Source organism: Lygodium microphyllum, chromosome 25, assembly GCF_053477565.2.
Source record: "Lygodium microphyllum isolate KBCC chromosome 25, Lygodium_microphyllum_v1.1.10, whole genome shotgun sequence".
Lineage (NCBI taxonomy): Eukaryota > Viridiplantae > Streptophyta > Polypodiopsida > Schizaeales > Lygodiaceae > Lygodium > Lygodium microphyllum.
In genome coordinates this window covers 72,345,334-72,633,691 of record NC_141159.1, presented here as the reverse complement: position 1 = coordinate 72,633,691, position 288,358 = coordinate 72,345,334, and the positions used below count along the sequence as shown (strand labels likewise).

General features: G+C 41.4%; 2 protein-coding genes and 2 pseudogenes across 7 annotated transcripts; 2 read left to right on the top strand and 2 right to left on the bottom strand.

Annotated features, from left to right (window-relative positions):
- Nucleotides 1-18,949: 18,949 nt before the first annotated feature.
- Nucleotides 18,950-52,384, bottom strand: LOC148014376 (PGR5-like protein 1B, chloroplastic). Of its 2 annotated transcripts, none has more exons than XR_015688666.1 (11): nucleotides 51,947-52,384; nucleotides 33,255-33,373; nucleotides 33,083-33,179; nucleotides 32,871-32,971; nucleotides 32,685-32,741; nucleotides 32,533-32,609; nucleotides 32,385-32,436; nucleotides 19,819-19,929; nucleotides 19,639-19,741; nucleotides 19,445-19,529; nucleotides 18,950-19,365 (listed from the first exon to the last, which is right to left on the bottom strand). XR_015688666.1 is itself a non-coding variant. In XM_087666869.1 (11 exons), the coding sequence occupies exons 1-11, from the start codon at nucleotides 52,179-52,181 to the stop codon at nucleotides 19,324-19,326; spliced, it is 1,074 nt and encodes a 357-aa protein (XP_087522995.1). In that variant the 5' UTR covers nucleotides 52,182-52,382; the 3' UTR covers nucleotides 18,950-19,323. The 2 variants fall into 2 exon arrangements, 1 of the variants encoding a protein (XP_087522995.1); XM_087666869.1 differs by having other exon boundaries at nucleotides 19,639-19,736; nucleotides 51,947-52,382.
- LOC148014377 (uncharacterized) lies at nucleotides 43,561-46,942 on the top strand (annotated as a pseudogene).
- Nucleotides 52,385-97,150: 44,766 nt separating the features above from the next.
- Nucleotides 97,151-231,068, top strand: LOC148014374 (uncharacterized). 5 transcript variants are annotated; one of them, XM_087667174.1, is made up of 14 exons: nucleotides 97,151-97,323; nucleotides 107,565-107,627; nucleotides 188,661-188,726; nucleotides 188,861-188,936; nucleotides 189,055-189,129; nucleotides 189,594-189,691; nucleotides 192,204-192,292; nucleotides 192,622-192,708; nucleotides 193,223-193,313; nucleotides 193,399-193,559; nucleotides 194,413-194,455; nucleotides 194,546-194,611; nucleotides 230,561-230,653; nucleotides 230,736-231,068. In XM_087667174.1, exons 1-14 carry the CDS (start codon nucleotides 97,225-97,227, stop codon nucleotides 230,805-230,807), a joined length of 1,179 nt encoding a protein of 392 aa, XP_087523300.1. In that variant the 5' UTR covers nucleotides 97,151-97,224; the 3' UTR covers nucleotides 230,808-231,068. The 5 variants fall into 5 exon arrangements, with proteins under 5 accessions (XP_087523300.1, XP_087523301.1, XP_087523304.1 ...); XM_087667175.1 differs by having other exon boundaries at nucleotides 97,152-97,323; nucleotides 192,237-192,292; XM_087667178.1 differs by lacking the exon at nucleotides 189,594-189,691 and having other exon boundaries at nucleotides 97,158-97,323; nucleotides 192,237-192,296; nucleotides 192,639-192,708.
- LOC148014375 (uncharacterized) lies at nucleotides 209,873-216,018 on the bottom strand (annotated as a pseudogene).
- Nucleotides 231,069-288,358: the final 57,290 nt, after the last annotated feature.

The following is a 288,358-nucleotide window of genomic DNA, read 5'->3' as shown; positions in this document are numbered from 1 at the left end:
ACACTAGGCTATATTAAACTAGTTCAAAGAACTAGTTGTTTTGAAAATAAAAAAGACCTATTTTGATGAAACTTTTGACTTGCTATTTGGAGCCCAAAATTTGTCAAAATTTTCTTAAAGAATTATTGTGATTGAGCTTTTCTTAGATTTCATTATTGGCTTAAAATTTTGTAGAAAAATAGTAGATAAATTTTCATTTTTGGGTCATATTTTGATGCTTTTTGGGCTATACGGGAATTGTTTGAGCTTTGATTTTAGTGTTTTTTACTGAAACATAGATGTATGACATGTGGGCATGCTATATGGATACATTTGATAGTGGTTGGACATATGTATGATAGCCATATCATTGAAATCCATTTTACATGTATTCTTTTGGGGTATTTTGGTCTTGAGTGGTTTGGCACACTACATATTGTTGGTTTTCTAAAATTGCTATAGTCATAATGCCAGAAACAACATAAATCACTCACATTGTTGGTGAAAATTGACAAAATACAAATAGAGTATGTGGTCTCATTGCACGGATTTTTTTTAAATGGAAAGAGGTCTATGGGACCTTGTAATAGGTGATGCCAGGAGGCATATGCCACGGTGGATTCCGTGAGGTTTTACGGTGGATTCCGTAAACTTAGATGACCGGGGCTCATACACAAAGAGGATTCTTTGTGCGAGAAGTTGATGGGGACGCTTGCCTTTTCGGGTGTTTCATTAATTTAGTGTGTACGTGGGTGATTCCATAGCGGGTGATTCCGCAAAATGCATATTAAATTAATAAACGTTTATGAGTTTAGAGTGCGCACTCGTAATAAATTAAGGTTAGGATTTATTTCTAACCAGATGATTTATTTATGTAGCTGAAGATTGCTAGGTATTCACTTTTGTCGGTTTAATTGTATTATTTTACTAACGATTGTGAATGCTTCAGTTGATGTGTAGAGATAGCAGCAGTGGCGGAGGAAAGCATTGGAGTCTAGCGAGTATTCGACCTTTGGATTATATTTTGATAGGCGCCACGCCTATATTTTGTTATGTCTATTGAGACATTGATTATTGATTATTATTTTGTATGCGCCTATGCGCCCGGATATGTTATTTCTGTTTGGACATTGAGATTGGGCGTGCCAGACTCTATGGGCACCGTCCATTAGCTTTATTTTCCTATTTTTGTAGAAAGCAAACTCAAAAGCTAAAAGCTTGTCATATTTTTGTAAATTGGGCTATTATTGAGCATGAAGATGGAAATATACATAAAATGCATGCTTTGTGAAGCGCTCACACAAGGCATGGGGGAGATTGAACCCAATTTGTCTCTTGCCTCTTGTCGTGCATGCTTTTACATGGTTTTTTGTGCAAAAAGGTAGAGTTCATTGTTCTTAGGGACCTTCCGGGATTCACCACGTGAGCATTCTGCGTCCGATCTGCGCACCAGTGGTATCAGAGCGGAGCAGAGATCAAGAGCTTCCAATCGCTACCAATCTCGGGCGAAGGCGGAGCTCCAAGAACAAATGGGCTCTACAGTCAATCTCATCGCGAACCGTCGATACAGGCAGACTTCTGGCGATCAAGAACCCTTGTTTCTACTGTCAGATCGCGAAGGACCAGGCTCTGCAGGCGGAGGACCACGCATCCATCTCCTTCATCAAGTCGTGAAGAAACAGTGAGAAAACAAAAAAGTTCATCTATTATTTCTCATAAGTTAAAGCTTTAAGCTTAGAAGAAGCTGAAGAAGCTTAATAGCTTCTCAATTTTTTTCATCGTGGTCTCGGAGGAGGTCCGAATTTTTCGCGCGGCGAAAAAAACGGCCTCCCCCCCCCACGAAAATCAGACGCCGCCTACTTCATTAAGCTTACTAAGCTTAAGCTTAATCTCCTTAAGTCAAAGCTAAATCACTGCAGTCACACAGAGCAAACAAGTCCATAAACTTCAGGTCCTGCACCTCAGAAGTCAAGTTCAGCAAGTCAATTGGAATCAAGTTCTGTAAGTTCTGCAAGTCGGTCTAAGTTCAGCAAGTCAACAACCCTGTAAGTCTGCTAAGTCTGCAACTCTGCAAGTCAGACTAGTCAACTGGAGTTAGAACTAACTAGTGCTTAAAACTCATAGAAGACTTGTTCCTATGCAAAAACTCTGAACTGGAAAGTTGTTCATGGCAAGGTGTTCTACCTATCTACAAGTTCGTTGAAGTACTTTCAGCAAACGGAGATGGAAATATTGCAGATTTTCTGAAAATTGAGAAAGAAATACCCAAAAATACATAGTCTTGTAACCCCAAATTTGAGCTACGCTCATCCCGCTAACCTGATTTTGAGTGAGAAAGGCTTATTAAGTTTTACAGGATGACTACCCCACATATGGATGATCCTATGACTGAAGACGACTTACCTGAGCCTACCATGGAACAAAAGCTGGATCTAATCAGGCTACAATTGGAAGAAGAGCGAAGGGCTAGGCAAGCATTGCAAGCGCAATTGACAAAACTTCAAAGAGCGTCCACCGATAAAGAAGAACCTCAAGCTGAAGATTTGATTCGCTGTACCATCGACGCCACTCTTGAAGCATAAACCATTCGCAAGGAATCCAAGATAAGTAAATGAAGTTTCAAATTTCGCACTTTCAATGGCATACGAGAAGGAAAGACTGTTTTATCATTCATTAGCCAGTTTGATGACTATCTCCATGAGGAAACTTATCCAGAAAAAGATAAAATCAAGTGTGTTACTAATCATCTAATAGACAGAGCATCACTTTGGTGGACTGTAGTCCGCAAGAGCATAGAATGTCCTGCTACTTGGGAAGATTTCAAGAAGAAGTTCATGCAGAATTTCCTTCCACCGCAATTTCATGAGAAGGCTATCAAGCAATGGGATTTACTTCAACAACGGGATCATGAGCCTATTCCACAGTATACAAAGCGTTTTTGGAATGCACTCCTACAGCTACGCATGCTTGAAGACGTACCAGAGACGACACATAAGCGGAAGTATATGTCTGGACTTCTTGGACATTACTACGCTGAAGTGAACATGTTCAAGCCTGCTACCCTTAAAGACGCCATCTCTTTAGCTCACGACACTGAAGATAAGTTACGCGGAAGAGACAGATGACCACAGCAATTCCAAGCCAATGGTAATTATGGATCTAAACAATTCAATTCCAATTTTAGAAGGTTTAATCTAGGTCGTTTCTCATCACCATCTTTTCGCAAGAATTGGCCTAAACCACCTGCATTACCATCCAATGTCAATCCAAATCCAAAGCCTATTCCACAAGCAAATCCAAATGTACCCAGACTTCCAGCCATTGCAAATAATGTAACCAAAGCCAAGCCAATAGTATGCTATAAGTGTCACCAGCCAGGGCATCTCGCAGCAAATTGTCATTCAAAGAAGCCACCAGCACATATCAACTATCTTGGAGCCATGGACGAAGACGAGCATGAGGATATGCCAGATTTTACTGAAGATGAGGATGATCCTACTACTACTTCCGACACTTTACCAAGTATGCCTACTCCACATTCATTGTTGACTATGAAATGTTTGGTGCATGGAAAGGAAAGAATTATCTTGCATGATGACGGTAGTACCCATGACTTTATTTCAGCAAAATTGGTAAAGGAATTGAAATTACATACAGTACCTACGCATTATCGCATAAAAGCTGCATTTTTAGGAACTAGGTACAATGGCACACAAGAAGTACAAGATTTAGAGATTCAAATTGGTTCATATATTGAAAGAAGAAATTTCTTAGTAGTCCCATTACAGTCAAGCGACATTATTTTAGGAATGCCTTGGAGACACCAGCATAATCCAAATATAGATTATTCCACGCACACAATGAATATTAATTTTCAAGGAAAATCTATTACATTATATGGTATGCATGCATCTAATATTTTTCCACTGCTTTCGCATACTCAAGCAAAACGTGCACTACGCAAGAATACTAAATCATATCTCATTTGGGTGAATGAATTGCACGCAAAGGAAAATCATATGCACCCTAGGCATAAGGAATTTCTTGCATATTTTAAGAACTGTTTTGCAAAAGACCTACCACCAGGTTTACCTCCTTCACGACCAGAAGACCATAAGATTGATTTAATACCTGGCACACAACCACCTTGCAAAGCACCATATAGGCACAATCAAATAGAGCAAAAAGAAACCCAGAGTCAAGTTGAAGAATTACTAAATAGAGGCTTAATTCGACCTAGCAGTTCTCCATTCAATGCACCTGTACTCTTAGTCAAGAAAAAGAATAATACTTATCGTATGTGTATTGACTACCGAGCATTAAATAAGATCACTGTAAAGAATAGGTATCCTATACCTAGAGTTGATGACCTTATGGACAAACTGCAAGGATCTTCTATATTTAGTAAAATTGACCTTAAGTCTGGATATCATCAGGTTAGGCTAGATAGAACTGACATATTTAAGACTGCATTCAGGACACAATTTGGCCATTACGAATTCTTAGTCATGCCATTCGGATTAACTAATGCACCTGCTACTTTCAGTAGAATGATGAACCGTATCTTTCTGAAATATCAGTATTGTGTGATTGTTTTCTTTGATGATATTTTGGTGTTTAGTCAAAGTGAAAAAGAGCATTATGAGCATTTATCATTAGTTTTTCAATTACTGAAAGAAAATCAATTGTTTGCAAATCCTGAAAAGAGTGAATTCTTTAAGACAGAAATAGAATATCTAGGTCATATTGTATCAAAAGAAGGAATTAAAGTTGATCCTAAGAAAATTGATGCAATATTGCATTGGCCTGTTCCTAAAAATGTGCATGAATTACGCTCATTCCTTGGTCTTGCTAGTTTCTATAGGAAGTTTGTACGTAATTTTTCATTACTTGCTTTACCATTAACAAAACTTCTTAAGAAAGGAATTGTTTATCAATGGACTGAAACTCAGCAGAAATCCTTTGACTTACTGAAAAGTGCATTAACTAATGCCCCTGTTCTACAATTGCCTGACTTTAACAGACCATTCTTTCTAGTTGTGACCGATGCTAGCGGATCAGGAATAGGAGCTGTACTAATGCAAGACAATCATCCAATAGCATATTCTAGTTCTAAGCTGAAACCCTCTGAGCTCAAATATTCCACTTATGACAAAGAACTATTAGCAGTTGTACAAGCATTAAAACAGTGGAAGCATTATTTAATGGGTTCAGAATTCATGATAAAGACCGACCAACAAAGCATTAGACATCTACTTAGCCAACCCCAAATTTCTGACCGTCATATCAAATGGGCTTCCTTCATTCAAAGTTTTCATCCTATCATTCAATACCAACCTAGAAAAGAGAATGTAGTTGCTGATGCATTGAGTAGAAGACCTGCAATTCATAATATTTCTATCATATCTTTTGATTCTTTGATTGCTATGAAAGATACATATCACCAGGATATTACTTTTCATTCTGATTGGCAAAAATTAGTTCAAAATAATTTCATTCCTGTTGATTCATTGTCATATAATGATGGATTTATGTTTTTTGAAAAGAGACTGTGTGTTACTATTCCGTTCCGATCTTTTGTTTTGAATGAAATTCATTGTCCCCCATATCAAGGTCATAGAGGTATCATATCTACATTACGCATGTTAACTGAAGATTTTTATTGGCCGCATATGGATGCAAATGTATCTAATTTCGTTTCTGAATGTTTGATTTGTCAAAGAATAAAGAGACATCATGGTAAACAGTATGGATTACTAATGCCTTTGTCTATTCCATCTAAACCTTGGGAACATATTTCTATGGATTTCATTACTGGTTTACCAAATACTAAATCTAACCATGACATGATTTGGACAATTGTAGATAGATTTAGTAAGCAAGCATATTTCATTGCATGTAAGAAAACTTTAACAGCAGCACAGTTATTTTTGAAAATTGTTTTTACTAACCATGGATTGCCAAAAGTGATTATTTCAGATCGTGATTCTAGATTTTGTAATAATTTTTGAATAACACTATTTGCAAATCTAGGCACAAAGATTGATTTCTCATCTATATTTCATCCAGAAACAAATGGACAAACAGAAGCCACAAATAGCACCATTCTAGATCTTTTACATGCATATACTATCTCTAAACCTCAGACATGGGATACTCATTTGCATTTATTACAGTTTGCATATAACAATACACTGCACACATCTACAAAGAAAGCACCTTTTGAAGTCATTTATGGATATAGATTATCTACACCTGTTGCATCTTTGTCTAATAGAATTCAGAGTGCTGATGATATTGCTAGTATGCATAACAGTATTTTTGATGAGGTTAAAGATATGATTGCTAAAGCCCAACAATCATATACCAAACAAGCCAATAAGAAAAGACAAGCCATGAATTTCAAAGTTGATGATTATGTTTGGCTTAGAATAGAAAAGCGTAGACTGCAAAGTGTAGATAGACATCCAGTTGTCAAATTAGCTCCTAGATTTTATGGACCATTTAGAATCATTCATAAGATTAATGATAATGCATTCAAGTTAGAATTGCCATCTCATTGGAAAATTCACAATACATTTCACATTAGTTTATTGAGACCATTTAGAGGCCAATTACCTATCCACCCTGTTTATGAAAACCCACCTTTATTAGAGGAAGAGACTGAAATACTTGAACCAGAAGCCATCATAGATACTGACTACATGACCACTAGAACTGGCCGAAGGTATTTTAGATATCTAGTAAAATTTAAGAACCATCCTGTAGAGGAAGCACAATGGATGCACGCTAGAGACTTAAATGCTTTCCCCACTATGTTAGCTCCACATTGAGCTAATAGCAATTGAGGTCAATTGCTATCCCACCCCGGGGGTATGATGCCAGGAGGCATATGCCATGGTGGATTCCGTGAGGTTTTACGGTGGATTCCGTAAACTTAGATGACCGGGGCTCATACACAAAGAGGATTCTTTGTGCGAGAAGTTGATGGGGACGCCTACCTTTTCGGGCATTTCATTAATTTAGTGTGTACGTGGGTGATTCCATAGCGGGTGATTCCGCAAAATGCATATTAAATTAATAAACGTTTATGAGTTTAGAGTGCGCACTCGTAATAAATTAAGGTTAGGATTTATTTCTAACCAGTTGATTTATTTATGTAGCTGAAGACTGCTAGGTATTCACTTTTGTCGGTTTAATTGTATTATTTTACTAACGATTGTGAATGCTTCAGTTGATGTGTAGAGATAGCAACAGTGGCGGAGGAAAGCATTGGAGTCTAGCGAGTATTCGACCTTTGGATTATATTTTGATAGGCGCCACGCCTATATTTTGTTATGTCTATTGAGGCATTGATTATTGATTATTATTTTGTATGCGCCTATGCGCCCGGATATGTTATTTCTATTTGGACATTGAGATTGGGCGTGCCAGACTCTATGGGCACCGTCCATTAGCTTTATTTTCCTATTTTTGTAGAAAGCAAACTCAAAAGCTAAAAGCTTGTCATATTTTTGTAAATTGGGCTATTATTGAGCATGAAGATGGAAATATACATAAAATACATGCTTTGTGAAGCGCTCACACAAGGCATGGGGGAGATTGAACCCAATTTGTCTCTTCCCTCTTGTCGTGCATGCTTTTACATGGTTTTTTGTGCAAAAAGGTAGAGTTCATTGTTCTTGGGGACCTTCCGGGATTCACCACGTGAGCATTCTGCGTCCGATCTGCACACCAATAGGTGCGACACATGTCCTAAGCTCCCTAAAGAGCCCATGGAGGAACAGAATAAGAAAGAAGACCTCAGATTGGATAGGTAAAAATAGGAAGAATTTATATTTGATATCCACATGCAGTTCAAAGACATTGATCCTACATATCAAGAAATATAGCATATGTAAAGATGCATGGGAATCCATTGAGGAAATGTATAGCCCTAGCAGAGTAGTGAAGATATAGTTAAAGGAAAGAATTCATGGTGCATGATATGGGAATCAAAGCCACATCAAAGCATTAGTAATTATCTTGTGGAGATTAAGCACATTGCAGAGGACCTTGCTTTGGTTAATGCACTTGTGGATTATGATGACCTACTTTATGTTACCTTGAATGGACTTAGTCATGCATACAAGTCCCTTGTCACTTCTATTTCAATCAGAGGTAATTCTATGTCTAACTTTGAGGAGTTGGTTGTCTTGTTGCTTATATTGAAGAAATAAAGTTGGGTCTTAGTGCATTTAGTAGTGCAAAAAATGCTAGTTGAGACAAAATAATCTATCATTAGAGAGGTTGTGGTATCTCATCAAGAGCTAGAGGATATTGATATGGTCATGGTGATAGCTTTTCTTGTACTTGTAGCTCTTTTGGTTCTAGAGACTTTATACTACCTAGAGGTAGGGGGAGATCCGTTACTATAAAGATAGAGAATGGTGTAGTCCTCATAGAGATTATGCTTATTATTACTATGGAAAATTTGGCCATTTTGAAAATGAATGCTGTCATAAGAAAAGTGCTATGCCTAGAGGTCATGGAGGGACTTAGTATGATCATAATGTAGGTGGTTATGGAGGCATAGCCTATGTCTTTAGAGGTAGTTCATCACCTCAAGGCTATCTTTTTGCTATGGAGCATGTACTTGGTAGCATGACACATCCCCCTAGAGAGAATGATCAATTTTTTAACTCAAGAACTACAAATCATCTGACACATTATGCACAATGGTTTGATAGAAAGGAACAAATGCAAGGTGAAGAGTATGTTGCTATAGGAGATGATACATTGTATAAGGTCACTCACACTTTGCAATGTTTCATTAGTAACACAAGATGAGATAGAGAATAAAATTGGGAATATTTTTTATGTGTCTACAAGCACTAAGAATTTGACTCATTGTTAGACAAATGGATGATCAAGGGCTCTCCAACTAAGGTTTAATAAATATGACTACTTCATTGAGGAGTTTAGAAATGGCAAACCTAACAGAGATTGATTACTCATGGCCAAAAGAAGGGTAAGTTGTTTACATTAGATGTAAGTACTCCTATCACATAAAGTTCTATATATGTGGAGACTAACAAGGATGTTGAGTTATGGCATAGAAGAATTGGGCACGTTAGTTTGCAAAGGTTAAAACAAATGCAATCTAGAAAAGTTGTTTGTGGTCTTCTACACTTTGGCTATGTAAACTATAACCATGTATGTGAGGCATGTTATCTATAAGCTTACGGCTCTCAAAGGAAATCACTCCATGCTCCTGTAGCAAAACAGCCCCAATGCCTCTGCCACTGGCATCACATTGTATGGTAAATTCTTTTTGAGAAATCTGGGCATACCCAAATAGGAGCAAAAGTAAGGAGTTATTTTAACTGGTTGAAGATACTATCTGCAAGAGCATCCTAAAAGAAAGCTTCCTTCTTCAACATGTTAGTCAAAGGAGTTGCAATAGCTCCGTAATGCTTGATGAATCGGCGGTAGAATGAAGATAGACCAAGAAATCCTCTAAGAGAAGTAGTAGTAGTAGGTGTTGGCCAATCTTTTATACATTGCACCTTCTTAGGGTCAGCCTGTATCCCTTTCTCACTGACAATATGTCCCAAGTATTCCACTTCAATCTACATGAAAGAACATTTCTTCTCCTTAGCAAAAAGCTTGTGATGTCTCAATACATCAAAAACCCTCCACGTGTGTGATAAGTGATCCTGTAGAGTCTTGCTGTAAATCAAAATGTCATCAAAGAAGACTAAGACAAACTAAAAGAGGAAAGGCTGCAAAATCTTATTCATCAGGCGCTCTAGAAGGTAGCTAGAGCATTTGTAAGCCCAAATGGCATCACTAAGAAATGATAGAACCCGCTAAAAGTAGTCTTGATTTCATCACCCTCTCTCATGCGAATCTGATGATACCCTGACCTCAAATCAATCTTCGTAAAGAATCAAGCCCCCTTGAGCTCATCAAGCAAATCATCAATCGTGGGTATTGGATACATGTTCTTCACTGTGATCTTATTAAGATCCATTTAGTCAATGCACATCTTGAAAGATCCATCTTTCTTTTTTACTAACAAAATTAGAGATACATAAGGTGAAGAACTTGGTTCAATGAATCCCATCTCAAGAAGTTCCTTGATTTGCTTGGCTACTTCCTCTCACTCACACTTAGACAATCTGTAAGGTGGCTTATTGATTGGCTTTGAGTTGGGCTCCAAATCAATAGGGTGATCTGCAACTCTCTTGGGAGGTAATGAAGTAGGTACCTCAAACAAATCCCTATACTCCTTAAGAAGAGCTGTCAAGGCTGGGTGTCTTGTTGAATTAATGGGGTGATCTTCCATCTCTTTATTCAAATGCAAAACAAATATTTGTGAACGCCTCTTGTACTCCCTTTTGAGTTGTTGAATGGAGATAAGTTAAAAATCTGATCTACTAGGAATTCCCTATAAATGGATGAGCTATTCATTGAAGATAAACTCCATATACAGCTGTAAGAAATCCATAGTGATTTTGCCTAATGTCATCAACCAATCACAACCGAGTACAATATCTATAGGCCCCATTTCCAAGGTAATTAGGTTTACTTTTGCTTCAAATTTTTTAGCCAGCTGTAAAGAAACCTATGGGCATATTTGTGTATTGATTTCTTCTTCACCATTGCTACTTGAACTCTAATGGGCTGTTGTAAATTAGTGGGAAGACAATTCAGCTTGTCCATAATGGACTTATTCACAAAACTATGCGTACTGCCACTATCTATCAGAATGAACATTGCCTTTCCATGAATGTTACCCTTCATACGGAGTGTATTAGAGCTCCTAGAACCTATCCAAGCATCCATAAAAATAGAGCAACTAGTGGTAGCAAGTGGCTCATGATAAGTCCCCTCTGGATCAAAACAAACACTCCCACCTGGATCAAAAGGAAAAGAGTCAGCTAGATCATAAAAATACTCTTGCCCAACTTCTTTCTCAAGATCTTCATTTTCAGCATTAGGTGCAATGGCATTAGCTTCATCAATCTCATCTTCAAGATCCTCAAAGACTAACATACTCTGAAGTTTGGCTTTGGCATTTTTGTATACACACTTTGTGGCATGATCAAGTGTATACTTTTTCCCACACTTGAAACATAAGCCTTTTTCCTTTCTTTCCTTATAGAGGTCCATAGGGATAGACTTAGGATTCATGTTGTTTGAAATGGATTTAAGCCTATTATCCCCTTATTTGAAATCAACTCTAGGACTGCTTGCTATCCTAAAATTACTTTGAGGTCTTGAAGCATTGAACGGTGGATAAGTTGGCACCCTTAAGCCTCCAGTTGGTGCATGATTGTTGCCATAAATGTTGCCAACTTGTCCGTGTTTTAAAAAGTCCTTGGCTATCCAAAACCAGGCTGAAATGAAGACTCTCTTCTATATTTCCTTCCATAGCGCTCCACAAGCTCAATAGCTTTAAAAAGAGAGGTAGGGTTTTGTGCCATGACATCAGCTAATAAAGATGGCTCTAAGCCATACATATACTTGTGGAGCTTAGCCTCATCACTGATGCTCTCTACATACATGGTTAGGTTGAGAAATCGGTTAGTGTACTCTCTTACACTTAGGCCTTTTTGCTCCAAACCATACCATTTACGTGCCAATTTCTCTTTTTCAAGAGGAGAGACAAAGACTTCAGCCCCATGTGTCTTGAAAGCTTCCCAATTCTCTACAAGTATGTTCTCCTTTTTAATATACCTCCACCAAGTATGTGCAAATCCCTCCAAGTGCAATGAAGCAAAATGAATATTCATGTCATCAATTCCAGGAAATATGTCAAAGTAAGATTCCATTTTGGAGATCCACTCCTCTAAATCATATGGTAAAGATCGACCATTGAACTTGGCCAAAATGATCTTGTCTTTCATTTCTCTTTCATGGAATGGTTGTTGTCCTAAAATAGAATGATCATGAGTGCCAATCATTGAATCCCCAAAATGAGATGGAAATATCCCAATAGGTGGCTGAGAACCACAATGCAATCTTCACATTGGTAGAGGACCTCTAGGAAGTTGAATATTCAGCCCAAAAGCTTGAGAGTTGGCTCCATTCAAACTGCCCAAATAGTCATCATGCCTTTGTAAAGTCTCACCTACTTCATATTGGCTATTTGAGATACCTCTTCGTCCAATAGTTCCATGACCGTGACCATTTTGGTTAGGTGGCTGAAGTGAGACTGAAGGCTTACTGTTTGAATAAGCTTTCTCCTTTGCTTCTTTAGATCCCATTTGCATTTGCATTTGCATCCATTGGGAGAATTAAGCCATTGTTTGAGCATTGGATTCCACCAACTTGTCAATAGAAGCCTTTGTTTGAGTCATTGAATCCACTAATTTCTCAATAGAAAACTTCATTTGATCAGTAGATAAAACCATCTGCTCCACTCTTGATAATAGGTCCATATGACGTTGTTGATGCCTTTGTTCATGTGCACACAAGGTATTATTAAGTGCATTGATTTCTCCATGTTATTGAGGCTCTTCAGGGCTCTCTTGGGGTCTATTCTCTAACATAGAATCTCTAATTTGCTAAGCATAATCATCTTGGATCTTATTTTTATCTTTATGATGTGCCATAATAGTGCAGTCCTGCAGTACCCTCTGTCAAAAAAATGGCTATAGCTTGGGCTAAGGAACTCTGATTCCAAAACTTTTTAGTTCAAATCAAAGCCAAGAATGCCCTCTTCAAGATGAGCTATAGCATTCTATATAGGTTTAGGACAAAAAATTATGCAACTCAATCTTTGAGTTTGAACTATTCAAGCCTACACCCTATTTCAACCAGTGAATGCCATGTTTCCACCTTGTAAGGTAGAATAGTAACCCCAAATGGCGACCAAACCCTATAGAAGTCCGATTAGGATCTATGGGTACCCTGTAATACCTGCACCTATACTTCAGTAATGAAGTTTGTACTTGTAAGGACTTGTAAATGCCTTGCAATGTCCTGTAAAGTCCCTATTTTACCCTGTTTTGCTCCTGAAGGTACTTGAGCCTTTGGAAACACTTGAAACTTCAATTTTTCACTCGTTGTACCTATGTGACAAATAAAATGGCAGGACATGCTCCCTACATGGACTCCGAATCACCAAGAAGTGGGCAAAGTTCCCCACGGGTCGGTTCGTTGCACCCCTTTGGGATCTTCGATAGTGAGGGAGGGTCACCTCTCTTTTGTCCCACTATCTCCCCCGACATCCATCTTTTTCCTCGGTGGGTATATCAACGTGGCAATGGCATTCTATTCTAATCAACTAGCATGAAATGCATTTCTGAAATATTCATTCAGCCCCTTTCATGAGATGCAATTGGATGAAATCTAGAAAAATTGGATAAGGAGAGGGTCTTACCAATGCAATTCAGTGACTCACTAATTGCTAATATTTACCCTTTTACAATATTTCAGCTTAAACAAAAGAATTTCAACCAAACAAGTCAAGATTATGCATCAAACTTGGTAAATGATATCTATGATGAGATATGATTGAATCAATACTGAAATTCAATGAAATAGGCTAAAATTAATAGGAATAATACTAATCTCTGATCTATTGATCAATTCAAAGAATTAATTGATAAATAATCTCTCGTCAACAAGTGGAAAAGCATTAGCAAGTGGATTATTGAGAGACTTCAGAGATTAAGCAAGAGAAATACCTTGATTAAGCTTGAAGAGGATGGTAAATGTTAGCTCCAAACCCATTAATGGAAGAATTCTTCAAAATCTATCATAAAGCTTGAAATATCCTTGAAATCGGTCATATAAGCTCTAATATGATCAAATCCATAAAGAATCAATGCCCTGAGCTTGCTTGAATACTTGAATACCAAATATTCAAGCCTCTAGAAGGAAAGCCCCAAAATAAAGCTTCAATATGAGCTCCAATGTCCTCCATGAGAGTTGAAATCTTTGCAATTTGTTGAAGAATCCTTACTACCTTGATCCCACGAGCTGGATTGATGAAGAATTTTCAAGAAATCCTTGAGAAATGGAAGCTTGGATTGAAGCTTTCATGGCTGCCATGGACTATTCATCTAGGGTTTACAGGAAGGCTAAAAGTTCACAAATGGAGTTCAATCTTCAAGAGTTATTGATTATTTTCACTTGCCAATGATCTGAGAGAGTGCTAGAGGTTGAACATGAAGCATGTGATGAAGAGAATAGGCTGGAATCAACCCAAAAACTGTGCCGCAATTTTCGGGACTGTTATTGGCTCCATTGTTGAGCTTATCTCTGTCAAATGGGTAATCAACTTGTAGATCTCGAAGTAGAGAAGCTATTCCATATGTTGCTTGGCCAAGAAGAGCAGGGATTTAAGAAATATGAACACATCTTGATGGTAGACTCCATGAAACCTACGTGAAGCTCCCAGAAAGGGGAAAGAGAACCCTCTCTTTTCAAAGTAACTGCAGTTTGTTTCCAAACTAAGCTCTGTTAACTCTCCTTTACCCTAATTAACTCCAATTTTGTATGAAATTTTGATGACGACCTACTACTTAAGCCATAGTCCGCCATATCTAACCTTGAAGATCTCCAGATGTAGTCTCCTGCTGACTATAGATGTGGTCTGCAACCCTCCACTAGTCATTGTCTTTGTCAAGTACTTGTCTGAAATTGATTTTTGATGGAGAAAATAGGACTGAAAATAGAAGGAAAAATAGATCAAAGACCAATGCTCCGATACCACTTGTCAGAGAGTGAACTAGAGAGAGAGAAAGAGGAGAGAGAAGACTGTAGAAGAAAGAAGTGATAATGCTGAAGAGAGAAATAGAGTGACGAGGAGAGAGAGAGAGACTAGAATAGGAGAGAGAAAGATAGGAAAGAGAAAGAAGTCATTGAAGCTATGAGCAAGGAGAGAGAAGAAGGACTAATTGTATTAATGTGTCAAAAGATAGGAAAAATTACATGTCCTCTCCTTTTATACCAATGTCAATGTGACATGGCATATCATCAATATTATTCACACACTAAATCCTTATTCTTCCCAACTTCTAACACATATGGTTGGAGAGATTTTGGCATTTTTTTATTTGTGAATGTCTATGTGGTTTTCCCAATGAGGGAAGTTTATATAACAAAGGGAGGGGGAAGAGCATGACATGCTTTCTCTAATTTTTATTGTCTTTCCTTCCAAAAAATATAAATGTAATTTTATGTTTGCTTCTTTTCTCACTCTTTTTCTCTTATTCCACCCTATATTTTACTACACAAAAAGTATGTTTCCATCTATTTTTTGTGGAATTAGCCTAACACACTCCCACTATCAAATTAATATACTACAAAATCATAGAGTTTTTCAAAAATAATGTATCTACACAAATGGTTTCACTTGGTTTTAATGTTATACTTTCCATTTTAAATTTTCAATTTTTTTCCTCTTTTAAATCTACGAGTTAAATCATATTATCTACACTAGTGCTTAACAAAAGGTAAATGTGCACATGTGCTAATATTTTTTTTTTTCAATGGATACAATTCTTTGACACATTTTACACCATAATTCAAGTTGGTGTAAAATTTCACATCATTTTTATTTGTAAAGAGTTAGGTAATGGAACATTACAAATATAGACTATAGGCAGGTCCATATGCCCTCTATATGTAGCACACACTCTTTTAATACAGTAAGTGTTTTACAACAAAGTAAGGGTATTTATTGTCACAAAATGTCATATTGATGTCAAGCTATGAATAAGCTTGCAAAAATGAAGGCACCAATAAAGAAAAACAATAAATACAAGAAATGGACCATGAAACTAGTGCTTATTATGGATAAAAGCTTTAATGAGATTATGGATGAAGATGCAATAGCAAAAGGTAATGTTGAATGGTAGTTTTTGAAAAAGAGAAATTTTATAATGCTTCATTAGTTACTCTATTGTATACATATGCATATGTATCTCAAGATAGACTTGTAATACTGGCACAATGACTATTTAATGATGTCATCTCTAACAGCCATGATCTATTTCCAAAGTGACGGAGTAGCTTATAAGTATATTTGAAGACTACAATGTATAATAAGACATGGCAAAGAGAACATAGAGAAGATCAAGAATACAATAGTGAAATATTGAAATGTAATTGATATTTCCACAAGGTGATAGAATAATCCAAAATTATGAATTAAAGGAATATGTGCTTAAAACTTGAGTTTATATAAAATGGGATAGTAATTGGGTGAGAGAATTTTAAATGGCATTAATTTCTTAGAATATGTATGTTAGATCATAATGTAAGTTTCTAATATATTTATAGATCATAGAAATCTATTGAAACATTCTATACAAGTTTCTTGTAAATGCATAAGCCTAGGATACACATGATATAGACAATTTCAATGTTTGATTAGCTTTGAGGTTTTACTAAGTTCAGTTAGATAAGTTGGTGGTGTGTGTTTGCTTGAAATTCTGAAGAACTATTATAATACAAAGTTTGTGGTGATATTAGGTTTTGGTTGTTAGAGTATAACATATAACACTACATACTTTAAGTGGAGTTTGAATTCTCGTGTTCACAATTTCAAGGGTACCCATCCTTAGCATTGGCTTTAATATATCCCAAGGTGTCCTAAAGGTTTATCGGGTCATGTTTCTAGTTTCTTACTGCACTCGACTATAATTCAACATTGTTCAAAGTGTTTCTAACATTCCTCCTCCCCCCTCTAGTGGTTGCAAGTGATGTATAAATTGGGAAGGGTCTTTGCTATTTGAAGTCCATTGCCTGTGTATGATAGATTACTTATGGTTGTGACCAAGATATATTGGTCTAAAACTATCATCTTCCCAATTTGAAAATAATATGGTATGTTTTGCAATATGATATAGGGCTTTCAACTGATATGTTTGGCTATAACCTCATTGAAGTGATAGTTTCTCACTTCGAGAATCTATGGTACATCGCAGTTTAGGAAGATTATATGATAGATGCACAAACCAAAAGACTTGTTTGTGTGAATGGAGATGACCTTTATTGTGAAGATGGAAAAGGTAGAGATCTTACAAGTGAAACTACTTGATTGCCAAAGCATCAAATGGCTTGATGGTCATGAAATTTTTAACAAGATCTCTAGGAGTGGTTGCTTTTTCCATCGACTTAACAAACAATGAATGCAAGATATGGAGATGCTCACCAACTACATTTATCATTAGAAATGGTGCTCTAGCATGCAGATGATGAGGAAGCACTAACATATTTGTCAATGCACTAATGGATACTTTACGATACAAACATTACATTGGCCAAGTAAATAATACCTATGGGACAATTAAATGAATAACCTGTAAATTGTTACATTACATAAGTGTAATCTAACTGGAGCCCAATCTTACAAGAGGTTACTTCATAGGAACAAAATTTGATGCACAATGGCTCTTGAATGGATCAATAAATGTGGGTGCTATTCTCATTCTTTAAGAGGAACCCACCCTCCACACCCCTCCCCCTTGGCCCAACCTCCAAAAAACTTGGTTTAGTATTAAACTTGGTACTATGAATGAGAACTCTAAACTTTTCCAATGAGTGTTGATCAATACTATGGTATCTAAAATTATCTTTAACATTGCAACTTGGTTCATGACTTTTGAGCTTTGATTGAAGCTCTTTGCTAGAGGTCTTTCAATCCAAAAAATGATGATGGCTATAGTTGTGGCTTTTCAAGGTCATTAAGCTAAATTTGGTATGCACAATAAAAGGAAGATAAACTCATTAATACTTAGCTAATATATTGGTGTATTTTTCAAGGAATGATCTGTGTGTGTGCGCGCGCGCGTGCGTGCCCAACCCCCCCCCCCCCCCCCCTCCAAATGCAAATACACAACTCAAAGCATGACCAAGTGAGATCGCTAAGATGAAGGTATCTAGAAAAAACATGACCAAGTGAGATCGCTAAGATGAAGGTAGCTAGAAAAGAGGGCAAATGGGTAGTTTATCAATATGGTAAATCCATCATAGAAGAGTTTGAAAAACACATGCTTTGCTTTCAAAGGTCTTCCTCTCTCATTACCTAAATAATGGCATCCTATTGCAAAATGAGGCATGGTAGGACAAAGCCAAGCATTATTTGATTGAAAATATAATTTAGGAACTTCCACATCTAGTCTAAGTCACCTCCCCTCAGTCTCTAGTTTCTTCCATTATTATGCAAAACCCATAACAGTAAGCAATTTAAATGTATATGTTCATTCATTTCTACTTGCATTAATCTCGTTATTTCAGGTGAGAATAAGAGAACCCAACGTGTTTACATCTAGTGGCAACTAGTGACCCCCTTCTACGTCCCCAACTGAGCCTATAGCTTTAGCCTCCTACTTGAGAAGGGGTGCCATCTCTCTGCCGAGAGCATATTAAGAATTGAATAGATTCATGGAGCAAGCATCAACCCTCTACTTATGCAGTCCTCTCTCTTCATGCTTTGCAACCTATACAAATGGGCAAAGGAGTACCATATCATGAACTTGTGTTTCTTGCAATGGTTTCTAGCCTCGTACTAAATTTAGAACACAATAATGGTTCTATATGACCCCTCTGCAGACAGCCTTGGTGCATGCCTGTTGATCTCATTGCAGCAAAGCTGGTTTCCTAAACTGCTCGCCCAAGAGGGCATGGTAGGTTTCACCATCAATGTGCAACACATCATCAAATATAACATTCAATTAAACCAATATTCACCTCTTACTCGTAACAATAGGCATGGTCACCTTTGCAAGTTTCAGGCTGCAAACACATAGCAAATCAAGAACCTACCAAGGGGCAGTGCAATTGGTTGGGAGTGTACATGAGTTGTGAGAGATCAAAGGTTCAGAACTCACCATTGGGCAACTCAGGTGTGTCTTGTCTTTGGGTGAAAGATGGGTGTTATTCCCCAAATAAATATTGCCAATAAGGCACAATAATCCGAGCATTGGTCCCCCCCCAAAAAGAAAACAAGAAATTTCTTTCAGGAAACTTTGAAAACAAGGATTATATAATGATACACAAAATGCCACATAATATTACAGCTTAACTGGTGGGTTTGGTCAAAATGAAACTACTGCTTAAAAGCATACAGTGGATCATAGACCCCAAGAAATAGGCCACTCTAGGAGCTTACAGAAATGTACAGCCAGCTCCATATGTCGTATTCCCTGCTTTTCATGGACCACCAACTCACTGAGTCTACCACTATACGAGTACACACCACTGGATTCCAAAGCCAAAGCTGCCTTGATTCTGGATGCACTGTCAGTTCCTCATTCATGAAATAGATGCCAACTTCATGGTGCAAACTTGATGAGGTCTCACTACAATTGATTAAAGACTCCTCTGTTGCTTTTAAAAGAATTAATTGGCACTTGCACTTGATGCAGCCTTTGCCTTTGGACCCTGTCATAAGCTCAACAATAGGTCACATGACTTATATAAAAGGGGGTGACATAATAAAAGCAATGAAGCTGTAAATTACCTGGGACCCTTTAACCTTTTCAGAAGGTGTGCTTTCAAGTGTGATCAAACGTGTATTCACATCAAATTTCAAAATTGAACTGCATCTGCAAAATTGCTCACAAACCTTGACAATCAGTAACAAGGGCATGGCTTGAGATCTGCAATTAGACATCTTTTGTGTTGGAAACAAAGGGGCCAAATAATAGCACTTACTGTTCACATTTGACATCATTTACATCACCACCACTTGGTATAGTCAAGATAGTCCCAAAAAAGGAGGTATTTGATGCTCCGCAATTGGGACATGGTCCCTGATCTTATAAAGAAACAGATATTAGCATTAAAAAATTCGTTCCCAAGTCCCAACACAATGCATGGTTTGAAAACACATACCTTAAGGATAAGAAAATCCTTCAGTATAGCATTAGTGATGGACTGAGCAATCAGGTATGTAATTGGTAAAACAATAAACCAAGTGAATAGGAAACTGTAGGGTTCAGGCAACTGCACAAGAATTAAGCATTTGTCAGCACAAGCATCCAGAGAAATAGCATTCAATCTATTACTAGCTGATCACCTTTGCTTTGTAGTTCATCAGATCCTTGGATGCTTTCAATTTCAAGATGCAGACTTCAATAAATGCTTTACCATTGCTCAATGTTTAAATTCTAAGTGGCTTACCCATCACACTTAATAACTGTTAACGGTATTTTGAGAAGGCTGCAGAAAGCGCAAGTGCTGAATACTATTTTTTGGTGGATTACTATTTTGTGGAGCTTCATTGTATTACTTTGGGCACTTGTGTATTACTTTTTACTCATGGACATCATCAGACTATCATGGTTGTATTATTTTGTGAGAGCCGGGCTCACTCCCGTGCACATTGTATTTATCACCCGTAGTTGTATTTGTCGCACCCGCATGTGTTGCGTGGGTTGCGCACATGTAATTGTGATTAGAATAGTGTAGGCTTGGTCTATTTAGGCTAAGGTTCAAGCATGTTTCAAGGATTGACCGGCCTAAAGCCCACTATGTAGGTAGGATGCCCAAAGAGGGTGCAAACCCTAATTCACAGTTGTGGAAACCCTAAACGCAAAAGGGGCGCAAACCCTAACCCTAACCCTAATTCTATGTCTATATAAGGGTGGGAGGTCTCAGTTGTATTCACCCCTTTTTGGCACATTCATGCTGCGGAAGCTCTGTCAGTGCAACCATTCAATCTTTCTATTCTATCATCTTGCTTCCATTGTGTTGAGAGTGACTGAGAGGGAGAGAGTGAGAGGTGTGTTGAGCGAGGGACTGAGGGAAGGTGAAGCTCTTCGTCGTCTTCTTGCTTTTCTCGTCGTCTCTACTAGCTCTTCGACTCGTTGGTGTGCTTGGTGGTGGATGCGAAGGAGCGACGGCATCGGATCGTGTTGATCGTGGTCGTGGAACTATCTTCGAGCCTTTGAAAGGTAAGTTAGGTGAGTTCACTACAACTCGAGCTAGTCTTGTATTCTTGCTTCCTTGGGTTGGAGAGAAGAATGCTTGGTTAGTTAGAGCAGAGCGTGAGAGACAAGGTGAGAGATTGTCGCCAACGTGAGTTGCAGCTTCTGAAAGAATAGAAGTCCATCCAAAGTCCGGACTGTTGGTGCGTTTGCCTCAACATTTTGGTTCCGTTGCCGGGACCTAGGATGGTGCAACCGCCGAGGTTCTCACACTCCCACCGTGTGGCGGAATAGGAGGCTTGTGCATGGGCGTGGATAGGATCGATGTGGTTCCGATCGTCTGCGTTTGTGGCTAGCTTCCGAAACCCATGTGGCTAGGTTAGGAAGGGCCAAATCGGAAGGAACGGGTTTGTTGGATTGAGATTGGAACAGGGTAGAATAGAAGAAAACACAAACCATAAACTCAAAAACACAAAAACACAAGAAAACACAAAACTCAAAACTCAAAACTCAAAGCGCTCTTCTTGTTGTTGGACATCTTGTGTGGGAACGTTGGGAGATGAGGGTTCATCGTTCTTGCTTTTGTCATTGGTTACATACATGTTTATGGTTGAGATCTAACCAAATATACTGCTTGCCTTTGTACTCGTCTTCTAAAGTTCTTGGCTTGTGAGGTAGAGGAAGGAGAAAGCAAAGAAGGCCAAGAAGAAGTAGATAGAAGATGGTTGGGAAGAAGAAGAGATAGATGAAAAAAAGGGTGAAATAGAGAAAAAGGAAGGGCAAGAGGTAGTGAGGAAGAGAGCTAGAAGAAGAAGAGTAAGAAGAAGAGAAGAAGAATACAAGAAGAAGAAGAAGAAGAAGATGCAAGGATTGAGATAGAAGAACGATAGAAGAAGAAGAAAAAGAGGAGGATAGAAAAACAAGAGAAGAAGAAAGTAAGGAGTGAGGAAGAAGAATAAGAGAAGTGGAAGAAAGAGGGGAAGAAGGTGAATAAGAAGAATAAGAAGAAGGGGATAGAAGAAGATAAGAGTACGAAGAAGAGGAAGCGTAGGAGAATATGAGAAGTTGAGGAAGAAGACTAGGAGAGAAGGGAAGTGGAAGCAGTTGAGAAGGAGAAGCGGATTAACGAGAATAAGTAGGGAAGTCGGCCAGAAGGGTCGGTAGGGGAATAGGAAAGAGATATATATATATATTTATTTATTTATTTATTTCTCTTTTTTTTTTCCTCACCCTTGCTCTAACACATCAACTCGCACCACCTCATTTGCACTAGGTCATACTCATTCGCACCACCTAGGTCATACTCATTCACACCACCTAGGTCATACTCATTCGCACCACCCATTCGCATTCGCACCACCTAGGTCATACTCATTCGCACCACCTAGGTCACACTCATTCGCACCACCTCATTCGCACCACCTAGGTCACACTCATTCGCACCCACCTAGCACCTTATTCACTCGCACCACCTCTTATCACTCACTAGTACCACCCCAACCCTAATCCCTCACAAACCCTAATTATCACTTGCACCAATCACCCCTCACTCATACTCCTCTCTCACTAATCCCCCACTTACTTCTCCACACTCATCTCTCACTCATCCCTACTCACTCATCCTCTCTTAACTCTCACTGACATTCCCACCCATAGTCTCTTAACCTATGCCTTAAGCTTCACTCCTACTTGTTTTACTCACATTCTAAATTTGAACCTCTTGCTTTAAGTATTGGTATCAAGTGCCATCCTTACTTGCCATATTGTCATCATGACCTGGTTGTGATACTTGGCGGAATTGCTTGTCCCCATGCACATTGTATTTGAAAGGAAGAAAGCTTGATTTCATACTTCGTGTGTTTTTCTTTAAAAATGGAAACGATGAAGAGAATGTGTGTATTTGACCAATATTGAGAAAACCCTTTAGGTACTTTTCACTCCCACTCAACAACTCAACAAAACAACCAATTCGGACGTTCTCAAACATTTGAACCATCATTCACTGAGGACCATTGCTAAGACCTAGGTTAATCTCTCATTGATTTAGTTGTATGCGCTTGCGAAACGGCAAGGTGATCCTCTCTCCTCCTAGGGAGCGGAGCCCTAGCCCCGAGACTCTTACTGTCCCAACAACCTTCACAATGGATGAAGTAACATTTTTAGACTCTCTTCCACAAGATGTCCGAGAGTCCTTGGATAGCTACCAAATAGCTGCACACTTTGATCGTGCTCGACTCTCCCAGCAGACCTTGAGGAAAAACTCGTGATCCTCAAAGACCAAGGAACTAGTACTTTTAGCAAGATCCTCGAACACACCATGGACACAAAGCAAGAACTTTTGAACATGAAAACCGAACTGGATGGGATCAAGCACATGTTGCTGAATGCTGGAACATCCGAATCATCCACTAATACTTTAACGGACCTCGTCCAACGCAGGCTCTTTGATCATCCCAACTTGCTCATTGTGGGAGCTCACATGGCTCAAACACTGCTTACTGGGATGGGTAATACACCTGCCCAACGAGACCAAGCCAAAGTTCCCCTAGTGGCCAAGCAAATTGATAAGTATCGTGCTGGCGACGACCCATACAACTTTATAGAGCAATTTGAGCAAGTTTGCGAGGCCAATAACCTTATAGGCGATGCCAAGCAGGTTCAAGCCTTTGGGCTTTGCATGGGCGAGAAGGGTCGTACTTGGTTTACTGGCCTCGATCCAGCTGAGAAGGCTTCCTTCGCAGCTCTTAAGACTCTCTTCATAAAGCGATTTGCCGAGGCAGGCTACGGGGACAATTTAATTATCCGACTCATGAATATTGAACAACACGACGAAGAGAGCATGAGAGACTATGTGTCTCGATTAAAAGGCCTCTACAAGAGAATCCCACTAGCTGAAAAACCAACTGCAAAAGCAGTCACGAAGGCTTTCATCAAGGGTATCACCGAAACTCGCCTTTTGGCCACACATGCTCTCCTTGCTGAAAAGGCCCGACGTAAGGCCTGGTTTGATCGACATGTGCAACAGCGTTCCTTTGATAAAGGTGACCTGGTGCTCTTGTATTCTCTTAAGGGCCATAAACAGAAATTGAAACTTCGCGGCCTAGGACCGTATCGCGTTCGTCAAATTAGCAGGACGGGCAATGTTGAGCTTGAAACCCTAGAGGGGGAAGGCATAGGACATTTCAATGGCAGCCGCATTAAGAAGTATTACCCCCCAAACCATTATTTGCATGAACGCCCCATGCACCCTCCTGATGTTCCTGTCAGTGCGGTCATGGTGGCTGAACAATCCTGGTATGAGCAACTTGAGCAGAAGGCAGATGCTCATAAGTTGGCTTCATCTAGCACCACACAGAATTCCTCTTCATTTTTTAATGTACGAGCTGTTTCCATTTCTTTACTTGACCCTGAGGATGACCTTGTCATTCCCCCGGCTTTCCTTCGAATCCAGTTGACTGCTGCCAAGCAGATCACTACTGACGCTCTAATTGATGAAGCTTCTGACTTCAACACCCTTCCATATAACCTCTGGATGGATTTGGGCCAACCCACCTTGACACCCACTCACACTAAGCTTAACCCCTATGGTGGCCAACCTTACTCACTCTTGGGTAAATGTAAGCTTTTGCTTACTATTGCAACTGAGAGCATCCCTCTTCTTTTTTATGTTCTTCCGAACCGCGAAGATGTGGGCAAGGAACTTCTCTTGGGCCGACCTTTCAAGTATCAGGTTCCATGCACTATCAACTATGTTGATCAGCGCATTACATTACAATTTCCAGGTGCCCATGTAGTTTCTGCTTTCAGTAAAGGGGACCTTTCTGCGGGGCCAACGCCAATTCCTCTTCCCACCCCTTCTCAGTCCGGTAGTTCCTTATTTCATCAGTTGCTGCAAGCCCAACATCACCATGCTACTCCTGTTAGTCGCGCCTCAAAACCCACGCCTATGAAGTTTCCTCACTTCCAGTGGCGACCTCGCCTCCCCTCACCACCTCCATTTCCACCTTCACCACCCTCAAAGCCGTTGCATCGGCAACCGAGTCGACGTCGTCGAACTCCTCCAAAGCCCACAATTTCCTTGTGTTGGGTGGCACGTGCTCTCTTGGAGGCTCAGGGCTATTACCAGTGTAACACCTACATTTGGATTCCCAAACGATCTAAGTTCTCATCTATCCCTTTTTCTTGGGCTTCGTCCACCGTTCCTCCAGGCTGCTCGAAGCGCCGAATGTCTTATCCGCGGGTTTCTCATTCCTTCCTACCTCCAGTCACCCCGTCTCATGACGAGTCAGAGTCTACGCCCCATTCCGCTTCCCTTAACCAACCACCTCTTAATAAGAAGTCATTTCCACTACCTTCCTCTGTCTCCTCATCTCCATCTTTTGCTCCGGAACCCCCTCCTGACCCTCTTCTCACACCTTCCCTTGGGCCCTCAGCTTCCTCTGAGGCATCCTCCTCTTCCAATCTCTCTCAGCCAGTCCACCAGTTGGATCAGGCAGCCCAAGCTAAACTCCAACATGAAAGCGGGGACCCGGTTCCACCTCATCTTCAGATTAGTTCCACCGCTCCTGATCCCCCTTCTGGTCTAAAACCTCTGCTCATTTGCCGCTCTCTTAGTGGCATGGCTGCGGACTTGGCCACGAAGGACAACTCCTCCGACGCTAGTTGGTTACTCCAATTCGATTCTATGTTTACCACCTTTGCGAAATTGTTTGCTATGATTGACCTCGGCCTTGCCGACAATGAGGCACTTGAACTTGCTACTCGATGGAATCCCACGTGGGAGGAGCATGAACATCTCTTCCGCAAAAGTCTCTTGGTGCAGGCTGAGTACGTCAAGACTCTTCCTCAGAAGCGTCTCCAGCCCTCCCGATTAATCTCTTCTTATGCTCCAGTGACCAAATGTGTTGATTCCGCCGAGCTTGCAGCTCTTACCACCAAACAAACCACTTCTAGTCTTTTCTTACGCCTCTGGTATAACCATCGGCTTGAGATTGCTCAGACTGGCAGTCGTCTGATGACCACTGCCGAGCAACGGCGCGCCATTAGTAACCTTCGGTCTGATCCTACATATCATTCTCCTGTTTCACTCCATGCCATCATTTTGGCTCGTGACCTAGAAGTGCCTTCCAATTTGCAACACCATCCCCTGTTTAATAATATTCTAACGGCGGAAGAACTACATGTGGCTAGTCGCTTTGCTGGTCCATGTCTCCTCATAGATATTACCACTTATTTGTGTGGTTTGGCTATGCGCCCATTTGACCCTGATACATTTGTGGAATTGGAGTATAACCCCAACTTTTACGCTTGGTGGAAGTCCATCCTTCCTTCATTTTCCCCGTCCACCTAGTTGTCTTTTCATTTTCTTTGTCCATACTTCATCTTCTTTTTCTTTTTCCTTTTTGTGTTGCCCTGTCATCTTTTCCATCCTTTGTCACTTACCCCTGCAAGCTAGGAAGCTTGCTAGGTCTTTTTGTTGCAGGAGGGCAATTGGCAATCCATTTTGGCATTATTTTTATAAAAAGGCAAAGGTATAGTTTGACTTTTATATTTTGTGTGATGGTTAGCTAGAAATTTCTCAAGATGTGGTCTTATCTTTTGATTAAGCAGATGACAGGTTCACAGTTTGAAATGTCTACAATGTCGACATTGGTGGCTGTCAAGGATCATCATATGAGCACAGGGGAATATTCACTATGGAGCAATGCAAGGAGTTTGTTCTAGAGACCACCATATGGAGTTTTGGGGCCTTGAAGTTTCGTCAACTTACCAACTTAGAGAATATTGTCAACAGGTATCCTAAAATTGGGGAGTTGGTGGCTAAATGTGGGCTAACCGACTATATTAGAGCAACCAATGGGCCTATTCACTTTGCCAATTGCTACAACTTTGTTCAAAACTACGATCCTAAGACTAAAACAAGTAGGATGAGCTACTGGGATGAAAAAGAGCAAAAAGTTGGGGAGGTAGCACTTACTTCTAAGCTGATAGAACAAGCCTTAGGTCTTTGTCAAGGGTCAAGAGAGCATGGTAAAGCTAGTAAAACTCATCTAGTGGATCAAAGGTGGGAGGGTAAGCCTAATGTTACTACTGGTGGTCTATTGTTCTCTGCCATTGAGGAGTTGGATCTTAGAGCCACTGCACAGGTGTTTCACCATTTGTTTACCTACAACAAAACCAGCACTCGTGCAGGGAGAATACCCAAGGGCTTCATGGAAGATATCTTATCAGACAGGATACTTGATGAGGATTTAAATAAGTTTTGGATGGATCAGATTTGTGAATCCCTTGCCAAGGCACATGAGACTCTTCCTAAAACTCCTGAAGGGAGACTCACCACTACTGAGGCCAAGATATGCATGATAAATTACGGTGGTGCACTCAGTAAGGTCATCACCACAGCCTTGGGACTCTCCGAGCCCTTTCAGGTGACACCCGCAGTTGCTAAGATGGGTCAACTGAAGGACAAACGACCAAGGGAGGAACAAGAGCCAAGTGTTGAGAGTTCACGAAAGAAGATGGGTCAAAAAAAGAGTAAGAAAGGAAAATTTAAGACAGAGCACCACGTAGCGATCAAGGAGTCGCTAGAGAATGCACAACACTTGGGGGAAGCTCTCCACAAGGAAAAGGAGAATCAAGCCACAACCATACAGGAATCATCCATTAAGGACATGAGAGGGAAGGAAGCCTCCGCTCCACAGGAAGTTGAAGAAGACGTTGCTAGGAAACCTGGAGATTTTGACAAAGGAAAGGGAAAGACTCAAGGAAAACAATCGGTGATTGGTCCAGGAGATTTTCAGATGCTCATGACCACTTTACAAACCATGCAAGCCCAGATAAACATGTTGGAACATGGTAGACAGAATGAAGAAATTACAGTCACTTCTAGTGTAGAGAAGCTGCGACCGGATGAGACTACCACTAGTTCAAAAGTTTGCACAAGGACATCAGCGAATTTGGATGGTCTTACCACATTAGAGCTCTTATGTGAAGAGTTGAAACAGGACAAGGATCAAGCAATTCTGGAAAAATTGGAATTACAAAAGAAGTATGAGGCACAGAGATCGTCTCATCAAGAATTTTTGAAACACTCAGCCCAGCAGTTACACAACTTACAGACTCAGATTGTGGAGAACAATAAGGAGATGGAGGGGCTAAGGGAACAGTTGCAAGAAGTTGAGGTCCTGAGGAAAAGGGAAGAAATTCTCTGTGCTCAGGTTGCAGATCTTGTGGTTCAATTAAAGGAGGAAAAGGCAAGGACATCAACTCTCACCAGAGAGTTGTCAGAAGCACATCGGACTCAGACGCAGATGAAGATAGCCTTTACAGGGTTGCAAGATACAATTGCAATGAGTCTGACTACTGCTATCAATCAAGTTGAGGAAAAAGCTAACAGAGCTTACGAGGAGATGTTACAACAGCTATTCACAGACTTGGCTCATTCCCTTCACAAGGAACGCCAGTTTAAGCTTCATGCAACTGCCTATCAACATGCACTATCATTACAGCAAGGGCTTTATCATCAGGCCATTTGCACTTTATCATCCAAAAGCACCGATGATGTGGAGGAACTCAAAGCTCAGTTGGGAATTGCTACCGGAGCCTTAGCCGCTTTTGACCAGGGTAAGGAGCTCATGTTGTTGACCTCAGACCCACCTAGCAGCCAGATGATTGATCATTTGCATGACATGGGCTATAATGATCAAGAATTGAGGGATGTAGAAATGATGCAGCCAACATCTACTGAGCCATGTGACTTACAATATGAGACACTTGTTAAAGACCCTATTGCAGTAGAGCCTTTTGAAGATATGGTTCCTTTTGAGGATTATATGGATCCTCAAGATTTTGCTGAGCAGGAAGATGGAGCTACTGAGGAAATACAGGTACCCCCAACAGTGTCGGACAAGGAACTTGAGGTCTAAGAGCGCTTTGATAGGATGGTTCAAGTTCTTAGGGCTACCCCTCAGGATGTGCCAGAGTATTCCATTGACATGCAAGGCATCGAGGCACAGAGAGAGGATCTAGATGAGCCCATTAAGTCCTATCATGAGAAGCAGACGAGGGAGGAGACCATCATTTTTTATTTCAATGTCTATGGAGATGCCAAATTCAGAACACCCTTACCAGTCAGTACAGTGCAAAAGCTTATTAAAGTGGGAGGGAAGATTGCTAAGAAGTGGTTGAAGAAACAGGATAGGTCGGCTTTGAAAGGAGCTTGTAAGATTCCCAAGGAGAAGAATAAGAGGGAGTATCTCACCGAGAAGCCATGAGAGGTGTGGAAGCTTCAACCAGAATGGCGATATCCTATCCTTGAAGCGGATGAAATGGCCCATTCCGCCTTTTGCTACTCAAATCGGAAGACAGATGTACTCCATTGCCCCTATCCGAGAAGGTATGGCAGAAACTATGATGCTGAGAAGCATGGCAGGCATAACTTTCCCAAAATTCCCAATATCAATGCTCCGCATGAGAGTGATATCTATCACTTCCAGTTGCATGATCTGCTACTCTCTTTGCTGAAGAAGGTCCCATTGCTTTATGGCTTTTTCATGGAATTGTGGAGGAAGAAAATTCTGCATAAACTTCTTTTTGAAACTCTCCCAGGTAGTGAGACAATCTATGCTCTTACGAACCACGGTCCACCAAAGAGATGCTCTATCCACTAAATGATTAGTGACACACTTGATTTTATATTTTTCAGCGTATGTCTCTTCATGAAAGTAATCATCAAACTGACTAATAAATGCAAGGACAGTCTTTCCATCTCGAGTTCCATTGAAAGTACGGAATTTGAAATTTCTTTTACTTATCTTTGTTTCTTTGCGGATGAATTGAACTTCGAGAGTCGCATCTCTTTTGACAGTTTCCTTAAACTCTACTCAAATTGCCCCGATCCTACCTTCATAGTCACTTGCAATTATCTCCGCCTTATAGTCAAGCTCTTACAGCAGCCACCGACTCCCTATGAGGATGGCCTGCCACCCTTATTCTTCGACATCAACACAGGGATTGACCGCATTGCCATAGCAAGACTTCTTCTTCGAGCTGTATTATTCCCCTCTTACTACGTAGCCTTGCTTGAGGATATGGTGGATAGCAGATTTGCTCGGTGTACCCATCCTTTTTATCCAGAATCACCCATTTATCTCCGAACCTTTCTTAAGCCATATCTTTTGAGCAAAGGGTGTCTTTCACTTACCTTGCAGCCACTTCCTGAGGAGTGACTCCCTTGTGCATCACATGATGGAAAAAAAAAAAAAAAAGAGAAAGCAAAAAAGAAATATATATATATATGCACTCACATGCACTGCACTGCACCTAGGGGTCCTCAAGTTGGATGCGTCCAGTGGCTTTGGTCGGCTCGCTCCGTCTCTAACCCCCTAGCCCTTTTTCCATTTCCCCACACATTTGCTTAGGGCACATCAAGGTCAGGACATACCTAGGGAGTCTCGGCTCGCCTACGTTAGACCTGTCTCCCTGAGTCACGTGCACTTTTCATTTCTACTTCATTTATCTCAATAACACCACATCACCTCAGGTCACCTACCACATGTGGTTGATCCAGTGGAGAACCATGCGCTTCAAGAATTCCTTTATCTATCCCACTTAGGTGTCTCCCTTGCATCTTCAACAACAACGTTTTTTTTTTCTCTCAGTACCTACCATTCTTTCCATCTTCATCAGATCAAGCTCCCTTGCTTCCTCATCATCGAGCATCATCATCAACAGAAGCACCCATGGAGAAGTCTTCTACCTATGTATTAGACTATGTATGCACATGCACTCACTATAGTATTTGCACCATAACCTATTCACGGTTTAGGGTCCTCAAGTGTGGGACAACACTTCAGGCTTGCCTGGAGTTCGACCCATCTCCCAAACCAACATCATCATATGTCCTGTGCACGATCAGAAGACTAGCACTTTTCCCCTAGGGAGTGACTGCACGTGAGGTTTTACTTTGCAGGTATTCGAGTTGTGGAGAATCATGCACATCACTTCTACATCAACATTGCATCTCCCATCTTCTACGACCTCTATTCCATTTTCCAATGACCATTCAAGTTCTATTCATCAGAAGGATCAACAATCAAGTGTATCTTCAGCATAGCCAACTTTTACAGGATTTGTCACCAGCAACACCATCAGTCTCACCATCTACCACAATTTGAGCAACATCATTTGTACCACCCGCAACAGGCAACATCCTCATCTTCAACAACCACCGTTCTTCATCAGCCACATCCATTTCTTCTCCATCAGGAATACTACTTGATCAGGACTGTTCCCAACATTCCGGGTCTTCGGTGCAAGCTACAGCATGCTACCTACGACGTGAGTGCCATGGGACTGGCACTCGCCTAGCGGAGAAATAATGTTAATGGTACTTTGAGAAGGCTGCAGAAAGCGCAAGTGCTGGATACTATTTTTTGGTGGATTACTATTTTGTGGAGCTTCATTGTATTACTTTGGGCACTTGTGTATTACTTTTTACTCATGGACATCATCAGACTATCATGGTTGTATTATTTTGTGAGAGCCGGGCTCACTCCCGTGGACATTGTATTTATCACCCGTAGTTGTATTTGTCGCACCCGCATGTGTTGCGTGGGTTGCGCACATGTAATTGTGATTAGAATAGTGTAGGCTTGGTCTATTTAGGCTAAGGTTCAAGCATGTTTCAAGGATTGACCGGCCTAAAGCCCACTATGTGGGTAGGATGCCCAAAGAGGGTGCAAACCCTAATTCACAATTGTGGAAACCCTAAACGCAAAAGGGACGCAAACCCTAACCCTAACCCTAATTCTATGTCTATATAAGGGTGGGAGGTCTCAGTTGTATTCACCCCTTTTTGGCACATTCATGCTGCAGAAGCTCTGTCAGTGCAACCATTCAATCTTTCTATTCTATCATCTTGCTTCCATTGTGTTGAGAGTGACTGAGAGGGAGAGAGTGAGAGGTGTGTTGAGCGAGGGACTGAGGGAAGGTGAAGCTCTTCGTCGTCTTCTTGCTTTTCTCGTCGTCTCTACTAGCTCTTCGACTCGTTGGTGTGCTTGGTGGTGGATGCGAAGGAGCGACGGCATCGGATCGTGTTGATCGTGGTCGTGGAACTATCTTCGAGCCTTTGAAAGGTAAGTTAGGTGAGTTCACTACAACTCGAGCTAGTCTTGTGTTCTTGCTTCCTTGGGTTGGAGAGGAGAATGCTTGGTTAGTTAGAGCAGAGCGTGAGAGACAAGGTGAGAGATTGTCGCCAACGTGAGTTGCAGCTTCTGAAAGAATAGAAGTCCATCCAAAGTCCCGACTGTTGGTGCATTTGCCTCAACAATAACTTTTTCTGCTTCTGGAATGTTACTTGGTTTGTTTTTTCCTGCTAATTTTAGGATCTAAGTACTGGTGCTTGTCCACATGTTTTGAGGGTTTTGAGCAGAGTCTCAAACAGATGTCTGGGTTCATAAACGCTATGATACTGACATTTTCTTAACTGGTAAAATGAGAACATAAATCAGCATAATTAATAGAGTAATTTACCTCCAGCAAGTATGTTATCTCAAATCCAGTTATATCATCAAGAAAGAACACCCTGGTTCAACAGTTTATGGATGATAAGGATCCAGCGAAGAAACAAAATGAGACTAGAATCTCACAGGACAATACTTCACAACACTGAAATACTTACAGAAGAAGAGCGATCAGAGCAGCCGGAACATTGAGCAAGAACATTTTCCAGTAATCCACTGTTGAATCACTGTAAACCTGTCCAGATGAAAGCCTACTTAATATGCTGCATCTCCTCTTTCTTGAAAATTAAACAAAATCTAGTAGTTATACCTTCTTGCTACGTAGACTGCAACGAGGTCCTTCAATTGCCACTTTGCTACCTGCTTTCTGTAAAGAATAGAATAAAGGGTAGCTTTGGAGAGTAACACAACTATCATTGAGCACAACATTGTTGATACCACTTGAAAGGGACTGAACAACTCACTGAGAGATTAATCCATTAAGCTACAGACACACCTTCAACTTTAGCTTTAGTGCATCATATTCAGCATCTGACATATTAGGCTTTCCAGCTGCATATGAAAGAGATGCTTCCATAAATTTCTGCTCATCTGGACCTGAGAACCATAAACAGTTCTCTTAGTGTTATTTGCAAACTCTAAAGTCCTTAAAAAAAGCTGCTTCTCTGATAAACAATGGTATAAAAGGATCCAAAAGAAGAAACCTACTTAAAATAACCACACTGCTGCCCTCCCAAATAAGCTCTTCCTTAAGGTTGTCAAACTCTTCATTAGACATGATGGGTTGCTTGTCATAGTAAAATGACTGTCATAATATCAACAAAGAGATGTGACTGGAGGTACCAATAACCAGAATAGAAAATGTGTAAATGATATATACCTGAAGAGCTTCCAAGAAGTCTTGCTCAAGTTCACCCAATGAACGCTTATCAGCCTTTTTGTCAATACTGCAGTATGGAAGAATTTTGTTGTCACTCACTTCTTCCTGAGTTGTTTGGCCTGCAAGTACAAAGCCGTAAGTTGCTGCTAAGAAAAGTTGCTTATGGAATAGCAACTTACATATAGCAGATAAACTAGGCACGGAACATCTGGATTAGCACTAGCTGTTCTAGACACTGAAATCCATCAGATGAACGTGGACATCCACTAATACATAAGGGGCACCCAAACACTGGTCCATCCTGGGGAAAAACTAATCCACAACATGACAACCCCTCAGACACTTCAGGTCCTGTCATCAGCCCCTTCTATACAGAGCATTATTGACATGAATCAAAGTATTAATTTAAAGATAATGGAAGTGACACTCAATACTAAACCTATAATTTGATGGAATTGGAACCAAAGCTCAAAACCAAGCATTATTGAACTAGAAAATGATCATGCTCAGGAAAATTTGAGCTAGAACAATGATCAGGCTCAGGCATTGAAGCATACCTGTAACCTAGGTGTTGCATGGCACATACATGCTCAATTTTTTAATTGATAATCCTTGCTTTAGCAACAAGCAGTTTGACATGTTAAAACTCATAAAAGGGAAAATTTTGGGAAAGCAACGGAAATGACAACAATAAATTTCTAGTCTGAAGAGTATCAAATGCGATCCACACAAGCTTGGGGCTGAGACCACCTTGGTGCAACCTACTTATTTAACATGAGCAACTCACCAAACCTTGGCTGAGGCTCAGCTTCAGACTCAAGCTAACCCTACATGAAGCAGATGTCAAACAAAAATGCATGGCAACACTTTAAACTAGCATGCAAGCAACATAAAAGGGCTGCCGTAAATTAGCAAATTCAATCTTGGATGGATGCATCCAATGAGCTTATGTGAAAACAAAAACATTGTAGTATTTTGAGAAGAGTAACATAAAATGCAGTAACCAGCAAAGTTCAAACTCAAATCTCAGATGTGTGCAGGAAAGCACAGTCAGGAGGTTAACAAAGAGCTTCAACAGTCACACACCAGTGCTGCAATCAAACAACCAGGTCTAGACCCCTAAAGCAGAGGGAATGCAGAAAAAAATAGAATTGTGGCAGCTCATAAAATGCAGATGCGTTGGGTGTGGATTTTGAGCCAGTCCTTAAGGCTGGCATATCTATTATAGATCCAATCATCAAATCCAGTAAGGAACAGGTAGTAGGGAGGGTGATGAAGTCTTAGAGATCAAACATGTCTAAGGTATACTTGATCATACACGACCACAGGGCCAATTCGAGCCATGGAGCTTGCCTTTCTCCAGAAGTTTGGGAAGAACGAGCACCTGCACTTGGGATGCCATGATGGCCATCTGTGGAATGAAAGATGTGGATGATGAAGAACAACAGGAGTTACAAAGGGATGGTGGATGAGAAGGCAGCTGGTCACAGCAAGCATCTTGATCCACGTCACGATCTCTATGGTCTCATATTGATCCTTGCAATCTACACAACCATGGTCTTCTCATTCATTCTTGGGAAAGAGAGAGAGGGAGACCAACTGATCAATTGTCATGCCTGATTTCAGCCATTGGAGGCAGGAGACAGTAGCCAGGAGGCCAAAGAGAGTAGGCGAAAGTATTTATGAGACTTCTAGTTAATGGTGTCAGCAATTAGAGACAAGTGACAGTAGTTTGGGCCTCTCCAGGCAGCCGGTGACAACCTCTAGGCTGATTTCTGGCAGGGCAGCAGCTAATTTTCAGGCTTCTCCACGATGAGTTTCTGAAATTTCTCTGTATAGCTCTCTCACACCTTCTCATAGCTAATCTTAGCATTTCTTAGCCAATCTTAGAAAATCTCAACCAAATTTGGTGAACAAAATAGGAATTTTTTATGTAAACCCTAATTTACAACAATAATTAGGGTTTAGCAGCCACCTCCGGACCCATGCCATCAATCAAGGGCATCATATACTGAAATCAGCTCTTGAAATTCAAGGAATTGTCAGGATTCCACATGCCGGCTCACCCATTGTGAATTTGGGGTAGAATTTGGCCCATTGGGGTTCCATTAGAGCAAGTCCTCCGTGAAAATCAAGGGGCAATTGACTTGAATTATTTGCTCTTTGTAGGTACAGCAAGGGGCTGATCTAAAGAAATACCAAAAGGGTGCCAGTTTTGGAGCCAACGGGATGTCTACTGTCCAAGATTATTAAGGTAAAGCGTGCATTTCAGTTTATGCTCATTTCTTGATTGCTGTAATTAAGTGCTTAATCTAGTATCACCACCCTATCCGAGAAGAAAGGTTGGTTTCACAGTTTCATTACCAAGATACCACTCAAACCTTTGATGTGGTGGGCCCAAAGTACCTTATTGCAAGTCAAAGCTTTCTACTAGTGCTGATTTTTGTACTTAGCTGAGAAATTACAGCAATACGTCCTCATAGAGGGAGATGGAAGCAAGCAGTGATGACGCCCCTCAGTATGGGCATTTACATGGGGAAGAAGGAAATGCAATGCCGGATCTTGGCCAAGGCTCACATGATAGACAACAAGCTGAAAACGTTGTTGTTGGGCAAGATACAAGGCCTTCAAGGCAAAATGAGATTAATGATCAATAAAAGGAAGAGGAATTTAATGACCAGTTTAAGGATCAAATGAGGACAACAGCAAATCTCTTTACTAAATTGGCAAAGGATCCTCAGTTTGTTCAATTTTTCAATGCTCTGAGAAGGACAACAAGGGCAAGAAAAAGAAGACATCTTCTACACCTTTGGGACAGCAAGGTATACCAAAGATAGTGCCAAAGCCTTCACTTGAAGCTCCTAAAGAAGAGAATAAAGAGAAATAGTTGGTGCCCATGGGGCAAGATGTGCAAATGCAGGGCCATCATGGAAGTGCCAATCCAATGGATTTTGGACAACCAAACATGCATGCAATGATGGTACAACCAGCATGCTTTCGTGGTAACACAAATTTTCATGCTATGCTTGGACAAGGACCGCATATGGGAATGTATGGCACAACTCCTTATGGTATGCAGCAACCAATGCATGGTGTGCAAGGCTCAATGTATTTGGATGTGGTTGAAAATGTGCATAATCCTATGTATAGCAACATTGGTTTGATGCTTGCAACACAAAGTGGCATGTTTGGTAATGCAACTACACCCCAAAATGCTTATGGCCTTAAGGAACGAGTGCTAGTCATGCAAATTCTTTGTTTGGGCTTGATCATGATGTAAATACAACAAATACACACTTTTTGCAGCAGCTAATGTATAACAACTTGACACCCAAAGGGGCAGCAAAAGACTATGATGAGGGTGGAAAAGCACTGAAGTTTGAGTCCTTCAATGATACACAAGATTGGCTAAAAGCTTTGACTTTTATCTAGCAAGTTGATATAGCCTACTCAAGGGGAAACTTTACCAAATCCTCTTAAGATTCGAAAGGCAGCCATTTTCTTAAAGAGAAATGCATTGCAATGGTGGTCCACACTCTTGATGCAAGGTAGAGCAATGTCAACTTGGATACAATTTAAGCAAATGTTTACATCGAATTGGTTGACAAGTACCTTTAAGGTGGATATCATGACAGCTTGGAATAAGCTTGATGAAAAGAAATGCAAAAATTTAGACCAATACAATAATGAGTTTTGTTATGCATTGCTGCCTTTTACTTCTTATTGTTAGGTATCCCTTCATGAGCAACTGGAAAAATATGTATGTGGGCTGCCCAAAGGAATCAAGGATTTTTGCATAAAATCCATCATGTCTAGCATATCTAAGCTCATAGAGACTACTGCTATAGCCAATGCTTTGCTACATGGGAAGAATTAGAGCTTCCAAGAGAATAGGGAGAAGCCGAATAAAAAGTTGTTGAAGACTGAAAAAATGGAAAAAATCTGAAAACCAACTTGAAAAGAGTCCAAAACGGCAAAGAAAGAGCTCGAAATCACTGGCACAACATAGGAAATTAATGGCTGCAAATAAATGCTTCATTTATGACAGGAGAGTCACATTGCAAAGAATTATTCCAATAGACAACAAGTTGGAAAATCAAAAAATCAAGGAGATCCCAAGGGTAACAGGCCCAAAACATCAGAGGGATCAATGCCCAATGTCGTTAGTGATCAGCCCAATGATGATGCTACTAAGTTGTGTATAGCATGGGGCAAAATTAGGAATCAACATCATACATTGATATTCTTTAATTATGGTACATGAGCCAACTTCATCTCTATAGACACGGCAATATGTCTAGGCATCTGGGAGGATAAGATGAAACCCATGGGAAAAGTTGCAATGGCATATAAGGGTCATACACAGCCTCTCACACTGCTCTTGAAATGCAAGGATATGTATATAGTGAAGAGTTTTTCATTGCTCCACTTGAGGATTGTGATGTGTTGCTTGGTATGCCATGGTGTCACCTTATACATGCAGCGATTGATTCACACACAAAAGAGATCACTATTCAGAATAAAGAAAAAACTCTCACACTTGATGTAAAGTTGAAAGGAAAATTTGTTCCCGTTATATTTGCTACTATCATCTAAAGTAATGACAAGCTATCTTTCAACATACTTGGCTTTTACTAAGGATAAGAATGATAGTGAGAATATTGAAATGTATCAAAGTTAGAGAATGATCGCATGTCATTTCTGAAAATGTATGTTGATTGCTTCTCTTAGTCATTTCCAGGGTAGTTTCTGCCTGAAAGGCTTAAAGATCATGGCATGGGTCTTATCCCTAGAGTAGCCCACCCAATAAGCCATCCTATGGAGTCAGTGCATCCTAGCATAAGAAGATTATGAGCTAGGTGAATGGGCTGTTAGAAAAAGAGCCAATTCAACCCAGCTCGTCTCCTTTTTGTTCTCCAATGCTTTTGTTGCAAAAAAAGGATGGGTCATGGTAGCAGATGTGCATTAATTATCGCGCTTTTAATAAAATCACAATAAAGAATTTGATTTTCGATCCCTCAGATCGATGATGTTATGGATAGATTGCAGGGGTAGCCATTTTCACCTATATAGATTTGAAAAGTGGATATTATTAGATATGCATTAGACAGGAGGATGTGTTTAAAGCAGATTTCAAGATATCTTTTGGATTGTATGAGTTTCTTGTCATGCCTTTTGGACTTACGAATGCTCCCACCACTTTTAATCAAATGATTAATTGCATCTTTAGACCACACAAAGCATTTGTAGATACTCTCTTTCATGATATAATTGTCTATTCAAAGAATGAGGCAGAGCATAGAGAGCACTTGGCGTAGATTGGCCATAATAACAAGAAAAGTGAATCCTTCTTGCATGTAAATCACTTTTTGGGGCACATTGTATCAGTTGCTGGTATTTGTATAGGTCCTAAAACAATTGAGGCAATATGCTCATGCCCATCTTTGTAAAATGTATATGAGATTTGCAACTTCTTGGGTTTATGTTCTTGCTACAAGAAATATGTATGCGGATTTGCTGAAATTGCATCTCCATTGCATGCTTTGTAGAAGAAAAATGTGCCATTTAGATTGATAGCAGTGAAAATTTCAGCATTTGATAAGTTAAAAGAAAAGATGACTTCAGATCATATGCTTGTGTTGCCTAATCTAAGGAAGTCATTTGTGGTTCATTGTGATGCATGTGGAAATAGCATTGGGGCTGTTTTAATGCAAGATGACCAAGTTGTGGTTTATAAGAGTTGTTTTCTTCACGGTGCAAAGAGGAATTTGTAGGTCCACAAGAAAGAGCTTCTGGCTATAATCCATGCACTATCTATGCGGAAACATTATTTGTTAGGGGCTAATTTCATAGTACAAATATACCATCAAACTTTGATATACTTTTTGATGCAGACAAAGTTGTTAGAGAAACATATAAGATGGGCAAATTTTCTCTATATGTCTCATTTTTCAGAATGTACATATTGATGGTAAAAAGAATGTTGTGACTGATGCACTCTCATGTAAATTTCAGCTATCAACATGGTTTATCACACTGAGTTGGATACCATGAAAGCCCGTATGCTACTAATTTGGATTTTCCTAATATTTATGATCAACTATGCAATGGCAAGAGGCATGAGCACTTTGTGCTAAGAGATGGATTTCTGATGATGCATGGAGGACTGTGTGTCAAAAAGCAATTGAGGCATAGAGTGATCATTAAAGTCATGCTCCTCTATATGTAGGATACATAGGTATTGATACCACAGTCAAGGCAATGAAGCATTTCCTTTACACGCCAGCTTTGGGACATGATGTAGAGTAGTTTGTCAGGACATGCATTAGACGTCAAGAGGTAAAGCATGATAGGCAAAAGATGTCAGGCTTGTTGTAACACTTGCCTGTTCAAGACAAGCCCTGGCAAACATTGCAATGGATTTTATTTTTGAGCTTCATAGGACACCTACAAGGAATGATGGGATATGGACTATTATTTGCAGGTTAGCAAATAAACCCATTTCATTCCAATAAGAAAGAAAACAAAGACTAATCATATGGCACACTTGTTCTTGCAACACATCTTTAAGTATCATGGTATGCCAGAGTCAACTATCGATGATTGAGATCCTCAAATGACCAGTTTATTTTGGAAGGGGTTGTTTAAGAATATGGATAGCACGCTGAAATTCTAATCATCCTTCCATCCGCAAACGGATGGTCAGTCCGAAGAGGCAAATTCCATAGCATTGGATCTTTCAAGATGCTATGTAACAGACCATAAGACACAATGGGATTAGTATTTATCATTGGTTAAGTTTGATTACAACAACATAGTGCATAGCTCTACTAGCAAAGCTCCATTTGAAGTGGTTGAGGGTAGCAAGAAGATACCATCTATTTTGCAAACTAAGGATAAGATCTTGTGTTCTGATAAAGGAGGGGAGTTAGTCTCCAAAGAGCTAGCCAAGTTTTTTGCACATTATGGAATTCATTAAGAGTTTGCCAACACACACACCCCTAAGGAGAATGGCATATTGGAGCGAAAAAATCGTTGTATGATTGAGGTGGCGCAGACTATGATGGAGCGTCAGCAAACACCTCAGTGTTTATGGGTAAAAGCAATGGCCATTGCTATCCACATCCTTAATCGATTCCCAACATCGGCCATAGTTGGTATGATATCTTTTAAGGCTACTTTAGGCAAAAACTCGATGTGTCTTATTTTAGGGTGTATAATCTTAGAGTTAGTTCATACCAACTTGTACAGCCCTATGAGAATGGCTTCCTTAGGGAAAGCTAAATGCCTCATGCTCATGGTTGATGACTTCTCCAAATATGTGTGGCCTTATTTTCTAGCGCTTAAATTAGAGGCATTTCCCAACCTCAGTAGTGGAAGGTGTTAGTGGAGAAACAAATTGCCACCTTCAGGATTCAAGGAATTTGAGCAAATCTTGAAGACAAGCTCACCTCAAAGGATTTTGACAAGTTTTGTAGGCAGTGTGACATTGAAATGGAGTTCTCTCGTACCAACATACCATTGGAGAACGGTGTTGTGGAGTGACCAATCAGATTGTGCTGGAGTTGGCCTATTCAATGCCTGAGCATTGAGAAATTTCTTACACCCTTTGGGCTGAGGAAATTTCTACAATGGTTCATATTTGCAACAATGGTTCATATTTGCAACATGTCATCAACTGTTATACTGCATAATATGGCCCCCTCTATCAAGCTTTCTTTGGTCAGAAGCCATCTATTGCCCACTTCTGCATCTTTGCATTTGATGCTTATGTCCACATCAACAAGAAATATAAGGGGAAACTCAATACCAAGTCGAGGCAGCATATCTTTGTTGGTTATAGTCATATAACCAAAGGATAGAGGCTCTACAATCCCGAGACTGGCAAAGTGGTGAGTCAGGATGTTGTGTTTAATGAGGATACCACCTCAGACAGTCCCACAATGGTGCTTTTTCTTTAGGTGGATCCATCAATATGTTTCAAATTTTGATAATATTGTAGGACTGAGTGTATTTCAGTTTTTTGCCATGTGTTAGGCATGTGGTGTGTTAGCAGCATCATCTTCAATGTGGTCGACCAGTTTTTTGGTATGTTTTTAGCTGCTGATCAGCCAGATTCAGCTCCCAGCAGCTATGCATTCCTGCTGCTTGGCTACCAGCCACACTCAGTTGCTGATCAGCACATTCTCTCTCCTCATTGAGTCACACCAGCTGCATGTAGGGGCTGATCAGGTCAGCCTTGTATTCAGCTTTCTTTTGAAGATCAAATCAGTCCATTCCTTCATCTTTTTGTGTCCTTTTCAATCTGTGTATTCCCTTCTCTCTCCCTCTTTGTGTTTCTCTTCCATAGTGCATTCACACACCTTCCTCCATAGGCACTAACCTTCTGGTTGGCTTTGTGCTGGTTTGAGCTAAGTGTTTCAATGGAAAACACTATCTAGCCTTTGCATACCCCATTTCTCTATCTTGCAAATCTACCTGTTCACAATGCCATCTACTTGTTCTCTATCTTGCAAATCTACCTGTTCACAATGCCATCAATCCGTTTCAGTATCCCATTACACCTGCCTCCCAAAAGAGGACATAATCATGAAAAGACTCAAATGCTGTTTGGTTTTCTTATCCCTCATTTCACATGGTCCATCCCTGCAAATCTGGTGTTAATATCACTATAAGACCCTCAACTAGATTAGCCGGGGCTCATGAATGACTTCAACAGTCTTAGTTATGGGCCTCAACTTCTTCACCTTGATTTTTGAACATGGTTTGGAAGTTCAGCATTGTCTTTTGGCAATCCATGCACCATGGCATGGAAATAGAACACTCAGTCCGTCACAAGACTGTGACAACTAGTACCTTTTTGTTGATTTCTTTATTACATACTTTATTTGGTTTTTCTTTTTGGAAGGATCCCTCTTGAAATCTAAACGCCTGAATTGCATGGCCAGTATGTGAAACGGACAGGAATGTCCAGTGAGTCAAGACTGGACAGTTAAGGTCCAGTATAAGTCTGGAAGAGACTGATGGCACTGTAGATTGACAAGCTTGGAAGAGACTTGTGAAAGTGTATATCGACAAGTGTGTTGAAGAACTAGCCTGGAAGAGACTAGTTCAAAGTGAAGATCGACAAATCTTCAAGAGATTAGTCCATGTGGGGTCATCAGTGGAAATTCACTTTCAGTTGAGCTACATTACAGATTTGGATATAGCCATAGTCTGCAAAGATGGTCAAAAGACTAGTGGGATGCAATGGAAGCAACTCCTAAAATTTAGGAAGTTACTAATTTTGGATCTCAGAATCTGTTCGCGTCATTACCTTCGTTTTTGCACGAGGATCAATCCTCTGGTTTGTGCCGAGGTCAAATTCTGCACCGAGCATGGAGAATTTTAGACCGGAAGGCTGAAACGGGAAATATCTTCTAGTGTTGCCACTTGGCACAAATGTGTGCACTTACCTCTTTAAAGAGGGCTGGCGTGCAGTTTTTGGGCTGTAAGGGGCTCATTTGTGAAAAACAGCTGCAGATGGAGAGCTCTTGAGAGCTGGTCTACCTTGTCTATGATGCACAGAGGGCTGAGCTTGCTTCCTACTCTCTCTCGCTCTCTCCCTGACAGTATGGTTATGCTGCAGAATCAAGGGCCTTTCTTCTGATTCAGGTATAGCTGCGTGGAATATGCCGTTTTTGCATGTGGCAAGAGCCTCCTTTCTCCAGGATGAACAGGAGCAGTTGTTTGCTGCCCACAAGCAGGAATAGGTGAGGGTGGTAACCTCACCAAGCAAGTGCCTGAAACAGCACTAAACCAGAACTGATTCTGGATTGTTCAGAGGGTATTTCAGAGCCCAATTGATGTCAGAATCAAGGGGCACTTGGCACAAATGATGCACGACAGTGCAGGGAACAATATGAGCTGAGAACAGGTGTCAAAACAGGTCTGAACTAGTAATTACAGTGGGCTGAACAGTACAGGGAACAGTATGAGTTGTAAACAGGTTTCAGAACAGGTCTGAACCAGTAAATACAGCAGGTTGAAATGGCCAATTCTGCACTCCGACCAGAAGATTCAGACTTGGGCAGAGTTTCCCCTCCTGGTCAACTTGATTTGGGTCAGTAATTGTACTGTTATGCTATCAAATTTCACCCAGAATAGGTGAAAGACAGCCCATTGTACTTTCTCTTTTTAAAAATAAAGAAATACCCCAAGGGGCGCCTAACTTAGGGGCCAACAGGGTGTATGTGTTGCAACAAGAGCATTCTAGCTTCCTGTATGTCTTCTTGATTCTGTGTCTTTAAGTTCAGGTAAAGTGGGCGACTGTTAAATTGGGTGAAAGCATTTATTTATTTTGGTTGTACACTACCGCCCTTCCCAGTGAACAAGCCGGTTTCATGGTTCCATTGCCGGGATCGAATCACTTTTTCCCTAAAGAGTGAGCCAGGGTTTGTTTGGGTGTAAGACACAGAATTGTGCATTATGGCTGATAGAAAGGAAGACACCAGAGAGGAAGCGTCTTCATCACAGGAGATCCCTATTGTTCATGAGGTGGGAGAGTCTTCTAGACCTCCACAGTTTGTTACTCCTCCTGTTATGGTTGAGCCACAAGTTCATACGGCTTCTTCTATGGATGAAGACATTTTCAAGACTCAGTTAGTTGCTGCTGTAAGTATGTTTACTCAAGTGATACAAAATCCAAGGTTTTTGGCATTTTTGCAGCCTTCCCTTCCTTCACAGCAAGTTGGGCAACCTGCAAAGATTTCGGATCCAGTAGAGGTCCAGGATAAGGGTAAGCATGCTGCAGATTCAGTGGAAACACCAAGGCAGCTTGCGGAGTCAATGGAGACTCCAAAATTGGTTCCAACTGTCCAGGAACAAGTGGTGGAAACGCTAGTTACACAGGCATTGCCAGTTCAGCTCGCCACTTTACAACAGCCAAATGTTGGTTTAAATGGACAGGGAAACAGTTTTCAGGCTTTACCACAGGTTTTCCCACCGACCTCTGTACATCCTGGGTACTTTGGAGGTGGATCTGTATTTCAAAGTATGGCTGGTTATGCGCCTGGAAACCAGATTTATGTACCAGGAGTAGTGTTTGGGGGTACACAAGGTTTTATGCCAAAACCCATGTATGGCAATATAGGCATGCAGCCTGGATTTCACGGTGTTCAGGGCAGTTTTGGCATGCCACAGGGCACTTTTGGTATGGCTGGTTATCAAAACCAACAAGCAAGTATTGTGTCTACAAGCCCTGTAGTCAATGGTCCGGCAACTTCCATGCCACCTGTTAGTGTTCCTATGTTACAGGCATATCCTACGGATCCTTTGATGGCTCATGAGAAGCCAAAGCCATACAAGGAAGGTGGTGCAGCCGTACAGTTTGACATCTTTCGAGGATTTGAAGATAGGACTAAGGCTCTCTCTTTCTTACAGTAGTTTGATGCCGCATTTGCAAGAGGGAACTTTACAGAGCCTTCTAAGGTCCGGAAAGCTACCACTTTTCTTAAAGACAATGCTAGTCAGTGGTGGAGTACACTGTTGATGCAAGGACAGGCTCCTGCCACTTGGACTCACTTTAAGCAAGTATTTGCTTCTGCTTGGTTGACCAATGAATTTGAGATTGATGTTATGTCAGCTTGGCACAATTTGGATGCATCTAAATGCAAGGGTTTGGAGGATTATAACAAGAAGTTTTGGGAGCCTTTACTTCCAGTCACCTCTTACAAGGTTGTGCCATTGACTGAGCAGATACAGAAATATTGCTGTGGGCTGCCCAAGGAACTTCGGAATTATTGTACAAAGACAAAGGTCACCACTTTGACTCAGTTAATAGAGAATGCCACCACAGGAAATGCATTATTGTTGGGACAATCAAGTGGTTTTGGGGGCAGCATTAAACAGGACAAATCTGAAAAATTTTCAGCAAAGAAGCCATTTGGTAAACACGTTTATCAGAATTCTCAAAGCACAGGTAAACCTTGGCAGTTCAAGAAGAAACCAGCCAAGTTCTTTGGACAGCAGCCAAAGGACCAGAAGAAACCTTTTGTGCGCAAGTCTCTTGAAGAGAGAAAGGCTTTAATGGCTGAGAGGAAATGCTTTATCTGTGAGCAGACTGGTCATATTGCGTCTAACTGTCCGGACAAGAATAAGAGACCAGCTGATGATGATAAAGAGGACAGGAAAGGAAAAAAGCCCAAACCTTCAGCAGGTTTAGTGCCAGATATGCTGGGAGACAAGCCACACTTAAATGCTAATAAGCTCTGCAGAGCTTGGGGTAAAGTTAGGGATCAACATGTACTTATTTTCTTTGATCCTGGAGCTAAGGCAAACTTTATCTCACCAGAGTTGGCTTCTACTTTGGGCATCAGAGCAGATGAGATGGGCTACACAGCAGAGGCAGGGTTGGCACGTCCTTGCCACTCAGAGTCTGTGACACCCATTCTTGGAAAGCTGCATCTTCATGTAGAGTCTTATGTTGATGCAGAAGAATTCTATATCATGCCACTTGAAGGCTGTGATGTCTTGTTGGGAATGCCATGGATGTTCAGAAAGCATGGTGTGATGGATGCCTTTAACAAGACACTGACTTTGGAACATAGGGGAAAGACTCATGTGCTTGATGTGAAGCTTAAAGGAGAGTCTGTACCTGTTATATCAACTTCTACCATTACATCTGTAATAAAGAATCATCTTTCTGCGTACTTGATTTTTGCACGTGATGTCAAGGATAATGATGAGTCAAATTTTTCTATGTTAGATAGAGACAGGTCTGCTTTCTTGTCTCAATTCAGTGATTGTTTTTCTGACTCATTACCATCACAGTTGCCACCAGAGAGGTCTGAGGATCATGCAATAGATTTAGTGCCAGGCAGTAGCCCACCAAATAGACCTCCGTATAGGGTTAGTGCAGCCCAACAGAAAGAGATATTAAGCCAGGTGAATGAGCTGTTGGAAAAAGGGCTGATTCAGCCAAGTTCATCTCCCTTTTGCTCACCAGTGCTCCTAGTGCAGAAGAAGGATGGCTCTTGGCGCATGTGCATAGATTACCGAGCGTTGAACAAGAGTACCATCAAGAACAGGTTCCCCATTCCAAGAATTGACGACATCCTTGACTGTTTGGAAGGAGCGTCAATTTTCAGTAGGATAGATTTGAAGAGTGGATACCATTAGATCAGGATTAAGCAAGAGGATGTGCATAAGACTGCATTTAGGACCACGTTTGGTCTCTATGAGTTCTTGGTAATGCCATTTGGACTTACTAATGCTCCTGCTACGTTTAATCGAATGATGGACAGGATTTTTTGTCTATACAGGCAGTTTGTTGGTACATTCTTTGATGACATGATTGTCTTTTCAAAGAATGAACAAGAGCATAGAGAACACTTGAAAGCAGTCTTTGATGAGCTTTGCAGTAATAGGTTGCTTATCAATGGCAAGAAGAGTGAGTTCTTCTTGGAAGAAATCCAGTTCCTGGGGCACATAGTGTCAAAGGATGGTGTCCGAATGGATCCTGCTAAGGTTGAAGCAATTAGAACATGGCCAGATCTGAAGACTGTCCATGATGTTAGAAGCTTCTTGGGTTTGTGTTCTTATTACAGGAGGTTCATTCGCAATTTTGCAGAGATTGCTTCACCTTTACGTGCTTTACAGAAGAAAGGAATCCCTTTCCAGTGGACACAAAAAGAGATTTCAGCTTTTAATCTTCTTAAAGAAAAGATGACTTCTAGTCCACTGATCATTCTGCCAGATCTTAGGAAGTCATTTGTTGTCCAGTGTGACGCCTGTGGCAATAGCATTGGTGCAGTGTTAATGCAAGATGGCCGGGTAGTGGCTTATGAAAGTAGAATCTTGCGAGGGCCAGAGAAGACTATGCAGGTCTATGAGAAAGAATTGATGGCTATGATTCATGCGCTTTCTTGTTGGAAACACTACCTTCTTGGGGCAGATTTTATTGTCCAGACAGATCATCAGACATTGCGTTATTTCTTAACTCAGACTAAGCTGTCAGAAAAGCATATGCGTTGGGCAAACTTTTTGTCAATGTTCCATATTGAGATTGTACATGTGGAAGGCAAAAAGAATGTTGTGGCTGATGCTTTGTCAAGGAAGCCACAAATTTCAGCTGTGTCAATTCCTTATCATCATGAGCTTGATGATATGAAGGAACAGTATGCTGATGATGAAGATTTTGCAAGGATCTTTGATCAGCTTGTCAATGGACAACATCATGAGCATTATCTTCTCAAGGATGGTTTCATGTTGATGCATGGTAGACTATGTGTGACTATGCCATTGAGACGGAAAGTTATGACAAAGAGTCATTCTCCACCGTATGCAGGGCATCGTGGTATTGATGCAACAGTCAAAGCAGTAGAGACATTCTTTTATTGGCCTACTCTAAGAAGAGATGTGGATGCTTTTGTGCGGCAGTGTTTGATTTGCCAGAAGGTCAAGTTTGACAGGCAAAAAGCACCCGGGCTTTTACAGCCCTTTTTGTTAATTTCTTTATTACATACTTTATTTGGTTTTTCTTTTTGGAAGGATCCCTCTTGAAATCTAAACGCCTGAGTTGCATGGCCAGTATGTGAAACGGACAGGAATGTCTAGTGAGTCAAGACTGGACAGTTAAGGTCCAGTATAAGTCTGGAAGAGACTAATGGCACTGTAGATTGACAAGCCTGGAAGAGACTTGTGAAAGTGTATGTGGACAAGTGTGTTGAAGAACTAGCCTGGAAGAGACTAGTTCAAAGTGAAGATCGACAAATCTTCAAGAGATTAGTCCATGTGGGGTCATCAGTGGAAATTCACTTTCAACTGAGCTACATTACAGATTTGGATGTAGCCATAGTCTGCAAAGATGGTCAGAAGACTAGTGGGGATGCAATGGAAACAACTCCTAAAATTTAGGGAGTTACTAATTTTGGACCTCAGAATCTGTTCACGTCATTACCTTTGTTTTTGCACGAGGATCAATCCTCTGGTCTGTGCCGAGGTCAAATTCTGCACCGAGCATGGAGAATTTTAGACCGGAAGCCTGAAATGGGAAATATCTTCTAGTGCTGCCACTTGGCACAAATGTGTGCACTTACCTCTTTAAAGAGGGCTGGCGTGCAGTTTTTGGGCTGTAAGGGGCTCATTTGTGAAAAACAACTACAGATGGAGAGCTCTTGAGAGCTGGTCTACCTTGTCTATGATGCACAGAGGGCTGAGCTTGCTTCCTACTCTCTCTCTCTCTCCCTGACAGTATGGTTATGCTGCAGAATCAAGGGCCTTTCTTCTGATTCAGGTATAGCTACGTGGAATATGCCGTTTTTGCATGAGGCAAGAGCCTCCTTTCTCCAGGATGAACAGGAGCAGTTGTTTGCTGCCCACAAGCAGGAATAGGTGAGGGTGGTAACCTCACCAAGCAAGTGCCTGAAACAGCACTAAACCAGAACTGATTCTGGACTGTTCAGAGGGTATTTCAGAGCCCAATTGATGTCAGAATCAAGGGACACTTGGCACAGATGATGCACGATAGTGCAGGGAACAATATGAGCTGAGAACAAGTGTCAAAACAGGTCTGAACCAGTAATTACAGTGGGCTGAACAGTACAGGGAACAGTATGAGTTGTAAACAGGTTTCAGAACAGGTCCGAACCAGTAGATACAGCAGGTTGAAATGGCCAATTCTGCACTCCAACCAGAAGATTCAGACTTGGGCAGAGTTTCTCCTCCTGGTCAACTTGATTTGGGTCAGTAGTTGTACTGTTATGCTGTCAAATTTCACCCAGAATAGGTGAAAGACAGCCCATTGTACTTTCTCTTTCTAAAAATAAAGAAATACCGCAAGGGGTGCCTAACTTAGGGGCCAACAGGGTGTATGTGTTGCAACAGGAGCATTCTAGCTTCCTGTATGTCTTCTTGATTCTGTGTCTTTAAGTTCAGGTAAAGTGGGCGACTGTTAAATTGGGTGAAAGCATTTATTTATTTTGGTTGTACACTACCGCCCTTCCTAGTGAACAGGCCGGTTTCACAGTCACACTAGCTAATAAAGAGGTGATGCTGACTCATCATGATCTGTTCTGTCATTCTAAGAGAATCACTTCTATTGCTATCTCACATTTGAGACTATTATTAAAATGTTGAAACCATTCACTACAATCAAAGTACTGAGTAGCTTTATTTAAACTCCTTTAGTTCTGCTGCATTGTTAACTCTTGCAAAATGTAGCTCAAACTTCAGCCAACCAGGGTTCCAGCATAAGCAGTAGTACATTCAAGAGCTCACACACAAGCTATGTAGGTGGCATGTGAACCTTTCTCCAGCAGATCACCCATATGAGCAGCAAACCTATGTCAGTAAGCAAAGAATATTGATGTTCAGAGAGCATTTAGAGTCGTAGCTGTCTGCATACACTTTACCAATCGGCAGTAGGCACAGAAACAGCGACATGACTCCAAACAGCAGGACTATTTTTTTGATTGATACTAATTGGCACCTTGTCAGCATTTGCCTACAGGGAAATCTTAACTTTCATATATGCAGAATACAAGGGTAACTTCCATGTATGAAAAATGCAAGGGTACTCTCTGCAGAATATAGTAACTCTCAACCAAGGATATACAATATGATACCAAGTCAGCCCCAAAAGGGAACGAGAAAAAATGCATCGTCACCCCAATGCCATACAATATCTTGCCTTTTCCTTCTCTACACTTCAAGTTACCTTGTGTACAGTTCCAAATAGCCATGGAGTGTAACAATGTCATTCTGGACGTGGCTGCTAACTTACATTTAAAGATCTGATCACCCTCAAATTCTACTTACACTATTCTATTTACACCTCAACTTTGAGGTGTACCAAGCAGTGCTGGCTACGATCTCTTATACAGAATCCATGGTGTCTAGGTTCAAGGTTGGCTAAAAGGGATTTGTGTTCAGCACTATACAAAGAAAGAAAGGAAAAAAGATCAGCCAAATCCACACATCCAGGTCATAACCACACGTAGCCACAGGCTACTGGAGAGTAGGACTTCTCTAGAGGAAGAGTCACCACATCACTCCTTGCCCTTGCCCCTGACAAGCCTTGATTTAGAGTATCTGCTTTATGCAAAGATACCAAGATGGGATCAGCAAATAGTTGTCAATGCTGCATACCATATAAAGTGGGAGTCACCAAGTAATGCATCAGTACGCACCAATAAAGAAGATGGCATCCTTGATTACTTTTAACATCAATCCCTCATGGGTAACGTAGACAGCTTTTAACCTGCTTTCTTTATCCCTCCTCTGGCAGATTCATGAAATGCTTTAATTCTAGAATAGTACTGTCAAATCCATTCACTTTGCAACTACAAGTACCCTGTTATCCAAGTTGTTAGCCCTGTTCACAGGAATCACGATCATTCCAAATCAGCAGCTGCCTGTCAGCTTCATCCACACTTGGAGTCTGTGGTGGCCAATGATGCAAGCAATGAACCAGCTGGAGCCAAACTGCTCCCCAAGTATGTTAATTTAAATCTTGAAATGATGTAGCTTCATTAAACAACCCCTTCAAGACTAAGTTGAATTTTTTAGCATCACCTAAGATAAAGTTTGCTTCGCTATTTAGTATATGCTTCTTCCTGCAAATGAGTAAGGCTTCTTCCTGCAAATCTTACTCATGTATCACCACCCGTTTTGATATTGATGAACTACTGTGTTTCCATAATACTCCTGTCAGATAACTTATGGGCCTCACAATGCCAGAAGGCAGTACTCACTAACTTACTGGGACAGAAACCTTTATATTGAGCACGTATATCCATCTACTAGATGGGGCAGACACCGCTTGAACACTGGCAATGCTCACTAAGGTTGGGATCAGATGAGTGGCAAGAGATACAATGAAATGGATCAACTAGTACAAATCATAGCTTATCCAAAAGGAGCTGAAAGCCTTCTGAGCTACGATGAAGAGCTGCCAAAAGCCTATAAAGTATTGGATTGTATAATGCTTGGAGACGTTCTCTGTGACTTGCCAAGAGACCCATATCGAGCCTCAGGCATGTCACCTGATCACAGGTCTGCGGTAGAGGTGCCAAAGAAATGGCACACAGGTAGGAAATCGAAAGCAGCATCATAGTGCAGGATAAGAATGATAAATCATGAATGGCAGAGCAAATACTACTGATGGAGCATCCTAATTCTTATTCATTGCCAAAATCGCATATCTGCTGTCACGATTGCAATAGAAAGCTTCAATTTCTGGAAAATAGGGTCGAGATGATTCATTGTAGTTCCATTCAATGTTGCAACATTGGAGAGGATAGGAAGTGAAATGTGTCACAAGCATGTCAGAACATCCTAATTCTTATGCATTGCCTAAATCTCCTACCTGCTACGAGAATCACAACAGAAAATTCTCACTGCTGAAAAGTTCAGTCGACATGATATTCAATGAATTATCGAAATGAACTCACTGTAACTTTCATTTCGTTAATTCTGGATCATCAGAGACGATAAGAAGAGTGTGACAATGTATCACGAGGAAGCCAAAACATCTAATTCTTGTACATTGCCTAAATTTCCTGCCTGCTACCAGAATCGCAACAGAGAATCTCGCCGCTGAAAAGTTCAGTCGACATGATATTCAATTAACCATCGAAATGAGCTCACTGTAATTCCCATTTCATTTACTTCTAGATCGTCAGGGAGAACAATAAGAGTGTGCAATGTCCAACCTTGAGACTCTACAGCTTTGCAGACGATTGCCATCTTTCCCAAACCATCCGGAAAGAAAATTCGCCATTGCCTGTCCTTTATTGCAGAGGGCTTGAGAGGGGAGCTTCTAAGGCTTGGACTAGCAGCTGAGCTGGGGGCAAACAAGGAAGAGGGGGAGGAGGAAGGGAGGGGGGAAAGGGAGGGCAGGCATGCAGAGGAGGCAGGCATCCTCTTGGAGAGCTCAAGGATACCCATTGATGACGATGAGGGTGGTGATGGGAACGGAAGAGTGATCGGAGCTCAATTGGCTCTTATCAGTACAAATGAATATGTGTGTGGGTGTGGGTGTGTGTCTGTGGACGCGCACGCGCTCGCGCGTGAGAGAGAGAGAGAGAGAGAGAGAGAGAGAGAAGGAGGCCTCGCGAGTCGCAACCCGTCCCTGAATTGGGCTCTCGGAACGTCACACAAGTTTTTGCTGTCTATCGATTGATGGATGATTTGAGTGGTCAGGAAAACATGGATAAATCTGCAATTTTCTTTTCCAACACTCACGTGTTTCCTCACGAGACAAACAGATCTTTCTTTTAATGTCCTCTTGTAACATTAACTAGCATTTCTTGCTAGCAAGGCCATTTCCACGGCAGCTTGGTGCGGAGGCACCTTAGCTTGGTATGACAACTTTGTTTCCCTTGTTTCGTCCTCCCCACATATTCGAGTTTGGCATGTTAGGTTACTTACTCCTCTTTTTCTCTTTGGGGTATATATGTATACTAGTTCGTCCCGCTAACCATGGTTCGCACGGTTGGCACCATTGTGAAGCTTGCGAGGCTACACCTCACTCGCTTCCCATTTTTCACGATTGCTTCCTTTTGCTAATAAAAGGTAACCCTTTCAAGGTATTTATTCTTTCTAGCCCTTATGTATGCACTGTCACTATAGTCATTGATATACATATTTTCATATACTACTCTCTCTCTCTCTCTCTCTCTCTCTCTCTCTCTCTCTCCTATCTAGAAATTTTGTTCTTATTAACATTAGGGAGGGTTCGGAAACTCAACCTAGCTCAATTAATGTGGTTTGGTAGCCCTGAAATTGAAAGGGATATTGGCAAGACTAATATAGTAAACCAATCTCTCTCTCTCTCTCTCTCTCTCTCTCTCTCTCTCTCTCTCTCTCTCTCATCATTATTCAAAGTATGACGCATCAATTATCCATAGTAAAACAATCCCATCTTTTTTCTTCCCACCTTTGTCCTTGAGTCCCAAATAGATTATGTAATTAGGGCCATTAATGGTTGGGGTAGGATTGAAAACTAAAGGTACGAGGATTCGTACAAATAATTGACCATAATAGTTATGGACTTGCAAATTGCACATTTCTAGAATGTAAAAGCCACTCCCATGAAAAGGACATTTGACCAATTAACCTTGTAAATTTCAAATTGATGGATTTAGCAATACAAATCTAAGACAATAGCATATTATCAAAAGTGTAAATAAGCAAGTATGCAAATCATCTTTGTACACATCATATACAACACTTTGTCCTACCAATGTCCCTACATATTGTATGATGGCCTTTTCATTGGCAATGATCTATCGAGTGAGGTTAGCCTTTTAGTGACTACTTCTAGTGCTAGAATCTCATCCAATTCATTTTGCAAGATCACCATTGTTGATATACATCTCCATCAAAGCATGTGACCTAGCAACTATCAAATGTTCAACCTTGACATTTATATCCCTATCCCCTACTTGGTTGCTCCTCTTGCTACAAGCTCAAATGCAAGTGAAGTGATTGTGTTTACAAAGAGGCTTTGTGCTATAAATGAGGGAGTAATAAACCAAAATGACGATAGAATGGAAGTGTTTTGTGATCAATAATTGGGGAGAGAGAGAGAGATAGAGAGAGAGAGAGAGAGAGTAAGCCCGGAGTGGAAGCACATGAGCAGAAGCAAGAGCTATGGTGGAAGGAGCAAGAGCAGGAGACTGAGAGACACAAGATTTGGAAACTCTAACAGTCACAAGGTTGAGATCTTGGCAATCCCCTTTGGTGCTGCTTTTGCTGGTGATAGTGGGGCTCCAAAGGCACTCTAAGGTGCCCAAGCAAGTGAAATGAAGCCTTACAATAAACCTCAAGGAACCCTGGTAAGTATTGACGCGAGGGATGATCAACTCATACCTTGAAGGTTGAAGATATGGCTGCCAACCAATGACTGTGAACTGATGTAGGTATTTGAATTCAAGCTAGGACAATGTCAGGTTGAGCTCATCAATGTTGGTGCAATGGCTCTGATACTAGTTGAAATTGATCAGCATTTATGTGATAGGGTCAAGTCTTGATCAAGAGATGGGTGAGTTGTGATTTTCCAATAAGTCACTCTGGCACATCATTTTCTAGAAGGTGGATGATGTTGTCCACCTAGTGGGGTGTAAGGTCTACCTTAAATAGTTGAACCTCTTGTTGACCATGAAATAAATATGTATTAAGAAGATTGTCAACTACACCAATTGCTTCTTCCCTACTAGTGACACGAAACATGTGATCAAGAATAAAATACTTCTTTCCCTTGTGTAGAAAAATCAAATTCTAGTAGTAGAAGTCATCTAGTAATGGGACCTATAGCACAAGGCTTGTTGACCAAATAAAGCAATGCCTAATGATCTACAAAGAATGAATGAGGTAGCTAGCAAGTAGTGTTGAAACTTCTTAATAGTGTGCACCATCATTAATCCTTCATATTCTCTCCTTGATTAATTCATTTTGGCATTGATGAGTGAATGGGCTAAAGGAAGCAAAGCGAGCAAGAGAGGAGGCTCACTATAGCAGGAAACCAAATAGCTTGTGGAGTTGGAAAATGAAATATAAAAATCTACACATAATTGCACTCAACTCCAAAAGCAACTAGATTATAAAGTGCAATAGAGAAACATCATGAATCAACAAACCTAGGGAGAATACTAAACCACATTGAAAGTCCTTTACAAATTGGTAGAAAAAAGGGCAAGAGCAAACAAAGGAAAATGTGAGTCAGTGGGAGAAAATGAACATGGATGCACTACAAAATATGGCCACCCCCTTAGCTCAAGCCATGTGAAAAACTTGGTAGTTGAAAGAGCTAGAGCAATAGAGGCAGTAATAGGGCTTGGCAACAAGGCTTCACTAATATGTTGCTTAAAGTGTGGGAACCATGTGAGGATGACATAATGGACAATCTCAAGAACAAGTTCTAACTCAGCAAGCAAGCACAAAAGCATAGTTTATAGATAGGAGTTCCCCAGTGAGAGTACAACATGACAAGGGAAGAGTCGGTGCTACAAGTTAGGGAGACTAGACTCTTAGCAAATGATCTAAAGATGAGTGGGCAAGTTGCCACTAAAGAACCCACCCAAACCACAAAAGAACCACCATCATTACCCCTTACACTTAAGATAGACTTGGAACCGAAAGAACCTGAGAAATAGCTATCTCCACAACCAAAAACTAAAAAGGCACATGCTCCTTTGGAGGGACTCATAGAAACCATGCAAAGAAGAAGGGTGAGGAGTAGAAGAAGGCTTACCGCCAAATCCAAACATATCCTTTCTCTACAAAGAGAGTACATTTCAGTCAGCTAGAATAGGGAATTCAATACTTGGGAGCAATGGGAACCTCAATAATATCCCATGCAATTTACCTTCAACTTCTCCGTGGATTCAAGAAGGTGTTACCACTAATCGTGATGCAAAAAGTAAATTAGATATGTTCAAGAATAAGAAATGGTTAGAGTAGAAGACTCAAGATCTTAGATTGTGACAATGAGAGCCAACAGACTATTAGTGGGATAAAGTGTTAGAGGTGCGGAGGATCGTAAAGGAATACAAATCTCAACAAGCATGGAGAATAAATATTTTTTATGATGGTATGGAAGCATAGGTAGCCTTTTGCAGCTCGCTACCTTTTGAATGAGGGAATCCCACCTATATGCCTTATCCTAGAATGTAGAAAGTTGACTATGACTCTACAAAACACAATAGATATGATTTCACTTTAATTTTCAATATCAATGTAGACAAGCTAGAAGACAATCTCAGGTTCTATAAGAAGGACTTGATTCCCTCTTTCAAAAGATTTATGGAGGACTTCTTAACCTTCCCATACCCTACTTTCATTAAAACATGTCATTATTTAAGATTACTTCTCCAAATGATCAACCAAAAGAAGTTGGTAAATGGAAAGGGTCTCTCTTCTTTGATGTAGATTTGAGGATAGATAGGTATGCCATGGTAAGGTTACTCCTTCATGCTACATTGCTACTAGTATACTCCTTTGAATTGCTAGAGAATAGTAATGCCAGCCAATTCACCGATTGTAGCCACCCCTTCCTTACACAAACACTCTTGGCTACATGATCTACACTAAAAACCTACATGATGAGCAAAGCATAGTCGAAAAATTTGTTGTGACCAAATACCATGAAATCAAAGAGAGTCATGATGAAGTTCTCATCATTTATTAGTACCTTCATTTTTGTTTCACAAAAAAGAAGGGGAAAAAAGAAAAAATTAAAAATTAAAAAAGAGAGTCTCACACATAATCACAACACCTAGGGACCCCCCAGCCCCCTAGCCCTCGTCAACCTCACAGACTTAGGGCAACTCAAGGGTAGGACATTGTTGGGGGTGAGGGCACATGTGCTTGGCTGCCCATGTATTAGTTATATTGATAGTACTCACATACCCACACACTTGTACACTATAGGTGCTAGGCGTCCATCACTGTCACTTCATTCTTTATTTTCTCAATGACATTTGGATAAAGGGAAGTTTGGTCACACATTATGACTATTGGAGTTCCCACATCTTGTGTGTGTTTGTGTCTCTCTCTCTTGCTCTTGCTCCTTCCACCATAGCTCTTACTTCCACTCTATGCTTCCACTTAAGGGCTCACTCCCTTAACCTGGTATCAAATCCATATTCCCCAAGAGCTCGAGCCCAACCTAACATTGCTTGTGGAGAAAAACTTCTACTTCAATGGTAAACATGGATTCTTCACTCCGAGGTATGCATTGAGCTCTACCTTCTTCCATACTTCTTCCTATCACTTGCGGCTTGTTTCAAGGCTTTCGTGAGACCTACTGGAGCTTCCCTAGTGCCACATTCCACTTACCAAAGGCAATAGGAGTGGCCAACAATTCAGCATGAATTACATTAGTTTGATGCCCCCCATTCTTGATGAGTCTGCTCCTCCTCTCCAGCTCCTGACCTCTTGAGCACTGTAGGACTAAGTTAGGCCTTATTTGAAGCTCCCAAGATTAGCCATTGATTCATAGTTTGTGACATTTTTCTATCATACATTTCAAGACAACACTTCACTCGTTGTCTGGAGGTCACTTATGCTTCCTGGGATGTCTATTTGGTGCCGAATCATCTAGGGATATTATATTGATATATTGGAATGCTATGGGACTAATTTGAGTAGACTTGGTAACGCATTTGAGCTTGAGGGTCTTCTAGTGAGACCATGGGACTTAGTGACATGTACATACACTTGTCATGCTTTATGTATGCAGTTGATGCAAGCGGGCCGATCTAACATTCCTCTTGGGCCGGCACATATCTTTGTCATGATGTTGATAGTGATGTATACATCTTTTTTGGTTACATATTTAGCTTTGGTTACATTGCTCAATCTATTGTGTCTTTAGTTGGTCTCTTCTGTTACCCGTGAGACCCACTCTATGATTGATGGTTATGCTTATGGGATGTATCTTAGTCTGATACATTGATTCTTTTGATCGGTTCTTAGTGCTAGTTGCATATTCACTCACTGCTAGTTGGAGCTATTCCCTAGTAGTTGCAATTTGTCTTATATTAGTTATTGCCCATCTTTAGCGTTGATTTTTTACTACTATACTTCATTTTCAGCATGCTATAATTACAGTTTAATACATTGTTTATGCAAGCAATCACGTCCATTTGACAGTTCTTTGCATTGAGTTTGGGGAAAGTTCATTACTTGATCAATGCTCCTTGTTTTTAGCTTGATTTAGAAGAGGTTTTAGGACTGCTTACAGTAATTATAGTAGCTTGCTTTGATAGCTTGTGCACTTGTTTGCCTTCATTATGGCTAGTGAATCAAGTGATAATTCTACCTTTTATATTGACAAGATGGATGGCACCAACTACACCTACTAAAAGGCCCAAATTTGGTAAGTTTTAGTTGAGAACCTTTAAAACATAAGGGTATTAAGACCAAACCTATTGATGCAAAGGATTGGGTTGAATTAGGTGAGCTATGTAAGTCCACCATCATACTGTCCCTCTTTGAGCAAGTGTTCTATAATGTTGTCTCTGATGGATAGTCTACATGGGAGTTATCGAAAAAGGTTCGCAATGTTTATGACTAGCAAAGCCCCACTTCTTAGATGTATCAAGCTGAAGCAACTCATGGACCTTCACATGAAGAAGGGCACTTCTATGCCAGCTCAATCAAATGAGTTTCATTTCATTATCAATTATTTGTCTTCACATGGGATTGAATTCAAGAGTACTCTGCTCCCCTTGTTCCTCTTAGTTACACTACTTGAATCATGGGATACATTTTGTACTGTTATGTGTACCAGCATGCCTATTGATGGGGTACAATTGGTACAAGATGTAGAGGGTGCACTCTTGACTGAAGAGGTTAACAAAAAGAATGTCAATGCTTCCCACACCTCTCATGCTTTGATAGTTGGAGGCAATAATAGTAGGGGCGGTAATGCCTGCCATGGGAGAGACTCTTAATAGTCTCGCTCTTACTCACATGGGCAGTCTCACAATAAGTCACATGGCCATTAGTCTTCATTGACTTGTCATTACTAAGGGAAAGTAAGACATATTCAACCGCAGTGCCATAAAATGCATGAAGAGAAGCACAAGGAAAAGCGCAAGGATAAAGTATAGAACAAAAATGATAATTGCAACATTATCCCTAACAAGTCATGCATTAAGATTAAAGAGATTAATGTTGTTCATTTTTTATTTTGATGATGATTTCATTCTTGCAACTTCTTCTCTTGATCCTTCATAGCTGATTAATGCTTTGTTAGGGTATATTCATGTGTTGGTTGATAGATTCAGGGGCTTCCTTCCATGTAACCCTCGTAGAGAGTGGTTTCACTCCTATCACAATATGATTGGATCTATCCATTTAGATAATGACCTGGCATTGGAGATAGTTGGTATTGGTGATTTAGGTTGCATATTTACTCTTCACGATGTACATGTATTGACTCTCACAAAGACCCGTATCTCTATTGGCACTTTGGATGATGCAGGTTATGTAGTTCCTTTTGGTGAGTCCTCATCAAAGATTGCCCATGGAAATCTTGTCATTACACATGGTGTTAAGTCCAATACTCTCTACCCCTTGCTTGTATATGGGTCAACTGACCATATTTTGGTAGTAGATGAAATTTCCCATGTATCTCTGTGGCATCATAGCCTTGGGCACATGTCCTTGAAAGGAATAAAAATGCCTACCCATTTGCAGTATCTCTCTCCCACCCCTTGACTATAAGTCCTTTGAGTCTCATGATCATTGTTTATATGGCATGCAAACACGTAATACACACAAAAATTCTTGTATGAGATATGCATGGGTGAGCCATTGGCTCTCATTTAGATATATGTGGTCCCATGCCCTGCCAATCGTTAAGTGGCATGAAGTATTTCATTACTTTCATTGATGACTATACACATAAGGTATGGGCATATCCTATTAAGTAGAAATTAGACGTCTTGGCTACATTCATTGTTGGCTTGCTTTGGTTGAGAACCAGTTTGGGTATAGGATGAAATGCCTAAGGTCAGATAATAGGGGTAAGTATGTCTCTAAAGCCTTTGAGTAGTTTTGTGACAAGAGGGGTATTAAGTATCAATTGACCGCCTCACACATCCCACCCCAAAATGGTATGGCTAGGAGCGTGAATAGGATAATTCAAGAGTGAGCAACCATGTAGGCTTACCATAGCATTTTTGGACCGAGGCAGTTACTATTGTTATAAACCTGATAAATCAATCCCCATGCATTGCTCTTGACTATCAAGTTGTAGAGGAGGCATAGTCTGGAAAACCTTTCTCATATGCTCATTTATGTGTCTTTATTAGTGAGGCTTTCTACCATGTATCCAAGGACAAGGGCAATAAACTAGATTCTAAGTATAGGAAATGCATATTTCTTGGTTATCGAGATGTAGGTGAGATGGGCTATCACCTATGGGATCCACAAGCTTGGAAGGTTATCTACAACTATGATGTTGTTTTCGATAAGGAGAAAGTGCATAAGCAGCCTAAGCCAATCTCATCGAGGTATGCAAGGTGATATTTTAGGAGGAGCCCCTGCTATTGTATAGCCAGTTAGATACCTACATCATTGGTTGATGCTCCAATGGCTCAGATCCCTGATGCTCCACAGGATGATGTACAAGCCCCACAGCCTATTTTGAGGCAGTCTACTAGAGATAGATGATAGCCTACGCAGTTTGAGCCCTCTATGGATTATGTTATAGTGACAGATGTTGGTGAGCCTCTTACTTATGATGAGGCCATGCGCAAAGGTGATAGTCACTATTGGGAGGGCCATGTAGTCATAGTATAACTCACTACAAAAAAATTATATTTGGGGTTTAGTTCCTAATCCCTAGACATCCCAAGCCAGGATATAAGGCTAGATTGGTTAATAAGGGCTTTAAGCACAAATATAGTGTAAACTTTGACGAAGTCTTTTCTCCTATTGTGAAGATGACTTAGTACTGGCTTTGGTTGCTTAGCTTGACTTGAAACTTTATCAGATGGATGCCAAGATGGTTTTTCTTCATGGGGACTTGCATAATGAGATTTATATGGAACAACCTAAGGGCTTTGTAGAACCCGATTGGGACCACCTAGTGTACAGATTGAAAAAGGGCCTTTATGGCCTTAAGCAAGCACCTAGGGAATCCTATCACAAGTTTGATAGCTTTATACATTCATAGGGATATTTCTATAGTGATATGGATCTGTGTCTATACATGAAGAAGGCTCATGATAGCAACCTTATGATTTTTAATCCTTTATGTGGATGATATGTTGATTGATGGGATGCTTGAAAGGTCAGCTCAAGAAGAGCTTTGAGATGAAGGGCATGGGACATGCCTCATATATTCTTGGGATGTACATTACACATATGGGAGCTTCTCGCTTAACCACCAAGACCCATGGACTGCTTATTGCTTCAAGTGTTTCAAGCCAAGTGCAATGGCTACCTCTCACATAGCCATATGCACTCTCACACCTACGAGTGTAGTGAGCTTACCTTCATGCTCAATCGAGTTGCCTCCTTCTACAAGCTCTTCAATAGCTCCAAATCTCCAAGGTGCAAGCTCAATCCTCAAGCTCCAAGCTCCATGCTTCATTGCCGTGCACGAGGCAAGAGAAGAGAAGAGAATAAGAATAAGAAGAAGAGAGGAGAAGATAGAGAGCTTCTCCACCACGGTCCCTTACCCTCACACACTCACTCCCTCATGCTTCCTCTCTCAAGCACAAGCTCAAGCAAGCAAGAACAAAAAGAAGAAGAGAAGAAAAGAGCTAGTTTTGGCCACACACAAGAATGAGCTTCTTTATTCACTTTTGTTTTTTATACAAAACCCTAATCCCCTTAAAAACCCATCCCTTTTTTACATGCTCAACTATTTTAGCCTAGGTCCTCTTTTCCTATTCCCTTCCTATTTGCAATTTGTCTTCACCCATGTTCATCTACATTTACAAATTGCACGGGAGGGGACTTGGTGTTCTTTTACAAGGATTTAGAGTGCACTTTTGTATTTAAAATGCATCTTTCCTCATTTGCATTTGCTCTAAAATTTTAAGGTTATTCTTGTGCTTTTGGTCTTTTTTCCTCTTATTTCTTCAGTTGGGCCATCTTTTTCTACTTTACCCTGCGTCTTTTTAATTTTCTTTTTGATTTCTTGCACTGGGTTTAGCAATTACCCCCCTCCTAGCTGAGTACCAGTCCCATGGCACTTACGGACACTTATTGATAAGGGCTCGGGTGGTTGAAGGGTTGCCATGTGGATCGGTGATGGGGTTTTGTGGAGAATAGATGGGGAGAAGAAGCATCACAAAATTGGATGAGAGATTGCGAAGGTCGAGGATAGATTTGAGTGGGTAATGGGGGCCTCCGATGTTGGTGGGTAGTTGATCATAGTTGTTGAGTGTACTTGAAAAAGAAAAAGGAAGTGCACTACTTGGGGGTGTGTCTACCTCACCCTGCAGTGCATGGTGTCTATCCCAGTGAGACTAGGAGTTGGGTCAAACTGCAAGAGATCTTGTGGTGTTGTCCCATACTTGAGGACCCAATTTGTGTACGAGGAGAGGTGTTATGGGTGTGACTTAGGGAGACATGTCTACCATAGGCGAGCACAAAACTCCCTAGGTGTGTCTTGCCCTTGATGTGCCCTAAGGGTGAAGTGGGGAGACAAAAAGGAATAGGGGGTTACCGACTGATCGAGGCCATTAGATGCATCTAACTTGAGAACCCCTAGGTGCGGTATTTATGGCACTCTAATGTTACATGAGAAGCTCTTTGTTCCTTTCTTTTTGCTTTGTGTAGATCTTTGCTTTTTTTTCTCTCTTTTTTGTGAGATACATTGGGAGGGACCATGCTAGACATCATCCTGATGCTCTTCAATAGCTACATTTTGAGGGGGCCTAAGAGATTTGCTGAGGAATGCATGGCTTTTCATGTAGTCCTTTTGATTAATCCTTACATTGAGAGGGGTAGTAGAGAGGAAAGGATGATTAGATTTTGAAAACCTGCTCTATCACTCATATCTTCTAAAAGGCTCATGCAAAAAGTTGGCAAGAGAGCGGTCCTTAACATTAGGCGGGTCATTGCACCTTGTCTATCCCTACATTGATATCAAAATAGAGGGATGGCAAACACTCTTCTTGGCCTACTAGTTTTTGTTTTAGTAGAATTCACATGAGGTGGAGATAATTACAAGTGATAAGAAAAGGAGGTCAGTGCATGCCATGAACTCGTCCAAAAAGTGGGTAATGGAAGGTCGAAGGTTTTATGCTCCAAAGTTCAGGCATTCTTCAAGAGTGGTAGCATTAACATTGTAGATCAAAGGAAATTCATACCTGCCATGCTTCCCCTTGTCAAAATCCACACTATGGCACCTTGGATAATCCATGTAGGTGGGGGTCATCCCTTTCATATGGTAGCATGTTGCAAAAAGCCATCCATGCCTCAAAATTGGTGTCCCATATTCTTTAGCACCATTTAGGTTGGGCCTCATAGCCTTTGACCTTCTTGACTATTCCGTGACCTTATCCTCCTAGTACCTCACATACTCTCTTCTCCAATAGCATGGGACTTTTAGCCCTCTTATCTAGCCACCACTTTCCCAGCCTCTGCGATTTGGATGGCTCCTTCAACCACTTGAGGGGGTAGCACTCAATTCAAGGCAAAAGGGTAGAAGATTCCAAATTCAAATGGCTTGCATCCGTTCTCTCACTACTCCCAATGGTTTAATTCTAGTGCCCAATTGATAGGCAGTTGTTCCCCGGTTTGTGGGATTTGGACATCGAACATGTCTTGTGGTATGGCATTAAACTTTCTCCTCATGAAGTCAACCAACTCTCTGCGTTTCCTTTTGGCCTCAACGATTCCTTCTACAATGGCAGGATCTTCTTCTTGGCCTTCTGCTTCCATTATTGGAGGTGGTGAAGGGCTCTATTCAAAGCTGTGCCTTTGTGGTGATAGGTTGCTTAAAAGTAGGCCCTTCATCCCTTAGCAGTTTTGCCTGGGCTACTATGGTTGGCTGCTCTCGGTGCTCATGTTCTCAAATTTCGAGCTGCACTAACTCCTCTATCAAGTGCCCCTCTTGCAAGAAAAGTTGCATTCATTTCGTTAGGCTTGGGCTAGTGTTACTCCTTGGGGTGTGCTCTTAGAGCCCATATTTTATGGCTCTCCTTGAGACCTCCAGCTTCCTCTTTAGCCCTTCCATAGGTTCATCATCCCTCGCCTGAGTTACATGAAGTATTATATTGAATAAGGCGTGTTGCTGAACCTTTAGCTTTGCCTTCACTGCTTCGGCCCCCTTGCTTCCACCATGATTCTCTTGCTTTTTGCTAGGGCAAGGCATTTGGCTAGCTCCTTGACTCTTCCAAGCTTCCTCTCTTCCTAGGCTCGGCCTTCTCCTCCATCTTGCCTTGACTTAGCCCCCCACAGCTCTTGTGATAGTGTTGTCACCACCTCTTCTTGTTCTTTCCATATTGACATCATATTTTCCTTGTTGTGTTTATGGCAATTCAACTCTTCTTTTAGCCATTCTTGCTCTTGGAGGGTCCTAAGAAATTGGTTCTCTGCCTCCAATATTTTTTTGTTGACTTTGTGTCCTTGTGGGCCCTAATCTCTTGTAGTTCCTTCAGTATTTGTTCATTTTGCCTCCTCTCCTTCTAGAACTCTACATGGGCTTGTGTCTTTACCCTCTTCATCTCCTCGATGAGCTCCTCTCCTAGGTTTTTTAATTACTCAAATTGCTCCTCCATATCCTTTTGCCCCTATATGAGGCTTGAGAAGCCATTTCTAGCCCCATTTCTCCCTCTATCTTTTCCACTTGTAGCTCTTTTGCACTTTCTTCTTCCTTCTCCACCTCTATTTTCTTCATTGCTTCTAATTTCTTCTTTAGGTCATTCACCTACCTCTAATAGATGGTTATCTGCTTTGTCTTCTCTAGTTGGTAGGCAGCGAACATGCTCCTTTCCACCTCCAAATCTGCCATGGCAACCTTCCTATCTTCATCTTTTCAAGTTGGCCTAGGAGCTCCTGCATGTACTCATCATAGTTGGTCACTACTGACAAGGCCAATGGCATAGATGTTGTGGATGCTTTTTGACCTTAGACTTCTTTGGGTCCTTTCCAAATTCTACATCCATGGGAGCAGGTCTCTTTGTCCCTATTATTGGTGCTTCGCCAGTGGGCATTGGGCCAAGCTGCTTCACCAAGTTCAACAGGTATTGCACCCACGCCACCACGTTTCTTTGGTCCACTCCCTCTTCTTCTAAGGTCTCTTGGATGGTGACTAGTGTAGCAATCAGGGTGGTGCCTTTCCCTTGCCTATCACAATGGACCCTTGAACTCTTTCTTCTACTGCAATGCTAGAGCCTAGCTCATCACCTGGGCTTCTCCTTGTGAGCTCTTTGGGTTGGGAGGCTTGCTCTACTATCGACAAGCACAAGGCTAGGGCCATTCGCTTGCCTTCTTCTATTTTTAGCCTTTCCTCATTTTTTATTTTCTTCCTTCTTTGTTCATCTTCCTCCCTTCTTGGCTCCTCCTTCACCCTTCTTACTCGATCCTCTTCCTCTTCATGCTTCTTTCTCTGTTCATCTTCTAATTCTCTAGATTCCTTCTGTGTGTCTTCTACCTCCATGTCTCCTTCTGCCATGGTTTTCTTCCTCTTTTTTGGGATGTTCAGCTTGAGTTTTCTTTTTGTGCCTTGGCTGGATGGGACTGAGCCTCCTTTCCTTCCCCACTAATGGTTCTCTCACTTGAGGCCTCTTATTTGCTACTAGACTTGGGGTGGATCTTCCCTCTTTTTGAGTGACTGCATGGGCAATCTATGGGTTGGTGAGTGCTCAATGGTTTCTTCTATCACTTCCTGTCTTTACAAGTCCCCAATGGCCTCCTAGATGATGGTGGTGAGCACACCTCCAAAACCTATGTTGAAGGCCTTAGCTGCTGGCTTTTTCCTTGCCATCTTCGTTGTGGAAGCTAGAGACTCCCCACTTACTACTACTTGGCTCCTATGGCTAGCATTTTTGTTAAGGATTCCACGGTCTTGCACACGTAGCCATTTCAATTGATTTCGTCTAGAGACTTGGCCATGAGACTCAAGCAATTGCACTCCAATCCTACTCATCAAGGCATTGTACCTCTGACTAGAGAATAGAGCATGGATTGTCTTTGCTTGCAATTTGATGCCAGGGTGGGGGATGTTGGCTAGGTTAACTCCATCATTTGTGTACACTTGGGCCTTGTCCATCCCTAGCATATTGTAAACATCTCTCTTTGTCTACCTCTCTCGGGTTAATTGACTAGTCCTAGAGCTCTTTCCACTATTTCAGGGCTCAACTCCACTTCTACTCTGTGAGTCTCTCCTCCATGTCTTATTGCCATAGTGTTGCAGTTCATGTTCACATTGAAAGTTTGTAGGAACTCCACACACTTACTGTAGTCAATGGCTTGACACCAACCTTCTCCATGTATTTGCCAAGATTACCCTAGTTGATGATCTGTTTTACCACCTACTCTTTCACTACCATGCTTTCTAAGTTTTGGATGCTTCTAAACTTAAGCTAACTAAAGGCCCTTTGTTTCCATTGTTAGGCCCCGCTCTTCTTCTGTGAATGGGAGCTTGTTGCCTTTGTCGTACTCGTGGTCATTGTCATGATGCAACAGCTCACTATTAGTTTACTAGAAATGATTTTTTGCAAAGAGATGAGGGGTTATGAATATATGCTATGGAAAGATGAAGTGCTTAAATACAAAAGGGAAATTTTTGCTTCAAGTAGTCCACATAGTTCAACCCAGAATTCCATGAACTCATAAGTACGAATTGACTTTTATTGGTCCTTTTTGCTTTTAAAGTTTGGTTTTAAGGTTTGAGCCTTGTCTTCTTTTCTACCTTATCCCCTCCCCCCCAAAAGTGATAAAAATCATTCCAAGGATTTGAGGATGAAGGGTTAAGAGCACAAAGTGCATGCATGCCATGGTTTACTTCATCTTGAGCCAATCGTAGAAGTTTGGGTTATACTTCAAGGGGTGTGATGGTCCATGTCATGAGGTCTAATGCCTATGTGTATAATATAGGTTAGGACATCAATGAGAAAGTCACTAGAGTTCATCTTGCTAGTGATATGCAATTCCTTCTCAGTCAAGATTCGATCGAAATAGGGGTGGCCATGACATGGTCTTCTAATGGTCAATGTTGCGACGAATGATAGTCAATACTCTGAAAGAAGTAGGAGCCACATAAGTTAGGTCATACTCAAAGCTTTTGATTGCACAACTTTGCTTGGCATTGGTCATAATTTGGTAGTCCTCTTGTTCCCATTGGAGATGCAGAGCATACCATTTTCCCAAAAAGGAAGAGTCAAAATCGGCTAGCTTTGCCGGCTCTTCTAGTTCCTAGCTTGTTGCAAAGACTTTGCTCCTGCTATTTGATGTGATCAACCGTTGTTTGAGAGCTTGTTCTCGAGAGACCTCATTGGCAATCAATTCCTCAGCTACTTTGAGAATCTTGACGAGCACAAACTCATATTCCTCCCAAGTGCATGGCAAGGAGCTTGCTTCCATTGATAATGTCTCATCGAGGAGGCCTAAGTCCAACAGCCATTCATAGCTCATGGCTAGCATGGTGAATGTGGCATCCAATCATCTGATGCAAGTGATGAGGTCGTCCCCAGTGCTTGTGGCAAGGTCCAATGCCAAGGTAAGGATAGATTTGTGCTCGTAGGAGGGTTTGAGGCCTACAAGAGGTTGGGATTTGGCTGGGGATTTGACTGGACTGGATAACTTAGGAATGGATGCCATCTTGGTGGATTGGCTAGTGGGGCATTTAGGGACCACTTATGCGATGGATTTGGGGCTCAGGTGGTGCACTGCACTTGTGAGGTCATTGGGACACTAGGAATGTCATGTTGAGTTGGGTCTAGGGCAACTGGTTGTGGTTTTGGTTGATAGACCCATTAAGGTTCTATGGGTTTGGTGCTTTTGGAATCAATTGGTTTCTCAGTCCTCGTTGGGTTGCTGTTTCGTTGAGATGGGTTAAAGGGCCTGGATTAAGGGGCACGTGTGTTGCTCGTAGTCTTGGGCAACCAAATCCAATTGTTGCCTTTGTAGTAGCCTTTAGTGCACAATAGGTCTTTGGACACCCATCACGGCTTGACCATTCATCTGCTTCAGTAATGCTAGCTTTGCCTCCTAGGCCTAGGGCATGATATTCAATGGTTATGAGTTCATGCGGTCTACTAGGTGGCTGCGGTTGTTGTTTGGGCACCCATTTGAGTTGATGGTGCTCAATGGCCCTGGGTGTGACTCCTTTAGATTATGGGTGGTTTGTCTTGGCAAGGTGGAACAAGTTATGACCCCCCTCCTTAGACCTTGCACTTGGTTCCTCTATTGGTGGCACTAGAGGTTGCAATGGAGCCGCATTGCCCTTGCTGAAAGCCGTCACTATCCGAACATTTTCGATATGGCGAGGTGAATTCGATGTGAGTCATAGTTGTCATTCCCAGGTGTTTGTTTCTTGAATGCACATCCTAGCAACGATTCCTTACCAACGGCCTTGGTGTTAGGCATCACATAGAAGATCATAGATAGGCTTTCAAACTCAATAGAGACCACTATTTTGCATTTCCCCAGCAATGAGTAGGACTATATCCCAAATGGGTTGAGTTTAGCATTAGTAGGCTGTAGTTAAGGGCTAACTAATCAGGGTCCAATGGTTGTGTGTAAGAATATTAAAGTCGGCTCCCTCGTCAATAAGTGCATGAAAGACATGTATCTTGTGGGCAGTCACTAATATCTATAGGTAGGCAAGTGCCACTACTTCCTTGTCCTCTTCCTCAATCTTGGTGATAGTGGCTATTCTTACATTTACAGGTGGGTTTAGCATTGGAGGCTCATGTGGTGGGTGCGATGGTGTTTGAGTTCCTAGCCATCATGCAAAGTGGCACTAATAGTGGAATCCTACTCTTTGGTGGCAATTAAGATTATGTAACTTTTTGAAACTCACCGACTGCCCTGGTAGCTTGCTTATAATATTCCTCTTCATTTGAGAACGGCAAATCGATGGTGGCTAGCACATGCATCCAATCCCGCTCGTCCTCGAGGCAAGAGATATACTTTGTTAGTGGCCCATAGGAATTGCTAACTTGTGAGTCTCCTTTCAACATAGTGGAGATGGCATCTAGCTTGACCGAAGGGATCTTCCAAGTATCCATGTCGACTCTCATGGATTCTAATCTATTGCCTAAGAACATTAGACAGTTGCCCCAATCTTCTATAACTTGTGCATTTTGCATCCAAGGGTGGCCTAGCAGGATGTCATAGTCCACTCCCTTCATAACTATGAAGTTCACTAAGAACTTGACACCTACTATCTTCAAGGGCTAGTATTTTAGCATTAGCCAATTGGACATTAAACCTTGAAGTCTCCACAGATGGGTTACCCCAAGCCTGTAGGAGTGCATGGTTGAGCACATTGACTCTAACTCCCGTATCTACAATTCATTCCTTGAAGCATCTTCTAATGTATTTACAAGAGGCAAGAGTGCATACATCTCTATGCCTACAAAGGCATTTACATGCAAAGACTTATGCATTGAGTTCAATGTTAAGCTTGGTATGTGCATTATTGTGTATCGTGGTTAGGTTAATCACTCCAAGCTTGTCATGTCATTCTACCCACTACTTCAACCCTTGCCATAGCGTCGAGTTCTGATCAGCTCTCCCAAAGGTAGGGTCACAAGGGCTGATATCAATGTCATGAGCAAGTTTCCAACTGCATGCTTTTCATTAGGCTCTAAACTCTTTTGCCAATGATCTTGGGTAGATTTCCCACCTGTGGCATCTAGGCTCTGTCTATGTGGTGTTATGTGGGGTGCAGATGCATCTCTTGATTTGAACTAAGTAGGCGAGACCGGCATGCTCACGCTAGAGAGCTCATTGATCCTGTCTTCAATAATGGGTTTCGCATCCTTTAGGTGCGCTCGGGCTTCTCTCACCCACTCCCTAACCTTATCCACTACTTCGAATTGGTGCCTCGGATCGGGATATTCTCTAAACTTGGCACTTTCCTTTTCTGTTGTCTTAGGAGTAGATGTCTCTACTTCTACGTCTATGACTTGCTTCCCCTTTGGTAACATGGTGGCACTATCTGTCTTAAACGTAATCTTTATCTCAACCCTCTTTTTTCTTCTTCTATAGATTTTATTCCCTATTGAAGTTGCGTCGAGGTTGCTAGGTTCGAGGAATGAAATATTGGCATGCTTTGCATGTGCTCAGGTCATGACATTCAATAGAATTGGTGTGGTTTCGCCATCAAGTGTTTCAACTCGGAACAGTCCCAATGGTACATATGGCACGATAACCAAACTAGTGGAAGGTTTCCACCTAGGGCACTCAATGTACAAGTGTGTGATCCCACACTCAAGGCATCTTAGGTCGGCCTACTCTCGATTGGCTTGCTCCCTTTCAGGGCATCGCAATGAGATGCGTCATGGGTGATTGCAAGTCCAACATGCGATGGGTTCTTGGTTCTGTCCTCCTAGACCTCTACCTTTTCCTCTATCCAACACCATCATCGAACAGCACTGGTCTGAAATCCATCAAGATGGGATTGCCCTCTTTGTCATACGAGACGTAATGGTTTACGTAGTATGCTTCTTCCTCGTTCAGCTCCTCTACATAATGTATTCAAGTATCGCTGATGGTGGAGGAGTCATGATGGGTTCAAGTGGTCCAGATATCCCTGCAGGGTTGATGTCCACCTTAGGGACAGCTGGCTTTTAATCATTGGCTGCTAGGAGAGCTAGTGGAGTTCCCCCTCTTGAAAGATTATGGTCTATTCCTTGGGTATTAAGATTGATTGTATGGCTATGAGTATGGTATGGCAATCCTTGGTAGTCAGCAATGCATTGCATCATGGCCAAACCTACCACAATTGACACAGGGTTTGGATATGGGATCCATGCACTCAGTCGAAAGGTGGTTTCCTTTACAATGCAAGCACTGTACGTGAGGTCGTGTTGTGGGCCTTCTCATCATCTCTTAAAGCCTAGCCAACTCTACCTTCACGTTCGCCAACTCCTAGCTCTTTCTATTGTCTTGGGTGCTTTGGTTAGATCTTTCACCAATGGTCATAGCCCTTTCTGAGGTTCTAGAGACAGTGATGTCTCGGGTTGTGGGTCTTGAGCTCCTCTCCTTGAGTAGGCTATCCACTCGTATGGCTTCTTCAAAGACCTTAGCTAGCACATCCCTTTGCATGATTGAGGTTAGATCTTTCACCAATGGTCATAGCCCTTTTTGAGGTTCTAGAGACAGTGATGTCTTGGGTTTTGGGTCTTGAGCTCCTCTCCTTGAGTAGGCCATCCACTCATATGGCTTCTTCAAAGACCTTAGCTAGCACATCCCTTTGCATGATTGAGTTGCTCACTAAGGCCTTGTAAAGCTCTTCACTTTGGATCTTGGTGGAGACCGCTTATTTTCTAGGTCACTTTGCGATAGTTGGAATTCCCTTAAAGAGACTCCACACGTGGGTGACATAGTCTCGAATATCCTCCTTGTCCTTTTTGACTAATGTTCATCAACCTAATGATGAGGTTGTTAGAGTATCCCACCTAAGAGAATCTCTTGACGAAGAGACTGTTGAGGTTATTGAAGTCATTGTGTTTGACATTATCTAGTATACTAGTGTACCACATCCGCCATCCTTTGTCTCCTAGGAAAAGGCAAGGTTTGTGAGGCCATTAGCCTCGCATACTTGCTCAAACTACTCCACAAAGCTATATGGATAATTGTCAGGCTGAGTTTCTTGGCAACCACAAGTATCTTGGTTTGACTCCTAGAATTCGAGGTGATTCCTAGTCATGCTAGCAACAACGAATTTGCCACAGTTGCTCCACTCTATTCTCTAGTCATGTTGTCTAAGAGTCACTTAGTGAGAAGCTCTTTCAGGCTTCTAGCGCTCTCTCCCTCTCAACATGTTTGGTCTTGTCCTATATCAATTGGCGAGTGCTAAAACACATTGGACCTCATGCATTTCTATGCCTTGCCTCAGCTTTTGAGCTCCTTGCTATTGGTGATAGGTGGCTATGCTTAGTAGCGCTTTCCTTGCCAAAGGAGAGATGCTAACACCAAATGCACATTTACGGGTACATATTCAACGATTCATGTAATCTCTCATTTAAATCCATGGTCAATATGGAGCTCCTAAATCCAATTAAAGCACACATGTAAACTTGAAAATGTGGCATGCCAAGGCACGTCTAAATATGCATTAATGTTGGAGATAAAGGCATCTATGCCTACGCCACCCTGTATTTACTTCACACACTGTGACTGCATACATGTACACTATAGGTGGCACCTATCGTTGTCACTTTATTGTTTATTATTCATCTAGATCGGCTATGATGTCTTCAATTGGTCTATTGTGATGCTCCATTTTGGTTTGCAAATCATACCAAGTCATCAATTTGCTGGAATTCGACTGGAAATTCTCCCAAGTCAAGCTCATCATTTTTCAGGTTGGCACTAGTTCTTGACATGTTGCCTATTTCTTGGGTAACTAGGGTGTCGATTAGAATTGATCAAGTCATGTAGAGCTACATCCCTAGTCATGCCTATTATTGTTACTCCCTAAGCGGTTTGATGATTCAAGTCTCTTAATATTCGGAAATTGGTGTCCTTGGCCCTATTCGATGCTTGGGAGTCTCCTCCTACTAGTAGTTTCATTTGGCTTATCTTATCTTGCATGAATTCCTTGTTATTTAAAACAATCCTCAATGTTTCGGGCACTCAAATGCTAGTGGTGTGCTCCTCAAATGGGATGTGCAAAATCAAGCTTTTAGCTTGCTTGGTGCACGTCAAATGTTCAATTGATGCAGGGTGCAAATTCAATGAAAACAACACAATGCACCATATGCTTTTCCTAATCCTTTCATGCATTTAACGTCCACTCTAATTGGTTCATTCTAGTCTCTACAACATCCTAGATATGTGGTCTTAGGGGTAGCAAGTTTGGTTAGTTAGTTCAGGTCTTTATTGAGGGTTAGTGCCATGGTTGTTTTCTAGGCCGTTAGATCGTGATTCATGAGTCTGTTGGCCCTATGAGCTGTTCCATACGTTTGGAAGCCACCCTAATCTAGATTGTGCTTAGCCTTTGCATGCCCTAGGTGGGTCTAATTTACTAGAACCTAGCTTTTGTCCAGTCTGTTCGAGTGATAGTGTCTGAGTGCTTGACTTGGACCATCTAAGTTTGAGTGGTCCTATTCGAGTCTGGACTTGTCCGAGTTCGAGTGGCCTGGTGCTTGGCCGACCAAGTCCGAGTGGTCTTGTCCGTCCAAGTTTGAGTGGCCTGGCACTTGGCCGTCCGAGTCCAAGTGAATGGCTATTTGAGGCCCAATTAGGTCCAGGGTCCGAGTAGTGAACTCGTGACTCAAACTATCTGAGTGGTAGTGGGACTCAAATGACTATGGAATCCGTTCAAATGCAGCAATCAGGAATCCCGAATGATGAAAAATCACTTAAATACTCTTGGCATCTATCGTAACATTGCAACCAGGGTCCTGACTAGGGTCAACAAGCATCAGTTGTTTGACACTCCGAGATACCTATAGGACTCAGGGATGTGGAAATGCAAATGGATGAATGAATTTCTACTCATTTCATCCTTTAACTCTCTCTCTCTCTCTCTCTCTCTCTCTCTCTTAATTGAATGGACACAAGTGATCTCTCTCTCTCTCTCTCTCTCTCTCTCTCTCTCTCTCTCTCTCTCTCTCTCTCTCTCTCTCTCTCTCCCCTCTTGGCTTCTCAAACCCTTTCTCTCTTGCCCTGTTACTTCTTTTTTTCTCTTCTTGCTGTCCTAATGCCTTAAAGCTCTTTTTTCTTTGTTTTTGCCTTGCTATTATAGTAGAAACCCTACTATGTATTTCTCTATTTTTCTTGTTTTTCTCTCACATAAATGCATCCAAATGACAAGCAACCACTTACACTAATCCAATCTACTTACCTAAATCCAAAAAACTAGAAAAACTTACTTGCAAAGGAGATCAAATCCCTCTTCAACTCCCTTGCTTCCTACTTATCTGAAGCACCAGTTCGAGGAAAACCCTACTTCAGTGCTCAATTCAGAGCGCGCAAGCACTCAAAGCTTGAATCCATTTTTTCGCAACATAACCAAAATGTGGGAGCTTCTCGCTTAACTGCCAAGTCCAATGGATTGCTTATTGCTTTAAGCATTTCAAGCTAAGTGCAATGGGGCTACCTCTCACATAGCCGTAGATGCTCTCACACCTATGAGTGTAGTGAGCTTACCTTCATGCTTGATCGAGTTACCTCCTCCCACAAACTCTCTAGTAGCTCCACGATCCAAGGTGCAAGCTCAAGAAAGCTTGATCCTCAAGCTCCATGCTCCATGCTCCATTGCTAGATGATAGAAGAGAGGAGAAGAAGAATAAGAAAGGAGAAGATGGAGAGCTTCTCCACCACAATCCCTTACCCTCACACACGCTCCCTCTCTTAAGCACAAGCTCAAGCAAGCAAGAACAATAAGAAGAAGAGAACAAGAGAGCTAGTTTTGGCCACACAGAAGAATGAGCTTCTTCATTCACTTTTTGCCTTTTATACAAAACCCTAATCCCCTTTGGGCACCCATCCCTTTTTACATGCCCAACCATTTTAGCCTATGTCCTCTTTTCCTATTCCCTTCTTATTTGCATTGTATCTTCACACATGCCCATCTACATTTACAAATTGCACAGGAGGGAGCCTAGTGCTCTTTTACAAGGATTTTGAGTGCGCTTTTATATTTAAAATGCACATTTCCTTGTTTGCACATGCCCTAAACTTTTAAGATTATCCTTACTCTTTTTGCATTTTTTCCTCCTATTTCTTCAGCCAAGCCGTCCTTTTCTGATTTTTCCTATATCCTTTTATTTCTATTTTTGCTTTCTTTGCATAGGGGTTAACAACGGACGATCGTTCTAAGGGGCTTCTCTACTTGTTACACAAAAGGAGTACATCCAAAAGGTCCTTGAGTGGTTTCATCTCTGCAAGATGTTAAGTCTATTGGCTATCCTTTACCTTCTCACATGAAGGTTAGTCAAGCCATTAGCAATTTGATGAGCAAAAAGCAGAGATGGCCAAGATCCCTTATGCATCTGCAATGGACAATTTAATATATGCCATGATAGCCACTCGTTTTAACTTAGTATTTATAGTGGAAGTTGTGGCACGCTATATGACTACACCTAGCAAACAGCATTGGGATGTCGTTAAAGGGTATCATGAGGTACCTGAAGGACAAAACAACTATGTGCATCTGTTATGGTAGCCAAGATATAAGAGTCATGGATACATTAACTCTAATTATGTAGGACATGCAGTTAATAGAAAGACCACCTTTGGCTATGTCTTCACCTTTACGAGATGTGTTATTTTTTGGATGTCCAAGGTGCAAAAATGCATAGTCCTAACTACTATAGGCACCAAGTATGCTGCAACCACTGAGGCTTGCAACAAGGAGGCCCTTTGCTTAGGCCATTTGGTGGTAGGCCTTGGTATTACTGATGTGGTCCCTACATTGCATTAGGATTCTATGAGTGCTATTCACTTGGCCAAGAATCAAGTCTTCCATGTGAAGACGAAGCACATTGAGATGCATTACTACTTTATTTGAGAGGTCATTGATGAGAACAAGACCGTTGAGTTTGTCAAGATCTCAACTTATTAAAATATTGCAAATCTACTCATTAAAGCCTCTCAGTAGAGCATTTTTCCTTTCTTAGAAAGCTGATGGGCATTGGATGAGATGACATCTTTTCATCCTATTGTACTTATATACATTTGTACTTTGTCACTTTTTTCTTTGTCTCTCCTCACTAGGGACACATTCACGTTTAAGTGGGAGATTGTTGGGGATAAAGATGCATGTGCCTAGCCACTTGTGTATTAGTTAAACTAATAGTACCCCTATACTCGTACACTACAGGTGGTAGGTACCTATCACTTTCACTTTATTTTTTATTCTTTAAGTGATATTTAAATTTAAAAAAGATCGATCACACACTGTGACTGTTGGAGTTCCCACATCTTCTCTCTCTCTCTCTCTCTCTCTCTCTCTCTCTCTCTCTCTCTCTCTCTCTCTCTCTCTCTCTCTCCTTCCACCATAGCTCTTATTTCCAATCCATGCTTCCACTTCAGGGCTCACTCTCTTCAAACACTTGGAGAGCATTGGTAGACATGTCACCCTAAGCTTTACATTGTACCTCCACTACAAAAGGGAATGGGGCAATAGCGACAATCATTTGCAACACAAAAAAGTACCATCGCTAAAAGTGTCGCTATTAGCATCACAAATACAATTGTGATGCATATAACGACACTAATAGCGATGCATATAGTGACGGTAATAGCAACACTTTGTTGGGGTAAAGGGCCCTTGGGCCTGCCCGTGTACAATGACCGTCTATATTCTTTATTCATATGTATATATGAAAGTGCAATAAGGCTGTCATAACATTGCGACAACACCTACATTGTGTGTGCTCTTCTCTCCCGCATCTCCTGCATCCCTTTCTGGTATCAGAGCCACTCCTTCGCGAGCTCTTCTTGGCATCTACACGAGGTATGAGAGCTTACTTCTCACTCAGTTCTCAGCCATTCTTTGACATGAACAACATGGTTTCATGAAGAGGCAGCCATAACTTTCATCATTGAAGCTTGTTCTCTACACCTCTTGCTTGGACTTGTCCTAGACTTGTGTAGGCCTATTGTAGGCCTTCATTGGGCTCTTGCTTATCCCCTACCCACCCTGAACCCTCAAGTATAGCAGCATGCTCACGTTTTCTTTGCACATGTTTGCAAAAATGGCTCAAAAATCACTCTTTTTGTCATATCTCGAGCATTCGGAACCCGATTTAGGCAAGAGGTAAGAGTCTAAGTTGGGGTTTTGGCACGCTCCGGACGCGACAATGATGTTGGATTTGCCAAATTTAGATAATAGAATATTATGCAATAGATTTCAGGTCTGAGACAGCATGTATTTGTATGCCTATGCTTATGTGATGTTTCTATTGATTTCTATTGAAACCGGATCACTTGTGGATGTTATGCCTCTTATGTGAGACGCATTTGGAGTTGATTTAGCTCAGCCATTGAATGTTTTGAATAGTCCCAGATCTATCCAAAAAATGGCAGCCACATATTACTTCAATTTTATGCTTACAAGTCTTGGCATTTGATACCCGATTATGCTCAGTTGGTGCCTATACATACGGAATGTATGCCTATGGATGTGAGCTTGGTTTGAGCATTATTTTACTTAGTTTTGGACTGTTATTTGTTGCTGGAAACTTCAGGGCTGAAGCTATTTATGCTATAGTTGGGTTATGCCTACTGGTCATGGGGTGCTCCCGGCTACTAGGTATGATGTCATGATGTATTTGGACTATGCCACATGTCTTATCTATGCTCCGAAATGCTTTCGAGCTGAGATTAGAGCTCGATTTGGGATTGGACTGTTGCTTCTTTGCAGTTGGCATTTCATCTATGACATGGTTTATGCCCAGGCCACCCAGTACGGGTTATGATGTCTTGGTGAATGCTTTATGCTTTGGCTGTGGATAGCAATTGTTTGAGCTCGTCTCGACATTCATTTGAGTATTCTCTTGAGCAGTTGGACATTGATTTGGATTTTTCCATTACGACTTTGCTTTTTCCGTTATGACCTTGCATGCTATATGGGATTTGATGCTCTGATTATGGATCTTGGCTATTACTTGGATGCACTTACAGGTATTGAGCAATAAATTGCTTCCTTGTTTTGGCAGTTGCCTATTGAGTTGTGATTGCTCGTTTGCATTTGATATGCCGGATATTTACTAATCAATGGACTTGGATAGTGCTTGAGATTTATAGTTATGGTTGTCTTGCTTCTCTGTTGTATGGCATCTATGCTATTTGAGTTGCTATTGTCCATGTATGTCAAGGAGCAGTTGATCTTTATGGTCACCCGTGTATGCACATGGTCTACTATTGTATACCTTATAGAGCCACTTATTTGGATGTTGTTGTATAGATGTTTGGGCTTCACCTGTAGCTTGACTCTTGCAGGATGCTTTGCCACTTGTCGGTCTTTACTTGACTTGGATGTTCCTTGGTGGCGTAATGTACTGCACAGCTATGCGTATGCATATGGTTATGGGCTGATTTCATGGCTGAATATCATATGCTCTTATGACAGATGTCTTATGCTTTATTGTACTGTGGTTGGTTATGTCATGCAGTTGGCTACGACTCTTCTTCATGTGGGAGCTTTTGCATCCTTGATTGATGTCATTATGTCCTCCCATCCATTGAGGTTTCATGAGCATTTGCAGCATGCTTCTACCACTAATGTACTAGTAGATGATTGTCTTTATGAGCAGGTTCGCTATGTTAGGATAGCCCTCGACTGCTTGAGCTCCGTGGATGCTATGGATGGCCCTATTTATGATGACTTGGATTCCTTGTCGTCTTCTACAAGTTCTTCTACTTCAGACGTTATTTGCTTCCATTGTGGGTGTTGAGATTATAAGCTCAACACATGCGAATATTGATGATGGACCGCCTGGTTAGATGGGTCCACACGTCTACACTTGGTCATTATGACTCTCACATGGCCACTGACTCATTACTTATTATATTCAGGTTGTTACACCTATTTACAGCTAGCATAGTTATAGCGCCATTCGACTAGTGTCGTCGGTTATGCATTGTTTGACTTAGTAGGCCACTTTTCTTTATGCTGTATCTTATCTATACTTTGTGTACATTGTAAAGAGTGTGGAAGAAGAAGAAGAAACCAAGAAGAAAACGTTTTGGCCTCCATCTCTCTTCTTATCTCTTGAGTGAGCTTCTCCTTGTGCATTCTGTGTGTGTTCGGCGCAGCATGTTGAGCAAGTCCCCCCAGCACGCGATTCTTGACATGGTATCAGAGCCGCACCACTGAGAGAGGCTGATTTCGAAGGTTGAAGAGAAGGAGAAGAAGCAAGGTTCGAGCAAGCAAGCCACGGGTAAGAAGCTCTCCCATTCTTCCACTCTCTCTCTTAGATAGTGCCTGTGGAGGCACCGGAAGCAGGGTCGAGCAAAAATCTGAGATTGTAATGAGATTTGGAGTGTGCGAAGAGCGTTGTGTATTTTGCAAGCCATTTCAGGGCCCGTTTTAGAGCCGCAAGGTTGCGGACAACAGTTTCAAGGTGCACTATGACTTCGACTATATTGACCAAAAGTGGGTGCGCAGGTTACAAATTTCAAATCTATACGTTCAAAGGTGTTTACAGTGAGTAAACACAAAGTTTATCTGCAAACAGGTTGCAGATTGCATGTATTGTTGAGCAGACAGTGAAAAAGGATGTCTGGTGTATTACTGTGCACTACAGGTCAAGGGTTGCAGAAGATTTGCTTACTGTTGGTATTAATTTTGTGATAATGGCAGAGAACAGTGGAAGCCCCATCATTGAGAAGCTCGACAAGAACAACTATCCATCATGGAAGTTCCGTGTCACGAACTTCCTTATTGGAAAAGGCCTCTACGAGTTTGTTTCAGGTAAAGAAAAGGAGCCGGAGGTGAGTGATCCTCCAACTGCATAAGAGACAAAGGCACGAAAGGAATGGAACGCAAAAGACAAGAAGGTCATGTATTGGTTGTCTGTAGTAATTGACAATAATATGCTGGGACACATTAGAAATGCAGAGAATTCATATGCAGCTTGGACCATACTTGAAAGTATGTTTTTTGTAAATACAAAGGCACGAAAGATTGAACTCAAGCAAGAGTTGAATACATTGAATAAAGGGAAGATGTCTATCAATGAGTATGCAGTGAAGGTAAGGAGCATTGCATATGCATTAGCAGCGATTGATGCAATGCCCGATGATGATGATTTAGTGTCGTCTACCTTGGGTGGACTTAACAATGAAAAGGCTTGGAAGTCTTTTGTAACTTTCGTATATGTTAGAAAGCCATTCCCAAATTTTGATGAGTTGGTCTCTCTTATGATCACTGAAGAGATCAACATGCAGAGTGAGACATCTGAAAGAAGTGGTGAACAGGTCCAAGCTTTCTACTCCAGTTCAGGAAGGGGACGTGGTAGGTTCTCTTCAAGAGGCCGTGGTACAGGACGTGGTAGTGACAACCAGCAAAATAGATTGAATCAGCAATTTGATGACATGCAGGTTTCAAGAGGTCGTGGTAACTTTAGAGGCAGGGGGAGATTTAGAGGAAGAGGTGGATGGCACAACAGAGGTTCTAACAACTCTGGTATTGTGTGCCACTACTGTGGCAAAACATGTCATATCGCAGCCCAATGTTATGCTAAGAAAGATAATATCCGCGATGGTAAGTTGCAGCAAGGAAACTATGCATCGTCTTCACGATAGAATGAAGACAAAAATGAACGTCTGTTTGTTATGTAGCATATGCTGAATGCTGTTACAGAAAAGGGAACACATGATGATGTTTGGTATGTTGATTCAGGTGCATCCAATCATATGACCAGCCATGCAGAATGGTTTGGAGAGATGCAGGATTTGCAAAATACAGGTAATGTGCAGATGGGTGATGATTCATGCTACCCAATTTCACACATTGAAAAAGTTCCCTTGTCCTTGCATGATGGTAAGACAAAGAGTCTTTCAGATGTATTGCATGTGCCATCTATTACAAAGAACTTGGTGTCAGTCGGTCAAATGGTAGAGCAAGGGTTGTAAGTCAGATTTAATGCAAAGGGCGCTTTGTAGAAGACTTCAATGACAAGTGCAGGTTAGTTGCAAAGGGAAGTAGAGTTGGACGTATGTTTACTCTGGATGCTGGAATTCCTACTATGAATGCTGCTATGTATGCTAAAGGAAAAGTGTTGTTGCAGACATTGAAATTTGGCACAAACGCATTGGACATGCAAATGTAAAAGGCTGAAATTAATGCAATCCAAAGGGTTTGTTACAGGTTTGCCTACATTTAGAGTTGCAGAATTTCATAAGGTATGTGAAGCATGTCAGTTTGGTAAGCAGCCAAGACAACCCTTTTCACATGATAGAGATGTAAGCAGAAATATCCTTCATGTTGTGCATACAGACATTTGGGGGCCAGCACAAAATGTATCTCTTGAAGGCAGCTCATACTTTGTCACATTCATTGATGATTGTTCTAGAAAGCTGTGGGTATATTTTATGAAGTAAAAGAGTGAAGCGTTTGAGCACTTTAGAACTTTCAAGGCTACAGTTGAAAGAGAAACAGGCTTGAAAGTAAAGTGCTTGAGGTCAGATGGAGGGGGAGAGTACCTCTCGAATGAGTTTAGTGATTTTCTAAGGTCTCATGGGATAAAGAGACAGTTCACATGCAGGTATACCCCACATCAAAATGGGGTTGCAGAAAGGAAAAACACGCATATTGCAGAAGTTGCACGTGCCTTGATGGCTAAAAAGAATATGCCTAAGCATTTTTTGTCTAAGACTGTTCATACTACTATTTATATTATGAACAGAACTTCCACAGCTGCAGTTCATGGTATGACTCCTGAAGAATGCTTTACAGGTAAGAAGCCTGATGTCTCACACTTGAAAGTGTTTGGCTGCATTGCATATGTTCATGTGCCAGATGAGTTGCGGAAGAAACTGGATCCAAAGGCTAAAAAGTGTGTCTTTATTGGATACTCTTTAGAGCAGAAAGGGTATCGTTGTTATAACCCTATCACATGTAAGTTTAGAGTGAGGAGGGATGTTATCTTTGATGAAATGAGCAGTTGGTATGCATCTAGTGGTGATGCATTGGATGATGATGATGATCATGACACTCATGTGCAGACTGAAAAGCAAGAATCACAGACTCTTAGTGGACCAGAGACATCATCTGCTAGTCCTTGGTCTGGGAGACTAAGGAGTAGCTCTACTTCTTCAGGTGCATCTAGTAGCACTGCAGGTAAAGACAAAGGAAAGAATAAAGTGTCAGATGGCATTGATGCAGTTCTTGATGGAGACTCCAGTGGCTCAGAGAGCTTGGATGATGAGCTTGGCATTCCTTCAGTGAGGACTCCAGGTGTGCAGAGAGCACGCGTCAATGCAAAGACTCCATTGAGTGATCCAGTGGTACGCAGGTCTAGCAGGGTGAGATACCTGTTAAAAGATTTGGTTTTGAAGGTTATGCAGCTCACCATTATGCTTATATGGTGAAACTAATTGAGGATGTTGAGCCCACATGTTTTAAGGTGGCTGTTGGTCATACTCATTGGGATACAGCAATGGATGAGGAGATGGCTGCATTAGAGGCCAATAAGTCTTGGGATCTAGTATCATTGCCGAAGGAAAAGAAAGCTATTGTGTCTATCATGCTAGATCCAAATACATAGAGGTTTATTTACCATTTCATCAGGGAAATGGTACTTGCAGGACAGATTGATCTACGTCATATGGAGTTAGAAGACCGTGTGGCAGATATCTTTACCAAATCACTTGTGGTAAAGAAAAATTTGTTTGTTGTTGCAGGGAGCTACTTGGAGTACAGCAACTAGTTTGAGCTTAAGGAAGAGTGTTGAGACTTCAAGCTCAACTCGTGTACACCGACATGACAACTAGTGTCTAGCTGTCTCTAGCATGTGAGTCGTAGTTAATAAGTCGGGTACACTTAACTTTGGTAGAGTTAGTCGGTGTGAGTAGTCATCAAGTCACTTAGACCTAGTTCTTTATAGTCATTCAGTATGTGTGTGAAGTACATGGAATAATGAAGAATATGGAAGTTCACTACTCCCTCTTGCCTCATCTCTCTCTCCCTATCTTTTGACAAAGAATGCCAATGTGAAGGAGTCCAATAAGAGATAGAAATGATGGAGTATTATGTGGAGGGAGAAGGATGGAGAATGGATGTGTGTTCAAAGGTAGAATGTATTATGATGGAGTTAGGATACAATAAAGAAGACAAAGATATGTGGGTATGTCAGAAGGATGAACCCTTCCACTACATGTTGTAGCTCAAGAAATGGAGTTTGAGAAGGGGGAGGATAAGCTTGATCCTTTTGATCTTGAAACACCTCCATCCATTGAGATTAAGGGTGAGGTCAGGTCAATGCCCACTTGTGAGGCACGAGACGCCTTTGATTAAGGGTGAGGCCAAGAAAGAAGAGATAAGAGATGCCTTTGAATTGATTATATCTAGCTTTTGCAATCACAAGCCCTTCTTCTTCTCGGGCCTAAATAAGAGATGAAAAAGCTCCTTGCGTAATATCTTTTTAAATTGATTATATCTAGCTTTTGCAATCAGAGAAATCCTTTTTTTTTTAAATCTGATGCACAATTTTTAGACATTAGGTGTAGGTGACTTTAGCAAATGAATTATACAAGAATATTTATTGTATATAGCTAGAAGGGTGGCAAGACTGCATGCCCTGCCACCTATTTTTTATCCCCTTTGTAACAGTTGCTATTTGTGTCAGAAATTTACTCTACAACCATCACTATTAGCGTCGCTATTAGCATCTCTATTAGCATTGCTATTTGTGTCGCTAGTTTCTATTAGTGCACTTACAGGTATTGAGCAATAAACTGCTTCCTTGTTTTGGTAGTTGCCTATTGAGCTGTGATTGCTCGTTTGCATTTGATATGCAGGATACTTACTAATCAGTGGACTTGGATAGTACTTGAGATTTACAGTTATGGTTGTCTTGCTTCTCTATTGTATGGCATCTATGCTATTTCTGTTGCTATTGCCCATGTATGTCAGGGAGCAGTTGATCTTTATGGTCACCCATGTATGCACATGGTCTACTATTGTATACCTTATAGAGCCACTTATTTGGATGTTGTTGTATAGATGTTTGGGCTTCACCTGTAGCTTGACTCTTGCAGGATGCTTTGCCACTTGTCGGTCTTTACTTGACTTGGATGTTCCTTGGTGGCGTAATGTACTGCACAGCTATGCGTATGCATATGGTTATGGGCTGATTTCATGGCTGAATATCATATGCTCTTATGACAGATGTCTTATGCTTTATTGTACTGTGGTTGGTTATGTCATGCAGTTGGCTACGACTCTTCTTCATGTGGGAGCTTTTGCATCCTTGATTGATGTCATTATGTCCTCCCATCCATTGAGGTTTCATGAGCATTTGCAGCATGCTTCTACCACTGATGTACTAGTAGATGATTGTCTTTATGAGCAGGTTTGCTATGTTGGGACAGCCCTCGACTACTTGAGCTCCGTGGATGCTATGGATAGCCCTATTCATGATGACTTGGATTCCTTGTCGTCTTCTATATGTTCTTCTACTTCAGACGTTATTTGCTTCCATTGTGGGAAGCTTGGGCATGTTCAAAGAAAATGCTTTAGATGGATTAGAGAGCAGTAGAGATAGAGACGGACTTGACATGAGCAGAGAGTCAGAGATACAACAGATGTAGCAGGTGATGCCACTCTTACTAGTGGTGAGGTACATGTTGTTACCCATGATGATGCAGTTGAGTATGTACTCCTATCATCTAGTTTCCCTACAACTTTCTTGCTCAGTAATATGGCCTACGCCTCAGATTGGCTATTGGATTCTATTGCATATTGTCATGTTACTCCACATACAACATGGTTCTCTACTTATAGGGATTTTGATAGATGCATTTCTTTGGGCCTTGAGCAGACTTATGCTATTCTTGGTATAGGGGACATACACCTAGCTTTGCCTAATGGGACTTCTCTTATGCTTAGGGATATTTTGCATGTTCCCATGCTCAGCAAGAGCTTGATTTCTATCAGTCTATTGCATAATGCAAGATATACTATTTCTCTTCAAGATAGGTCATGGAAGATCTATCGTGGTTGCTTGGTTTTGGCTAAAGGTTCTAGAGTTGGTTTCTCATTACCCAATGCATGTCTCTCATGTGGGAGATTCTATAGTTGCAGTTATTCGGATACCACATGCATTGTTATGGCATTGTCGTCTAGGCCATATACACCACAAAGAGATGGAGATCTTTTCTCGTTCAGAATCATTGATGCCTCCTATGTCACTTACAGATCTTGATGCTTGCCTTGATTGTACTCTTGGTCATTGCAGAGCCCCCTTGGCTTATGATGATCGTACAAGGCATGCTCCTCTAGATCTTGTCCATTGTGCAATATATGGACCTATGGCTTCCCAGTCACTTGGTGGAGTGTCGTATTTTGTGACCTTCGTGGATCATGCTACCCACCGTATTTGGGCTTACCCTTTGGTACGGATGGAGGATGTCACAACTATGCTTGACAGGTTTATGGATTTTGCTAGTTGCAGGCCTAGGTGCTTGCAAATGGATTATGAGAGCTATGCGATCTCTCCCAGCTTACGGATCTCTTGTCAACACTATGGCATTAATTTCTTGTGCCCTCGGTATTATGGGATTGCTCATGGCATGTGCTTGACCTTACAAGCGAAGGTTACTACTATGCTCACCACAGCTGGATTGTCTTATGGCTTTTGGTCTAAGGCCCTCATGATGGCAGTCTACTTGGTTAACAGGACGTCGTGCTTGACTTTGGACGGTATTACACCGCATGAGGCATGGAGTGGTATGAGACCTTCCTATGATCACTTGAGGATATTTGGCTGCCAGGCCACTATTAGTATGCCACATGAGTCTATGTCACGCAGATGTCTTCTCCTTGGTTATGGAGATGGTGACTTTACAACTTACAGGTTTTGGGATTTAGATGCCTTGCAGATTCTACGCAGCTGTCATGCTGTCTTTTATGAGATGCAGACACCTCTCAGGCCTCTTGATGTGCGTTCAGTGCGCTTTATGGGGCTGATTCTACAGCCGTATGTCAGTCTTTCGCTTCGCTGAGGCCGCATACGATCTTGAGACCCCGTCTGACTTGTGTCCGGGATGCCGGCCCTCTTTCAACGATTGACTCTCGAGAGTTTGGATGCTCTTCATTGTCTTGTATGTGCCACGCTGATGCTATGCGCTACTCTGATGATAATGATGTACAGCCTTGCACTCATGAGTTGTGCTAGATTGCTCCGTTGTATGGAGCTGCGGGATCACTTGCCTCCTAGATGTCTTGGACTCGGAGATTCCTGACACTTATTGCACAGCTCGCTTTCCGATTGGGCGTTGGGTGAGATGTCATGATTCCTCACCTTGTCTCTTTTCTTTTGTTTTGTTTTTTCACTCTCTGGCCCATTGGCCTTTTAGTGGGAGGTTGTGGGGTAAAAGGCCCTTGGGCCTGCCTGTGTACAGTGATCACCCATATTCTTTATTCATATATATATGAAAGTGTAATAAGGTTGTCATAACATTGTTGACAACACCTACATTGTGTGTGGTCTTCTCTCCCGTGTCTCCTACATCCCTTTCACACTTTTAGTGATGTGTATAGCGACACTAATAACAATGCTCGTCTGAGAAAAAAAATTTGAAAACCTTAGACATGGCAAGAGAGAGCAAGAGAGCTTAAAGATTTGAGAGGGAGAGGGAGAGGGAGAGGGAGGGAGCTCATCACCACCATCACCGCTACCATCGCTATACAAAAAGAAGAAAGAGAAGTGTGCAAGGGAGAAGGGAGGGAATGCGCGAAGAGGAGGTACAAAGAGTTTCATCTTCAAGACTTTGAGATAGGTACATTGCCTCTTCTTGCTTTATTTTTGTGTTCTCTTCTTTTCTTTTTTCGTTTTTCTTTGCAAAGAGATACATGGAAAGAGAGCAAGAGAGGCAAGGGGAAGAAGGAAGGGAGAGGAAGAGAGAAGGGGGGAGAGAAAAGGGAGAAAGGAAACCAAGAGAACAAGGAAGAGAGAATTGAGACCTGAAGGGAGAGAGAGAGAGGAGGATGACTGAGAGAAACGAGGGAGAGAGGGGGGAGAAACAAAGAGAGAGAAAACAAAGAAAGGGAAATAGAGAGAGAAAGAGAGAGGGAGAGAGAGGGAGAGGAAAGAAAGAGAGAAGGAGGAGGTATAAAAGAATGGTGAGGTAAAGAGAGGAAGGAGAGAGAAAATAAGAGAGAAACATGAAAACAATGAGAGAATGAGAGAGAAGAAAAATAAAGAAAAGTAAAGGGAGAGAGAGATAAAGAGAGGTGGGGTGGCATTGCTTTCAATATCTTTGTTTTTTAAGCTTTTTATTTTCTATCTTTGATTATGTTTACAAAACGAGATGCATTGAGTGAGAGTGGGGAGGGAAGGAGAGAGAGAAATAGAGAGAAGAAGGGAGGGGAAGGAAGAGAGAGATGGAGAGAAATAAAAAAGGGGAGAGAAAGGGGCTTCATTAAAAAGTGTCAAAACCTAAGCATGGCATTTTACAGGTTTCTAAACAAGCAAGAGCAAGAGAGTGAGAGTGAGAGAGGCCGTCGCCACCGCCGCCATCCATGAAGAGGGAGGAGACAAGTGTAAAGGAGAAGGAAGGAACTTGCAAAGGAGAAGAAAAAGAATGGAAGTACGAAGAGATTCTTCTTCAAGCTTTGAGGTAAGTACATTATATCTTTTCTCTTTGTTTTTCTCTTTTCTTTACTTCTCTCTTTCTTTTTGTTATTGAAGTGATGTATACAGAGAAGAAGTCAAAGAGATCAACCCAAGGGAGATTGAAAGAGAGAGAGAGGCCGCTGCCACCGCCAATCCACCACAAAAAGAGAGAGGAAAACTGCAAAGGAGAAGGAGGTAACCCATGAAGGAGAAGAAGAAGAAGGAGAGAAGTGCAAAATGATTCTTCGTCAAGCTTTGAGGTAAGTGCATTCTCTCTTCTCTCTTTGTTTTTCTATTTTCTTTACTTCTCTCTTTCTTTTTGTTGATGAAGAGGTGTATAGAGAGAAGAAGGGAGGGAGATCAGTGCAAGGGGGAGAGAGAGAGAGAGAGAGAGAGAGAGAGAGAGAGAGAGAGAGAGAGAGAGAGAGAGAGAGAGAGAGAGAGAGAGAGAGAGAGAGAGAGAGAGAGAGGCCGTTGCCACCACCATTTCCAACACTATCCATGAAAATAGAGGGGACAACTGTACCCAAAGGAGAAGGAGGGAACCCGTGAAGGAGAAAAATAAGAAGGAGAGAAGTGCAAAAGCATTCTTCTTCAAGCTTTGAGGTAAGTGCATTCTCTCTTCTTCCTTTTCTTTGCTTCTCTCTTTCTTATTATTTATGAAGAGCTTTATATATATATATATATATATAGAGAGAGAGAGAGAGAGAGAGAGAGAGAGTGTGTGTGTGTGTGTGTGTGAGAGAGAGAGAGAGAGTGTGTGTGTGTGTGTGTGTGAGAGAGAGAGAGAGAGAGTGTGTGTGTGTGTGTGAGAGAGAGAGAGAGTGTGTGTGTGTGTGTGTGAGAGAGAGAGAGAGTGTGTGTGTGTGAGTGAGAAAGAGTGAGTGAGTGAGTGATGAAGAAAGAAATGAAGAGAGGAAGGGAGGGAGGGAAAGGAGTGAAACAAAGATAGGCAGGGAGAGGGAGAGAGAGGGAGAGACAGAAATAGAGAGGGGGAGAGAGAGATATAAAAGAGGAAGGGATGGAGGGGGGAGGAGGGGAAGAAATGAGAAAAATAAAGATAGGGAGGAGGAGAGAGAAAGAGAAATAGATTGAGAGAGAGGGAGAGAGAAAAATAAAGAAAAGAGTAGAAAAGAGAGAGAGAGAGAGAGAGAGAGAGAACACATACATACACACACACACACACACATAGAGAGAGAGGGAGAGGTAAAATAAAAGTAGAGAAAACAAAGAGAAAGAGAGGAAGAGGCTCTGCTTTCATCCCTGATGGTAGAAAGAAGAGCCTACATGATGTATTACATGTACCTTCTATTACCAAGAATCTACTATCGGTTGGACAAATATATGGCAGCAGAACAAAATCTGTAAGTTATTCAACATGGATGGTTGTTTTATTGAGGAATATGGCAATGACTGTAAATTGATTACCAAAGGCAAGAGAGATGGCAGAATGTTTACCTTCGATGCATCTATCCCGAAATTGAAGGCAACCATGTTTGCCCATGAGAATGAAGTAATTCGGGATGTAGAAATCTGGCGCAAATGCATTGGTCATGTTAATGTACAGGAGTTGAAAAATATGCAGTAGAAAGAGGTTATCCTTGGCTTACGAAAGTTCATGTACACTAATCTTAGACATGTATGACAAGATACTAATTGGGTTGGTTGTGTCTATGACAGGAGGTTAGCCACTGGTTATGCTTTCACTTTAGGAAATAGTATGATCAGTTGGAGTAGTAAGAAGCAATCCACTATTGCTTTATTAGTACAATGGCAGAATACATGGGTGCAGCCGTAGCGACATGTGAAGTAGTTTCGCTTGTGAAATTGCTACATGATTTGGGTATCAAGTTGGACAACAAAGTCACATTGCATTGTGATAATCTCAGTAGTGTGATGTTGGCTAGCAACCCTGTCTATCATGCTAGATCCAAATACATAGAGGTTTATTTACCATTTCATCAGGGAAACGGTACTTGCAGGACATGTTGATCTACGTCATATGGAGTCAAAAGACCGTGTGGCAGATATCTTTACCAAATCACTTGTGGTAAAGAAAAATTTGTTTGTTGTTGCAGGGAGCTACTTGGAGTACAGCAACTAGTTTGAGCTTAAGGAAGAGTGTTGAGACTTCAAGCTCAACTCGTGTACACCGATATGACAGCTAGTGTCTAGCTGTCTCTAGCATGTGAGTCGTAGTTAATAAGTCGGGTACACTTAACTTTGGTAGAGTTAGTCGGTGTGAGTAGTCATCAAGTCACTTAGACCTAGTTCTTTATAGTCATTCAGTATGTGTGTGAAGTACATGGAATAATGAAGAATATGGAAGTTCGGTGCTCCCTCTTGCCTCATCTCTCTCTCCCTATCTTTTGACAAAGAATGCCAACGTGAAGGAGTCTAAGAAGAGGAAGAAATGATGGAGTATTATGTGGAGAAAGAAGGATGGAGAATGGATGTGTGTTCAAAGGTAGAATGTATTATGATGGAGTTAGGATACAATAAAGAAGACAAAGATATGTGGATATGTCAGAAGGATGAACCCTTCCACTACATGTTGTAGCTCAAGAAATGGAGTTTGAGAAGGGGGAGGATAAGCTTGATCCTTTTGATCTTGAAACACCTCCATCCATTGAGATTAAGGGTGAGGTCAGGTCGATGCCCTCTTGTGAGGCACGAGATGCCTTTGATGAAGGGTGAGGCCAAGAAAGAAGAGATAAGAGATGCCTTTGAATTGATTATATCTAGCTTTTGCAATCACAAGCCCTTCTTCTTCTCGGGCCTAAATAAGAGATGAAAAAGCTCCTTGCGTAATATCTTTTTAAATTGATTATATCTAGCTTTTGCAATCAGAGAAATCCTTTTTTTTTTTAAATCTGATGCACAATTTTTAGACATTAGGTATAGGTGACTTTAGCAAATGAATTATACAAGAATATTTAGTGTATATAGCTAGAAGGGTGGCAAGACTGCATGCCCTACCACCTATTTTTTACCCCCTTTGTAACAGTTGCTATTTGTGTCGGAAATTTACTCTACAACCATCACTATTAGCGTCGCTTTAGCGTTGCTATTAGCATTGCTATTTGTGTCGCTAGTCTCTATTAGTGTTGCTATTTGCTTCGCTAATAGAGAAGCAAATAGCAATGCAAATAGTGACACTAATAGCAACGTATTTATTGCATCTCTAATAGCGACGTGAATAGCTATGACGGGGGCAATTTTTCCCATGAATAATTCCGTCGCTTTAAATGTCACTATTGGGTCTATATGTTGTAGTGCTCCCACAACACCAATTGGATCCTCAAGTGTGGGACCAAAGCATGCTTGTGTTTCGGCCCATCTCCCAATTACAATTGTACATATGTAGTAGTTATAGCACAACAATGTAGGCACACACCCTTAGGAAGTGCACAAATTATTATGTAATGAAAACTCAACTCAAAGATCAACACATCATCGTATTCTTTCTCTCCTTTGCTTTGACAATGAACCAATCCTTGAAGAATGAAATAAGAGCTAATCCCAACAACCAACACCAACTATACATAGATCCCATTGGACTATAGGGTTCCATGGGAGTCACAAAAGTCTAGGAGGAGGGGGTAATGTTATCCCCTTCTAGGAAGGTGAAAAAAAATAAGCATGCATAGAATGATAGAAATTTTAAAAAATATAGAAGGGCAAAATAAGTAAAAAGTAAAGCAATTGTCCAATGTATGTAATTTTTGGACAATACATTATTTTTATAAAAGAGAGCAGAGCTTGCTCCTATGCAAATCATAAAATGTGAGTGAGGCATGAGCTCAATGGATCCCAACCTAACAACCCAAAAAACAATGATAAAATATAAAACACTATGTGTAAGTTATAAGAGAAGATTGGTCTAAGCTAATGCAATGAAAGGGTGTCCAAGAAAACTAAGTCCATGTATAAAAACTAGAAAGTGAATGGATAAGCTTATTATTGTGGTGTGCAATCTTATAAGCTCTCAATTTTCTTATTGATCATGGCACAGAGAGAGAGAGAGAGAGAGAGAGAGAGAGAGAGAGAGAGAGAGAGAGAGAGAGAGAGAGAGAGAGAGAGAGAGAGAGATGTGTGTGTGTGTGTGTGTGTGTGTGTGTGTGTGTGTGTGTGAGGTAAAGTAAGGAACTAGGGTGGAGAAGCTCTTGCTTCGTCTTCCTCTTCATCATTGTCTTCTTCTTCTTCTTCTTCTTCTTCTTCTTCTTCTTCTTCTTCTTCTTCTTCTTCTTCTTCTTCTTCTTCTTCTTCTTCTTCTTCTTCTTAGAGCTTGTGGGTGATTGAGCCAATGGAGTGGAGCTCACTTGAGGCTCATTGTAAGGATCATGGAGAACCATCAAAAACAGCTTTGTAGATATACTATAACGAGAAGGTAAATTGGTGAGTTCACTATATTCATCTCATATTCATCTAGCAATGGTTATGTCAAAGGTAGCCATAGTTGTATTGCCTGAAATGCTTGAAACAATAGACATTCTGTCAAGTCTAGTATGCATGGCTTGTGAAAATGATAACACTATTAATAATATAATGTGATCCTTTAGTGACATTATGACCCTTTTTTCCATTGATGCACTATCCCATGCCCAAAAAATGGCATGCACAACAGAATCAAATCCACTATTGATCTTCAAGGTCACATTGATCTTTTAAAGTAGGCTCATTTGAAGCAATCTAACACCTTGGAAGTTTTGATAGTCTTCAGTACTACTCGATGGTTTATGCTACATTGCTAGTTGCATTGTACATTCCAGTCACTACTTGGAACTTCTTGGCAATGGGAGCTTACTCTTTTGCATGTTTGCCTACAATTACATACTGATTTATTGTAGTTTTATGGTCAGCCATGTTGAAAACTAGTTTTGAGTAACTATTTTGAGATCAAATAATTGTATTCAACTGTCTAATGCTTCCTTTCTACTTGTGAACATCAGTGTATTGGCTTAGTCTTTTTCCTACTATATTATTTTTGGCTCGGTTTTGGGACTAATTTGCTAGTACTATAACATCTCGCACTCTCTTTGTTTGGCACACATAATAGTAAGTGCTTTAGATGCTTCCAATAAAAAGTGCTATCTTCAACATAAAGAAGTTGGATAGCAATGATTACCAATATTTAAAAACTCAAATTTGCAAGGTATTGGTGCAAAAGAAGTAAGTCAAGCCATTGAAATTAGAGGACATAAAGCCAAAACTTTATGATGTAGAGGAATGGGAAGAGCTTGATGACTTATGTAAGTTATTATTTTGTCATTTTGTTAAAGCACATGTACTTCATTGTCATTGAAACTGAGGGTGGTGCCTATACTATATGGAAAAAGGATTTGTGATCTCTATAATAAGCAAAGTTATGCTACTTAGTTGTATTGGCTTAAGAAACTCATGGACCTCTACATGAAGGAAGGGACGTCTATGACTTCTCATTAAAATGAGTTCCATTCCAATTTTAGTAAGCTTACTTCGTAGGGTCTTAAATTTGATGAGAATGTTAAGTATCTTTTCTCACTTGTTACACTGCGTGAGTCTTGGGATACATTTCACATTCCTATGAGTGCAAACCCTCCTAAAGGTGAAATTTTAGCTCAAGGATATAGAGGGTGCTTTGCTTACAAAGGAAGTAAATAGGAAGAATGTTGATGTAATTAGTACTTCTTATGCACTTACAGTGAGAGGCAAACAAGGTGGTAATAATCATGGTAGAGACTCATAGCCCAACACAATGTCACATAAGGCCATAGTGCCATAACAAGCAAGTCCTCTCTTACTTGTTACTATTGTGGGAAGTAGGGTCACATAAGGCCTCAATGCCATAAGATGTGCAATTATAGGTACAAAAAAGAAAAAGGAAAGGTGCAAGATAATACCAAATCTTTCCTAAGTCCAGCATTAAAATATAAGAGATAAATGTGTTGGAGTACATCTTAGATGATTACATACTTGTTGCTTCATCACTTGATGCTACTCAATTGACCGATGCTCCCTCTTTTGACTCTTAGTGTTGTTAAGTTGGAAGCTTCATTTCATGTTACCTGCATCGTCATTGGTTTTATACCTACCATATTATTACAAGTTTGGTTATAACACTACATTAGATTTTATTAGCATAGGTGAGGTGAGATTGCAATTTGGTATTGGTGCTCTACTTGTGCTTCATGATGTACATCATATCTTGACTTTGATTACTCATGGCAATCTTGTTTTTTCTCGAGGTGCCAAGATTAATAGCCTCTATCCGTTGCTTGTATCTAGATCTATTAATCATGTTTTAGCAATACCTAATCTTCCTCATATATCTCTTTGACATCACCATCTTGGGCATATGTTCCTTAAACAAATGAGAGTATACTCACTCATTTGAAGTATTTTCCACCTCTTGACTACTTATGTTTTGACTCTTATGATCATTGTTTATATGGTTATCAAACATGTAACTATCATAACAAGTTTGGCTATATGTGTATGGGTGAGCCTTTGGCTCTTGTTTATTTAGACATTTATGGTCCCATTCCCTCTCAGCCATTAGGTGGTGCTAAGTACTTTGTGAAGTTCATTGATGATTATTCAGATAAAATTTGGGCATATCCTATTAAGTAGAAGTCAGAGGTGTTAGCTATATTTCAACACTTTCTTATTATGGTTGAGAACAAATCTTATGGGTATATGCTAAAATGCCTAAGGTCTAACAATGGGGGGTGAATATGTCTCTAAGGATTTTAGGCAATTTTGTGATGAGAGAGGTATTAAGCATCAACTAATTGTCCCATACACCTCACCTTGGAATGATGTTGCAAAGTACATGAAAGACTATTTAGGAAAGAGTCTGCAAAATGCTTAATTAGACAAGCTTATAACAATACTTTTGGATTGAGGCAGTTACTATTGCCATTCATTTGATTAATAGATCCCCATGCACTGGTCTTGGTGGCAAAGTTGTAGAGGAGGTATGGTCAAGTATACCTACCGAATATGCACACGTGTGTGGAGGCTATTGATTGAGTAGAATTATCCTTCAAGGCCCATTTATTCAAAGTGTAGGCCATAGTAGGTTTGAATGACCCTACAAAATCCAAGCCCCACTTATGAAATGGTTCTATTGGAGTTATTGGGTGGAGAGGTAGATGACCATGTGCAAGAGGTTGGCCCAAGTATTGGCAGGAATCACATTTGTGGACTCACTTTGCGCATCACTATACATGGTGGGCCACCACAAATATGGTCGTTGAATCATTCAAATTGTTGTCTTAATAGAGAAATGGCCACCTCATAAACCTTGATGACCCTCTTCCATAATCGCTTCTTGGTCCATGGGAAGCACCACTCTCTATAAAATACTCTGGACAAGGTCCTATGATATGGTTGACCCAAGATGACTTCAAGGCGCCAGCTTTGAAGAGTCAAGCACTTCCACTAGTCCATAGGGAGATGATTAGGAAGTGCTTCGATATCCAAAAAAAATCAGCATCTCCTCATACCATATCAGGGTGGATTTTGCACAAAAGAGGCTAGGTCTAGAGAGACAACCATCACAAATGGTTGTGTATTTGGGAAGTTATCGTGAACACTTCCTAGAACTTCCTCAAAATCTGAATAAAAAAGGAAGTCTCCAACCACATACTGGGCTTCGAGTCGATGCACTACCTAGAACTGAATTCTTGTAATAGTCCAATGTGCTAGCTGGCCCATCACATTCCATTGCTTTACTAGATAAACCAAAGTTGAATGATCCGCATGGAAGATAAAGGAATGCTCTAATAGGTAGTGTTGAAGCTTGTTGTCTAAATAAATTAAACCCAAGCACTCCCTTTCCTTGGACTAAATAATTCCTTTTTGATTGAGTAGATTATACCCAAGCACTCCCTTTCCCAGATTGAATAATTCTTTTCTACTGACGACATTTGCTTATTGGTATAATAAATGGGACAAAATTTGCTTCTGCATCCCGTTGAAAGGCATTTGGGACCTAGACAAGTTTATTCAAGGGGCCAAATGTGCTAGAAGTTGTAGATGGTGACCATGCCTCTGCCTTTGTCCTACTCCGCAAAAGCTTCTCATTTTTATGCTTGGAGCTCCACAAGATCAATGCCATGCACCTCTGATCCTTGTACTTTATCACCCTATGGAGAGTTCCAAACCCCTCTTGAAAAAGAAAATGAAATCTCCCTCAGGTCTCTTAATATACAATGCATTTGCAGATAAAGTGCTCCTTAGACTCAACCTCCTAATTGCTTAAGTGGTAAATGTGTGCATCCTTAAACATGTGTGTATATTGCCCTATCTGAATCTTGAGTTGGTGTGATGATGTCCATACATGTTCGATAGCATTGTGTATCCCACGGGAGAGGATGTCCATGTAAGAGAGAGAGAGAGAGAGAGAGAGAGAGAGAGAGAGAGAGAGAGAGAGAGAGAGAGAGAGAGAGAGAGAGAGAGAGAGAGAGAGAGAGAGAGAGAGAGAGAGAGAGAGAGAGAGGGGGGGGGGAGGGGGCAGGAGAGAGAGAGAGAGAGAGAGAGAGAGAGAGAGAGAGAGAGAGAGAGAGAGAGAGAGAGAGAGAGAGAGAGAGAGAGAGAGGGGGGGGGAGGGGGCAGGAGAGAGAGAGAGAGAGAGAGAGAGAGAGAGAGAGAGAGAGAGAGAGAGAGAGAGAGAGAGAGAGAGAGAGAGAGAGAGAGAGAGAGAGAGAGAGAGAGAGAGAGAGAGAGAGAGAGAGAGAGAGAAAGTACTACACCCATGTTTAAAACTTTCGCTTTCTTTTGAGGCTTCAAGAGATAGTAAGATAGTAAAAACTTTATTACAAGGGGTAGGAACTTATATGGCTAGCTTTATCTCATGTAGACTTGCATACATTTTGTGTAATGAGTACATTTTTTAGTAGACATGCACTATAGGTGTGCTAGGGTTTAAACATTGATTCTATTCCCTACTTTTCTTTAGAAGTGAAACTGACGATATATATTTACTGAGACGTGGAAAGTTCTTCTAGCTCCCAAGTAGGAGAAAGATAAGCGAAACTCATGATATATGTTTACTAAGACATAGAAATTTCTTCAAGCTCCCAAACAGATGCTTTAGTATAGGTGCCCACCTCCCCCCCCCCCCCCCTCCCCACAAGTCTGGATGCCCTCTTCCCCTGTGCTACTCTTAAGTCCTGACCCCCTAGCCCCCTAGATTGCAAAACCAAATCTAACTAGTTTTCACCAAAAGGTTGATCCCCTCCCTCCCAAACCTAGGTGCCCCATCCATACTTGGGGTTTCCCATCAACCCTAACCCATTAGCCCCTAAAACGCTAGGACCCTTGACATAACCTTCACATGAACTCTAACTTCTTTCTGAGACCCCCACCTAAAAAGACTAACCTCCCTAAGTCTTGATGCCCTCTTCCCCTGTGCTACTCTAAGTCCTAACCCCTTAGCCTCCCAAACTGCAAAACTAGATCCAACTAGTTTTCCCCAAAATGTTGATCCCCTCCCTCCCAAACCTAGGTGCCCCATCCACACCTGGGTTTTCCCATCAGTCTTAACCCCTCAGCCCCTAAAATGCTAGATCCCTTGACCTAACCTCCACACGAACCCTAACCACCTATCAAATATTTAATGCCCTCCCCTCGGCCTCGAAAAAAAAAGAGAAAAAACTAGACCCCCTAACTTAAAATCTTTGCTTAAAACCTATCCACCTCCTAAAGAGTTAATGCTCCCTCTCCATTGAAACCTTGAGTCCTAACACTCACCCACCAAAAAGATGAAAACCCCATCCTCAAAACATGCTGTAAAGTGTATGATTCTTGCATGTACTTACTTATTACTGATGATAAAGGTTATACTACTATAGCTGGAGTTTTGCTTAGCGAGAAAAACCCAAAACATCTTTCCCCTTACCAGATATGGCATACTTTATATCCAAACCACCAAAATTCCATACCTCCGTATGAAACCTCTTAGCACCAAGTCACCTAGTAGACTTTAAGGAAAGGTGACACCTATATAAACTCATACTGTAGAAGCTGCTGTCTTGTTCTGTGTGCTGTACTGCTCCTTCCTCATGGTCCGAATACGATCTCTTCAGAGGGCTTATTTACCAGAAGGAGCACTCACACGCCCCTCTCCTGCAAGTCTACACTCCAATCGGGTGGCTCTCCATGTCAGTCTCTCTCTCATGCAACCTGCTTTTGCTGCGCACAATTCCTTTCATATTTTCCGACATTTGTACCCCACCAAACGTGTGATGTGGTAGCACATTGTCACAGGCTCTGATTCAAGTATCAAAACTAGTTATATTCACTACGAATGCGTTAGAAGGCTCTGATTCGGGTCTCAAAACAAGTTTTATTCACTATAAATGCATCAGAAGGCTCTGCTTCAGGTCTTACTGCAAATGCGTTGTAACGTGTGTTTGCACAACACAAGTTTTATCCATTGACTTTTGTGTCAGACAGAAACTGAATATTTGATTCAAAATTGTATAGGCTTAAGCAGTTTTAGTCACTGATAAATGTTTTAGAATAAGAGTTGCGTAAATATAAACTGGAATTTGGCTAAAAACAGCTGCTTTTCACCATGGCTCTGGGGCTAGCCAGTTAACTCTAAGGACAGCCAATGATGAATTCAATTGGGTAGTGAACCAGACCTCTGCAGCTGATACCTCCCCGAAAGGAGCTCTAGAGCAGAATGCAAGCAAACCTCCAAGGGCCTTGCAAAGTTTTTGAAAGTTTATATTCAAACCTCACCACTGGTCTAGTACAATGGATGCATTGTGGATTTTTGGTTGATAAAGACGTGCACTGTATCTTGCATTGAGACCCTCTGCTTGCATGGACTGAACATAGAATCTACTCAATCAGTCTTCTATGGACATACATGGAGTGTACCAGGTACCAGCTCTTGCTGGAAGGGTCTCAACAATGTCTATGGTAATGTCCTTAATGGTCAGCATAGAAAAGGCCAAGATTGCAGTAAGCATGCATCCTTTTGATGATTGGCTTTCACCTTTTGATATGTTTGGTGAGCTTCCACATATTATAGCCATTACTTCTTGTCTTGGGCTACTAGTGAGCTTGCACATATTATAGACATTACTTCTTGTCTTCGGTTTCTTGCATTGTTTCTCTATGTCCTAGAATTGCTAAGAACCAATTCTTGAGATCCAAGAGTCATACAAAGAGACTCCGAAATTTCTGGAGCAGTGTTGCAAGTCTCTCTTCTTCATCATAGCAGCCATGTTCATGTTGCAACTGGATGTAACATGCATACAGGTGGTGGTTCTTGACAAGGCCAGATGAGTTAGTCACAATTGAGGGTTCCCAAATTTGAGGGAGGGCTGCTGGACCTGTAGTTGTGTTACAGTGGATTGCTTGGGGCATTTGGGTAAGGACAGAATGCTAGACTATTGGGAAGGGATGACATCGAACTGCAGATCATCTTTGATTGCAATAATAGTGAAGAAATTGCTGATGTTAAATGGTTTTGAAGTTGTCCATTGCTGGACCTGTAAATGGGAACTGAAAGTAAGACTGCTTGAACTGGAACTTTTCCCCACTGAACTGAAAGCAGGGTGATAGAGAAATTGGATTCGAATCATGACAGTTATGGTTAGTAGCACTTGAATTAGTACACCGACTTCCTTGTGAGTCACTGGAAAAAGGAGCGAAAATGTCATGATGTGATGAGCAAGGGCCTACCAAATTGAGGACTCCTGGGTTGTTGCTAACTGGGTGACAGTTTGACAACCATTGTCCACAGTGTCTGAATCTAGATCTCCATAGTTGGAAACTGGTAGGTTGGCTGATGTTCTGGAGGCACAACCGCCTTGTGTTTGGAAGAGGAAGCTGATGGTTTGAATAGGGACTGCTTTGCTTATGTGGAAACATATGAGCCATATGTATCCCACGCACAATCTAAGGCCTAGCAGTCTGATTTAAGAACTGAATAGTATATGATTCGTGGTCATGAATCACACTTTGATGATCAAAGATTTATGCATACAAGAAACACATGCACTTCAGCTGAGAGTGCCAAGTGAAGAGGTTGTCTTGTTAGAGATCATAGCCTGTTTAGGCAGCTGCACAGTCAGCAGCAGCAGTCGGACCAGCAGCTGCAGTCGGACTGCCACGTGGCAGTCCGACTGCCTGCAGCCGTTTTTACCAGGCTGCGCCCTATTTCTGGCGCCCCGTTCTAGGTGGTTTTTCGCCTATTTATTGTCGACGACTTCAGCAGTCTACCCATTCTTCTCTGTCGCAGATTACAGACCGGTGCCGTGCAGATTTCTGTCTCTGTTCACAGATTTCAGACAGCAGACAGTGCAGACTGCAGCAGACTTCGAGGTGGACAGCAGGTCGCATCGTCGAGGTGGAGACACGCAGTCCAGCGCACTGCGCCCGTGTATATCTTTGTATTCAGCATTCTTTATACAGCAGATCTTCATTGTACACTGTCTCTTTCTCTCCCTTTTTCTCTCTGCGTTCTCTCTCTCTCAGTCCTACGCTTCCGCACCGCTGCACTCTGACATGTCTCTGGTGATAATCTTTGACAATCTTTAGAACACACTCATAAGGTTGAATCTTCTTCCCTGCTAGGGCAGTCAAGAAGGGTTCCTCAATGATCATCTTGCATGGCAGAAGGTCATACATGCTGCTGCACAAAATCTAAACTGGTGATGTCACACTCTAAGCCCTTAATTATTCAAGATATGAAGCAGTCTCACAATTCACCTTATATATGGTGATGATACTATCATATCATATTGGAAACTTGCTGATCGCTACACTGTGATGGTCCTTGAAGTTGGAGCTAGCAAAGGAGTCTTTAAAGCAGGTGCGGTAGATTGAGTAGAATGCACACCTTCATTGGCCTCAGTTGCTGATTTTTCTTCTTTCTGGGGCTGTGGTTTTTAGGTAATGGAACATTCCTCTTCATATGACCCTTCTGGCCACATGTAAAGCACTATTTTGCCTATTTACAAGCCTTAAGCTCTTCTGCAGTTGAGAGATATGACAACTCTTTCAATAGAACTCGAGTCGCCAACCAACTTGGCCTTCTTTTCCTGATTTTGCTACAGTTTTTGAAAGTCCTTCCTGAGAAGACATGGGAGTGGTATGTGAAGAGGTGGCTGAATGACCAAACAGCTTAGATTGGTCTACTTTTGTGGGATGAAAAGTTAAAACTTGGAAGCTCTGGATTGGAGACCTAGTCTGTTTCTGAAGTCCTTGGTACACCACCTTGTGCTGCATAGCTATGGTAAAGCGAAACTGATTTTTAAGAAAAGCAGTCTCTGCAATAACTGAAAATCATTGTTTAAATGTCTTTGGCTAAGGCTTGTGAAGGGATGGCAAAATTTCAAGCACTTTCAAGTTCATAATGGTTAGAGATTTAAAATTGAGGCTGGGCAGGGTGAGATGTGGCAGTGCCCAATTATTTTTCATTTACTGAATTAAAAATTGATTGAAAATTCAGTTGTGGCTGCTGAGATTGCATGGACAGATCTGCCAGGTGCCGGTGGCTAGCCTGCCATGTGGCAATCAACCCTTGACAGGGCCCTGCTGGCTGGGGAAAGAGCTCAAAAGGCAGGGCAGTTTCTGGGCTACCTGGTTCAGCACCATTCTGGTCAGGAAAAAGTCTGAATTCTCTCTCTGCTGCTCTTTTCAGTCTCACACCTGTGCTCAGCCTGATCGGGGGAGGAAAATAGATGTTGCCGGCCTCATCTAGTGATGGAATAGCTGCTGCATGCTTCATTCTGGAACCGAAGTGTTTCACCTGAGGTTTTGTTGGACTTGGGTCTGCAACCAGCAAGAACTAGGTTTTGGGTGGCTGCCTTGGGATGTGGCATGCATGTTTCAGACATCCGTGAAGGTTTGCTGCTGTAATTCAGTCAATTGACAGCAGATTGGAAGACATTAGTAGTTTGGAAGACATTTTGTGGTCTACAGAAGGGACAAACTGCATGCAACAGGAGAAGACTCAATTTGGCTTCCTCACACTCTCAGATCAAGGAGCAAATTGAGGATTATGGTTGTTGGTTGCTGTAGACAGGAATTTGTTCCAGAATTGTCAGGGATTGTCCCTTGATTTTGCTAGAATTCAGGGAGATTTCAGTTGGCAGATCTTCATGTTGAGAAATCAAATGATGTATGCCCATAGAGGCTGAATGTATGTCCAAAAGAGGCTTGCCCATAGAGGCTGAATGTATGTCCAAAAGAGGCTGGCCCATAAGTGGCTTTGTATGGAAGATATGAGAAAAGATGTATGCTCTAAAAGCTTTAGGAAGAGATGTTCAGAATCCCATATGCACAGTGAGGAGAATGGTACTATCCAAAAGCTATAAAGGCATGTACTTGGTTGATACTCATAACAGGGTAATGGAACTATCAGTTTGAGTCACTGTTAGTGTCATTGTCCATCTTACACAAGAATGTGTTTATGAGTCCAAGCCAATCTATCTTGGAACCTAATTTACTTGTGTAACAGTTAGTCTATTTAAGTCTATGTCATCATGAGTTGTACATTTATCTTCCATCCTCCATAGCTCCAGCCATGCTCTAGATCCGCACACTGACATGGTATCAGAGCTAGTTGAGTGTGGCTCAGCTCTCCTCTGTGCTCCTCCAGCTCCTCACAATCTCGGATCAACTCAGGATAAGTGCATGACTTCATCTTCAACTTCATTTTCTTCTTGCCCTACTTGGTAGCCATAGCCAAACATGACCTGTCCATCTTGGAGCAACTGGTGTAGCCAAAGGAAAGCATATCTTGCCTTGCTCCCTTTTGGAAACTTCTTCCTCACATCAAGGTATAGCATACAGCTCGACATTAGCTTGTGTATAGCCTGGCATTGCAAAAATTCGACCTCGTTGTCGTGTCTGCACCTGTCCTCTGTCGTACACTTAGATCTGCGCCTATGTGCTGCCATTGATCCTGTGGGTATAGGAGAAAGAAAGCCCATAAAGTAGGCTTACTTCTCACAAAAGGACTTGTAGAAATACCTCTTATATGAGCTGCACCAACTGAATACTCAGTCGCCTATCAAATCCTAGAAGTAGGAAGCCATAGCACCAAAGCTCTACTTTCCTTCATTTTCTCTCTCCTGCCACTCAAATACCACTCAAGCAACCATGATTCGTTGATTTATTTAGTGCCTTACATCAAGGAAGGGAAGTTCTTGGAGATCTTTGGAGAATTGTTGGAAGATTTGAGAAGATTGGAAGATCAAGCATCAATATCAGGCTCTTCAAGAAAGGGTCCATTGACACTCCACTAGTGTTATTTGGCAATACTTTTTGTGTTCTTGGGACACTCAAGAGCAGCTCACTTTCTGGTATTATCTCAATTATTTAAAGTTCATTCTTTGCATTATCTTAATGTGGAAATGTCAAATTGTTAAAACCCCTTGTAAGCCTCATTGTAAGGGACTAGACACTGCCTTGAGTATTTGCTCAATGGTAAGACCTTCTCGTGCCCTTAAAAGGGAGATGTTTTATGCACAAATATGAAGAAAATCCAATGCTAGTGTAATGCCAAGTCATTTCAGTGAACATCATCATATAGCCACCACCAATCCAAAGCTCCAAACTCTATGTATTCAAGCCCAATTGTCATAATGTGCTGTCAAGCAATGCATTGCAGCAAGTCCCAAAGCTATCCAAAGAGAAATATATCTGTCTTGCAAAACTGCATGGAACCCCCAAATCTATGTATCCCAAAGTTTATGTTATGTCAAGCATCATCAATGTACCTATTTGTATCCATCTCAAACTCATTGAGAAAGAAGATCAAAAGGACCTCACAAAGAAGACTAAAGCACAAGATAATGAAGAACAAAAAAATGAAGAGCGTGAAGAAAATAAAAACAAAGACCAAGAAGATCAAGGACATCACCAAAATAAGCTAAAGGAAGATAAAGAAGATACTTTCCATTGCAGACAACAAAGAATTTTCCATAGTGGATGTAAAAACCCTTACCAAGATGTAAAGTTTCAAGCTTTAACTTGACTAGGCTATCAAAGAGCTGGTCTCTTGGTCCATGTTCACATGTAGGGGGGACAAAAGCCAGCAAGGGTAGAGACTCATTATTTGAGGGGGGGTGTTGAGAAATCAAATGATGTATGCCCATAGAGGCTGAATGTATGCCCATAGAGGCCGGATATATGCCCAAAAGAGGCTGGCCCATAAGTGGCTTTGTATGGAAGATATGAGAAAAGATGTATGCTCTAGAAGCTCTAGGAAGAGATGTTCAGAATCCCATATGCACAGTCAGGAGAATGGTACTATCCAAAAAGCTATAAAGACATGTACTTGGTTGACACTCATAATAGGATCATGGAACTATCAGTTTGATTCATTGTTAGTGCCATTGTCCATCTTACACAAGAATGCGTTTATAAGTCCAAGCTAATCTATCTTGGAACCTAATTCACTCGTGTAACAGTTAGTCTATTTCAGTCTATGTCATCATGAGTTGTACATTCATCTTCCATCCTCCATAGCTCCAGCCATGCTCTAGATCCGCACTTCTGACACTTCAAAGGGCTTTGAGATCTCATCTTGTTCTCCTAATTCCAGAGCTTTGGTCATTCCTTATTTTTACTCAACATCTTCTGGAATAAATAAAAGATAAATACTACAAGGGTGCCAAGGTTTGGGGCCAATTGGTGTCGGATTGGCTCTTCTAGTCTAGCCCAAGATTGGTAATGTGCTGAGTTTTATGTAATTATGTAAAATATGCTTGCTACTATCTTTGTAGATCAGGGATTTACTACCCTTTCTAGTAAGGAAGGTTGGTTTCACTATCCACCTTCTTCATCGAAGTATAGACAAGCTTTCCGTCTTGCTTGCCATTGAACTTTAGGATGGTAAGTTTCTTCACCGTTGCTGCTTGTTCCTCCCTGGTAAGGGAGATGTGGAGTCCCATAAACCCTGTAGGGTCTCCCTTGTGATTAGCATTGAGTGAGAGATACCAAATTCCCCTAAAAGGTCATGATGACCAAATTAACTAAATTAGGGTGTGGTTGAGGTGGCCCAACCCTTGTCCAAGTTGGAGACGAAAGAAAGGATGAGAGAGGGTAAACACGCAAAGGAGTAGGTGAGTGCCCTTGCTTACCATGAACCCTTCCCCCATGTGTACTTGGTGGGGGAGAAATGTGCTAGCCATATTGCTGCTGGGGGCTTGTGAGCCAGTGTTGAGATGAATGCTTGCAACTCTAAAGTCATCGTTTGCTGAATTCATAACCGCCAACTACTTGAGATAATCCGACTTTGCTTTGAGTGCCTCCCCATCTAGGTGATCTCCCCTTAGGCTTTGTAGAGTGTTGCTAACTCCATGCACAAAATTTGGAATCCATTGAGTGTGATCTCTCTTTGCCTGGTCACTTGATACCAATTGTAAGATACTAGTCTCTTGAATTCACAACTTAGAGAAAGATAAGAAAATTTAAAGGTGGGAAGTTATCTTTCTCTTTTTCATGTGTGTCACATAACTAATATGGAGGTCTACAGAGGTAAAGGCTGCCAATTGCAAATCCAAGCTGCTCGCCAGCTTTGAGAACAATCCTCCACTCTCACACCTATGCCTTGCTGTTGTGTTCCGGACCGATTCATGATTAGGCATGATCAGCCATGGCTAGCCATTAACATTTTAAATAAATCACAAAGTAGACTAAACTTTTATAGAAGTTTTCCAAAGTTAGTTGAATAATTTAAATCATCTAGGGCCACTTTGAATGCCTAGAATTTTATCCAAGTATGTACATATTGGAATAGGACCATTCTAAAAAGGTTTTGGATGATTATGTTGTCAGAGTGCAGCGATGCGGAAGCATAGGACAAAGACCGAGAGAGAGTGAACACAGAGAGGAGAGAGAGAAAAGGAGACTGTAAACGTAGAAAATTTGCCGTGTAGTATGCTATATAAGAGTGCAGAAATACACAAGGGGACAGAGAAAATATCTGCGTATATCTCCGACTTGATGACCTCGATCTCCCTCAGCCCGCACAGTCTATCTCAGCCAACAGATCTCAAGATCAGAATCTGAAAATGAATAATGATTGGAGTGTGCCACCAACTGGCTATAAATAGCCAAAAAGAAAAGAATGCCCAGCACCATGCAGCTGACTGCAGAAAAAAAATAAAAAAACTGTCCGACTGCATGCTGCCACGTGGCACCCACGCAGATTGCTAACGTGGCTGCTGACATCTGTACTGCTGACGTGGCTCTGCTGTACTCTGCTGTCCACCGTCTGTCCAGGAAATGACTGTCTAACATATGCTTCTTGATATTGTCTATTTTGTCAAGGAAGATATTGCCACGTCACAAGTGTGTTACATGTTTCTGTTGCGTGGCACTCTAGATCTTGCAATAGGCTTGTTGGAGTTGATGATGATCGGCCTTGATCAAAGAAGGAAACATGGGCCTCATTGTTGATCTGTTGTAACTACCAGGGCAAACATTGGTCCTATGTGCATCTACTTGGTCTGTGTTAGTAAAACAGCTAGCCACTTCATTAATTGGCCATCTTGTTGGTTTGATCTACCCATCACCTAAATGATACGATCTTGCTTTCTATCCGGCAACTTATGATGAGTGCCATGCCAACAGACCTGTTGAGCCAGCCAATGTGGCATGCTGCCTGATACTCATGTTGCGAGCCTGCCTCACATCCCAATTTCTACTCACTTGGCATCACAATGTCTGCCTAGTGTATGACCATTTGGATGTGGATGGTGAAAGCAGCCTACAGAAATAATCTAAGGGCATTGAACATAAACTAACTTGCACGCTAAAATAAATTTGCAAATAAACAAAACACTCATTGAAATAGGAGAGCTAGAATGCTCTTGCATGGTAGACAAGATTGGGTAGGCCCTAAATGTCGGTACCCCTTTATAGTGTTTCTTTGTCATTATTCAAAGCTTATATGAATCGCAAGTGACCCTCTATCACAAACCAACATTCTTTTAGTGGCAGTGGTTCCCACGTGCCTTGCTCTTCAATCAGCCCAACTTGTTGCAATCGTAAAGTCCTCAGTTGCTCTTACCAACCTTGATCAAATGCGCGAAATCTCATTCTCTTGACATGAGGTGTCTAGGTGCATTATCCAAGCACCTTACATTGTTAGCCACTAGCACTATGGCTAGCCCTAGATGCATAGCTTCTTGGTAGATTTGAAGCAATGGTAAAGAGTCATCCCCAAATTGAGACTCATCCCACCAGATTGCCTCATGCATGGGGTATCCCTTAGACTTGAGCAAATATTGGAGTTTCCTTCTTTCTCCAACATTGATCATGATCAAGGCAAATTGTGATAAAGTTTGGCGAGTATGTGGTAGGTTTGCGAGTGCAAAATGTCATGAATGTGAGCAGGTGGTTTGAGGAGTGTGAATGGGAGTGCCGATGGATGCACAAGACTTGGTGAAAGTTGATTGATGGTGAAGGAAACATTGTTCTATTGTTGCGAAGAAGGTTAAAATTTGAATCATTCGTCTTGATTGCTCTTTGCTCAGTCGTGGAGATGGTTCTAATACCAATTGTGAGACACACTGTCTCCTTGGTCCTAAATGCACAACCTAGAGATGATATGTGAACCTAAAGTTCATAAGGTGGAAATGATCCTCCATATCAAATATATCACAATAGTTCTACACGTGTAGAAGTTTTAAGGATGCTGACAACAAATCCCTGCTACTGTCCAGCCCTTGCCCAATCTTGCACACCTTTGTGCTTTGATTCCTTGATGATGTCTTGTTGCCCAGTTCAAGACAGCTCCTCAGCGTGTTGCCCGACACTCTTGTTGCCTCTCTAGCACACATTATTCCACGTGTCACCTCCTCGTCATCAAACGCCCACCCAACTTGTGCCTAGTTTGACATTGATGCATCATAGGGGCTGCATCACTCTTGTTGCCTGCCTGCCATACATCATGCCACATGGCACCTCCTCCTCATCAAGAACCCACTCAACATTTGCCCACTTGGACATTGGTGCATCACAAGGGCTGCATTCTAGTTGGTTGTAAAGTATTGTCATGCTAATAGACAATCATTCCCATTTGAGCTTGCACACATAGTATAATTGCTGTAATAGTATGTTTTGGTATTAGATACTAGAAATAGAGAATTTCATCCAGTAAATAGTTTTTTATAGCTATAAAATACACTATTTGATACAGCCATAATTAATATGCTCTAAAAAAAGAATGGATGCATATGTAAAGGATACTGTTTGATGACTGATGGAAACAAATCTTCATATGTGAGTCAATATCAAGTTGTTTTCCATCTGGCATACACATTGAAGATCAAAAAGCACCTCGGTTTTGTGTTTTCAAGCCAAGAGTAATTGCCTGCTGCTTTAACTACATTATAAACTATTGATAAATTCTATTTTGCTGCAACAGCTCTATGATGGCAATTCTTGTTGTTTATATTTTGCATCAGGGACTCGGCTATATCAAGCAAAGGTAATTTATCTCAACCATTTGGTTTGGTTTTGGTAAGCTTTCTCTTATGCCCTTTATAAAAAAGGTGCAATACATCAATTTGTAAAATGCCTCATAATAATTGAGGGCATCATTAAGCTATAGATTAGAGCATGACCTTTGAAGTAGGTGAAATCTTGACATCCCTAATAAATTTAGTTGGCCACTTGTGAGTCCTATTGGATTTGGTCTCTAATCTAATGATTAGCCTCAGGTATACGTGCAATTTCCTTTCCATTCTCTTGCTGTAAAAAGTTGAGAGAGTGTATCTCTTGTACTGTCAGTTTTTGGCATTGTGCTTCTTTGGAGTTTGAACATGGAGAGCTTGATCAAGGACGTATTCATCAAAGTGGGTGCACGTATTGGCTGATTTGGCTTTTAGTTGTTTTTATTGGCTTTGGAACATCTTGTTAGCATTTGTGCTTCATGGGTTTTATTGGCCTTTAGTGGGTATTTGGGAGGATGCCTGAGTGGGCAACTGGGCGGCCTGTTTCTAGCAGACTTCATTGTCTCTGGCCTTGTTACTTGGCCCATATATACTTGCCTCTTCTCCACTCTCCAGCATCACATCTTGCATGCTTGCATCCTGTGGGGAGAGGGAGTCTAGAGGCACTCTTGTGGTCAGGCATAGCCTGTCTGACTTGTCTTTTACTGTGATCAGTCAGTTTGAGCTGGGAAAACTCCATTTTTACTGGGCAACCTGCTGTATAACTCTGCATTCTACTTCTGGCAGCTGTCATGTAAGCTGGGTGACCACCATCATTTCTGGGTGACGTTATTTTCTGCAGCACAACCTATTTCTCCATCCTGCAAATGCTGTCTGCTGTGCGCTTTCTTCTTGTAGCCCCACGTTTCCAGCTTATCGAGCTTTGTTGGTGCTGCAATTTGCCTTTGCCTTTACTTCTTTGCAGTCACCTATTGATCCTGACCCCATTGACTTTGCGTTGGATGCTTGATGCAGTCACCTACCTACTAATCATTTCATAATCATTGCATTTTTCGGCCTGTGGTAAATCTGATCTTATTTTCACCTCAGAGAGGGTTCATGTTTGCCTGTTTTGCTTAGCCATGACATCCAGTTCACTTTCTGTTCCTATCTCTTGTACATGTTTTGAACTGTCTGCTTGAACTTTTGAACCTGCGTTGGGTGTTTTGACCATAAGTGCCCACTGTACTCCCTCATTCCCTTACTTAAGTTTTATCTTGATCTCACCTTTCAATGGCTCCTTTGTGTTCCAACATTGTGATAACTCAAAGGCCCTTCCTATCTAACGTGGAACACAGTTATGAAAGCTTGGTTTGTATAATAGTGACTATGGTACTTGTTTCTGGGTCCTTGTCCTCATCGACCAAGTTTGAGGAAGCAGTCCTTGATTGGGATATAAATGATGCCAAAGCATATTCATGTTAGCATTCTGTGTATCATGCTGTTATTTACTGGTTGTGAGCTTTGTCAAGAGTTTGATGGAGACAGAGGAGGTCAACTTTGTTCTTTTGTGTGCATTTGTCCTACCCAGCATTCGTTGTCATTTCCAGCCAGATTGTGGTCATTTTCTGCCCAGATTTCAGGTGCGTTTTTAGCCTGCCACGTAGCAGCCAGTTAGACCATTATTTTTTGCCACTCTCTCTTGCAGGTCAGGCTGCACTCAGCCACCTATGGTAGCAGGTCGGCCAGATTTCATATCATCACAAGTTTCAGTTGCCTCCATATTGTCTCTCATCGCCTGTGCACTCTGTCTCCTCTGCCACATTTCCAATGCCCTCACTGATGTAGTCCAGCAGCGTGCAAAGGCTGACTGTAGCAACCTTGTATTCAGCCTGAGATCAGTTCAGTTTTGTACCTTCTTTCTCTACATTCTCTTTTTGTATGTCTTCCCTTCTCTCTATGAGTTCATGATTTCAATTTTGCACTCACATAGTATCATCCATCACCAAAGGAGAAGAGCTGGAGCTGTACCGAAGAGGAGACTTCATTGAATTGCTGTGATTGACACCAGATTGCAGGCTGCCCTCTTTTCTCAACCATTATAGCAGGTGTCTCAACCTCATGGAGCCCCTTGATGTCAAAACACAACATTTCCTTGCATTTTTTGCAGGTTTTTGAAGGACATCCATGGCAAAACAGTATGAGTGGCAAGAGTAGGTGGAACGCCAATATGATGGAGACTGAGAACTGCAAAAATGATGATTGTGATTGTGAAGATTGGTGCAACGGTTATCGAGATAGAGAGGATAGACGTGAAGACTTTCATGATCGTGAAGTTCGAGAGGATTCATGCAGACTGGCAAGATCATGACACAGACCTTGATATCGACAGCGACCGATCTTCTTCTTGCCCAACCATCCCTTTAGGTTTCCACCTTCCATGGCATCAAGGGTCCTCATCTTGCTATTATGGCACCCTCCATTTAGGTGCTTGTTCTACTGCAACTGCTTGGGAAGGAGAATGCTTTGCAGTTGTGCAAGGTGGAGTGTCACGTGCGTAAAGAAATGCTCGACTATAGAATACAAACACGATCATACAAGAAATGCACAGATTAATAAAGAAACACAGTTAGGGTTAGGGTAACATAGAGACAATGAACACAGAGGATGAAAGAATCTGAATAATGAATGAATACAATACTTGATGCAACAAGCACATTATGTAGGGTGAATAGTGAACCTCAAACTTTGGTGTCTCAGGGACCAAGGCAAAGAGTATGAGTTGAAGAGTGTATTGTACTCTTAACAGATCTTGAAACACAATAGACAGCCTCCGTAGATGTCAAGCAACAGCAAATGCAGCTCAGGAAGGCTGGATTAGAGTGTTTGATGGGAGCATGTAGTAATGGTTGATGACATGGTAGGTGATTGGTGATGCAGATTAAACAGTTGTCACGAGCTAGATAGTAGCATGAACAAGGAGGAAAACAGTTGCCAACAATAGTAGGGGATTGGACAATAGACACCTAATGATGGACAATAGTGGGTAGTAGTTTGGATTGAGGTAATTAGCATGCTGCAAAAAGGAGATTAAGGTTGAGTGTTGGGCAGCCTGTCTATTTATAGATAGATGGGTCCTCCCAAATTAGAGTGTGGCTTGTGGGACATAGACACTCTCTAGGAACATATTTTTTAATATGAAAGTTTGGTAATTTAGTTACTTAAGCATGTTTTGGGGCTGTTTTAAATGACTACTTAGCACATAATGCCTTTTTAGCTCAACACCTCTTCTCAGGCCCGAAATGGGAACAAGAAAGTGTGAGAAACCAAGTCATTTAGTACATTTCCCCTACTTCATTCCTATTTTGGTTTCCATTTACAGCCCCAAAAAGGCTTTATTTGGATCATTATTTAGTCTTGGGGTGTCACCCAAGAGACTTCAGTGGGTGCCACTCGAGATATTTTGTGCCTATAAATATGGCATCGACTTCCCTCATTCTTCATCCCACACATTCGTTCCTTTTGACATTGTGTCACTCTCTTCCATATTCTTCTCTCCTTCTCCATCCTCTCCATTACTGTTCACACCCTGTGACAAGGACATTATAGTTCCTGGCCTTTGCATCCATCTCCACCTGGCGTTTTGTAGCCTACATCATCTAGCGTCAGCCCTTCTCACTTGGTGTTATCATCAGGCTTCGTTTGCAATAGATTCAAGTGGTTTAGAGCAAGTTACACCCTCTTTATTAGCCCTACATCAAATATCTGCATTTATTGTTTTTTTCACTCCTCAAGGGCTGCCTAGCAGTAGCGTGTGTGCAGCCACTTTTACGGAGAGATCTTTATCAAATATTCTTGCGTTTTCTTCTCTAGCTGGCTGCCTAGTAGTTGCTTTGATAGTAGCCATCATCTCGGAGAGATTTTAGTATATCCTTCATCTCTTACAACTCTTGAGGACATTGTTTCACTCCCTCCTTAACTGGCTGTCCTTTCCTTCGCCATTCAGCATTTACCTTCAATATCCTATTGTCAAGAGACTACCTTTTGCTCCCTTCACCATGGAGATTCCCTATAGGCGTTGCCACGTGATTTAGACAGGACAATTAGTTATGTTTAGGCTCCAGCTCCGCTCTATCATTTAGTGATTCACTTAGAACATTTAGTGATTCACTTAGATGATTTAGTGATTCATCATTCATCATCATTTTCTTTTGTGTATTGGAGTTTCTCTTTTCTCTCAATGTTTGCCATACACATTTTGTGTTTCTCCCCACAAACCCTATTGTCTCTTTGGTTTGCTTTCACAGTAGTCATATTTTGATATGGTATTAGAGCTAGAGGTGCTCATAGAGCCAAGAAAATCCTTTGCTTTAGAGAAGGCAAAGATAGGTTGCAGGAGCAGTTGCCAACAACATATGATTATCTCCCATTTTCAATGAAACATCGGGAGTTTTCCTTATCTTCTTTTCCCTCCCGTTCTCCCTTTTACAGACTGATACCGTGATGCTATGGCTTCTTTTGATGGAGAGTCCAGTGGGTGCTTCTATTGCAGCAAGAATTGTCATGCCACTGAAGACTGTCGACTTCGACCTCTGCTCCCCACACCCGCGAGTATATGCATCTACCACTTGGCACTCCTTGTGCCACATCTCCCTTCTGGGCCATAGGTATTGTTCTGCATTGGCTATCAGAGTAGTATGTCAAGGCAGCAAAAGGGGATCATCAGGCTCCATGACCTCTTGGAGACCGCCACGATGCACTATGGATGTTTCCCTCACCTATTCTCAAGTCCAATGGCTTCCATGGACCTGGCCTATGATTTTGCCATTTGCAATTTGCTCCACCGAGAGAGAGTGATTGTTGGATACCGTCCTCTTGTCAGTCTTCTCCTTCGAGAGACAATGGCTGTTTGACTCCTTCATTTCCTTTGGCTCTACTATCCACTCCATTCAGAAACAATGGCTATTGTCTACCCATGGCTCCAAAGGAGCTTCCTATTTCCTCACCTCCCTTGTCTTGCTCCACAAATATCAATTTTGATGTGAGCATTTAGGAGATTTTGTGTGATACCCCTCCCTCCACTCCCTCTTCTACATAGGTTCGGGGCTACCTTTAGGAGCTATCCGGCCTTTGTTCTAGTGGAGCCCTAGATACCTTCTTCGGCACCGTTAGTGGCATTTCCTTCATCTTTTGATGTTTCGAAGGCCATGATCCATGAGTTTCTTGATTCCCTCTCTCTCCGAGAGGGGGATTCAAGCTCATCTTTCTTCTTTAGAGGGGGATCCCATTCCTTTGGCTTTAGAGGGGGTCCTCTCTCATCCTACGGTTCTTTACATACCTTGTGGACAACCCTTGAGGTGGTTGATATATCTATGTGGGATCATCCATTTCCTCATCTATTTACTCATCTTTTTTTTACCATTCACATCTAGCCTCCAGGATCTATAGGTCCTTCCTAGTTCGGGGCTTTGGATGTTTCAACCATGGCTTGGTGGCTTGGCTTGAATATATCTTCTAGCATGGAGTCATGGAGCTGGTGGCTTCTCTCTTGAGGTCGAGTTTTGGGTTTTATCAGTTAATCATGTCTATTGTTCTTCACTACATGTTACCTAATAGGTGGAACATTGAGCTCCTCAGGTTGATCTTCTCCTCTCTCGCACTCCCTTTTTTTGCTTCTTTTTGGGCCTAAGAGGGGGTGTCGAGAAAACAAAGCATTTAGTACATTTCTCCTACTTCATTCCTATTTTGATTTCCATTTACAGCCCCAAATATGCTTTATTTGGATCATTATTTATTGTCAGGATGCCGCCCAAGAGACTTCAGGGTGGGCGCCTCTTGAGAGAGTTAGGGCACCACTCCAGACAATCTGTGCTTATAAATATGGAATAGACTTCCCTCATTCTTCATCCCACACATTCATTCCTTCAGACATTTTGTCACTCTCTTTCATATTCTTCTCTCCTTTCTCCATCCTCTCCATTGCCATTTACACCTCGTAAGGACATTTTGATTTGTGGCTTCTTCATTCCCTGGCGTTTTGCAGCCTACATCATCTAGTGTCAATCCTCCTCACTTGGTGTCATCATTAGGCTTTGTTTGCAATAGATTTAGGCCGTTTAGAGTAGGTTACGCCCTCTTTATCAGCCCTATATCATATACTTGTGTTTTTTGTTTTCTTCACTCCTGAAGGGCTGCCTAATAGTCATCTGTCTATAGCCACTTATTATAGAGAGAGATCTGTGAGAGTGTGCAATAGAAAAGAACCACGAACATACACACTGAGAGAGAGAGAGAGAGAGAGAGAGAGAGAGAGAGAGAGAGAGAGAGAGAGAGAGAGAGAGAGAGAGAGAGAGAGAAGCTACCGTCTTCAGATGCTGAGCATGTTGTGCTGCCTATGGAAGACATGGTGCTTGATGCTCCATCACAGGATGCAACTCAGCCACCTAAAGTTCTGGATAAAGGCAAACCGTAGCACTGACTGGGTAGAGGCACGTCCCAAAAAAGGTAAAAATTTTGATGCTGGCCTGGTGGCTCCTGGGCCTAATGTTTCACAAGATTCCATGCACACCTATATGCGCAGGAAAGAAAGGTTGTATTCCGAGCACGTTGCGCATCCTATGGTTTCTTCTGCTCCCCGTAATCAGTCTACTAGGACAATCTATACCGACGGGGTCCAAAGGGCCCACCCGCTAAGTTGGCTTTTGATTCTCGAGGGAATGTGATTACACCATGGGATCGTCGTTATCCCCGTTCCATCCCCAAGACAGTGGATATTCCGTCTACCTCTAAAGCTGGCCGTCAGAACTCTTTTGCTGTGTTAGTTGATTTTTTGGATGAGGGTGTTCTTGACGTTCTAGCAGAAAAGGTTAAATCGAGGCAAGCGGTGCTTCGTTCCTGATCTACTCTTTGAATACACATGAAGATACCACGTGGAATGTGCGAGGCATTTGTTCTCGCCATAAACAACACGCCATGTGGACTATATTGCATGAGAATCAGTGGGATGTCTTGTGTGCGGTAGAGCACAAGAGTCATAGTGAAGCTAGAAAAGTTGTGGGTTGCCATGGGTTTCGCTTGTTTTATGCAGGGACACACGCCGGCCATTATTCTGGTGTGCTTATGATTGTACATGAGAAATATCAGCCGGTTCTTATAAAAAATGATGTACATGGCCGCTTTGTGGTGGTTGAAGTTTTATTTGAAGGAGAGATCTTATGGTTGGTGGGCCTATATGCGCTGAATGACCCTTTATCCCGTCACTTGGCAGACGATGTTTTGTGATGGGAGATTTCAATATGTGTGTTGATTCTTCGCAGTCCACTTCAGGGCATTCGGTGATGGATGCTCCAGAAAGTCGGGTATGGCATGAGTTTGCTCTTGCTGTACTTAAGCAAGACCTATGGTCCTGGCTACACCCTTCTGCTACAGGGTATATTTTCCACTCAGCGCAGTATGCAACTACATGGTTGTGGTTGGACCGCATGTACATTATGCAGGATGATGATTTTCTTCCTGAGATGCTGGAAATGATAGTCTTGCAGCAATATGCCTTGTCGGACCATTTCCCTCTCTAGCTTGAGATGCTTGCATAACCCATTGCACCTTTTATGAAATTGCTGGATAGACTCCCTTTACGTTTCAACTCCTCTTATTTGAAGTATTCACTCTTTCGAGGTTATATGTAGCAAGTGATTGAGAGATTCTTATTGGACTTCGCCTTGGAGGGTGTTGCTTCCTTTGAACGATTGCTCTCTAATGTGCAGCGGATTGCTCGGCAGTATGGGATCCACCATGCCTCTCTTTGTCGGCGGCGTCGACATGCAGCGGAGGACTTACTGGCTTTGGTTCGCTCGTTGCTGGTGGACACTTCATATGATGAATTTCTGCTGTCACTGGCAATGCGTTTGGCTAACCTTATTAAAGAGTTTTAGTTGAAATCTTATCAGAAGGCCAAATTGCAAAATTTGACAGAGAATTTGCAAGATAGTGCTTGCCAAACTCATAAGTTCTTTCGCGCCCTGCATGCCTCTCCTGCTCGAGAAAATATGACTAGACTCCAGAATTCAGAAGGTCAAATGGTCACTGACCCTCAGACCATTGTCAATATATGCAGGAATTATTTTCTAGATCTTCTTGGTTCTTCTCAGGCACCTTCTCATCAGGTTGCGCATGCACGTTCAGTCTTCTATGATCTGGTCTGGCATCAGGTTCCACTTGATATGCAAACTACTTTGGAGAGAGATATCTGTGAGGAGGAGGTTATGGATGTTTTCTTGCACCTGCCTAAAGATAAAAGTTCAGTTGGGATGGTCTCACCAATGAATTCTTTGAGAGTTCTGCTACCCAACTGGTGAAGCCATTGACGGCTATGTTTCAGGAGGTTTGGGAAACAGGGTTCATGCCTTCCTCATGAAAAGAAGGGCTTATTAAATTGCTTCCAAAGGTTCCTTCGCCGCCACTATTGCAACATTGGAGACCAATCTCTTTGATGGGTTCGATGTATAAAATCTTTTTCAAAGTACTGGCGAATCGGCTCCACAAGCATCTTCCGGCCATTGTGTATCCTCTTCAATATGGTTTCATTAAGGGCCGTAACATTCTGCATAATATCTTAAATGTGCAAATGGCTATTGACTATGCAACGCACTCTAGCCAGGAAGTGGTGTTGGTCCAATTGGATTTGGAAAAGGCTTTTGACTATTTAGACTGGTCTTTCATTGCAGAACTTATGTCCACCATGGGCTTTGGCACTCGGATGTCCCGCTTGATCTACACCATCAGTGTTGCGGCTTCTTCGCGAGTTATGCTAAATGGTGGTGTTACAGAGCCCTTTGTCCTTGCACGCTCTGTGAGACAGGGTTGTCCTTTGAGTCCTCTCTTCTTTGCCCTGGCGACTCATCCGGTTCTTTCGATGTTATCCTCCATGGCAGCTTCTGCGCAATTGGCCGGATTGTCTCTTCCTTTTGGTCAGCACTTCATTAGTCAATCGTTGGCTGATGACAGCTTTATGATTTTGCGTGCGGACAAGGACAATATTCGCAAAGCATTAGATGTCTGGACGCTCTTTGGCCAGGCTTCTGGTCTTCGTATCAATACTTCCAAATCAACCATTCTCAGTTGCACGGAGCCCGATTTAGAGTCACTGGGCTGGCAGGGCTTGCTTATTCCCCGTGGTTCCATTGTCAGGCATCTTGGGTACCCTTTGGGTGTTGATATTCGGCCAAAACAACTACTACAATGGATTTCACAGAAATTGACAGCGAAGTTTCTGTATTGGAAGTCGCAAGCTTGGCCCTTTCATGTTCACCTTAAAGTGGCCCAGATAATTATGCTGCCAATGCTCACATATTTCTTGCCATTGTTGCCTTGGACTCCTACGACTTTGAATGCTCTCAGGCAGCCCATTCGTTTCATGTTATGGAAGAAGGATTCATTGCAAGCAGGTATTTCGTGGATTTCCTGGTCGCATACATGTACTCCCAAACGCCTGGGTGGGGGGGCCATTTTGGATGCCGAAACTCATATGCTGGCCCTTCGTTGGTCTATTTTTCGTGCCATGTGTGTGGAGCATCACTCGTGGGTTGTGATAGCCCGTTATTTTCTTGAGGACCGCGGGCTTCTACATGGTAATACTCAAATTGGAAGCTCCTGGTGGCATATTCTTAATGCAGACTCTCAGTTTTCGAGTCCTTCATCCCTGCTTGTCCACTTGGTCGGCTCCTGGCAATTGGTTCTCCAGAAGGCGTGTTGGCATCCAGCGGAGGCCCGCTTACATTTTAACTCTTTCCAACTGGAATTGTTGGCAGCCTTGAGATTACTTTCATGGGAAGGCAAACAGGAGCTCAGGCCAAAATTTAACCGCATGGCCCGATTGGGCTGGACTTCGGTTGCAGATGCCACCCTTGCCAGTCATAATGTCTTCATATCATTCCGCACTGCCAGGCGGCTTTTCCGAATCCCTCGGGGATACCATAATTTGTGGGAACAACTTTTGTTAGTCCTCTAGAGTAGGCAACCCTTTCCTGCCCTTGCTGTGGATCGCCCTTGGCAGGACTGGGTCCTGGCAGGCCGGTTGAATTTGGAAAAGGCCTTGGCTAACCAGGTGTACCATCTTCTGATTAAAGAGCATCAATAGCTGGTCACTAAAGCCAATACTATCTGGGGGTTGTGGAAATCTCACTCATGGTGAAAGGCAACTGTGATGGAAGGCTGGGTGAACAAGACACCTTTCAAATGCAAGGTCTTTCTTTGGAGGGTGATGATTGGTGGTCTTCCTCTCGCCTCGGCCCTTTCCAAGCGTTGAATCTCTAACGGCAATTGTTTCTTCTGCACCACCACGGTGGAAACGGCCCGTCATCGATTTATCTCTTGCCCTCTTGCTAAGCATATTTGGTCGCTTTTGTTTGCGGTTTGGCAAGCGGTGGTTGGTTTCTCGCTGAGCCCTTTCGACTGGGTTTTTGTTCGCCCAAAATACCCCGCACCAGCACAGTTGCATATGAAGATCTTGTTCCATTTTCTTAGATACTTGGGATGTTGGCACAATTGGACCACTCGGAATGCCTTTCTTTTTGATTCGGCATCTAATGTTTCGAGACACATTGCCAGGCTCAAAGGCCTTTTGCTTTGGTAGATAGATCTCATTCGGCGCTCTGACTTGCTCCCTCGGGAAGACTTACTCCCCTGGCATATGGCAATCTCCACTGTGTCTTTGCCATGACTTGTGTATCTCTGTCTGGGTTTTGTACTGACAGTTGACTCACGCTGGCGTACGGCCATCGTGTATCTTGTAATCATGTAAACTTGTACTTTTTTCGTAATTAATACAATTACCTTTTACGAGAGAGAGAGAGAGAGAGAGAGAGAGAGAGAGAGAGAGAGAGATTTGTTTACGAAAAAAAGAGAGAGAGATTTGCACTTTTACGAAAAAAGAAGAAGAAAGATTTGCACTATTTGGAGAAGAATGCCGAATACAAAGGAGTGGATTGATCACTCTCTGCACATAGTGTGAGGCATCAATGAGGGCACCGGATTAGGCTGAAATGATGACAGCAGCACTGACGGTGATGGTAATGGAGATGAAGAATATTTAGCTTGTTGTCCATGTCGGAGACGGAAGAGACTGCAACAACCAATGGAGCACCTATTGAGGAAGAGAGAAGATTGTGATCTGCCTCAACTAGAGGCCAGCTATAAATAGTTGGAATCAGCCAAAATGGCTGACCAGCTGCTGGCTGACTGCATTTAATGCAGTCAGCACCACATAAAAAATGGGGGAAAAATGCCGACTTGGCAGTTGATGCAAGCGCAAACTCCTATGAAGGCTGGATACTTTCTAACAGGGCAGCATAGGCTGAAAACTGACTGAAAACACTCCTAAACTGACTGAAAGAAGAAATGCAGGCTCTAGAATGAGCTGCCTTCTCCCTCAAAGCACATGACAGACATGTCAGAGCTCCTAATGTGCCCATTTGAATCAGATTGAGGCTCACAAGTAGGAGATGACAATGCATAGTAAATATGATTGCTTATACCCCCTCTTAGATTGTGGATGCGGCAAAAGGCCAAAGAAGAGGCAGATTCGAGGGTGATAGGAAGAGTGCCAATGCCAATGAAGTCCGTGGATGGAGACCATTGATGAAGAAGCTTCTTACAATCTTGGGAATCCCCCTTTTGAAAGACTAGGGTCTAGCAAATCCATAGCCACATCATTGAGATTATCCCTAAAACCTGCCTTCCTTCTTGGAGAGGGTGGTAATTCCTTGATTAAGCACTTAATTACAGCAATCAACAAATAAACATAAATTGAAAGGCACAAATTACCTTAATAATCTTGGACAATAGACACCCGGTTGGCCCCAAAATTGTTACCCCTTTTGGTATTTCTTTAACTTTAATTGCTCATGGATTGAGTACAAGTTGAGATTCCACTATCTCCTTTGTTGATCCAAAAGCCCCTTGTTGTACATACAATCAATAAGTAATTTGGGCCAATTGCCCCTTGATTTTCACCAAATAATTGCACAAATGGAATCGCCAACTGGTCAAATGTTGCTCCAATACACAATGGATGGCGTGGCATCTGAAATCCTTGTCTCGATTCCACGAATTTCAAGTGCTGATTTTAGTGTATGATGTCTTTTCTTGTTGGCACAGGTCCCAAGGTAGTTGCTAAACCCTAGTTTATATAGAAATTTAGGGTTTACAGCAGAGATGTCTCTATTGTCCACTAAATTTGGTTGAGATCTGCTCAAAATGGCTGAGAATTTCTCTAATATCCTCTAAGATTGTGTTGGAGAAGGTGAGAGAAAGCCAAGATGAGAGAGAAATCTGATTTTTTTCACAAGAAAACCCTAAATTTTACTTGTTGTTTGCTCCAACCTACATTTAATGCAGTCACCTACTACTGCCAAGCAACTAAGGCTCCTAGATGGCCGTCTTCTGTAGCAAATTGTTGTTCTTTGATAAAAAATTGTTGCTCTCTCTCTCTCTCTCTCTCTCTCTCTCTTTGCTAAGCTGTAAACTAATTAAATGGCTGAGACCCGACCCCCAAAAACGTTTTTCTTAGTTTGCATTGGCATTTTGCCAAGTGGCAGCCTTCTAAATCCATTTTTAAGCATTATCCAGCCATTTAATTAATTTTCAAAATTAAATAATCATGAATCAATTTCAGTCCTTCTAATCTTGCCTAAAATTAAATGTGCCCATTCATAATTAAATTGGCTAGGCCATTTGCAACTTGGAGTGGTCCCCAACCTATGTTGACCCTTAGATTGGTATTAATAAATAAATAAATAAATAAATAAATTAATGCTAGTCCCTAGTGTTACCATTGACACTTATTGGCCAAATAATTGTCCTTGGGTCAAAATTGACACCAACTGACCCCCAAAGTCCAGCTAGCATAACTTATCACAACTTTTGCCTTTGACATCCATTGTATCCTCAGGGTCTTTGGCCTATTACCATGAAATAACTGCCATGTGCCAAACACCCTTGCATATTTGATTAATAACTTAATCAAATATTATCGACAATATTTAAACATCTTAAAATTTCATGTCTTTGCGATATACCTCTTGCAAGTATCCTTGAGCAGTTATTGACCCTTATATTGGCATTAATAATTAAATTGATGCCTAGTCTTTAATGTCACCACTGACATTAGTGGCAAACAAATTGGTCTAGGCTCAAATCCTACACCGGTTATCACCTAGTACTTGTCAGACATAACTTATCACAACTTTTACGTACGATATCCACCACCGCATCCTTGGGGTCCTTGGCCATTTGCCATGAAATAACTGCCATGTGCTAAACAACCTTGCACATTTGATTAATAGCTTTATTAAATGTCATGGGCAAGATTAAAGTATCTTAAAATTTCATGTCCCTGTGACAATCTCCCTCTGAAAGGGATGGGGGGAATGAGGGAACCTCTAGAGGATGTCAAAATGACTAAGTGACTAGATAGAATAGGGTTTGTGAGGGAAAACACAGTGTGTACGGCAAACACTTAGAGAGAAAAGTAACACATAAAATGATGAAAGATGAATCATGCTAATGAATTGAATTTGATACAAGGGTGTCGTAGCACAAAGGAAGCCCTGGAGTGCAGGAAGATTGTCGAAGAAGTTGCTGAGTTTGCAAAAGCAGGATGAGGAGGTGTTGCTTGGAGCAAGGAGATTGCCATCGAAGGGTGAGGAGCCTCTGAATCTGCAAACAAAGGGATGAAGAGTGGTACCTACGAGCAAGGAGACAGCTGATAAAGCCTCCGTCTGCAAACGCAAGCTTGATGAGGTGACGCCAGCTGTTGGGAGTGACTTCAGGTGGTGAGGATGATCCAGATACTGAAAACGCAGATGAAGACAGCCTCTGGGAGGGAAATGCTAGTTGTGGAGTGACGTCAAAAGGGTGGGAAGCAGCCGAGAATCAAACACAAGGTGCAACTGCCTGTGATGAAGGTGAGGCCTGCTAGAGAGAGACGCTAGATGGTGAAGAACCTTCCTGGTAGCCAAACGCAAGAAAGTGGAGCCACCAAAAGGGTGGAGGATGACGCCAGATAGGGTGGATGCTGACACCAAGAGAGTGTGGACTCCAAACACAAGGGGTTGGAGCACAGAAATGCTGTCGTCGACAATGGAGGATGGACGCCAGTTTAAGAGGAGCACATTGCCATCGTAAATGCAGCCAGTTGGAGATGAAGGTTGGTGCCAGGAGAGTGGAGATGGTGGTAGGAGAGGAGAGAGAGAGAGATGATGGAAGAGAGAGTGTCAGAAGACCAACGAAGAGAGAGTTGGAGTGACGGACTGAAGGATCAGCCGTGAGGAATGAATGAGAGAGTGACCTATAAATAAGCACAGTCAGTCTAGGGTGGTACCCCTTTTTAGGGGTGCAAATCCTAAATGCAAAACGTAGAAATGCAAAAACACAAATTGTAGGCGAAGGGTTTCTCAATACCCCCTCTTAGGCCCAAAAAGGAAACAAGAGAAGAGTGAGGGGGAGATTCAATGCTACATGTTGAAGAATGCTCACGCAGTAGGTGCCACTTGGACAATGTCCCTCGTGGGGAAATTGTTCACTTGCCCAAGTGTCCTAGTATAAAGATGATGAAAACATGCACTGCATAGGAGGAATGCTGGACTTTGTGTCGTGTTGAGAACCATAAGGATATGCCCGTACTCGATCTCGAGAGGTGGCTCCATGTTGACCAAGGGACGAAGAAGATCCACCTTGTAATCTGAGAATACCACTTAAAAGAAGTGAAGATAGTCAGGAGACTAGATGAGTTGTAGAACCTGAAACGCAACCTCGGGAGAGAAGCCACTAGCTTCGTGACTCCATGTTGGAAGGAATACGAGGGCCTAGTCACTAAGTCGCCGCTGAAGATCCAAGGGCCTCGATCTAAGTAGATCCTCTAGATCCTGGGTATGAGTAGAGGAAATGACTGCTCAAAGGACAGCCACTCCACGAAAGTGAAAGGTGGTGGTGTGTGAAGAACTTCATGGCATATAGGGTCCCTCTTTGAATCAGAAGGAGTAGAAGTAGGAGCCTCCTTTGAAGCTGAAGAAGAACTGGAAGCCCCCTCTGAGGGTGAAGGAAGAAAATCCCCCTACGAATCCTAGTCTGAGAGAGAAGTGGATGGGAAAAACCTCCGCGTAGTGGGGTGGTCTCTAGGAGGGCTTATCGCCTTGTAAGGTCTTAGAGCCTCCGTGTGCTTGAAAGGAGTTAGTGCGCGTGGGTGGTGGCTTATTGCCTTGAGCATAATACTTTGATAGCCGATGCAGAACGATCTCTATGGCCTAGAAAGGAGAGGTGGCACAGGAAGTGCCAGGTGGGAGACACATATACTCTGGGGGAGTGGGGAGCAAAGGTTGAAGTCGGCAATCTTTGGTGGAATGACCGTTCGTGTCGCAATAGTAGCATCCAGTAGAAGGGCAATTTGTCGGTGGAGATGCCATGGTACCGGGGTGGCAAACTGGAGAAGGGAGGGTGGGAGGGAGAAAAATGATATCTCCCAATGTGCAACGGAAATGATAGAGAAATCAAATGTTGATGCTGAACCCGCCACCGGTCTTTGTCTTCTTTGATTAGGACAATCTTTGTGGGTCTCTGAGCACCTCTAGCTCTGATACCATGTCAAAATGACTAAGTGACCAGAGAGAAGTAGGGTTTGTGAGGGAAAACACAGTGTGTACGGCAAACATTGAGAGAGAAAAGTAACACATAAGATGATGAAAGATGAATCATGTTGATGAAGCGAATTTGATACAAGGGTGCCGTAGCACAAAGGAAGCCCTGGAGTGCAGGAAGATTGCCGAAGAAGCTGCTGAGTCTGTAAACGCAGGATGAGGAGGTGTTGCTTGGAGCAAGGAGATTGCCGTCGAAGGGTGAGGAGCCTCTGAATCTGTAAACGCAGGGATGAAGAGTGGTACCTACGAGCAGGGAGACAACCGATAAAGCTTTCGTCTGCAAACACAAGCCTGATGAGGTGACGCCAGTTGCTGGGAGCGACTTCAGGTAGTGAGGATGAGCCAGATACCAAAAACGCAGATGCAGATAGCCTCTGGCAATGAAACACCAGCTATGGAGTGATGCCAAAAGGGTGGGAGGTAGCGAGGAATCAAATGCAAGGTGCAACTGCCTTTGATGAAGGTGACGCCTACTGTGGAGAGAGATGCCAGATGGTGAGGAACCTCCGTGGCAGCCAAACGCAAGAAGATGGAGCCACCAGAAGGGTAGAGGATGATGCCAGATAGGGTGGATGCTGATGCCAAGAGAGTGTGGAATCCAAACACAAGGTGTAGGAGCACAAAAGATGCTATCGCCAACAATGGAGGATGGACGCTAGCTAAAGAGGAGTACACTGCCACCATAAGCGTAGCCAGCTGGAGATGAAGGCTGGCGCCAGGAGAGTGAGAGAGAGGAGAGAGAGATGATGGAAGAGAGAGTTTTAGAAAATTAAAGAAGAGAGAGTTGGAGTGACGGATTGAAGGATCAGCCATGAGGAATGAATGAGAGAGTGTCCTATAAATAGGCATAGTCAGTCTAGGGTGGCACCCCTTTTTGGGGCTGCAAACCCTAAACGCAAAACACAAAAATATAAAAACGCAAATTGCGGGTGAAGGGTTTCTCAACAGAGGAGAGGGTGAAGGATGGGATGGAACTTGTGGAATAGATGTTGCACAAGTGGGAACGGGCATAGCAATAGATAAGTGCCTTGCAAGACCCTACATAGAAGAAGGGGAATGGAGCCTGTAGAGCCCGCTCTCTTGCCAGCTTGTCACTAAAAGAAGCCAAAATCTATGGCACAAAGTCAAAAAATCAGTTCAAATTTGCTAGAAACAACAAAAATGGCCTGTTTTGCCAATTGCCCGGCCCAAAATAGTACTGAAAACAACAAAATGCAGGTTGCACACTGCATAAACAGGTGTATGGAACTGTTGTCAGCAGCCGGATGATGAAAACACAGGCAACAGGAGGTGTTGGACAGCAGGCGATGGCAAATTTGCAGAAAACGCAGGTCAAATAGGTCGCCTGTATGGAGTAACAGCCGCCTAATCAGCAAGGGTGAAAACAGTAAGTAGGGATAGGAGGTGTCTTGGAGGGGCTAGTAGAAGGATGCCACCTCATAAAAAAGAGCATAATGGCTATCAGTAGCACAAGGAGAAGGACAATGCGACTCCCAAAAGGGAAAGGGTGGGTCGACTGTGATTGTCAGGATCCCTAGGGAGGGAAGTACTTCTGTAGAGGTGATAGCCATTGATCAAGAAAGGATCATCAAAGGCATCAACCGTCTGGATGAAGCTGTCATGATGTTTTTGCTGTGTTTTATTGCTGATTTCAGGAGTGTTTTCCCTCTTGCTGATCAGGCAGCTGCTGCTCCAATTAGGCGACCAGTTTTGCCTGCGTTTTTTGCTGTAGTCAGCATCCGTATAGCTTGCGCCTTCATTTCAGCCTGCGTTTTGGTATTTCTGCATCTCCTCTTGGCTGGGCGCTTACATCATTAAGCCGTTTTTGACAGTTTTTTGAGTGATTTTTTGACTTTGTGTAGCAGATTTTGGCTTATTTTGATCAGATTTTGGGTTATACTACATGTGACCTCTTGCTTTTTGCAGTCTGTGCTCGTGGTTTGGCCGTGTTTTCTCTCCCAATCCCTTATTTTCTCTACTTCTTTTCTGAATCATCTCTAGATGGCTCCTCCATGCACATCCACTGATGACAAGCTCCATGGACCTGATTATTATACGTGGAGTGCGGTGATGAAGGCTTGGTTTATTCAGAAGTAGTTATGGTACGTGGTTAATGGAGTTGTGGCACGTCCTCGACAACCTTCTTCAGTTCCATCTGATTTTGATGAAGACAACCATGAGGAGGCAATGCTTACATGGGATTCGGATGATGTCCGTGCTTATTCGACGTTACTTCGGTGTATTTCCAAAGAAGTCCTACCGGCGGTCACCTCCTGTACGACAGCTTCAGATGTATGGTCGAAGTTACAGTTGATGTACGAGGCTCCTTCCACCATGAGGGTCGTTACTTTCTATGGCCAGCTCCAGCAACTGAAGTTTGAATCCAAAGATACGATTCAATCCTTCCTACTTTGTGTTACCCAACTCCAAGACCAGCTTTGTACTATGCAGTCTGCTCTCTCAGAGGCACATCTTGTTGATACGGTACTCTACAAGCTTCCTGAGGAGTTTGATGGTGTGGTGAATGCTTTACGGGCGTAGACATCTACGACTCTTGTCAGTTTTCTTCACATGTCCTCCATGCTACTTGAGCATGAGGCTACTTTGCGACTACAGGGGAGGCTTCCGTCACATTATGGAGGTTCAGGCGAGGCTCTTGCAGCTTCAGAGAGGGGTTCAAAGATGAAGAAGTCGAAGGCCCAATGTTACCACTGTGGCAAGAAATATAATTTAAGGACGGACTGCAAAGAGTTAGCGGCTTCCAAGAAGAACAAGGAGCAGAAGACGATGCGGGATGCAGACCCCTCTGACGAGTCATCCTCTGCCTCAGATTCCGATCCCGATTCTCCAGCCAAGGCGAAGTCTAAGGCGCGGAAGGGATCCTCTTCTTTGGATCAAGGGAAGGGCTTAGTGGCCCCTTTCTTGGCTGCTTTCTAGTGGTGGTGATGCGGACATCCCTCACGACTCTCCAGTGCCAGAGAGGGAGTGTGAGAGGGTGGTGAGATGGGACAGCCGTGCCTCATGTATATGTCTATACAGATGCACAGGATCCAGAGAGGGACATCCTTGACGCATCGCCCGAAGTCTGGTAGGTACAAATCCTTGAGCTAGGATTGACATCCAGGTTCATGATGGGCTGGTTACTTGATAGAGAGCGAGAGGCTTTTGTCTGGAGCCCACATGAGGGACACTTTGGCGGTTTTGGCCGAAGGCGGGGATTCCATGTTCACATGTTCAGAGACATGTTTGGCAGATTGGTCTTGTATGTTCTGAGTGACATAGGTGACATAACACAGAGAGCTGCTATGATTCTTCTCTATTTTCAGGTGGTGCTGTTATGATCGACATCGACGTGAGATACTCTCCGAGGCATCTTGGTGGTGAGCTGGCCACTCACTGCTTGGATATCCATGGTTATTTTGGTGGTTCTATGTTGTATAGTTTATGATACCCCATCATTGTACTATTGTATTGTATCAGATCACCCCTGGAGATCACCCCTGATCTGAGAGAGGGTGTTAGTAGATTAGTCAGCTCAGGGTGAGTTTGTGTTGCAGAGGCTACAGCATTTTGGTAGTATTTTTACTGGCATTTTCTAGTGCCCTTTTTTAGGGCTAGGAAGTATTTAATGCTGGTCGACTGCATTTAATGCTCCCCCATTTTATGCCTATATATTGCCGGGCTCCTATTCCTCTTCCGTACTTCAGCCATCATTTGTGGATTCTTCTGAGGAGAGAGGAGCCGGTGCCAGGGTGCCCACACAGCCAATGACTCACTGTTGTATGCTGCTGTCTCGTGTTCGATATGGATTCCGTTTCGCGGGCATACATCTGAGTTCTCATCTATATTTGTGTTTATTCTTTCTCTTGTCTTGTGTTTCAGTAGTTTATTTCAGCATGTTGTTTATGCTTCCATTGTTGCACCACTTCTGACAATAGGACCTCTGAAATGGAGCTAGGGGAACGGTCTGGCAATAATGACAAAGTGCCAATATCACTAATAGGCACCAAACAAATGTCATCAATAGTGACAAGTCCTTTAGGTGGACAAAGATCTTGTAGCATATCTCCTTTTGGAGTCATATGACTTGAAGCACCATTGTCAATGAGCCAAGGGCGCTTTGAAGATGAGTCAACCATTGAAGAAGGTTCCTCCAACACATGAATATGGAGGAACATGGACTCATGGGTAGCAGTTGGTGTAGAGGAAGAGGAAGGTCTGGATGATGTAGCTCCATCCTTTGCTCCCAAATGAAGGTAAGGGTACTTCTTTCAACACTTCTCCTTAGGATGGGTCCCCTTCCCATAGTGTGGGCATTGAAGCTTCACTAAATTAGTGTTAGAACTTGAAGAATACTCATGTGTCTTCTTCTTGGGTTGGGCCTTTGCCTTCTCCTTCTTCTTCTTTTCCCCTTCCATATCTGTAGTAAAAGCTTTCATGGAGTTGGATCCACTGGCTAAATCTTTCAGATGCTTGTTATGCTTTAAGACGAGCGGGGCAAGCTCCTCCCATAGAAGTCTCTTGGGTCCTTGATGTAAGAAGACCTGTGTAGAAGACATCATATTTGAGAGATGGCAACTAAGCCACAAGAATCATAGCCGTATCCTTCGAAGAGATGATCCTATTGAGGGAAGAAAGCTCATCCCTAATATTCTTCAACCTATTGATGTGATCCTTCCTAGAAGGAGATTCTTCAATAGCAAGCATCCATAATTTCTTCTTAAGAGTAATTTGGTGGGTAAATGTCTTTTGATGGTACAAAGAAGCAAGCTTTGTCCACAGTTCTTTTGCCTACCGCAACCTGTGCACATGCACTGGGATAGAATCCTGCAAGCTCATAAAGAGGAAATATTGAGCTCTAGAATTGAGCCGATCCCATAGGGTTGCATGATCCATCATTGAGCCCACCTTCGAATCCTCCATGGGACGACTAATAGGGTGGGTAACAAACTCCCAAAGATCGAACGGGTCAAGAATGCATTCCACCTTACAGGAACAAAGCGAATAATTTGATCTGTCCAAATGGACTTCTTTGGGAAGAGAAAGAAGAATAGGCACTTGCATTGATGATGCCATCATAAGCATCCTAGGGCTAGAAGGATGGGCCTTGTGGGAAACATGGAGAGAGGGGGGAGAAGATGGCTGCTCCGATTTTGTGTGACTTGTCAAGAGAGGGTTTCCATTCAAAACGGGTTTGGGACCTTGATCTTTACGATGATCACGCAGTCTTTGAGAGGGAGTATGAATAGACTCCTCATCTGGGTCATCAAAGCCTTGGAACCAGTGATAAGACATCTTCAAACACCTACAAACACGCACAAAACTCTGTGTTTTGCTGTAAATGGTGCTGAATGGTGGAAATCAGCTACACCTTTGTGATAGGACTGTAGATGGTCCACCTGTGTCGTATGGAGCAGTAGAATGCAGAAAGTCTGCATTTCAGCAAGGGGAAGATGGCTGAAAATCTGTGTTTTCAGCCAGGGGGTCTCCTCTTGAAGGGGTAACTCCGTGTACTCACTTTGGCGATGATACCATGTGAGAGTATGCAACAGAAGAGAATCACAAACATGAAGAGAAAGAGAGAGAGACAGCAAGCGATAAAAGAAAGAAATCTGCATTGACTGAAGAAGAATGCTGAATATAAAGGAGTGGACTGATGAGTCCTTGCATGCAGCCTGAGGCTTCAGCGAGGGCACCGGATCAGGCTGAAATGATGACAGCAGCACTGTCGGTGACGGTGAAGGAGACAGAGAATATCTAGCTTGCTGTCCACGCCGGAGATAGAGGAGATTGCAGCAACCAGTGGAGCACCTGCCAAGGAAGAGAGAAGAATGTGATCTACCCCAACTAGAGGCCAGCTATAAATAGCTGGAATCAGCCAAACTGGCTGACCAGCGGACTGTGCTAGCCTAGCCAACTGCATTCAACTGCAGCACATAAAAAATGGTGGAAAAATGTTGACGTGGCAGCAGATGCAGGCGCAAACTCTTGCGAAGGCTAGATATTGTCTGACAGAGTAGCACAGGCTGGAAATTGACTGACAAAGACTCCTAAACTGACTGAAAGAAGAAATGTAGAGTCAAGAATTGTTGGGTATTTCACTTACGCCTCACTTACGCCTACATTCACATAGGAGCGTTGGTGATTAGTAGGACACTGGGGCACTTTTTACTCTCGGTATGAGAGGTCTTTTCCCCCAGACTTATGGTGTTATTTCGTATGTGCTTATGTCACACACTTATGGGCACTTATCGTGTTCGTGTGTGAACACCCCCTACAACCCTAAGGTTTAAGGGTTGTACCTTGTACTTTCAGTTTACACTCTTTCAGTATATTGCATTGGGTGTCATGCTTCACTCTCATAGTGTCTACTGATTTCTGTGCTGATGAGCTTTGATTTTGTCTCTATCTCACATTTGGTATCAGAGCTTTGACTCTGTTCAGCTCAGCTCCACTCAGCCTCCGGGGAGCTTCTTGCTCAGTCCAGCTTTGCCTTCTAGCACCCATTTTGTCGGAGAGATTTTAGCACATCCTTCATTTTTGACAGGTTTTGAGGACTGCATATTGCTCCCTCTAGAGCTAGCTTTCCTTTCCTTCACCATTCAACATTTATCTTTGATATCCTATTGCAAGAGGATTGCATTTCGTTTCCTTTACTGTGCAAATTTCCTATAGGTGGTGTTGCCTGATTCAGATAGGAGCTATGCTCATGCGAAATACAATGCAACAGTGCTACTTGGACAGTGTCCTTCTAGAGGAATTGTTTGTTTGTCCAAGTATCCTTTCATGATCATAGTCATCTAGATGATGTGGATAATGATACAATATAGAAAAAATAGTTGTCTATGAACCAAAATCTTATCACTCTCAAGAGAAGAAAGCCGCTCCCTCTCAAAGTGGAAGGGAAAGTGAAACCAGCCTTTCTTCTCGAATAGGGTGGTAAAAAACCGGATTAAGTACTAATTACAGCAAGCATAGAATTTACATGGACTGAAAATGCACACTTTACCACTTTAATCTTGGACATTGGACACCCAATTCGCCTCAAAATTTGCTTCCCTTGTGGTATTTCTTTATCTTATAATGCAAATGAAAGGAGTACAATTGAGATCCTCTGATCTCCTCTGCTAATCCAAGTACCTCTTGTTGTCAAATTTAACAAGCAAGTCTCCAAACCAATTTGCCCCTTGGTTTGCTTGGGGAGTGACCTTCACCCTACTCCTTGAAAGACAAATTCAGCCCCAAATCTGATATTAGCTGGCTGGCGTCTTGAATCTCCATGAAATTCCTCAATTTCAATTGCTAGAATTCAAGTCCTATGCCCTTAATTTGAGCATGCATCCTGAGATGGCTGTCAAAATCCTAATTTCTGTTGTAAATTAGGGTTTATAGCAGAGATTGATTGAAATCTCTTTCTTTGATAGCTTAAACTGTTGTAAAATATTGAAATGACTTGAGAAATGGATGGGGAATGAGAGAGAATGTTGTATAGAGAGAAATTTTAGAGTTTCATTGTGAGAAACATTTAAAAATTGCTGTTGCCTTGCTTAAACAACCATGGAACCTATCACCTACAACTTAGGACCACTAGAAAGATTGCTGCCCTCTCTTGCATGCCGTCACTTGCACCAAAAGGACCTTGGGCTACTGTGATCTCGTGCTGGAGGGCTCCCAATTATTGTCACATGCTGTAAGATTGATCCTTAGTGGCTGCAAATCACATCAATAGCCTCTCCTTGCTCTCTAACAGTCTCCTTCTCTCTTACAATGATTGGAATACGACTCGAGGCCCTAAAAACGTTTTTTCCACTTGGACGGATAAGTTTTGCCAATAAGTGGCAGCCTTTTAATCCCATTTTTCAACATTATCTAGCTTATTAAATTAATTTTTAAAATATTATTTTAGAGATTTAATTTAATAAATGCTCAAAAAATTAATTTCATTGGCCAATAATAAAATTGGCTTGGCCAATTTATCCTCCAAGTATCCTTGAGCAGTTATTGACCCTTAGACTAGCATTAATTTAATTACGGAATGCTCAGTCTCTGAAACCAACCTTTCTTCTTGGAAAGGATGGTAATTTCTTGATTAAGTACTTAATTACAGTAATTAACAAATGAATATAACTTAAAATGCACAAATTACCTTAATCTCGGACATGACATTGAACACCTTGTTGGCCCCAAAACCGGTGTCCCTTTCGATATTTCTTTAACTTGATTGTTAATGGAATGAATACAAGCTGAGATTTACAATCTCTTTTATTGTTCCAAAAGCCTCTTTGCCATAGTAACCATCAGCAATGGATTCGGGCCAATTGTCCCCCGATTTTCACCCAAGAATTGCATGAATGGAACCTCCAACTAGCCAAATGCTACCTCAAATTAGAACGAATGGGTTGGCATTTGAATTCCCTTACAATTACACAAATTTCAGGTGCTGAATTCAATATAATATGCCTTCACCAGTTGGCACGAGTCCCGAGGCGGCTGTCAAACCCTAATTTTTGCAGAAATTTAGGGTTTACATTAGAGGTCACTCTGTTGTCCACCAATTTTGGCTAAGATTTGCGTTGAATACCACCTAATACTTGTCAAGCATAACTTATTACAACATTTGCCTTAGACACCCATTACATCCTTGGGATCCTTGGCTTGTTACCATGAAATGACTACCATATGCATCATATGTGCTAAATAACCTTGCACATTTGATTAATAACTTAATCAAATGTCATCGGCGAGATTAAAGCATCTCAAAATTTCAGGCCCCTGTGATAGACCTTCCCCTTGGAAACCTTGCAATTGTCCTTGATTGCACTACATTGTGCCAAAAGAAAGGCATACTGCGCTACAATTCCCATAAGGCATCATAGTCACAACATTGGCCACTGTTGTCCAACCATGCCACATGCCCCAAACCTTGTTGAAAATTTCCAGCCAGCCTAAACATCAGATAATAGTGAGAATTAGCCCAGAACTATAACTAGAAACCCATTGGATACATCTATAACTCATGTTTCTCAATAGTTCTGACTTCACAACCATAGTAAAGCATATTCTCAATAAAAACCATGGCTGAGAATATCAATGGCATTTTCTAACATGTTGTTGTCCATGGAACCAGCTATAAACCATTGAAAAGTGATCATATCTGGTCACTTGATGATCTAAGAATTGATCACAAAGTGCTGCAAATGTGACCTCAAACTGATTAGCAATTGATGCAAAAAAAAAACATGCAAAACTGATCCCAAAAGTGACCATAAACGGTTCTCAACGTGATAAAAAACTAAGTTGAAATTGATCTCAAAACTGAGGCAAAAACTCATGCCCAACTGATCATGAACTGATTCTAAACTGATGCAAAAGTATTGTCTTAGAGCCGCGGTAACAACCATGCTTATCTACACACATCTCACAGTGACTAGTACACTGAGTAGTGACCCCATGGCATACATATTGTCAACAGTGGATGTATGCTTAATACATGTGAGATCCACTACATACGAGAGCTATCCACAATTGGAGTAGTGGAAGTGCTACCTCCTCCTTGAGCATCAGGTAATAATTCGAATCCTTGCTTTGCTGAACTTGACTGAGCCTGAACTGAAGTAAGCTCTAATTGAAAGGCATTTAGGTAAAGGTGCAACAATTGAGGATGGTTTGCCAAGTCATCCTCTTTCATTCTCTTTGCATTTATTGGTGAAACAATGCTAAAGCTTCACCAAGAAGCATATGGAAAATTTTCCTCTTAACCTTACTTGCCTCAAAATCTCCACTAGGTTGTAGACCTTTCTTCCTTTTAAGCATTGCGATACTTTATACTTTCACATTGTTGCAATTCCCACTTAACAAATATGTAACATTACATCCAGTTGACTAGGCCCTCATGTGTACTCGACATGATAGGAGCACCAGATGCATAAGGAAACATTCTTATTTGCGTATTTTGGACGAGTGCAATGTGACTGTGCATGGGAATTTGCATACTACCAGCCATACTAGGATACAATTTCCCATACATTGCGTGCATTACTAGTTGTATTTTTCCTCACGAGCAACACTATATGGAGCTATAATCAACATTAATACCATGAATCCCAAACACAGTGGGCTGCATATATGCATTGCCAAACTTGCCACTTTGTGGCCCAGCATCATGCCAACATTGTTATACATGGGGTTATGCATATTACCAACCATATCCTGATACATTGGGTCTTGCACACCATGCATTGGTTGCTGCATACCGTAAGGAGTTGTGCCATACATCCCCGTATGCGGTCTGTGACCCACCATATTATGGAAACTAGTGCCACCACCAAAGTACCCTGGCTGCACCATCATTGCATGTATGCCCTACTATCCAAAAAGCATTGGATTGGCACTTCCAAGTTGGCCTTGCTATGCATCAATTGCCCCAGTAGCATCATTTGCTTATGCTCATTGCCCATGTTTGGAACATCATGCTACTGTATTCGCTCTTTCTTCGGTGCATCTTGTTGTCTTGAAGCTCTTGAAGACAATTTTCTCTTCTTACCTTTACTATCCGCCTTTAAGGGATTCAAAAAGTGTATGCATTGAGGATAATTTGCCAATTACACAAACATTTCAACTACTGTCCTCAGTTGATCTTTAAATTGGTCATCAAAATTCCTCTTCCTTTTGCTTATCATTAGCTTTTAAATGCCTAGAAGGACCCACATTTTAGTCTAAACCAACATTATCAGCTTGCTGTCCATGGTGTGTGCCTTGTCCAAGATGAGGCATTGCATTTTCCCTAACACTTTGTGAAATTTCAGACTGAGAGGCATCATCCTTGCTCATTATTTGAAGATATTCTTGCTGTAATGCTTAGCTGAATACAATTTCAGTACTAGAGCAAAGCTTTGGACTTTCAATTAGGTACCTGAGGCCTACCAAGTCAAGGGAATCGATGGTATCTCGGCTTTGAAACCAACCTTCCTCTTCGGATAGGGTGGTTAAACCTGATTAAGCACTTAATTACAACAATTAATAATTGAGTAGAAACTGAAATGCACACATTACCTTAACAAATTGTACAATAGACACTTGGTTGGCCCTAAAACTGGCGCCTCTTTTGGTATTTCTTTAACTTTGATTGCTTATAGACAGTGTACAAGTTGAGATTCCACAATCTCCTTTGTTGATCCAAAAACCCCTTGCTGTACATGCAATCGGCAAGCAATTTGGGCCAATTGCCCCTTGTTTTTCACCCAAGGGTGGCACAAATGGAACCACCAACTAACCAAATGCTACCCCAATTTACAATGGATGGGCTGGCATTTGAAATCCGTATCAATTCCACAAATTTTAAGTGCTGATTTTAGTACATGATGCCTTGTGCAAGTGGCAGTCTTCTAAAGCCATTTTTAAGCATTATCCAAGCATTTAATTAATTTTCAGAATTAAATAATCCTGAAAATTAATTTCAGCTCTTCTAACCCTACCCAAAATTAAATATGTCCATGCATAATTGAATTGGCTAGGCCATTTGCAATGTGGAGTGGTCCCCAACCTCAGTTGATCCTTAGACTGGCATTAATTAATTAATTAATGCCAGTCTCTAATGTCACAAGTGACACTTATTGGCCAAATAAGTGTGCTAGGGTTGAAAGTGACACCAACTGACCCCCAAAGCCGAGCTGGCATAACTTATCACAACTTTTGCCTTTGACATCCACTGCATCCTCGAGGTCCTTGGTTTGTTACCATGAGATAACTGCCATGTGCATCACATGTGCTAAACAACCTCGCACATTTGATAAAAAACTTAATCAAATGTTATTGGCAAGATTAAAATATCTTGAAAAATGGAGTAGCGGATCGTGATGAGTAGGTAGTGCAACTGACAGACAAAATGCTATCAACCACGCAATGGGTGCAAAGGAGGTGCAAAGGTTTCCTCATAATCGATGTGATGTTTTTTTCGAAACCTTGCACAACAAGGTGAGCCTTGTATTTATACAATGTTTCATTGGCTTTTAATTTGGTCTTAAAAATCCACTTGGTTCTGATGACTTTCTTGTGACTTGGACGATCCACCAAAGTTCAAGTCCCATTTTAGTCAATGCTCTCAAGCTCCTTTTTTCCTAGCCTCTCGCCATGGGGAACATTGAAGAGTCTCTTGTCAACTTTCTGCTCAGAGTGCGCTATGTAATTTGCTGTAAAGGTAGACACAAGTGTGGCATGATGTGCAAGCCGGATCTTTGAGGGCCCTCCAGAGTGGAATCTAGTGAAAAGATCCATGAATCCTGCATGGTCTATTGGTACTATTGAGGCAACGGGTCTCGCGGAGGGTCATGTGTTATATCCTTAGACATTTGGATGGGCGCTTGTAGCATAGGGTCATTGTGGTTATGAAGTGACTTTGTGCATATGCACTAAGTATACTTCAGGTTTAGGGCAACCAAGTCCTATTTGTAGGACTCAAGGCCCTATTGTGTACATTATTGTGTGATCACCACTCTTGGACTCTTTGGCTTGTTGGCTGTCACATCCGTTCATCGGGATGGTGTGGGTTGGAGGTATGGAACGCCAATCCTTGGGATGTGGTTGTGACTCAAGAGTGTTACTAGCCCCTAGGCTTGGGGGCGAGTTTGTTTGGCTCTATGGTTGGGGAGGTGAATCTGATGTCCAATCCCTTATATTTGCGAATGTGGCTTGTGTTGTGTCTTATGTGTAGGTTGGATCCTATGGGGAGGCTTCATTGATATTAGAGTGTCAACTTGCAATTGGATGCAAGATTCGATGATGCGCAGAAAGTCACTTTTGATTATGGAACCCTAATGGTTGATGCTCGACATGTATGCTTTTATCTTCTTTAGGGTGGTATGGGGCACTACTTGCAAGAGGGGCATGCACGGGTGCACGTATTATGGGTGGTGAATATGACAAGGTATGTTTCTTGTTTGGTACTCGTGCTCGGATTTTTTTGTTGGGGTGATGTGTATGCATGGATGTTTTGATTGTACTGATGAGGGAGCTTGAGGAGTTGCTACTTTGAGGCTATAGTAGATTGTCATTAGTAAGCCAAAATCTTGATTTGTAGGGGCATCATAGTTTTCCTCTTGACAATGGATTAAACATTTGATGTTAACGTTGTTATTAATTTTAATGGTAATTTAACATTAATGTAATGGTGATTCATAACATTTAAGGTCTATGCTTTTATGTTGACATGATGGTTTATTTTTATTTAATGTTAAGTATTTCATGTCGGGGAGAGAAAGTGTTCCTGTTATCAAGGAAAGAGAGAGTGGAAATGCTATTGTGGTGAGAGAAACAAAGAAGAGAAAAAAACCTTGCCATCGGCTTGTGTTAGTTGAAGTGAGAGAGAGAGAGAGAGAGAGAGAGAGAGAGAGAGAGGGATCCATATGTAGATTTATTGCCAAACGGACTTTTGTGGCACCACCCATGGTTGGTGTGGCAGTTGTGACAAGCCCAGAGGAGAAGATGAACTGATTTTGCCATGATTAGACTGTGTGGCATGATTGCCAAGCTTGGAGTGTTGCATGCCACATCTTCTCGTGTTTTCCTTCTCTCTTTCTTGTTTTCTTCTCGAGTGGTCAAAGATGAGGAGGGACAGCCACATAGATGAGGAGGGACAGCCTATGTGGCACCCGAATGTGTTACTTAGGTGTTAAGAATGAGGGGAAGATTTGGACGGCATATTTTTGTATCTTTGTCTATTTTCTTTTGCTTCTCCTTAAACTTTAGAAGTAAATAAACCTTGACCCTAAGTCGCTCTAGGGAGCTCTGTTGCAAATTGCATTGAGTGTCATGTTCATTTGTGAGAAAACAAATGGAGGAGAGAGAAAGGAGACAATGAGCTGAAGCAAGAGAGTAGAGTGTACTTGCTGAATTGAACTGAAAAGAGTGAAGGTACAACCTTAGTTAGGTCAAGGGTTGACCTAGCCATCCCTCCACCAACTGGCTAGAGTTAAGCTAACTAGCTCTAGCCCCTAGTGTCACTACTTTTAAATGTCAAGACACTAGGTACACACACACACACACACACACACACACACACACACACACAAGTGACACTTATTAAAAGTATCCACACCACACGAATTACATGGGCGCTACCCATAATTGTTAGAGAGTCATTCCCTGGACAGCATAGTTGCAACAGGTAGTGCGGACAGTGCAGTCGATGCCACGTCAGCAGTCGGATAGTTGCCACATCATCAATCGGTCAGGTATAGCAGCAATTGGACAGTTTCAGGTAGCCGACCTGATTTTGGTCATTTGTTGGTATTTTTCCTCAGCTATTTATAGCAGTCCAGTTTAGCACTTGGACACACACATTTGACATCTGACAAAGACAACCTGCTAGTGACTGATAGCATGCGGGTTGACGGAGATCGAGGCCCTCAAGGCAAAGACATACGTAGAAATTCTCTCTGCACCCGTCATAGTACCCTGAAACGGCGTTTTGGGGTTGTTGAAATGGACTGGCCATTTCAAACCGAAACGGAAACGGCAGACTGGCGTTTCGGCATCTTGCGGTCCGTTTTGGGGCACTCCAACTCCCACCGCCGCCTCCTCCTCCGCCTCCGCCTTTGCCGCCGCCGCCTGATGGGGTCTAAAATGACCAACACTGGCTATAGCACTAGCCGGACCTCATGTATACGACAGACAACCCCGCCACATGGCCTCGCGGGTCAGGAGTGTCTAAAACTCACTTTGCACTAAATGCTTATGACGATTTTGCGTTTGTATCCAATATGTAGTCCAACATTCACCTTTCCTTCTCCTCAGAGGGAGATCCCATAGCATATAGGCATAATGCCTCATAATACACATATAGGGAAGCACCTCTCGGCTAATTGTTGCGGCTCCACTGCGACTCTCCTACACCTCGGGGATTGGCCCCAAGATGCATCGCTAACACATATGACATTCGCACAAACTCCACTCTTTCATAATTCAGCGTTCCAGGAGATTTTGATTTGCCTCACAAAACTTTCCCCAACGGAAGCACCCGTCTAAACCTGCAGCTTGGGTTTCTTGTCCTCTTAGCGTTGGTCAAAGTTTATTAATCAATTGCAATGCATTCCAGGAGATACCACATGGCATGCTTGATTCAAGGTGTATGACGATTGTGCACAACCATTTTATGATTAAAAAACCAGCCATGTGAGGTGCAGAAAATGGCCCTTTCATGAATTTTAACTAAGCGTTACGTGCTGCGCTGCTTTAGGGACTAGCATCGGAACTTTCATGCTACTAGTCGCTTATATTTAATTATGGAACGATTCCTAAATGCTATGCACAAAGAGGGAAATCAGAATTTGTATCTTTTTAACAATTAGATCGTCGCACAAACTTCCTTCCCCCCTCACCATTTAGGTGTTGTTGCGGTGCATAGGTGTAAATGGTTGTTTTGTGTCATTTTTGTATGTAAAAAATAATAAACACGTACTATAACACAAAGGACGAGGCCAAACTAAGGCTTGACCTCATGCTTTAACCTCGGCAAACATTCATGCACATAATTTTTTTTTCACATTTTTTGAGCGAGAAAACCCCAATTTTCTCTATTTTTTACTATTTTTTCCTATTTATTATTCATGGAAAATAGGTATTTTCTGATTTATTTGTATTGGCTTATTATTTTGACTGAAACTTAACATGTTCTCTGAGTTTATCCCATTTTCACTTCTTTTTCCCAACTCAAAATCGAAAAAAATCACTAATTTCCATTAAAAATAACATTTTGCGGGTTTTAAAGAATTAATAACGACTCTAAATCATTACGGGTTCTGTATTTTTGTAGTTACAGCCCTCAAACATGATGCAAACAAGGTTCAACAAAAATTCATCGCATATGAATAACATTTGTGCCATGAAACAACAAAAACAAGCAAATTTCTTCATAAAATTGGAGCATACTGCGTGTCTTGCGTGTTGCGGGTTTTTTAGTAATTATTCTGGGCAGCCCACGGACTGACCAGCAACCATTCTTCAGTGCTGAACCTCTTTCCTCAGCCTCCTCTTCATCTTGAAGTAATCCGATCACAGAGCTGGACAAGCATCCTTCAGCCCCTCTTCTTCTTGATTTCTTGCACAGGAATCGCCTCTATGCAGGAGAGAGATGGAGGAGAGAGAAAGACTGGTTTTTTATCTCTTTGCTTAGTGCATCATTCCTTGATCTGTTTATGGCGATGGAGGGCGAAGGATAGAAGCATCTCAAGGCCAGGAGGATTCCTCCTGCCTCCACTGATCAGAAAATGATGATAATTTGGGGAAAAAATGGGGCGCAAAAAACTGACCGCCTCCCCCCGGTTTCATTTCGTGAGTTTTTTGATTGCTAAGCTCTTAATCAACTTATCTAGTTCATGCCTTTTGCTTTCACACTTCCAGCAAGTGGTTTTTTCACTTTTGGAAGGGCAAACGACATCGGATTCGAGATCCATGTGGATGGGTGGTTCTGTGGCATCGAAATCTACAAAGCTGAGTCCTGTTACCCTCTTTCTGGCCTGGAGATCCGAGACTTGCGTTGGATTCCTGGCGTCGTTTTGCATCTAGGAAAATTCCAGCTCGGCCATCCGTCATCATTTGATTTTCCATGAAAATTAGCACTAGCGCTTTAGGGACTTGCTGCTTAAAATCGTACTGATTGCCACCGCCGCCTTCGATGAAGTCTATTTTTCCCCTGATATTCGTAATTTTTGGCTATTTTTAAGCACTTCTCGGCATAAAATCATCTATCACCGCCTCCTCCTCCTCCTCCTCTTCTTCTTCTTCTTTTACTTCTTCCTCTTCTTCCTTCTGCTCCTGCTCTTGCTGCTGCTGCTGTTGCTCCTCCTCCTCCTCCTCCTCCTCCTTCTTCTTCTTCTTTTTCTTCTTCTTCTTCTTCTACTTCTGCTTCTGCTTCTGCTTCTCTTTCAGCTGCTGCTGCTGCTGCTCCTCCTCCTCCTCCTCCTCCTCCTCCTTCTTCTTCTTCTTCTTCTTCTTCTTCTTCTTCTGTGTATGAGGGTAGTCCTCCTTTAAGCTCCCTCACCCATGTGACGGCGTCGTGTGATACGTGTTGATAGCTCCACCCACTACATGTGAAATCTAGCCCCACAAGCCTTCCGGCTTTCCTTGTAAATATACTCGTGCCTTAGTTGCACCTTGGAATACATATTTGGGCCTTCACTTGGACCCGTGGTTTTTCATGCTGTGTTACCTTCATTCCGTGTTGTGTTACCTTGTCCCGTGACGTGTTACACTTCCGCTAGCTCATGACGTGTTACGCTTCTGCATTCCGTGTCGTGTCGTGTTACGCTTCCGCAAAGCTGTGGGACCGCTGATTAGAGGGTGATCCCTCACGGTGCGCTTCTCCTCTTCCTCCTCCTCCTTACAATTACCGCATCTAGCACGTGATGATGTTGGCCATTTTGGAATCTTATGATTTGGCAGAGCTTGTGATGGAGGAGATTAACTGGCCCTCGGTGAGAGACGAGTCTAAACTCTATTCCAATGCTTGTGCAAAGTCGACTAAGGTCCAGTCTCATCGGGACAAACTGAATGCCAGGATTCGTTTTTTTCTTTTTTGTCTTGTATTACAACCGTGATAGCTCACATCGAGCACATGACGGTGGCTCGAGAGATATGCTTAGAGCTCGACTAGGTGTATAACTGGATGACCCTGATGAAGAGGGTTTCTTTGGAGGTGCAGATGCGGACGTTGTCCGTGAATAAGTCTTCTTTGCTTCGAGAACACATCAACAAGCTTCGATAGCTTCAAATATAGGTTCAAAATGCAGGAAAGCCTATTTCGTCCAAAGACATGGCGATCACTTTATTCTGCTCTTATTGCATTAGGGCATGAGTCGACTCTTCGGTGGGAAGAGTTGGTTTCTATGGTCTTGGATCAAGAGGAATAGTTGAAGGGATAGAATGCTTTCAAATTGGAGGCTTTGGTTGGTTAAGCCTCTCAGAAGAAGGGGAAGGACCAAAAGAAGGAGGACAACAAATCCAAGAAGGACATGGAGAAGGAATCGACTTGCCATATTTGTGATAAGATCGGTCATTGGAAGAAGGATTGCCCCAACAAAGACAAGAAGGACACCAAGAAGAAGGACTCGAAGGATTCTGGAGCAGTGGCTGCACCCTCATCAGCTGCTTTTCTACATTTAGCAGTCATTGAGGACTCTACATTGAAGACTTCTAATGCTGCGATGACAGCTCCCCAAGCCTGAGAGTGGATCGTGGACAGTGGTGCCTTATGGAACATGACTCCTTCTCCCGTTGGTGTTGCCCATTTGCGACCTTCGCGTGGGAAGATTCTCATTGAAAACAATTCTTCTGTGTCTATTGCTGCACGGGGTGAGATGTAGCTGATTCTAGATGACGTGGTGGTACCCACACTTTTGAGGTGTTGCATGTGCCAGGCTTGGGGTATCATTTACTTTCTGTCCATAAGATTTATTCTCTTGGTCTCTTGGTGGAGTTTGACAGTAATGCTGTTCGAGTTCTTGATTGTGGATCGAAGAAGGTTCTTTTTTCAAGATTTGAGGAGAATGACATCTACAAATTTAAGTCTTCTAGAGCTCTTACCTCTCTTCTTCTTACCTCTTAGACACAGTCCGAGCTATGGCATGCTTGGTTTGGCCACCTGAACTATGAGTACCTTCGGAAGGCGTCACAAGGATCGTTTGTCTGAGGTTTGCCGGACATAGCAGTGAGCCAACAACCATGTGTCTCCTGCATTCGTGGGAAACTGCATCGGGATGCGATTTCCAACAAAGCTTCGCGGCGGTCTACTTCACTTATGGAGCTTTGTGGCCCGATGAGGACCGAGTCCCTGAAGGGGGAGCTTGTACTTCATGTTGATTGTAGATGACTACAACAGGATGACATGGGTCTATTTCTTGACGTTGACGTTAGAGGCTTTCTCCCACTTCAAGGATTGACTTTTCTTTGAGGAGAACCGATCTGTCCAGAGACTGAAGACCTTGCACTCAGACAAGGGTGGTGAATTTGTGTCTAATGAGTTTGCTCGTTGTTTTGTAGATAGGGGCATTCACCAGGAGTTTGCTAATACCAACACTCCTCAAGAAAATGGCATTTTGGAGCGGAAGAACTGAAGTGTGATTGAGATGGTGCGCACCATGATGGAGCACTGACAAACACCTCAGTTTTTGTTGGCCGAGGCAGTGGCTAATGCAGTTCACATCCTCAATCGATCTCCCACTTCGACTGTTGACAGGATAACACCTTTTGAGGCTTAGTTTGGGACTAAGCCTAATGTCTCTTATTTCAGGATTTTTGGGTGTGATGCCTATGTGCACATCTTGAAGACGCAACGTGACAAGTTTGAGGCAGCTTTCTGACTACAGGTTTTTGTTGGCTATAGCGCCCAGTCCCAAGGTTATCGTCTGTTTGATCCTGTCAAGCGAGATGTCTACACGAGCCGAGATGTGCAGTTTGTGGAAGTTCCAGTCATAGAGGGGGGTGAGGAGCACCTCGTCCTTGGAGATCTAGGGGAGAGTTGGGGCTCTTGAGATAGTTCCTTTGGAGCCAGAGTCTCTTGATGGAGATTCTTCTTTTGATTTAGAGTCTTTCTTTACACCGCCTCCCCCCCCCCCCCCCCCAATGGAGCTTCCATCGGTGGATGTACCAGAGTCTTTAGCAAATGGAGAGCGACGTCTCCTTCTCGTTGGGCCCGTGACACACTCCGAGATTTAGGGATCAAGGGGGTCCTTGAGGAGTGGGAACCGTAGGATGGATCATGGAGGTCATGGAGGAATCAGGCACATTCTATAGAACTTGTTTGCTCTAACTATTGTTTGATGACCTTGTTATGTAGGATCGAGAGCCCAATTTTGTGGAGTAGGCTTTGTAGTCTAACCATTGGCAGAAGGCTATGGAAGCCCAGTTGGAGGCTATTGAGAGGAATGGCACTTGGTCCCTTGTGCCTCGTCCCTCTCACAAGAAGGTGATTGGCGTCAAGTGGGTCTTCGAGACCAAGTACCTTCTCAATGATTCTTTGGACAAGCACAAGGCTTGCCTTGTTGCTAAAGGTTTTGCTCAGCGCCTAGGCATTGACTTCCATGATAATTTTGCCCCCACTGCTTGTATGGCAACTATTTGAGCTATTTTTGCCTTGGTTGGCCATAGGAGACGGCCTGTCTATCAGTTGGATGTGAAGTCGGCCTTTCTCAATGGTAACTTGCAGGAGGAGATCTATGTAGAGCAGTCTCCTGGCTTTGGATCCTTGGATGGGAAAGTTTACGGGTTGAAAAAGGCTTTGTATGGCCTCAAGTAGGCTCCGCGTGCATGAAACATGAAGATTAACTCGTTTCTTTAGTCAAAGTTGGGATATCGGCGCTCGAAGACCGATCCGTAGCTTTATGTGCACACTTTCGAGGCTGGTTGTGTGTTGTTTGTGTTGTATGTTGATGATTTGATTCTTACAGGTGACCATGCATAGAAGGCCCAAGAGACCAAGACAACTTTACATCAGACGTTCGAGATGACGGATTTGGGGCTTCTTCATTTCTTCTTGGGTCACGAGATTTATCATCAGAGGGGGATTTTCATCTCTCTGCAGAGATACATTCAGGAGCTCGTGGTGACTTTTGAGATGGAGACTTGTCCGACCAATTCTACTCCTATGGATCCGAACTGGAAGGCCACTTCACACTCAGATTCTCCCTTGACGGATGCTTCTTGCTACTGTCAGTTGATTGGATCCTTGATTTGGCTACTCAACACTCGTGTTGATCTTTGTTTTGTTGTGGGTCTTTTGGTGGGGTTCATGAGTGAACCCCAACAGGTGCATTGGCAGGCTGCCCTGAGGATTCTTCGGTATTTGAGGGGGACCTCTGACTTAGGGATTTCTTATCCAGCAGGTACAGATGCTTCCGATCTTGTTCTTGCAGGTTGGAGCGGCTCGGATTGGGCTGGCGATGTGGGCCACCGGCGGTCTATTACAGGCTACTGTTTTACCTTGGGTATAGGTGTTATTTCTTGGAGCAGCAAGAAGCAGCCCACGGTAACCCTTTCTTCTATTGAGGTGGAGTATCTAGTTGCGTCTTCCACCACATGTAAGGTTGTGTGGCTTCGGAGATTGTTGGAGGAGCTTGGTTGCCCCCAGACTCGTCCTACTCTTTTGCGGTGGGACAATGAGAGTTGCATTGCCTTGGTACGGAATCTTGTATTCCATGTCTGGACGAAGCACATTGAGATCGAGTATCACTTCATTCATGAGAAGCTTCTGGATGGGATTATTGATGTGGAGTACTGCAAGACGGAGGATAATCTTGCAGATTTGTTCACGAAGGCACTTCCCCAGGCTCTTTTTCGGAGACATGCTAGATCCCTCAGTCTTTTGACCTGTCTAGGATCTAAGAGGGGGTGTTAGAGAGTCATTCCCTGGAGTGCAGAGTTGCAGCATGCAGTATGGACACTGCAGTTGATGCCACGTTAGCAGTTGCAGCTACGTCGGCAGTTGGACAGTTGCCACATCATCAGTCGGTCAGGTACAGCAGCACAGTCGGTAAGGTAAAGCAGCAGTCAGACAGTTTCAGGCAGCCGACCTGATTTTGGTCATTTTTTTGGTATTTTTCCTCTACTATATATAGCAGTCCAGTCTAGCACTTGAACACACATCTGACATCTGACAGAGACAGCCTATTGGTGATTGACACCATGCGGGTTGACGGAGATCGAGGTCCTCAAGGCGGAGACATACGCAGATATTCTCTCTGCACCCATGTATATTTCTGCATTCCTATATAGCATTCTACATTGTAGATTTTCTGCATTTTACTGTCTCCTCACTCTCTCTCTTCTCGGAAGGCAGCCCCTTGCTTTTCAGCATACAATGAGTCATCTCTATAAGAGTCCAATTCTTCCTTTCAGTAACACCATTTTGTTGAGGGGTCATTCTGAGAGTATACGTAATGTGATGATCAATCTAATCTGTCTCAAAAGCACGAGACATGTACTCCCTCCCTCTATCTATGTGAAGTGTCTACATTTTCAAGCTACTTTCAGCCTCAAGCTTTGCAACAAAATGTCTAAAATGCCTGAATACATCAGATTTTGCTTTCGGCCCACACACCCATGAATACCAAGAGTAGTCATTAATAAAAGTGACAAAGTAAAGATGACCCCCAAGTGTATGTGTCCTCATGGGACCACAAACATCAGAGTGAATAAGCTGCATTCTTTGGACAACATGCACTACACTATCCTTTTTGAAAGAGAACCTACGCATTTTGCCTAAAATACATCCCTCTCATGCATGAGGAGGTGGAGTCTCCGTTGGAGGCAATGCATCTACCATATGACACCTCTAAAGGGTCATCAAGCTCTCAAAATTCATATGTCTGTAGCGGGCATGCCATAGCTTCGCATTTCGCATTGCGAGCGAAAGAGTAGTAACTGCTAGAGTATCATGAGGTTGTCTACCATAGGTATCCAATAAAAAGAGACCCTTATGCAGCGTGAGTGCATAATCCGGTTCTCAGTCTCTGACAATGCATTTGTCATCCTCAAAGATGACTTGAAAGCCATGCTTATTAAAAGTAGAGATAGACAACAAGTTCTTTGTAATGCCAAGCACAAACAAGACATCTAGAAGCATGAAATTAGGACCATCTCTGCAGCAGTGATAGTGATTGTACTAATGCCACCTACACCATAACTGTTGCTGTTCGCACATGTAACATGCTTCCCAACAGCGGCTGAATGCAAAGAGGTAAATAGACACTCTCTGGAAGTGATGTGCTTTAAAGCCCCACTGTCAAAGTACCATGTGTGCTGCATTTCAGCTGCATTAAATGTTGAATCAACCATCAAAGAATCATAATTGTGTATGAGAAGTGCATAGTCCTCCTCCATAAAGTTGGCTGAAGCATCACCATCAGTAGATTTGCTGGCTGATGTCTCTTATATAGCCAAACTGGAGTCCTTATTCTCTTTGACCAATCTCTTTTTGCATTCATTAATATAGTGATCGGGCTTCTTGCAATATTAACATTTCCCTTTCTTTTTAGACTTTTTTGTGTCTTGGACAGTCTTATTTGATGGCTGTCCAACATTACCCTTTTGTTGATTTTTAACATTTTGCTAGTCTTTTCCTTTACCTTTGTACTTGCAAAGTATAGCCACATCACTTGAACATGATGCAACATTCTTTCGAGTTTGTTTCTCTTGCAGCAAGAGGCCTTCCAACTACACAAATGTAAGGGGTTGATGTCCTTCTCTCCAAGACAACATCAAAGAGGTGTGGAAACCAAGATATGACTCAGGAAGAGAGTTTAGTGTGATATTTACCAATTGAGCATCTTGAATCACCTCATCGACATTGAGTAGTTGCTCACGCAAATCATGTATGTGAGTAGGGTGATCTGTCATACTCTCACCCCCATCCATGTTCACATTAGCTAGCTCTGTGTGGAGGTAGGATATATTGGCCTCATTGTGTGTTGCAAATATGCGCTTAAGTACACCCCAGGCTGATTTTGAGGTCCTACAAGACTGAATGTGCGGAATAATTGCTCTTTTCACTAATAAGGTAATAAAAAAAAGTACATGTGCATCTTCTGAGTCCCACTTCCTCTGATCCTTGATAGGAGGAGGAGGAGGGGCACCAAGAGTAGTACCAAGAGCAACAACCTGTCCTCGAAAGATACATTGAGGTGTCTAAGGTGCAAGACCTCTTGGTTGTTGCAAATAACCTCTGACATAGTCCCACAAGTCCTTCGCCACAAGAAGGTTGCGGCCCATAAAACTCCACGAATAGGTAGTTCGGGCCATTAAGTTTTTCCTTTTGAGTGAGGACACCAAGAATGCTGCTTTGATCATCATGCCCTTGACATGTCATATCGTCAATAATGCACAAAAATTGGCAGCCAAATACTTTGCAACTGAAGTATAGAGTGTACTTCTCTGAGTACTAGAAATCCCCACAAGATTAGGATACAAGTACCAAACTGTTAGAAAATTGCCAAAGTGCACCCAATGTCACACAAATTAGCACTCAACTTGCAAATAACAACAATGCACTATTGTACCACACGTGCATCGAAGGGTGCCCACAAAAGTACAATTTACAGCATTTTAATGCGGCACACACAGGTAGCGGTGGAGGACAAGGTGTAGGGAGCTGAAGAGGTGTAGGCAACATGCATGGATGGTAGCGCTAGCTTGGTGAACTGCTGCAAGGCAGCGACAACCGGCGGGTAGAAGTGGAGTGGTTTGGGTGATTGGCAATGTAGTTGACTTTAGGCACAGGTGGTGGGGAGAACTGCCGTTGGCGGTGTTGGCAGGAAGTAGCTGAGGCACTCATGGACGAGCAAACATGCAGAGGTGGCACTCTTGGCGGATTTGATGCATGTGGCCCAGCTAGGCAGTGGCCTAGTGGCTGAGTAGTAGCGTTGTCGATTGGAGTTAGAGGCAACGGTGATTGGAACTTAGTTGAGACTAGTAGCTTGTGCCTCCCTCTCTTCCTTGTGCGCACAAGAGCTGGTGGCAATAGGACCTTGGGTGGAGCGGCATTGGCAGTAGTGGCTAATTGGAACACGTCTGAGAGCTGCTTTGATACCAAACGTGAGAAAACAAACCAACTATGGAGGAGAGAGAAACAAGATAGTGAGTTGAAGCAAGAGAGTAGAGTGTAGTTGCTGAATTGAACTAAAAAGAGTGAAGGTACAATCTAAGTTAGGTCAAGGATTGACCTAACTAGTCCTCCACCAACTAACTAGAGTTAAGCTAACTAACTCTAATCCCTAGTGTCATCACTTGTAAATGTCAAGACACTAGATACACACACACAAAAGTGACGCTTATTAAAGTGTCCACACTACGCGAATCACATGGGCATTACCTAGAATTGACAAATTCTAACATCATCACAGTTTTGTTCCTACTCTGTACAACTCCATTTTGAGAGGGGAAGTTAGTAGAAATGAGATGGTGAGAAATACTATTATTAAATAGAAACTTGGTAAACTTGTAGGAGATAAATTTGTCACCACTATCACTCCACATACGATCTACATGGCGACTCATCTTGTTATACATCAGGTGTACCTATGATGAGAAGTAGGTGAATGTGTTAGATTTATGCTTTAGAAAATACACCCAAATGTATCTAGAAAAATCATCCACTATCAAAAAGAAATTTAGCATCCCATTAAGGGTGGCAATGGATGTCAGTCCACAAAGGTCAACATGAATCAATTGCAAGGGCACCTTAGCTTGATGTGTAGTTTGTTGAGAAAATGGAGTGCAACGTTGTTTATCTAGTTGATAGGTTTTATAGACATCTTTGGATGGTTTTAGGTGAGAAAGGCCCTCAATCATCTAATGGCGTGAAAACTCATTAAGAGAATCAAACCCGCAGTGTCCAAAGCGATAATGTCAAAGGCACCCATTGTTCATAAACTCTCGTGTGGTGGGTAAAGATTTGAAGTGGTAGAACTTTGAACCTTTTATGCCCTTAGTTGTAAGTTGGAAAAGAAACTAAGTCATTTTATAGAGGCCACTAGGTTGTGTCTCACTGCGAGTAATCAATAAAGTAGTTTGAGAGTCTATGGTCTCGATTGTGATCAGAGTAAAGAAAATTGCTCGCCCCAATCATCAAAGTTACTGAATAGATAAAAGGTTCACCCCAAGCTTGGGGACATAACACACATCGTTCAATGAAGTGAGATCCTGATTCTTGTTAGTATGAAACTTCATGTGACCTAGACCATGGATCTTGAATTGAGGAGTTATTCCTCCATTGGACATTCTTGGTTGCAGGGGCTCGAGAGACAAAAATGTCTTGGAGGCATTCATATCTTTGGGTGGCTTCACTATCCACAATTCAAACATGAGAAGATGTGCTTGGTGAGGTGGAGTAGGCCCCTGTGATCGCATTGTCAGGAGATAACTTGCAAATATGGACTAAGGTCACATCCTCTAGTGTCTCTAAGGAGACAAGGTGGGTCTTGTGTGCAACAAACTAGGTAGACATGGCCTCTAGAGTTGAGAAAGGAACTTAGGGATATCTGAGTAGCAACCAGGATACAAAGAATGCAACTAGCGGTGATTAAACATAGACAACTAGTACAAAATATTTAACCACTCAATTCAAATTCTTAGGGCATCATAGGCAAGTGGGAAATTACTAATAATCAATGTGAAGTTAAAGAACCATTCCAATGGAGTGAAGATCACTTTGGAAATGCAAATGATTCAAATTTTACGGGCAAAGAGGATGAATCTATGTAGCAAGTTTTCAGTAATCTTTTGGAAGAAATTTCTCAAGTAGTAGGGGCCAAGTGGATAGCCAACATGATCAGCCATATGGTGGATAGGTGCTCTATAAGATAGTGCCATCATATTACAATGGCCAATTGTCGTCTCCTTCCAATCTTGATGAGTGGATCTCTAAGCTTAAATCTTATTATAACATTTCGTAGCCCTACACTTAGAAGGACTTGCATATACTTAGTGGCACGCAGAAGAGGAGCCCAATAAATAGGCGCAAAATATGCCATGTACAATAGCTGGTCGGGCTGGCCCACTGGCATAAAAATGCCATAAATACCACATAAATAACTACAATAAAATTTCTAAAATAATGGCAAGTGTGCCTAGCCCATTAGGCATGCACAAACTCACACGTGAGCTCATAATCTTGCTAACACCCTCAGATCATGGGTGTTCTGATTCAAGACAATGATAATGACTTATCTTAGTCCATACAACATAGAACCACTAGAGTAGAACCATGGATACCCAAGCAGTGGGTGATCAAGCCACCACCAAGGTGCCTTGGAGAGAATCTGATATTAATGTCGATGTCGATGTTGATTTTACCAGCTCTTGAAAATAGAGAAGAATCATAGCATGTCTTTGTGTCCGTCAACAATGTCTAGCAATAGTATACAAGACCATCCTATAAAAAATGCCTTGGAACATATTTGACCATGGATTCCGTGCCTTTGGCCAATCCATCAAAGTGTCCCCTCATGTGAGCTCAATTCTAGGAGCCAATCCCTCTCTTTGTTAAATATCCACAAATACCTAGCTTATCATGAACTTGGATGTCAATCTCAACTCTAGGGTTGGAATTTGCCAAAAATTAGCTTATGCATTGGGATGTTCCTCTTTGGAGCATGTGTATCAGTATACATATATAGATGAGGCTCGGCCCCATCTCATCACCCTCTCCCTCTTTGACATTGTAGAGTCGTGAGGGATGACTGCATCAGCTAGATGAGAAAGCAATAGAGGAAGGGGTAGTCAAGTCCTTCCCTTGATTTGAAGAAGTGGACGGAGGATTGAAGTTGAGTCTGAGGAAGAGGATTGCTCATCGAAGGAGTCCGTATCCCGTTGCTTCTTCTCCTTTCGTGAGGCTACTAACTCCTTGCAATCGTTCCACAAATGTCCCTTCTTGCCACAGTGGTAATTGCGGGCCTTTGACTTTTTTTTCCTGTCACTTCTTTCTGAAGCTGTAAAGGCCTCACTGGAACCTCCATAATGAGATGGAAGCCTTCCCTGTTGATGTAAAGAGGCCTCATGCTCCAGCAGCATTGAGGACATATGTGTAAAAACTCATAGATGTAGATGATGCTTGTGCTTGCAAAGCATTTGCTAAAACTAGCCTTTCTCCTCGGAGACCATGGTAAATAACCTAACTAAGCACTTAATCACAACAATTAGCAAATTCAAAAAACTGAAATGCACACTTTACCATACAATCATGGACATTGGACAGCTTGTTGGCCCCAAAATTGGCGCCCCTTGCGGTATTTCTTAAACTTTTATTGCAAATGGATGGAGTATAACGGAGATCCTCTGACCTCTTGCGCTAATCCAAGTGCCTCTTATTGTCAGAATTCACTAGCAAGCCTATAAATCAATTTGACCCTTGGTTTACTCAGGGATTGGCCTTCACCTTGCTCCTTGAAAGACAAATTCAGCCCCAAATCTGATATTGGCTAGTTGGCCTCTTTAATCTCCTTGAAATTTCTCATTTTAGTTTGCTGGAATTCAAGTTCTAGGCCCTCAATTAGGGTTTATGGTAGAGATTGATTGAAATCTTTTCCCTTGATAGCTCAAACTGTTGAGAAATGTTGAGATAACTTGAGAGATGGTTGGGAGATGAGAGAGAATGTTGTACTAAAGTCAGCTCTAGTTGAAAGGCATCTTAGTAAAGTTGCAACAACCGAGGATGGTTTGCCAAGTCATCCTCTTCCATGCACTTTGCATTTATTGGTGAAACAATGCTAAAGCTTCACCAAGAAGCATATGGAAAATTTACCTCTAACTTTACTTGCCTCAAAACCTCCACTAGGCTGTAGGCCTTTCTTCTCCTTGGGCATTGTGATGCTTTATGCTTTCACATTGTTGCAAACTCAACTTAACTACTATGCAACATTGCATCTAGTTGACTGGCCCCCTCATGTACACTTGACGTGCTAGGAGCATCAAATGCATAAAAAAACATTCTTGTTTGTATACTTTGGACTGTGCAAAGTGACTATGCCTAGGAATTTGCTTATTACTAACCATACCAAGGTACATTTTCCCATACATTGCATGCATTGCTAGCTACATTTTTCCTCATGAGCAACACTATATGGAGCATTTACATGACCAACATTAATACGATGAGTCTCAAACAGAGTGGGCTGTATATATGCATTGCCAAACTTGCCACTTTGTGCCTTTGGCATCATGCCGACTTTGTTATACATGGGGTTATTCATATGACTAGTCATACCCTAATATGTTGGGTCTTGTACACCATGCATTGGTTGTTGCATACCGTAAGGAGTTGTGCCATATATCCCCCTATGTGGTCCCTTACCCACCATAGCATGGAAACTAGTGCCACCACCAAAGTACCATGGCTGCCACATCATTGCATGCATGCCCTAATGTCCAAAAAGCATTGGATTGGCACTTCCAAGTTGGCCTTGCTATGCATTAATTGCCCCACTAGCATCATTTGCTTATGCTCATTGCCCACGTTTGGAACATCATGCTGCTGTATTTGTTGTTCCTTTGGTGCATCTTGCTGTCCCGAACCTCTTGAATACGATTTCCTTCTCTTGCCTTTGTTGCCCTCCTTTAAGGGGTTCAAAAAGCACATAAATTAAGGATCATTTGCCAATTGCATAAACATTTCAGCTGCTGTCCTTAGTTGATATTTAAATTGGTCATCAAATTCGTGTTCCTCTTGCTAATCATTAGCTTCTAAAGGCCTAGAAGGACCCACATTCTGGTCTAAACCAAAATTATCAGCTTGCTATCTATGCTGTGTGGGTTATCCAAGATCAGACATTGCATTTTCTCCAATGCTTTGTGAATTTTCAGATCGAGAGGCATCATCCTTGCTTGATCCCATCTCACTATTTGAAGACATTCTTGTTGTAATGCTCAACTGAATACAATTTCAACACTAGAGTAAAGCTTTCGAACTTCAATTAGGTACCTTGGGTCCACCAATTCGAGGGAATTAATTGTATTTTGATGACGGAACCATGAAACCACCCTTTCATCTCGGAGAGGGTGGTAAATAACTAAACTAAGTAGTTAATTACAACGATCAACAAATTTACAAAACTGAAATGCATGCAATCTTGGATATTGGACGACCGGTTGGTCCCAAAACTAGCGCCCGTTGCAGTATTTCTTTAACTTTTTTTGCAAATGGATGGAGTGCAATTGAGATCCTCTGGTCTCTTGCGCTAATCCAAGTGCCTCTTGTTGTTAAAATTGACAAGCAAGTCTGCAAACCAATTTTTCCCTTGGTTTGCTCATGGATTGGTCTTCACCCTACTTCTTGAAAGACAAATTTAGCCCCAAATTTGATATTGGCTGGTTGGCCTCTTGAATCTCCCTGAAATTCCTCAATTTCAACTACTAGAATTCAAGTCCTAATCTCTCAATTTTGAGCACGCATCCTGAGGCAACTGTCAAAACCCTAATTTCAGCCCTAAATCAGGGTTTACAGCAGAGATCGACTGAAATCTTTTCCTTTGATGGCTCAAACTGTTGAAAAATGCTGAGATAAATTGAGAGATGGCTGGGGGATGAGAGAGAACGCTATAGAGATGACAATTTTAGAGTTTCATCGCAAGAAATGCTGAAAAGCTGCTATTGCCTTGCCCAAACAGCAATGAAAGCTATCACATATGGCTTAGGACCATCAGAAAGATTGTTGCCCCATTCTATATGTTGTCATTTGTACCAAAGGACCTTGGGCTCTTATCACCTGCTCTTGGAGGTCTCCAAACTGTTGTCACGTGCAGTAGGAGTTATCCTTGGTTGCAAATTAAATCAGCAACCTCTCCTTGCTCTCTAACAGCGTCCTTTTCTCTCACAATGGTTGGAATAGACTCCACTAGCCCTTGAAAACGTTTTTTCCACTTGCATGGGCAAGTTTTGCTAAGTGGCAGCCTTCTAATTCCATTTTCTTGCATTATCCGGTTTATTAAATTAATTTTTAGAATATTAATTTTAAAAATTAATTTAGTAATTATTCTAGAGCTCAAAATATTAATTTCACCAGCTAATAAATGTCATCACCAACATTAGTGGCCAATAAATTGGTCTAGGCCCAAATTTGACACTGGGTTCCATCTAGTACTTGTTAGACATAACTTATTACAACTTTTTCCATTGACACCTACCGCATCCTTGGGGTTCTTGGCTTGTTACTATGAAATAACTGCCACATGTGCTAAACAACCTTGCACATTTGATTAACATCTTAATCAAATGTTATTGGTAAGGTTAGAGCATCTCAAAATTTCACGTCCGCTTGATATTTATCACTCCATCAAATCTTGGGGGAGCTTGTAAAGTATTATTTCCACAAGATGTGCCTTTGGAAGGGTAGATTACGTGTGTCGAAGCTGGGCTTGTACCTATGTAGAATGGAGTAAAAATGATTGAATGGTATCCTCTGTCTTAAACTTCATCTGTTGAAGGTGGACGTAAAGGGTCACCGCATGCATGGTGGAAGGTACCTCGTACAACATCTGAAGCTTCGGAGATGCCCTGCAAGAGGTAACCGCTAGGAAAACTCCTTTAGAAATGTGAGAGGATAAGAGGATCAAAGCTTAGCTGAGAATATAGTAGATAGTGTGGAGAGTGAAGCACGACATAAAATGCAATAGACTGAAAGAGTGTAGAATGAAAGTACAAAGTACAATCCTTAAACCTTAGGGTTGTAAGGGGTGTTCACACCCGAGCAACATGATAAGTGCACGTAAATGTGTAACATAGGCACATACAATAAAGAGAATAAGTCTGGGGGGAAAAACCTCTTGTACGGAGAGTAGAAAGTGCCCCAGTGTCCTATTGATCAATGAGACTCCTCTATGAGCGTAGGCGTCAGTGAAACCCAACAAAGACCCTTGGAGTGAAGAGTGATGAGAATACAAGGGTCATCCGCCACCAAAGGAGATCAAATTTAAAGCATTGCGAAATGCTTCAAATTTGTCACGAGGAAGAGCTTTGGTGAAGATGTCTGCCACATTACTGGTGGTAGGACAATAGATAAGGCTGATATCTCCTGCATGTAGCCTCTCTCTGACAAAGTTATAATGTATCTCAATGTGTTTCATGCGTGCATGAAACACTGGGTTCTGTGCCACTGCAATGGCACTCTGACTGTCAGTGAACAAAGGAGTAGGCTTCGTGACAGATACATCCAGATTAGCTAGCAAGGGTCTAATCCATACACATTCAATTGTGGTAGTGAAAGCTGCCTTGTATTCAGCTTCACATGACGATGTGGCAATAGTGGATTGTTTTCTTACCAAGCCAAGATATGCAAGATGAGTCAAGAAAGAAACAATTGCCAGTAGTGGAGTGACGTGAATCATAATCACCAGCCCAATCAGAATCACTGTAAGAATGTAAAAGCAGTGGTCCCTCCTTGGCATAAAGCAATCCAAGAGATCTAGTACCCTGCAAGTAACAGAAGACACGCTTGACAACTTGCCAATGTGACATGCGTGGCTGATGTATATATCTGCTTAGGGCTGAAACTACAAATTGTATATCTGGCCTATTGTTGGATAGGTAGATAAGGCATCCAATGGTTGGAGCGTATGTGTGTATATCAAACAAATCATTGTCATCATGCAATGACAGCTTTAGTCCAGGTTCCATTGGTGTATAGAATGGCTTGCAATCTTGTAAGCCAAACCTCTCAAGGAGTTTATCAATGTATCTTGACTGTGATGAACTGATGTTGGGAGCATTTGATGCCTTTGAGTGAGCAAAACACAACAATATTGTGTAGAGCATATGCATAAAAAAGGGAAAGACAAGTATGTTGTACCTACACATTTGTTTTCCTCATTAGAAATTGTTTGACCACTCAATATTCACCTTATGCTTTTAGGCATTCCTTTGTTGTACTTGTACATTTGTTTTCCTCATTAGATATTGTTTGAGTACTCAATGTTCACCTTATGCTTTTAGGCATTCCTTTGCATACACTGTTGCATAGCACTTGTTTAATCTTGAACAAGTTTGTGAGGGAAGTAAGACGAGGGTGAGTGGGTCAAATTCCTAAGCATCATGTATGAACTGAATGCCCAAGTAATAATGCAAAGACCCTAAGTCTGACATCTCAAAAGTTTGCTGCAAATTTTGTTCAAATGCTGAAATTTGATCAGCATGTGTCCTTGTAAGCAAAAGGTTATTAACATATATAGACAAATGATCAGTATGGATCCCCCTTCTTTACATACATAAAGGGTAGACTTTGATGAGCTGTTTATAAACCCTTGACTGAGTAAAAAGGTATCAATCTTTGCATACCAAGCTTTAGGAGCATGTTTCAAGCCATATAAAGCCTTTTTCAGCTTGCAAACCAAGTGTTCAGATCCCTCAACTGTAAAACTAATGGACTGTTGTACATATTCTTTTTCATGAAGTTCCCCATGTAAAAATGCAGTCTTAATATCTAATTGATGCACAGTCCTTTCAAAATGGGCAGCCAAAGCAACCATAGACCTGATGGTAGCCATGCGGGAGGTAGGAGCAAATGTCTCCTCATAGTCAATGCCTTTCTTTAGTGCATAGCCCTTAGCTAGAAGCCTTGCCTTATATTTGTCAATGGATCCATTTGCATTCCTTTTCAGCTTGTAGACCTATTTTGTTCCAATGGCTTTCTTTCCAATGGGCAAAGACACTAAATCCCATGTTTGATTCTTAATGATAGAATCAAACTTAGCTTGCATTACTGCTATCCAATGCACACTATGTTATGCATCCTCAAAACATTCAAGCTCCTCATCATTAAGTGTACTTGTTGCCATAACAAACTCCATGGTATGTGCAATATCATGCATACGAGCTTGTCTTCTAGTATGACTAGCCATGGGAGCATCCAAATGACTACCTTTCATAGTTTGTAAATACCATCTAGGCATTTGTCTTGGCTCTTCATTGTGCACAAGCTCTTATTGAATTTCAGATTCAACACTTTGCTGAATATTCAGATCAGCCAGTGGCTGATTTTCTGCATTTTCCAATGGAGCAGTTGGCTGAACATTAAGTTCACTTGCTGAAACTCCAGCTGAATCACCAAATGAAATGGACAACAGCCCTTCAAATACATCATGGGCAGCCTGATATGTGTCAAAACTAGCAAGGGATAATTCTGATTTTTCATCAAAAAGTACATCCTTGCTGACAAATACCTTTTTAGAGACTGGAGTATATAGTCTGTATCCTTTGCTCTCACTGCTATATCCCACAAAAATGCATTTGATAGCCTTGTTATCCAACTTTTTTCTAAGGACTTGGGGAATGTGTGCATATGCAAGATACCCAAAGGTACGAAAGTGCCCAACAGAAGGTTTCCAGCTGTTCCAAACCTCAAAAGACGTGACATTCTTTAATGCTTTGGTGGGGCATGTGTTCAAAACATGGCAAGTACACATAACGGCTTTCATCCAAAAATTGTGTGGCAAGCTCTTTGTTTTCAGCATACATCTGGACATCTCCATGAGTGACTGATTTTTCCTCTCTGCAACCCCATTTTGCTGTGGAGTATAAGCAGTAGTGAATTGATGAACAATGCCCTTCTGCTTAAAAAAGGAATTCAGCATAGAGGACATATATTCCCCCCCTCGGTCCGAATGGAGAGTGTTTACTTTACAACCAGATTGGTTCTCAACAAGTGCTACAAAAGCCAAAAATGCATCATACACGTTTGACTCTTTCACTAAAGAATAGACCCAGTAGAAGCGAGTAAAGTCATCAATGAAAGTCACAAAATAGTAGCATCCACCCAATGACTTTGTTTGCATAGGGCCATATACATCTGAGTGTACTAACCGTAACCTGGCTATGGCTTTAAAAGCAACATCATGGAAAAAGGAAAACCAATGCATTTTTCCCAAAATACATCCCTCGCATAAGTGCTTAGGAGGTCTCTCCAAAAGAGGTAATCCATCTAGCATTTGTGTATGCTGTAAGAGCATCCAGCTACCATAAATCACATACCCCATGTGAGCATGCCATAACTGCGCCTGTAACATAGCAGGAGTAAGAGTGGACGCTAAATATGTTGATTGATCAACTGAAAGAGCATCCAACTCAGTGCTAGTCAAGACCAAAGTTATGTGTTCCTTATTTCTCACCATGCATCTATCATCATCAAAGGTGACCTGCAATCCACATTGTGCCAAAGAAGAAATAGATAGCGAATTCTTCTTTATACTTGGCACAAATAAAGCATCCTGTAGGTGGAGAATAGAGCCATTAATGGCTGTGAGCACAATCTCCCCAATACCTCTAACAGGGTGTGATGCATTGTTGGCATACTGTATAGACTTGCCAATGGGAGCTAAACCAACAGAAGCAAACAAATCTTTGGGAGATGTGATGTGCCTAGAAGCTTCACTATCAAAAAACCAAGTGCATGCATCCTCAGTAGAGCTAAATGCTCTATTAGCCCAAGAAGAGTCATAACTACATGTATAAAAGCAATAGTCCCTGTCTGCAACAAAGGACACTGACTCACTAGCAGTGGAAGGAGCATAAAAAATAGACATTCCCGACTTCTTTTTCTTCTCCTTGGCTATGTGCTTTCTACACTCAGTGATGTAGTGGCCTGGCTTCTTGCAATAATGGCATTTGCCCTTCTTGGCTTGCGTGGCCCCTTGCTTTTTATTACCTTGTGAAGTGTCTGAATTTTCAGAGCTTTACGGAGCATTCTTTGCTTGGCTACCTTTGCCCTTTTGTCATGCCATAAAAGCCTGCTCAGAGGCTATGACGTCCACACAATTGTTTCTTCTTGTTTGCTCCTTCTCTAGGAGCAAATTGACTAGCTGAAGAAAAGTAATCGGCTGTGGAGCAATCCTCATGGTGAGGTTTAAGGCTGTATGAAAGGCCAAGTACGAGGGTGGTAATGAGTTCAATGTAGTAGATATCAACTGTGCATCTAAGTAATACTCATTGATATTCATAAGCTGCTCATGCAAGTCCTAAATTTTGTTCAAGTGATCCTGCATAGAATTACCCTCCTCTATCTTCAGTGTCTCAAGCTCTTTCTTTAAGAAAGAGATGCGGTTCTCATTCTTACCAACAAACATCTACTCCAAAGTTAGTTAGGCTTCTCTTGAAGAAGCAACAGACCGAATATGAGGGATGATAGACTGCTGAATTGCCAATGCAATCAGTGACAAAGCTTGTGCATCCCGTGTATCCCATGCCTTTTGAGCTGCTGATCTTTGGGAAAGTGGCTAAAGTGGAGCAAGCTAAACAGGCTAAGGTGCTCGCTGTCCAGGTCCTCTTGGAGGAGTAGTAGTAGGAGCCACAACTCCGGGCCTTACTTTCTTCTCCGCTTACATAGTCCCAAGATTCTTTGCAATCAGCACATCCTTCATCATGAAGGAACAAAGTGAATAGTTGTTACCATCCAATCTGTCCTCCTTGGATATATAGGTAAATACATCACGTCGCTGATTTGCCATGATAATCAATGCCAAAAAGAGCAAGCAAGGAGCAATGTCCAAGCTGGACCAACATGGAAATCTCAAAATTTCTAGAAATTACAGCAAATAGGTTGCTGCAATTTGCAAACTGAAGTTCACTATGTCAAAACTGTGCATAATGCACACAATCCAAGGTGAATTTAATGCTCAGCAACACTGTAGAAGCAAAAGCCCTACAATTTCTTGCCCCGAAATGGTCAAAAACAGTCTATTTCAGACTAAGACTGCTATACATTTGCCAATCTCTGAACTGATAACAAAAGCCCTAAATTTTCACAAAATCTTTGCGTGAAATGTGTCCCAGGCACTTGCAAATACAGAGATATGTTGCCTAGGCACAATCCTTTTCCTGTGAGTAAGGTTCGAAATAAAAAATTGATAAACAAATGTCCTTTTGCCTTAAATTTGACTATTGTACTGGCTCGTACTGGAGGTGCACTAGACTAGGCGCTGCTAAGGCGTGGTGGGGCAGTGGTGCTTGCAAGGTTGTATTGGCGGCACTGGCAAGAAGAGCACCACAGGGCAGCCCATAGTAGGGCAGAGGGCATCTCAGTCCAGGTGGCAGGCGTCACAGTCCAGGTTGCAGGTGGCAGAGTCCAGGCGGCGGCAGGGTAGGAAGTGTCAAGCGTCAGAGTCTAGGTGGCAGGCGACAGAGTTCAAGTGGGCGTTGGGGGGACTGAAGGCGGCATAGTAGGCAGTGCTGTGGGCGTTGGGGGGCAGTCACCAAGAGGAGCACTAAAGGGCGGCGCAAATCAGGGGCTAACTGTCACGAGGACGTAAAAATTTGATGCTTTGCTTATGTTTAATTGACATTTGATTAAAGGATTAATCAAATGTGCAATTAAAAGATGCACATGTGTTGCACATGTGAGGTGCAAGCTACTTTTTCACAGTTGAAGGCTGAAGGACCCTGTGAAAAAGATGGGTGTCAAAGGCAAAAGTTGTAACAAGTTACACTTGTTAGATTCTAGGTGAATTCTGGTGTCAGTTTGCCCCTAGGACCATTAATTGGCCATTAAGTGTCAGTGGTGATACTAGGGACTAGGCTTTAATTAATGGATTAATGCTTGTCCAAGGGTCAATTAATGCATGGGACCACTTTGGGTTGCAAATGGCCTAGCCAATTAATTTTTGGGTGGGCAAGGTCAATTTTCTGGGCATGGATTAAGGGTTGAATTAATTTTCAGAATTAATTAATTCTGAAAAATAATTAAATGGTTGGAAATTACTGAAAATGGATTAAGGAAGCTGCCACTTGGTAAAACTTTGTAAACGCCCCGAACAACGTAGTATGCTTAACAATTATGATATTCGCTTGTTTTCGAGATTTAATATAAAAGAGAATGAACACTTAAAGCTGAAAATGAAAATTACTCACAAAATTACAGCCATGAAAATGTAAAAGTAATGGAGACAAGATTGAGGGTTGAAGATGGGCAACCCCCCCCCGAAGGAATGTATTTTTGCTCAACCCAAGTCCCTTAGGAAAAGCTCAGTTACAATCAACCTGAGAGTGAGAAGAAGTAATTTTCACTCTCACAAGATCATGCAAAGATGTACAAACACACATGCATTATCTATTATGCAATGATAAGAACTGATTTCTTTACAGTATGAGAGAAGAAAAAGGAGAAATCAGCCTTCTCCATCGTTGAACAGTAGTACATGGATAGGGCTTGTTTCTTGTTGCTAAAATGGAAGAAAGAGCTTGAAAAGGAGGTGCTGTAATGAATTTACAGGCTTGCTGTCCTGTAAAACAGCAGTGATAGAAGAGGGAATATGGAGGAATTTGATAATGGAGAAGTGGGGGATGATGATGGGGATGGATGGGGCCAGTTTCTGGCTATCTGTGGGTGGTGTACATGAGTTTACAGCAAAGAAAAATGATGCTGAATGAAGAAAAACGAGCTCTTATTTATAGGAGAGGGAAGAGCTAGTATAAAAGGGGAAAGTGGAGTAGCACAAGACAAGGGTCCAGCCACATGTCATGAGATGTGACAAATGTCATGAGATGTGACAAGTGGTGGGACACTTGGAAACTTGTGTGACACTTGTCTCTTCTCTATGGCCTTCCTTTTTGGGTTGAATACTGTCAAGAATAGAAACAACCAAATTTAGTAAGCACAGAGTACAGAACTTACTATTTTTAGAATGACATCCCTATTTTTTAGGACTAGCATTTTTACGCTAATTCGAGGCTCCTAAAATTTAGGGACCCCCCCAATATGGGTGTCATATGAAAGCTTTTTCCGTGTACATCGCAAAAATGGTATCCGAATCTTCATGTGACTTTGCTATGCAAAGAAATGTGCATTTCAAGCTTTCAGCCCACATATGCACATTATACAAGCATTTTATGATCATGCCATCTTGTTGATTATAACTGTCTGTTCTGGTGGATCTAGCCCACACTTCAAGGCATCAATCCTTTCTGTGTGCGAGTCTAACCTTGATATGCGTGAGTTCTAGTCACAGGCACCCAATCGGGCCATATAGGTGGAAGTGTGAACTATCTTTTCTCTAACCCACCGCGCGGGTCCACCATAACCTGTGACCACTCATCAGTGGCCAGCTCCAATGCACTTTTCTTTATATCTAATTAGTGCAAATGAAATAAATTTAATAAATCATTATATAGACAAATTAATGAAAAAGGATACAAATTCTGTTTCTATAGAGTTGTGACAGCCCTCTGGCTTTTATTCAGCTGTCCTCAGCTGAAAAGCTTCTTGATATGGCTGAAGAATATTTGGGTAATCCTTCATGAATTTTTCATCTATCCACTGTGCATCTGTTGTGGGTAGATTCTTGAATTTTAGTAAAAATTTTCGTGTCACAAGGCCACTTGTCGTGGTTCGATCCTTGAGAAACAAAATCTTTCCAGGTTCCAAGAGTTGCTCTGTTTCTTCAACTTCTGGGGGATCTTCAGTAATGGGTTCCTTTGGTTCTGGTCCTATGTAAGATTTTAGCAAACTTACATGAAAAGCATTGTGTATTTTCCAATGAGTAGGAAGCTCAAGTCGATAAGAAACTTCATTTATTTTCTCAATCACTTTGAAGGGTCCAAAGTATCTACTGGAGAGCTTTGGAAAAGATGAATTTTGACCAGAACCTTGTTTGAGCCTGCTGTTATCAAACTTTAGCAAGATATATTGACCTTTTTCAAAAGCCAAAGGTCTTCTTCGTTTATCTGCTTGCTTCTTTTGTCCCTCTTGGGCAACTTTAATAGTGGCTCAAACTTGATCCATTGCGGTTTTTAAATTTGAAGCAAACTCATCAGCAGCAAAAATCTTATCTTTAGTGTGAATAATTGGAGGAGGAATCACTTTACCCTGTACTATTTCATTTGGAGCTTTCCCTGTGGATGAGTGCACTGTATTGTTGTAAGCAAACTCCAATAATGGAAGATATTTCTCCCATTGTGACTTATGTTCCCTAACATAAGCTTTCAACATATCCAAAAGAGTGAGATTCATCACCTCTGTTTCGCCGTCAGTTTGAGGATGAAAAGTTGAGGAGAACTTTAAAGTGGTTCCCAAATTCTCAAATAAAGCACGCCAAAAGTTACTTGTGAATTTGGAGTCTCTATCTGAAATGATCTCAGAAGGCATACCATGTAATCTGAAGATATGTTGAATGAAAAGTCTTGTAGCTTGTGCGGATTTCAATGTTTTATGACATGGAATAAAATGTGATTGTTTGCTGAATCTATCAATTATGACCCAAATCATATCATGACCTTGAGGTGTTCTTGGAATACCTGAGATGAAATCCATTGTGATAGATTCCCATGGATCTTTGGACACTGGAAGAGGTTGCAACAATCCTGGAATCTTTTGCCTATCATATTTGGATTTTTGGCATACCAGACAAGCCTCAATGAAGTTATGTGTATCTCTTCGTAATGTTGGCCATTAAAAGTAGCGCTCAATTGCACTTAGAGTGGCTGCCCTCCCTCTATGCCTTGCATAAGGGGGTTCATGACTTTCTTTAAGCACCTTTTGTCGAACAGGAAGAGTGACACAAAGGCGATTGTTCATGAAAAGGTAACCGTCTTTGGTAGAATAATCTAGATGAGAACCTCCTTGCTGTAAATTTGACCAAATTGCTGCAAAATCAATATCTTCATCATAAGTATTCTTCATCGTTTGAAAATCTTCATGATGAGCCACTGTAATAGTTGCAATGCGAGGCACTCTAGAAAGTGCATCAGCAACTACATTTTGTTTCCCTGGAGTGTACATAATTTGAAAATGAAACATAGACAAGAAATTTTTCCATCTTGCATGTTTCTCCTGCAAATGCTTTCGAGTCTTGAAATACTTCAAGCTTTGATGATCAGTTTTAATAAGGAGTTCATTGCCTAAAAGATAATGTTTCCATATCTTTAAAGCATGAACCACTGCTAAGAGCTCCTTTTCATAAATGTCATACCTTTTCTCCACATCATTTAGACGGCGGCTTTCAAAGGCTATGACATGGCCTTCTTGATTTAGCACTGCACCAATACAATCACCGCAAGCATCTGCTTCCACCACAAATGGTTTTACCAGATCTGGAATGATAAGAACAGGTCCAGAAGTAAGAGCTGTTTTCAGCCTTGTGAAGGCTGCCTTCTCTTTTTCCTTCCATTGGAAAGAGATCTTCTTCTTTGTAAGGTCATAAAGTGGAGAAGCCATATGTGCAAAATGCTTGATGAAGCGGCGGTAATAAGAGCATAAGCCAAGAAACGATCGCACCTCGTGTATATCATGAAGATGAGGCCATTCTTGGATTATCTTGATCTTTTCAGGATCCATCTGAATCCCTTCAGAAGAGATGACATGCCCAAGGTAATTTATTTTATGCATGAAAAATTCACTCTTTTTACCATTTACCAAGAGTTGATTTTGTTGAAGTAATTGTAGAACGATTTCCAAGTGTTGATGATGCTCCTCTTCATTCTTGCTAAAGACAAGAATATCATCAAAGAAAGTACCGACATATTGTTGATGCTCTCTAAAGATGTGCTCCATCATTCGATTAAAGGTGGCTGGTGCATTGGTTAATCCGAAAGGAACCACCAAGAATTCATAAAGACCGTATGAAGTGCAGAAAGTAGTTTTGTGTACATCTTGTGGTATTACCCTAATTTGATGATAACCACTCTTTAGATCAATGCGGCTGAAAACCCTTGAGCCTCCTAGACGATCCAAAATGTCGTCAATTCTGGGAATAGGAAATCGATTCTTCACAGTGATTTTGTTGAGGGCTCAATAATCAATGCACATCCTGAATGTGCCATCTTTCTTTTGAACAAGAAGAACCGGTGAACAAAGTGGTGAGCTACTTGGCCTAATTAACCCACGGTTGAAGGTCTTTGACTTGCTTTCTGATTTCTTCTTGTTGAGGACGGCTCAGACGGTATGGTGCTATATTAGGAGGAGAACTGCCCGGGATAATATCAATATGATGGTCTTCTGGCCTTTCTGGGGGAAGCTGATAAGGAAGATCTTTCGAAAAACAATCTTTATACTTTTCCAAGAGCTGAAGTCGCTCTTGGTTTTCAGCATTCATATTATCTTTTACATCGGTGACATAAAGCAAAAAACATTGAACACAATCCTTAATTGCTCTAGAGACTTGTATATGGCTTACCATAGGTATGGTGTCTCCAAAAACTCCAGCTTGGATCTCGTACTTCTTGCCTTTGTTGGTGAGTTCTACCTTCTTTTTCTGAGAGAAGATGGTTGAATCTACTCTATGATTCCAGGGCATGCCAAGAATCACATTGCAACCATCAAGGTCTCCGATACAGAAGGTATCTTCGTCACTGTAGCCTTGAATTTGAAACTTGAGCTTGCCAATGTAGGGTATCACAGTCTTCACTGTGTCACCTTCATCAGCATTTAAAGCTTGGCGAACTTCTGCCGGAGTGTCCATCTCTTCATTCTTTAATCCAAGCTCTTTAGCTAATTGCAAGGAAATGATATTTTCATTCGCCCCAAGATCTATCAAGAATAGTGCTTGCTTACCTTGCAACTGTCCCCAAGCTTTTAATAATTTGCGTGTCTCTGGAGTGTGAGTTGCGTTTGCAACTACATCACTGATAGCATTGATTTTCACTGGCGACTTAGGCTTGTTGTCAGAAACCTTGCTTTGTCCCTTGTTTGGACATTGCTTCGCTATGTGGCATGTTTGTCCACATTTAAAGCACTTCCCTTCTTTCATGAAGCGTTGCTTTTCTTCTTCGGAAAGTTGCTTTGCTTGTGGGTATAGATTGGAGCGAAATTGAGGAGCATTAGGAGGTGCATAGGGCTTCATCTTCTTTTGATTTGATGGCTACTTTTGCCGCTGTTTTTGTCCTTCATTTGGGGCTGAATACTCCTCATCATCAGCTACTCTCTTCTTATCATTCTTTTGGAATGATTTGTTGCCATTGTGCTCCATTTCCCATGTCTCAGCATGGTCAATGAGTTCCCTGAGACTAAAACAATGATAATGATTAAGAGCAGTACGAAGTTTAAAATGCAAACCTCCTTGAAACTTCCTAAGCTTTTCCGAACTGCTGATCTTCTTGAAATGTTGGACCTTCAAAAGTAGCTCCCAAAATCTCTTGGTATAGTTACCAAGTGACTCATTTTTCCTTTGCCAAAGCCGATCCCATTCCATTTTTACATCTCTTTTGAAATGAACAGGAAGAATTTGGCTTTGTATCATGCGAACAAAGGACCGCCATGATTTTGGGGCAGCATGATCATATTCCAACCCTGTCCACCAAGTATGGGCTAAGTCGGTTAAATGTAAAGCTGCAAACTTAATCTTTTCTTTTTCTTTATATTTGTCACGACCATACAAAATTTGAAATTGATGTATAAACTTCAGAAGAAGATCAGGGTTTCGGGAACCATCATACATACTGAACTTGATCTTCTTTTCAAGTTGAGATAGTGACTTAGTCTTCTTCTTCTTCTTATGCCTTCGTCCATGCCCGGATCTTGAGGTTGAAGATGATGAAGTGCTTGATGGGGATGAAGATGGAGACGAGGGTGAAGAATGTCGACGCCTTTGACGATGATGAGGTCTTCCACGAGAAGGGTGTGACTCTTCGTTACTAGAAGAGGGTCCATCAGAGTAGGCACCAGATGACTTTGAAGAAGAGGATGAGCTTCGACGCGATCTCTTTCTTTGTCTTGAAGTAGAATGGGACTGCCTCTTAGAAGTAGTTGGACTTCTTGATCGGCTCCTTTCATTGGTATGGCTTTGTCTCCTTGAAGTAGATGGGCTTCTTTCCTTGAATTCTTTGGGATTCTCAACTTTCTCTAGTTTGAGAAGTTGGTCACGAATTTGCTGATTCTCTCCTCTAAGACTTTGAATGGCTTGAAGGATAGCACTCGACTGATCCATTGAGACTCTTAAGAAAAAAAATATGCTCAAGCACTCAATGCAAGGGCTGAAAACAAACAAACTTATAATTGTAAGCACTACCAGTGTTGGGGTGAGGACCGAGCCAAAGCTCTGATACCACTATAAACGCCCCGAACAACGTAGTATGCTTAACAATTATGATATTCGCTTGTTTTCGAGATTTAATATAAAAGAGAATGAACACTTAAAGCTGAAAATGAAAATTACTCGCAAAATTACAGCCATGAAAATGTAAAAGTAATGGAGACAAGATTGAGGGTTGAAGATGGGCAAACCCCCCGAAGGAATGTATTTCTGCTCAACCCAAGTTCCTTAGGGAAGAGCTCAGTTACAATCAACCTGAGAGTGAGAATAAGTAATTTTCACTCTCACAAGATCATGCAAAGATGTACAACCACACATGCATTATCTATTATCCAATGATAAGAACTGGTTTCTTTATAGTATGAGAGAAGAAAAAGGGGAAATCAGCCTTCTCCATCGTTGAACAGTAGTACATGGATAGGGCTTGCTTCTTGTTGCTAAAATGGAAGAAAGAGCTTGAAAAGGAGGTGCTGTAATGAATTTACAGGCTTGCTGTCCTGTAAAACAGCAGTGATAGAAGAGGGAATATGGAGGAATTTGATAATGGAGAAGTGGGGGATGATGATGGGGATGGATGGGGCCAGTTTCTGGCTATCTGTGGGTGCTATACATGAGTTTACAACAAAGAAAAATGATGGTGAATGAAGAAAAACGAGCTCTTATTTATAGGAGAGGGAAGAGCTAGTACAAAAGGGGAAAGTAGGTACTACTAAGTGTCCAGCCACATGTCATGAGATGTGACAAGTGGTGGGACACTTGGAAACTTGTGTGACAAGTGTCTTGATACTTGTCTCTTCTCTATGGCCTTCCTTTTTGGGTTGAATACTGTCAAGAATAGAAACAACCAAATTTAGTAAGCACAGTCAGAGTACAAAACTTACTATTTTTAGAATGACATCCCTATTTTTTAGGACTAGCATTTTTACGCTAATTCGAGGCTCCTAAAATTTAGGGATCTCCTAAAATTTAGGGACCCCCCCAATATAGGTGTCATATGAAAGCTTTTTCTGTGTACATCGCAAAAATGGTATCCGAATTTTCATGTGACTTTCCTATGCAAAGAAATGTGCATTTCAAGCTTTCAGCCCACACATGCACATTATACAAGCATTTCATGATCATGCCATCTTGTTGATTGTAACTGTCTGTTCTGGTGGATCTAGCCTACACTTCAAGGCATCAATCCTTTCTGTGTTCGAGTCTAACCCTGATATGCATGAATTCTAGTCACAGGCACCTAATCGGGCCATATAGGTGGAAGTGTGAACTATCTTTTCTCTAACCCACCACGTGGGTCCACCATAACCTGTGACCACTCATCAGTGGCCAGCTCCAATGCACTTTTCTTTATATCTAATTAGTGCAAAGGAAATAAATTTAATAAATCATTATATAGACAAATTAATAAAAAAGGATACAAATTCTGTTTCTATAGAGTTGTGACAAACTTTCCCATGCAAGTGGGGGAAAGGCTAAATAGGGCTGAAGGGAGAGGGAAATCTCGTTTTTTTCATTTTGGAGCTGTTGGGAAGAGGTGTTGGACTGTGACTGCCAACTTTTGGGGCCATTTCCCAGCCATTGGAGACCATTTTGGTGATGGAGATTGCATATTCTTGACCTTGGGAAGCTGGCAATTGCTGCTGATGCACTTTCTCCTGAAGATCATAGTCTCTGATGCTCCTATTGTTGTTGGTGTATCCGTTTGGGGCTGGTACAGCAGGGCGGCAGCTGATTTTGATCAGTTCTTCGCGACAAATCTCAGAATTTTCTCTCTCTACAGAATTCTCTCATCTCCTTCAGCCTATGCTCAGCCATTCTCAGCAATTCTTAGCCATTCGGAGGAGATATCAGCCATTTTTGGTGGGCTGATCTGTAATTTCTGCAGTAAACCCTAATTTACAGCAAAAATTAGGGTTTAGCAGCCACCTTGGGATTCGTGCCAGAGATTGAAGGCTGAAGGGACTGAAATCAGCAGCTGATAATTAAAGATTATCAAGGGATTTCAGGAGCCAGCCCATCCCGAATTGATTTGGGGCAGCATTTGGCCAGCCAAGGGTGAATTGGAAAAGAAGTCTTGGGTGAATCAAGGAGAAAATGACCCAAAAGGCTTGCTGGTCATTTATGACAGCAAGAGCAATTGGTTAGCAAGAGGAGATTGAAGAATCTCGAGTTGTACTCCTTCCAATTGAATGAAAGCTAAAGAAATACCGCAAGGGGCACCGATTTTGGGGCTAACAGTGTGTCTACTGTCCAAGAATGTTATGATAAAGTGTGTATTTCATTTTATGTGCATTTATTTATTGCTGTAATTAACTCTTAAATCTGGTTATCACCACCCATTCCAAGAAGGAAGGTTGGTTTCACTAACTGTAGAGGGTGGCGCCTGTTCAGGGCGGGAGCTGACAACACATGAGCTGGACATGGGCAGCCTTGGCAAAGGCGGCCTTGTACCTGGTGTAGATGTTGAGCAAGAGTTATAGCCCTGGCGAGAGCTCCTGGAGGAGAGCTGAACTCACCTTTGATACCAAATGTGGGAGATTGAGAGGATCGAAGCTCAGCTGAGAATGTAGTAGATAGTGTGGAGAGTGAAGCACGACACCCAATGCAATGGACTGAAAGAGTATAGAATGAAAGGATAAAGTACAACCCTTAAACCTTAGGGTGGTAAGGGGTGTTCACACCCAAAAGTGTGTGCAGCATGATAAGTGCCCGTAAATGTGTAACATAGGCACATATAAAAAAAAGAATAAGTCTAGGTGGAAAAACCTCTCGTACGGAGAGTAAAAAGTGCCAGAGTGTCCTATTGATCACCTATACTCCTCTGTGAGCGTAGGCATGAGTGAAACCCAACAAGAAATACATGGAAGAAGAGCAGAATAGGTAGGCACATAATTTGAATCCCATGTAAGCACAACTTCCTCATGGTTGTCCTTATCAAAATCTTAGAGAAGAGGAAAATGATGTTGAAGACGGGGAATAGCTCCACAAACAATGTACCAAATCCGCTTCTGCACAAACCACGCTTTCATCACAACACCATGTAAGATAGTCAAGGCCATGTAACTTATCACTTGTAGAAGTGCACGGAGGAGCCATCTGGAGAGGATTAGAATAGAAGGTAGACACAGAGAGAAGACAACCAAACCAACAACAAGAACGTCACAAAATCAGAGTTCACATGCAGTGTAACTAAAAATTGGATCGGAAACAAAAGGCAACTGTTGTGAAATGAGAAAAACCCAGTCAAAGATTGCTAGAAACAGCAAAATGGCATGTAAAAACAGTTGCCCAGTCATAGTTAGGTATAGAAAATGAAAAACGTAGGCTGGTTGAGCATTTAATGTAGCAAATTAATGGTTATAGGCTGTGATACTGGTGCAAGCTGAAAATGCAAGGTGCAGGCTGAAAACATAGGCAGCAATGGACCTTTGATAGGATGAAAATGATCAGCAACAGGTTGCCTGATCAGCAAAAGGGAAGGACCTGTAATCAGTAGATGATTTGCAGCAGGAACCTAGATCCTACAATCTGATACTATATTAGAAATGGTGCAGCAATGGAAGTGTAGACAAGTGCTGAAATAAACTGTTGAACACAAGACAGAAGAGTGAGAAAGCAGAAGAACACTGCAAAGGAAGACAACTTAGAAGGATGCTTGGAAAATGGAATCCATATACCAAACACGAGATAGTCGCATACAATAGTGAGCCACTGAGTGCATGGGCATTGACACCGGCTCCTCTCTACAATAGAAGTCCACGTGAAGAATGATGTCACTAGGTGGTGATACTTTTTGCAGTTGCTTTCCTTATTTACTTATATAAATATTGATTTTTCTTTTCTTTAGTTATTGTTGCTTTTTACCGGCAAAGTTCTCTTGAATTAAGCTGGGATCTTTGTATCGCCAGAAGAGGTAGCCATTGGGACAAATTGGACTAATGGTTTGTCTGAGCCTTGGGATTGGATTGAATGGGCATTGAAGAATAGAATGCCAGTGGTTTGGGATTGTGTGCTTAGCCACTAGAGATGGTGCAGGACAATGAGCCTGGCCAAGACAGAAGATGCACATGCAAGAATGCTCACAGAATAAAAGTCACCGTAACTAAGCCACATTACACTTTTTGATGTGGTTGCAATGATAAAAATTGCTCAGAACAACTTGAGGAATGCAGGGGTCACCATCCCTCAAATTTAGGGAGTCACTATTTTTGGACCCCTGAATCAGTTCGCGTCATTATCTCCGTTTTTGCACGAGGATTAATTCTCTGGTCTGTGCCGAGGTCAAATTTTGCACTGATCATGGAGAATTTTAGACCGAAAGGTTTAAACAGGAAAATTGTTACGTGTATGCCATGTGTCACAATTTGGGCACAAATTCCCAAAAGAGAGAAAGAGCAGTAGGAGGGGCAGATTTGAGTGTGAATTTTTTTTGGGCTGAGGGCAGATTGTTGCAAGTATATCAGTTATGGAGAGTACTTCGTCTTTGACTCATGTATGGAGGTAGAGCTTGCTCCCTCTGGTTAACCCTCTCTCTATTCTTAGAGGAAATGCTCTGCATGATGGGTTGATTCAATCGAATGTACAGTTCTGTGTTTTCTTTGCTCTTCTGCTGAGGCAAGAGTCTCACTATCCAGGTTTAGGAGCAGCTGATTGCTTCTCCAATGCAACAACTAAAGAAAGTGATGACCACGCCATACATGAATAGTGTTTTCAGCTCTGATTTAGTGTTGTTTGTGGGACCGTTTTACTACTGGAATGATACCAGGGTCAAAGGGTTTGTAGTCCAACTAGTATGGAATAGATCTGGAATTAAATAAGGCTGAGTTCAGGTGAAGAAACGGGTGAAAAACAGTAAATTCAGAGTTCTGCAGATTGCAATTCCACACTTGAATTATTGAGTTATGCTCAGAGAAAGTGTTTTCCTACTTGGGATCATAGTTGCCCTCGTACGTAGTACAAACTGGTTCGTACCGTACCGTGTGAATTCTTACAAATTCGTACAAAAAAGCACTTTTTTTTGGTTTTTTTTTTTGCGTGGTTGTTGTTGTTGGTGGTTTGGGTTGTTGATTGTTGTTGTTGTTATTGTGGTGGTGATTTTGTAGCCTTGATCGATCAACCAAGAAAGGGGGTGGAAGCTTGATTAGACTCCTCATACATGTTTTGTTATGATTTATCCTAGAGCCAAAGGCCATACATAAGGTATTCAAGCAGTTCCATACGTTTCTAATTGATGTCCCATCATTTTTCACAATATGTTAGTGTCATCAATAAATAAATTCAGCACCATTTGAGAATCATCAAGTAGCTTAATCCTATTAATTTTACCTTTGTTCATAGCTCATTTTGTACCACCCAACGCAAAGCATTAGTACACATTGCTAATAAAACTAGGCCAGAGGATAGCTTGGCCTAATATACCTTTTGAGAGTACACGAATTAGTGAATGTACCATCGGTAGCTACTTTAGCCTTAGCAATGCCAAACAAAACCATAATAAAATTCATAAATCTTTTACCAAAACCTTTGGTGGTTTGTCACAGGTCATTTTGGCCTCTTGTAGACGTTAATAAAGCATCTCATCTCTCTCTCTCTCTCTCTCTCAACCTTCTCTCTCTCAAGCATACATGCCTCTTATTTGTATGATCATTCATGTATGATGTATCCACTCCTATGTATGTACTCCTAAGTTGTAGCACATGTTGCGCATGCGGCATATGCCATATAGGTTTTGGCGTGTTACCCTCAAGTATTCATCTTATATACTCCAATAGCATTGCTATTTAGACTTTAAACATCTGTTCTATCATCTATAGTTCAAAATAATGAAGTTAAATTTTTTTTCGTACTAATATCGTACCGTACCTTATAAAATCTTAAAGTACCATTTAGTACCGTATTTTATCGTACCGTACCGTACCGTACTTTTTGTACCTGACAACTATGCTTGGGATGTTGTTTTGGATATGCTATGCTGTCCTTATGCAGCTTGAATTTACTCAGAAAGGGTTGTTGTTATGTGTCTAATGAGGAGGAGGAGCCCAATAAATAGGCACAAAATATGCCATATACAGCTGTATTAGAACGCCATAAATGCCAAACAAATAACCACAATAAAATGGCTAAAATAATGACAAGTGTGCCCAGTGCATTAGGCATGCATAGACTCACACATGAGTTGATAATCTTGCTAACACCAGGCAGCGTAGAAGACAGCAAACACACAGTAGTGGTTGATGACATGGCAGGCGATTGGTGATGCTGATCAGAAAAACGCAGCAAAATAGATGATTTGGCAATATGCTCGGTGATGTAGACAACAAAATGCAGCCTCTAGCTGGTCTTGTAGCTTGGAACACAGGCAACAGCACACATGTCAGCAGCTCATAGGCTGAGATGGGTATAGACAGCAGTCATGAGTTTGACATCATGCATTTGATGATGGAGAGTAGTGGGTAGTAGCTCGAATGGAGATATCCTTCGTGAATGGAGTGTGTACAGCAGAGATAAGGCACTTGCAAGCTGCAAAAACAAGGTTAAGGCTGAGTGGTGGGCAGCCTATCTATTTATAGATGGATGGGTCATCCCAAATTAGGGTTTAGCTTATGGGAATAAACACTCTTTAGAAACATATTTCTTTCAATGAAAGTTTGATAATTTAATTAATTAAGCATATTTTGGGGCCATTTTAAATGGCTAATCAGCATATAATGCATTTTCAGCTCAACAAAGTGTCTCTTGGATACCTTCGAATTATGGAAGTTGGCTATCTTGCTTGTTATCCACCCCACTATGGACCCCCACATTAGATCCACTGATAATTGGGTAGCTCTTTAGAGTCACCTAGTCATCTCTCTTCATGAGGTGCTATGATTGTATCCTTATACATATCAAAAGGGTTTGCTCCATAGTAGATGTTTGGGCCCAGCTAGTCTCTTTCTATGAGGTTTGCTATCATGAGGACATGTATTTTTGAAACCTCACTTAACATGTGGATTAATTTTTAATCACATGGTTAAGTAAATGTTGCATTGTGAGGTGTAAGTGGGATTAGAGTAAATTTTCGAGCCCAAGACTTGAGGAAATCATAGGATGTCAAAGGAAAAAGTTGCTATAAGCTATGCTGCATAGGTACTTGGTGGTATCTGGTGTCAGTTGTTGGCCTAGGTTATTCATTTGGCCATAAGTGTCAGTTGGTGAGACTAGAGAAGTTGTGCTTAATGATATTTAATACCAATTTGATGGTCAAAGATGGTACAGAGACACTTGGGAATGGCAGTTACCTAGCCGATTTAATTATTGGTCAGTCAAATGATTTTTCTGGGCACTAAAATAATTATTAGATTAATTTTGAGTCAAATCCAAGATTTCCAAGTTTTATGGGAAGAAGAAGAGGAAAGATCCCGATTGCCATGTGGCTTAGTTTGAGACAAGATGATGCCAACGGCTTCAATAACATATATGGGGATCAACTTAAAACTTTAACAATTTACTGCAACCTTTAAGGTTAAGGATATGGATTGGTACAAAGACTAAAAATTAATATTTAATTATGGATAATGCTGAAAAGACCATTTGAGAAGGCTGCCACTCGTAAAAAATGCCTATGCAAGACTGTAAAACGTCTTCTGAGGCTAGAGAGAGGCATTTTAGTGGATTGAGTCTGCAAGAGAGAGAGAGGAGGTGCTGCTGGTTTGATCTGCAGCCATCGAAGGACCTTTTGAGGTAGCCAGGGGCAGGATCTGCAGAGCAAGCGACAACATCTATGGGTTGTTGATAGGGCAGCATGTCGCCTTTACAAGTTGTTGAGATAGGGCAGCAGCAATAAATGGCTGATTTTCTTTAATTCTTCACAAAGAAAGTTTGAATTTTCTCTTTCCTCAGCATTCTCTCTCATTTCCCAGCCTTTCTACAACCTTGCTCTGGAGATCACCAAAGGTTGAGAAATTTCAGATTTCTTTGTTGTGAAACCCTAATCTGCAATGAGAAATTAGGATTTAGGAGCAGCCTCGGGAAGTGTGCAAGAAATCAAAAGCTCCAGTACTTGGATTCGACAGGGCTGAAGCTGTTTTTAGTCAAATTTAAGTGGAGGGATCAACAAATCAATGAGTTTGGGGCATTTTCCATCTCCATCAAAGCAGGTGAAGACCAATTGATTGCCTGAATCAAGAGGCAAATCGGATTGAAGACTTGCTGGTCATTTTGGACAGCAAGGGGAGTTGGGATACTGAAAGGGATTGGGAAAATCCCATTGTACATCAACTTCTTTTTCAATTAAGTCAAAGAAATACCAAAAGGGGCGCAAATTTTGGGGCCAACAAGATGTCCATTGTCCAAGATTGTGAGTTAATTTACATTTCTCAGTTTTGTAATAAATGTTGCTACTGTAACTAAGTTGTAATTAGGGAGTTACCACCCATCCCACAGAAGGAAGGCTAGTTACACTTGCACATGTCATGACACTCTCGAGATGTGACTTTGACAGCTTTTAGTTACCAATTCTGTAGCTACTTTATCACCTCTATGTGTGAACACACCTTAGCGTGCACTAGCATGTATATTCAAGTGTACCTTCTACACCTCTCAACATTCAATAAGGGTCAAAAGGTTTTGGCAGAACCCTAAGCCTATATGATGAGGCTATAGCTCATATACTTCCATTAATCATCTATCACGTTAATCTATTCAGCTTGTTGTGTCCTTGCAAGTATTCTGTGTCTCTTCTCTCTCTCTCTCTCTCTCTCTCTCTCTCTCTTTTTCTGCCATGGAGCAGCGAGCTACATCCATCATTGCTGCTCCTCTTCTCGTGGAATGCACCACTTGATAATAGGAAGATACCTATGGTGGCCGCCTTCACCCTATGTAGGGAGATTATACATAAATCCCATGATTTGTTGATTAAAAAAGAGCATTTTAGATTTTTATCAAACATTGTCTCAAGAAAATTTTGGGATTTGTGATTTTTTTTTCTACTAAATTTCTCAAAATTTCATTGAGCAAATTTGGGGCTTTGTAGGCGGGAGCCCTCTAGACACAATGGCAGTTGTGAGAATGACAGATGGGATTGATGATTTAATCAAAATAAACTCTAATTTTGGTACCCCTAGCTCTTGGCATGGTGACCATTGTACTAGCAATGAAAGATTTGACATTGGGGCATGTGGTGGATAGTTGTACAAGCTATGTGGTACAAGGATAGGGTAAAAAAAACAAGATACAATATAAAAACTTCCATTACATTGAGTTACATTGGAAGTTTCACCTAGAAAGCATCTCACTTAGGGCACTCAAGTTATAAAGCATGCCATGAGCTTCAGTTTGGTCCAGTGAGCAACTCACTTATGACAAGTTAGTAATTAGCCCTTAATAAAAAACGAGCTTTAATCAAGGAGTAGCTAGTTGCTCCTTTAGGAACTTGAACTTGGCTATTTGGGGTTTCTCTCTCTCTCTCTTTTGGAGTAGTTGGAGTTTGGAGAGCTGTAGTAGCAAGAGGAGATGCATGCTTGTTGGTTTTTGTAGTGAATAACAAGATTGTGTTTTGCAGCCATAGTGAGGTGTTTGACAATTGGAAACCAATCTCTATCTTCTCCCTTTTTCCTCTTGGGTTGTGCAAGCTTTGTTTTGTTTATGGTAGATTAGTGCTTAGGTTTTGCAGAAATAAATAATTTTGGGTGTGGAATTGCTCATTGAAGACATTCCAACTGAACCCCCTAACTCGTCCCTTGTTTTGGTCACCAAATTGTTGAGGATTCCGAGCAGACAACAAGGCAAATGTGTGCAACATGTAGGTTTGATTTTTGACAGTTGAATTCACCATTTAATCTCAAGGCAAATGCATGTTAGAAATGAGGGTTTATGGGTCTACAAGCTTTGAGCTACTTCAAATCGACAGTGAATTGAAGGTGCATTGGTTAGGGCAAAGCTCTAAGATAGTTGGACAATCAGGGATGAGGCCTTGTTTGATGAATCAGATTGCTAAGATTCGTGTGAATTTCTCAATGATTGTAGTGTGGCAGTAGTGTGAGACCAATACGTTTTTCAATGTCACGTTGGTCAAGATTGGAGTGATTGCAACTCTTTGTGTTTGAAGACACATTGGTTTGAGTGTGGAATGGGGGCGGATTTAAAGTTCATTGGTCAAGGTTGGTGAGAGAAAGCAAGGACATAGTAGTTGGAGCGAATCTGGTTGAAGCTAGCATGTGAGGAATCATTAGCAAAAGGGGTGCTGATCTACGACAAATGTGTTGATCGCATGGAAGGGCCACAAGTGGTTTGTGTAAAGGTTCATCTGTAATAAAAGAAATTGAAACCGGTCTATGACTCCCATAAAGCGATAGTCCCTTCAATTAATACCTAGTCTTTTCACATACACACACAAATAGAGACCTCACTCCCTCACTCAACACCAAATTGGCCCCGAAGTTTGACGCCCCTTTCGGTATTTCTTTATCAATTAAAAGATGGAAAGTTACCAAAAAAAAAAGTTTCAAAGTACAAAATGTGTGAATAGTTGGCTTTCATATTTTCTAAGTAAATTTCAGCTGCATAAGGACAGTACAACATATCTAGAATAACATCCCTTTCTGAGTAAATTTCAGTTGCATTAGGATAGTACAACATATCCAAAACAACATCCCAAGTAGGAAAACACTTTCTGTGAGCATAACTCAATAATTCAAGTATGGAATTGCAATTTGCAGAACTTTGTATTTACTATTTTTCACTTGTTTCTTCACCTGTTCTTAGCCTTATTCCATTCTCGATCTATTCCATACTAGTTGGACTACAAACCCATTGACCCTGGCATCATTCCAGCAGGAAAACAATCCCACAAACAGCACTAAATCAGAGCTGAAAACGCTGTTCATGTGTGGTGTGGTCATCACTTTTTTTAGTTCCTGCATTGGAGGAGCAATCAGCTGCTCCTGAACTGGATAGTGAGGCTCTTGCCTCAGTAGAAGAGCAAAGAAAACACAGAACTATACATTTGATTGAATTAGCCCATCATGCAGAGTATTTCCTTTGTGAATAGAGAGAGAGTTGACCAAAGGGAGCAAGCTCTACCTCCATACATGAGTCAGAGACGAAGAAGTACTCTCCATAGCTGATGTATGTGTAGCAATTCGCCCTCAGCCCAAAAAAAATTCATGCTCAGATCTGCTCCTCTTGCTGCTCTCTCTCTCTCTCTCGCTCTTTTGGGAATTTGTGCCCAAATTGTGACACATGGCATACACGTAACAATTTTCCCATTTAAACCTTTCGGTCTAAAATTCTCCATGATTGGTGCAAAATTTGACCTTGGCACAGGCCAAAGAACTAATCCTCGTGCAAAAATCAAGATAATGACGCTAACAGATTTTGGGGTCTAAAAATAGTGACTCCCTAAATTTTAGGGATGGTGATTCCTGCATTCCTCAAGTTGTTCTGAGCAATTTTTATCATTGCAACCACATCAAAAAGTGTTATGTGGCTCAGTTACGGTGACTTTTGTTGAGATCTTTGCAATCACACCTACTTTAGTCTCTTTGGAAGGAGTATTGAGGGCTCTAGACAAGAATCCCATAAGCACAGTAGAAGGATGTGCTACCTAGACTTTCCTATAAAGCATTGTACTTGCGTGTCATTTTCATATTGGATGAATGCAATGTCATTGTCATTTTGCTCCTCAGTATAGCATACTTCATGATTGTATTTGCTCTTGAGTCAAGGTTCTTGATCTCTATCTTGTCAGTGTCTTCATGTGTCTAGTCAAGGTCTATGAGCCACCATAGCTGCCATGCTCTAGATCCCGTGTTTCTACATGGTATCAGAGCACAGCTAAGCATGGCTTAGCATGATTGAGGTCCTCTCTCAGCTCTCCTCCGTCATTGCCAAGCTCAAGGCGTTACCAATGGCCTCAGTTCTCAACTTCTACCAGCACCAATCTGCCATGGCAGCCATAGCCACACAGTACCTACCTCTGATGGAGCTCTCAAATCTCTTCATACAGGCCATAAATCAACACACTTCCGTCTAGAGAGCTGTGCCTTTGCTCAGGGCAAAGCTTCCTATCACATAAGACCTTGACATTAAGCCTCCATTGGCTCAGCATTCCGTCTGCAACACGTCGCTGTCCTGGTTGCACCTGCGTCAATTCGTACGGTCCCTGCTTCTCCTGTGTGCAGCAATTTGGCCCAAATGCATAGGGCTTTTGAAGCCCATGTCACAAGCTTCCTTTCCATCAAAAAAGTTTTGAAAATGGTTCAGTCTACAACTCACAAAGAGTGAAAAATCAGGGCTGCCCAGAAACCCTAATTGTAGACTCTATAGCTAAGAGCACTCGAGCTTATCCTTTACCTCATTTTCTCTCTCCTGACATTTAAATTAGTCCACTGCCACTCTGATATGACTGAATACTGAAGTTCCAACACATACTCTCACATCAAATCATTGAGGAGGAGAGTTCTTGGCAGATTTGCAAGCAATCTAAGAAGAATCAAGCATGGTGTCTCTTGACACTTAGACAGTGACTCTCGTTACTCATGATAGCTTTGACTTACATCAGATTTGAGATTTTTTGGACTACTCCAGCATCAAATCAAGGAGGGGAATACAACTTAAAGACTCATTGAAGATTTGAAGATCTCTCAAGCATTTGGCTCCACACGTATCTCTTTATATTAGTCACTTAGTGCTTTTCGGGCACTTGTGCTTGTTAGCACATTCAAAATCATTCCCTTTGCTGAGAATTTTGGAGCTGATTTGCTACTGTCCTTGCAAATTCAACATAGGAAAAGACTCTCCAATAGCTCGCTTTAAAGGAGTCGAGTTTTACACCTAGCAAATCTGCATCAAACTCATCTTGATGAAAAAGGACCTATGGGCCATTAGCACTGGAAAAGAAAAGAAGCCTCGTGATGCAGACCTAGCAATCACTTGGCAAATGAATGATGATAAGGCTCAGGCCATTATCAAATTGGAGCTAGATGATAGCTATATCCACCATGTGGCTACATGATACATGGAAGAGACTTGACACTTTGTTTGGGGCACAATCTAAGTCATCAAAGTATGGTCTCTTGATTGAATTTTTCAGGCTTGACATGAAGTCCAATACATCATTTGCTACACATCTAAATTACATGGAATGACTTCTAACCCAGCTTGCAAGAATCAACATTAAAATGGAAGAAGATGTTTGCATTGGTGTTTTGCTCAAAAGTTTGCCTCTTGAATATAACAATGTATCAACAACCTTGATCAATATGCCAAACCCTAAGCTTGTTGATATCTAGGCATCACTATTAGAGGAGGAAAGAACGTAAAAACTAAGAAAGAACCAAGCACCTCTAGAGATGAACAAGCATTATATGTTAACAACAGGTAAAAAGGCAAGAAGGATCAACTTTTCTGTGATTTTTGCAAAAGGATCGGACACACCAAGAAGTTCTTCCATGCCAAAAAAGAGTCCCAGAAGGCCTATCTTGCTGCAGTTAAAGAAGAAGAAGACCATGGAGCATTTTTAGCCTTGTATTGCCAAGCCCTAATGCTTTTGACATAAGCTTGTAAACTCCTCATGTAGCCTTGTACTACAGCCTCTGTACACTTTGTGAGGCCCCTGTTACAGTCTCTGGATGACCACCATGTTTTTTGGAACCCACACATAGCCTTTTCTGCGACAGCCTCTGGTGTTTTGCTATGTCTATGGCGTGCCCACACTTTGGAGGTGCTGCTTTCACTAAAGTCTCTATACGCTTTGTACTTTTGGTTGTGATTGAGGAGGGATGTTGAATGTTTGCAATCACACCTACTTTAGTCTCTTTGGAAGGAGCAGTGATGGCTCTAAACAAGAATCCCATAAGCATAGTAGGAGGATGTGCTACCTAGACTTTCCTATAAAGCATTGTACTTGCTTGTCATTTTCATATGAGATGAATGCAATGTCATTGTCATGTTGCTCCTCAGTATACTATACTTGATGATTGTCATTTGCTCGAGTCAAGGTTCTTGATCTCTATCATGTTAGTGCCTTCATGTGTCTAGTCAAGGTCTATGAGCCCCATAGCTGCCATGCCATGCTCTAGATCCCGTGTTTCTATAACTTTTATTCCGTGAGCATTCTCACATGTGCATCTTCTGTCTTGCTCGTTGTTGATTTGTCATTTGGACAAGAAAAGGAGTTGGTTCCCACTCCATCAGCCCAATGTCTTTGTAAGTTGCCACAATAATATTGTTGACACCTAAGCCACTATCCAATAAAACATTGTGAAGTGTCTAGTTGTGATAGTGAATAGAGGTTATCGGAATTGTTGGATTCGACAAGGGGTCCTAGTGGAACGGGCTCCTACTACATCTTCTAGAGTTCCTTCTTCAGGATGGTTGTAGTTAGGGCTACTACTTCTGGGACTAGTTGCACCCGCCTATGTAGTTGCATCAATTGCAATAAATGATCCTTAAATGCTGCAACCATATTGACGAAATGTCCCAAAGGAATGGAAATGGAAAAGGGTAGGCATCTAGTTTTTAGTTAGTTGGAACCGCCCCTTGAGGGGATTGAACTCCTGCTCCCATTGTGGTGGGAAAATTCACTTCCTCCCTTGAGGATAACTTCTTTGGAATAGGAAGTGACAGTGGATCTTCTATTGATGCCTATTTTGCCGCAAACTAGGTTGCCATCTGGCAAGCCTCTTGCTAGTCTGCCCATGAAACCCTAGTGGATTTCTCTAGTGCCGCTTTGTCTTCTTACCCAACCGAGTTACCACATTGACTTTTTGCTTAGAAATTTTGTCAATTTGCACAGTACTCACTCGCATGGAAGCCTTATCCTGACATGCCTTCTTTTGAGTATCATATGCTTGGGCTTTCAGACATTCTACTCTCTATTATCCCTCTTGCATGGAGAAAAAACATTGCTTATAGCCAGAGCAGAAAATTTCCCCTCGCCCTTCTTGACTTCGTCTCCTTGCTCTCCTCGGCCTCCATCAAAAGAAGAATAATCCTGTTGGGTATAAGAAATAGCTAGAACACATACGTGGATGGGCATGGGGTGTTCCAGTTGGCAGGCTATGATCCTCGTATGGCTCATTGTCCTGCACCATCTCCAGTGGCTACTCACACAATCCCAAACCATTGGCATTCTATTCTTTAGTGTCCATTCAATCCGGTCCCAAGGCTCAAACAAACCATTAGTCCGATTTGTCCCAATGGCTACCTTTTCTGGCCATGCAAAGATCTCAGCTTAATCCAAGAGAACTCTGGGGGTAAAAAGCAACAACAACTAAAGAAAAGAAAAATAAAATATTTATATAAGTAAATAAGGAAAGCAATTGCAAAAAGTATCACCACCTGGTGACATACCTCCCTCTTGAAAGAAGCAAGCAACCTCGATTGCATGCCACACATGCTAACAAATGACACATGACGATAACAAGATTCTCCATGTTATTAGTGCCATCGTATGTATCACTTGCTAACAGATGATACGGGGCGATGGTAGGAGTCTCCCCACTAGCATTTGTGCCATTGCAAGTTCAACTTTCACATAGGTGGAGAATCACATCCTGTATCCAACTATGGTTACTAGGAGCCTTTCTAATATACATGTTTGCGGATGCAACACAGGGCGATAGCACGTATTGCCGAACTATTAGAATCTTCTGGAACTTCACCAATAAAAGGCCTCAATAGGCTCACAAGGAATCCATTATGAATTTTCCAATTCTTTGGCAATTTCAGTCTATATGCCACATCGTTGATCTTTTCTGAGACTTGAAAAGGGCCATAGTAATGCACACTCAGCTTTGGAAACAAACATTCCTTGCCCTTTTGTTTTCTCAAACGTGCCTTTTTAAAATGCAATAAGACTCAATTATCCTTTTTGGACAAGAGTTCCTGAAACCAGCCTTCCTTCCATGGATGGGTGGTAAATCCTTGATTACAACTTAGTTACAACAGCAAACAATTAATGCAAATCTGAAAATACAAATTTACCTACTAATCTTGGACAATGCACACCCGATTGATCCCAAAATTGGCACCCCTTTCAGTATTTCTTTAGCTTTATTGAAGAAAAAGTTGATTTACAATGGGATTCTCCCGATCCCCTTCGCACTCCAAACTCCCCTTGCTGTTCAAAGTGACCAGCAACTCTTCAATCTGATTTGCCCCTTGATTCGGGCGCTTAATTGGCCTTCACCCACTTCATAGACGATGGAAATGCCTTAAATTCAATGGCTGGCTAGTCCTCCACTTGAATTTAGTTGAAATTCACCTTCAGCCCTGAAAAATCAAGTCTTGGAGCTTCCAATTTTTGGCACGCTTTTCGAGGCTGCTGCAAAACCCTAATTTCTGCTGTAAATTAGGATTTGCAGTAGAGAACTTTGCAATTTCTCAACCTCCAAGGGTCCAAATGCTAAGATCTTCAGAGCAAGGTTGTGAAATGGCTGGGAGATGAGAGAGAAAGTTGTAGAGAGAGAAAATTCAGAGTTTTGTCACGAAGAATGATTGAAAATCAGTCAAATGCAGCTATTGCCCTGCCACAACAGCTTGTAGTAGATGCAAAGAATTGATGAAAATCAGTCATTTACTGCTACTGCCTTGTCTCAACAACTTGTAGATGCTGTCTCTGTACGGTTTCTCGAGTCTGCCCGCAACGGAACTTATCCGGCCGTTCCCACTAGGATCGACCTGAAGTTCGGGTTCCTAGTCAACATTGTCTAAGGTCATAGACCGACTTTTTCCTAACATTACTTGTTAACATTTCCTTTGAGGAAAGCTCTCGGCTAACCGAGACCACCCTTCCGTAGGATAAACCCATCGGTCACATCCACCACGCTTCCCTCCATGGTTGTCTTAGTTATCTAATTACCTACCACATTATGTTTGACATATAAAGGCAGCTTCCTTAAGTAACCCGTTAATCACTGGTTTCTTTACGTAATTTAGGCCACAGACACGAAGACAAGATAAAACAAGATCAAACACTTAACTTATCTCCAAATTAATGTGTGTTTTCTATCCATACAGGAGAATTAAGTGCTTCTTTTTGCCTCCGCAGAAAAGTCCTTCCGCCTTCCGGTAATAAAACCCGAAGGTTTATCCTTCCAAGATTCCTCCTTGTAACTAGTATCAAGGCCTCGAGATCCCATTCCGAGTCACGTAGAATATTTGTGTAGGGCCTGGAGGCATTGGGATTTACGGCCAGAGTCCCCACTGGCACCCAAGCGTCCTCCTACGCCAAGTGATTTCCACGGAGAGACCTCTCGCGGCGGGTTCGGTCCACATTCTCGGCGCAGATTCATAACCCCCTTAGTTAGGGTTTGGCGGCTCGCGGGGGGTAGCTAGCGCCATCCTTCCTTAATTATCCCTTTAGGAAATCAACCATAGCTGAAGCAACCAGTATAGTAACAATTGCTAGGGAAAACATCCCTTTCGTTTCCATGGCAATCAGTCATCTTAGACCCGGCCATGAAATCATCAAACACTCCCCACTTGAGTTAACATCCAAAACCACATTAACAAACAGTTGAATGCACAACCTCTTGCTTCAAGGCATCGCAATCCCATTGCATGCACAATCAGAATTTTAACTGGATGTATCAAAACACTTGCTTAACCTTTTCAAACCCCCAAGCATAACTTGGGCCAACAATCCATTTAGGGTTAGGTCACTAGCTTCAACTAAGCTAGGGGCGTATCCATTTGCGATAATCCACAGCAAGATCGATGAAACAATTCGCAAGCAATTTATACTTATTCCTAATGCCCCGGACCACATGTGACTTACGTCTTTGAAAGTCTAGGGTTTTGTCTAATGATGCAAGTGTATCTCATGAACAGAAATTAACATTTCATGTGTTCCTTTTAACCATGATTGCGAAACGTGAATTCTAAATGACTACTCATGCATTGAACTGGTTAAAAGCTATCATTTCATGTGAGATAAGGCGATAACCTTATCATTTTATGTGAATCTCAAACTCTTCCGTTCGCGCATGCAACTTAGTTCTTAGAGTAAACAAAACCTTATGCACGACATTAATCTTTTCATCCCTTCCATGAGAAATAATTCTTTAACTAATTTTTCAATGCTTAGAACTTGGGCTTGATTCGTGTGTGCTGCGTTGGTCGTTCCGCTCGCCCCTCCAGCATTACCGGTGGCTTGGACGCCTACGCTTTCCGTGACTTTCTTCTTGGCAGCCATTCGCCTTGTGGAGATTGGGCAGTCCGGACCTTAACGGTTTCAGTTTGACACGTTCGGTTGGGAAAGACCGCTGGATGGGTTCGTTGCCGAGAGAGTGGTTTGGGTGACTTGTGGTGGTTACTCTCTTTCTCTCTCTTCTTCTTCTTTTTTCTTACTCTCCTACTCTCTCTCCCTCTCCTTCTCTTCTCCTTTTCTCTTATTTCTCTACTCTCTCTCTCTCCTCTTCTTTTCCTTCCCTCTTATTTCTCTACTCTCTCTCTCGCTCCTTCTCTCCCTCTCCCACCTCGTTTCTCCTCCTTCCCTCTCTTTCTCTTCTTCTTCTCTTCTTCTACTACCTCACTTCTCTCTCCCTCTAACTCTTCTTCTTCTTCTTCTACCTCTCTCCTTCTCTTCTTCTCCTTCTACTTCTCTCTCCTTCTTTTCTTCTCTTTTTCACTCCTTTTTCTATCTCCTCACTCCTTCTCTCCCACTACTTCCCTTTTCTCTACCACTCCTTCTCTCCTTCTCCTTCTCTCTCCCTCTTCCTCCTCTTCTCTCTCTCTCTCCCTTCTTCTTTCTTTTCTCCCACTACTTCCCTTATTTCTACCACTCCTCCTTCTCCTTCTCCTTCTCTCTCTGTCCTCCTTCTGTTCTCTCCCTCCCTCCTTCTTTCTCTTCCCTCCTCCTTCCCCTCTTCTTCCCTTCTCTTCTCTCCCTCCTTCTTTCTCTTCCCTCCTCCTTCTTCCCCCTCTTCTTCCCTTCTCTTCCCCCTCCTTCCTTCTTATCCTCTCCTTCTCCCTTTCTCCTCACGGCCGGTTAGGGTGGCAATCAGGGAGGGAGGCGGCTAGTCTGGAGGGCCCCGGGAGTGGCAACCAAGGAGGGAGGGGTTTGTTAGGAGGGGCCGGCCTACAGCAAACGGGGGGGGGGGGGGGGGGGACTTCTGTAGCAACGGGGGAGGAGCTTCTGTCGATGACGAGGAGGAGGGTGGGCTTTTAAAGGGAGGGGGGGCGCAGCTGAACACCACCACCTGGGCGGCATGCACCCCCTTTCCCTACTTCACTCCTCTCTCTCTCCCCGACGTACTGTCGGGGGGGAGGGAGAGGAATTTTTTTCTTTTGAAAAAAAAAGGAAAAGGAAAAGGGGGGGGTTCCTATGGGCACGGGGACATTACATCTTTCTTCAAATGATTTGCCAAAAAGTGGCCTCTTCTGTCCTTTGCCCTCTTCAAAAGAAGTCTGAGAGGCTGCTGCTGAAAACTTTTATTCCAAAAAGACTTCTTTGTAAAGCTGGTCTTTTCTGGAAATTGCTTCTTCTTTTTGCCAGGATGGTCATCACTTTCTTTAGTTATTGCATTGGAGAAGCGATCAGCTGCTCTTGAACCTAGACAGTGAGGCTCTTGCCTCATGAGAAGAGCAAAGAAAGCACATAATTGTACATTCGATTGAATCAGCCCATCATGCAGAGCATTTTCTCTGAGAATAGAGAGAGAGTTGACGAGAGGGAGCAAGCTCTACCTCCGTATATGAGTCAGAGACAAAGTACTCCCCATAGGTGATGTTCTTGTAGCAATTTGCTCTCAGCCCAAAAAAAATTCACACTCAGATTTGCTCCTCGTGTTGTTCTCTCTCTCTTTTGGGAATTTGTGCCCAAATTGTGACACATGGCATACACGTAACAATTTTCCCGTTTAAACCTTTCGGTCTAAAATTTTCCATGATCGGTGCAAAATTTGACCTCAGCACAAACCAAAGAATTAATCCTCGTGCAAAAATGAAGATAATGATGCGAACAGATTTTAGGGTCCAAAAATAGTAACTTCCTAAATTTTAGGGATGGTGACCCTTGCATTCCTCAAGTTGTTTTGAGCAATTTTTATCATTGCAACCACATCAAAAAGTGTAGTGTGGCTTAGTTGCGGTGACTTTTATTCGGTGAGCATTCTCACATGTGCATCTTCTGTCTTGGCTAGGCTCATTGTCCTGCACCATCTCCAGTGGCTAAGCACACAATCCCAAACCACTGGCATTCTATTCTTCAGTGCCCATTTAATCTAGTCCCAAGGCTCAGACAAACCATCTGTCCGATTTGTCCCAATGGCTGCCTCTTTTGGCCATGCAAAGATCCCTGCTTAATCCAAGAGAACTCTGGGGGTAAAAAGCAACAACAACTAAAGAAAAGAAAAATAAATATTTATATAAGTAAATAAGGAAAGCAATTGCAAAAAGTATCACCACTTGGTGATAGAAATACTGTAAGAGGCACTCACCTTGAGGGTCAATTTGGTATGCAAGGACGCTCTAGCTCTCAAGTTCTTTGTGTTATTTATTTCTATTGCTGAATTGAATAGTGTGTGTGCTATTAGTTTATGTTCATTGCCTTATAGATTAGATCTATAGGCTGGTTTCATGGTTCCATTGGTAGGACATCATTGCCTTTCCTAAAGGGTGTAAAGTGTTGCCATGGTTTGCACTGAGAAAACACAAAATGGAGGAATGTGACTAAAACAAGAGCTTAGACAAGAATACAATAAATGCATAAACACAAAACACAAACAGAGAAGAAAGAGAAGTTTGAAGTGAATGAATGCATGCTGTAAATGAATGAGAGCGTACAAATGCTCAAAGGGAGAGCAATATGAGTAGTGAAAGAGTGACATCCATAGATGGATATCGAGGTCAACCATTTTGAGCTGAGATGATGCTTAAAGTGGAAGGGTAGCAGTGTGGAAACCAAAATGCAGAAGTTTGGAGGGCTAGAATTGGTAAACAGAGCAATGTACTGCTTGATGAGTAGTGATGGTCATATGCAGTAGTGGGAAACAACTGGGAAAGGTGAATTTGTGGCAGAATGACCTGCTCTACTATCAAACACAGGCTGGAAACAGGCACAGTAGGGGCTGGACAGAAGGGCAGCCTGCTCCAACAGCAAACCCGGCAGTTAGGGGGTCCAAGACAGGTTGTAGCTGAAGGAGACAGTAGGTGCCAACTGAAGACAGATCACCAAGGGCTGTTTATGGTGTGGCAGCAGTTGTGGATGGCTGGGCCTCCATTGGAGGAGTGATGCCTTGCAAAAAGGGATGAGCTGGTGGGTGGGTGGCTGGGCAGCCTCCTTTTATCGATGTGGATCCTTGCACAATTAGGGTTTTGGCTTATGGGACATAGAAACTTTGGCAATCTTAGAGTTTTGGGGCTGTTTTAGTGAGCTAATGAAGATTTAATGTGTAATGCATCTTTTTTAACTTAACAAGGGGGTGAGCTCTAGTTGTCTCCAAGTGCACACACAAGTTTGGCTTCCTATAATTCAGTGTACAGTGGTGAATTTCTGGAAGTTGACTGTTGAGCAAAGATGTGTCGTATGGAATGAGATGCAAGTGATAACTCACTGTCCCTTGTTAAGGAGCAGGCATTGCATAGTGCAAGTTTGGAAGCACTCTGGTGGTCAGCCATAGTCCGTGTGGTTTGTACACATCTTCTCGTGCCTTGGTTTATGGATTCCATGGCCTGTTTCTCCATTCATTGAGTTATATTCTTGCTTTTCTTGTTCTTCTCTTTCAGTGTTCAGCAGTTGTTTTTATTGCTTTCATCCACGTATCTCTTTGTCACACAAATTTTGCCTGCGATGTCAAACTTATGATCAAGTGCTCCTCTTCCGAAGGAAAAAAATCAAAGCACCATGTGTAGAGTGGATGTAGACACTCAGGCTGAAATTAAACAACACATTACATCTTCATGAATGGGGTTCTTATTTTGCAACTTGCAGGTGCTACTTTCTGATGCAGTAGTGGTGAGAGGAAAGGAGTGCTTGCTTATTCCCAATGATGTTAAGGTCTCATTTGTTTCCATTTTTTGCCCCTCTACTGTATCCATCAAGTACCAGTTCCATATCATGTTTCTTTTGAAGGTTGTCCATGTGTTTATGCTGTGCTAATGGATGCTATGTGAGCACGTTATTCCATGTAGGGAATTTCAATAAACCAGCTGTCTTTTTCACCACACCATGCAGAGATCCAGTCTTTGTCAATATCCCAGCAAACTGGTACTGTCACTCAAATTTCTTTCTTACATTTTTATAATGCTGCGTGATACATATTTCTAATCAATTTGCAGATGTGTGCGGTGCTGAACATGCTGTGTAATACATTAAAAACTTGTAGGTGATGGAAGTGTCCTTTTAGGGACAGCAGATTCATGTGGGAGAATTGTGGTGTCCTGTTTGGGAGCAGAGAAAGGTATAAGTTAATGGCTGTGGTGCAGTGGTAATCACAATCTGACTAAAGGTTGTCCTTGTCATTTTCTTTGTACAAAGCCCTATCAGCAGTGAAAGGTTGTACAGCTTAGAGATTTATTGGTAGTTTTTTGTTATAATTGTTAATTGAGGTGAAAGTCGATTTACTTGGGCTCAGATAACAATTCTTACAAGTTCAATTTCTGTGTTTCCTTCTTGGAAGCAGGACAAGTGTGAAAATTTTTTGAATGCACTTCTCAAATGTTTTTAAAAAGCGCCTTGTGATTGGCTTGGCACCAGTCCATCTTTAAAAAAATTTCCTCACACATATTAAATGGCTTGCTTTAGGGACTTTACTGCTAGATTTCGCTGTTGGATTAAAACATTTTGTATAAAGCCAAAGTGAGATGGTTTCTAAAGCTGCTTACTGTCATGGCACCTCAGTAAACCATTCAAAATTTTTTACAGATTATGTAAATGCTGTGATAGGGAAGGTAACTCTGATCGTCTTTGTAGTACAAATGGGGTTGCTATTCCTTCTTTCTCCACACCAGCTGCCTCCCAGGGTAAGCTGTGATGTGACCTTGGTTGTTTTGTAATCACAGCATTGCAAGCTATGATATCATGCTTGCCTTCATTGTGGAAACAAAAAGGGTCCCATGCATATTGCTTTCATGCTTGATGTTGTAACTGGAAGATTGAATCTGACTCCCTCTAAGCAACAAGGGTGGTACCTCTTGATTAGTACTTGACAGATAATATCATTGACTACTTGCATCCTTTTCTTTGTGAGCAACAAATACATTACCACTTGTGCACTTATCTCATTGATAAAACGTAAGCTCCCAAGGTCTTCAAACCCAGTTCAGGGCTCGTTTCATCAATACAACATAAATACTTGCCCTTTTCCCAATATAGCGAAGCCAGATCACCAGCACTCAATGTGTAAACGTATGCACAAGACTATGTATATGATCAATATAATGATTATGATAATGATGAAACTGGAGACTCAAATTATGACTATTTATATGCTCTTAGATTACCCAGTCAGAAGGATAATTTGCAGCTCTATTGTATTGGAGAGAGTCCCATGTCTGATCTGGTTTGAGAAGGTGAATTGTAGCATTTCAAGACCGTTTTTGTTCAGAACGCATTACGGACGGAGCCTTGTAGTGGCAAGCATCTGCAAGATGCGTATCATCTCCAGGGCAAGTTGTGTTCAGCCATCCTGCAACATTTTATTCCTGCTGACTGCAACCTATAGGTAGTTAAAGTGGCTGAGGCAGAAAGTGATGGAGCAGGAGCTGGAGTCGATTGAGAGGAATGGCACTTGGTATCTTGTGCCTAAGCCTCTCCATAAGATCATTGGAGTCAAATGGGTCTTCAAGACCTAGTACTGTAGTGATAGCACGTCGGAAGGCCCGCCTTGTTGCTAAAGGTTTTGCACAGTGCCCAGGCATTGATTTCCATGATACTTTTGCCCCTACAACTTGGATGGCTATTATTCGTGCAGTTCTTGCCTTGGCTAGCCATAGGAGTGGCCGGTCTATGAGCTAGATATGAAGTCTGCCTTCTTGAATGGGGAGTTTGAGGAGGAGATCTATGTTGAGCAGCCTCCAGGCTTTGGTTCTTCTGATGGTAAGGTGTATAGGTTGAGGAAGGCTCTCTATTGCCTTAAGCAAGTTCCCCGTGCTTGGAATGAGAAGATTGACTCGTTCCTCCAGGAGAAATTGGGGTATTGGCGTTCCAAAGGCAACCCTCAGCTTTATGTTTACACCTCAGGTGGAGGCCGTGCGTTGTTTGTCCTTTATGTGGATGACTTGATTGTAACAGGTGACCATACTTAGATGGTTGAGCAGACAAAGACATCACTTCATGAGAAGTTTGAGATGATGGATATGGGATTCCTTCACTTCTTTCTAGGTCATGAGATCTATTAAACTCCACGGGGGATCTTTATTTCCCAGCAACGGTATATACACGTGCTCTTGACTACGTGTGAGATGGAGGGATGCAAGTCTCTTTCGACTCCCATGGACCCGAATTGGAAGGCTACAACTCATTTTGATTCTCCTTTGGCAGATGCTACCCGTTATAGGCGGTTGGTTGGCTCCTTGATTTGGCTTCTTAATACTCGTGTTGACTTATGTTATGCTGTAGGTGTGTTGGCTGGGTTCATGAGTGTAGGAAAAAAAGAGACAAGAGAGTGGGTAGGATTCCCTTGCTCACACATATAGTCACTTGAGCACCCTCCCTCTCACTCGCTCTAGTTCTATGCAAAGAGAGCAAAAGAGAGTATAGAGTGATTTTTCTATTGCATTTAACATTTTATCTATAGCTAGGATTGGTACTTGGTATTGGTGGAATCAAACTCGTTATTTGGTTCTACTTCCTCTTTATAGGAAATATATTGGTGTTCAATTCCTTGAACAAGCATGAAGCTAGGTTTGTTGCCAACAAACGATTTGCTCAAAAGCTGGGCTTAGATAGTGTAGAGACATTTGCATTGACTGCCCGGATGTCTACTATTAGGACGGTCCTTTTCTCTTGCAGCACACCATTGTTGGCCAATGTATTAGATGAATGTTAAATCAGCCTTCCTCAACGTCTTTTAGGAGGAGATTTATGTTGATTAGCTTCCAGATTTCAGTGAACCTGGTAAATACATAGAAGCCTACCTCTTTCAAAGTCATTGCCCTCTGCTTGTGTTTATGGTAATGGAATCTTTCCTCATGTTAAGCATCAAATAACATATTTTTCACATGTAAATTTGTTAAAATAGTGAATTAACTGATGTGGGCAATCCTATCCAAGGAAACTCCAAACAGTGGATCATCTGATGCAAGGCAATTGTATGCAAGAAAATTCATTACTATCAGAATTAATGAGTTGATCCTTTAAATACACCTTTCTTGAACTCATAAATTCACAAAATCTATCAAATATCAAAATAGGCCATAAATAGAGCTTTTAAATTGCTTCAAGTTATATCAATCAACTTGCTTTAAGAGCTTCTGCAAATGGATATGTCTTTCTGTTTTGAGAGGCAGGATTTCTTACAGTTTTACTTGACAGGTGCAACTTACACTGCTTGTCCACAAGATGCAGGTGTGGGTGAAAGAGGATGGGCAGGGCTTGCCTTTGTTCCAGGACAACCCTCATTGGTAGGTGGGATTTGTTTTTGCTTCAAGCATGAAAAAATGTCAAAATGCTGCACAAAGTGTAGTATGCCAGCATGGTGTCATCTGTTTGTGAAGGAGCTTTTGCTTATTTTTAGAACAGCACTTTCAGTCTTGCGCTTTGCAAATTAGTCAAAATCTGATGTTTGTTGCAGATGAAAATTTTCACATTCCATTTAAAACCACTTGTTCATTTCACCAGTTAGAATAAACAGTGCCATTGGTGTGGCATTTTTTCATTGGAATGCTTACCCTATATGTGCAATGGCCAATGTTGTCACCAGAACAACATTCTCGTGATCTTTTTAGTAAAGTGTTATGTTACAGGTAGCAGCTGTGCGTGGATTCAACAAAAGCATTGATTTTTATGACAAAGATCTACACGTGCGAACTTTGCATACGTAGGTAATCTTTACTTTCACTGGTGATTGGTAATCAAAAGTTTGCTGTAGGTGTAAGGTTCTGGCATGCTTATTGTCACTTTTAGATAGGATTCTTTTATGTAAGGTCTGCATACTGAGCTGTTTTGCTATACATGATGAAATGGATTAGGCAACTAGTATGCAACATGCATTTACTTTTAATGCGGATGTGGATGAATGCTATTAAGCACAAAGTTTGTGATATGGATGAGGCTGATCTAGGACAACTGTCTGACTACTAGTCCAGTTAGATTCATTTTAGTCTCCAGAATCCTGCATAAACAATAAAATTTTGTAGGCGCTGCATTATATTTCTATCTCATACTGGTGAACCTTATTTCCATTTGTGTCCCTTGGCCTCAAATTTGTGAAAGCATTTGCTAATTAATAAGTGCAAGCAAGAATTCAAGTCTTTTATAGATGTCAATAAGCTTGTGCTTTTGCTAGCTTTGATTGTTCTTTGAGTTCCATCTCATGCAACAAATGTGAATAGGTTGCAGCATCCCACCTCTATCACTTTTCTAGATGGACCAAATCTTCCAAGCAGCACACCATTAGTATTTGCAATTACTGAAGGCCCTCAGGTGAATTATGCTTTTCTAGGAATAAGAAGGAAGAGAATCTATAACGGTGTTTACAAAACGAGACTGATGAACCCAGAACCTGCAGATTAGTCTGTGGGATCTGAGAGCAAGTGAGAATGGCGGCTGCATGAAGCGGATATTAGGATCCTCGACCATGGATCCATTGTATGCTGTATGCAGCTCCTCTGATGGCCTTGTTGGTGCAGGTGGAGCTGAACGTTCAGCTGTTATTTTTGACATAAAAAGGTAGATTATCTTCCAAGGTTCTGTTCTGCGTCAGTAAGTTTAGTCTTTGTTATCAAGCATTTCACATAACTCTAGTGAACATGTAGAAATTTTAGATGGCACACTTTTGACATATGTATGCGGAATTCACAATTTTCTTTGTTAATTCTCTGGTTGAATTGCATCTTTGAAAACTTTGAATACTCCATGTTTCCACATAATGTTGGCTTGCCTGAGGTTGCATCAGAATGTTGAGTGTCTGAGTACAAGGTGAGGCTGTGACTGCAGTGGTGTTTGTTTTTAACCCTTTGTGTATTGTGGACCTTTCCCTCATCCTGGAGAGAATTGAAGGAAACTATAGTTAGTTATGAAGCTGGTTTCACATCTAGATACTTTTAAGCAGACATACCTAGACTTGTACTTGTGAGTCAGCTGGGCTATGCCTCCATAGCATAACTTGTGGATGATTATGTTATGGGTCTTCTACGTTGCCAGATAGGTAATGCCAGTCTTATTCAAGGTCCATGGGATATGCCTTTACATCTGGGCATGGCTAAAGAAAAGACGATCTCCTCAATTCGTGGTAAGCTCTACACAGGATGCCAATTTATCATAGATGGCTAGTTATACTTTCTACCTCTCTCTGCAGATACAAAGGTTGGGAGGTTGTAGGATAAGCTTGAACTGTCATGCTTTTGTTTTTATAAAAGCAATGTGCTCCACCTATCTATGTCTGAATGATTTTAAAAGATCTGCTCAAACGCATCAGGATCTGAATTTCCTCTGTTCTGAAGTGGGAATAGTCTATGTACCAATAATCCTGTGTCCTTGGATTTTATTGACTTTTGAAATGTTGCTTTATTTGGTTCTGTAGAGGGACAATAATCTCCAGATGGACAAATTGTCTGAAGTATGAGGTTTGTTCTTTAATTCTGGTTGACATGCTTATTTCATACTTGGACCACCCACTTTCTTTAAGTTACAATGTTCCTTTGTTTATCTTCCAGATAACAGGGATGGCCTTTTCAGCTTTAGATTCAAATACTCTGTATCTTCATGGTTTGGACTATGAGGTATAAAAACCAAGGGCAGTTGTTTGAATGTATTGCTGAACATACATGAAAACAGTCTACACGTCGCCTCTTGGGTTCACTGTAGATCTCTTCTTTTCTACATTGACATGTTGTTACTTTTTCTTAACAATAAATACTGAAGCTTTTTATAAACAGTCTGAAGCAGAATGAAAAATAGCACTTTTAGAACCCATGTCTTCAAATGCTGGTCAAGATGTATGATGGTCTAGAAAGAAAATATTAAAGGCCTTTTGGAAGCATGGCTTTGGAACCACCTGTTTTAGTTTGCATCACATCCTTTTTCCCCCACAAAGAAAAAACAAAGTTCTTGACATTGATTAGTAAAAGCACTGTACAATCCGGGAATAAAAATGGTAAGATGACTAGTCCACCTATGGCTGGCCACTCTGAGGTGTGGCTAGTATGTACAAGGGAGAAAGCGGGACTATACAAGTAGGGGTGGTGGATTAATTTCATTGATGCCTTGCAACTGATCTGAAAGTAAAGGGCATGAAATCCATGTGACTAAGAAGACAATCAGCTGCATGCCTCAATGTACCATGCATGTGGCCCACAATGACCCTTAAGGGCATGGATGAGATCCACCCAAATATGTTGCTTGGCATCTACTAATGAGGAATGCTGATGTCTAAGCTTTGTGCCTATAGAATTCAATCTTGGTTTTTTTGGAGGAGAGTGCTTCCAAGCTATCATTATTTGTATGAAGGTTGCCCCTTAGATATTTTCTACAATAGCGCCATAAAAAACGGATAGTGTTCACGCTTGTGCAACATGTGCAATCCCAACTTGATGTGTTTTGAGCATCCTTCATCATTCCCTTCATTATCCTCCTCTACCCTCAGCCATCATACTCTCCTCTAGGCAGCCGTGCCATTGCCAAGAGCTATTGCCTGCACCCAAGAGCTGTCACAGTGCTATAGGAGGCACCGTCCAGCCTGTTTGTTGCCATCACAAGCTGTTGCCATCAGCTGGTGCCACCACCTTGCATTTGGAGGTCATTCAAATTTTCTCTCTCATCTTGGCTTTCTCTCACCTTCTCCAACCCCTTCTTAGGAGAGCTCAGCATTTCTTAGCCATTCTCAGCAGATCTCATCCAAATTTGGTGGACGACAGGAGGATTTCTACTGTAAATCCTAAATTTATGCTAAAGTTAGGGTTTAGTAGCCACCTCGAGACCCTTGCCAACAGGATAAGGTATCGTACGCTGAAATCATCACCTTCAATTTGTTGTATTGATAAGGATTTTAGATGCCAAGCCATCCATTGTGAATTGGGTAGCATTTGGCTAGTTTATTCCATTTGTGCAAGTCTTGGGTTAAAATCAAAGGGTGATTGGCCCAAATTGCTTGCTGATTGTTTATACAACAAGGGGATTTTGGATTAGTGAAGGAGATCGGAGAATCTCGGCTTGTAATTGATCCATTGGCAATTGAAGTTAAAGAAAAGCTGAAAGAAATGCTACTTTTGGAGCCAATAGGGTGTCTGTTGTCCAAGATTTTTAAGATAATGTGTGCATTTTAGTTTATGCTCAATTATTGATGACTCGAATGGCTAGATTTTTGATGACACGAATGGCTAGATTTTGTTGAGATAACTTGAGAGATGGCTGGGGGATGAGAGAGAGTGCTATAGAGAGAGAAATTTCAAAATTTCATTGCAAGAAAGGCTGAAAAACTGCTGTTGTCCTGCTCAAACAGCCATGGAAGCTATCACCTATAGCTTAGGACCAACAAAAAGACTATTGCCTCCCCTTGTATGCCATCACCTATACTAGAAGGACCTTGGCCTGTTGTCACCTGCACTTGGAGGGCTCCAAACTACTGTCACGTGCTCTAGGAGTGATTACTGGTTGATTCTTGGTGGTTGCAAATCACATCAGTAGCATCTTCTTGCTCTCTAATAGCTATCTTCTCTCTCATAATGGCTAGAATAGACTTCCACTAGCCCTCAAAAACGTTTTTTTCACTTGTATGGGCAAGTTTTACCAAGTGGCAACCTTCTGATTCCATTTTCCAGCATTATTAAGCTAATTATTCTAGTGCTTAGAAAAATAATTCCACCAGTCAATAATCAAATTAGCTAGGCCAATTTGACTTCCAAGTATCTTCGAGCAGTTTATTAGCCCTTAGATTAACACTGATTAATAAATTAATGTCTAGTCCTTAATGTCACTATTAACATTAGTGGCCAATAAATTGGTCTAGGCCAAAATCTAACACCAGGTACCACCTAATACTTGTCACAGACATAACTTATATAACTTTCTCCTTTGACACCAACTGATATCTTGGGGTCTTGGGATTCATAGTGTGTAATAACTAACTTGCATTTCACATGTGCAAGTCACATTAGTACATTTGATTAACTTTTAATCACATACTAAGCAAAACAATAAATCACATCCTTGTGATACACCACTTTCTTGAAATCCTTGCAATCGTTCTCGATCACACTGTAGTGTATAAAAGCATCCATTGCCACTACTAGAAATACATACTAGCATGGTAGTCAAAAAATATATGCACCTGTTCCTTACTTAACCATGCTCATGTCCTTTGCGTGTGAACTTTCAGTCACTTAAACTAGTCACAGTCCACACACATGAATCATAACCATTGTCAGAATCGAAATTGATGCATCCATACTGACATTAATTCATTAATTAATGCCTAGTCTTTAATGCCATCACTAACATTAGTGACAAATAAATTGGTCTAGGCCAAAATCTGACACCGAGTACCACCTAGTACTTGTCAAACATAACACTCTTGCCTTTGGCACCAACTAATATCTCGGGGTCCCGGGTGTCACATTGTGAAATAATTAACTTGCATCTTACATGTGCAAGCCACATTAGCACATTTAATTAACTTTTAATTAAATGCTAAGCAAGGCAATAAAATTTCATGTCCTCGTGACATAGACATCATCCTCAGGGGTTTGGGATTGCAACATAGTTACATTTGTTGCTCGCACAACAATCTATCTAGTGTCAAGTTGATGTGGTGTCCAACTTGCCGATCCCTCACCATTGAAAACTCCTATTTTCTCAAGAACTTGAATGTTGGCATTTGTATATACGAATTTATTCGGTTGGCTGGTGCTAAGCAAAGGGCATACATGTAAATCATAATGGCTAGATACTTTGTGAGTCACTAGCTTATATTGAAAGTTTATTTTTATCGCTACCTATTGTGATCTTTGGAGTGGATATCACCCATAATGCTCCAAAGACGCTCTACTGTTGAAGAACTAACTCGTGATAATAATTGCAAAGCTACCATTTGAAGGGTTAGTGCTAATCCCCCAAACTCCTTCCACTAAGATATTGAAAGAGCAAGGTTATCCTCAAAGTAGAAACTTATTGTAAACGCCCCGAACAACGTAGTAAGCTTAACAATTATGATATTCGTTTGTTTTCGAGATTTAATATAAAAGAGAATGAACACTTTAAGCTGAAAATGAAAATTACTCACAAAATTACAGCCATGAAAATATAAAAGTAATGGAGACAAGATTGAGGGTTGAAGATGGGCAACCCCTTCCGCCCCCCCCCCCCCAAGGAATGTATTTCTGCTCAACCCAAGTCCCTTAGGGAAGAGCTCCGTTACAATCAACCTGAGAGTGAGAATCACTCTCAGAGAGTGAGAAGTAATTCTCACTCTCAGAAGATCATGCAAAGATGTACAAACACACATGCATTATCTATTATGCAATGATTTACAGTATGAGAGAAGAAAGAGGGGAAATCAGCCTTTCTCCATCGTTGATCAGCGGTACATGGATAGGGCTTGCTTCTTGTTGCTAAGATGGAAGAAAGAGCTCGAGGAGGTACTGTAATGAATTTACAGGCTTGCTGTCCTGTAAAACAGCAGTGATAGAAGAGGGAATATGGAGGAATTTGATAATGGAGAAGTGGAGAATGATGATGGGGATGGATGGGGCCATTTTCTGGCTATCTGTGGGTGATGTACATGAGTTTACAGCAAAGAAAAATGATGCTGAATGAAGAAAAACGAGCTCTTATTTATAGGAGAGGGAAGAGCTAGTACAAAAGGGGAAAGTGGAGTAGCATAAGACAAGTGTCTAGCCACATGTCATGAGATGTGACAAGTGGTGAGACTCTTGGAAACTTGTGTGACAAGTGTCTTGACACTTGTCAAAAGGACTGAATACTGTCAAGAATAGAAACAACCAAATTTAGTAAGCACAGTCAGAGTACAGAATTTACTATTTTTAGAATGATATTCCTATTTTTTAGGACTAGCATTTTTAGGCTAATTCGAGGCTCCTAAAATTTAGGGACCCCCCAATATGGGTGTCATATGAAAGCTTTTTCCGTGTACATGGCAAAAACGGTATCAGAATCTTCATGTGACTTTCCTATGCAAAGAAATGTGCATTTCAAGCTTTCAGCCCACACATGCACATTGTACAAGCATTTCATGATCATGCCATCTTGTTGATTGTAACTATTTGTTCTGGCGGATCTAGCCCACACTTCAAGGCATCAATCCTTTCTGTGTGCGAGTCTAACCCTGATATGCGTGAGTTCTTGGTCACAGGCGCCCAATCGGGCCATATAGGTGGAAGTGTGAACTATCTTTTCTCTAACCCACCGCGTGGGTCCACCATAACCTGTGACCACTCATCAGTGGCCAGCTCCAATGGACTTTTCTTTATATCTAATTAGTGCAAAGGAAACAAATTTAATTAATCATTATATAGACAAATTAATGAAAAAGGATACAAATTCTGTTTCTATAGAGTTGTGACACTTATGTACCTTGCATTGGAGTAGTAAGAAAAGACCAAAAGCAAGGGATATACTATGGATCTCTTTCTCCAAGCAGGAACCCATTCTTGATGGAGGTCTTGACAACCCTGCAACATTGTTAGATTTATATACAACATTTGATGAGAAAGAATCAACCATACCTTCTTTGAGCACCTTTTGTCTAAAGTCTTGTCTTCTAAGCTCTTCAAAATTTTTTGGCTTTGTGAGCCGTGATCAGCTGGAGCTCCTCATATGTGATGGGATATTGATGTGTGTCTCTAGTGTAGTCAGAAAGATCTCCGGTCATATCGGAACTTGTTGAGTTGGCAATGGATGCCACTTCTACTCAGTTCTCGGCATAGGCTTCTTTAGGAATTAAGTAGGCGTGGAATTGTTCGATGTCATCTTCCCTTTTGTAGTTGATGAGCTCTCGGATCTAGGGCCTAGGTTTCTCCAGTGAGTACCTAGTTTTGATACTAGGTGAAGAAATGCTCTACCATAGAAAGCACAACACAATGGTACGATAAATGCACAGACTGATTGATGAAACAAGGTTAGGGTTAGGGAAATGTAGGGACAATGGACACAATGAATAGTAATGAATGAATATAGAATAGAATACAACACTCAATGCAACAAATACACTATGTAGTAAATAATATTGACCCCTGAACTCCCATGTCTTGATGAGGACAGGGGCAAAGAGTTTGAACTTGAAAGTATTGTATTTTGATGGATCTCGAAATGCAACAAGGCAGCCTCAAAATGTGTTTGGCAGTAGTAGCAAACACAGCAGTAGGATGTTGGATTAGTGATAGATAGGCAAAAGAATGTCTGAAAATTTGAAACGCAGCATGTAGATGGTGTGATAGTTGGCGATGACTAAAATCAGCAAAATGCAGCTTTTCGAGGTCGCGAACAGGATGGGTGGCAGCAACAGAAAATGCAGCACTCGATGTGGTTGCCAGCTATAGGCGGCAGTAGATCAGCCCAAAATGCAATGTCTCGGGTAGCTGCAGCAATAAGTGCAAAAATTTGATGTAGACAAAAGCCACCTAGATGACCAATAGTGATGAGAAAGCTGGAAACAATCGAATTTTGGAATGGATGGCTGAGAAACACGCGCTTGTGTTGAGCTAAAAATGCATTAGCTTTACTTAAACAGCCCCAAAATGTACTTAATTAATGAATCAAACTTGTTCTTTAAACAGATTTGCGTTCCTAGAGAGTGTCTGTGTCCCATAAGCACAACCCCAGTTGGGAGGACCCAAACTTTCTATAAATAGATATGCTGTCCTCCATTCAGGCCATCTCGTTTTTGCAGATTGCAGGCATTAGTAAACTCACATGTGGCAGCCCCTCTATCCTTGGAGTGCCCTGGTGCCTTCTTCTAGTTGTTGCCCACTGTCTGGCATCACCTCCCAAGCTGCGTTTGGCCTCTAGCTGCCATTGCCAGCCTCTCCACCATCATTTGGTGCTTGTGTTTGATCTTCATCAGCCGTGTGTCAGTCTCCACACCCTCCAGCTGCCTGCATTTGGGCCTCCATCAGCTTGGCGACAGTCTATTTGCTACTCTCCCATGCCACCTGACATCACCACATCCTTCTAAAGCTGTCGCCTCTGTCTCCAACACCCTCTAGTGTCAGCGTTTTGCAGATTCCTCTCTCTTCACAATTCGACTAGTGGTCACAGACTTTGGATCCATCTTCGGTGGACGTCAATCTCTGACACACTGCTCTACCCTTGAGTATCTGTATACTCTTATATTCATTTGCAGTATTCATTCACTTCAGAGTTGTGTTCTTCTCTCCCTTCTTTTGTTTGTGTTTGGGTTTTGAGTTTTGCTTTTTATGTTTGTTTCTGTCCTCCACCCTCCAGTTGTTCCCTCTCCTGCATCAACTTTCCCTCTCAGGTAGCACTGCGACATGATTGGTAGTTTTCTCAGAAGCGTTGTGCAATGGAAACCTCTGGTCAAACGCCAGCGCACTCGGCGAGTGTCCCCTGGTCAAACACCTTGCGTGCCGTCCTCTTTAAGGAGTAGCTCTTAGCCGTCTGAGCTATGGGGCTGGAGCTAAAGAAAACAACGATTTATGGTTAGGTAGTAGGACATTCCCCAGCCAGGGCCCAGCTTGAGGACTGGCTTCATTTCATGTTGCGTATCGGCACAGTGCAGATCGTGGAGGTAATCCTAATGGACCAAGGGATCTTCATGGTTAGGCTCAGTTCGGCAGACGTAGCTCGCGAGTTACTTGCTAGTTCACCATATGCGTCCACGAAGGGGGTCATATACATGGTCCCTTGTTACAGTGGCTTTAATGTGGAGGCATTTGCATTCCACAACAGGTTTCTTCAGCACCCGGCTACCCTTTTCTTTTCCGGCCTAGCGATAGAGTATCGCCAATTGGTGGAAGACTTTGGACGGCTCTTCGGCACTATCCTTCCCGCGTCTTTCGCGCATGAAGTGACAGCTGCTGGAGTCCCAAAGGTACGGGTGGCAGTGAAAGAGGTCAAGAATATCCCACAGTTTCTAGAGATTGAGGCGGGCAGACACTCCTTTAGGCAGCAGGTCATTGTGACGGGGTAGCTAGGTAGTGCGTGCGCTGCCACGACTTTGGGCATCAGGCACCAGTGTGTACGCGTTTCGGAGCCCAGGCGGCTCCGCCAGCAGGCCCGCAAGTGGACGTTGACAGTGTAACGTGCCCGTTTGTCCACTTGCGGGACATATCTTAGCAGCCCATCGGGAGGAGGGTCTAGAAGGCTCCGCCTGGCACTCGCAGGGAATGATGTAGGGTTTGCGATCTAGGTCTTCCCGAGTCTGCCTCGAGCGGAAGTGTCCAGCGGTTCCCACTTGGGATCGACCTGAGGTCAGGGTTCCTTTCCTATCAGCAAAGTCTCTAGGAAGAAGCTAGTGTCGAGCTCCAGTTGTATCACCTTTCGTAGGAACAACAGAGACGAAGCGGTTTCAAGCTGCACTTGGTTTATGAAGAATGGGAAATGAGAGGGATGCGAAGCTCAACCTCTCTGCCATACGGCATAGTCCCATTCCTTTCCCCTAAAACAGAATAAACTGGAAATTCTACATCTACTGATACTAGGTCTTCATTGTCTTATTCTCTCATCATTTGAGAAAAGTTTCGAGCTAACCGGGACCACCCTTCCGTAGGACGGACCTAAATCACGTCCACCGCACTTTCCTCAGTTTGCTTTAGTTATCTAATTACCTAACTCATTACGTTTTAATATGCAAAATCAGCTTCCTTAATTAAACAAATTAATCACGGGTTTCTTCACTTAACTTAGGCACTGACACAAAAACAATGCCAAGCAAGTTCCTTTTTCTTCAATAACTGCTCTTATTTATCAAAATCCTGGAATACATCCAATATCACGCCCGAAGGCTATCCCAACAATCTATAGGATTGTTGCTCCAAGTTCCGCCCGTTGACTAGTACACGGGCCTCGAGATCCCATCTCGAGTCACATCGGCCTCTTGTACGGGATCCGGAGGCAAGGGATTTACAGCCAGAGCCTCCCCTGGCACCCAAGCGTCCTCCCACTTCAAGCAGTATCCACGCAGAGACCTCTCGCGGCGGGTTAGGTCCATATACCCGGCGCGGCTAGCAACCCCCTTGGATAGGGCCAAGCAGACAGTCGGAGGTAACTGATCCTGCCTCTCCCTCCAGGCTTTCAACCTGAAGCATTAAGTGATTTCCTTGAATTAGTTCCTTGAACAAAGAGTATCTAAGTACAAGCATGAATATTTCGGAGGTCATTTGTATGACCAACTGCTAAGGTGTGACTCCTTTTCTTCCCGGATGCTCCCGGCATCTGATCTTGGGTCTTTTCGCGACTTGGCGAGATCCCAATAATTTCAAACAAGATTACGCAAGCAAATGGTCTTGGTAAGTTGACTTATATTTGCCCTCTTCCCTTGGGTTTTACCTTAGGGTATCTTAGTTCCTAACTCAAGCATTAGCCGGTCAGTCAAGGCAATGGACATGTCTTATTCGCAACCCAACCAAGGGTCTTTTAATCTCTAATTCCAACCAAGCTCAGATAACACACATGGCAACACATGATTCTTCGTTGAGACTTTAAAGATGCAGTCTAGATGCATGCGATCCTTCCAATTGTCTTAGTACGGTTCTATGTAGGATTTCCCAATCAACCTTAACCATCATGCACATTGTGCGTTTAGTATAGTTGTATCTCCTAAACGACTTTTATCTCTCTTTATTCCTGGCAACAAGCACCGGATCACATGTGACTTGCATCTATGAAAATCTAGGGTTTTGTCTAACGATGCAAGTGTCTCTCATGAATAAAAATTAACATTTCATGTGTTTCTTTTAACCATGATTACGAAACGTGAATTCTAAATGACTATTCATGCACTGAACTGGTTAAAAAGCTATCATTTTATGTAAAGTAAGGCGATAACCTTATCATTTTATGTGAGTAAAAGCTATCATTTCATGTAAGGTAAGGCGATAACCTTATCATTTTATGTGAATTCCAAATTCTTCCGTTCGCACATGCAACTTAGTTCTTAGAGTAAACAAAACCCTAAGACTCGTTTTTGTTCCATGCACGTCACAAACCATTTCATCTCTTCCACGAGTAATAATACTTAATTAATTTTAAAGCTTAGAACTTGGGCTTGATTCGTGTGTGCCGCGTTGGTCATTCCGCTCGCCCCTCCAGCATTACCGGTGGCTTGGGCGCCTACGCTTCCCGCGACTTTCTTCTTGGGAGCCATTTGCCTTGCGGAGAATGGGCAGTCTGGACCTTGACGGGTTTCGGGTTGACAGGTTCAGAAGAAAAAACCGTTGGGTGGGGTCCTTTGCCGAGAGAGTGGTTTGGGTGTGGCTTGTTGCAGTTACCAACTCCCACTCCCTCTCCTTCTTTCTTTCTCCCTCTCTCTCTTCTTCTTCTTTTCTTCTCCTTTCTCTCTCTCTCTCTCTCCCTCTCTTCTTCTCCACTTATTCTCCTACTCTCTCTCCCTCTCTTCTTCTCCTTCTCCGACTTCTTTTCTCCTTCTGCTCCTTCCCTCTCTTTCTCTTCCTCTTCTCTTTTTTCCCCTTCTACTCTTCTTCTTCTTCTTCTTCTTCTTCTACTACTACTACTACTTCTCACCTCTTTCCTTCTACCTCTTCCTCTTCTTCCTCTACCTCTCTCCTTCTCTCTCCCTCTTTCCTTTTCTCTTTCACTCCTCTCCTTCTCCTTCCCTTCTCCCACTTTTTCTTCTTCTTCTCCTCTCCTTCTTTCCCTCTTCTTCTCTTCTCTCTCCCTCTTCTTCTCTTCTCTCTTCCACTTCTCCTTCTTCTCTCTCTCTCTTCTTCTTTTTCTTCTCTCCTTCCCTTCACTCTCCTTCTCTCTCCCTTCTTCTTCCTCTTCTCTCTCTCCCTCCTTTCTCTTCTCTCCTTCTCCTCCTCTCCCTCTTTCTCCTCTCCTCTCTCCCTCTCCTTCTTATCCTCTCCTTCTCCTCCTCTCCTCACGGCCCGAACTGGACAGCAATCGGGGAGGGAGGCGGCATTTTTGGAGGGCTCGGAAGTGGCGACCAGGGAGGGAGGTGGCTTGTTTGGGAGGGCCCGGGAGGGGCCCGCAGCGTCAGTAGATAGGGGGTTGGCTATAGTCGAAGGCCAAGGGAGAGTGTGCAACGTCACAAGGCGAGGAGGGGGGAGAAGCCTTCAGTCTCAGCGGCGTAGTACCTACTCTTCCTCCCTCACACGACGGTCCGCAGAACACGTCAGAGGCGGGCGTCGCCGCCGGCTAGCACGGGGAGGGGGAAACGGCTGAGTTGATAGCTAGGGTGGTGGGCAGCAGCTAGCATGTCGGTCCAGCAACCTGACGTTGCAGCAGGTCACAGGGGGGAGAACTCCGTTCAGACGGTCGGGGTGGTACAACAACTGACGGCGGGGTGCGGTGACGTGCGTGGAAGGGGGCGTAGCCTCTGTATCCCTGGGGAGGGGAGAAGCCTCCCCTGGGGAGGAGGTAGGTGGCATGGCCATCCCTCCACCTGGAGGTTGCATGCCTTTCTCCCCATCATCCACCACTTCCACTCTCTCTCCCCGACGTGCCATCGGCAGGGAGAGAGGGGAGAGTAAAAAAAAATTGAACTGGTGATATAATAAAAATTTTCCTTGAAATTAAAAAGAAAGGGGGGGTTCCTATGGGGTGTCACAGACTGCTTCACACGGGTCTGGAGACGATAGAGAGGGAGACGGCAAGAGGGGGCGCAGCCAGCTCCTCAGACCCAGCCTCGACAACAGGGAGTAGGTGGGCGAGCGATGCCCCCTTGGTAGAGCACTCCGCAGGCCCCGCTTTGCCCGCTCCACCTGGCAGGACCATACCCTCCCACATCCACCATCTACACCACAGATTACCTCACTTGAGATCCCACAGCCCCCACATTCATCCCCCCCCCCCCCCCCCCCCCCCCCCCCCCCCCCACACCCCATGACCCCCTCACTGACCTTGGTCCATAGCCCCCCCTTTCTAGGGCCACCACCCACACCCCCCCCCCCCCCCCCCCCCCCCGCCACACCCCCCCCCCCCCTCACCCCCCCCCCCCCCCCCCCCCCCCCCCACACCCCCCCCTCCCTCACACCCCCCCCCCCCCCCCCCCCCCCCACACCCCATGACCCCCTCACTGACCTTGGTCCATAGCCCCCCCTTTCTAGGGCCACCACCCACACCCCACCCCACCCCCCCTCCCCCCCTCCCCCCCCCCCCACCCGCCATGCACCTCCGTCCATCCCTCAATCCTCCTCCCCCCTATCACGTTCCCTACTGAGCAACCCCCCTGATCCGCACCCGGTACAGGTGGTCCCCCCCAAACCCACCCCCCCTTTTCCCACAAGAGGTGACGAGCCACATACGCCTACATTCTTCTCGTACCAGCAGTCTTTCCCCTTCCATACAGCCACCAGCTCATTTGCCCTTGCCGCCCGTCACACTTTCCCGAGACAGGCACAACTGTTGCCATAGGAGTTTTTTCACAGTGGCCCATGGTCCTACCTGAGAGTTGCGGAGCGCGGAGAGTTCCCACTACCTCTGGAGGTGGAGGTGTGGATCTTCGTGGTTCGTAAGTCAAGGAGGAGCAAGGTCCATCTACTAGCACCACCGGATGGACCAAACTACGTCTTTTTTCTTCAATTCTCTCACTCAGGGGTGTGGACGACTACATAGATAGAGAAAGAATTGAAGAGTCAGGTGGTAGACCACATCTCCCAGTGGATGGGAGAAAGACTAGCATTGTTTGCACAACAGTGGCCTGGTTGCATGATGGACATTAACTAGTGGGCTAGTGCTGAGGTTCCACATTTGAGCATTATCTTTCGAGCCCCTCCACAGTGGAGAGCTCCGAGGGATGTGATCGAGTGGCCCTCGGCACAGGCGGCCCATTTCTACTAGTGTACAAAGTCACGACTCTCAGCATGGCTGATAGATGCAATGATAGTACCACCTGGAGCATCTATCACCCCTATGGTTCGGCCGAGGGCCACCATGGGGGATTGGGGTTTGCCGTCCAGACTATCGGCAAAGCGTACTTGCATGCCTCATAGCTTCTCTTCATCAACAGCCTCCACACCGAACAGATGCCTATTCCGTCAGTCACAGGTTTCTCCATGAGCTTACACCTTGCATCCTGGAATGTGAATAGTCTTCACTATAGTGGGGCACGTGGTTCCAAGAAGTTGATTGTTTGACAGGAGTTGCAGCCTGCCCTTGCTGGCCGGATCGACATCCTACTTCTACAGGAGCGCAAGCTAACGCCCACCTAGGCCCAAAGGGTTGGGAAGGTACTTCCGGGCAGCTCGTACACTTATTGGGAGCACGCCATAGGCGCCCATAGCAGGAGTGGAGGCGTATGCACCTCTATTGGCCCAAGTCTCACCGCTTGTATACGAGACCACAGCTTGATAGTGGCAGGGAGGGTTCTATGGATCAGATTGGATATTGGGGACTCGTGCCTTGAAGTCCTCAATGTCTATGCCCCTACAGAGGTTAGGACATGCAGCAGGTTCTAGGTGGAGATCTCGGACGGACTCCCAGAGTTGGATTCCTGGATCGTTGGAGAAGACTTCAACAACCTGGAGACTTTGGAGGACCAGTAGGGCAAAGGTAGAAACTACCAAGGCATGGCTGGGGAGGAGCAGGAGGCATGGGAGGTCTTTCTGCTCTAGCAGTAGGATCACGCGATGCTTGGAGAGACCCTACCTTCCATAGGAGGGAGAGGTCGTTGGACTTCTCTTGGGGATACAGGTGGCTAGATGGAGTCCTATTGGAGCGGTTGGACAGATTCTATGTGGGAGAGTGGGGAGGCTCTCGTGGAGGCTAGATTGAGGAGTTGGTGCTTGGAGACTCCAAAGCAGTAACTATGATCATGCGGGGCAATACAAGCGGTTTGGGGAGGAGCTTGCTAACTACTCTATTGAGTGGAGTCTAGATTGGGTGCATTTTGTAGGGGGGCCTTTATTGGTAGTAAGTTAGCCAAGGCCATTGCTTATTATATGAGGCAAAGGTGCATGATATGATCATCATTGACAGGGGTTCATGTGCCATAGCACACTTGGAGGGTTTGCCATGTTGTCAAGGTTGTTCGTGAGCTGAGAGTGAAGGTGCAAAGAGTTGAGGGCAGTAGAGTGAGAGAGTGAGCACGCCACTTAATGTTTGGTACAAAGACTTGTGTCCCACATTTTAGGTTTTGAATATATATAAAGTACAGAAAGTGAAAGGGTGCGTTCACACCCGAACACGATAAAAGGCATGGTGAGCCTTTATTCCCAACAACCTCCCACCTAAAGGCAACGTGCGTGAGGAAAGAGTCAGCTAAGTCTATGCATGTATAAAGTTGAAAGACACATATACTATCCAACCCCCATCATTTGGTAGCAATGAGCAAACCGCTTATCTGGAAGACCCTTCGTAAGAAGGTCTACATGATTATCATTTGTATGTACCTTGACAAGCTCAATGTCTTTGCTGCCCTGATAAAGTGATACTTCACCTGTATGTGCTTTGTCTTTGTGTGAAAGATAGGATTCCGTGTCACTAGACGTGAAAGCCATAAAGCTTCTTTGCATGCCTCTGTGGCAGCGACATATTCTGCTTCTGTAGTAGACAGTGCAACACACTTTTGGAGCCTAGATATCCAAGAGACTGCTCTTCTTGTGAACATAAACACAGCTTGAAGTAGACTTCCTGCAGTCAGGATGGCCAACATAGTTTGCGTCCGTGAAACCAATAACAGATGACTTCTACTTGTAACTTATCAAAGCAAATACACAAATCCTTTGTGCCCTTGAGGTATCTCATGATACCCTTCACTACTTTCCAATGCTTTTTGCCAGGATATGCCATGAACCACTCCCACCACAAATGTCAGGACATGTAGCAACCATAGCATACATCAAGCTATCAAGAGTTGAATCATAGGATGTCTTGGCCATTTCAGCCTTTCCATCATCTGATGTAGGGCTGTCATTTGCACTAAGTTTCACATATGGAGGCAATGGTACACTGATAGCTTTCCCCCCCTCCATATTGAAACGTTGTAGAACTTTGGTAATATACTTTTACTGTGATAGATAAAGAAGACCCTTTGATCTGTCTCTGAGTATACGCATGCCAAGAATGCGATTTGCCTCACCAAGATCTTTCATATCAAAGTTATTGTGTAGACTCTGCTTCAAGGAGTCCAAGGCATGAATATCCTTGCCTGCAATTAGCATGTCATCCACATATAAAACCAAGAGAATAAGGCTGCCATTTGTTGCCTTCTTGGTGTATAAGCAGTGATCAACTTGAGAACGATGAAATCCTTGAGATTGCATAAATGTATCAAATTTGTGATACCATTCTCGTGGTGCTTGCTTCAGCCCATACAGACTTTTGTTGAGTTTACATACCATGTGTTCTTTTCTCTTTGCAACAAAACCATCAGGTTGCTGCATATAGATTTCCTCATGTAGATCACCATGTAAGAAGACAGTTTTTACATCCATCTGTATGAGTTCCATGTCCTCAAATGCAACCAAGCCCAAGATGGTTTGCAAAGTAGTCATTTTGACTATAGGAGAAAAGATTTCATTAAAATCAATTCCATGTTCTTGCTTGTATCCTTTAGCAACCAAGTATGCCTTGTACGTGGGCAAAGAAATAAAGGTGACTTTCATTTTGTAAACCCATTTGCAGGGTAGCACTTTTTGTCCTTTTGGCAAATGTACCAAATCCCAAGTGCCATTCTTCATGAGAGATTCCATCTCTGATAGCATTGCTTTTTGCCATTTCTTAGTATCCTGTTTGTCCATTGCTTCTTGGAAGCATGACGGTTCACCACAATTTGTTAACATGACATAATCAGCCACATAGTTTACTCCAGGAACAAATCTATTTGGCTGTTTTTGCACTCTATTTGACCTACAGACCCAGTGGTCAATATTTGCTGGCTGTTCAACCTACAAATCTGCATTTACAGCTTGCTGTTCTGCAGGTACAACTTGCTGTATAATTGGTTCAAGTTGTTCCAGGTGCATATGTTCTTGCTGAATTTGTGGCATAATATGGGCAAGATCCTCTTGATCATTTACAACATCTTTTTCTGCATTTTCAAGGACATTTTCAGCAGGTATTTGCTGCTATCTAACGGGCATTCTTTGCTGTCCTATTAGTACATCCTCTCGGAATACAACCCTTTGGACCTCCTCCATTCTTTTGGGCTGTTTGTGCATGTGATCTTCCTGGAAGATGACATCATTGCTCCGTACTACTTTTCTTTTCTCGAGATCCCATAATCTATACCCCATTTCACCTTCATCACCATATCCCAGGAAAATACATTTATAGGACTTTGGCTCAAGTTTGTTGCATTCTTCCTTGCGTATGTGCTCAAATGCCTCGCAGCCAAACACTTTCAAGTGTGCATACAAAGGTGGCTTGCTCCACCTCGCATCTTGGGAAACATATTCCCCACCATTGTCAGAGCGAAGGCATTTTAACGTCTTGCTGGTCTAATTTTTAGCAAGTGCTAGGAATTTTTTAAATTTGTCCAAGGCCTTGTCTTTGCAACAGATTGGATGAACCCAAACTTTGCATGTGGTGAAACCAACCTTCTTGGAATGGGTGGTGATAACCAGATTTAAGAGTTAATTACAGCAATAAATAAATGCACATAAAATGAAATACACACTTTACCATAACATTCTTGGACAGTAGACACCCTGTTGGCCCCAAAATTGGCGCCCCTTGTGGTATTTCTTTAGCTTTCATTCAATTGGAAGGAGTACAACTTGAGATTCTTCAATCTCCTCTTACTAACCAATTGCTCTTGCTATCATAAATGACCAGCAAGCCTTTTGGGTCGTTTGCCCCTTGATTCACCCAGGACTTGTTCTCCAATTTGACTCTTGGCTGGCCAAATGCTGCCTCAAATCAATTCGGGATGGGCTGGCTCTTGAAATCCCTTGATAATCTTCAATTATCAACTGCTGATTTCAGTCACTTGAGCCTTCAATCTCTAGCACGGATCCCAAGGTGTCTGCTAAACCCTAATTTCTGCTGTAAATTAGGGTTTACTGCAGAAATTACAGATCAACCCACCAAAAATGGCTGAAATCTCCTCCAAATGACTGAGAATTACTGAGAATGGCTGAGCATAGGCTGAAGGAGATGAGAGAATGCTGTAGAGAGAGAAAATTCTGAGATTTGTCGTGAAGAACTGATCAAAATTAGTTGCTGCCCTACTGTACCAGCCCCAAACAGATGCACCACCAACAATAGGAGCATCAGAGACTATGATCTTCAAGAGAAAGTGCATCAGCAGCAATTGTCAACTTCCCAAGGTCAAGAGTTTGCAATCTCCGTCACCAAAATGGTCTCCAATGGCTGGGAATTGGCCCACTTCTGACCTTCCTTTTCTTATGTGCCAAAATCTGCTCGGGTACCAAAATCTCATCTAGTTCCTCAACCTCTGGCTGAATTTCAGCAGATACATCTTCTGGCACATCACCACGAAAAGGTCTCAACAAACTGACATGAAAGGCATTGTGTATCTGCCAATATGGAGGTAATTTCAGTCGATATGCAACATCACTGACCTTTTCCAACACTTGAAAGGACCCATAGTATCTCATGCTTAACTTCGGATACAACCTCTCTCTTCCCTTCATCTTTTTCAGCCTTGCCTTTTCGAAACGCAGCAATACATAATCGCCCTCTGAAAACTGCAAAGCACGTCTATGGCAATCAGCTGTCCGCTTTTGCTTGTCCTGTGATCTCTGAAGTGCATACTTTATCTTTGCATAGGCTGCATCCAAGCTTTCCACAAAGCGATCAGCCTCAAAGATCTTATCCTTAGTGTGCAAAATAGGTGGAACCTTCTTGCCACCCTCAATCACCTCAAATGGAGCCTTGCGAGTGGAACTATGCACCGTATTATTGTATGCAAACTCAACCAATGGCAAATACTGCTCGCACTGTGTCTTGTGGTCTGAAACATAGCACCTCAAAAGATCCAACACTATGGAATTTTCTTCCTTAGACTGACCATCTGTCTGCGGATGGAAGGATGATGAGAATTTCAGCGTGGTACCCATATTCTCAAACAACCCCTTCCAGAATAGATTGGTCATCCGAGGGTCTCGATCACTGATGATTGACTCAGGCATACCATGATACTTGAAAATGTGTTGCATAAATAACCATGCCATATGATCAGCCTTTATCTTCTTCCTCACCGGAATGAAATGGGCTTGTTTGCTAAACTTACAAATATAGTCCATATTCCATCATTCCCTGTAGGTGTCCTAGGAAGCTCAACGATAAAGTCCATAGCAATGCTCTGCCAAGGCCTATCTGGAATAGGCAAGGGCTGCAACAAGCCCGGCATCTTTTGCCTATCATGCTTTACCTTCTGACATATGATGCATGCCCTAACATACTGCTCTATATCATGCCTTAAAGCTGGCCAATAAAAGAAATGCTCCACTGCCTTGACTGTGGCATCAATACCTCTGTGTCCTGCATACGAAGGGGCATGACTTTCAATGATCACTCTAGGTCTCAATTGCTTTGTGACACACAATCGTCCATGCATCAACAAAAATCCATCTCTTAGCATAAAATGCTCATGCCTTTGGCCATTGCAAAGCTGATCATAAACATTAGCAAAGTCCGAATCAGCAGCATATTGCTCTTTCATGGCATCCGACTCAATTTGATAAACCATAGTGACGGTTGAAATTTGTGGCTTACGTGACAGTGCATCAGCCACAACGTTCTTTTTACCATCAATATGTACAATCTGAAAATGAAACATAGAGAGAAAATTTGCCCATCTCATATGCTTCTCTGATAACTTTGTTTGTGTCAGAAAGTACCTCAAAGTCTGATGGTCTGTCTGCACTGTGAAATCAGCCCCCAACAAATAATGTTTCCACGTAGACAGTGCATGAATTATAGCCAAGAGCTCTTTCTCATAAACCTGTAAATTCCTCTCTGCACCGTAGAGAATTCGGCTCTCATAAGCCATAACTCGGCCATCTTGCATAAGGACAATCCCAATGTTGTTACCACATGCATCACACTGAACCACAAATGACTTCCTTAGATCATGCAACACAAGCACAGGATCTGAAGTCATCTTTTCCTTCAACTTTTCAAATGCTGAAATTTCCACTGCTGTCCATCTAAATGGCACATCTTTCTTTTGCAAAGCATGCAATGGAGATGCAATTTCAGCAAACCCGCATACATACTTCCTATAGTAAGAACATAAACCCAAGAAGCTGCGGATCTCATGAACATTTTTCAAAGCTGGCCATGAACGTATTGCTTCAACCTTAGCAGGGTCCATACGAATACCATCAGCCGATACAATATGTCCCAAGAAGTGAATTTTATGCAAAAAGAATTCACTCTTCTTGTCATTGATAACCAACCTATGCTTTCGTAGCTCATTGAAAACAATGTCCAAGTGCTTTCTATGCTCCGTCTCATTCTTTGAATAGACAATCATGTCATCAAAGAAAGTACCCACAAATGCTCTATGTGGCCGAAAGATACGATCCATTATTCGATTAAAAGTGGTAGGAGCATTTGTAAGTCCAAAAGGCATGACAAGAAATTCATATAACCCAAAAGATGTCCTAAAAGCTGTCTTAGGCACATCCTGCGGTCTAATGCGTATCTGATGATACCCACTTTTCAAATCTATACGGCTGAATATTGCTGCCCCCTGCAATCTATCCATAACATCATCGATCCGAGGGATCGGAAAGCGGTTCTTTATCATGATCTTGTTTAGAGCATGATAGTCAATGCACATACGCCATGAACCATCCTTTTCCTGCACCAAAAGCACTGGAGAACAGAAAGAAGATGAACTGGGCTGAATCAATCCTTTTTCTAACATCTCATTTACCTGACTCATAATCTCCTCCTGTTGGGCTGCACTAACTCTATAGGGTGGCTTATTAGGAGGGCTACTTCCAGGGATAAGGTCTATGCCATGATCTTCGGGTCTTTTAGGTGGTAGCTGCCCTGGAAGTGATCGAGAGAAGCAATCAGCATACATTTTCAGAAATGACATGTGATCATTCTCTAATTTAGACATATTCCCAACATTCTCACTATCATCCTTATCCTTAGCAAAAACTGAATACGCTGAAAGATGATTTTTCATTGCTTTAGAAATAGCAGCTGCAGATACAACAGGGACAAATTCCCCTTTCAACTTTACATCAAGTGTGAGTGTCTTTCCCTTATGTTGAATAGTGATCTCTTTTGCATATGAATCAATCACTGTATGCATACGGTGGCACCATGGCATAGCAAGCAACACATCACAACCCTCAAGTGGAGCAATGTAAAACTCTTCGCTGTCCACATATCCCTGTATGTGCAACCGAAGCTTTCCAATGAGTGGTGTGATAGGTTCTGCATGACCCTTACATGCCATTCTAGCTTCCCCCATGGCTCCCATCTCGTCGTCTTTGATGCCTACACAGGCTGCCATGTCAGTAGAGATGAAGTTGGCTCGTGCACCATTATCAAAGAAAATCAATGCATGTTGATCCCTAATTTTGCTCCATGCTTTGTACAACTCAGTAGCATCATCATTGGGCTGATCAGTAACAACATCGGGCACCAATCCCACTGATGTTTTGGACCTTTTACCCTTAGGATCTCCTTGATTTTCTAATTTTGCAGCTTGCTGCCTATTGGGACAGTTCTTTGCAATATGACCCTCTTGTTCACAAATAAAGCATTTATTTGCAGCCATCAATTCCCTACGTTGTGCCAATATTTTCGAGCCCTTTCTTTGCTATTTTGGCCTCTTTTCAAGCTGGTTTTCAGATATGCCCCTTTTCTTAGCCTTAAACAACTTTTTATTCGGCTTCTCCCCGCTCTCTTGGAAGTCCGAATCCTTTCCATGCAGCAAAGCATCAGCTGTAGCAGCAATCTCTATGAGCTGAGACATGCTAGACACGGTGGATTTTATGCAAAAATCCTTGATTTCTTTGGGCAACCCACATACATATTTTTCCATCTGCTCATGAAGGGGTACGGCACGATAAGAAGTGACGGGCAGCAATGCATCCCAAAACTTCTTATTGTATTGCTCTAAATTCTTGCATTCCTTAGCATCAAGCTTGTTCCAAGCTGTCATGATGTCCACCTCAAAGGTACTAGTCAACCAATTCAATGCAAACATTTGCTTGAATTGTACCCATGTTAACGGTGCTCTACCTTGCATCAAGAGCATGGACCACCACTGCAATGCATTTCCCTTCAAGAAAGTGGCTGTCTTTCAAATCTTAGAGGATTTGGTGAAGTTTCCCCCTGAATAGGCTGCATCAAATTGCTGAATGAAGGTCAAAGCTTTCAGCCTATCTTGTGCACCATTGAAGGACTCAAACTTCATTGCTTTTCCACCCTCATTATAGTCTGTTGCTTCCCCTTTGGGAGTCAAGTTACCATACACTGGCTGCTGCAAAAAGGATGCATTTGCTGTATTTACATCATGACCAAGCCCAAATGAAGCATTTGGATGACCAGCAGTCATTCCTTGAGCCCCATAAGCATTCAGGGGTGCAAATGCATTGCCAAACATTCCACTTTGTGCCCCAGGCATCAAGCCAATTCTACCATACATAGGGTTTTGCACATTTCCAGCCATATCCGAATACAATGGGCCTTGCACACCATGCATTGGTTGCTGCATACCATAGGGATTTGTACCGTGCATTCCCGTATGCGACCCTTGGCCAACCATTGCATGAAAAATCGTACTACCACCAAAGTATCCTGGCTGCCCCATCATAGCATGTATACTGGGCTGTCCAAAATCCATTGGATTGGCACTTCCATAATGGCCTTGCATTTGCATTTCTTGCCCCCTAGGTACCAAGTGTTTAGCTTCATTGGCCTCTTTAGGAGCTTCAAATGAAGAATTTGGCACTACCTTCGGTGCACCTTGCTGTCGCGAAGGTATAGAAGTTGACTTCTTCTTCTTGCCCTTACTGTCCTTATTCGGAGCATTCAAAAATTGAGTAAACTGAGGATCCTTTGCCAATTCAGCAAAGAGATTTGCTGCTGTCCTCATCTAATTCTTGAACTTGTCATCAAATTCCTCTTCACTTTGCTGGTCATCTACCTCATGACGGCTTGAAGGCCCTGCATCTTGCCCAACAGCAACATTTTCAGCTTGTTGTCCATCATGAGAGCCTTGTCCAAGATTAGGCATTGCATTTTCTTCATTCCCATGAGAATGTCCATACTGAGAGGCATCATCACTGCTTGATTCCATCTCACTATATGAAGACATGTTGTTGTAATTTCTCAGCTGAGCACAAAAATTAGCACTAGCACAAAGCTTTGGCTTGCAATCAGGTGCCTCGGGCCCACCAAATCAAGAGATTTGATGTATCCCGGCAATGGAACCATGAAACCAGCCTTCGTTCTTGGAATGGGTGGTGATAACCTGATTTAAGAGTTAATTACAGCAATAAATAAATGCACATAAAATGAAATACACACTTTACCATAACATTCTTGGACAGTAGACACCATGTTCGCCCCAAAATTGGCGCCCCTTGCGGTATTTCTTTAGCTTTTATTCAATTGGAAGGAGTACAACTTGAGATTCTTGATTCTCCTCCTACTAACCAATTGCTCTTGCTGTCATAAATGACCAGAAAGCCTTTTGGGTCGTTTACCCCTTGATTCACCCAGGACTTTTTCTCCAATTTGACCCTTGGCTGGCCAAATGCTGCCCCAAATCAATTCGGGATGGGCTGGCTCTTGAAATCCCTTGATAATCTTCAATTATCAGCTGCTGATTTCAGTTCCTTGAGCCTTCAATCTCTGGCACGGATCCCAATGCGGCTGCTAAACCCTAATTTCTGCTGTAAATTAGGGTTTACTGCAGAAATTACAGATCAGCCCACCAAAAATGGCTGAAATCTCCTCCAAATGGCTGAGAATTGTTGAGAATGGCTGAGCATAGGCTCAAGGAGATGAGAGAATGCTGTAGAGGAGAAAATTCTGAGATTTGTCGCGAAGAACTGATCAAAATCAGTTTGCTGCCCTGCTGTACCAGCCCCAAACAGATGCACCAACAATAGGAGCATCAGAGACTGTGATCTTCAAGAGAAAGTGCATCAGCAGCAATTGTCAGCTTCCCAAGGTTAAGAATATGCAATCTCCATGACCAAAATGGTCTCCAATGGCTGGGAATTGGCCCCAAAAGCTAGCAACAACAATCCAACACCTCTTTCCAACATCTCCAAAATGAAAAAAAAAAAAACGAGATTTCCCTCTCCCTTCAGCCCTATTTAGCCTTTCCCCCACTTGCATGGGAAAGTTTTGCCAAGTGGCAGCTTTCTTAATCCATTTTCAGCAATTTCCAGTCATTTAATTAATTTTCAGAATTAATTAATTCTAAAAATTAATTCAGCCCTTAATCCATGCCCAGAAAATTGACCTTGCCCATCCAAAAATTAATTGGCTAGGCCATTTGCAACCCAAAGTGGTCCCATGCATTAATTGATCCTTGGACAAGCATTAATTCATTAATTAATGCCTAGTCCCTAGTGTCACCACTGACACTTAATGGCCAATGAATGATCCTAGGGGCAAACTGACACCAAAATTCACCTAGAATCTAACAAGTGTAACTTGTTACAAGTTTTGCCTTTGACACCCATCTTTTTCACAGGGTCCTTCGGTCTTCAAATGTGAGAAAGTAGCTTGCATCTCACATGTGCAATACATGTGCATCTTTTAATTGCACATTTGATTAATCCTTTAATCAAATGTCAATTAAACATAAGCAAACTATCAAATTTTCACGTCCTCGTAACATGTGGCATCATCAACAAAAGTAATGAAATACTTCTTTTCCCCTAGAGATAATCTTGGCATTTGACATAAATTTGAATGTACTAACTCTAAAAATGAAGACTTTAGAGAAATAGATTTTTTGTGTGACGTTTGAGCATGTTTATCATAAATACAATAATTGTACTATTCAAAATCAATATACCTCAAGGACGGTAAATAACCCAAACGAAAGGCCACTTTCATTCCAGATTGACTCGTGTGTCCCAACTGGCTATGCCACAAAGAAACACTTGGCTGCTCAATTATGGCGACAATATGGTCACGCACACTAGATACATGCAAATGATATAGAGTATCACTTTTGGACCCCTTGGCAACAATGCAGGAGCCCCTACATATTTTCCATTCGCTATCCCGAAGGGTGGTGTGATAGCCTTCATCGTCTAGTTGCCCTTGTGCTTATCAAACTCTTCTTAAGCTGAGGTAATATCTCACATTATGCAAAACAAACACGGAGCCATGCTGAAATTCGAGTTTCACACTGCCAATACTTGCAATTTTACATGCATGGACAACACCACGTATAGTACCATTGTAGTCAGAGAACTACTCATGATGGGGTGTGACTACCTGAATCAAGTATCCAAGTGTGAATATCATCCTCAGAATGTGCAATCAATGCATGTGCATCCAAAGAAGAAGCTAAAAGTACATCACCATCACTATCATTATCATGAGTGACTACATTAACCTCTTCTATTTTCACATTGCTCTTTTTGACAGTGTCCTTGTTTTCAGCCTTGTTGGCTTCATTGTTTTAGTTTTTGCCCTTCTCTTTCTTCAGCTGAAAGCAATCCCTTTTGTAGTGTCCCTTTTTGCCACAATGATGGCACTCCATATTCTTTCTATGAGATTTGTTGCATGCTTTGTTTTCAGAATTGCTCTTATGCTGAAATCTGTGTGTAGTGTGTAATGCATTTGAAGACTTGTTTGTTGAGTTATTCTGCCTATTGAGTTCTTCCATCAGCAAAGAACTCTCCACATCAGAGTATAACAGTTGAGCATTCGAATTACTCAAAGTTGTCTTGAAAGTATCCCAACTTTTAGGTAGAGTGCATAGGAAGAAGGTAGCTTTGAATTCTTCATCAATATGAAAATCCAAAGCAATCAACTGACTGAAAATTGAGTTAAACTCATTCAAATGTACAGACATGGTTGTACTTTCTTTCGTGTGAAAGTCCATCAGTTTTTTCCACCAATAAACATTGTTGGCTGCACTTTTCTGAGCATACAATTCTTCAAGCCTTTGCCACATTGCATATGCTGAATTCAGCTTCTCAATGGTAAAGAGCAAGTTGTCTAACACTGAGAGCTCAATGGTAGAGCGAGCAAGCTCGTTCAAGTCATCCCACTCGTCTTGTTCCATGTCTGTTGGTTTGATTCCCTTTGTTTTGATGGGCTTTACATGTTTCTTCTACACCACGACATTATAGCATTGTTTCTACCAGATTGCAAAATTATGGGAAGCCTCAAGCTTCTTAATGTATAGAAGATTACTACTATCATTGTTTCTAGCCATAATTTGCAGTCCCAAATTGACTAACCAGTCACCAAAGACAAGCCCAAATATGATACAAGTAACCACAGTGCACAAGAGTACCAACCAGCAATGAAAATCCCAAGATTGCAGAAATTTCAGATCTGCAAATAAATTTTCAGAATTAAAAATGTTGTTTGTTGCACTCCTCAAGCAATTTCTGACACAATAGAGACCAAGCTAACAGTTACATGTGAAATTCCCAAAATTTCATTGCAATTTCTGCTCCAAAGGCATTTCCGAGCACAAATTTGACAATTTGGGTCAAAAGCCCCAAATTTTTAGAGGATAATCCATTCAAATTGCATCAATCCAAGTACCCAAGTGCATATACCAGGCAATTCTTGCACAAATTGATGAAATTCTGCAAAAGCCCCAAATTTCTCGGGTCCAGTGTACACAAATTTCACTAAAATTGAAGAAATTTCACTAAAATGTGAAAAGACCCCAAAATTTCACGGGCAATTGTGCAATGATTTCGCAATTTCTGAGTAAGATTGTCCACTTTTGCATTAAAGTCCCCAAATCCGAGAAAAGCCCCAATTTTCTTGGGGAGAATTTGGCTTTGTGCCTTAGCGTGTGAAGGCCCGATGAAGAAGAAAAGAAAAAGAAGGATATTTCTTTTTCTTTTAAATGTTGACCTCTGCCTGTAGTCGCCTGGCCTCACGGGCCACATTCGTGGTGACTGGTCCTAGTTGCCAGCTGCCCATCGTCGCTTTGCGTGTCACGTGCAGCGTGTTGCCTACTGCTTGGTGGCGTGTCGCTTGTAATGCATCGTCTGCAGCCTGATCGCCTGAGTCTGATCACGTGTCGCCTACAACGCATGTGACCTACCGACAAATACCCCTCTAGTCGGCTTGCAACACCTGTGACATCTGCTATATTGCCTGCTGGTCCGACTACCTCTTTTGCACCTGCCAAACACTGACAACTGGTGCCTGAAGCTTCTGCTCGACTTTCACATGGCCTGATGACCGTCACTAGCTTCGGGAAGCGTGCACAGCTTGTGTGCTCTGATACCAGTTTGTTGTGAAGGCTGTTCGTGAACTGAGAGTGAAGGTGCAGAGAGTTGAGGGCAGTAGAGTGAGAGAGTGAGCACGACACTTGATGTTTCGTACAAAGACTTGTGTACCACATTTTAGGTTTTGAATATATATAAAGTATACAAAGTGAAAGGGCGTGTTCACACCCGAACACGGTAAAAGGCATGGTGAGCCTTTATTCCCAACATGCCAAGTATTAGGTATTGGAGCCTATAGTGTCATGAACAAAGGTTTAGGAGACCATTGGGAGCCTCCTAGAGTGGCACATTTGGAAGGCATAATGCCAAATGACTTTTAGCAATGAGAGCCTTTTGGTGTACAATGCTTTAGGAGAGCTCTATTCATCCATCATCCAATCAATTGGTGGCCATTGGGAGCAGCTATAGGGTGACTTCAACGCCAATGGGAGTTTCACATTCACACCTAGGGTTGCCATGGCCTGCTTTTTATGCGACAAGATGGCTGCTCTTTACTGGTACTACAATCCCCCTCCATTGTTTCTATCCCTCTAACCCCTATACCTCCTTGAGAGGCTTGTATGTTTGAGTGATTTTTGATCTACTGACAAATATAATCAGCCACATCTTTTTTCGAAAAAAAAATAGGAGACTTGCATCATGGATAGAAGAATCATGGAGGTATGAAATAGCAAATGCATAATGCTCAAAAGCCTTTGCAAGGTGTGCTACCACCTCCTTTCCCCAACTAGAAGGATTTGTGAGCACCAAACTAGGCTGCTTTTTTTTTCCAGGTCGGGGGAAAGAGGGGGGGGGGGGGGGGGGGGGGGGGGGGTGTGCTGTGTTGTGGGGGGGGTTTTGGTTTCAAAGGCCTTACGCTTGTGACACTCTGAAATGTTATGCCTAGGCTTGGGACAATAGTTGTTAGTTGCACTTCTTTTTGCTTCTCATCCTCTTTTGGTTGATTAGAGATGATGAGTGCCCCTCATCTTTATGGTGTTCACTAGATGCCAAGCTCACTGAGGAGGCAAAACCTTGACTGCCTATCAATGTAGCTGATTGATTTAGGTGGCTTTGTTCCTCCTGAAATAGTATCGTAACCAGCACATCGAATGTATAAAAATTGGCATCATTGCGTTTAGCAACCAATCTCAAAGTATAACGTAAGCCCTGATAAGACTCGGGCAATCCACTAAGCAATCATGTCCCAAGTATTCTTCATGTTCTTGCATGGCCGGATTTGTGGTATGATTGGCCGTTTAGGCAATAACTCATGTGCTCAAGCATCCTTACCATCCCTACTCAGCTACTTTGTAATGGGAGGAGTTGGAGTAATGGCTGTAGATGAAGATGATGTGACATCTGATGAGCTAGAAGAAAGAGATGCATTATTGCTGCTTGTGTTATTATTGCCTCATGGGCCTGGGTGTTCGTCAATCCCCGTAACAATATTTTAAACCCCTTGGCCATGAAGGCATGCTTCAAAGTTGGTCCCATCCAACTTCTCACGTGCAGAGAGCAAGCCAAACCAATGATTATAGATTAGTGTGGCCTGTCATGATCCCAACTGCATATGCACAAGTGCACAGTCCAAAAATTGCAGGAAAATTCCTGAATCTGGGGCTGTTTTGCTGCTGTTCGGTGTATCTGCATGTAAAAACAGGGAAAAGAGCAACACCCATCAAATGAAGCTTCAGATGGACAGATTGACTCTGTAGATTTTATCAAGATGTCAAAAAACACCTAGTACAACTGCTGTTAAAAAAATTTGGGGCAGTGCCTAAAAAGATGTCCGGGCAGGCAGTCCCAAAAATTCAGGCAAGACCAGACTTGACCTTAGGTGCCCATGCCCAAAAAAGAATAAGTGGGCCTGGAGGATTAATTTTTGGGCAACAGCTGAAAACAGTTTTGATGGAGGAAATGCTGTGAACAGAGAAACGAATGGATGTGGAGGCTTGAGGAGAGAGAGACAATAGGAGAGAGAACGGCTGGCTGTTGGTGTGGAGAGAGAAGACAGTCCTGGCCAGCAGGCTTAGTACCCCGAAACGGTGTTTCGGGGCTGCCGAAACGGACCGGCCGTTTCGGACCGAAACAGAAACGGCAGATCGGCGCTTCCGCATCTTGCGGTCCGTTTCAGGGCACTCCAGCTCCCGCCACTGCCTCCGCCTCCACCTCCTCCTCCTCTTCCTCCTCACCCCCCCCCCCCCCCCCCCCCCCCCTCCACAGCGCCGCCGCCTCCTCTTGTTGTTGTTGTTCTTCTTCTTCTTCCATTAGCCTTTACTACTCTACTATTGCTACTTCTGCTTCTCCTGCTGCTGCTTCTTCTTCTTCTTCTTCTTCTTCTTCTTCTTCTTCTTCTGCTGCTGCTGCTGCTGCTGCTCCTCCTCCTCCTCCTCCTCCTCCTCCTCTTCTTCCCCCCATTACCTAAAGGCTAATTATGGCGTTGGATCCATATTGGAGACACGTCACTCCAATCAAGGGATACGAGGGCTCCAGCGGATCAAAGAAGTGGTGGCGCAACTATTGTGGATTGGAGAATTCAGGGAGCGTAATACGCGTGAAAGACCACTTGGCATGCGTTCCCAACAAAGACATCGGGCCTTGTTGTCCAGACTATAGTTACCAGTCATTCATTGATGTTGATACTTATTACTCTTAGTAGTTACTAGAGTCTAGAGACTAGTACACATTGCTCAGTGCTCACTGGACTTGGAAGTTTTAATTGATTATTCACATGACATAGTTATATGTATCATTGTGTCTTGATTTCACTTATTATGCATCTTGATTCTTGTTCCATTGTTATTGATGTTAGTTAGGAGTCATAAATTATAATTCATTTGTCGCCTTCAGTTTTGAAAATTAAGTCTTAATTGTGTTAAGTTGTCTTAAGTTTCAACCATTGAGTCTTAACTCTTCAATCTTCACTCATGAGTGCTGATATGTGTAATGAATCATGATTTCAATCATATAACATGGACTCAAAAAGTTTTGTATGAAATTTGGGTACATGCTATTGTAGGCATTGATATATTTACATACCCACATAAATTATAATACTATATTTATTTTAGTGTACAATCCGAAACGCCGTTTCCAAAATTTGGCCGAAACTCCGAAACTCCAGTTTTTCCCGTTTTCGTTTCCCCCGTTTCCGAAACTCCCCCATACTATGCCAACAGGTGTGGAGAGGAAAGCGAGCAGTCAAGGCAAAAGCAAATGAACTGATGACATTGGTGCAATCCATGCCGCTCATGATGTCTTCTTCTGCTTCATGATTCTCTTTTATATCTGCTACACTCGTCATCTTCTCCTTCTACATGATTCACTCTTTTGTTTTCTTCTTCTTCTCTTTTCTACCACTCTTCTTAACCAGTCAGTTTGTGCTCAGCAGAAGAGCAATAGTGAGAAAGGAGAGTGCACAAGTAGAACATGGAAGACATGCAATGTGCCTGACAAAGAAGCTCAAGTCTCATAGGTAAGCTATTTTGCTCTAACATTAATTGCTGAAATCAGGCTACAGAGAGAGGAAACGATGAGCAGAAGAGAAAGAAAGAAAAAAAGAAAGAAAGTTATATTAACGTCTACGAAAGGCCAAAGTGGCCTATGAGACCAAAGCATTACACACAAAATGTCTGGGAAACTTTCTAGGTCCCAATTAGCTACCATCTAATGCTATGATAAACCAATTGAGTAGGTACAAGGTGGTATATAGGATGGATACAATTCATATGTGTTCCAAGTATGGTGTGGGATTGCTCATGGATCTTGGTCATCCTAAAATGTCCCACATGGGTCTATCTAACATCGAGAGGCTGAATCGATGGGGCAAGGCCCTCCGGTGGCGGCGTAGTATCCCTTGTATCCTCGACATGTGCCTCCTGCAGGGGCGGGGGCCGATTGGGCGTGGGTGTCGGGCTTTGCTTCTTGCCATGGCTATGGCTAGGATCCAGGTCCCAATTAGCTACCATCTAATGCTATGATAAACCAATTGAGTAGGTACAAGGTGGTATATAGGATGGATACAATTCATATGTGTTCCAAGTATGGTGTGGGACTGCTCATGGATCTTGGTCATCCTAAAATGTCCCACATGGGTCTATCTAACATCGAGAGGCTGAATCGATGGGGCAAGGCCCTCCGGTGGCGGCGTAGTATCCCTTGTATCCTCGACATGTGCCTCCTGCAGGGGCGGGGGCCGATTGGGCGTGGGTGTCGGGCTTTGCTTCTTGCCGTGGCTATGGCTAGGATGGTCCCCTGCGGCCGAGGAGGTCAGTGGGGTTGGTGGGGGCTCAGGGGTGGGGATGGTAGTTGCTCTTGGTAGAATTCTGTGAGCAGGCGTTGGGTGGCTCCCTGTCTTCGCTCCGAGGTCCAGAGGAGATGGACTCTATGGCGCCATATTTCCGGCAGGAAGAGCCCAAGGCATCTCTAGTCCTTGAAATCCATCACTCTAGAGAGTGGACCGAATCCTTCTTTGAACAGGCAGTGGAAGCGTCCCCGGATCTCGTAGTACGTTGGGCACCTGCATATGTAGTGTTCTTCTGTCTTTCACTCGAGCTAGTAGATTTGGCAAATCTGATCTTCTAGGGGGAGGGGGTGACCCCCGTATCTACCTGTCTCGACCCATAGTTGGTGTGAAGATGTACGGATCTGTCCGATGGCGCTTCTGACTCCATGGGACAAGTGTGTGTCCATGTAGCTTGGGCGGGTAATGAAGTCGTTCGGAGATATGTGCAAGAAGTGCTCCCAGTAGAAAATCTTCTTTGTCCCTAGTTCTTCTGTAGGAGTCACCCATGTCTTGGCCATGTGTAGTTGAATGATGTCCATTCTGATGATACGGTTCACCTTCTCTCAGGTGAGCTCTAGGTGGGGGCAATCTAGGCTGTATTGTAGTGGGGGGAGGTGGTCCATGTGTAGGCCATGTAGTTGTAGCCAGGTCTCTGTTCTCGTCGAGTATACCAGCATTCAGTGTCCCCTTGCAGTGCTAGTTTTTTGGACGACTCTAGTGCGAGACTGGGGTACGGATGCCGGGGCAAGTCCCATAGTCGGTTCAAGAAGGCCACTGTTTGGAAGAGGGCCCCAGCTACGATGGGCGGTGCTCCCATCTCTGCTCTAATGATCTCGTGTGGCATAGAGGGCTTGCTCCGGATCATCGGTGAGATCATAAGTACTAGGGGTCTCTCCATTTGCTCCCATCCCTCATAGGTGGCCTCCTCTTGAGGCAGTGGCTAGTCTTGTGTGGCCCTCCTCGTGTGATAAAGACCGGATCCCCATATGGGAGCCCCATATAAGAGTGCTAGTGTGACTAGAGTGTCAAATAGCCAGAGCTTTGTATGGGGCTCCTGGAATTGTATGCGGGTGCATTGGTTTTCCATGGATTCGAGGGCTGCATAGCCTCATGTCAATCTATCTTCTACTGCCTTTCTCAAAGTGAATCTCGGTCCTGAAAATGTAATCCCCAGATAGACGTATCTTTGGACCACTTGCACAGTTTCCCCGCCATATGTAAAGGGGGGTACTGACCATCGAATCCATTGGGTTGAAGTGTTGAACACCATGACCTTGGTCTTCCCCAGGTTCACAGTGAGGTCTTTATCTTGGCAAAAGGCCTGTAGTGCCTTCAATTGATGCTATAGCCCTTCGGGCGTGCTGGAGATGAGAACTATGTCGTCCGCATATAGTAAGATGGGTATTAGTATCCCTTCTAGGCTAGATCCCTCCCCTCCCAATCTATCCATGTACTCTGATATCGCATCAATGTAGAGACCAAATAAAGTAGGCGAGAGTGGGCATCCTTGTTTAACTTCAATGGTGCTAGTTATCTCCTTTGACAGCCCCCTTGGTGTTCGAACTCGGCCCGTGACCAATTTGTATAGTGCGAGTATCCCCCAACACATTTCGGGCGGAACCTCCAGTTTTTGTAGTCTTTGCATGAGCATGGCTCGTGGTAATGTGTCAAAGGCCTTGCGGAAGTCCACGAAGTAGCAGTATACCCGCCTCGCATGTGCCCTACCCTCCTCTATAATGGCTCTAAGTGTGAGGATATGGTCAAGAGTGGAGTACCCCCTCCTGAACCCTGCCTGTCCAGTCGCCTAGTGCTGGTGTTGCCCCACCCACTTGCTCAGCTCAAGGTCCATGATGGATCCATAGAGCTTGGCCAGTACATGGCCAACCATGACTATTCGGTAGTTCGTGGGGGCCATGGGATCTCCAACCTTCAGGATAGGTATTATGGTGTTGGCCAACCAGCTGGCAGGGAAGCCCTCACATACGGCTCTATTGAACATGTGGACTAGAAGGGGTGCAAGTACGTCCGGGCATGGGTCAGGTGCTCTCCTACTAAGCCTTCATGGTCTTGGGCTCGGCCATTCTGTAGTTTGTTAATGGCGTCCCAAACCCACTCCGTTCTAAAGAATGTAGATGCCTGGAGTCTGCTCCCTAGTGGTCGGGGCAGCGAGGGCTGCTCAGGTATTTGGTACACTGAGGTCGCATATGCATGCCATGTGTCCAGGGAGGTAATGGGTGTTTGAGCATGGGGCTCCTGGAATGCCTTCCACGGCTCCTTGTTGTCCTGTCCTAAGAATAATTGGTAGAATTCGCGTTCTACTTTGGATAGGTAGGCCCGTTTCTTCCTTCATATGAGGCGACGAAAGATCAAGCGTGCCTGTTTGTGCGTGTGTACTCCTCATGCTTCATCCTGTTGAAGACGAAGCCAGGTTTCCTTGCACTCTGCATTGTACCAGTTATTCTGTGGGACATTCTTGGCCGGAGGGGAGGGACGGGGGGATGTGTGGGGGAAGTACTTGGCTGCCGAGGTGTGGAGTGTTCCCACCAGTTGTGTTGTGATCTCCTCCAAGGGTGAGTAGGGGTTCATCATTTCTTGCAAGATCCAATAGAGGTGGTCGGAGTAAGCGCTTGCAGTTAACTTGGTGAAGTGGTACCTAGGGAATCTTGGGAGGCTGCTTGCTGGGGGGATTGGGTCATGTCTACAGGCGATGTCAAACTGCAAGTAGGCATGGTTGGCGTCCACTGCAAGCGGGCGGGGTGATATTCTGAAGGACTAGATATCAAGGATAAGTGATAGGGGCCTGAGTATGTAGTCCACTGTGCTTGCTCCCAATTTCTGTGTAGGTGCTCCTGGTGCCCCTCATTTGTTGCAATTAGCCGCATGCTTATGTGGGAAGCATGTGAGGGCGTCCGAGCCTGGCCATATGTCCAGCCTGTTGAGGATGGCTAATCCATGCGCGCCCCCTAGCGCTAGTAGGTGGTCGCCATACTCAGTGCATTCAACTGTATCTTGTGATGTACAGTTGAGCCCTATCTCCTCCAGTGCTCTCTCTTTGTATATATGGTCTTCGCTCTCGAAGAAGGGAGTCTGTCTGTATGTTGTGCGGGCATTGAAGTCTCCAGCCAACATGACATTCCCCAAGTTGGAGTAGTGTATGATGTCCTCATATAGTGGTAGGTAAAATGACTCCCCCTTCTATAGCGTGTATGGGAAGTGTGCTAGGGGGAAGTAGCACACCGCCATGTAGATGTCTCGAGGGCAATCTGTGTGTATCCGGATCCACATGAACCGGGCCTTCTCATCTTTCCGCATGACTTGCACCATGGGTTGTAACTCCTCCCTGTATAGCACTGCAACTCCTCCGGACCCTCGGGTCCCTCCTTTTGTTCGAGCTCTATGGTGGCTTGTCGTCTCCCATCTGTATCCCCTCACTTTGGGTAGGTGTGTGCCTGGGCTCTGGTGGGTTTCTGTGTATAGGATGATATCCTTGTCAGTGAAGATCTCTTGGAATAGTCTTGCATCTATCTTCATAGCTCCGTTGCAGTTCCATACTGCAAACCTCAAGTGAGTCTCATAGGCCACGCGCGGTCATTGGCGTTTATCTATGATGATGACCTGGCTGTCTTGGTATACTGCCCATTTCCGTGCTTTGCGTGCTTCCAGGATTTACAGCATGCATTCCTTATGGTGTACCACCTATGCGGGTGTGAGGTCATCCTCCAGATAGACCTTTTCCCCTTTTAGCGCTATCCTTTTAGAGAAGAAGACTCGTCGGGATTCTAGGTTGGCGAATTTGAGGATGAGAGGTCGGCTTTTGGTGAGGTCTTTCCCTACGGGCCATGTGTTCTCCACTATTGTGGGGTCCTCAACTCCCAGCTTTTCACATATCTTCTTGGCGTCTGCCAAGGGGATGTCTCCCTCCGTCCATCCTACCACCCAGATGTGGAGGTTTTCTCCTTTTCTCCTCCTCCAATGCTGCATTCACACATACCTCCTTCTTTGTTGGTGCCTTCTTCGCTACTTCAATCCACTTGGAGTTCTCAGCCACCTCGGCTCGTGCTTGTTTCGCTATGTTTGCCCATGTGTTGAGCTCCTTTGTCATGTGTGTCTTCAGCTCGTAGATCTCGGTTTGTACCTTTGTAGGCGTTGTTTCAGTAATTTCCCCTTCCTCCTCCTTGAGGAGGTCAAGCTGGTTTCTGTAGTCATCAAGCTCGTGCCTCAGCTCTTCAATCACCCTATTTCTTTATTGGAGGGACATTTCAATGTCCACCTTCCAAGAGGTGAAGTGTGCTGTGATCTCTGCGTAGATTTCATTCTTCCATTCTTGCACTTTTGAGCTTATTTCCTCCTTGATTTGGTGTGCGGTGTCTGTGCACATTGTGGCCATGATTTCCTTGATGTTGCTGATGTCTTGGTCATCCTATCGGTCCACTTGTCTTGCTTAGCGGGTTGGGGTCATTGGCTGTTTGGCACCATTGCGGGTGGGTGGTGGGCTGATCGGGCAATGGCGGGAGATGGCAGGGTTGTCGGGGTGCTGGCTAGACCTGGAGATGGTGTGACTAGCTGGGCGGGTGACGGGTCCAGGTGTGGGGGCAGCGGGCCAGAAGGCTTGTGCCTGGTGGTAGGCCTGAAATTGGGGGGGGGGGTCCGAGCCCCCATGGCAGTCCGATTCACGGGGCCGTCCGAGTGGCGGGGGGATGGTCTAAGTGACGGGCATGGGTGGGTTCTTGGGCGGCTGGTGCTTGGCGTCCGAATGGACCCTCTAGGCGTCCAAGTGGTCCCCCCTTCGTCCAAGTGATGACGTGGATCGGACGAGTGGTCGGAATGTCGGGCATGAACACGATGGATGGCTATGCGATGGCAGGGGGAGAGAGAGAGAGAGAGAGAGAGAGAGAGAGAGAGAGGTTACTCCCAGAGCTGATTGGGCAATGGCGGGAGATGGCGTGGCTGTGACGGGATCGCGTGGCTGTGGCAGGCGCTGTGATGGGGGCAGAGTGAGAGAGAGCAAACACAGTTTGTGTGTGAATGTACCTCCACTAATGCTAGAGGGGAAAGAAAGGTACAAACGCTAAGGTATACTATGTAGAAATCCCAAGGTACCTTCACTAATGCGAGAGTAGAAAGAAAGGTACAAACCCTAAGGTACACAATCCACACCAAAAGTGGGTGTTCACATGGGGAAACCCCTCCTATGTAAGAGTGTAAAATGTGCCAGTGACACATGCATTTACACCAGAAAGACTCACAGGAATAGAAAGTGTTTAACAGGTTTGCAAGGCTATCTGACCAGGTTGGTTGGATGTGCCATGTGAAAGCAGCAGGTCAGGGCAGTTCAGGCCTATTGGTCAGTGGCCAGCAAGTCCTAATACCTATAAAATGCTAAGGATTTGTTCAAGGATAGTGAGTTTGGAGATGGCCAAGAGGCTTATCCCCAGGTAGGGGTTTGTGTAACAGTCCACAGAGCACTTCATTGGAGGCCTCGGATTTTTATGTGGATGAAGGATGGAGGCTGTTCAGGTGTGAGCACAAGGTTTCCAATACTGGCAGGAGTTTGAAAGAGCACTCTATCCACAATATTGGTGGTGATTGTATTCTCTGGATTGGTTTCACTCTTCCCTGTACACTTGTTTACAGCTTCCCTTTATAGCCTTCATTTTCTTACATTTTTTTTTCCTTTTTGCACGGGGGAAGGGAAAGAAGCATTGGGGGGGGGGGGGGGGGCGAGGAGGATGTGGCACTCCTAGTAAAAAAAAGTAATTGATATAACGTCGACTATATAGTTCTGTGTTATTAGAATGCTCTTAAGTTTCTTGTTTTTGACAATGCAAACTATGTAGTCTAGTATCTACAGACTTCAAGCACGGTTTTCTAGAAGTCCACTCCCATTCTATTGTCTCATCCTCCGATGCATCAAGCAGGTGATCTGTGGCACCTGGAGTGAGGGAGTGCCTGATTCGAAGAGGCAACACTTCACTTTCCGAGGGGACTCCAGGTGGCTTGGATTTAGTAAAGTATGCCCTTTTTCTCTCTCTGAAGATTGATTCAAATTCGCTTTACATTAGTTGCAGAATTTCCTGAGTTGGATTTTCACAGGGTCTGCATGCTGATGTAATGGCTGGATGGTGCGAGTCTGGCAGTCTTTTTGTAGGCGAGGCAGTGCACTGATAACCATCTGAGCTTACATATTTGGCATGTTTGTAGATGCTAAGTAGCAGAATGTGTTCCAAACCATAGAGTAGAACAGAGAATTATTGATCTGTTGATCAAGGTGTATGATAGTCAAAACTGTTAACATGTTTGTTAATGAGGAAAGATTTTGCAGTATTCTATACGTCCCTCAATCTCCTAATATTTGTTGATTGATTAGCATATGAATTTATCATTCATGCACTTGACCAAGAAATGAAATTAAATGATTTGTGAATGCCCAGCAAACGCCAAAATGATATACAAGAATGTAATTTACAATTGTTTGCAAAATGATAGAACTATCTAGGAAATATATAGCAATTCAAATGAAATCTAAATGCTAAAATAAAAGACCTAGTTATGCTAGTATTTTAAGTGATGGAAGTGTCCATTTGTCCACGCACTAGATCGACATCAAAGATACATGAAGTGAACCTAAGAATTCCATGAAGATATAGATCATCTAAAGAAAGCTCTCATTGGCATGCTAGTACAAAGCCTCAATCTCATCCAATGTAGTCGAACTTGGGGGACTTGGTTTTAGTTTAGTTTAGACAATAATCTGTTATACCCTTGTATTCATGTGTCATCAATGTATCTATCGAAATCAAAGATGTTGAGGTTGTGCGGGAACTCCTTGGCACTCATCTCAAATGTGCATTGAGCCTAGGTATTCTTGATAAAGAAATCTATGAGCTATCTCTAGGTGGGCCCTCAATATATCAGTGCTCTATGTTTGAGGATAGTCTCTTAGTCCTTGTATCTTCAAGAGAAAAAGACCAAGGGATCTCTAATTTTTGTAATTTATGACTCTTAATAATTAAATGGTTCAAAAGCGTCCTTGAAAAAATAATGGAAGTGCCCTTGAATCTCATAGTAAGCCGAGCAATGATAGATATAGTGCTCTTATGTTTTGACCCTTGCTAGTAGATTTGGCTTATACGCTTTTTGCAGAGGTATGGATGTGTATCCCCAAATCTTTGGGAATCCTTTACACATGGCTCTATTAAATAAGCATACAATGACTTTTGCCATCATATCTCTAGAATGTATGAGGCTCAACTACCAAGCCATCATGATCTAGGGCCTTGCATATGTAAACTTTGTCAATGGTCTCTCGAACTATGTTCATTTGTGAAAATTAACTTTTATGGGTGGAGTATCGATGGCTTAGTAAGCAAAGGTTGTCACACAAGCTTTTAAGTGTCCCACCACTTGTTACATCTCATGACATGTGATTGGATGCTCGTCTTATGTTACTTTATATTCTCTTTTTACACAATTTTTCTCCTTTTTCTTATAAAGAGCGCTTCTTGTTTCTCATTCTGTATTATTTTTCATGGTTGTTGACTCTTGTATATCATAGTTGACGAGAGGTGGCATTGTGATCTACTTTTCACAAACAAGTAGGTCTACTCTTTAAATGTCTCGTACAATCGAAGAAGCGAGCTTTTCTAGCTCAATTGGAGGGAGATTTGTGCCATTTATTCTTTAGCTAGGATTTTAGAGAAGCTTGAAGGCTTTACAAAGAGCATTGCCCAACCATGCACATTATATATCTTTGTCTCTTTTTTTTTCTATGAACTAAAATTAGTAAGCATTGTTAGTATATGTGAGAATTTCATCCTTATTTTTTAGGACTAGTATTTTTAGATCAATATGAGGCTTGTAAAATTAAGGGACCTCTTAAAATTTGAGAATATTCTAAAATTTAGAGACCACCATACTAAAGTCTTTGCTCCAACCACTTGCAAGCATTGAGAAGCAAAATGTATAGTTCTCTCTGAATCATAGAAACACAATAGATTGTGTAATACAATTTACGAGTCTATACTCCCATTAATGCTTTTGGAATAAGTAATAGGCTCAATCAATCCATGCAATCAACCTAATGATTGGATGCATTTCATTACTAAATGCAAGATTGGGTATTGTTTTTTAGGTTTTTTAGAGAAGGAAAAGAAATACAATCTACTCTAGTCTCTACTTATCCTCATCTATCAAATTTGTCCCATCCAATTTGGTCATCCTAAAATAGCCATGTGAATAGAAGGCTATGATTGCTTGAGTGGATTTACCTATTGCTCTTCACTAAAAAAGACGTAGCCAACCCAAAATACCCATTGCCAATTTGGTCCAACTATTTGTCAATTTGATGATTGTAAGCCCTTGGTCTACTATTTTTTCTTGATGGAGTCTTCTTCTTAGTAGTCTTAGAAGCTATTGTGGTGTCCATGGTGGCTTTGGTTTTTCCTTTTGGATTGGTAAACCAACATAAGGATTTTTACCATTTTCAAAAGTTCTTGTTGTCTCTTTCTGATAACACTCATTAGATATTGAGTTTTGCTCATCTTGACCTTGTTGTGACCTAGCTAAGGGTAAGGTCTAGTGCTTATAGCTCTCTTGTCTTGGTTTCTCTCTTGATGAAGGTCATCAATGCAGATTGCTTCATGAAGCACATTGTTGATGGTAGAGTGATTACAACAAAGTTACTTGCCATGGTTTCATAAATTCTTTCATCATAGATACCCCTTAATATATGTATCATGTGAAAGCTCTTTGTTACATATGCATTACAAAAACAATGTTGAAATCTTTATACAAGTTTTTCATGTAAAGATATATGCATTTTAACTTTCAACCTATATATATATACACAAAGTATAAACATTTCATGATCATGCCATCTTGTTGATTATAATAGTTTTTTTTTTTGTAGATCTAGCTTACACTTTGAGGCATTAATCCTTTGTGTGTGCCAGCTTGACCCTGACATCCTTGAGTTTCAATCACATGTGCCCAATTGCATCATGTAGGTGAAGGTGTATACCATCTTTTCTTTAATACATTGTGTGGGTGTACCATAACGTGTGGTCTCTCAATAGTAGTGGTCATTTGTAATGCACTTTTTCACTATAGTAAGTGCAAATGCAAAGGAAACGAATTCAATAATAATTAAATATGCAAAATAATAAGAATAATACAATTTCTTTTTCTATTGTGTTATGACAAAATAAGATGTTGAAGTAAGTCTTTATTATCATCTTCTTAGCTACATATCTTTTAAAGTTTAATTCTTTTTATAAGTGAGATAATAACAATTGATATAAATTGAGAGCTAGGGTGAACATCAGGGCAAATATACCAAGTTGTGTAATAGCTTGAGAGCATGATGTATTTATAGCATGATTAATCCAAGTTTAATATTGTGTTTCTAATATTTCTTGTGACCTTTGTCTCTTGACAAGACAAACAATTTGTTTCAAACATTATGAAACTTCAATAGTAAATAACATAAATGATCTTTTGAAGGCATGATAGGTAGACCATGTCTAATGTTCAATGATATATCTACTAATCTCTTGTGGACTTCATAATATGTTGGGACTAGACATCTCTCAATAGAGAGGCCATGTGGATAGACATAATAGCATTGTTTGCTATCTAAGTTAGTATGAAACTTTGAGAACACTGCCTAGGAGAGTAATGCTCTAGACTAATACGTGATTATCCCTTGATTAAATTCTCTTACACTTAACGATAGGAGTATATAGATTTTATTTCTTAGTAAGATCATTTCCCATAAGGATACTCTCTTGCTTTGAAAAGCTTTGCATTTGGAAATGTTAAGAGTTTGTCAGATTTTTTGTTGTTGCTTATGATCCCTTTTGGGTGCCTATGTGGATAGACATAATAGCATTATTTGATATCTAAGTTAGTATGAAACTTTGAGAACACTACCTAGGAGAGTAATGCTCTAGACTAATACGTGATTATCCCTTAATTAAATCCTCTTACACTTAAAGATAGGAGTATATAGATCTTATTTCTTGGTAAGATCCTTTCCCATAAGGATACTCTCTTGCTTTGAAAAGCTTTGCATTTGGAAATGTTAAGAGTTTGAATATCAAGTTTGTCAGATTTTTTTGTTGTTGCTTATGATCCCTTTTGCGTGCCTATATATATATATATATATATATATATATATATTGGAATCTTGTTAGAGTCCTAGATGGGGTTTTAAAATCTTGCATTTAGCTCAATGCACATTGCTTCAAGACATAGGAAGCACACTCGAGGAGGAAGGGCTAGCAATACTACATGAGTTTAAAGTGGTCCAAATAGTCATGGGGTTAGCTAATATGACGTAAGGAGCAACAAATGGGCAAGAGATATATGCTCTTGTGTATTTAAAGCATGATCAAACCAAGTGTTACATTGTGTTACTAATATTTCTTATGACCTTGGTCTCTTGACAAGACAAACAAAATGTTACTAAGACATTATGGAACTTCAATAGTAAATACATAAAGGATCTTTCAAAGGCATGATATTTATACCATGTCTAATTTTCAATCATATATCTACTAATCTCTTACGCATTTCATAATATGATGGCACTACTCTCAATAGAGAGACCATATGGATAGGCCTAATAGCATGGTATGATATCTAAATTGGTACGAAACTTTGAGAACACTACCTAGAAGATTAACGCTTCAAGCTAGTGTGTCATCATTCCTTGATTAAATCCTTTTGCACTTATAGGCATGACAATATGTATCTCATTTCTTGTTAAGTACTTTCCGCATAAGGATCCTCTCTTGCTTTGCAAATCTTTACATTTGGATATGTCAAGAATTTTAATGTAAAGCATGTGGGATTTTCCCTTATTGCTTTGATAGCTCACGTGAGGACCCCTTCCAATTGTCAATGCATTTTGTTTATTCAAGTGTTTTCATCTCTTGTCTATGTTTGAACCAAGGTCTCTAGTCTTATAATCCATAGTCTAGTATTGTGGGTTTCAAGTATTTTTCCCATATCTTGGAATCTTGTCTCCTAGATAAGTCTTTTAAATCTTCCATTCACTTCGATGCACATTGCTTCAAGAGGTAGGAAGTGCAATTGAGGAGGAAGGGCTAAGAATGACTACATGCATGTAAAATGGACCAAATAGTCATGATGTGATAGTTCACATGGTGTATGAGGCACAATAAATTGGCAAGAGGTATATGCTCATGTGTTGAAAAACTACTACCATGGGTTCATGGGAGGGAGGGGAGGAGGGAGAAAGGAAAGGTGAGGGGAGAGGGGGTTTTTGGGCGGCGAGGGGAGCGAGGGAGAAGGAGGAGGGAGGGAAATGTAACAAAATGATCTATTAATGCCTACCAAACACCAAAATGATATATGAGAATGTAAGTTAAAATTGTTTCTAAGATGGTAGAACTATCTAGGAAATAAATAGCAAGTAAAATGGAATCTAAATGCTAAAATAAAAGACCTAGTTGGTAGTATTATAAGTGATGGAGGTGTCCATCTATCCAAGGACTAGATCAAGATCAAAGATACATGATGTGGGCCAAGAATTGACAAAGAAATCCCTCATCTACTTGCTAATGCATAGCCAATGTGTCATCCAATGTAGTCAAGAATTTGGGGTCTTGGTTTTAATTAAAACAATAATCTGTTATATCCTCATGTTTACATCTATCAAGATCAAGGACATTGAGGCTATGTGGGGGACTCCTCAATACTCCTCCCAGATGTAGATTGAGTTTGGTTTGAGGTTGCTTGGTTATTCTCGATAAAGAGATTAGAAATTTGTGAGATTTCTCTAAGTAGGTCCTCAATGTACTAATGCTCTACGTTTGAGGATGGTCTCCTAGTCCTTGTAACTTTAGGAGAAAAGGACCAAGGCATCTCTGATTTGTGTAACACATACTTTTAATAATGTCCCAAAATCGTCCTTGAACAAACAATGGAAGCACCCCCAAATCTCATAGTAAGTTGAGCAATGGTAGATATAGTGCTTCTTTGTTCTAGCCCTTGCTGGTAGATCTAACACACATACTTTGTAGAGGTGTGGATGTGTATTCCCAAATCTTTGGGAAGCCTTCACACATGGCTCAATTAAACATGTAAACATTGAGTTTTTCCATCATATGTCTAGTATGTATGAGGTGCTCAACTACCAAGCCATCATGATCTAGTGCATTGTTTATGTAAAGTTTGTCAATGATCTCTTGAACTATGCTCTTTTGAAAAAAGTAACTATTTATGGATGGAGTATTGATGGATTAGGAAGAGGAGTTTGATCTATTGCTATTTAAAGTCTAGCTACGTAATGTCCCCATGTGTTAAGGGATGTAATGTGCATGGCCAAGCAATGCTCTCTCTGAAGTCATCAAGTCTCTCTAAAATCCTAGCTAAAAAATAAATGGTACAAATCTCCCTCCAACTAAGTTAGGAAATATCTCTTCTTTGGTCATGTGAGACATTTTAAATTAGAGAGTAGGTTCACTTGTTAATGGATAGTAGATCCTAGTGCCACCTCTCTACAAGCGAGCCTTGTAGCACTCATCATTTTCATACCAACTATTCTAGGGTATTATCTCGAAGGGAGCTCATTGTGGATAATGTGAGTGGGGAAAGGCTCTACTTATTGCTGCATGTAAGACCTCACTAAAATGCTATGTGATGTCAACTAGTGGAATGTGGGGATCAACATCATATTCTAGTTTGAAAATCCTCTCTTGAGTAGATACATGTTGCCTCTCTAGAAAAATAGTAACTTGAGTGGTTGGAGCTATATGGGGGCCTTCCCTTGTGTGTACCAAAGATCTACTGTAAACGAGAGGTGAATAAGATTTAGTCCAACCCCAATAGGGCACAAAGGTATTGTGAGATTGTGAATATGGGGGATCAACTTTTTTCTTTTTTCTTTTTCTTTTTTTTTTTGGGGGGGGGGGGGGGGGGGGGGGGGGGGGGGGGTGTACTTAGTCCATTGTGCTAACATCATTCTTTTGGTGAGTGTAGCATGTGAATGTGCTTGTAGGGGGTATTTGGCTAGGACATTGAGTATAACTCATTTACATTCTATACCCATCTCAATGAGGTATCTCCCTCTCCCATACTCTGTGCATTCAAAGAACTCTAATACCGTGTAGGCCTTGTGTTTTCATGTTGAACAGTACTCCTAGATGAGCACACTATCATCTTGATGGATTTGCCATTTCCCCTCTTTTCCAAGCTCTAGGATGTGTGGCATGTATTGCCTTCTATGGGTCAATTGAGCAAGTGTAAGATTATCATCCAAGTATACCTTGAAAGCTCTAAGAGGGGAAGGCTTTCCTCTATTTAGAATATGTAAACTTCAAAATCAAGGTATTATTGTTATTTTTATCCTTGCAAACTCCCCTAGTATCCATAATTAAGCCTTTGGATGCATCCATTCTTGTTTACCTCTGCCTTTGTTTTCTTTGTTATATATTTAACCAATTTCATCTCCTCTAGACATGACCTAAGCTCTATAAGCTCATATTGCATTGAGGTTGGTATTACTCTTCTTTGTCCACTATTTTGTGTTTATAAGCTCTAATTGTCAGCTTTTTCTCCATCTATAGTTGCAAGATCATCTTATCTTGTTTAAGCATGTAGGAATCTAGTTGTTCTTATTCTTGCATCTCTTTCCATATCTCTTTAAAATGTTGACTTTCATAAGAGCACTTGCTACTTGCATTTCCATTTGTCCATCTTTTTTTTTTTAACATTTGTTTGTAAGATAACTCATCTGTAGCTCTGAGGTGTTTTATTTCAAAAAATTATAATAATATATATTTAAAATATCTTTTACAATTAACATGATTGTGTCTAACTTTTGTAGACTATAATTTGAACAATACGACTCATTGACAAGTACACGAATATGTATTTTGATGATGGCACTCTTTGTTTAAAACATAATATTGTATTACAATCAATTAGATAATACTGTATGAAGAAATTTTCACATGCACAGGTCATGAAGTTAATATGTGTAATAGTAATTTGAAGGAAAGAATGGTTATAAGGTCAAGCTTGTAGAATTGGTGAATCCTTCATTGCTCAATGGGAGGAGAATCTATTCCATATTGACCAATCTTTATCCCAATTGGTATAAGGATGTGAAGATGAACAATTGTACACCATAGTCCATGAGAGAGATGTACCTCCATGCATTTTACAAAACATAAATCCAATAAAGAATAGATGGAGAATTTTCTTAGAAATCCATCTTTCTTCCCAAAAGCTTAATAGGTGTGACCTTGTCTTGGTGGTGTGTAGCTCAATGATGTCAACCTTTATGTTTTTGGTGAACCCCTTTGCATTGTGGCCAAGGTTGGGACCTTAAATTTGAAAGTGACTATTAAAATTTGCATTATGTCCAAGGTTGGACTTTTGCATTATGGTCAAGGTTGGCCCTTAAATTTGATAGCGACTATCAAAAGTTTTGGGGAGGAATACTTTTTTCTTACAAATATAAATACTAACAACTAGCTAGTGATCCATGTCTCTTGGAAATAGACAATGGATGTGCCTTCTAATCTTCTAGTACATTGGGCACTTGCACATCCATCATTGCATATGAATTTTTGGGTCAAGCTTGTAGAATTGACAAATCCATTTCCCTCAATAGTGAGGGAATCTACTCCATACTGCTCAATCTCTATCCCAATTGGTTTGAGGATGAGAATTTGACCAATGTATCCCCATGCATTGGATGAACCATAAAACCATCAAAGACAGATGGAGAAGAAGCTCATTATAGAAATTCATCTTTATTACAAGTAGCTTAGTAGGTGTGACCCATGTCTTGATGGTCTGTACCCATTTCGACTAACACTCTAGGAAGGGGACTCTAGACATAACTATAGAGGGGGGAGGTGATCCATGTGTGGCCCATGCACCTACAACCATGTTCTTGTCTAAGCTTAATCCTACTAGCAATGCTAGCTCTTGGATGACTCTAGAGAAAGTCTAGAGTATCTTTGTCTCAAAAGGATCCAAGGCTAATGCATAAAAAGCACTATTTGGAAAAGGGCCTTAGCTACAATAGGTACTACTTCCACTCTGCTTTAACTCTCATGCAACATTGATGATTTATTACTATCATATGATATATGTCATAAGGTTAGGTGCTTTCCATGGTACTCATCATAAATTTCTCCTTTGTCTTAGCTATAGGCTCTCGGAACAAGCTCTACACTTATTGCCATGGTCACAAAAATAATTGATAAAATTAGTATTTTAGCCTCATGTAGATTTCATTGAAAGTGTAAGAGATCATAAGAATATTTGAAGATACCAAAACTAGTTTCAAAATGGATATTTCCCTCAAGTATGTACAATGAATACTAAGCCAAGACAATTGAAGCACACTATGTTCTTTTAAGGAAGATGATAGTTGTTTGAGATAGAAGTTCATGGACATATTGCTTAATGAAGTTCAGATCCCATAGTTGATGGTTTTTACATATCATCAAATCTTGTTTGAGGGTCCCAATTGGTGTTTTCTCTTGATGGTTCTATAGTTTATGATATTGGCAATTCTATCTTGTTTGAGGGTCCCATAGCTTTGGCTCTACCAATTCTATCTATTGACAACCCTTAAAGTAACTGTTAGAATAAATGAGGATTACACTCATGATATGTAATGATGCATGTCATATGGTCTTATATCAATATAAGTAAAATAGATCAGAAGATCCATTAGAAAGACATTTGATCCTAATCGATTGGCCACATTAATTTATTCCTCGCTCAGTATTATATCTTAGTAGTGATGGTACATAATGTTATATTCTATGATTCCATTGTGGGTCAAAGCACCTACCCTAAAAGATAGAGGTGTTGGAGCTGCAAGGGGAATGGAGGTTGCATAGAGAGAGAGAGAGAGAGAGAGAGAGAGAGAGAATGCTATGTTTGTGGTACTTTCAATAGTTCTCTTATGAGCGACACCTTACCAACACTTAGTCCATATTGAAATAGTACAACACCTTGCTTATATAATCTTTTTGGGACAGATAGAGCAATCTCATTATTTTATACCAGATTTTGTGCATGCCAATAATGTGATTTGCATGTCTCAAATCTTTCATTTCAAAAGTTTCCATTGAGCTTTTCTTCAAGGCATCAATCTTATACTTGTTTTTCCCAACTATCAACATATCATCCACAAATAGCATAAATAGTATGATGTCAACTTTAGCCTTTCTAGTGTATAAGTTTTGGTCTCTCTCACTTTGTTTGTAGCCATGAGACTACAAAGGACATCAAACTTATTGTACCATTCCCATAGGGTGGCCTAATTTAATCCATAAAGACTCTTTTAAAGCTTTCAGATAAGCTTTTCTTTACCATGTTCCTCAAAAACTTCGGCTCTTCCATGTGGATCTCTCCATGAATGTTATCATACAAAAATGTTGTCTTGACATCCGATTGTACAATGTCCATGTCATCCTTGGCTACCAAGGTAAGAACAATGCAAAAGTAGTCAATTTTACCATAGAAGAAAAGATCTCATCACAATCCATACCTTTTTCTTTAAAAATTTTGGCTACTAACCTTGCCTTTCACTTTAGTTTAGTCATCACCTGTAATATTCAGCTTATAATTCCACTTGAATGGCAAAGTATTTTTGTTCTTTGGCAAAATCTCAAGTCTAATTCTTTATCATGGAATCCATTTTAGGCTACATAGCTAGCTTCCACTTAAGCTTATCATCACAACTCATGGCCTCTTTATAACAAGATGGCTCCCCACAATCTATCAACATCACATAGTCAACTCTAAAATCTAGTCAGTCCCCTAGAAAGAAATCCCTCAAGGGACTGAGAGATATGAGTAGATCTATGTAGCATAACATGTTGATTTGGAGTGGAAATTCTAGTCTCCACTCTTTCTTCTTGAGATACTATAGGACTCTCAACCTTCTACTCAATAAATATTCATGCTTCTTGCTCACTAGTTGAAGTATCAGTTGTGCCCTCTTTCTACCCACTTGGTGCATTAGCACTTACCCTATGTGGAAAAATAATAGGTGGCATTGTATTCTAGAAAGTAATCTTTCTTGTTTTTACTTCCTTAAGTGGTAGCTTATGCATCTTCTTCGCATTGAAGTTTACATTATTACTACAAATAATCTTTCTACCTTCTGAATCCTAAAGGCAATAACCCATCTTGCCACTCTATCCTCCATACATGAATAAGATTCATTTAGTGGATTTTGGCTCTAACGTGTTGGGCTTTTTCTTTAGTACATGCACATAATCTTCACAACCAAATACTCTTAGGTGATCATAAAAGGGCTTCTTGCCCAACCATCTTGAGGAATGCCACCATCCCAAGTAGTATTAGGTGATTTGTTATCAAATATATAGCAATCACTATAGCCTCAACCAACAATCATTGAGTAAGACCAACATTAGATGGTATGCTTAACATCATTTCATTTATCTCCTATTCATACACTTTGAAATACTATTTTTGGTAGGATTACAAGGTGTAGTGAGTACCCCTTTTATCCCACATGATTCACAAAAATTTTGAAACTTACGACAGATATATTCTCCACCATTATCAATTCTAAGACACTTAAGTCTCTTGCTAGACTATTTTTGTGCAAGTGCCAAAAAAATTTAAAACATAACAAATGGTGACTAGTGTAGCAATCAAGATCGATGGTGGTGGGTTCATGGGGGCCTTTCTCGTGCCTATCAAAATGGGCCCTTGAACTCTTTCTTCTGCTGCAATGCTAGAGCCTGGCTCATCATCTGGGCTTCTCCTTGTGAGCTCTTTGGGTCGGGAGGCTTGCTCTACTACCGACAAGCACAAGGCTAGGGCAATTCGCTCATCTTCTTCTGTTTTTAGCCTTAGAAGAAGGGGGAGTAGACTAAAGCAACATGGTGGCATGGGTGCAATACTTGCTGAACTTGGTGAAGCAGCTTGGCCCAACGCCCACTAGTGAAGCACCAATAATAGGAAGGTTGCCATGGTAGATTTGAGGTGGAAAGGAGCATGTTTGCTGCCTACCAACTAGAGAAGAAAAAGCAAATAACCATCTATTAGAGGTAGGTGAATGACCTAAAGAAGAAATTAGAAGCAAGGAAGAAAATAGAGGTGGAGAAGGAAGAAGAAAGAGCAAAAGAGCTACAAGTGGAAAAGATAGAGGGAGAAATGGGGCTAGAAACAACTTCTCAAGCCTCAGGATATATGTCCCAACCAATGATGCCACAAAGATACATTTGATTGCTCAGTTATTATAATCACATGATTCTTATCAGAAGATATATCAAGGAGATACAAAGTTTCCTATTTGGCTTCATTAGTAACAACAAATGATCCCTTGTGGACTTTGTATGACTGACTCCGTAAAGTAGTAGAGTATCCCAAGTCATCCAATTAACTAATAGATATCAAGCTCTTAATAAGCTTGGGCACATGGTATGCATTCTGAAGAGTAAAGATAGATCCATTTGGAAAAGCAAAGTGCACACCACCTATACCAGTTATATCATATACATGGTCATCACTAAGATGGAATGATTCGTGCTTACTATCATATGAATAGAACCACTCATGAGCAATCACATGAGATGATGTGTCATAATCAGGTATTTAATCTTGAGCTAGTTGCCAATCTATTGCAACTAGCATATGTATTGGAAGATTAGAAGTGAATAGCACTTCACCATCATTATACATAGCTTCACAACATTTATTTGTTCAATTTTTATCTTTCATTTACCTTTTTCCTATCAATATCCTTATCCTTCTTCTTTTTGTTGTTTAACTCTTGCTTCATTTGTAATAGTCCTTGATATGATGTGTCTTATTATAACAAAAGCATTTAATATCTTTTTTGGACCTAAACTTGTTGTGTGATTACCAATAGTCCTAATATCTACATAATATTTATTGCCTCTTTATTCTTGAGTTGCCAATGCCTAACCATTTCTACCTTAGTCCATAGATTTCTTACAAATCTCTTTAGCTAATAAATTTTCACAATATCATTAAACTTCAAGTCACCATCTAGAGATGAATTACTAATGGTTGTTCTAAAGATATCCCATGATGCAAGTAAAGAGTACTTCAAAGAGATTGGCTTAACCTCATCTTCAAACTTCAACTTTTGAGTCTACATCTAATTATATATGATATTGAATTCATTATGTAGGAGAGATAGTAGAGTCCTTCTTCATCTACAACTTAAACAATTTTTTCATAAGATATACCTTATTGGAGGCAGTATCCTTCTCATAAGTGTCACATGGCTTGTTCCATACGTCACGTGTAATGGTCTCAATTACAATTGTAAATACATAGATTTTACCAAGTATATCCTAACAGTGGATTTGTCCAATGAATCAATCTCTGACAATTTCTCTTTAGATATGTTTGTTGCTTTTGCATCTATGCCTCTTATAGGCCTTAATGACTTCTTTTGAATAAGGATATCTTGGATATGCTCCTTTCATAAACTGAAGTTAGTACCATCAAACTTTCTTATCTTATACAGTTTCATAATCATTATTTGTACAATACATCAAGTAACTATCAAGTGATAGTAATAACTATAAAATCAACAAACTATGCCATGAAACTGACATAATTCCTACTACTCAATATAACCAAAAGTAAGAGAATATAGAAAATGAATCGCTACTCAAGCAATAATGCATATATCATTGTCCAAAAATTGTAAAAATCAATGTATATGGTTAAAATATTATATTATTGCATCAATGCTTCCTCACAGATACAATAGCATAATAACATCCAACCATTCAGAATCACATCTATAGATTGATCTCCCTAAAATCACCATTGTGTATAAAAGAATAGTATTCTTGCTCATTTACAAGCAAATATGCATGGATAATTAAAATGTACCTAGCCTTCGGGAAATCATTCTATTCGATTAGGTATTCGCATAAGGTGGAGTGTTTTAAAGGCTTCTCATGATTTCCATTATTATTTCACTTGGCATTATAATTTGTTCATCTTCGAGGACATGCTCAAGGTTGGGGACATAGGATTTCAACTAGCTTACATGAAATACATTACCAATCTTTAGACGAGGAGGTAGGGCTAGCTTGTAAGCATGTATCCCAAGGCATTTTATGATTTTTTATGGCCCACAATATCTAGGATTGACCTTCTTGAATTTCCTAAGAGATAAGGAAATTTTCTTGGGGCGAATCCTTACAAAGAACATGCCACCTTTCCTAAATATCTGATTTGTCCTTTTTGGGTGAGTGTAGGCCTTTTGCCGGTCATGGTTTGCCTTTATAGCTTGATGACTGATTGTTTTGACTTCCTCCTCATGTCATCTAGTATCCCTTTGGAGGATTTAACTTTTATGGTCAAAGAAATTTAAAGGAGATAAGCACTCTTGCCCATATAATGCTTAGAATAGTGTCATCTTGATGCTTTGTTAGAGTGAGGCATTGTTGGCATGTTCTACCAATGGAAGGTATTCTATCCACCTCTTTGGTTCCCTGCTACAATAGGATCTTAAAATATCCTCCAATACTTGATTGAATCTTTCAGCTTGTAAATCGGTTTGGGGATGGTAAGACTTATTGAAACATAGTTGGGTTCTAATGGCTTGGGACTAATCCAAAATTTGGAGGTAAAGAGGGTGTCACGATCACTAATGATCATTTTCGAAAGCCCATGTAGTTAGAACATATCCTTGATAAGCATACTAATGATACCTAAAGCCTTATGAGTCAATTTGACAAGGATAGCATGAGCTACTTTAGTAAGCATATCCACAATCACTAAGATGGAATCATACCCTCCCTGCACAGTGGGTAGGTCCACTATAAATTCCATGCTGGTATATTCCCATGCCATTTGAGGAATATCTAGAGGATGTAGTTTTCCAAGCAATTTGACCCTTTTGGCCTTGACCCTTTGATAGCTCCAGCATTAGGTTACATTGTAACGCATTTTTACGTAAGCTCTATTTCTCTTAAATAACTAAAGAAACTACTTCTAGAAAATGGTATGAGTTTATATTGGCCTTGCCTAAGAGCTTAAGTCATCTCGAGATTGATTTTGAAATGTGGTGGCATTATACTAACTGTATTGAATGTTGGATATTTTAATTGGTCCCAAGATGAAGACATACTCAGATATCTAGAAGATGATTGAGCATGAGCGCATATTCATGGCATTAGGTCTTGTTTTAAAAAAATAAACCATTGAAATTAATACATGTATAAGATTTTAAAAAGAAAAAAGAGAGCTGAAGAATAGTGTGTGGAAAAATGTAAGGAAAAGCTTATAAAGTCAAGGCTATTGAGCTTTAGCTTAAAAATGGAAAGTATGTCGATATATGCATGGTGGTAGGTGTAGGGATTGGTGGGGGGGGGGGGGGGGCGCGGATGTTCCTTGGAAGCTCAATTTTGGTGTAGTTGAATATCCTATCTTTGTGTTTTGACAAGGGAGTTGAACTCAGCTCACGGGAGTGTTCAGAAGGGTTGGTTGCAAGACTGAAGATTTCTATTTAGAATAGGTGGACCGACCCGCATACATGGTCTAAAAGAATGTTGATCGAGTGTTTTTTTTAATAATTGTAGTCAATGTGTAGAGAACGAGGTTGTTTGAGTGTTTCGAGGGAGCATGAAGACATGTTTGTTGGGGGAGTCTTCAAGCTTTATAAGGAGACCATTGTGAAGACTCAGTAAGACCAAAATGGTGAGGGGCCTCCGAGAGCTAGCCAGAGTCACATTGTTAGTGTTGATTGAAAGGTGAAACATCAGCATAGTTCCGGTGGATTATGCTACTAAGCGACTTTCTTGGTTGCCAATTCAATTGCCATCTATGTTGCTTGGAGATATTCTTTTAGGTTACATCTGATTGCTATCTTTCCAAGGAATTACACCTTTGGTACATAAACTGTTGTCAAAGAAATCACAAGTAGCTACTCATTAAGTGACAATCATTATGAAAAGCTTTTTGCCATGGCTAAAATGGAGATATAAGAGGTGATTATTGGCATGCTTGAAGCTGGTTAGAGTTAAAAAAATGAGACTAGCGATTATTGGGCATTTAGTCTTGTATATTCTTGAGCATTGAATTCTTTTATAATGCTTCATGTTCTTTGAGGAGTTGTCATTTTAGAGATAGCTTTAAATGAAGAAGTTTTGGATGTGTATTTTTGTATGAAGTCTTTCTAGGTGGCTGGGTGGTGTCGGAGAAAAACAATTTTAGTAATAGTGGTCTATTACCTATTAGAAGAAGCTATTCAGATTGTATTTGCCAAATTATTAAGTTGATAAAGACTAGCACCAAGCCACTAACCAATACCAACACTCCTTTTCTCTTATGTTTTCAAGTTGTGAGAGGGGTTTATCCTTGATCATGTCCCATGAAACAACGTATCTAAGGGTATCCACTTTCATTCTTGGGCAATACTAGCTCCTCCTCACAACATTCAGGATCTTCAAATAGCCTAGATGTTCAACTATAGGACTATCATGTGCTTTCCACAAGGTTTTCTTTGTTAGCTCCCAACTTTTGAGTATATAAAGCCTATATTGATAGTAAAACAATTCATCTTACTAGATATATAAATCATCACATCATTAGCATATATGACAAGGAGTAGGAGGATGTTATGTGCATAAGGGTCCTCTAGAGCATAATTTTCTACAAGATTTTAGAATGAGGCATCATGCCCATGATGAGGAGAATGCTCATGACTCATGTAAGGACTATGATGATGAGGAGACCAACAGCTATACATTTTCCACCCATGCTTACAAGGATTGTGCAAAGAGTGACATGGATAGCTAGGGTTGTGATGTCCATCCAAAGCACGATGAAGATAATTTGTGGAATGTTCCCTCGACCATGATTATAGAGAGCCAAGAATTATCAGGACCATAACTTCACTAGAGATTATGATGATGCTTTACCTCTCATAAGGACTATGATGTAAGGGAGTCCACATGGGATCACGAATTTTACAAGAGTAGAGAAAGGGACCCAAGGCTAGACACATGGTTGTGCGAGATGCATGGTAGCCTATGGGGCATAACATTGTGTCTTTTTCTTTACTTCCACACATAGCTCTCAGATATCCTAGGATAGAGACCATTAGTTTGATACATGTACTACACGGGTTGACATACTTTCATTTGGGATGCAAGCTCATTGACATAAGTACATGGCATATGGCTTTTGCATTAGACTAAGGAGATGAGGAACCTTGAAAAGAAATGTGTATGAGCTTACACCTACCTAGTAACATATTTTCTAATAATTAACTATCTTTCCCAATAAATCAACAAATATCAAATATAAACAAGCAAGGAAGAAGCTTGAGACAATATCACCTTTATCTTCAAACTACATAAGAAAACCTTTGACATGAATTCAACAATTTTTAGAATGATCATTAGCCACAAAAATGGGACGGGTCTTGTTATTAGCCACAAAAATGGGACATGTCTTGTTTGAGTATATTTGAGAGAACATGCATATAAGTGTCTTTTGATGAGCAATAAAAAATGGCATGGGTCCTATAAGCATACATGGCAAAACATCCATATAAACTGTCACAATTCAATAGGACTTTACCAATGTCATTAGTTGATAGAGTTATGCTTATTTTCCCAATTTGGATATTTCCAAAAAAAACTAAGTTTCATAAAATTCTTGAAATCCAATCATCTGAGAAAAAAGGTGCTATTGTGATGTTGTTTTTCCCACATGTGGCTTTCTCTTCTTATCTTTCTCGAAACAAGTTGCTCAAAAAAAGGAAAACTCCATTTGCTTCAGTTTTTAGAAACAATTTACCATTCTAGATATTTAGTAAGAAGCATACTTGAAAAGTTAAGGTATATTAAATCAGAATGCAATTAAAGAGAGCATTTGAAACTCGTTAGAAAGTACTCACTAAGTAAGGGGGGTGGTGCAATAATGCATTGTGTAGAATAAGTTGTCTCTTTGGTGAGGCAAGGAAATTTTGATTGGTCAACCATGTTAGCTTCTAAAAAGTGCTACTATAATTCACCCATGTGCTTTTAAAGTTTGCTCAATGCTTGAAAGAAACATTCTTAGCCTTCAAAGGTGTAATTTAGTAGACAAATGACTTTCATAGAACATAATTTCCTACTTTGCATGGTTTATAATAAATAGTCAAATCTTAATCCTAAAAATTTAACAATTCAATATTGGAATTGTGATTTTTGACATTTACTCCAGAAAAGCACACTACAAGAGACAATATGTAAGCATTGGTTTGGTTAGAGGATACAAGTTGCCCTTTGTTTTGCAAAAGAATATACTTGCAACATTGATGGAACTAGCCTAGCCCTACCTATTTTGCATTTAACCTAAACTAAGGGCATGATGCTTTCATTGTTGCCCTCCATTGCAAAAAAATATAGTAGCAACATTGATAGGCATGGCCTAGCCCTACTTAATTTGTGTTTAACCTAAACTAAGGGCATGATATCTTAGTTGTGATAAATATATTGTCATCAACATTATGTGGTCATGAATACATTTCCATTTCATATGCTAACCTTAATGATGCTAGATCACTTCTAGTCAAGCCTTGCATTTCCTATATAGTATATTACCTTTGATGCATGTGATGCAAGATGCTTTCATGACACAAACACTAATATGACTAGAAAGCTTTATATAATTAACATTTTTGTGGATTTATGGTCTCAACTCATGTTGATTAAAGCTTAGTATGCTTGTATCAGGTTGAAAACTAGTTCAACTCCTCTTACTACAATCATGAGGATAGTGATTGCATATTTTGAGAATGCTAATTTGCATTAGTTTGTTCTTAGAACATTATAATTTCCTTTACACATGATTGTAACCTAAAAACCATGAATAACATGAACATTTTTTACATATAACACTCTCAAGCTTGTAAGAGGGGAAGAAATCTTATTGATGGCTAAATTGCTAATCTTACTCCCTCATAATGCCAAAATTTCTACTTTTTGCACTTTTTTGGGTTGCAACACAAAAGTAGTGATTTATATTATACTTTTTTGCATTAACACTAGGTTGGTGTGGAGTAATGTTAGGACAAGGGTCTTGACTAGACACAGTTCATAGGATAGCTTGACTTCAATGCTAATAGTGGGCAATGCGTAGGCATGTTAAGGTGTTGATGGTGTCAAGGGATAGCCCATGTTAGGGCATACGATGCCAAGGCATAAGGACAAGGGTATAAGGATGAAAGGGTTAAAGGATTCTTGATCTATGTGGTGAATGGATTCAGCAAAGTTAGTCTAAATTTAGAGTCCATAGGCCTACCTAAAAATACTAACATGGTGCTAAAATGGGCTATTCTCTTGAGTGGCTAGGATGTTACTCACCATAGATTTTCTAACTTTCATGTTTGCTAGAGGCTATATTGATAATTAAAGTTAATTCATTTAAAGCTTCAAAAATCACCTATAAATCATGGAAATAAGTGCACGTATATCTAAAATGTGGTTCCTTACAATGTTTCTCAACAAGTTCTGAGCTTGAAAAACCAATTGATAATGTAAACATAGCATATTGTGAAGATATATTTTCAATTCCAAGTAAAGCAACTATATGCAATGAGAAAATAATATCATAACAATATACTTACATACCAATTACATGTGTTAAGGATAATAAGATCAATAGACTACTAGGTTGAGAAAATAATATGATAATATACTTAGATACTAGTTACATGAGTGTTAAGGATAATAAGATCAATACACTTTTAGGTTGAAGTGCAAAACTAATTATAATTGAAAAATAATGGTACAAGAAGGACTAAGTTATCACTAATCTAGAGTAGTTGAATTTATCAAATGTAATGGTAAGTTGGGGAAAACAATTTTATTTTCATTCTTATGCGACAATTCATGGTGGTGTGTATTATTCCTACTAGTTCAACCATGATGTCTAATACAAAGTGTGTTGCTTCAATAGTACAAATATGCTTTCATGGAGAAAATTATGTGTGTTCTATAGCATGCACTTATGGAAATACAACCAAGGGACACTACAAAGAGTATGCATTATGCAAATTTATCTTGAAAGGCATATAGATTCCATGTTCTCCTAATCAATATAGAGCTTTCCTTGTATATGGGCACTTCATAAATTTTGGCTATCCTCATGATCACAAGTGACATCCATTTTTGAAGGTGAATAATTTTCCACATTACATTTTTATACCTATATATCTTACCCTATATGCAACTTATTTATATACGTGTATATGGAGGTTGCACAAAATGTTTCACATTGCTTAGGATGAAGCCCTATGTCATTACTACGGCACATCTAACACCATGTCATGAGTTGGGATTTACTCATGATGTTGTGGTGTTACATGTATAAGAGGCTATGGTCCATGGTTGACATAGTGTGGTTGAAGTGGGGTGATTTTGAGGAGATAAAAATATGCAATAGAGAATGCTAGGCAATGAAGTGTAGGAAAGTTTAGGATAATAAAAACTTAGAGATTGCAGTAGTAATAAAAGTTTAGAAAAGTTAAAGATTGTAAGGATAAATTTTTAATATACTTTATTACAGAAAGGATAAACATGGTTGAAAGAACATTGTTGAGTTCTTAAAATTTATCCCAAATGATGAAAATACAAGGCCATGCTTTCAAAAGTATCATACTAAAGTTACTCATAAGAATGTAACCCATGGGAATTCCCCCACAAGAACTTCTCCTAAAGGTGATTAAGTTAAACTTTTTTTAACTCAAAAAGAAGAGGGGAGAGATGATGGTGGACTCCCCCCCCCCAACAATGAGTAACCAACCTCCTCCCCCTTGCCTAGGGGGATAATACCCCCCTTCTCTCACTTGTCATCAAAATATTTCTCCCTCCTCTCCTCATACCAACACACACACATGAATGTGTTGAGATGTCAAACTCAACCCAAGTTGACACGTGTGTACTTGGATGATTGTTTTTGCATTCATATCACTAATGTGGTTGGTACTTGCATCAGTATATTATTCCAGTGTGATACTTTACAATTGGACATCATCATGTAGGCCTAAGTCCACCTACCTGAGTTACGATATATCTATCTAGCCATCTTCTACTTCGCATGTCAAACCATGGACCACTTGTATATTATGTATATTGTACTCTCTCTTATTTCAATATAGAATCATATAGTGAAGAAGAAGAAGAAGAAGAAGAAGAAAGACTAGGGTTTCAGCTTCTTATCTTGTATGCATTCTCTTTGTGTTTTTGTGTCTTGCATGAGCTCAAGATTCCTCTCTCTAACCCCATCTTTTCATGGTATCAAAGTGGCATTTAAGCAAGGAGCTGTGAGTTGTAACACAAGAGTCTAGAAGGAAACCCTACCATGGAGTATACCTATGGGTGGAGATCTCTCTCATATGATATCTGATATAGATTAGCCATCTTCACAGGCTTGAAGTGCTTGAGGGAGTGTTGCAGACCTTTGATTTGCTATTGTGTGGTCAAATTCACGATTTGGGCACGTTTCAACCTCCATTCAGAAGATTGAGGTTATTCGTCTATGAATTTGGTCAAATTCACAAACTCTGCAAACCTTGTAATTTTCTAAACAAGTTGCAAGTATTGGGTATAGTAAATAGTATTTGGATATTGTCAAACATTATACGTGTTGCTTAGGATATGCTTATGTATTGAGTTTAGTAGAAGTAATAGTTTATCTGAACTAGTAGATTGTTGATAAAGGAAAATTTGTGGGTTCTATTGCACAATGTGTGAGGGATTTAATTAGATTATCAGTGACAAGCTTGATAAGCAAACTTCCATGCTTGGAAGTTTAGAGTGATTGATTTCCTTATGGATAAAGGTTATTGGGACTACATTGAAGGAGATAATGCTAAGGCTCTAGAGTTACTAAAGAAAAATGTCATGCTTGAGTAGTCCAAGGCATTTAAGGAATGGAACCAAGGTTATGTACTAGCTTTCTATCAATGTTTTAGACAACATGATTGGGTATATACATGATGTAGATAGTCTTGTAAAAGCATGAAATAACCTAGTTTAGCTCTTTGGTAATACTAACGTTATAAATTTGACATTGAAGTCTGAGTTAAATAATGTCAAGTATGGTAATCTATCTATTTCTAACTATGCATTGAAAATTAAGAACATTGTTGAAGCTCTTGGATCTATTAAAGTGTAGACCGATGATGATGACAAAGTGGCTGCATGTTTGGATAGCTTGGATGAGGAGTACAAGAAGTTTCGAACCTTGATCCAACACAAGAGACACCATCCCTAATTTTTTAGATCTAATATCTTTGTCGATATTAGAAGAGAAAAATTTGGGTATTACTATATCTTTGTCACAAAAAAGCAAGAACGCTCTACTCTAATACAAGTAGAGGTAAAGGTCATGGTGGTAGAGACCATAGTGGTGGCTATTATGGGAAAAATCAAGGGTAGTCTCATGACTCACAAGAGCAATTACATATAGGTAGTAGAGGCCAATCTTGAGGCAAGGGAAGTCATAGAGAACATGGCAAAGACAATGCAAGTCATGATAATAGAGAATGCTATAGTTCTAGTTAGAAAGGTCATATTTTATATGATTGTCCAACAAAAAGAAGAGGTGGAGATAACAAAAATGAGAGAAGACAACATAACAATTATGCATCTACCACTAATCAGGTTGATAATGAGAAGTTATTTGTTATACAACACATGATGCATGCAGTAAATATAGATGCGTCAACAATTGTGACTAATGATGTATAATATGTGAACTTAGGTACCTCTAACCATATAATGTCCTATGGAGAATGGTTTAGAAAAATGAAAAATCCTAAAATGCCAAGTTTGGTTAAAATCGGTGACAATACAATGCATCCTATTGCTCATGTTGGGAGTGTCCCATTGTCTATGCAAGATAAAAAAGTTAAGCTTTTGGTTAATGTGATATATATACCTTACATCACAAAGAACTTGGTTTTTGTTTTGGGAAAGTGATTGAGCAAGGATTGCAAGTAAAGTTCAATCAAAATGGTTGCTTTGTAGAAGATTTCAAAAATGGATGTAAATTAGTTGCAAAAGGCAAGCATGTGGGAAGGATGTTTACCTTGAATGTAAATGTACCCAAGCTAAAGGCTACTATGTTTGCACAAGGTGCAGAGTTGTGGCTACTATTGACATTTGGCACACATGTATTGACCATGTAAATATGTAGCGGTTAAAAACTATGCAATCACATAAAATTGTGACATGATTTCTAAGTTCAAAGTGGTTTATATGCAAAAAGTGTGTGAAGCATGCTAGTTTGGAAAATAGGCAAGACATGCATTCCCTCATGATAAACATGTAAGAAGTCATTTACTTAATGCTATACATTCATATATATGAGGTCCTACAAATATTGCATCAATGGCTAGATGTAAGTGTTATGTAACCTTCATTGATGATCATACAATGAAGATTTGGGTATACTTCATAAAGGAGAAAAGTGGCACGTTCTCTCATTTTCAGGATTTTAAAAATTTGGTTGTGAAATAAAGAGGTGTGTGGATTAAGTGCCAAAGTTCAGATGGGAGGCGGAGAGTACCTCTTCAATAAAGTTAGCAATTTTTTGAAACAGCATGGAATTCAGAGGCAGTTTACATGCAGGTACACTCCACAATAGAATGATGATGCTAAAAGGAAAAACGTGCACTTTGCAAAAATTGCATAAGCCTTGATGGTTGAAAAGAACATTCCTCATTATTATTGAGGTAAAGCTATCTCTATAGCTACATATATTATGAATAGGACTTTCATGGTTGCAATGCATGATGTGATACTAGAAGAAAAGTTTATTGGCAAAAAACCAAATTTGTCACTTGTTAAGGTATTTGGATGCATTGCATATGTACATCTCCTAATGAGCTAAGAAAGAAGTTGAATCCGAAAGTTGAAAAGTGTGTAGTTGTTGGCTATTCCCTTGAGCAAAAGGGTTACATGTGTTATAATCTAGTTACATGCAAGTTATAGGTGAGTAGAGATGTGTTTGATGAGATGAGTAGTTGGTATGCTACTAAAAAACATATTGTTGCAAATGATGCAAAAGAAAAGGTGATTTTAGAAAATGTGGATCCACTGTCACAAACATTGAGTGGTCCAAAAGAGTCCTCTTCTAGATTGAGAAACCATGGTGTCACTATTGGCTTTCAGATTTCCAAGGCAGATTTCTCACTTTATGTGAGAAAAACAAAGAAAGATATTATGCTACTTGTCATTTATGTTGATGATTTGATTATGACAGGTAACAGTGATGAAGACATCCTTCATGTGAAAATGCTATTGAAGAAGAAGTTTGAGATGAAGGATTTGGGAGAGCTGCGTTATTTCTTGGGCATTGAGGTGATTAGATCACCAAGTGGAATACGGCTCTTACAGAGGCAGTATGGATTGGATATGCTATCCAAATATGGGATGACAGGCTGTAAGCCTATTTCAATTCCTTTGGAGCAGAATGTGAAGCTGAGCACAGATGCAGGTGAGCTTCTAGAAGAACCTACTATGTACAGACGCATAGTAGGAAGTTTGATTTATATGACTACTACCAGGCCGCATGTAAATAGCACTCCTACAAGTACAAAAAATGCATCACACAAGGGAAAAGAAAAAGTGGTTGAGTCACTTGGTGTGCCACGTGTTTCTATTGGCTATTCACATGTAGATGGTGAGTCTAATGGCTCAAATTTGAGTATGTATGAGAAGTTTGGTATTCCAATTATTCATGCACCTAATGTAAGTAAAACCAAGGTTGGTACAAAAGGATCATGGAGTACTCCGCAAGTGCAAAAGTCAACAAGAGTAAGGTATCCCATGAACATGTTGACATATGATGGTTATGTTGCTTGCCATTATGCATATATGATGAAGGTTATAAAGTCACTTGAGCCACTTCCTTTGAGGAAGGTATTGGTCATGTCCATTGGGAGAAAGCCATGGATAAAGAAATGGTTGTATTGGATGTAAATAAAACCTGGGATTCGGTGCCACTACTTGAGGAGAAAAAATCTATAGGTTGCAAGTGGATTTACAAAGTAAAACATAATCCAGATAGTAGTGTGAGTAGGTCTAAGGCAAGATTGGTTGCCAAAGGTTACGCATAGACTTATGAGATTACTTATGAGGAGACATTTTCTCCAATGGTAAAGATAGAAATTGTAAGAGCTGTCACTACAATGGTTGCAGCAAAAGGTGGGGTTTTGCATCAAATGGGTATAAAGAATGCATTCTTACATGGTGAATTTCAAGAACAATTGTACATGGAGCAACCATAGGGTTATGAGAGCATGGTTTGCACCGATTTTGTGTGTAGGCTATGCAAAGCCTTGTGTGGGTTGAAACATGCACCAAGTGCATGGCATAACAAGATAGCACAATATCTTGCAAATATTGGTTTCCATGTTGAAAATACAGATCTTGCTTTATGGCCATCAAAGTGATAGGGGCATTGTTTTGATTACCTTATATGTGGATGATTTGATTGTTGGAGGCAATAATGTGCAAGAGGTGGAGCAAATGAAGAGTCTTTTCAAGTAAAAATTTAACATGAAATATTTAGGAGAGCTAAAGGACTTTCTTAGCATTGAGATGATACAAACATCTAAGGGGATATAGCTCTCATAAAGGCAATACATCTTGGATATGTTGATGAAGTATGATATGTTTGATTTTAAGCCAATCTCAATGCCATTGGATCAGAATGTGAGACTAACAATTGATATGGGTAAGATATTGGAGGTTTCCATAACGCACAAGAAGATGGTGGGAAGTTTGATCTTCACTACTATTTCCAATCTTGATTGTAACTGCACAGTTGGCTAAGAAAGTCAATTTATGCAGGTGTCTCGTAAGCCTCATTTGGAGACAATGTGAGATGTATCCTACAATGTACAAGAAGATGATGAGAAGTGCTGATGTGGGTGAGATATTGGAGGATCCCACAATGTACAAGAAGATGGTGAGAAGTTTAATATTCACTACTATTACAAAGCTAGGTTGTAACTACATAGTTGGCTTAGTGAGTCCATTTATATAGGTGCCTCATAAACCTCATTTAGACAGTGTGAGACGTATCCTATGGTACCTTATAAGGCCATATTGGATTATGGTATCTTTTATGAGGCTAACTTTTGCATCTGGTAGAAAGTCCACCAATGGGTATGTATTTTCCTTTGGGAGTGGGGTTGTGACTTGGAGCAATAAGAAACAATCCACTATTGCATTATCGAGTACAGAGGCATAATATAAGGGTGTTACTATGGCAACATGTGAGGTACTTTGGATGTGAAATCTACTTGATGATTTGGAAATACATATAGATAAGAGAGTTGTCATTTATTGTTGTGACAACATGAGTAGTATAAAATTGTCTAGGAATCCATTATTTCATGCATGCATGAAACACATTGAGAATCATTACCATTTTTTCAGAGGGCGGGTATTGGTAGATGACAGTGATCTCATATATGTGAGCACAAAGGAGCATGTTGCATAGATTTTCTCCCTAGGAGCAAAAAAGCTTTGTGTTTTTGAAGCTTACTTGGAGTACAAGTCATGGAGTTTAGGTTAAGGGGGAGTGTTGAGATGTCAAGTTCAATGCGAGTTAACACTCACATACCTGGATGACAATCGTCAAACTCGTATCACTAATGTAGTTGGTACATGCATCAGCATATTATTCCAATGATATTTTATAGCTAGACATCAATTTTAGTAGTCCACCTACTCGAGTTATAGGATATCTATCTAGCCATCTTTCTACTTAGCATGTTCACACCATGGATTGCTTGTATACTATGTATATTACACTCTTTCTTATTTTCAGGTAGACTCATATAGTGAAGAAGAGAGACTAGGGTTTTAACTTCCTATCTTATGCGCATTCTCTCTTTGTTCTTTTAAGTCTTGCAAGAGCTCAAAATTCCCCTCCCCCCTTTTTAGCATGCACTTATGCACGCATGCACATAGACACCCATGCTCATACAGACATACGTGCATACCTCAAGGGGGTCACTTTATGTGAACCCACTATATCATGTGCATTCAAAGCATATGAGAAAATACCCTTTCCTTACATAGTACAATGTAATAAAATGGCCCATTTTCCTTTAAGAAACTTACGGATTGTTTTCAAATTAGAATTAAAAGACCCCTTTTTAAATATATTCATGTAATTTTTACTAAATAAAATAACCCTTATGTGCGGTATGCTTACATTTTTTAAAGTCACCTCCCCAAGTCACATGCACACATGTGTACACATATACACCCCCACAAATTTCAGTAGTTATTCCATATATAGAGCCTCCTATATTATTGTCCAACCCTATAGCAGTTATACAAACTCTCTCTCTCTCTCTCTCTCTCTCTCTCTCTCTCTCTCTCTCTCTCTCTCTCTCTCTCTCTCTCTCTCTCTCTCTCTCTCTCTCTCTCTCTCTCTCTCTCTCTCTCTCTCTCTCTCTCTCTCTCTCTCTCTCTCTCTCTCTCTCTCTCTCTCTCTCTCTCTCTCTCTCTCTCGCTAGGCATGCCTTAAACTTAACAATTGGATCATCGACAATACTGTCAAAGAGAGGAACTGGGAGAGAGAAAGAGGAGAGAGAAGACTGCAAAGAAGAAGAAGAAGAAGGGTAGAAGAGAGAGAATGACAATTACAAGGAGAGAGAAAGACTAGAAATAGAGAGAGAAAGACTAGAAAAGAGGAAAGGAAGACATGGAAGCTTGGAGAGCAAGGTGAAGGAGAAAGAAGACTTGTATATTGATTAGATAATGAAAAATTAAGTCTCTCTCACCTTATATACCAGCCAGTGTAGCTAGTATTTCCCCATTATTAAAACTCCCTCTCTTACATTCCATCCCTGCCCGAAGGTTTTTGCCCTCAAAAACAATTTGGGAACATGTGGTAACTGGGAGGGGCCGATCAGAGTACTAGTCTGTGGCATTATTACAAGGGTATACTGATGAATGAAGAGGTATTATTGTGTATGATGGGCCATGGGTATGTATGATGCATGGGCTTTATTGGGGAGTTATAAACATGCGTTTTTGATCCAAATATCCGGGGTAAATGCGGGATGCAGACAGTGGATAGCATACTGTTTACTACAAGACCCTACTGTAGTAAATATGTCATAACTTTCTGTGGGAGACCTCGAACGGGGTGTGCTATACATCAAAACGGAGCTCTCGAGAAGTACTTTCAGCCCATGTAGGGTGTGCCTTACTATCCGTAGTGCAAAGAAAAAAAACTGCTTTAAAACAGAGTGTTATCTGCAATCTGTCAGGGGGAAAATAGGGCCATAGTTAGCTAGATTTCAGCCAAATCTGCTTCTAAAAGGTATGGGAACTCTTCCAAAACTGAAGGTGGCCTCCAAGAAGCTTTCTCAAGTGGTAAACCTTGCCACTTAATCAAGTATTCCATGATCGAGTGAGAGCGAAGCCTCTTTTCCCTTTGTCCTATGACTTTTTCGGGTATGTATTGAATAATGCCTTCTTCATCTATTGGTGGGAGTTCCTCGACATAGTCCACGACTGAGCCAATGAAGGGCTTCAACTGACTCACATGGAAGACATTATGGATCTTTGTAGATGGGGGTAATGCCAATCGATATGCCAAGTCTCCCACTCTCTTGATAATCCGATATGGTCCATAGAACCTGTGTGCCAACTTATTGCTAGACCCATCTTTAAGGGAGGCATATCGTGACTTAGGCACTTTCAAGAGCACTAAATCCCCATCTTGGAACTCCACATCCTGTCTTTTGTCATCAGCATAAAGCTTCATTTGATCTTGGGCTCTCTTCAAGTTAGCTTTATACCGCTGAAGTAAGGCCTGCATTCTCTCCAATTCTTCCTTGCTTTGTGGATTTATTTTATCATTGAAGATCACCACAGGAAGGGGCACCTTGTAGCCATACAAGGCCTTGAAAGGTGAAACTCCAATGCTAGCATGTGTGGAGTTATTATAGGCAAACTCAGCCAAGTGCAACCATGAGTCCCAAGCATGCTGCACATCATGACAAAAATGCCTCAAGTAAGTTTCCAGCCATTTGTTGACCCTTTCTGTCTGACCATCTGTTTGTGGATGGTAAGCAATGGAAGGTGCTAACTGAGTAGAGCTGAAAACTGCCTGCCAAAAGTTACTCATAAACTTAGCATCTCGGTCATGCACAATGACCTGTGGTAAGCCATGCAATTTGAAAACATATTCCATGAATTGGCCGACTACTTGAGAAGCATTATACTGAGTCTTCGTGGGAATGAAATGGGCTGCCTTTGTGAGTCTGTCCACAACTACATAGATGTTGTCCCAACCTTTCTTGGTCACCGGTAGGCCGGTGATGAAGTCCATGGTGATGTGTCCACTTGCCTTCAGACATAGGCAATGGCTAAAGTAGACCAGCTGGTTTTAAGGTGATGTCCTTATTTTGCTGACAAGGCATGCAGCCCAAGACAAAGTCTTTCACATCTTTCCAAAGGCCCTTCCAGTAAAAGCTTTTAGCAATTTTGTCATAGGTCTTAAAGACTCCCAAATGACCAGCTATGGGGACTGAATGCATCTCCTACATGATTTTCTGCTTGAATGGGGAGATATGAGGGATGGCAATTCGGCCACTATACCATAAAAGCCCATTTTTCAGCTGATACGAAGAGTTTTCCGCTCATTGTCCTTGCTGTAATTTCTAAAATGCATTACTAAAATCAACATCTAGTAGGTAAGCCTCCTGAAGCTCATGTATCCAATCACTGTGTAATTCCATGATAGCAAAGACTTTACATGCCCACATTCTAGACAGGGAATTAGTCACTACATTGTCCGTCCCACGAGTGTGGGTGATGTCAAAGTCATAGTTTTGCAAGGTGGCTACCCATCTCCTTTGCTTTGGAGTCAGATTCAACTGAGACAAGAAGTACTTTGGAGTCAGATTCGACTGAGACAAGAAGTACTTGAGTACTCTATGGTCACTTTTCACTTTAAATTGACTGCCATACAAGTAGTAATGCCATTTCTTGATGGCATGAAGGATGGCTAGCATTTCCTGATCATAGACATTCATAACCCTCTCATTTTCAGCTAGCTTTCGGCTCTCAAATGCTATGACCCCATGTTCTTGCAACAAAACTACACCAATTCCTCTCCCACTGGCATCGCACTGAATGGTAAATTTCCTAGAAAAATCAGGGCATACCAAGATAGGGGCTGAAGTAAGCAAATCTTTCAGCTAATTAAAGCTTCTATATGCCAATGCATCCCAGAAAAATGCTTCTTTCTTCAGCCTATCAGTGAGAGGGGCTGCAATAGTGGCATAGTGCCGAATGAATCTGCGGCGATAAAATGAGGAGAGACCCAAGAAGCCTCTCAAGGAGGTCGTGTTTGCATGTGTTGGCCAATCTGTGACACACTGCACTTTCTTTGGGTCAGTTCTAATGCCTGCTTCACTAACAATGTATCCCAAGTACTCAACCTTAGTCTGCAGGAACGAACACTTTGTCTCCTTAGCAAAGAGTCTATGTTGTCTAAGTATATCAAATATCTGCCTCATGTGCATAAGGTGAGCTTCCTGTGAGTGGTTATAAATGAGGATGTCATCGAAAAATACCAATACAAATTTGAATAAGTAAGGCTGAAGTATTTTGTTCATGAGGCTCTGAAACATGGCTGGTGCATTAGTCAAGCCAAAGGGCAAGACTAAGAAGTGGTAAAGCCCACGATCGGTCCTAAATGCAGTCTTTATCTCATCCCCTTCGTGCATGCGTATCTGATGGTAGCCGGATCTCAAATCAATCTTTGTGAAATACTTAGCTCCCTTCAACTCATCTAACAGGTCATCCACCCTAGGAATAGAGTATCTATTTTTTATAGTGATCTTATTCAGATCTTTGTAATCAATGCACATCCTAAAGGTGCCATCTTTCTTTTTGACCAGCAAGACAGGTGATGCAAAAGGGAATGAGCTAGGCTCAATGAATCCCATATCTACTAAATCTTTGACCTACTTGGCCACTTCTTCTCTTTCACATTTGGACAGCCTGTAAGGGGGTTTGTTGACCAGCTTGGAATGGGGCTCCAAATCAATGGGATGATCAACCACTCTCTTGGGAGGTAACGTTGTAGATAGCTGAAACAAGTCACCATACTCCGCAAGTAGAGCCTTAAGGGTTGAATTATCCTGCATTTTCTGGGACTGATCTGTGTTTTCCTTGTTTAATTGCAGCACAAAAATCTGGGAGCATTTCTTGAACTCTTTCTTGAGCTGCTTGGCTATAATAAGCTGAAATTCACTGTTGTTTTTAATTCCTTGCAGGTGAACAAGCTGTCCAGCCCTAAAAAACTGCATGTACAGCAATGAAAAATCCATGGAAATGGTGCCCAAAGTTTTCAAACAATCGCAGCCCAACACAATGTCTATCGGCCCCATATTGAGTGCAATCAAATCCACTTTCTACTCATAATTTTCAGCAAGCTTAATAGGTACAACTGGGCATGCATGAATACTAATTTCCTCACTCCCATTGGCAACTTGCACCCTCATTGGTTGCTGTAAATCAGAGACAAAACATTTCAGCCTGTCCATGACTGCTCTATTTATGAAACTGTGTGTGCTACCACTATCTACCAAGACAAATACATCTTTCCCATGAATCTTGCCTTGAAGATGAAGAGTGTTGGGGCTCTTAGATTCTGTCCAAGCATCCAGGGAGATAGTACAAATAGTGGCAACAGCATGTGAATCATTCTTATCACCCATATTCACATCTACATGATCGTCGGGGTCGAAGGTGTCAGCCGGGTCAAAGAATTCTTATTGCCCACATTCCTCTTCAACCTCATCATTTTCAGCCGTGATTGCAAAGGCACTAGCATCCTCATGATCCTCATCCAATTCATCAAAGACTAAAATGCTATGTATCCTTGCTTTTGCATTCCTGTAAGCACATTTAGATGCATGCTCGGCTGTATACTTTTCCCCGCATTTAAAGCAAAGTCCTTTTTCTTTCCTCTCTTTGTAGAGGTCCATTGGGATAGAGCGTTGACCACCAAAAGCTGAGACATTTTTCCCCTTGCTGTCCCCTTGTCTATTTTCAGTTCTCCCTTGGTTTGCAATCCTAAAATTATTGTTTTGCCTAGAGGCATTAAAGGTGGGGTATGTGGGGATCTTTGGGGTGCTGAATGGCATATTTCCACCATCATAACCTGCTCCAAACTGCCCGGGTCTTACAGCACTTCTTTGCTACCCAAAATGTGACTACATAGGTCCTCTTTGTTGCCCAAACAGTGGCTGAGACACCCCTCTTTGCTGCCCATGCTGAAATGAAGCATCTCGGCGGTACTTACGAGAGTACCTCTCAGCCAACTCAATAGCTTTGAACAAATCTGATGGGCTTTGAGCTGAAACATCAGCCGAGAGTTGGGGATCCAAACCATAAATGTATTTGTGAAGTTTTGCATTATCACAGCTCTTGCTAAAATTGAAGCTCTACTTCCATAGCCATTGTTGCTCATAAGTGCATGTCTTCAAATCTTGCTTCTAATCTTCTTCCCGTGCTTCTTGATGGTTGAAATCTTGAGCTAGGCTTGAAAAGGGACTCCCGGGACCAAGAAAAGACCAAAATCTTCAAGATTTTTGAGCTTGATGCCAAGCTTCCATGGCTGCCATGGACTGCACAAGATCAGGGTTTCTTGAAGTGGAAAGAGGAGTCCAAGAAGCTGAGAAGGAAGCCTTCAATGTTGCCCAAGGGACTTGCCAAGAGCCAGGAGTGAGATCCAGGGAGGAGAGGAGGGTTGGGGTGCTGTCCAGAAGGCCAAGAAGCAGCCCTTTTTTGCGTCGCAAATTACGAGGCTGCTCCTGGAGGGTTGGGGATGACCACCCAGCTCAACCCTACTTGATTTGTGGCTCCTAAGCTTTAGAAAGTGAAGGGGAAAGGTTGATGCTTCATGGAAGAAGGGGAAGAGCAAGATTTGGGCCTGGTTTCCTCCATGGGAGCTTGCAGGCAGCTTGTGGAAGGAGGAGAGAGAAGACCCTCCCTGAAAAGTAACCCCAGCTAGACTTTCTTCTAACTCCTGTGACCATGGTTACTAAGAGTTTACCTTCAAAATGGACCAAAAATGACCTGCGAGCTGCCAAAGTCAGTCTTTCTCCCTCCAAACTTGGTCCAAGCCGCCATTAATGCTCCTACCTACAGTCCTTGTGGTCCAAAAGTCTTTGGGAACTCCCCTATTGCTCCCTGTACTGTGTACCTGTGACTCAAAATTTCATTAACTAGAAAATTGTAACTGGGTAAAATGAGAGACTAACTAGGACCAAGAACCTAGGCTCTGATGCCAATTTTCAAAGAGAGGAACTGGGAGAGAGAAAGAGGAGAGAGAAGACTGCAGAGAAGAAGAAGAAGAAGAAGGGCAGAAGAGAGAGAAAGACAATTACGAGGAGAGAGAAAGACTAGAAATAGAGAGAAAGAAAGGCTAGAAAAGAGGGAAGGAAGACATGGAAGCTTGGAGAGCAAGGTGAAGGAGAAAGAAGACTTGTATATTTATCAGATAATGAAAAATTAAGTCTCTCTCATCTTATATACCAGCCAGTGTAGCTAGTATTTCCCCGTTATTAAATCCCCCTCTCTTACAAATACCTTCATTACACTTTCTCAAAATACGAGAAGACATTGGTGTGGCATTCCTATGGCATTTAGCTACTCCCCTTTATGGTGCAATCTATATCTTTCCTTTCTTTAGTACAACTTTTGCAAAAGGTTAGCATTAGCCAATAGATATAATATACTCAAATATTTCTCCTATATCTTTTGCTTCTATGATAGATCAATGTCCCTAAACCCACCATCTTCTTTTCCAACATGAAACCTCCAATTTCTCCATGTACATGAGTGCCACATTGTAGTTTGAGCTTCTTGGGAATAATGTTCACTTTCACAATAATGGACACTATATTTCCAATACAAACTTTCTCTATATGAACATTCTCTGCTCTGCAAGATTTACTCATTATTAAGACCTTGGACAAGAAGGGCAATTTTTCTTATGAATGTATCCACAGCAATTATCGTCCCTTCAACTAGGCACACAAGGCTATTTTATCTCAAGTGGATCCTATATCATATTCCAATAACTCAAGTTTGTTGTTGGACATTTCTGTCTAATGTTACTTGTGTAGATATTTGCACGTAATGGTGAAAAGGCCCATCTTTAGAGGTTAATCTCCTTATTTGAGGCCATTGGGACACAACTATGCTTTGTTATAGCTTACAACCCCCAAATTAATGGTGCACCAAAGTAGGTCAACAAGGACATTTTGACACATACTAAGGGCATATTGTTGCAAAGAACTTGAGTGGTGGATGAAATATTTACCCTTGGTAGAGTTCATCTACATCACCTCTTATCCTCAAAGCATAAAGATGACCCCTTTCCAAGCTTTGTATGAGCGAGACTACCTTATCTTGCTCATTTTTCCTTATCCTACTTTAAATATGGAAGCTTCCAAGAAGATGTATCAAATGGATGAATAGTAAACATGGTGTTCAAGAAGCCAAGGATCGAACCAAAAGGCCTATGGCAATCTTGGAAGGTAAGAGTAGATCTTCAAAGAAAAGAAGACATGGTGTTCCTCAATGTTTTCCCAAAGAAAATCTCATTGCCATTGGGTAAATTCCACAAGCTAAGCCCAAGACACTATGGGCCTTACAAGATCCTCAAGTGCCTAAGGACTATTGCATACAAGTCACAACTTTTCACGCACTTGCAAATCCACAATGTATTCCATGTTAGCCTATCAAAAGCCTATGTGCCCAAACTTGAACATGTTCTTGATTATCAAATTGTAATGCCAAACTAAGGAGTCCTTGAGTTTCAACCTAAAACAATATCTAATGTAAAAGAAAAGATCCTTAGAACTAGAACTCTTAGGGAGTATCTTGTCCAACGAGGGACTATCATGAAGCGGCTACCACTTTGATTGATGAGGATACCTTATGTAAACAGCACCCCTATTTTCTCTTATGAGGATGTCTCCATTCCTTTCAGAAGGAGAGGATGTAATATCTCGAGATTGCATGTAAACAAAATCCAAATGCATTATAAGAATACTAAAGTTTTTAAAAAAATAGAAGCTTTTGTCTTGTTTTTCCTTTGATCTCATTTAAAAAATGAGGCATTATCTAATTGTCACCCAACAATGAGCCGCCTTGAGAAAAGAATCATCATAAAGCTAAGGGAGAAACCAACTAGTAGTAACCATTCACAACAAATGGAGAGAAAGATTAATTGAAGGGGCATATTGATTAATTTGGGGGTCCAATGGGGATAGGCTATAAAATAGCCTCCCTCTATAACACAAGAAAATTAACCAATCATCCTTGGGGTGTAGGAGAGTCCTAGTAGGGCCACAGCATTAAGCAAGGGGGATGCTCCCTTTGTTTGTATTACAAGGTGCTAGCCATCGATATCTTTGGATACACCTTCTGCTTGGAGTCGGAAAGGGCATTATGTTGGAATAAAATTTAGAGATGGTATCTACAAACACATTCTTTTGATAAATCAGTTCATAGTGTCTATACACTTCTAGGCTGTGAGAGGCCGTGGGGTTGTTTTGGTGAGGTTAAGAGGTCAAGCTAGAGCCCTAGAGCTAGTGTTGGGCCCAATTTTGGTCCCAATAAGTGGTGCATTTGCTGGGAGCCGCTACTAAATGGCGGTTTTCGGACCTTGGCTATAAGGGACTTGTTATTTCTAGTCTCTAATTGAGTGCCGCCTCTTGAAGTGATGGATGTTAAATTAGGCTAATTAAAACCTCAGTCATTAGCATGACGATTAATCCAAGGAATTCCCATAACCCGAAAGATACTTTGTCCATCCTGAATGGTTTAGTGGGATCTTTGGTTAGTCATGTGGCTGAATATTTTATCATTTTCCCCAAAAGTGACACCATGCTCGAGTTTGGGCTACTATGGGGAAGTACCCATGGAGTGGCCTTCATGAGTAATAACCCATGGGAGTTAGAGGAAATATTAGGAAGTAAAAGTGATGCTAGGATGGCACAGTCATCTATGATCCTTGATAGTGATAACTCTTTGAAGGAAAATACTATGATGTCAATCGTTGGAGTAATATCAAAAATTACAATTGATATTATGTATGCAGCTAAAGAAAGACTAGGCTCCTAAATTAAGTCATTGACCATGATTGGACGATACATCTAATGCTAGTGCTTGACAGTGTTTTATGGGCTGCTAGATGAGGATCCAATGCTACATTTAAAAGAGTATGGCCTAACTTGCCTTGTGAGTAGTTTTGATGATATACATCGGATCCTCATGTTTTCAAGTACTCTAAAGGGGGAGGCCACGAAATGGTATTGGAGCCTCCCAAGAGGGTCATTTAAAACCCTCAAGGAGTAGTGTGATAAATTCCTAAATGAGTATGAGAAGAATATTTCCATGACTCAAGTCTTGGGATAGCTTATGCAGATTCAACAAGAGTCATATACCTTGGTTAAAGAATATGCTAGATCCGTTGATGACATTCTTAGGCTTGGCCAAGAAGAGCCATTGTGTTGCTGAATGATGTGCTATGTGAGCTCTTTATGAGTCTCCTAGTGATTAATACCCAAATCCAAGTGAGGATGCAATATCCTAAATCATTAAGTAAGGCTAAGATGTATGCATTTGACTATGAGCATTACATTCAAAGGTGTTGGGAAAACTTTCACAGTTTTCCTCTCTCATTGCAAGTGCATCCAAGCATCCAATCTTTTTTGCAAGGAGATAATTCATTTGCTAATACCAAGAGAACCTCTGTGGGGAACCTTGGTACTTAAAATCTCCAAATAGGAAATGTAAATTCTATGAGCAATGATAGTATGCCTCTCAATGGAAAGAGTCCAAGCCAAGCAATTCCTAGTAGGGCTTACAACACTGCCATGAGAGGTGGCTGTAAAGGAAATTTTGATAGGACCATTGGGACTACAAATGTGGGATGAGCATCCTATGAGTGAATCTCATCTTGCTCCTAGAAAGGCTTTTGAGAGACCTTCGCTATCTATAAGTGATTCATGCTTTCGGGTAGATGTTGTTCCTCTTAGTAAGAGCATGATGCCTATGAGTGAGAAGCTGCAATATAAACAAAGGCAAGTAAAGGCATCCCATGTAAAGAAGATGCAGAATGCCAAAGGTTCCACCTGTGTTGGATGGAAGTCATAAGTATGTGAGGCTATTTGGTCATAGCAATAAGTCCATGTTGAGTCCATTAGACCAATATGGCAAATTGAGGCAGTGGAAGAATAGGAAGAGGAATATGAGACTGTTTTGGAAGCTTAAAATCTCCAAAATTGTGGTTTGTGTGTTAGATGAAAGGCCAAGAATTCCACTTGGACATAACATGGTCAATCCCTAAAAAGTGGATGAGACTAGAGGCCATAATGATACATCTAACACTATGCACCAATCTAGGATACATCTATGTGATGGACCTAGGATTGAAAATATGGAAGGGTCTCTAGGAAGCTCAAACGGTCAATCTATTTGAATGACAATCGAGGTGGAAGACATGAGCCCAATGAGATCATTCATTTAGTTAATAATACCCGAGAAGAGATAGCCCATATTGACGTTATATTAGTGGGAAGGCTTGGACTAGTGGATATACAAGAGCCCAAGATTGAACTCTGATGAGCAGATTGTAGTAAGCTAAGTTGCAAAAGTAGCATGAGGCTAGCCCTCACATCTTGTGGAATTTTTTGTTTATCTTGGTTAATTTGGTAAGATGCAATGTACATGCCAAGAAGACCATATATTTGATAGATAAAAATGACATATTCTTGTTAGGCAAAGAGCCATTTGTTTGTTTGGTGCGGGTGTGGTTGATGCTTTCTTGTATTAGTGTTGTACTAAACAGATTCGATGGAGTACCTACATCGAGCCTCTTGCTACGTAGAAGCTTCTTGTGGCCAAGTCCAAGTGATATCCTTCCTTTATGAGTTCTTCCCCTTTGTGCTATATATGTATATGTGTATGTGGAGAATTTTCTCATTTTGGGGACAAGTCACACACCTCATGCTAATGCTTGTCTTCTTGGGATTGACATTTTAGTCGAAAAGAAAAAACCAATGAATAAATAAGGATGGTTTGTACAAAAATAAATGTGAGTGAAAGAAAAATAATTTAGTGTCGCCTCACGAGAGCTTGGTAGGTTCTTGGGTATCGAGCCAAGACCTTAGGCCGATGTTGTGTTCTCCTTGGGTCACAATATGCTTAGCTCCCTTCTTTTTTTCATACCCAAGTATCAAGTCCTAAAGTATAAGTTATAAACGTAAAATATCTGAAAATACGAGACCAGCGCTTAGTAGGAGTTCTTGGTTCAATTGTCCTAGGTTAGGTAGGGAGGTCGAACCACCACTTAGGATGACTCCTTTGATAGTTATTTTTAGCCAGTGTATGTTGGGAGCAATTGTTTAGCAACTAGCTCTAGATCTCTACCAAACTATGCTTGGTCTATCCCTAGTGGATCTTCATGCCTTGATTTGGTTAGGGGGTATGGTGAGAGGGAGCTATGTGTGATTTGTTATGTATTTTTTTTAAAGCAGCTTGATACTCTTTATGGTTATTTATATGCAAATCAGTTCATGGATTCCACCACAGGCTGAGTCGCCCTATCTTGTGGTCTCCAATGAGAGCAAGATTTTATGGCCCGAGGAAAGCCAGAAATGTGTCAATTTTTGTTAATTTAAGGCAGAAAGCGAAGCTTCTGGAAGTAACGGATGCAAATTTGAAATTTTAAGTGGCCATAGAAGGTGAGATTTAAAAGCTCTTTGAAAGACAAATCTCGCAATGGTCTCAAAAAAAAATTTTCAAGTATCGGAATGAAGCAGAATGAGTTCTAGGCAATGCGGGACTCCGAGTCGATCAAGCAAAAATTTTCAGACTTTAAATCAAATGCCAGAAGTCATAATTGCCAAGGCCAAGCAACGGAGGATCAAATATGCAGTGTAAAGAAGACTTTTACGAGAAGGGTTGTGACCCTTGGGGCAAAGGCCTCCCCAAAATTTTTTGCATGAGGGGGGAGGGGAGGGGTGTTATGGAGCTTAAAAACAACCACATAATCAGATTACACTAGCATGCTTCTCAAATTTTTCATTTCATATTGCCAATCATGGCTCTGAAAATGACACATTGATCCTAGAGATGCAATTTTGGTTTTTCTCTCTCCTCCCTCTCTCTCCTCAAATGGGCAGTTCATGCAATAATTAATTAGAGAAGATTGGTTGTCACTTAAACCGGATTTATGTGAGATTATGCCAACACTATGGAGTAATGACCAATACTATTTGGAGACCAATGGTGGATATAGTCATTGTCCTAAAATCAATTCTTGAGACGCGAAACACGAAAAATGGTGGTAAGCCTCTTTTTTAATTGAAATTTGGATTCTTTTTTACATTTTATGGTGCAAATCTTGCTCATATGCAATGACAATTTGTTTGAATCTTGGTTGTGATGTGTTTGAGAGCTATGAAGCATAAAATGAAGAACCTATATCCGTGTGTGAGAGTTATTAGTTTTTAAAACCTCGTAATGTGTACTTTAAGCAAAAAAATAATATTTTTCTTAGTTTCGAGAAATCAAATCATGTTCATATGGGATAAAATTAAATGTGATGATCGTTTAGAGTGTGAATTCATTTTTTGAATCAAAAAATATAGAAAATAAAACATTTTACATTAAAAAATAAGAAAAATACCAAAATGCAGTTTTGGGACAAAGAAAATAAAGAAAAATAGTTTTTGTATCTAAAAATTTAGGGGTATGTTTGTGCTAGTATAACAGAGGTAAAGCGTGAGGATTTTCCTCAATTTACTCCCATTTATATATCATAATGCGTATTTATCACTTTCTACATAAAGAAAATTTATATGAAATACCCTTTTAACCTACCCATCAAATGCAAAATCTTAAACGATAAGGGGAACGGGATTGTGTAAGTTATCATTTGAATTTTGATTCTTTGTATATTCTAGCATTTAGAATTGGTTTGATTTAAGTCTTAAAAAGGGAAGTAGCACAAGTTATTCTGGTGCCACCTTAACAATGAAGCAATATGCTAGAGTGAAATCATAAAAGAGATGTTTGTGCACATCCACACTAATTGATTTATGAGTTTACTTATTTGAGCACATATGTCATTCACTTTACATCTGCATTTTCATACATGGTATCAAGAGAACTATCCCCTAGATGCATAGCACTTGAGTTTGAACTATTGACCCATGATGAGTGTGAGGCTCCCTATGTTGTTGATTCAGATAATTGTTTTCTTGGGGACTAATTCGATGAGGATTATACTATCTCTTGGAATTAATATTATGACGAGTGAACTCTATGTGTATGTGTTATATGTCGGTGCATCATGGGGCTAATCCCTCGGGTGTAGGAGAGTCATAGTGAGGCCATAGTGTTAAGCTAGGGGGTGCTCCCTTTGTTAGTATTACGAGGTGCTAGCCATCAATATGTTTGGGTACTCCTACTTGAAGTCGGGAAGGGTATCATGTTGGACTACAATCTAGAGATGGTATCTACAAATGTGTTTTTTCAATAAAGTAGTTCATAGTGTTGTCTATACGCTCCTATGGTTGCAAGGCCATGGGGTTGTTTGGGTGAGTATAGAGGCCCGGGTAGAGCCCTAGAGCTAGTGTCAGGCCCATTCATTAGTCTATTTCTTACTTCTTGGAGGGTTGGGATTGATAGTAGGTGAGAGTTCTATTTTATCTTTCTTGATGGGGAGTTTAATACATTGGCATTCATCATAGTGTTTGATGAAACGAGTTGCATCTTTGAAGAGACTTGGCCACCACAACAAGCTACATCTTTAAAGAGACTTCGCCACCATGACTAGGATTATAGAATCTTCATTGATATGGCATATGCACAAAAATGTCCTCCTTTTCAATCCCTTTATATGCTTCTTGTAGCATATTCTCAATTTGATGCTCACATATGCATCTTCAAAGAATACCTCCTTGCCCAAGGCGATATAGTTGATTGGCAATCATCTGCAATGTCAAATCTTAATCAAGAGATGAGCGAGTCATGATTTTTCAATAGGTTGCTCTGACATGTCATTTTCTAGAATATGAAAGACATCATCTACTCGGGTGTATTCTTCGTTTATGCTAGAGAACTTAAATCATCCCTTAAATTAAAGAAGAAGCTTGTGGATAAATACTTGCAATAAAGTTTTCTCCACTAACCTATTTTTAAAACTTTCTGAAGACATAGAAAAGATTATATTCATCTCATCTCTTGCTTTGCCTTGCTTTTATTCTTTATTCAAGCAACCTTGAAGATGCCTAGAGAAATCTTTGTGATAGATAGAGGTGATATAATCTTGAAGATTTTCAATCATTAAGGTGTGTGTGTGTGTGTGTGTGTGTGTGTGTGTGTGTGTGTGTGTGTGTGTGTGTGTGTGTGTGTGTGTGTGTGTGTGTGTGTGTGTGTGTGTGTGTGTGTGTGTGTGTGTGTGTGTGTGTGTGTGTGTGTGTGTGTGTGTGTGTGTGTGTGTGTGTGTGTGTGTGTGTGTGTGTGTGTGTGTGTGTGTGTGTGTGTGTGTGTGTGCGCGCGCGCGCGCGCGCGTGCGTGCACACATGCATGTGTATGTCCACGTGCATGCATACACACATACACACACATGTACACCATATGCAAACATGCATGTGTGTGTGTGTGTGTGTGTGTGTGTGTGTGTGTGTGTGTGTGTGTGTGTGTGTGTGTGTGTGTGTGTGTGTGTGTGTGTGTGTGTGTGTGTGTGTGTGTGTGTGTGTGTGTGTGTGTGTGTGTGTGTGTGTGTGTGTGTGTGTGTGTGTGTGTGTGTGTGTGTGTGTGTGTGTGTGTGTGTGTGTGTGTGTGTGTGTGTGTGTGTGTGTGTGTGTGTGTGTGTGTGTGTGTGTGTTCTTCAGCTCCACTTTGACTGCCCACTTGGGTCTCAACCTCTCAACAAAATAGATTGCCTTCAGCATTTTGGGGCAACTTTTCATTCACCCAAGCTCAAATTACATTTGTTCCACGATCTCTCAAACATATTAACAAATTCCTCAACCCTTTAACCCACTCCTTACTCACAAGACTCTATTCTAGCCCAAAGCTCAACTTCATTTCCCTTTTTACAAGCACACTACACATGCACACACACACACATGCATGCACACATGCACACGTGCACACATGCATGCACGTGTACACACACACACACACACACACACACAACCTTCATGACTCTGCAAAGCTTTGTTGGTCATATTTTGATCACACACACACACACACAAAGTAAAGAAAAACAAAAGAGTCAAGAAAGATTTAGAGGGGGAAAATCATACATTTATACTTATATTTATATTTATATATTTTTCTTTAAAATAAAAGTATCCCTCCTTCTCATGTCTCTTGATCTCTCTCATTTTGGCAAGATCTATCTTGGAAATGATCTCTATTATCACATGGGTTCTTTCTCTTTCACAAATGATCTTTCTCTCTTCCTCTCTCATCATATTTTCTTCTTACATTAATACAATTTAGTCAATTTAGATTTTTCCCTCTCATTTTTGTTAGCAATCTTGACAACACACGGTCTCTCTCTCACTACCATTTTGTCTCTCCATTTGTTTTTCCTAAATCAAATTGCACATCCGCATGTGCACGCACACACACACACATACTCTCTCTCTCTCTCTCTCTCTCTCTCTCTCTCTCTCTCTCTCTCTCTCTCTCTCTCTCTCTCTCTCTCTCTCTCTCTCTCTCTCTCTCTCTCTCTCTCTCTCTCTCTCTCTCTCTCTCTCTCTCTCTCTCTCTCTCTCTCTCTCTCTCTCTCTCTCTCTCTCTCTCTCTCTCTCTCTCTCTCTCTCTCTCTCTCTCTCTCTCTACAACCTTGATCAAGATGCACTATGGAGATAGAAAGAAAGAAACAAAGAAAGTGATATTAAAGTCCTCTAAGATGCCTCAAAGGTGCACAAGACAATGACAAGATTCTTGTACAATCCACTTTAGGTGCCACTAGCATGAATGAACATGAACTCCTAAGGCTATAAGAGTTATTGTATAAGTTAATGACCCTAAAGTAGCCTAATGCTTTGAATTTTTGAACTCTTGTATGATGGCTTTGCCACCTCAATAAACTGCCCATTTTCCCTCTTTTCTAAATGCCTTCATCTTGGTGATCTCACCTGGTTGTGCCTTGAGTTGTGCTAGTCGAAGCTCATCTATGATCCACATTTTGGTTTTATTGAAACTATTTTGTGGCCTTAACGCTGCAATTACATCTTGTACATCTGCAAACAGTTTTATGGCATTAATGCTTCGATTATATCTTGTACATCTCCTAACTCATAGACTACTTCGTTATTCCCTTGTTTGGTGTGTTTTCTAACCTATATGACTCCATGCATTCTTGGTAGTCTTTATCCATCTAGTCCATCACATGTTTCTTCATGTCACCCATTAGGAAGTTCTCATAGTCACCCACTTGAAATCTTGACTTTCTAATATAAGCTTTAGTGAGGTTTCTAACCTATATGATTCGAGACATTCTTGGCAGCCTTCATCCTATAGTATCTCATGTGTTTCTTCACGTCACCCATTCGAAATTTCTCTTAGCCATGCATGAGTTGTAATCTTCTTTTGTAATATAGCTTCATTAATTATAGAAAAGATAGTGTTTCCCATGTTTGTCATACCTTGTTTATCTTCTTTCTTCCTTGTTTTCATTTCCTTTATACCTCCTCTTGCACTTTTCTTGTCATGTCCTTGATTCCATCTTCAATATTAAATCCACATGATAGTAAGGGTTTACATATTCGAAATCCCCCGAGATTTATCTTCTCATATAACTTTGGCTCATGTACTATAGCCATAAGCCCAAGAAATTGTAAAATTCATTTTCCTTGCAGGTGTTCATCCTCTTCCTCCTGGTTCTTCCTCCATTCCTCTTCTAGCTTCCTTGATTCTTTCTGCACGGCTTCTAATTCTTTGTCCCCTTCTGCTATAGTTCCCTTCTTTTTTCTTGGAATTCTCAACATAATCTTTACCTTTTCTCCCTAGCTCAATGGGATAGATCCCTCCTCACCTCACTCACTAATAGTTCTTTCACTCGAACCCTCCTATTGTTGCTGAGTTTGGAGGTGAGCTCTCTTTGTCTTTGTAGCATGCTTTGCTTCTTCCTTCTGTACTCTTGCAATTTCTTCATCCCCCAAGTTTTCGATAGAGAATGAAACTAGGGTGCTCACCTTAATCGTTGAATGCATTGGCGATCCATGGGCTGGTGAGCGCTCAGGTGTTTCTTCCACCACTTCTTCCCTCTGTGCGTCTCCCACAGCTTCTTGGATTATGGTAGTTAGCGTGCCCTTGAACCCTATGTTGACCACTTTGTCCTATTGTCTTTACTTCTCCACCTACTGCTCTAGGGCCCATGGCTAGCTCTTTTGCTAAGGACTATATGGTCTTATGCACGTTGTTGTTCCAATTGATTTCATCCAAGGATCTAGTTGCAAGGCTCTTGAGTAGCGATACTTTGATCCTGCTCATCAAAGCATTGTATGTCTTGCTAGAGAACAATGTGTGGACCATTTTTATCTGTAGTCTAATCTTGGGGTCAGGGATATTGACTAAACTGATCCCACCATTTGTGTACGCCTACCCCCAACATGCCATAGACATCTCTCTTTAGCCACTTCTCGCTCTTGTTGACAAGCCTCAAAGCCCTTTCCACTAGCTCAAAACTCAATTCAACTTCTAATCTTTGGGTCTCCTCTCCCTACCTCACTATCATTGTGCCACAATTCCTGTTGGTGTCAAAGAATGCAAGTCAAGATTGAATTATAGCTACATATGTGAATCCTATAAAAAGGTTTCATAATAGTCAATTCTCTTTTGTTGAGCATAAGCCTTTATGGTAAGGTGAGCCTTGGAGTGATCAATGCATCAATGCTACTATTTGCTTTCTTCTTCAACTTATCAAAACACTAGGCACCAATGGTGTTTTTGCCAACCACTTCAATCAAACTCCATGTGTCATTCTTGAATATGGAATCATACTCATCCTTCACAATATGTATCTAATTGACACTCATGTTTTAGTCTTTGAACAAACTCAATTTCTTCTCATCACAAATAATAGAAACAAGAGCATAGTCATCAAAAAATGATATATTCAAAGCTCAACACATGTTCGATGGATGGGAGTATGTGCTACCATCAAGGGGCATGGCCGATGGATGGGAGTATGTGCTACCATCAAAGGTGAATATGCTTCATAGCCATGGGTTCATGTTTTTCAAAGGTGAATATGCTTCATAGCCATGGGTTCATGTTTTTCAAAGGTGAATATGCTTCATAGCCATGGGTTCATGTTTTTCAAAAGCTCCACCCAAATTAGCTATTGCAAGAGATTCTAATGGGCATCATCCTACACACACAAATGGGAAGCTAGTTAAATTGAGAAAAATTTAATTTCAAAAAGATAGAACTTTGGATTCACTTATTATTTAAGAGACCATTTTGCTATGTAATGAATCACATGTATTCTATTCTAGCACCACAAAGGGTCAAGAGTTCTAGGTCGTAATTACCAATAACAAGTCCAAATTTCTTTAATGCATGTGACAAGACTTTTAGAAGTAAGATAATAAGAAACAACTATATATTCCTTGCAACAATATGTCTCGTGTATTTTTGAATATGCTAGATTTGGTTCCTTTAGCCCCTGACTTCATTCAACAAGCCGCTTTGATAAAGGTTGAATTTTTCAAGCCTTGGAAGGGTCAAGGAGCAATGTGTGCACTTAGAGACACATGTAAAGATGTGGTGATATGCCTTGTGTTTCAAGAATTTTTTTCTTATTTACACCACTGGCCCCTTGTATCTTTGTAACTTCCAAATGCAAACATTATAGGTGTCAACTATACCACGTTAGTGCTCGATCATGAGTTGTTGTCCATGGTTCTTGATACTTCAATTTGTTGTTCTCTAATCCTTGCTCATCTCTATCTTTTGTACTTTGATATATGAACTTTTTGAGCATTAGATCATTTGAGTCTTGATGGTGCTGTGGCAAACTAAATAATGGTGCTCTTTCATTGGCATTCTATCCTTGTTATTCGATCATGGATAAATAGTGTTTGAAGTTAGGAACAAATATAAGTATGTTATCATTTATTGCATTGTTCATATGGTGCATTGGTTATTGTGTGGCTCTTTCTATGAAATGTATTAATGTTGTATTAACGGTGATTATTTGGCATGTGTTGATATAGTTTTATTTTGGTTGGAAATGCTTGCTCAAAAAATGATATTCTTCAACAAATGAGCTTATGACATTTCTAATAAGACAAGGATTGAATCATAAATTTGTCATGGATTTCTAAAAAAGAACCTCTAAATATCATAATATCTTGGTACTTCATTTTTTATTTTGAAAATGAGATTCCTCAACAAATGAACTTGTCAAGTTCCTATTAAGATGAGGATTGGAATATAAAGTTGTCACTCATTTCTAAAAAAGAACTACAAAAGCTTATAATAGCTTGGTGTTAGCTTGGACACCATTATATTTAGCAATTTTTATGACTTTTGGCATATTTGATCACAATCCATACCAATATATCATATTTAAGATAGATGGTGAATATATCTTCACATGCAAAGTAAAAACAAAAGACACAAGTTACTTAGAAATCAAAGATTGTTATTGGTGACTTCTCTTTGACCATATTATGAAAGCAACAGTTCTGAATTCAAGCATGAGCAGCACTGAGAAATCAAAGTAGGTTATTTAGACACAAACTAAAGTGTTGAGCATCACACAAGGATTAATTGAAGAAAGGAAAGCTTGTTGCACCACCAAAAAATATATTAGATGAATCAAGCTGCACAATCATATTATAGTGGCAATAAAGTAAATGGGCTACATTCTACCTCACTTTGTTCAAAACATTGGCACTTGCTTATAAGGTTAGTTTGGGATAGGAAAGGAAATTGGAAGCTAGATCCAATCAATGTGAGCAAGAACTAAGCCATCTCAATGAGGTTGAGTGGTTGGTGTTAATATTTTCAAATTAAGCATATGATAGACATAGAACCATGATGAAAGGCATATATGGTAATATACTCAAGAAAATGATATATATGTATCTCTTAAATTATTATAGTATTATTATCAAATATGAGTGTGTACTAAGATGTCCTCAAAGACAAAGATAAATTGAATTATTTAGGACTATTTGTTCTCATTTATCAAACAACATTACATTACAATTAGTATTGTTTTTCCACATACAAGGACCCCAAATGAAATGAAATGATAGTATCTCTTTCATTTCTGACCTTGTATGCTTCACTTTTCCACATTTCATTTCTCTTTTCTGAACTTCAATGTAGATGATAATATCTCATCATGGATGCTATATGCTTTCCTAAGTCCAACGTACATTCCATGCTTCACTTCTAAGGATCAAAGCATCTTGAACAAATTTTCATCCTTCAAGCCAAAACATCTCCAAGTTAAATTGTCTTCCCCTTCTACTAAGGTCTCACCCTCTAAATCCTATAACACCTTCCTATGTACCTTCCATACTCTTGATGAATATTAGCAAGTACCATAATAGGAATCAATCAACCACAACTCTACCTTTGAGCCCCACAATGCATACCCAAACATCAAAGAATTTTTTCCATTTCCCTCTTTGAGGGTTGTCTTCACTCATTCAAAAACTTTGCCAACCTTTGACATGGTCTCTCAAGCCCTCTTTAATTCTTATATTAGCAAACTTTTGTACATATTAGCAACGTTTTGTACTCTAGATCTTATTGCAATTCCCTACTTTCTTTCTTCAACTGTCCTAGTTCCTTGATTTCAAGATTCACCCAATTAACTCGCATTGTCAACATCTCCCTAAAATTAACTAGTGTGGATTTTGATAGGCCTTTCATTAGATTGAATTTACCCCCTTTCACACAAAATTTTTCAATTTAGCTTTAAATTGAGCACCATTCAAACAAGCAAGGGCATGAAAACTAAGCAATTTGTTTAAATTTGAAGACCGTTAATAAACAAAGCGTTGAATTTAGAAGTATTAAAACAAGACAAAGACAAATAGAAGGTCTAATTAGTATATATTAGGTGTAGATAATATAAAATTAATATGTATTACTTATTGCAAATATTGTTACATATTGACGTTGTTTTGTGATCCAACATGATATAAGATGCATTCCTTCAATAGCATACTAGCGAGAGGAACAATCCTTTCTCTCGTCATCAATATACTTACTTGCATCTGCTTCTAGACCTTTATTGGAGTATATCATACCGTGCATCCATGCTCATGATGGTTGTAACTATCTCTGCGTAGCAAGGCAATGCACTCTAGGGATATTAGCAAAGTCTCCAAGTTACAATCCTTATGTAGAGTTGCAAGCAAATTGATTGATGTAAAAATAGCAACCATGATTATGCATCTATGGATGAGATGATGCATTTTCATACCAATATGAAAAATAGCAATGATGATGATGTTGCAAATCTATTCAATTACAGAACTATGCAATGCAAGCAACAAAAGTCATTTACAATTAGATAACTATCATGTGGATTGAATGATTAGCGCAAACCATCAAATGTTGTATAATCAAGTTAAGCATTCTAAAGAGAAAGTCATAGTAATCAAAAGAGCACCCCTAGGCCTCATCCTCTTGGTCGCTTTCCATACTATCATCATCAATGTCACCCCTAAGAGCCAAAAGAGGTCTCTCCACCAAAGGCCGCACAATGTGATCAATAATATTATGATCACCATCAAATGAGTAGCATGGATACTAAGAAGCCATGCACGCACATGTCAATAGAGTTGTACCACAACCCATCTCCAAAGAGTCCGTGAGGAGGACATAATGTGTCCAAAAAACTCTACATAAATCCAACATTGTGTTGCACACTAGCTCTAAGGCGAGATTCCTCTCCAATCTCCATCATTCTCCCCATATCTAGCAAGTAGTGCCGAAGTAAATGGTGGCCAAAGTCTACACCCAGTCTCTATGCGAATGCCTAGCACTCCATGAGCCATATTAAAGCTAGACCTCCACCACTTCGAAGCATGTATAGGAAGAACACATCCATCTATCATGACAACCAACACAAATGTAAGAATACGAACATAAGTACATAAAGAAATTACAAAACAAGAAAGATATCATACAATTGAAAATCGCCTAAATGGAGATATCATCAACCACCAAAAGGAGATACCCCAATGCTAGAGTGACTGGAGTTGTTCTATGAAAACTCATCCAAATAGAGCCACAAATCCCCAAATTTCTTACATATCACAACAAAAGTACCTTAATTTGGATGCAAGACCCATCCTAAGTCTACCAAACCCATTGAAGCAACCTCAATCCCATGGCGAATGTTATCCTAAGCCACTTTATTCCAAGATGGAACACCATCTCTACCTAATGAAACATCCATAGGAAAATCTAAGAGAATGAAGCTATCGTCCTAAGCCATGATACTTCTTCTTTTCCTATACTCAATTCTAAGCTTATCTATGCCCAAAAAGAATGTATGAATCTTGCCAAAGTCATTGTTCTTTATTGAAGATGCAAATCCTTACCCATAGTTATGTAATCACTTACCCCAAATGAGTAGAAAGTAGGATACAATTGTGGCCCATGTGTGGAGGAGAGTATGATAAGGGCACATAGCAAGATGTATGAGGTGTACAAATCGGTGCCCTACAAAAGCAAAGAGAAAAGACTAATTCCAAAAAGAAATGGAGAGTCTTACACTAAACGAATCATAGGAAATCTTAAGAAGGAAACCTTGATCAAGACTCTCGCATGAAGGCAAATCTATCAAGGGTTTGACAATAAAAAATGTAACACTTCAAATTGAATTTCACACATTTCAACCAAAAACAAACAAATTCATTGAGTACCAGTCTCCTTATGTTTCCCTTGTTGTGGCAACTTCTTCTTCCCTTTTGCAACCCTCTCTCCCCTCCAAGCTAGTCTAAAAGAATAAACTATTAGAAATGGTCATATCACAGGTTCACCAGCACCCATGGCCTAGTTTATGGGTACTCTCTTTATTCCTTATTTGGTAGTTAGCCAACCTATTTTGTGGTAGGACAACTCCTTTAATTTTGTCTATAAAAAAGGTAGTGTGGCTACAGTCCATTGTCCATCCATTTAGGTACTTGCACAATTCTTGTGTGACAAGAGGGAGCTTGTGGAGTGTGTGAGCTGCCACTCAACCATTGTACTCTTGTCATAGTGAATTCCTATTCCCCTGTTACATATTGTGCATTATCTCTTTCATCGATTTTGTGTCTTCTATTATATGTTGTGTGTTTTGCTCTTCTAACATGGTATCAAATGCGTTAAGGTTTCTTGATTGAGACATGCTCGTGCTACAAGCCACTAATAATTCCATTGTCAACTTAAGATCCCTTAAGTGTAAAAAGTACCTATCATTGAAATATAAAAGCAAAGGTATGTGTTCATAGCAACATATCAACCAATCAAGGAAACATAGGTAATGATAGCAAGATCTTGCTCCTGTATTTTCATACCTTTAGGGCAAGCGACAAGACGTTGCATCTAGTTGAGACTATGCATAACCATCATCCTTCTTTTTGGCCTTGTTCTTTGAGCTAACTTTCTTAATAATTCCTAAGATGTGTTTTTTCCCTTCATAGCAAATATATAATAAATAATCATGTAAAGAGGGATTAATAGGGAGGACTAGAGGATTCCCTGTGTTTGCTATCAATTTCACCTCATCCTCCAATGTCCTCAATGCATTTTTCTCAATCATATCCCATAACACCTCTCTATACAACTACTTACACCCGAACTAACTCTAAGTGAAATTTTCAAATAATGCATAGACACAACCTTCAATTTAAATTTATAAATAAAATTACTGAGGCAAGATCTTACATTCTAAACTTAGAATTCATGCTTGGCATCCAACAAGCAATCTGCACTACTCTTCAAATCTCAAGTATCCTCAACCATGTGATCTTTTTGTCAATGTAAAATAATGAGATCACTATCAAGTTTAATTTTTCTTGTCTCATGGCCATCAAACCTCGAGGAGAAGAAAGTCTCCCTCCACTCCCTCCCTAGTGAAGGATCAATTATGTTGAGAACGTATGGACACCAAAAGATCCAAGCCAACAATTAAGCACATAGAATGTAGCTACTACACACATAAGTACAATGTTGCACATAAGCAAAAAGCTTACCTTTTGTATATGATCATTGTATTTACACTTCAAATCTTCCAAAACCTTATTTTCCTCAATCAAAGCTCTAATCCTACTAAGTTTCATTATTCCCTCTCCAATTTTATACACAATTCTTTTTGAAACTCAAGCTAAAAACCTAAAGATTAAGAATGTCCAATCCTCAAATTTTTAAAAATCTAATATTCAAAATAAGAATACTTGATAAAGTAATTGTGCCATGTTCTCTCTTGCAATGATGGGGAGCTTTTTGCCTCAAGCTTCTTCTTTGCCTCCAAGGTCCTAGCAACTTATGGCAGTTGCTCTTGCAAAGATATTTTTATATCATAGTCATAAATGTTGGTAGCATTGCAATGATTGACATGTCTTTAAGATTTATAACTATCATCACATGCTCATTCAATGTTCAAGAAGAAAATATTAGAATCAATATATGAATCACATAATCCAAAGAGATATAGACAATTCAATACTTATTCATGGGCAAGAGGCACCGACAAGGAATGCAACCTCACTAAGATTGGTGGGATCAATAACAATCCTCACAACCCTCAAATACCATTACCTCAAGTCCTAAAGTGTCTTTGAGATAAGCTCCGTCCAAGCCATTGTGCAATGGTTCCCTTCCCAATCTTAAAACGTCTAGTTTGAAAGAAATGTAATTTTTTTCTCCACACAATTCATGCTGAAACTCCCTATCCATGTCTTGCCAATGGGTATCCCACCTAGTACGAACCTCATTCATCATTGGCATCTCTTGACTGGTAGAGAGATAACTCACACAATGAAATTTCCATTCTCAAAATAGTAGGTCTCTCCCTCTAATGCAATCTTTAGAAGGGATATATCCCTTCTTAAACCACGCACCCTTAGGTATGGGAACATGCAATCTTAAATGCCAAATAAACATTCAAAGAATAGAACACTTCAATCCTCAAATCCCAACATGTATCCCTCTCATGCAAGTGATGGTTCCACTTAGTTTTGACCTTGCTACCCATGAAATTGACATTATCATCATCAAGGACATTGGACTAGATCCACTTTTCTCCTAAACCTGAACTCTTGGCTATAAGAATTTGATAAATCAATGAAAGGGGACAATCATGCTATTCTTGCTTTTGACCATACACGTATCGTTACAACCTCCAACCACAATTGTTCCCTCGCCTGCCCCTTTTACTTTGGGTGCATTGAACTCAACCTATATGAAAACAATCATCAAGAAATCCCTAGATGATGGCTACAACCAATGTGCATGAGCATCATATCTATACAAACTATCAATGAAGGCACACAAAGAATTTAACACTCACAACTACTTTCCTATATGCCATCAAGTCAAGAAATGCATGCAAAATGCTAAGAGTTGGCGCTTGATGCCTGCACAATGGAGACCATGGTAACATGATTAAATCCTAAGCTTATGGGATGTTAAAGCTTGACCACATCAAGAAACACTAAAACATCTCTACCAAGCAAGAGAGAGGTTGCAACTTGCAAAGCAAGTCAAAGATAGCTCAATGACAATAAAACATTAGTATAGCAATGATAGCTTTTCTTCCCAACCACTTGAAATGTGTTCAATAGAACATTAGTATCATCCCAACCTACAACATTGTGAGCATCATCCTTTAGGGGATGTGGCAACACCATGAGAGGCAAGCAAGCAAGCACTGGCACTTCCACCAATAGGTTCCAATCTATTTCATCATGAATTTCAATGCCCAGCATCTACATCAGCGTGACAATCAATATCATGAGAGTCATTGAATAGTCAATTAGATCCACCTTAATCACATTCTTCATCATCTCAAATGATGGTTTTTCATGCCAAAAGTCACCTTGGCTATCCAAGCGTTGGTGCTTCCAGCAATAGGTGTGTGTCCATTTCATCATTGATGTAATGTACTTTGTACTGTAACATATTTTTGTACTTTACAGCTCTACTTGATCTACAAAGTATTCTGAGATACATCTAATGAGGCTCTAAAACCTCCTTTTCCACAACCTCAATCGTGATGGGATAGTGCTAAACAGACCATAGTGATTGATACACATAAGCCTTGCAACTACATTAGACCACATTTCAACCATTCATTACACATAAGTGATATACATGCACACAAGCAATATGTCCATAGTAAAACCTACCATCCTTTTGATCACATAACATTCCGATCATAGCCTTGAGATCTGATGTCCTATCGTGGTGGTTTTACCTTGGCTCAATGGGAAAACCACTAGTGCTTTTCTGTTCTCCCACCTATTGAAATAAGCTCCACACGGACGAACTGTTGGCACTTATGTGTACAGCAACTCACAAGCTATGCTATGGTAATCTTCATAGGGTGAAGCACTAGCGCTTTGTTGAAGTAGGCATGAGTCAACACACAATCTTCATGACATCATTTGGCACTAAACACATATAGTCACTAAACACACACTATACAATATTGATAGACACACACTATACACTCCAACATTGTTCCCATGCACGCACACACACACAAACTATACACGCACGCACGCACACGTTGCACACACAAATACCATTCCCATGCACTCATGGACACTTTAATGTATAGCTAGACACTTAGTCTATTTCATGCACACACACTACACACATAGACACCATTCCCATGCACTCATGAACACTTTACACACACACACACACACACACATACTCCCTCCACTCCACATATTACTTCAATGTACTCTCATAGATCACCTCTCTTGGAACGGGGGAGATAAAAATTAAAAAAGTGAGAAAATGCATATTAATGTAGAGCATGTCAATGCATTGTGAGAGAGAGTAAGTCGATGTATTATACGAGAGTAGTAGAGCAAACCCATCTAGTCTAGGAGAGCAAACATCTGCTTCAACAAGTTCAATTCTATAGCACAATAATCACAATATTCATTTGTTGAACATCCAAACATTGGCACTCAAAATTTTGTAGACATTGTATACTTGAGATATTTGATGCAAAACTCAAGTATGCAAGCAGAGTATGCAGAACACAACTGCACTGGTACTTTGTCCAATCATAATAAAGTGAAGCCTCTTCGATAATGTTTGAGAAGCCATGGAAGGACTCCAAGTGATGGCTCTTTGATCAAGCCCTAACCACCATCAAAATAGTGACAACAGAGCAATAGATACCCAACAGTGTATCTAATGGTGGACAATCTTATATGTGCATACCTAGTGAGACGAATGAGGGGTTAGAGATAGGATGAGTAGTGCAAGGGCAAGTTAGGGGGGAGTGGAGAAGGCAAAAGTGTGCATAAGTGAGTCAAGATGGGGAAATGAGAAAGGGGGTCCTTTGGTGAGTCTAGATACATGGTAAAGTGAAGCCTCTTCAATAGTGTTTGAGAAGCCATGGAAGGACTCCAAGTGATGGCTCTCTAATCAAGCCCTAACCAACATTGAAATAGTGACAACATGGCAATAGATACCTTGCATTGTATCTAATGGTGGACAATCTTACATGGGCATACCTAGTGAGACGAATGAGGGGTTAGAGATATGATGAGCAATGCAAGGGCAAGTTGGGGGGAGTGGAGAAGGAGAAAGCATGCATAAGAAAGTAAAGATGGGAAAATGAGAAAGGGGGTCCTTTGGGGAGACCTCACACATGGTGATATGTGTCCCCATGTCTCCTCTAAGCTCTCTTCGTGCACATGTGAAAGTACATCTAGACTCATAACTTCAAAATGGTAAGATGAGGGTGGAGAGTTTATTCCTTTTTATTCTCAATCATGCATGTTGTAGAACATGAAACGAATACATCTATATTAGTGCATTACTACTTAAATATTTTTCAAATGTTTTTTTCATTCAATATATGTAGCACTCACAAACAACCAAGCACTAGAGCATGTATTACGAAGTGTGCCATACACCAAGGGTATTGTAATCACCCCATCTCTAATGGGGTATACAAGAAGAATATAGCAACTACAAAAGCCTTGGTGAAGCAAAAGGCCATTCTAGATCTTGATGCAAGGAGACAAGTGTTGCAAGGAACTTGGTCATGGAAATTATTGAGGTGGGTGACAACAATGCTGAGGGAGAGCATGGTATTGAGATTCTATTGGAGAGAGTCACTTCTCTTGTCCAACATAAAAGGTGAGTATTTTTCTAGACATTGTCATTCATCATGAAATTGAACGTTGAACTAACCTTGTATTCTCATAGGATTCAAAGGACCATGCAAATAACCAAGCAAAATATAAAAGGGTCAGTGTCATGCCTTGAGACACTATGTAGAGGAGCCACGTCTTTTAAACATCTTCTATTGGTCCTCGAAGTGGAGTGGACATTGTTAATCAAATGAGACATGGGGGCTCATTGGGCTGCCACTTAATGCACTTTGATCATGTGCACTGCACTTACGAATGGACCACAAGGAGCACTCGTGTGTCACCCATACATTAGAGAGTTGCTTATTACTATCCTATTTGTGAGTTCAAGGTGGAAAACACCAATGCTGAAGTGCTTTTTTGGACTTTGTTGAATGACCTAATGGCTCAATGTGGGTTTCCAAGAGCATAGTGTGCTCATTTCATGGCTAATGAGGCTTAGAAAAATTGATTGGCAATGCACAATATTTTCAATAAAGGAAAGATGAATATGGCGCACTACAAGGAGAGGTCTTGCTCCTTTCATTGGGGAAAAAAGTATATTCGAGCACACAAGAGAATGTATCAAACCATAATTCCAAGGAGAATACAAGCAATTATGCCATCAATTGAGAGAGGCCCCAAATGAAGTGTGCATTGAGGTAGCAATGGACAAACTCATTAGCTTTTAGAGATTGGGTAATACACATCAGGATGAATTGTAGTCATTGGATACTTAGCTTTCTTGATGGAAGTGAAGAGTTCCACTAAGCAAGGTTGATGTTAAGACAAGGAGATAAATGCCACTTTCTACCTACAATCAACCTTTCTGAATGAGAACATACGTCCATGAGAATAACTCCTATATATGTTCATCAAGTTAGCTTGTACTTGTTTTGCTATGTGAGTTCTTCACAACACTCGTTGTAAAGCTTATTTGGTGAGAAGACATGAGAAATCTACACAACAAATTTGTGGCAAGAGAAGGAGCACTAAGAAGAAAGCATTTGGTGGATCTAATATCAACTATATTGGAGGAGCAACAAATAAGGGTTGATCTACAAAGTGGTGTTGAACAAGAAACTAATATGCGAAAGAGGAGAAATGTGAAGGCCCAAAGTATGAGAATGTGAGGGCCAACACTCACTAGAGACATTCCTAACGAGATTGATGTGGATGTAGAAGAGTGGGCAATTCGTCAAACACCAACAAATTATCAATCCACATGTTGGAAAGTATTGCAAGGCAATGCAAAGCAATACGCAACCTTTGTTCACGATGGCAAAGGTGGAAGAGTTAAAGGCGTACATACACCATGTTTCAACAATTGAATACAAAATAAGGAGAGTTGGCAAATGTTTTGGGTTTGTCCAAGTGTGGCTCACTCAACTAAGATTGATAAGCAAATTCAAAGCTTTGCAAACCAACACCATTAGTGTGAAAGGTAGACAAGGGGACATTTTCAACTACAAATGAGATATCTAAATTGGTTTCCTTAAGATTTCTTTTAGAGGTACAAAGCATAGGGTACTAAATGTGCAAACAACTCTCAACAATGTGCACCCAACGAGTAGAGAAAACGATCCTATTCCTAGGTGGAGGGAGAAATTAACCAAGGAAATTTTGTCCGCAAAACTATAGTTATTCTCGTTTAGTCCCATAATTTGTTTGAGTTTAAAGAAGGGAATCAAAGAAAACAAGGATTGTCTTTGTTACAAACCTACGTGAGTTTCAAATGTGCTCATGCCCAAACTTTGCTCTACAAAAATCAATGGAGCCCTAAATTCGTTGAATTTATTTATATTTTGTGGTCATCAAGGTTCTTGGAAAGTAAACAAGGAAAATTTGTCCACAAAACTATACTTATTCTCAATTGGTCTCATAATTTTTTTGGGTTTAAAGAGGGGAATCAAAGAAAACAAAGATTGTCTTTGTTGCAAACCTATATGAGTTTCCAATGTGTCATGCCCAAACTTTGCTCTGCGAAAATCAAAGGAGCCCTGAATTCCTTGTATTTATTTATATTGTGCTCATTAAGGTTCTTGGATTTGGAGCCCTTGACTCACAAATTTATACAACAAATAACTATCACAAAGTTAGAGATCACTCAAGCCCTATTAAGACATCATATTGTTCCTTCAATGGGTAGTGTTTCCTTCAGTGGGTAGTGTTTAGACGAGGATTTATATCTCAAAGTAAAACTTGGATTTGGTGGTAATCATGTGATATATTCCACATTTTGGTCTAGTTGGACTTGCTTATGGATTTT

Coding starts and splice junctions, on each gene's coding strand:
- LOC148014376 (XM_087666869.1), bottom strand. CDS start 52,181: ATGGGTATCCTTGAGCTCTCCAAGAGGATGCCTGCCTCCTCTGCATGC. Junction 32,972..33,082: donor CAGCAGTGTGGTTATTTTAA/GTAGGTTTCTTC, acceptor TATGGTTCTCAG/GTCCAGATGAGCAGAAATTT. Junction 19,930..32,384: donor AGATAACATACTTGCTGGAG/GTAAATTACTCT, acceptor ATTCTTGTGCAG/TTGCCTGAACCCTACAGTTT.
- LOC148014374 (XM_087667174.1), top strand. CDS start 97,225: ATGGTCCGAATACGATCTCTTCAGAGGGCTTATTTACCAGAAGGAGCA. Junction 192,709..193,222: donor CACGTGCGAACTTTGCATAC/GTAGGTAATCTT, acceptor AAATGTGAATAG/GTTGCAGCATCCCACCTCTA. Junction 193,314..193,398: donor CAATTACTGAAGGCCCTCAG/GTGAATTATGCT, acceptor CAGAACCTGCAG/ATTAGTCTGTGGGATCTGAG.